Below are 288358 nucleotides of genomic sequence, written 5' to 3'. Positions count from 1 at the left end.
GGAAATGTCTGGTGATGCTATCAATAAGCTTTCATGGCTGGTGTACAGCAAGACTGAAATGATCACATCGATTCTACACATTTTGTATAACATGCTGAATTAGTTTTCATTTCCTGCCAGCATGAAGAAGGGAGGGAAGGTGGGGGGAAAGGAGAAGAGGGAGTGCTGACTCAGGGCTGTGTTCTCCAGCAGTAGAACATGACTCTCTGAAGACTTACTTTAATATGCTCTCGTGGCATAGAAGGTTCTTTGTTTATTGTTCCATTTGCATGAGGATTACCCTAGAAGCAAAGTATTAATAAATGACAACACAAAAAAGCAGTTATAATTTCAAAATACATAGCCACACGATGAGTTAGTTATTCACACAGATTGTCTGTTATTTTATTACATTGTTATGTGCTCTGAAGGGAGGAGATAAATAGCGGTGGAGAGAACAGTAAACTCAATTCTGCCTCTAAACAGGCTGTGGATCAAGTGTAATATTTAGACTTGTCTTGACCTTAATAAAATCTCTCTCTGAGAATTGCGTGAAATCATCTGGCCTCATCCCTCTTTGAAATCTGTATTCCAGAGACTGAAAGATTGGTGAAATTGGTAGCTTGTGATATCTTAACCACTTTTAAGAAAAATATCACTGGTTTTGTTTATTTCAACATGAAGGCTTATTGCTAAAATGAGAGAACTTTTATTTAAAACAAATGGCTGTCATCTATGATGGATTATACCTTCTTTTCACTGTTCCTGTAAGTCAAACAGTGCTGGCATGAAGTTCAAAGATGAAGTTCAAGTGGCAAGTTACAGTTACAAGACTGGAGTCTGTTTCTTAAAAAAAAAAACCCTCAAAACAGTAAATACAAGATGACTTAGAAGATCCAGAGCACTACCATGAAGTTAACTAAGAGTACCTGGCAACTATTTTTCTTAAAATTAAGATAAGGGCTTAGGGATAGGATAATAATTTGTCACAGTAATGGAGTCACACCCCACCCCTTCTTCTCTTATATGCAGTACTGACTTTCATGTAAAGTACTTATCGAAGAGGTCTATGTCAAATTCAATGGCAGGACAGAACCTGCCATCTCTGGGGCAGTAGGCAAGAACATTGGTCTCTATATCTAGACTCACACTCTGGTTCTGACTGGTAAATGAGATGCTACCAAAGCAAGTAAATTAAATATTATTACAAGTAAGCAGTGCTACACATTAAGAATGTATAACTCATTGAATTGAACGGTCTTTATTTTTCTGCTGCATCCACAGCACGAATGGCTTTGCCAGTGGACATTATCAAATGAATCTGACCTGAATGAATATTAGAGCTGAAATGAAATTAATGTTGTGAAATGAAGTATTATCAGTATGTGCTTAGACAAGGAGATCCATGGCTATCATTCAAATTGCATATATTTAATTAAATGGTTACTAAACTAGGGCCAAATTGTAATACTCCACCTTATACTGAACAGCAATGAAACCCAAAGTAGTCTTACTGAAATGAGTGGGGTGATTTGGAGTAAGAGAAATGTGATTAAGCACACAAATGTCATTAAGACTCTGCAAATAAGGACAGCAGAACACAGAACTCCCACTATCAGATGTCTTATGATTGATTTTTTTGTTTGTTTCCCACAAACATATGACAGCATTGCACCATTTGCCCTTGCACCATCTGCATTTCCTGTTTTGAACTCCATGTCTATACAGTATTATTTCTTCTACAGGAGCAGCTAAACAAAACAGTATATGCCTCACCGCTCTTTGGTTTCATTGCTGCCAAAGATATCTGAAACTTGATTAGTCTGTGTGCATGTGTGAGTGCCTATGATGGAGAAAGGACACCATAAAGAGATGGATAATTTCCACATTATTTTCAGTGAGATGTTAAAAAATGCTTAAGAATTTTAACTTTACAAATCATGACAGAATTTAATGACTGTGTGCACAAAGGCTCCTGATTCATTAATATTAGTATTACAAAGGCATCTCTTTGACTATTACAGTAATGGTTCAGACTGAAAAGCTATAGCGTATTATCTTGGTCCTACACAACTCAGGAGGATGTGCAGGGCCCTGAACACTGTGGAAACACAGAAATTTACTGATAATTCTAAGCATCCAGACCAGCACAGATAACCTTGGCCTTCAAGATGCGAGTAATGTCCTTAATAAAAGAAGTACAACGTAACATAACATATCACAAAGGGAAACAAGATAAAAATTTCTAACACAGATGAAACTGTTATGAATCAGCATACACAAGGCTGATTTACAGAAATATAAAGCAGAAGAACAAATTATTTTTAAATTATGGTGCAAAATGAGTGACATGCCCTGTCCTTCTTAGCTGTAAAGAGTTAATGCTTCTCAACACAGCTGTCACTGGCGAGTTTGCCATTATAGATAAATATCCTCTTTATTCTTTTTACTACCAAAATAATACTAACAACTTCTTGGTCTGAGACTTAAGTGTTATCTGAGGGAACAGAAGATGGTAAAGATCCTTTCTGCTCTTAGCACAATGTTGCAAACCACATTCTCCATGGCTCATCATCGGGGAAAAACAGTAGTCACCATGATCATAGTTACGTCCAACCCTACTGTACCTACACTAGTTGAAGAATCAAAGGGAGACGCTGCTGTCCAACAGAATAGTCTTATACAGATTGCAGTGTGCTCCAAGAAATTTCCATAGAAGAAAATAATATGTGAGATGATGTGGGACCAAATTAACCTCTGTGCAATGTCATATGTCAGTTCAAGGACGCACAACACAATGAGATGGGTTTGAAAAGTGACATATTAAAAACTCTCCAGATATTAATTTTTAACATTTGCCTTGGGATTTGGGGTATTTAGGGTTTTACTTGTCTGTATTTTTCTTTGTCATTCCTAAAGAATATACAACTTACAAAACCCGAAGCCATGAATATCACGAAATGGACAGATCTGGGATATGGAAATCCTAAAAAACACGAACATGCTAGGATCACAAATGTTGAATGTGACAGCTGATTAATTTCTTTGTTAATGAATATAATGGTTCTGGCTGGTATGGCATTAATTTTCTTTATAACAGCCCATATGGTGCTATGTTTTGGCTTTATGTCTAAACCAATGTCCCTAACACACCAGTGTTTTGGTTATTGCTGAGCAGTGCTTGCACAGCATCAAGGTTTTGTTTTTCCTGCTCTGCACCCCCAAGCAAGTAGGGCAGGAGATGGGCAAGAGGCTAAGAGGGGACACAGCCAGCACAGTTGACCCAAAATGACCAAAGGGATATTCCATTCTACATAATGTGAAGTGGGTGGATGCTTAGCTGCTGGCTGGGGTCAACCCACCACAATAAGCTAACGGGATTTCATACCGAAATTAATTTTGGAAAGAAACAAGCACCTTATAAAATACCTGATTGTAGGAGATAATGCTGGACTGAAGCAATTGAATCAAATTACTTTGGATTATGTGACATACAAAACCAGATGTTCAGTTTTACAGGAAGAAATTTTTGAGAAACTAGGTACAGATTGGTAAGACTGACTAGGAAGAGCAGCTTATGGATTTAGGTACAAGCAGAATTACATGAGGTCTAAGTGCCACTGCTACCCAGAGCCAGACTTCGAAGCAAGAAGAAAAAGATTACTAGGAACGGGCTACAGACCTACTCAAATGACTAAATCCATCAGGCAGGATGGTAAAAGGACAAATAGAATTGGAGCACAAAAGGAGTATGATGAGCCAGGAGGGCTCTGTCTTGAGGGTTAGAGGAAAAAAAGAAATAAATTTAGTTAAAAGGTTACTTAAGCCTTACCTTGACAAGAAAACAAAACCAAATGCTAATGATGTCTTCAGCAGCTGTGCAAGAGAGGAACAGGGAAAGAAAGACAGACTGAGAAAAGAAGGATGGTTAAATATGCATAAAAGAATGACTTATATACTAAATTAATACTTTAGTTTTCAGTAGAAATGAAGATTATGAGGGTAATGACAGGGTACCTAATCAGGAATAAGAGTAGGAACAGTAATTTCATTACCATATTCAAAGTAAAAGCAGAGTTTGGGCTGCTGACTGTGGTGAAATGAAGGAAGGAGAGGAGGGGAAAAAGGGATGAGCTAAAACATTGGAAGAAGCACACATGAAATTTCAAGTTCAGTAGCAGACATTTTTAATGACTGTATCAGTTTGGGAACATGTGGTGCAAAGACAAGAGAATCCACTTTCTGACTGGAGATACGCTTATCTCATTACACAAAGTTTTTGGGGAGGGGACTGGTGAAGGGATCTCGGTGGCTGCATTCCCATCAGCTGAGTCACCCCTACAGGAGCCCTTAGCACAGAGATTTAAGGTCAAGAACAATGAGCTGCAGAGGCAAATGGCAAGATAGCTAATCTGTAATGTGGTTTTCTTTATCAGAGATGCATACTAGGTTAGTCTGGCATAATGTACATCAACAAGACAACTTTCTTGTAAGATAAATGTCATGTTTCTAAGAGTGTAGATTATGGTAAATCATTTGGTACTTTACCACACAGGAAATTATTTTTTAAGGAGTTCCGGAAGGGTGTTATTATAGGAACTGGAAGATAGATCGAGGCAAAAACTAAGCAGAAGGCTAAAGAGGGCATATATTGAAAAGGAAATCCCCAAGACAATATTCTCACCAGTGGCAGTGCATACCCATCAGTCTTAGGACTGATCCTGCACGGTGTTGTCACTAGTGAGAGAACAAGAGGTGTGCTCATGAGATTCTAGCTGACTGCGAAATGAAGATACTGCTGAGGACAAACTTACTACACAGAAAGTATAACCTCTAAGACAGCAGCAGCAATGGGTTTGCATAGTACAAAAAACACAGGCATCCACTTAGTAATTGCTGACGAAAGCATTTTCTAAAAACTGGATGTTTATCAGCTGGAGGTGAAAGAGAAGCGTATGAAACAGGACAAAATAGGCAACCAAAGGATGATAGGGAACTTGCCGGTTTGATGTGGCTGTAGACAGAGGAAAAAGCAAGTCCAGACTCTATAATTTTCACTGAATACAAGGAAGGGCTGCTGCCTTCTACATTATAGAAGGCTTTGGTACGAGCTACGGTAGAATATTTTACATTGTTCTAGTAATTTGTATTCACAGAAGTGTATTTTAAACAAGAATGGAGACAGAAAAGGTCTATTAGAATGATAAAAATAATGAATAACCCATCTTATGAGAGGAATAGAAACTTGGCAAAGGGCTATTTCAAATGAATGAATTAATAAATAAATAAATAAATAGAAGAGTAAAAGCTAGAATACTTATCTAATTTTCTAATCACAAGTGCTGTGAAGTTCTTTTTCAAACAGGGATGAGAAAAGAACCATACCCAATCCAAGACAGACTATGGAAACTTATTGAAAGGCTCTGTGTGACAGTAAAGGATTAATTAAGACATAGAAATTGGGTCAGACAAGTTAGTATTTTCCTAGCAAGCTCTTGACAGTCAAAAGCAAAATTGTTTTATCTTTGATAAGGAGACATATACCATCTTTTTGCGGTTATTAAAAGCTCTAGGTATTCAAGATAATACAGTTAAACTGTATCTGGACCCATACTGGCTCACATTCTGTCAGTGTCAATACTTCCCCAGGGTACCTTCCCACTTCCAGATCTACGCCTAGGACAGGCAGAGGGAATTTGGGTGCATCCATACCACTCCTGGGAGGGACACACCACCTGTGGGACATGCAGGAAAGATCAAAGGGATCAACAGCAGCTGCACTGTTAACGCACATGACTGAATCTGTGTTCAACCAGAACACAATTACACAGTATAGACACACTACTCAGAAGGAAAGTGCCTTAATTTGGGGTAATTTAATTCACCACTAGATTTGAAAGCACTTTAAGTATATCAGCTTCATACTCTTTGCTATTTATCTTTGCTTTCCTGAATATCTTTGCATCCTGGGTATAACAATCCTTCCATGGGCCTCTAGGAACATTTCTATAAACATTTGAAAGATGTGCAGCTTTCTTCCCACTCTCTATCAGCTGTATTCCATCTGCCCACTTTTTAAGAGGGCAGAGCAAGAGGTCTTAGATTCTCCACATTCAGTGCAAATGCTTATCCAAATCGCATATTTTAAATGTTTAAAACTTGTGAGTCAAGCTCATCAGACACATTATGGGATTAAGGCAAGCTGAAAAGCAAAAGAAGAGCTTGGAGCTGTTTGCCTTTAGTTTCAAAGCCTCCAGAATTCCTTCAGGACACAACACCAAGCTATGAAATCTAGAGCTTTATTTCTGCCTTTCTCCTCTTTTTAATAAAAAGAAAGTCTTATTTAATCACTTGCCCAGAGGAATGGACCCTTTCAAATACAGCATCAAGTACTGAAATATTTCCCAATCAGACTGCAAAAGCTGGTGCTGCCAATTTAATCATTTTGGCATTTTCAGACTGAAAAGCAAATGTAGAAAGCAGAAGCAGCTCAGTTACCCTTGTGCCCCTTCCCTGCCCCCTGCCTTCCTACCTTGTCAGCCAACTGAAGGGTACACCAGGGAGCAAGGGGTGGGGGGAGCTGGTTTTGAGCTTGCACACCTGAAAGTTATTCTGCTCATCTGTGATTTCAACTACTGCTTCTGGGGGATAGCATTGATGTGCCCAAGATGTGCACATTTGCCTTTAATGGCAACCTCTTGTAAAGGCAAGGTAAAGAGGGGAGATTGAAATTTATCCTTCTCTGTGTAGGCAAAGCTTTCTACCTTTTCACTAATGGAAATTCATCCCTCTTTTAAAGTGTTTATGATGCTACAAGTATATTGGGAACATTATTCTAGCATAAATGAGACTTGTCTCAGGTTAACGTTTAACCTAGTCTCTGAACTAGTTTCCCCGTGAGACAAATGTAACATTATCCAAACCAAGTTTCTAAAATTCTTTTTGCCATCACTTGTACCTTTCCACAGAGAACTGAAGCATAAACAGTGATGCAGACCGAGCAATCTGGTATCAGCTGAATATGGAGATACAAATAACAGACCTTTCTTCCCTTAAAACACTTACTTTCAATATTTCTATTGCATACTGAATCTGTTTGGAGAAGATGTATGAGCTGCACCAATAACAAAGTAGTATAAAACTATATTAACATGAATGATCTTTACTCACACAACATCTCAACCCCATTTTGTACACGCTGTCACTGAGGATCAAGTGAGTACCCTGTCACCAGGTCCTTTCTTTCTTCTTCGTGAATTGGCCTACCAGTTGGTAATGGGTAATGGGTATTCTGACTTAGCTATACCTGCCAGTCACTGGATAAAGACCAGTCTCACACCAATCACCTCATTTTGGGTAATAACTTGTGATTTGAGGAGGTCTGAAATTATGCAGTAGTTAAAGGTTACCCAATCAAGACCATTGTGATGTACACATTCTTTTAAGCTAGAAACTTTTGGGATGAATTATGTTTATAGCATCTCATATTAAAAGCCCACTCGCTGTGAAAAACAAGGAGTCTCTCATCTTTGAAGTTAAATCAGAAATAATATATTAAATATTTTGTTCACAGTTTTTGTCATTATCTATTAAAAAAAGGATATGACTATTTCAGCTATATTCATCTGTCAAACAAATTCCCTCAAATAATTTTTACAACAAATGCAAAATTGTTGCAATGGACATTTTCATACCAAATTGAAAGTAGGGCAGCTCTAAAAAAAAACTAAATTGCAAGTTTCAGTGTCTGCAATGAGAAAAGGTGAAATTCAGCCATGACACAGTATTTGACAGTAGATGTTAATCAGTGTGTATGAACAATATGACCTGTCCAGCCAATCAACATAAGTAATTTAGGGCTAGCTAAAGAATAAGAGATGTCTCTTAAACCATATGAAAACACTGGCATTATTGCTACACTTGTAGGAAGAGTAGAGTTTTAGTGGACAAAAATACACACCTGTGAGGAAAAAGAATTTGGTTTAGCTGATCATAGAGCAAGTTCTTCAGTGATGTTAATACAAATGGTCTAAATAGTAAGGGTATTATGCAGGATATATTTTCAAAAAAAAAAAAAAATCTCTGCAGAATGATTTTCAGTGATCGTATTATCTGACTGGTTTCAGTTTTCTTGAGAACCAATATGGCCATAAGATTGATCTTTGCTAGATCACTAATATATTTTTAACCAGACAGCTGAGTTACCTTGATATTATAGCAGTTAACTTCCTGGACTTACTTCTGTTTCAGTTTTATTCAGCAAAGGTACAGAATCACAGTTTCACACTGTTTAGGTATCCTTATGCAAGTATCCATCCTTCTCTCAGTGTCATTCTCATATTTTAATTGTTAATTTTTCAGAACTAGGAGAAAGTGTTAATTAAAACAAATTTATAATGCCAAAACTGAAACATGCAGATGCAAAAGTATTATCAACTTGCAGAAATGTAGATCAGCTTTGGATAGCTTCAGCAAATAAATTATTAGGAATTTAAAAATGAGATTTCATAAAGTTATAATGCTAATTAATATTAAATGTCTAGTAAGCTGTTTTCTTTCCCTTGGAAAACAAAGATAGTGTCTTAAGCACCTATGACTAATAAGGCTCATTTACGTATGTTTCTAAGGTTTTGGCTCTTGAATTGCAAAGGCTTTGGGGATTTGTAAGAACAGTGAATAGACTGTATAATCTACTGCTTCACAGATTAAGATGGAAGGGACTTAAGGCTTCCTATCCAATGTCTTCACATAGAGAAAGAGCTACTGTTACTCACCAACCATTGACCGACAGGTTTAGCATCGTGTGGGTGGGGATCAGTTGGAATCTCACCAGCATGTGGGAGGCTGGGCAACAAAGGCAGAATGTCCAGGTCCACGTTTGCAGAAGGTTGCCTAAGAAAGCATGGCATGTCTGACAGAGAGCAAAGGAAAAAATTAACTAGAGAGAGCTGGACATTCCCATTTTTTACTCTTTATCCACCAAAAAGGCTGCATACATTCTACTGTCAATTTTCAAACAATCAACAATTTGTTTATTTGGGAGAAGGAAAGAAATTCCTGTTCTAGTCCCTGCAGTTTGACTCTAAATGTTCCCTAAGTTCACAGCCAAGGAACATATTTTTAAAAATCCTTCTTATGTTTATGTGTGGTTTACATTAACATTTGTAAAATACGTTACAACATGCTTTTTGCTTTATTTTGAAACTTCAAGACCTTTCTGTGGCTTTTCCATGCCTTAGAAATTTCACATATAAATCATGGGAGAAAAGGCCAATCTTCTCCTGTTTTCCTGTTCAGTGTTCCAAAGAAAACAGTTAGGAAGAAAGTTGCCAGTCGCTAATGTAAACTTCTACACCAGCTCATCCCAACTACCTCAGCTGTTAGACCTGTATCTAAAAGTGGCAAATACTTGCCAACTGAAAATAAATTTGGCTAAAATATTCTAACTTGTGTGGATTAAGGCTAGGTGCCAAGGGAAAGTGTATAAATCTAAAGATAAACATATTAACTTAAATTCCATTGACATCCCCATGCCCAGTTTTTCCTATTGGCTACATCTTTGTGGCTCTCAACTTTGACTCTCAATTGACCATTGAAAGCCTTCAAAAAGGATGAGCAAGTGTATTTTCTCTTTGTTTCTCTTTTTTGAAGGAGCAAAGGCAACGCACCCCTTCAGTGGGTCTTGATATGGCACACATAAGATCAGAGAGCTGTAGTTTGGAAAGGGAACAGGAAACCCCCTATCTCAGATGAAAATGTGGAGTGATATTGCACCTCATAAGAACACAGTTGCTACACTGGTATTCAGGACGTCATACTCCACCTGGGATGTGGGATCATCCTGCTCCAGAGGAACCTTGATCCATCTATTGTTTAAGTGCAAGACTTAAGTGCATGTCTGGTATGTGAATATGACCCACAATTAGATTTTTTACAAACATTTAGATTCCACCCACTGGAAAAATTCACAAGCCACCTATCTGCACCTTTACATGCCTAAATATTTTCAAAACTCTGAACCTGAATGCCAAATTCAGCTACCTACATTGCTTAAATACCCAACTTTCATATTTGTCAAGTAATAGGAAGTGGGCACTTTTACAAATGCAGCTTCTTTCTCGGGGACTTAAATTTAAGCTTGAGTATCCAAGTCTGCAAATACACACACATTCACACATGCTTATCAGGGAGCATGTTGTCATTTAGACTTAGTTATTATTGTGCAGTGTCATATTGTGTAGAAGTTGCCTTACTGTCTTTTCTACAGACAAAGCTCGTAATGATTATAAAGATTTTTTTCTACTTCAAACAATCATGGCACACTGAATGGATTATTAAAAGTACAGCACAATAAAAGTGAAAAATGAATGACAGTAACAAGTGTTCATGTCACACCTCAGCTTCATTGGTATAACTAAAATCCCTTTAGAACATGCCTGTTCCTTAAATATTTCTATCTCTGTTCTCCCCTTATTAGCGCAATTTCATGGAAAGATGTCACTCACATTGGCTCTTAGGGGAACCACTTGTCACCTCCACTGTGAAACTGAGCACGGTGAGTGGTGATTGCTGCCAAAGAGCCCAGGGACTGTGTCAGGGAGCAGACGGCCAGCTCACTGACACTCTTCTGAAAAGTCTCACTTAAGGCCGCGGGCAGTGGTGCAGGATGTTACTGCAGTATTGGCAGCTGAGGTTACTTCCAATAATTTCTCTCCAGCTGCTTTTAAGTGGTGTTTTCAGGTTAGTTTACTGATTTCCCAGCCCTTGGAGGACATATAAGTGTTCCTTAGTCCACCTGTGCCAAAATTGAGCTCAGTTAGCTCAAATAACAAGCACGTTATTGCTCTGGCTCACGTTGACTGAGATGAGTTACTCCTAGTAAGTTCAGTTCCCCTAGCAGATGTAAGAGTTAGTGTTTTCAGTCATAAGCAACTCCTGTAGGAAGAAGCTATGTCCAGAACAGGACACTTATTGACAGCCTAGATGTTTACTTACTATTACCATTTATTAGTTTAAAAATGCCATTAGTTCAGAATTTAGAGAGAAAGAGGCAAATGTGCACCACACATCACAAATTAAATGTTTCTGAAGGAATTTGGGATGGTGTTTAGTATCTCTTTTTTTCTCTAAGAAATACAGCTCTGAATCTACCCTTTCCAGTAGAGTTAGTGGAGTTATCACCACATAAAAACAGTGCAAAATCAGAGCACTGCTTATATAATCGCTCTAATCACTATAGGAATGTTTCAGGTAATGCTTGAATTCTTATTAGAAAACCAAGAGCTATCAATTTATTTAAAGACTGCTTATAGCAAGTATTATTTACCAGTTAGACTGGAAATGTCACTAATGGAGATGAGTAAAGAGAATTATTTTTTTTTTAAATTACAATCAATAAGTCTACATCTTTCTGTCAGCTACAGAGTGGATAAAAAATTAGACATTTCCTTCACACCCTATTAAACCCCTCAAAGAGATGGAAATATTCCTCCTTTTTCAATAAGTTTCGATTCAATTCAACTCAATTTCAATATCTTCACATATAGAAGGCAGAATGTAGGTTGGACATAGCAATATATGCACACATACACCTTTCAATCAGATTATCTTGGCATATTCTTTAATTGTTTGGTTGCCTCCTTGAACACCTCTCTGCTTTGCATACCTCCTGGGCTGTCAGAGCTAAGATGTATCAATTATACGTTACCTGTTTACACTTTCTCCTCTGAGTTATTGTTATGAAATGAGTAAAGTAGCTTCTGAGGCTTGGTATGTTTTTGTTTTGTTTTAGTTAATATTTTGAAAACCATAAATCTCAGATACAACTCAGAGATTAATTAAATGTCTTGCCTTCAAGATTAATAAAGGTGTTTTTTTATTTACTGTTGTCTGTAGTCACTAAATCGTAGTCTGGCCCATTAAAGTGCTATTCTTTGTTTGATTTGCTCTGACAGATGAGAATATTTGTTTGTAGCTGGCAGTCTTTAGTTTTAATTAAAGTGTCATGCAGGGGTTAAAGATATTCTGGAATCAACTCACTTGGATTAGATTTAACAAAAGAAACAGGTGTAGTGTGCATATATACCTCTAATGCATAGGCCAGGAGTGTTCTGTGCAGGATAAGAGAGAAACGGGGTGAATGTTTTGGTCCAGACAGCACTAGGATTAAGGAAGTGTTAAGGGAAGATAATGAAGAATGGTTGATCATTTGTCATAGAATAAAAGGTCAGAAGAGGGAAAAAAAGAATGCTGATGACCATTACTGACCATCGAAAATAAAACAGGTAGGAATTTGTTTTCAGAGAAAGACTATAAAGGCCAACAGCTCATACGGAAAACATCTCTGTTTTCAGAAGAAACCTGTCTCTAGTATTGACCAGGAAGTTCACAGAGGTCACACAGAATGGCTGAGGTTGGAAGGGACCTCTGGAGGTCAGCTGGTCCAACCCCCCTGCTCAAGCAGGATACCTAGAGCTGGTGGCCAAGTACCACGTTCATGTGGCTTTTGAATACCTCCAAGCAGGGATACTCCACCACCTCCCTGGGCAACCTGTGCCAGTGCTTGGTCACCCACACAGTGAAAAAGTGTTTCCTGATGTTCAGAGGGAACCTCTTGTGTTTCAGTGGGTGCCTATTGCCTCTGGTCCTGGCCCTGGGCACTTCTGAGCCTGGTTCCTGGGAGCCTGTCTCCAACCTCTTTGCACTTTCTCTTCAGGTATTTATACACTTTGACAAGATTCCCTCTGAGCCTTCTCTTCTCCAGGATAAACAGTCCCAGCTCTCTCAGCCTTACCTCATACAAGATGTTCCAGTCCCTTAATCATCTTAGTGGCCCTTCGCTGGACTGTCTCCAGTATGGAGCCCAGAACTGAACACAGGACTCCAGGTGTGGCCTCACCAGTGCTGAATAGAGGGGAAGGATTGCCTCCCTGGACCGGCTGGCACTAATTGGCCTAAGGCAGCCCAGGACACCATTAGCCTTCTTTGCCACATTGCTGACTTATGTACAACTTGGTGTCCAGCAGGACCCTAGGCCCTTTTCTGCAAAGCTGCTTTCCAGCTGGGTGGCCCCCAGCATATACTGGTGCATGGGGTGGTTCCTTGCCAGATGCAGGACTTTGCACTTCTCCTTGTTGAATTTCACAAAGTTCTTGTCAGACCATTTCTCCAGGTTGTCAAGGTCCCTCTGCATGACAGCACAACCCCCTGGTGTATCAGCCACTCCTCTCAGTTTTGTGTCATTAGCAAACTTGCTGAGGGTACACTGTGCCCCATCATCCAGGTCATTAATGAGGATGTTAAACAGGATTGGATCCAGTATAGACCTCTGGGGTACACTGCTAGTTACTGGCCTCCAAAGGGACTTCAAGCCACTGATCTCCACACTCTGGGCCCAGCCATCCAGGCAGTTTTCAATCCACCTCACTGTCTGTTCATCCAACCCATATTTCAACAGTTTCTCTCTGGGGATCTTCTGGGAGACAGTGCTTTCCCCTCATCTACCAGGCCAGTCATTTCATCGCAGAAGGCTATCAGATTGGTTAAGCATGACTTCTCCTTGGTGAAGCCATGCTGACTACTCTTGACAACTTTTTTGTCCTTCATGGGCCTGGAAATGGTTTCCAGGATTAGCTGCTCCATCACCTTCCCAGGGCTCAAGGTGAGGCTGACTGGCCTGTAGTGCCCTTCTTGAAGATAGAGGTGATATTTCCTTTTTCTTCCAGTGCTCAGGCACTTCTCCCAATTGCCACAATTAATCAAAGATTATTGAGAGTGGCTTTGCAATGACAAAGCCAGCTTCCTCGGTGCTTGTGGGTGCATCCCATCAGGGTCCATGAACTTATGTATGTCCAGTTTGCTTAAGTATTCTCTGATCTGATCATCTTCCACCAAGAGTATGTCTTCCTTGCTCCAGTCTTTCCCCCTGGTCTCTGAGGCCTGGGATTCCTGAAGGCCAGTCTTCCTAACAAAGATGGAGGCAAAGAAGGCATTGAGTACCTCAGTCTTTCCCATGTCCCGTGTATCAGGTCCCCTATCCCATTCATCAATGCATTGACATTTTCCCTAGTCTTCCTTTTGTCATTTAGGTACTTAGAAAATACCTTCTTGTTGCCTTTGACATCCCTGGCCAGATCCAGTCCTACTTCAGCTTTGACTGTCCTAACCACATCTCTATGTGCTTGGACAGCATTTCTGTATTCCTCCCAGGTTACCTGTCCCTGCTTCCAGCTTCTGCGTATTTCCTTTTTTTTTTTTTTTTTTTTTTTGAGTTTTGCCAGGATCTCCTTGTTCATCATGCAGGCCTCCTGCCATTTGTGCTTGGCTTCCTGCTCGTTAGGATGGACTACTGTTGAGCTTGGATGAGGTGACCCTTGAATATTAACTGGCTTACTTGAGTCCGTCTTCCCTCCAAACCCTTATCCCGTGGGATTATACCAAGCAGATCCCTGAAGAGGCCAAAGTCTGTCCTCCTAAAAGCGACTACTGAGATGTTGCTTTTTGCCCTGTTTCCTCCTCTCAGGGTCTGTACTCCAACATCTCTTGATCACTGCGCCCAAGGCTACCTTCAACATTCACTTCCTGGATGAGCCCCTCCTTTCCTATCTGTATGTCTGCACATGGCAGACACCCACTACAATGCCACCAATACCAGTCTGCTTTTTAGTTCTTACTCATAAGCTCTCAGCTGGTTCATCACCCATCCTCAGGCAGAGCTCTGTGCGCTCAAGCTGCTCTCACACATAACGGGAAACTCCCCCTCCTTGTCTTCCTGGCCTAAGCAGCTTGTATCCCTCCATCGCAACACTCCAGTCATGGGAGCCATCCCACCACATCTCCATGATCCCAACAATATTATAGTCCCACAACTGCACACAGATCTGTAATTCATTATGTTTATTCCCCACTTTGCGTGCATGAGCGTACACATGCTTCAGAGAGGCACCCCAGCATGCTGATTTCCCAGAAAGGGTTTGGGGCACTTCCCTATGGCGGTGCCTTGCTTATACACTGAAGGAGGTAGCCCTCCTTCAGCCCTGTTTTCTTAATTTTGTGATCTCTTTCTGTCACACCACTCCATGCCCTTTGCTCGTCAGACCTGTCCATCACTCCCTCACAGGGCTGCTGGTAACTTCCTCCCATCACATGATTGCTGGTATAAATCCCTCCTTACCAGGTCAGCCATCCTCCTGGCAAGGATACACAGAAAGGCTCAGACAATAGCCTGAGAGGTGGTCAGTTCTGTGTAGCTTTGGAATTGTTCTTTCACTGAGGAGAAAGAATCTTGTTCACAGAAGAAGGATGTACACAGACTTCAAACAAAATAATTTCCACAAATGCTGGAAGAGCTGTTATTTAAACCTGTGCACATATTTTCATGTTAAAATATGAGCTAGAGTGTGAAACTTTGTAAACAACTATCAATGAAAATAATCCAATAATAGATGTAACTTCTGATAGGTAAATATGAATAATTTTGTGTGTTTCCAGTCCCTAATATATTTTGGTTTTGTTTATTAATAGAATAATATTATAAAAGTTACTTATTATTTTTTTGGATCTTGTTCAATTTCCTTCTTCATACAGCAGCACACTTTTGTGTCTATGATTATATTTTATTGTTGCTACCTTGTCCTCAGCAGAAGCATCATGTAAACAGTTTGGGAAGATGAAGGCCTTCTGCATTCTGCTCGTGCCAGGAAGAAGTATAGTCAGTCAGGGAGGCAGCAACAGAAAGAATTGTATCTAGTTAGGGACATTTTGCTAATCAAATAATGAAGAAAGTGCACTGCCCATTTACAGAAAGCAGAAGGCAGGCTCCATCTCAGCATCTTAGCATCAGTTTAGGAACCACTGCTTCACATTCTAGTTGATGTAACTATTCCATTGTTATAATTCAAACTTTACCTTGCACACAATGCACTCCTAGCTCAGGGCAAATAGGGCTCTCTGTGACATTCCTCACCTGTGTGTGTTAATGTCTTTGTATGTAGCCCCCATATCATTAAGGAATTTCTAGCCCTTACCTTCAGAGGTTTTTTTCAAGGGTGTAAATTAAATAATGACAGTGTATCATCATTTTTCCAGGTGCTGCATTAATGTCACTCTCTGTAACCTGACTAGCAGCCCCAGACTTGTGTCCAAAACCCACTGTCCACAGTGTAATTGATCTTGTACAAGTACTTTGTTATTAGCTTTATTACTCCTATCCCCAAGGGGGAACGGCTTCATGGGATAAATTTCAGGCTAGAAATATATTGACTGTCTGGATGTAGAGGTTCCAGACTATGTGACAGACTCAGACCTTCAGCTTTCTGTGGTCAATCGAGTGATTATCACACTCATCATTCTGTGTCCAGGTAAGCACTAACAAATAAAGGAGCAAAAGGAGCATTTAGAGCAAAAGACTTCCAGCAGTGCAAAGGGAAGATTAATCAGGACCTTTGAGGCTCAAAAACATGTCCTGAAAAACTATGTGGCTTGGTATGAACGTCACACCACAGCTCAAAGTGAGGCAAGATGCAGCAGCATGAGATGCATTTTGACATAAGTAAATAAAACTGCTAAACATTAAATTTTTCAAGTGGATCCTCATTCTTCCACCTTCATGTTTCTCAGTGTTACCACAGCATTTAATTCCCTGTCTTTCCTTAATCTCAATTTAAAGTTATTTTACCAGGCATCTTGCAAATGAAAGCTTTTATTGCACACACATGAAACACCCTGATGAACTCTCTGCCTAATTAATGTGTAGGAAACTCATTTCGGCTCAAATTTTGGACAACTGGCTGCAGCTAAGTACAAAGTTCCCTGCTCTGGTCATCTCCCTGTGAAACACAGCTGGAGTTGCAGTGACAGCATGGCTCTCCTGACATGTCATGGTACCCTCAGTGAGGAGAAGGAGGCCTTAAAAAAAAAAAAAAAGAAAAAGCAAATGCATGCGCATGAAATCTACACATATGTATAAAGAGAAAGTCTTGGGCATTTGAGCTCAGTGCTGCAGTCACAGCTTCTGGGACTCCTGAGAGCATGAGAATATCTTTACCAGTATGGACCAAAGGTCCGTCTATCTGGTTTCTAAGGCCAGCCGTTGAGTTGATTCCCAGGAAGGAGTGAGAACAGGACAACCATATATGACACATCTCCTGACTGTTCTCCTAATCTCTGGCTGTTTTTAGCTCTGGGGATTTTCTGTAGCTGATGTGGTTTGGCTATTTAGCAGCTCAGGAGACCTATCTTCCAAGTACTTGTCCAATCTGCCCTTGAACCCATGTGACCCTTTTGCATGTAGAAGACTCTAAGTCTGTGTTTATACTATTAAACTAAACAGAGCCAGTTCACAGGCACAAGCCTTGTCCCGTGGTGCTCAATACTGTCAGATTGTTAGTAAGGGCTATGGCACAAGCTGATTGTCACTCCCCCCAGACAAAGCCTGGGCAGTCTGAAGTATCAGCACACAAAACACTCACTGGTCTCCCTCTTGTCTGGAGGAGTAAGGTGATTGTCCACTGGGACCGTTCGTGAAACTGTAATCCCAGCAAGGCTCTGTAGTTGTGTGGTGGCCTGAAGGAGACATTTTGGGCAGTCTGGATGTGGCTACTCTGTTTTAGGGGATAGGAGAGCTTAACACTGCAGATGTGAGTCTTGTCATACTAGTTAGTCTCAAGGCCAGAGAATGGTTCCTGGCCTGTCTTACTCACTAGTACTTGTATCGCTAAAAGACTGGCATCATCTTTTGTGCCACAAAGGTGCTAGGAAGCTCTGTTGCCCTACAGACAGCAGGAGGATATTTAGTTTTGAAAGAACACAGGTATTACAAGCAGCCCAGGAGTTTTCACTTCATGCCAGAGGCCAGTTCTCTTGATTCTTTAAGGTAAATAAGAATTGTTTCTTAACCTCAATAACAAGCCTTTCCAGTTGAGTAGTGAAGTGAGACTATCACTGCAGCACAAGGAAGTAGTGGAGTATCCTATTCAGCCCTGTTAGTGCTCCTCCTTTTCATTTTGCTTATTGCTTAGCACCTCAGCTCCCAAGGAGTCACGAGCCCCATAACCTCACTGTTGCAGTACTTGGTGCAGTTCCCCAAATAACGGTGTTACAGAAGCAATCACTCAGGTTTGCTATTGGGTTTTTTTTTTTGTTGTTTTATTAACTTCTGTTAATCAAATCCCTTGACCTACTTCATACCTTGAGACAGTTGAGACTGTTGGTGGAGACACTTGTATTTACAAAAGAAAGGGACCACCACAGCACCCATGCCTGGGTGACTCAGGAATGATCCTGTAGGAAGCTGGGAACCTTGTGGGACAGGGCAAGTACAACATATGGCAGCAGTTCTGCTCTACTGAACGGCCTTGTCTTTAACTTGAGATCACATCAAGAGTGAGAAAAAAACTCACTGTATGCATGCAGCGTTTGTTCAGTGTTATGATATGCCAACAAAGATGCCAGTCAGCTTTTCGCTACATAGATGTTTCTTTACTAAAATCCAAACCTTGTTGACCAGCAATTTACTCCCCGTATGGCTCCATGCTGCCATCAAATAATATAGCTTTATGCCTGTCAAAGCAAGACTCTGCAAACAGAAGTTAGCCTGTGACACTGTGCTGAATACTGAAGACAGTATTTTTGTTTAATAGAAAAATTTCACACATCGTGGCTGACACAGTTTTGTTAAGGAGAACCCCTGGTCTGGTCACAGCCATGCTGACAGAAGGCAGCTTTTGTCAATTCAGGTTAAGTCTTTGAGAGAGCTAGTGTAATTACACTAGCACAAAAATCCTGTTCTGTGGTTGTTTTGGTTTTTTAAAAAATATATATACACATACATACATATATATATTTGTATACATATATAAACTGAAGGTGCAGTTTAACATTGCAGCTCTGCTGGCAGCAAAGCCTCTTTATTAAGTTCCTACCCCAGCACCGCAATTTGCTTCCCCGCGCAGCTGTGCTGTCAGAAGCGATTGCAGACCCTTCAGTGAATACGAGAGCTGCTTCGTCTGAAGTGGAGTGACTAGGCGGTCTAACACCCCTGTCCAACTGAGCAAGATCATTTCACTGATCCATTTTGCCGTGTGAACAAACAGTTGCATCTGTGCTTCTGAGCAGTTGCCAAACTCCTCTGTAGGCATAGAAGCAAGGCTTTGCTAAGGGAGAAGTGAAAGCTTTGTATAGGGAAGGAAACCTTTGTACAACTGTACACAAAACCTACCCTCTGTTTTAGAGTTTTGAGGAAGCATTCAGAGCTGTGTAGATTTGATCTGAAATCTTTTCTAAATATCATTCTGAATTTAGAAACCCTGATGGGCAGGCATGTGCTCAAAATTATTCACTTTCATTGACTAAGCAGAAAAGGGAAAGGCATAGCTTAGCCCTAACCTAGCCAAGCCTGATCCCCATCTAATAAATGTTTAAGCTCTGGGGGCTGACTTAATAAAATTTTAACAGATTAATGCATAAATGTTCAAAAATTGTAATTAATTACCAGTAATTGATAAAAGGCTGCTGAATTCCTACAGAGATCCCTTAAAAATGCCCTGACTCTAGAGAAAGAAGCTTGCTGTCTTCAAGGCATTAAAATCAGTCACTCCCGAGTAGCTGATTATCTGGTAGAAGATCAGATGGATTGGTGGGTTAGGGGATTTTTGGCTGGCTGATGATTCTTACTTCCAAGGCCCGTGGAACTACGTAATTTACTATTTCAGATTTTTACATTCATTCCTGAAAAGAATTAGAAAAGACGATTTGGAAAGAGTTCCCTTGACCTCAGTGCCTTTACTTGCCATACCTAGCGGTTTTGCCCTAGCTGTCTCTGGTACTTCACTGGTGTTTCTGTGGCATTCAGGCTGCTTGTTTCTCATCCGAGTGCATGCACAGCCCTACTCCAGCAATGCCCAAACCCTGTGTTTGTGTTCAGCTCCCAGAGAAAGCCCTCCACCCACACAACTGAGCATCTCAGCAGCCATGCCTGTGGCCTGTGTTTTGGGCGGTGGCTCCCTATTGCTTCAACAGTTTCGTTGAATAAGGAAATTTAACTGCTCCTGATGCGTACCCCGATGAAGGGTAACTGCTACACTCAGCAGCTTCAGCTACATTTCATTCAGTGCTAACAGTATTTTCCATGGCGAGTAACGCAAGGATTATTTGCTTTCTTATGCTTCATCTTGTTCCTGGTCTTTTATAACAATGGAACTAAATGATATGCAAAGTATAAATCAGCTCCCATGTGCTTGGAGTGTTGTAAGCCTCTCTATTCTGTACTGAACTATGGCAGCCTATGAACAGTTTTTATGGGATCTGGTATTTGCTATTTAAAGGTGTATGTTATTTAGATGCTTGTAATACAATAAATTAAAGTAGGCACAGTTACCATAGCAATCAGTATATCATAATAATGTGAAAGGTATTGCACCATATGGAAATAATAATGCCTCCAGAAGACATAAAATATTGCCTTCATCTTACTACTACTAGCATATTTTTAATGCATGGCTGAAAATCTTGGTGCTGTTGCTTTTGAAAGTGCAAAATTCACAGTTTAACAAATTAATTCCAAATGTAGATTTCTTCTAAGAACTTTGTGTTTTTATATCATCTGTTATTGCCACATCTTGCAGATCCCACAACATAGGACAGCAGATGACTTAGTTCAAATGATTCTCCATTGTTTTTAATATTTTTAACATCTCAGAGCAGGGGGGAGTTATTTATATGTTTAATAATTTCCAGATTTTTGAGCTGTTAGTCTGTTCAGTTGCCTGGAAAAAAATCTGATGGCTATTATTCATCTTTTTCAGTCAAAGATGGTTTTGGACCTCTGGTTGGATTACTAAAGCAAAACTGCTCAGTTTTGTTTAGGTGTCTTTTCACTTCTTGTTTATATCTAATTGAGAACAATGAAGAAGATAGTTTTTATAAGCATTCCACTGAGTTCCTTCTTTCTGTCACACATACGGATGTGGGAATGACTGTATGACCCACATTTTCTGATGGCAAGTTTAATATAGGTATGTATGTCTATATCTGCATACATTTATTTATAAAGCTTTTTTATTATATATAATTATCATTTTATTATCTATAATAACATGTTATTCCTATAATAATAAATATTTTTGGGTCAGCAATAATAAAGCTATTATGTGAGTATTTAAAACTATATATATGTATATATCAGTAAAAATTGCTGTCATCATACTTCTGACCAATCTGACTGAACTCAACAAAGATTTTCACTGCAGAAATAGTCTAAAGAAGAGATTAATATATGGAAGCCAATAAAGACAGGGGTAGACAGATCTTTCTGCAAGTCTCAGAAATTTTTCCTGTTTGAGTGGGGAGGAATTGCTGGGCAATGTGAGAAGTTACATCAGATTCTGCCAATTTTCATCCACCGTTTACTAGTTTTCTAAGGGAGACATCTAGGACAGCTTTCTTCAGAGGTGAATTCTGGATTCAAAACCACCATCGCATACATAACAACTTCTTGAACAGGTTGTACTTTGAATATCAACATATAATAATAATGCCTAGTATCCTTTACATTTTCTAGCTAGTGAGGTGAGAGAAGTATTCATTCTCTTAATTCATTCTTTTAACCTCCTTGTGAAGTTATTCTCCCAGATTTTCTGCCAAGTGAGGTCTGATATGTGGGCCTTCATTCTTTTTCCCTTCCTGTCAACTTTTCACCATTCTAGCCCCATTAATTTCAGTGGACTTGTTCTTAATTCTTAGCAATGTTATGATAGGACAATTAAACCAGTGAGAGCACAAGGTAAAATGCATCCCACAAATTCTGTGACTGCCAACGTGCATCTTCCTAAAACTAACTCCGCATGAGAGATTATTTTGTTTAACTGACAGCTAGCAGTGTTTCATGTGTAGACACATGCTCCACAATGACTTCTTTTAAGAGATCATAGAATCATTTAGGTTGGAAAAGACCTTAAGATCATCAAGTCCAACCATTAACCCAGCACTGCCAAGTCCACCACTAAACCATGTGCCTAAGCACCACATCTACACGTCTTTTAAACACCTCCAGGGATGGTGACTCCACCACTTCCCTGAGGAGCCTATTCCAATGCTTGATAACGCTTTCAGTGAAGAAATTTTTCCTAATACCCAATCTGAACCTTTCCTGGGCAACTTCAGGCCATTTCCTCTCATCCTAAATGTCAGCAGATGAGCCTCAAGTGCCCACATTTTCAAGTTACTTTAAATATAATGTTCAATAATAAACAGACCACAGTCCTTTTCCTCTAATAAACAACAGAAAACTTCCAAGGGATTGTGCTGTAACTCCAGGTGCCTATAAAATTGGCTACATGAACGGGTAGTTTGTTGCAGTGCTATCAGATCTGTAAGTTGAAGCAGTGAGCACAGAAGCTCCTATTTCTGCACTAAGTGCACTTCAGAGCTGTATTTTGGACAAGTCCACTAGACCTAGTGTCTCTTTAGGCACATGGATCAAAGGGACACTCATTAATTCAGACCAAAATACCCCCAGGTCAGCAGGAACATTGCCAATGACTTCAGCAGCAGGAACAGGATTCGATTTAGCCCCCTTGTTTTCTGGTCACACCCACATATATAACAAGGAGACCTACATAACTTTCCAGAATCATTTGTGACATTTATCCTTCTGAGAAACTACTGTACACAGAAGGAGCAGAATGTTTGTTTGTATGCTGTGATTTGACTTTCCAGATTCTCCAAAGAACTGACAGAATTTGTGGCTCAGAGCCAAAACCAAGATATACAACACCCTTGTGAATTGCAGAGATAGGCTTTGTGCGAGGGTAACTATGCTGAAATTTGGAATCAGCCTATTTACAATCTTTTTTTAAAAAATCACAGTAATTTTCTGCCTAACCCTCAGGGAGATGGAATTTTGAAAAACAGAACAAGAAGCGTCAGACAGCATGGGATACTAAGCGTGTGTCATCAAATACATCATAGGTATTTCTGGTCTCTTTCTAGGTATGGCTTCCCAGGCTTGAGAATGTGACTATATTAAACAAACAAACAAAAAACCACCCCACCCAAAAAAACAAACAAAAAAAACCCCAAAAGAACATGTTTTTCTGTTGTGTTCCTGGAAAATTCTTTCTTTCAGTCTGTAGCAGATCTGAGGATCCCTTTCTGCTGTTTCCACATCCAGTGGCTATACTCCAGCTAAAGACCCTCACTAATGGCTCCTAAAAGGACAGAGATTCCTATTATATTTGATGGATTTAACATCAGACCACTCATCGCAACACTACTGCACTATGCCAGTCTTCTGTCATCAAGAGACACTTCACTGTTGTGGAGAAATTCAAATTTTCCAACAAATATTAAACTCAGCCATGCTCTGACTTTGTTATTCTTGTTCTGCTTTGGGAAAAGGCCGAGATGCCCTCTGATGACATATTTGCAACCAACAAAGCATCTATCAAACAAAACTTGCTTGTGAAACAAGCAATTAAGCACCTCTTATCCATAAGACTTTCTCTTACCTTTTAAAGTGTGTACACTAATCCTAAGAAATATAGCAAACTTATTTTTCCTACAGGAAAGTACGAGTTTTGTACCCTGATTTTTCTCCTTTATATTTCTGTGCATGGTCCTGCACTACTCTTCTTGCATACCATTGTAAAGAAAACAGGTTTCAGAACGAAAACTTACCAGGCCTGGTAGGCATACGTTGTGCAATAAGCACTATAAAGTGCATAAGTTTCAGAATCTGTAAACTAGTATCTTTAATTGAAAGTATGCCCTGCATGTCCAAGTGAACAATATTATTTCTCAAGTCTTCTTAAAAATATGGGCCTCCATTGAAACAAACAAACAAGCAAAAGACTGATGATTTGGAATTGATATTTGAGACATTTCAAAAGGGGTCTGCTGATCAGAAATCACTTATTATTTGGTCTTGGTCAGTTTTTTCATGGTGGACATCAAAATTATTTAATTAATTAGCGGATGTACTCAAAATTATGAGTTGTTTGTTAAATGGAAAGTAGGAACACTGCTGTCTTCCTAGAGATTAAAATCCTACTTAAAGAAATGCAATAGGTGAGTAAACTGAAGTAGAGTGGGAACTGATAATAATTAATATGAGTGTTTTTCCTGATATTATTTGCATACCTGAGTTACTGGTAAAAATTATGTGTATAATAGTTAGTTATTGTAAGATCGTAGCCTATCACTTCCTTAGGCATTAGCACCCAGAAGGTTCAGATACATAACAGCAGACATTCATATAGACCTGAGACCTGCCCAGTGTGATCAACAGAAGACAGGACCTTAACTCCTGTGAGGCCAAAGAGGCTTTGGGTATCTTGTGCTGACCAACGTTGGACTAAGATGCATAGATATCCAAGGTAAAGCAAGATGAAAAAGTAGAGTTGCAAAGAGAGAAGGTATGACAAATATTACCAATTCACAATCAATAGTTCAATGGCTAGGGCAATATATAGGGTGTTAGATTTGCCACTCTCAGCTGGAAATGGTTGAGACTTGTGTGATTTTAACTTGGCTGATTAAAACAACAGACTTAAAACTGTCTTCTTTTGCACACAGATTGCCCCAGAAAACTTCATGCTTTTGGTAAGGGGAAACTTCTCAACAGAACTCAGAGCACATGCTTTTAGCTCTAACACCAGTCTGTGACAGATGATTTTACAACTTGATATTTTTCTTGCTCAACTTATCCTGAAAAGTTTTTATAAGTGTCTTTTCTTTGTGACTGATCCTGAAGGCCACATGGTAACAAGGCATCTAGATTTGCAAGCATTAAAATTACTCCCTTTTTCCTATAATATATGTAATGTAGATGATACTTCATAAATATGGTGAGATATTATCGTACTGTAACATAGTGTCATGAAGGGATGGGATTGATGAATAGAGAAAAGAATAAAGTCATGCTAAATTAACTTCTTACATATTTTCTTATAGCTTTTGTCTTCTGACCCTGATTGTATGTAAATCCACCTTAACATGAGGTATGTTCGTGACACACTAATTTATAGATGACCTAAAACTTAAGGATAGGATCGTATAACAGTTGGGTAAGAAGGGACCTTTAAAGGTGATCTAGTCCAACACCCTTGCAGTGAGCAGGGACACCTTTAGCTACATCAGGTTGCTCAGAGCCCCGCCCAACCTGACCTTGAATGTTTCCAGGGATGGGGCTTCTACCACCTCTCTGGGCAGCCTGTGCCAGGGTTTCACCGCCTTCGTTGTAAAAAATTTCTTCCTCATATCTAGCCTAAATCTGCCCTCTTTTAGTTTAAAACCATTATTCCTTGTCTTATTGCAGCAAGCCCTGCTAAAAAGATTGCCCCTACCTTTTCTGTAGGCCCCCTTTAACTACCGGAAGGCTGCTAGAAGGTGTCCCCAGAGCCTTCCCTTCTCCAGGTTGAACAACCCCAACACTCTCAGCCTGTCCTCACAGGGGAGGTGCTCCAACCCTCTGATCATTTTTGTGGCCTCCTCTGGACCCGCTGCAACAGGTCCATGTCTTTCTTGGGCTCGGGGCCCCAGAGCTAGACACAGCACTGCAGGTGGGGTCTTGCAAGAGCAGAGTAGATGGGGAGAATCCCCTCCCTCGACCTGCTGGCCACGCTGCTCTTGATGCAGCCCAGGATGCAATTGGCCTGCTGGGCTGTGAGTGCGCATTGCTGGGTCATATTCAGTTTTTCATCCACCAGCACCCCCAAGTCCTTCTTGGCAGGGCTGCTCTCGATCCACTCATCCCCCAGACTGTATTGATACCAGGCATTGCCCCGACCCAGGTGCAGGACCTTGCTCTTGGCCTTATTGAACTTCATGATGTTCACATGAGCTCATTTCTTAAGCTTGTCCAGGTCCCTCTGGATGGCATCCCATCCATCGGGCATGTCGACCACACCATTCAGCTTGGTGTCGTCTGCAGACCTGCTGAGGGTGCATGTAGCCCTGCTGTCTACGTCATTGATGAAGATATTAAAGAGCGCTGGTCCCAGTATGGATATCTGAGAGACACCACTCGTCACCGACCTCCATCTGGACTTCGAGCTGTTGACCACTACCCTATGGATGTGACCATCCAACCAATTCCTTGTCCGCCAAATGGTCCACCCTTCAAATCCATATCTCTCCAATTTAGAGAGAAGGATGTTGTGGGGGACTGTGTTAAAGGCTTTACAGAAGTCCAGATAGACAACATCCATAGCTCTTGTATTCATTCAAAATCAAACACACCTAAAGCAGGTCAGTCCTCCTTGCACTCGGGTCCCAGCTGCAGTCTGCTTTCAGTAATCCAAAATCACTTACCTTTCCACTTCAACACCTCAACGAGATTTTAAGGTAGGATATGATTTTTTTTTCTTTTTTTTTTACTTGTAAAGAGAAGTTCAAGCGTGTCAGTAAATCTATCTCCAGCAGACTGTACACTTTTGAAGCAGCAGCAGCATTTCTCCTTTTACCTCTCATGACACCTGCATTTTGCAACTTGCACAATATCCAGATTGCTGGCTGCAGTGTAGGTGTGGAGAATATCTGGTCCAGCAGCAATCTCTCCTCTTGTTATGAAGAAGTCCTGACAGCTAGATTTTTTTCCTTCATTCCCTCCTCCCTCTAATCCCCCTGTTCTCTTTAAATCCTGTAAGATTTTCATTGCCATGACACACTATGTAATGTCTAACTAGTACATAAAAGAGATGAACACCTCTCTAGATAAGAGCTAAGAGCTTCATAATAGGAAACCTACCAGCTACCTTCCCTTCTATTATAGTTAACAAGACATCTCAATTAGTGAAGGGAAGTGCTTGGTAACTGTTTCTGTAATACCGCCAGTACATGTCCTTTCTTTATGTATGCCTCCCATAGCAAAGAAAGGGACAAATCCTGAAAAGTCTGTGCTAATGTGTTAAGTGTCTCAATTCTGTTGACTTCCCAACAAAGGATTTGTTATTTCTCCTTTGATTTCCTAATTTTATCTGCTTCCAAATTCAGTTCTCATTTGTTGTGTCTGAATCAGATTCCGAATTCAGATTGCCATCTTCAGACAAGCAGCACAGGGTGACATTTGCGAGGAATCCAGTACCGTTTTCTGCTTCATAAGCCTGCACGCTTGGCTTAAGAGAGGGAGCCAGTAAATGCCCGAGATGTTCATGTCTAGCCCTGAACCAGGAGCAGATCTACAGGTAATGTTCATTAAACTATGTTTTTACAGACAGCTGACAAATAATGCTGAGGTCTTAAACCCTGCCTTTGTGAAAATAGTGATCTAGAAATTATAATTTAAATTAAGTTTAAAGTACATATATCAGCTGACTTCATTGTAAATCTGAGTATTCTTCCTCTGAAAAACAAGAACATATTAAGAAAATCCTACTTTCTGCTGACTTCGTAAGTTTATAGTACATAAAACTCCAAAGTCTCCAAAAAGAGCAGACACACACAAATTAAAGGATCCTTTGCAAATGTGGATTTAGCCCTCAACACAAGATGAGCTATGTATCTCTAAATTTCGGTGAAGGTTTTTTTTTTTGGTCTGAAAAAGGAAAAGAGTTGCAAAATTACACAAGTTTTAAAATGGCATTATATAGGGAAGTTCACATTCCTGACAGTGAAGTTGTGGGTAGTATAACCATATTCAATACAACGGGACTACACTTCAAAGTCTGGATTGCTCCAAAATGTAATGTGACCATGCAATGGAAAGTAGAGCTACTTCCTTCAACCACAGCTCTGGTTCCCATGGCCTGTCCCTGTAGCAAACACAGCCAGCAATAAACAAGAAGGCCAACAGCATCCCAGCCCGTATCAGAAATAGTGTGGCCAACATGAGTAGGGAGGTGATCGTACCCCTGTACTCAGCACTGGTGAGGCTGCACCTCGAATGCTGTGTGCAGTTTTGGGCCCCTCACTGCAAGAAAGACATTGAGGTGCTGGAGCGTGTCCAGAGAAGGGCAACGAAGCTGGTGAAGGGTCTGGAGAACAGGTCTTATGAGGTGCGGCTGAGGGAACTGGGGTTGTTTAGTCTGGACAAGAGGAGGCTGAGGGGAGACCTTATCGCTCTCCACAGCTACCTGAAAGGAGGTTGTAGTGAGGTGGGGGTCGGTCTCTTCTCCCAAGTAACAAGCGATAGGATCAAAGGAAATGGCCTCAAGTTGTGCCAGGGGAGGTTTAGATTGGACATTAGGAAAAATTTCTTCACTGAAAGAGTGGTAAAACATTGGAACAGGCTGCCCGGGGAAGTGGTGGAGTCACCACCCCTGAAGGTGTTCAAAAGATGTGTAGATGTGGCACTTTGGGGCATGGTTTAGTGGGCATAGTGGTGTTGGGTTAACGGTTGGACTTGATGATCTCAGAAATCTATTCCAACCTAATGATTCTGTGATTCTATGATAAGTAGACCAGTTGTGAATTCAACTAATGCACCAGAGAAGCAGGAGACAGAGCTGAATATGAAGGAGGCAGGAGGATAAAGTGGAAGGAGAAATAGTGTATCCTTTTTGTGATTCCATAAATTACACTTTCACTCTCTAGAGCAATGGGAGGGGGAAATGAGATTCTCTGAAGCACAGCACCTTTGAGTTGTTCCTCTTCTGCTCTCCATCACCTAGAACTGACTGCAGAGGTTCCATATAACCCTACACGACTTTTGCCTCTCCCTCTTCTCCCAGTAAAACAGGAAAAAATTTGCAAAGCCGCTACAATAAAGAATGTGGTACAGTTTTATAAACCTTTACTACTTTGCATGTTTAGCCTTTGGCCTTGCCTGCATAGAAGAGTTCCATCAATATCTCTAAGGTTTGGTCTATAACTGCAATTCAGCTGTTAGCTATAGGAGTGCACTGGGGGTTTTTTTGTATTTTCTTTATAAATTTCTTATCTGGCTTTCCAGATACATTGATATCTGTCTTCTGATTGCCAAGTAGGGCTTTGAACCAAATTCTGTCATTCATATAAATGCATTGTAATGCAGTACCTGTTGGTTAAAACAGTGCAAACAGCTAACTGTTCAGGAAAAGCCTTTAGGACCGACCTGATCTTTGACACATCGTTGGCTTTCTACTCACTTCCTTCAAAGGTGATTTAGCCCCATCTTCATCAGCGTTAATTTTCCATTTGTAGTGCTTTTTGTTCCAAGTATCTTAATGTTGTATTAACCTTGGTTTATGCTATTTAAAAATATATACTAAGTTCACCAATTGTGTATTTAAAAAAAACCAAACAAACAAACAAACAAAAAAAGAGGACCACTTTTACCTGGTGACATTGCAAATATCTCCTTGTATTAACAAGACTTCAAAATGGTGTACCACAAGGTTTGTGGAATGTTATAGAAGAAAGAAAAGAAAGAAAAAAAGTCTTTCTGATGGTGGGAATCAAATTTCAGCTTGATAAAAATGCACATGGACAGTTTGAAATACACATTACGCTGGTATTAGTGTGTAAATAAAGGGGTGCACGGCTGTTGTTGAGGAAAAGGGTTGCTCTCTTTCATTCCTTCCATCTCCTACTTCTCTTTGCCCCATTTTACTTCCCTCCTCTCAGCATTTCCCCTGCATTATTATTTCAGTTTCGAAAGCGGTATGTGATAAGACATGCCCCCAGCTGAAAAAACGCCTGTGTGCACACTGTGTACAGTGTGGCCCTGCTCCAGTAGTGCTAGAGCAGAATGGAAGAAGGCCACTGCTTTCTGCTAGACCTAATCTGAGCTCCAATACACGCTGCCAGTCAATCCCAAAGATTTCCAGACTTCACCACCTATAAACAGCTATTAAACCCAAAGTAAAATAAAAAGGTAACAGCAAGCTTTCCTGTCATAGTCTCAAAAAAAACCCAAAACCCAACCCTGAAACCAAACATTCAGGATATTGTTCTTGATCAGTTCCCACTTTGTAGATGGTCTCGTACTGATTGAGTCTCTAATCCAATCCTGGACAACCTGCGACCTCTTTTGGTCAATTAACGAAATGAGCAAGAGGACAAAAGAAGGCTGAAAAGCCTTGGTGCAGACACCCTTCGGAGGCATTAAGCAATGCTGACCTGTCTTCCAACACATCTTTAATTTGATTTCCCAAGGAAAAGTCTCTATCTACTCTCACACCGTATTCTTCACATATAAAATCAGGTATTTTTTTTGTCCTGCTATGGACAGTGCCCCTTTCAAGGTGGTATCTGAAAGGTATCGTTACTGGGTAAAGAGCAGAGAAAACAAAACAAGTAGTTGATTTTAATTATCTGAGAAGATCTGATTTGTAAGAAGTACAGGTTTTGAGGATCGCAGCGTCATGGCCAGTACCTTGAGCAGTAAACGTACACACTCCGCTCTTTGGCTTGAATTTAGACACATGAACAGCTAATGGGCTACTGGGAGGTAAGCTTTGGTGGTAGTAATGAAGGGATTGAAAACAGAGCAGTAGTTTGGCTCTTATTACTCCCACGGCAGAATAAATCTGTATAAACCAGTCTTTGTGAGCATAACTGGTTTTATTTTGCACGAGGAGCAGGCTGCTACAGCGGAACCACCGTATAGATGCCTACGTATACACCCCACCATCCCCTTCCGCAGGACCTCGCAAGAGAGCTTTGGAAAGGACAGTCACAAATTTTGGCACTGCCAATTCAGATTTTCTTCATCCCGTTCAAGCCGAATGAACAGGGGGAGCAAAGTAAGGCAAGCAGAGCGCTGGTGGGATTCACAGCGGCTACGAACAGAATGCAAGCATGACGCGTTGTGCAAAATCGACGTAGTGTTTCACTGTTGGGGGGGGTTCTGGTGTTTAGGGCTTTTTTCCCCTAGATTTGAGAGCATGTTGCAATGGAAACCGTTTTCTTATGGGCGGAGGGAAAAGTTTCAAGAGTTAAAAAGACAGATAGGCAAAGCACATCCACGGGGCTGAGGCACGGGGCTGGGGCACGCCGTGGCCAGAGAGAAGCATCGGTGCACAAGCGTGCGTGCGTGTATGCACGCCTGTACATTTCCCGCCGTCTCCCTGGGAACGGCAGCTGCTCTGGGAGCTGCGAGCCGGTCCCAAGGGATGACCTGAACCTGCGTGCGTGTGTGAGCAGAGGCACGCCTCCGCCATGGCCGGCCGCGCCGGCAGCCCCGGGACCGGCGGGACTGTGCATAGGAGTCCAAAAAAGGGCAGTCCCCGGGGCTCCGCGCCCCGCTACCAGGGAGACGCGGGCACGGACATGGGGCGGGGGGGGGCACGGGGACACACAGAGAACTTTTCTCCAAACAAAAGACCCCCGACGTAACCCTCTCCCCACCGCCCTATCCCTCACAGCTGATTTCTAGGAAGTGCCGATAAACCCCCGTTACCGCCGCGCCCCCCGCCCCGCCCTCCCAGCCCTCCGTGGCCGGAACCTGGATGTGGCGAGGGCCGGCGCTGCCCGCTGCGCCGCGCCGCTCGTTATCCATGGCGCAGGGCGGGCCGGCGGCCGCGGCGCTATATAGGGCGGGCGGGCGGCCCGAAGGGACAGATGGGCGCGGGGTGGCGGGGAGCGGAGGAGACGGCAGAGAGAATAAAAAGAAGGGAACCTTGCTTTCTTAATTTATTTTTTTTTCCCTCCTTCTCTATTTTTCCCCCGTCACCTTCGCTCTTTCTCCTTTCTTAAGCTTTTTTGGACCAAGTTTTCTTCAGAACGTCTGGGCTTGGCTTTTAAAAATATTTTTAATATTTTTTTTCTTTTTTACTTTTACAAAGCGGGCTTTTGTGGGGGTTTTTTTTGGTGGTTTTTTTTTTTCTCCTAAGTGTTGTGTGTGGCCAAAAAACAAAGAAAAAAGTTAGCGCCGAGCCAAGTGATCCAGGCGCTCTGCAGGGAGGAGGGGGGGGAAAGGAGGAAAAACTCGCCTTTGTCGCCAGCCCTCGCTACCTTGATGCGATCAAGGGCGGGCGGCTGAAGAGAGCGAGAGGCCCGGCGCGGTGCCGGCGGCGCAGCCCCCCCCCCCCGCCTCCCCGGGCTGGCGGGGCTGCCGGCGGCGGGCGGCTCCGCTCCCCGCAGCCCCCCAGGAGGCACTGCGGGCCGTGCCCGCCGCTCCGCTCCCCTCGGCCCGCGGCCGCCCCTGCCAGCCGCCAGTGCCGGACTCTGGCCGTCCCGCTGCCCGGCCGGGGCTGCGCGGGGGCAGCCCCCCCCGCCCCACCTCCGCCGGTTGCCATGGCACCGCGGCCCGGCGTGCTGTGGGCAGTGGCGGCGGCGGCGCTGGCGTTGTTGGCCCGGCGGGCGGCGGCGGTGGCGGGGCCGGTGGTCCGCTGCGAGCCCTGCGACGCGCGGGCGCTGCAGCAGTGCAAGCCGCTGCAGCCGGACTGCGCGGAGCGGGTGCGGGAGCCGGGCTGCGGCTGCTGCCTCACCTGCGCCCTGCGGCCGGGGCAGCCCTGCGGCATCTACACGGAGCGCTGCGGTGCCGGGCTCAGCTGCCAGCCGCGGCGGGAGGAGGCGCGGCCGCTGCAGGCGCTGCTGGAGGGCCGCGGGCTCTGCGCGAACGCCTCGGCGGGCGGGACGCTGCGGGCCTTCCTCCTGGCGGCCCCGCACGCTGCAGGTAAGGGACCGCGCCGCGGGGGGCGAGGGAGCGGAGCGGGAGAGCTGCTGCGCAACACCGGCCCGCCGCGTCCTGCCTGGTTTGGGGTGGGGTTTTTTTGTTTGTTTGTGAAGTTGCAAAGTAAGTTGCCCGTAGCGGTGGGGGCGGGGGGCGAGGCGCGGGCAGGCGGGCCGCAGGGCTTTTCCTTGGGGCTCCGCGGGCAGCCGCGTAGCGAGGCTGGGGTCGTTTCGAGGGGAGAGGTGCTTGCGGCGGAGGAAAGCTTCGCCTCTTCTAATTTAATTATATATATATATATGCTTGCTAGTTTTCTTCAACACTAAGAAGTAACTGCTCGCAGAGTTGGGTGTGGCTTTTTTTTGTTTTTTGTTGTTTTTTTTTTTTTTTTACAAAAATCGGGGGTCGCAAGTTGCTTCTGCGGGTGCATGGGGCTGCAGAACGTGGATGGAGAAAGGGTGAATCCCAGTGTTCCTGGAAAGAGGGTGCAAAAAGACTGGAGAGCGCGGACTAGCTCTTGCGCTGCAGCTTGGCTGAGTCAGGGCAATGCTAAGCACAGAGCAGGGGCGGGATAGAAAAAGAAGTGAAATATTCCCCAGGCCCGAGAAGGTAGTTTTTCAGAACAAAGCATTTGCACAGAAGTCTTTAAGAGGACGTTGGATTTTTGCCTGCACTGCAAATAAATCTTTGGTCAAACGAAGCTTTCCCGTACCTCTTACATGTCTTGGAAACGAGACGTTCACAGAGCGGGTTTTGTTTTGTTTGAAGAGGAAGGGACGGTTGGAAAAAGTTCTGTTAGCGTGCACATTTGGAAACTTAAGACAGGGAAACTTGGGATTCAGATCAAGAAAGCACAGTCCCTCTGTGCAAACATTTCATTAAACTGTTTGCTAACCAACAGCAAGTATGTTAACATTTATTTAATAGGAAAGTGTGTCAAAAGGCTTTCCACTGTTTGCATTTTTAAAAAGCCAGTTTTTCGTCTCGGCTGCAGCGGTGCGTTGGCTGGCCTCTCCATAGCTGAGGAGGTGGCACCAGTGCTCCAGTTAACTGGCTGCTATGGGAGTAGGAGATGCCTTCTTGGAACTATTTATGTGCTGCTCCCAAGCTGTTACAGTTTGAATGAGAGTTCAGAGGTACTAGCTTACTGGAACATGGAACGGCTTCTCTCGTCCCATGACCTTGGGTCTGCGTATTCATCCGTCCCATGGCTTGGCAATGAGGGGTGTCTCCTCCGTCAGTGCTGTTTAATGTTGGGGTAGTGCTAACAGTGACTGTTGGAGAAAGGGGAAGGCAGGACAGCACTTGGCTGAAAATCTTCACATTTCCAGCCGAAATAGTCAAAATGCAGAGTTCCTGTTTCTGCATTCTTGGCTGAGGGAGAACTCAGATTTTGAAAACACTAGGAGCTTTGATTTCTTAAAAAGTGCAGAGTAGGACCCTTACAGTTCCTGTTCCAGGACTGAAGGTTGCACACCTGGGGGACGAGAAGGCAGAAGTACACCAAAGCTGTGTGACACACAGTGCCCACCTTCTCCTGGGGACCGCTCCGCTTCAGCTCAGAATCCAACTCTCCCTGGTACACACCCTTCCTGAGCAGGATCCCATCATGTCCCTCACCCACAGCTAGGTCCTCGTCACCTCTTCCACTTTTGGTCATTCCTAGTTTACAGAAATATCTGTGAATCATTATGCGGTGGTGTATATTACAGTAGCTTCTTAACAGTGACTGTGGTAGGCCACTGACTTACTTTCCAGTTTGTTTTTTTGGAGCACAAAAGTGTTAAGTAGTGGTGGCTGTATGTGCCACTCTTCCAGTCTTTTTTAGAAGAGAGCAGGTAACTCTCGTAGCAGTTTTGTTTCTGTTACAAGGGTGTAAAGCTAACATGGTGAAACTCAAGTTAATCAAATATGCTTTACAGTTTTAAATGTGGCATTAACGACTGTTCCAAGGTGGAGTGTAAGAAGTGCTGTTGAAATGTGGTGGTCTATCTAAACTGAAATATCCCTCTGCCTGGTAATTAGTTAATGCACATTAAGGATATTTTCTACTTATTTTTTGTAGAGGAGGCAAACTCGTGAACTGGACTGATGCAGCAGGCATCAAACTACTAGGCATAGTGTTTATATTTAGGAGATTCAGGTTTATGACATGTTGTGTCATTTCTTGCAAACTTCATTGAGAATGTGGAAAAAAAAAATACCACTGTTCAAAAACAGGACATTAAACCATCAAAAATATGTTCAAATACCGCTGAGAGTCTTAAGTTAAACCCACAAAGGCCAGGAAATTTAGACTTAAGACTTAAACTTCCTTAATCCATTTGCACTGGGAGTTGGATTTTCCTGGTCAATTATGTCCATTGCCAACAGTGGCTGCACTAAAACCACCAGTACCAAGATGTGAACTCGGATCCCTCCTCATGTTCCTCCCCTGTTCCTGCATATTGGCAGTGCCACTGTACCGCCCATGTTGAAATATTTAGAGTCAATGGGCTACGTGAATGTGGGCTTCCAGGTTTAGCACTGAGTTTCTTGGCTTTTGTGGGTTCTCTGTGAGCCATCGAGTATAATTTCAATACAGATTTCCAGGACATTCCTTGCACATCAGTTATTGTGCATTCCCAAATTGATTTCCTTATTAAAAAAAAAAGGCCTGTGGCCAGCAGCCAAGGCAGCAGCTAGTGGGATGTAGCTGTTGGAATATCCAGACTTGAAAATTCCCTGGAGGGAATGAAGCCAGTGACAGTTACACTGCGGGAGTCCCCTGAGAGGGAGAAATGCAGCATAGGCAAATACCTCGGAAGGTACAGGAATGTTAGGCTTATGCAGTATTTTGGAAAAATGTGCTTCTCCTGTGTTTTTGTGGACGGTAGTTTAAAGAGAAAATATTTTTGTGGCCCGTGATGAAAAAGCAGATGTTTGTCCTTTGACACCATTACAGAATGAATGGCATTTTTGCATCCATTACTTTTCAATTTGTATACCTAGAAACGTTTACAACTTGGGTAGCAGAAGAATGAAAACGTGCGATTTTTTTTTTTTTTTTTCCTTTCCTGTTCGGCATGTTGAATAAAATTAAGAAAGAAAAAATGTTAAAACCAGCTAACGAGAGCCACGAACCCCCTTGTGGTGGCATTAATTTATGGCCCCTTTTTAGCCCCCCCACCGCCCTGGGGAGGCAGAGGCCGGCCGCAGCCCGTGGCTTGCCCAAGCCGGCAGCCTTTCGCCCTGGGCCACCGGCCGCGGCGCGGGGGGCGGGTGTAGCGCCGCTGGGGCTGCTGCGCGCCCCCGCGGCGGCGTAGCGCCGCCCCCTGCTGGCGGCGGGCGGCACCGGCGGCCCGGGGGGAGCCCGCGCTCGGGTGCGGGGCGGGCGGGCGGGGGCTGTTCGGTGAGAGCAGCCATCGCTCGGCAGCAGTGGCGCTGAGGCGGGCGGGGTGCCGAGGGGCTCGGTTTTTCAGACATTGCTGTTTTGTGAAGGGACGTTGAACACGTAGCCTAATCCAGTGGCGCGTTGCCCTTCCAGGCGCGGTTGATTAATGTGGTTTCTTCACTGTGTTTTGTTCTTCCCGAAGGAAATTCCAGTGATTCAGAAGAAGACGACCGGAGTACCGGCAGTGTAGAAAATCAGGCCATCCCGAACTCTCACAGGGTGTCAGATTCCAAATTGCATCCACCGCACACCAAAATAGATATTATCCGGAAAGTGCAAGCCAAAAATACGCAGCGCTATAAGGTGGAATATGATTCGCAGAGTACGGATACACTGAACTTCTCGTCTGAGTCCAAACAAGAGACGGAATATGTAAGTACTTTTGTAAATGGAAAGCCATTTCCCATCACGTGAGTGTGTGTGCGTGTGTATATGCATGTTGGGCATACAACAAGATAAATAAATAAACTAAATGGTGGTAATTGTTGTAGCCATTTAGGGCATTCTGGCTGTTCAACCAGTAAAACTATTGGATCTGCGAACATGGATGATCGCCAGACTGAGCAGATCCCGTTCAGAAAACACGTAGGCCTATGTGACAGTGATGTTTGCATTGATTTTCATCAAGTCACTTCTTAGAAAGTTCTTGTTCCCCCTGTAATTATCACACATTTGTGTGAGTGGACTTGGGACAGGTTTAATAGTGTAATCATTAAATTTGGTTGCAAACAGCATTATTGGGTTGCAATAACAGAAAAAAAAGATGTTTCACATCAGTGTAGTCGCAACTCCACGACACAGATCAAGGGAGATGAACGAAGGCATGGCTGAGGATTAGGATCTTGACTGCTTAGTCATTGTGTGACGTGCTGAACGCCACCTCTGCCTGCAGTCGTCATTTGGTGCCACTGCCTAAACACAGAGGCTGATGGGCACACAAGCTGCTGTTGCTTTCTACTGACTATGCCCAGTGGATTTGCAGGGCAGCCAGAGTGTGGTCAGTCTGAGCAGAGAAAAGTTCCTCCTCCTGGACATCCTGGCTGATAACCCAGTGGTTATCCTTGTGCCTGTGCCAGATGGCCTAAAAAATATGTCTGGATATACTTTGTCGTTTCATTGAAACAGAGGTGGTGAAACCAGACATGGCTACCCATCTGCAGAAGAAGAGTTTTGAAACCTGTATGAGGTGGAAAGTTGGGTCTGAAGAGAGCACGGCCTCCAAGTTAACGCAGCAAGGGTGGTGAAGCCGCACGTTTGGTTTGTCACCGATGTCCAGCTGTACAGTAAAAACACTTCAGTATCTGCCTTCCAGCGTGTCATCCTCCCAGAAATGTGAAGTAAACTGCTTACAGTAAAAGAATGAGCTTTGGCAGCTGTGAGGAAATAGGGTCCTGGTCTTAACTAGGATGAACATTTCACTTACGTGGTTGTTGGGCCCCAGGAGCAAAGACTTAGCAAGGCTGCTGGTGTCTGTAAGAACTAGAAATAAGTCCATGGGGGACAGGTGCCTTTGTCAGCAGATGCTCTTCTAGCTGGGTCTGCATGTCAGCTTTTGATATTGATCTCTCTGACTTTGGAAGGAGAAAGAAAAGCTGTTGATCTTTTTGTAGGCCTAACTGGGAACCAGGTGTTTGAACATGTGTGATTTGCAGTCAGCATGTCTAAGCAGTTTCGTTTTTTTAAGGAACTGCCAATAAACGCAGCAATATAGACCGCATGTTTAGAGCTTGAGACTGATACTGAAAGAAAACATATGAAAGCAGAAAGAAAGGACTTTGCTAACAAAAAAAAAATCAATTTTAAACTCCAGTAGAACTGTGGAGTCTGTATGCTTTTAGACACTCACATGAAAGGCACTTTACTTGAGCAAAATATTAATATTACCACTTGAAAGTAAAAATGTCAGTATTTCACTAATTAAAAATTGCACCAAATGAGTCTCTGTGTCGATACAGCAACTTCAACGTTCTAAACCCATGCGAAGGAATTTTTTCGAGTCTCTGCTGAAGAAGCGGGCCTGCGGACCGAGTCAGTGATGTCACCAGGCAGGAGTGTAGCTAAAGTGCAGGGTTTGTAGGCTGCGACTCCCAAATCCCAGTCCCACTGACACTGATGCTGCCTTGACCTCTGGCAAAACGTGAACTTCTCCGCTTCTGGTTTTCTGACTGCAAAGTGGGGCTCATAACTCTTTACTCCCTACCCTGAAGGGCTGCAGTGAGAAATAATTAGTTGGCGTTTGAGACATGCTCTTAAAAATGCTGCTGGAAGTTCTTTTTGGCTCATTGTCCTACCTCACTACATTGTTGCCAGCCTTTTGCAGATGGAGAATTGAGGCAAAAAGTGACATATTTACCTAATGAGACTGTTGTGTGCAACCATTCTTTTGTGTAGCTGCATCCATTTGGTCCACTTGAAATTGGGAATTGTCCAAAGTTGCAGTATTGTTACATGTACATACGCATTATGCCAAACTACTTGTTTTCACAGAGTCACAGAATGTTAGGGGTTGGAAGAGACCTCAAAAGATCATCTAGTCCAACCCCCCTGCCAGAGCAGGACCACCTAGAGTAGATCACACCAGAACGCATCCAGGCGGGTTTTGAATGTCTCCAGAGAAAGAAACTCCACAACCTCTCTGGGCAGCCTGTTCCAGTGCTCTTCGATTAAATCTGTTTCATTTAAGCTTTCAGATCCAGCAGAATCATGAAAATAAAATGGCATTAGGGCAGATCTACTAAGTGGTGTATCTTCAGTTGTCTACCTTCTTTTTTCCATTTGGCATAAGTCCAGCTTTTCCAAACCTGGATTATGTTATGACTGATTTACATACTGGTTAAGCCTTCCCATTGGTATATTTGGCTGTGATTTCAACTAGAAATGTCGGTCTGTGTCTCAGCATAGCACAGGACCGTCAGAGTTTAGAAATCAGTTTATCCTGAATAATGCAGGAAGTCAGAATTTTATCTGTGAGTGGTCTGCCTTTTGACGTACCCAGCCATCCTTTTGTTTTAATGGATTTGTTTGGGTTTGTGCTTCTTTAAAGATTTATTAACTCTTGTGTGAATGAGAGCATTTGGAAATGAAGTTTCATCTGTGTTTTCTAAACAGGGTCCCTGTCGCAGAGAAATGGAGGACACTTTAAACCACCTAAAGATCCTGAATGTCTTGAGTCCCAGGGGCTTTCATATTCCAAATTGTGACAGGAAGGGTTTCTACAAGAAAAAGCAAGTAAGTACAGGTCTTGATCATTTCAATGAACGCACTTCACCTTTTCTGCATCTTTGCTGAAGGGTCTTGCCAGCAAGGTGCACTATGTGTCATTTTATAGAGAAACTAGTTCATTTCTAGTTTTAGGACCTGATCTAATAGTGCTGATCCTTGTCAAGTGGGGACAGTGTTTTTATTTTCTGTTGGTCATGACAACAGATTCATTTGAGAAACTTCATACCTAATCACTCATGGGTTGGCTGGTGTCCTAGATACTAATGCCCTTTGGTTTAAAAAAAGCAGTGCCTCTGTAATAACCCACAGAGCTAAATGTTGCAGTCACCATATGACTGCAATAGATCAATGCTTTGCATTGTAAATAGCTGCTTGAGAGTTCCTAGAAGAACTGCACTGGATCATATTACAAAAAGCAACTTTAGAAAGGTATATATCTGTCCTTTATGTGCTACACAGATTGCTTCCAAAATCCAGGTCATGCTATTGTGAAAGTAATACATCTAGCAGTTACTGTGCAGGAAGGGTGGCTTCTCAGCCCTCTTCGGTTCTGGGGTTGTGACCTTTCTTGACTAATGCAGGCCTAAACTGCAGGTATTTATGCTACAGTTGCATTGGGGTGAGCTAGGACAGCGTTCTCCATTCAGTGCTGCCCTTGAAGCTCATTCAGGAACCTGGGGAAGTGCAAGATGTGCCAGGTTCATTGCTTAGTGTGCACATCCCTGTCTAATTCCAGTGTTTATAGTTAGCAACATGCCTCCAAATGTGTTTCTTGGTATACTCCAAAATTTCCTGATTTCAAGTGTTTCCTTGAGATTTTCCTCAAGGCAAACTCTCTGTAAGGACAGATTTTCTTTGTGAACTGTTGTGTCTCTCCCATTTGGGTTTACGCAGGTCAGCCTCTCTAGCTCTGGTAACCAAAGGAGCAGCTGACTCTCTGGTACTAGCTAATGTGGTTTGTTGGTTGCAAGCAAGAGGCCAACCTTCAACCAGGCAACCTTATTTTTGGAATTGTATCTCTCCATTTTTTGGCTTCCAGCTTTCTTAGGAACAGCCTTTCCCTTTTGGATATTCCCTGGAGTTCTGCGTTAAGCTGGCAGTGTCAGGTGGGGCGTTTGCAAGAGGGGTGAGGTTTCCAGCCTTCCCTTCTGCCATCAGCCCAGCATTGACTGTGCTGTTTGACCTTCGGTGCACGCTGTTGAGCTTGTCTGCGCGCCTCAGCTTTTCCCGAGCAGATGGTGGCAACTTCCAAGCAGGGACAGAGCTTCTTTTTGTTGGCTGGAGTTTTGAGAAGCCCATGTCATTCGTGTTCCACTGTGTGTAAACTAGCAGAGAGCAATGCTCCTGTCTTTGTCTGCATTTGTTCAGAAAATACATCAGACTGGAGTGACGAGCAAGGCTATGACTGTGTTTTGTGCCTGTGCCACAAAAGCACTTGCACATCATTTCACTGCATTGGAGGCACACGAACAAGCTGTAGCCCTTTTCCTTCACTAGGTATTACAGAAGACTGCAGAGGAATACAGTAGATCTCCCTTTCATCTGTCTTCAGACTGAGGTTTTTGCTCCATCAGCAAAACGGCAGTGGTTTGCACACAGCGTCTGGCATGTGGATGTAGTAAATCAGATCCGCAGTAAGCACGTAGTGAAGTGCCTTACTTGAAAGGATGACTGTGCTTTAAAGTGCAGTACTCGTTCTGCCACTGAGGCAGAAAAAAATGAACTACAGAGGAAAAAAAAATAGGAAATACAGATAATACACTTAGGTAGTCTTTGCTCCTAGAAGCTGATTTATGAGAATAAGGTGTTGGTATGGAGCAAAGACACGCTTCTGCTCTCTTGAGCGGTGTCCATTCTGCCTGCAGACTTTCAAACTGCTTTAGCAAAGGTTCCTGCACTATGTGCAACAGCCTGTCTGGTCTGCAATCATAGAGGATGAAGGGGCACTTTCATAGCTGGCCAGCCTTGCTGAGCACCGTGCCAGTTTACAGAGGTCCAGTAGTTTCAATGGTAGTTGGAGACAACTTGGGATTTTGTAGGAGGTGCCCGCAAATGGAGCCCATGTGAGTAAATATTCTACATGAAACGCAGTTGGAATGCTTCTCCTGTAAATGAACGTCAGTCAACTCTGTGAACAGGTAGGGCTTGCAGAGGCAGGCTGCTTCTCACACAGACAAAATAGAAACCAAAAATCGTGTAGTTGAGTTGCCCTTGTAGAATTAACTCCTAGAAAAAAACATCAGTTTGAGAAGTGAGTGAGTCCTGGTCCAGACTGAATTCACTGTCTCTAAGGTAATGCAACAGTTGCGTGTGGTTTGGTTTTCTTTTTGGAGCATCAACATGTAGGTCTGTTATTTTAGGCACTGACCAGGTGTCTAATCTCATTAACAGAACGCTAGGCTATTTTATTAATTTCCTTCACTGCTATTATTAGCAGCATTCAATCTGTAATTCAGTCATATTCTGTTGTGACAACAAAATTCAGAATAGTAGGTTAGGAACTAGACAGTAAACCCATCAAAAAATGAGTGTGAGCTAGGCATTTTTAATTCTGGGAACAGCTACCAGAACCACTGCCCAGGATGATAAGGTAGATGGGTGTGTGATGGTAGGAATCTGACAAATTGTGATTGCCCTGGAAACCATTAAAACTCATTCAAGAGACACTTTACATATTGGTATATTCTGCCTTCCTGGTCACCTGCTTTTCCAGTCAAGTTGAAAGCAGTTATCTTTTCAAGACATTTGTGGAAATCTAGAAATTGACTTTTCAGGAACAACCATAGCGAGTAATTTGCACATGTGACACAATTTTAAGAACATAAATTTACCTGTCAGGGTATAACATGAAAAATATTTCACACCTTGTGTTTATACATAAACTTTTTTTAAATCAGACCTATTAAAATTTAGAATTCTTTGTCTTAATAAATCACACGTGTAAGATTGTACTGCTCAGCTGCGCTACATAGGTATATTTACATGGAATAGGTTGATACAGGCATGTTTCTGCCTCAAGCATGGAAAAAAAGGTTTTGATGAAATTAGAATTATTATATGGGGCAATTCTAGTAATTGTCCCGTATTTGTGTACCGGAGCCAGATACTCACCTAAATGTGAGCTGGCATCTTTCCACTGAAAACAGAGCTGGGCTTGGTGGGAGCCAAAACTGCCCGAGGTGTATGCCAGTGCCGTCTGCAGTCTGTTCCAGGAGACCACAGTTGTAGCTCCACAGAGACCTCTGGGCTGACCAGGAATTCACTGGGATACCATATGCTTCACTGTGCCCCACGAATGCCTCTGCGGCACTTCTTTGTGGAAGGGAGAGGGGCAGGTGGCATGGAAGCTGGCAGCTGGTGTTTCTATCAGAAGTAATTACTGGCTCCACTGCTTGGGCAGTTTTCCAGCTTTTTGGACTTCTGAAGTCATACGGAAGAGCTGGGCAGAGCCTTGACATGTATGTGGTGTACAAAATTCAGAAGAGCGGACATTTATGGTTTTTTTTTTTTCCATATGAATTGTCTACCACTTCTGTAGGGAATGCCAGTTAGCTACTTCAGGATCAAAGCTTCGCTTTTGAATCAGAAGGGCTTTAATATTGACAGCATGGCTGAGTGGGTAGTACAAAATCGCGTATCAGAAAAGGTAAATGGTTTCCTCACAGAGCATTTTTTCAACTGTAGAATGATCTAAGTGTTTCGTTTTCCAAATGAGTTGTCTAGAAGCAATAAAAAAAAAAGTAGTAGTAGCGAAGGTGTTCCTGCAGACTAACATCATGTTGTAGTTGATTCTGAAAATTGATAATGCAACTGTAAAAAGCAATCAAAATCTCCAACAACATGAGATAACTTTAATTGATCATTTGTTTTGAGAGTGATGCAAGCCTATGAATCAGCAAAAGCTGTGTAACGTACTTCATATAGTACTTCTAAAAGGGGAGGCAGTGTTACTATTATTAGCAGAAGTGTAGTTTCATTGCTGGAGCACCAGGCTGGCAGCCAGAAGCCCTGTGCTCTAATTCAGTCTCCATCTGTGCCCGCTTCCTTGGGAAAAACAACTCAAGAGCTGCTGCCTCAGTTTCCCTTTCTGTAAAATTTAAATTGTGCAAAGGCTGTTGTTCAGGAATTCCTCAGTCTTGAGCACAAAAAAATTAAGTCATTAAATGTTAATAACACTTAAGCTGAGTCTAGTCCAGTCCCACCAAAATTGAAGGAAAATTTCCCACTGACATCAGTGGACTTTGAGCAGCCATTCACGGAAATCCTGGAGGATATGCGCAAGCCCTAGTCGGGCTTTTGAGACAATAGATGTAAGTTGTAAAACTTACGTTGAAAGATTTAGTACAGAAAACCAGCCAAACGGGTAACTAGAATTTAAATGCAGCTAACCACGTAGTTTAGCAAATTGTTAATGTAGCTGTTCTCTCAGTAGGTTTGAACTTCTTCACCCTCTCCTAAAAAAAGCTGATATGTACTTTAAGCTTGATCTTGTCATCCTGCTGTTGTCCATTTGCTAATGCAGAAGGACTGCAAACTCAGAAAAGAGAAGGCATTGTATTATTTCTGCATTTGCCTTGTTACTGAAAAATATATCACAAGGGTAGATTAATTTGCAGCTACAGTGATTAATATTACTTCATTTACTCTAAAATAAAATAAACAAGACAGAAACTTGTTCAGAAATTTGTGTCTGATGCATGATCTGCTCCCATTTCCCAAGTTGCTAGTGAAGACTGTCTACCCCACTCCATGCTGCCACAAATTAGTTGTCTCAGAGGCCAATGTGCTGGTGCAGCCTGTTCCGGGAGTGACCCATCTTCAGAGTTCTGTCCAAAATACCACCCTTTTGCCTGAGGTCCTAAACTAGCCATGGAGAAGATCAGGCACATTGGGCAGCATGTGAATCCCCAACACTTCCTTGACGTTGCTTGTGTACCTGCACATGGCAAAGACACTTAGCTTTGTGAGCCACTGCCTTACCCACGTGGGAGATGGAGACACGCCTGCTAGACTGGAGAGCAAGCAGTTGAGTGGTAGTGGCAAAGTTTACCTCACTTGTGCCAGCCTGAACCTCTGAAATGCTTGAATTGCTGTGAGTGTGATCTCAGAGGCAGCGTTTGCTCTGCTTGTGTGTTGAGGGCCGTAAGTGGATTCAGTCTAGCCTGTCTTCCTTCATGTTGGCAATGCAACAGGTGAAACCTCAGTCTGTGAAAAGCTAGGTATGTTTGTGTCACCACCTCCCTTGTAAGTGTCCTGACTAAACAGCCACCTCTGTTGCAGTGAGTCCTTTATCACCAAATCTCACAACTCGAGCTGACATGGAGGCTACGTCTTGGCAATGTTGCCCATGGCAAACTTAGTGTGAGATTCTCTGTGTCCTGGAGACACATGTCTTTTGAGTGGTTGAAAACCTTGCGGGGTCCCAGAGGTTCATACTATGTAACTGTGTCCAGGGTTGCATACTGAATGTAACCTGCAGCACGTAATCTCCTTTAGTCCAGTTTTTGCCATTCCTGCTTCCTTGGGGAGAGCATCACTCACTTTGCACCTGCTAGACTTTATAATGCATTTTTATTGCATTACTATTTCTAAAGAAGGTCAGTGTCGTTGGCTGTGGCAGTTTCAGGTTGGACGGCATCGCTGGCAAATTCCGCCAGGCAACTTCTAAAGCTGACATAGGTTATAGACTAGTCAATAAGCAACCTTATTTATAGGAAAGTGTACATGTAAAGTTCCAGTACACCTGGCAGTTGTTGAAGTGATAACTCCCATTACAGCAGAATTATGTATCTGTTAATAAATGTCAACTACAGTATGGAAATTCCTCTAGCAAAGAGATGCAAGCCAAGGGTGTTTATTGGTGCAGTGGCTGCCTTTGCCCAACCTGTGCGTTAGCGTAGAATGAATCTATTAACTTTCTTTTCCAAAGATGGGTCCCAGTCGTCAGCCTGTACTGTTGTAAGTAGTCCTTGTATTCAAAGGGGGCAACGGTGCTGCCTGATAGAATAGGGAGTGGTTCATAAGCCTGTGGTCTGGTAGTTCTCAGAGCAGTTTTATTACGGAATAATGAGACCCAAAGGGGTTAATGGGCAGAGGAGGTAAGCTTTTATTGTAATACTTTATAGTGCTAATAAGTATTCTGTTTGATTCTGTCAGATACGGCCAGGATATGGAAGCCCAGCTATCAACTGAGCAGGAATCCCTGCTGTATAACACTAAGAGAGAGAAAACAAAAGTGATGCTAACGGGGTTGTTTATTGTGTTGCAGTGTCGCCCATCCAAAGGCCGAAAGAGAGGTTACTGCTGGTGTGTGGATAAATACGGACAGCCGCTTCCTGGGTACGACGGGAAGGGAAAAGGAGATGTCCACTGCTATAACTTGGAAAGCAAGTGAGGGCTGGGCGCCAGCTCTTCTGGCATCTGCGCATGGCCGCTGGACCTCGCAGAGACCTTGGAGGGGCTGGGCAAACCCTGTGGACTGCCTTGGGTGTGGAGCAGCGAGCTGGGCCTCCTGCCGCGAGTGGGGAGCCACAGCCCCTGCGCACCGCCGCAGCTGCACCCCGCCGCCGACCCGCGTCCAGCTTCCTACGGGACGCGTGGGGAGCTCTGCGTTCCCACTTAAACCTGCACTATTGATACCCATAGAGAGAGAAAAACAAAAGGCACTTCAGAATGGATTCAGGGAGTCTCCACTGACTTTTTAAAGAATGGCCTGTGACCAATTTTATCCCGAAAGATACTGTTTTTTTGTTTTAAAGAATTTATAGATTGTAAGTTTGTAAAAGTATTAAAGCAAAAAAAAAACCCAACCAACCAAACAAAAAACAACAAAAAAAAAACCCACACCACAAAAAACCCACAAGGATTAAAAGGTTAAGATTTTTTTTACAGGTCTGACGGGAAACTTATCTTCACGGGTAAAAAGTTTTATAAAAATCTCAAAGAACTTTTTAAAGAAACCTATTTCTAAAATAAAGACATGGCTATTTTTTCTGTAAAATATATTATGAATATTCTGCTAGTCTGTATTTAATATAATTGTTTTTTAATAAACTTTATTTAAATGTAACATGTGAATACCAAATACTACACATTAATTCTAATGTATACTTCTGTATGCAAAGAGAAAGTAACGGTATGGAATGATTTACAAATCTGTATAGATCCGTATGCATACACACTGACCTGTTCTCAATAACAGAAAGGAATCTGTAGAGCGAAGGAAGTGTTTCCAGAAGAGATTAAGTTTTGTTATTTGAGGTTAACTACAAATACCAAGATAATATTTTTTAATTTTTTCTTTTAACTATTTCGCTTTTATTGGTATTTCTAATGTACCCATCACTGAATTATGCCACTGGAAAGGATAACAGTTGCACTGAAGCTCTCAGTAAAGTATTCTTCTCTTTGTCTTTTGCTTCAGTTTGTGCAACAGGCCTTACATTTCATCCATTTCCTACTCGCACTAATACAGAATATTCATGGACAAAAAATTGCTGTTAACAGTACCACCCTTTCTGTTTGCTTATTTATTTTGAAAAACTATCTATTCTGTGTTGTCTTGGTACGCTCTACCAAAGCACATATTCTGTATGAGGAACTCCTGTTTAAACTGATGCTGATAAGATGGGGGGGTCATGGACCTGGGTGTCGAGACCCGTGCGCTTCATTTACGCTACACACAATTGTTGCTTGCTTTGACTTCGGTAGAAATATTTGCCTGCATCTAAGCATAGAATGAGAACCTTTGGGTTTAAGTATTTAAACCAGCTCCCGTGATGTTGTGTATCCTTTTAATTGGAAGAGAAGTGATTTAGTTTTGTTCTGGTATGTGACACTTTCACATAAGTAAGACTTTGGGAACTTTTTTTTTTTTTTTGAGGCTCATTATTTACTGACTTCATGACAAATTCTGTATGACAATGAAATCTGGATAAGGAAGAGTGGCCTGTGAAGTGTAACATCTCTCTGGAAAGTAATGCCATATTTTGTATATGTATTTATTTATATATTTTATATAAATATTTTATATATTTATATAAATATATAATATATTCTTATATGTGTCACTATAAATGTTTGATGTCACTGTAGAAAAAAGAAACCATCAACACTGTAATTTCCTGTTGGGTTGGGAACTGTGGAGACTGAGGGTTTCCAGCCGATGGGGCCAGGGGTTGTGCTGACGGAGAAGAGGCCACAGGGCCGAGGAGCTGGTTCCTCTCCCACCCTATGAATTACAACCACCACCCTCGTTCTGCCAGCAATGGCAAATGTCTTGGAACTCTGATATGGGAAGGGTTGGATACGCAGCTTACCAGATTCGGGACAACCCATCACCAGAAATCAGATGTTTAAAGCCTTGCCCTGAAAAGTATTAGCTGAGCAGCCCTGTGTGTGTTTTGCACGTCTTCCTGATTTCTGTCTCATTAAATGAGTTTACATCATCGTTAAAGCTGAAATTTGTTAACCTTAGAGTAAGAAAAAAAAGTATATGTGAAGCGATGCTTACTCCAGACTAATACAGATTTCCTGACAGATGGTTACAGAAAGCTTTCTGAGGTGAAGATATATTGCAATATTTTTACTGCTAATGTAAATGTAATGCCTGCAAAGATTTGTTGGCAAAAAAAAAAAAAATAAATGCTGGGCCTTTTTTTTAAAAAAAAAAAAAAAAAAGTTGTAAACCAGTTCCTTTCAAATAATTTCAAAGAGGCAAGAAAGTTAGATATACACCAACATTTGGGCATGTAACCATGGATAAGAAAATAAGGGTTGGATTCATGAAAGTGAGTTAGTATTCCACCTTTTCCCTTTTTTGATTGCTATCTCATGAGCCTTCTGACAAATAAAAGCAGCTTCTTGCCAAAAAAGGTAGATGGCTGCCTTGCAAGCCACATTTTGCCAGTATGCAAGAAATGTTTCAACAGCCTGTGCCAGTATTTGTGACTGGTGTGTTTTGTCAAGTTTAAGCTTTTTATATTTTGCCCTACCATTAAATAAATACAGAAGCAGCTGGCTAGTAAAGGTCTTTAGGTGATACTAAATTGTCTTAATTGTGCAGAGCACCAAGTTTAATTTTAAAAAAATACACCTCAAGGAACTCAAAATTATTCAGGCAAGCAATCTGTCACATGAATTATTTAAGAAGTTGCATTCAGCTCCTTTAGTGGTACTAATGGCCTTTGGTATGTAACTCTATGCAGCCATAAGGGGAAAAAAGAATTTCATGATTGTGCAAATCAGTTTGGTTATTTTGCCTCCAACAGATGTCTTTAAAACAAAGACTGTTTAAAAATAGGCAAAAAAAAAAAAAAAAGTTCTCACCTGTAATTGAAAACCTCCCCTTTTTCAGGAGTTGCCTTTTAGATATTTTTTATGAGCACTGTTGCTTGCACTTGTATTGGATACTTCACATCGCCTATCTGCTGTTCCTGGCAGCTGGCATTCTTGGTATGAAATGCAAAATGTTATTCCCCCCCCCCCCCCAAAAAAAAAAGATTCCCTCTTTAAAATGAAGCGAATCAGTGGTGGCTTTTTCCTTTTTGGTTTGGTTTTGGTTGTTTGGTTTTTTTACCGTTCCTATATCTATGAAGAGAAGGGTTCAATTCAACAGACAAGTTACTTGTCAGTCAAAAAGATTTTTCTCATGGCTCTGGATGCCAGGCTGCAAGTCAAACAAAAATATTTGTGGGCTGCATCCAAGCAGCAGAATGCGGGCAGCATGAAGCAAGTGTACCGGCTCAGTATAAGTCCGAGGGAAGATCTCCCTCCATGCACATTAGAAATATTTCCTGCTAAGAGCTGCAATGAGTGGAGGTTTGGTAGCAGAAGTGGAACCAATGCATTAGAAAAATACATCCTGTTTTGGTGCCTTCGCTGCCTTCAACTCAGCTGTTGTTTTTGTTGTTTTGTTGTTTTGTTTTTTTTTTTTTAAGTGACCATTTGTCAGCTTTTTTCTTATTTTTAACAAGCTCTTTCAAGAATCTCGGGTGATCTGTGTGAACACTATGAAGTCTCACAAAAATCATTGTAACTGCTAACATTATTTACACGTCAAATACTTGCATGGGAAGGCACTATGAAAGCTTAATATATGTACTGCAAAAGTTGGTTATTTCTTTTGGAGCGTATTTCATCTCTAGATGCTACATAAGTACTGTATGTAGCCCAGATTGATGTGGTAAGTATTTATTTTAACCAGCATAATAAATAGTTGCATAAATCCCTATAGTTGACCAGAATGGAGTTAAAGCTGCCTGTAGGCAGCTCTATTATCTTTCAAACTATTTGAGAAAGTTCCTTTTTTTAATAGACCTACTATGCTATAGTCTTTCGAGCTCAGAATATCCTTTTCCACCTCTTTGGCATGCACACCCTTCGGGGCATAATGTTAGCTGTTTGTGCGCAGGGGAAGGACGCTTCAATGAATACCAAAACCACAGAATTAATTAGTTTTTAGTACAGTCTGAACTTTTTATGACTAAATTCCATAGAAACCTTAACATAGCATAATTCTTTATTGAACTGAGCCCTAAATTTAAGTAATGGGTTTGCAAACCTTTTGGGAAATAATTTTTTGGTATCTCTAGTCACTCTCCAGAACTGTGTAAGCAAGGATGGCTCCACAGAGATTTGTTAGCAATAGGAATTATATTCAAAGTATGAAAAGTGCTGAGCAATTTTCCTGGTTGCCAAAGAATATTAGTATGCAAAAGGAAATGTTTATATAGGTAGCTGTTTTGTATGTGGTCCCGCTGTGCTTTTAGGAATAGCTTCTTGGCTATTAATTTCTATCAGAATTATATGCTTGCTTCCTACACTAGAAACGACCCATTTTTCTTCCCCCACTTTTTATTTTTTAATCTGAGATCCAAAAACAAGATCCAAAAAGGGTATCAGAGTATCCCAAGGGCAAGTTTTTTGTGGTCAGTACCAGTAATGTCTTCATCTGCAAGTGCGCAAAATTCATTTTGTTTAAGGCCATTAGAAGTGTTTTGGTATGTCCAGCAGACCTGGGTATCTTCTTCCAACTGGAAAGTATTTAAGATTCATTTTATAGTGGAGTCTCCATCCTTGGAGATATTCAAAAGCCATCTTGACATAGTCCTGGGCAACCTAGGTGTCCCTGCTTGAGCAGGGGAGTTGGACCAGGTGACCTCCAGAGGTCCCTTCCAACTTCAACCATCCTGTGATCCTATGAACCTGTCAAGATGTGGTAGCTGGGTGTCCAGAGTTCCAGCCTATGAGATACTCTACCTTATACAATGCATTGATTGAGATGTTACATCCTTTTCTGCTGAAATAGAAATTTCCTGGTAAAATGTCAAGTAGTGCAAATTTGTTGCTCACCAGAAGAAGTTTTAGTTTTAAAACTCTGCATTTTATATATTTTTTCTTACACTTCAGACTTCGTAGCTGTAGAAGCATATACACCAGCCTTAGAGAAAATCCCATTGTAAAAACCTTCGCTTGTGCTTTTGCCCTGTACGTATATCAAAAAATGCCAATGACTTCAGGGTTGAAAGTTGCAGCTGAAAAAAACTGGAGACCAGGTATTAGCAGAAGCAAAGGCTAATGCTGCAAATCTCAGTTTATCCTTGCAGAATGCACGTCCCGCTGCAGTATGTGTCCTGGCTTTCCACTTCTGCTGAGCTATTCAAATTCCTTAAGAGCCATTCTCTGGCATGGCTAATTTCACCCCACTGCTCTCTCCATGAGTGGGGATGGAAGGAAAGGCAGCTAAGTTATTGCTGCAGAGAGCAGCTGAGATATCCTCCAGAAAAATCTGTGAAGCTGAAGAAAATGTCATTGAGAAGGACTCCTTCCTACAGCCACGTGTGGTAAGACCTTCCAGAGTGAAGTAGTGAAGGGACTTGCTTACGAGAGCCAGGCTAAATGTGCATTTTCCTCACCCCCTGCAACTGGAGAGCAGAGGCTATTTTTGTCTGCTTATGCCACACAGAGAATATTCAAGGTGAAGTGTTGTTTCTTACATCTGCTACTTATCACATAACTTGCACCCAGTAAAAAAGACCTAATTGGCTGAGCTTGAGAAGTTGATCATTGCTTTATCATAGGGTTGCCATGTGCAAACTTCAGCCCTCAGATCCTGCCATACCTTTCCACAGCTGCTATAGCCTGCTATGCTCATAGAATCATAGAATGGTTTGGGTTGGAAGGGACTTTAAAGATCATCCATAGTTCCAACCCCCTGCCATGGGCAGGGACACCTTCCACTAGAGCAGGTTGCTCCAAGCCCCATCCAACCTGGCCTTGAACACTGCCAGGGAGGGGGCAGCCACAGCTTCTCTGGGCAACCTGATTCAGTGCTTCACCACCCTCATGGTGAAGAATTTCTTCCTAATATCTAATCTAAATCTCCCCTCTTTCAGTTTGAAACTGTGACCCCTTGTCCTATCACTACCCTCCCCACCTTTCCTGTAGGCCCTCTTTGCTGCTCTTCTTTTTCTGTTCCCTTGCTGGGGCTAAATGGTGAGGGCTCACCTGCTGAAGCAGCAATAAACAGAAGCCACAGACAAAGAGAAAATATGAAAGCGGATGGTGGTATAGCCAGCATTTGCTCTAGGCCCCCAGAGACATCCCACACCAAGATGCTTTTCCAAGGAACCTCAGCATCCACACATCAGCCTGTTGAACTACAAGGTTCCGTCAGGGAGAGAGAAAAAATCACGTCACCACTGGCATAATTATGCAATTAAAGACCTCAGTGTAGGCACAAATGGGCTGCTCTTTGTTAGCTTAACAGCAGCTGGAGGACACTGAGAGCAGGAGGAAGCCTGCCTGTGCCATGGTCTGCATGGCAGAATGGCAGCAGAGAGGCTCTGCTGGAATGGCCATGCCCACTGGCCAGACACTGGCCCTGCTGGGAAACATGGTGGTTGGAAAAGAAGCAGCAAGGAGCCAAGTGTGTGTGCAGCCCTGCGTGCCCTGGTCTCTGCTGGTCTGCCCATCCTGCTGCTCAAAGGTGATAATCCAGCAAGGAGACTGAAAAGGTGAGCGGAAACTTTTGTGAAATGAAACAGCCAAGAAGGGGCTAAGTTTAGATTCGTTCATTTGACCTTAATACCCTTGAGCACCCTGGCTGCCACGTCTGTCCTGCGGGGAGTTGCCCCTCTCCCTGGGCCCTTGCAGGAGAATACTTGCAGGGGAACTTTGCACTCTGGGGGAGGAGGTAGGCCAAGGGAGGAGGAAAGGAGGGAAAATAAAATAAAGCCCTTGTTTATTGACAGAGCTATCCTCAGAGCTGTTTTCATTACTCAGAGTGCAAGTGCTGGTATGCCTGGGCTCCTGCTCTGCTGTTGCTGTCCGATGATGCTGTCGGTACTTTCTGGTCATACAGAACTAATGGGCTGTGCTCTCAGCAGATCCTCTCATTCTTTGTTCCCTTCTGCCTTTACCTAAATATGACTAGGTAATACAGAGTGACTTGTCAGTAAAAAAAGCCCTCTACTTGCCCCCACTCTGCTGCTGCTACTCACTATATACCATCTACCCAAGCCTTAAAGGCAGTAAACATTTTAACCATAACTAGGTGTTCGTTAAGATGCTCACACCCCACTTTCCTGTGCGGTCTGAATCCCTGCCTGATTTTTGATGCAACGTACAACAAGTGCATAAAATAATTGGTCCATAAATATGAAATGTCTCAGCAAACAGACAGCCTGGGACCTGTCCTCAGGGCAGCCTGGGGAGGCTGCTGAGGCTAGTGGTTTATCAGGAAAGTCGTAGCCGAGGAAAAGTAGACCCACTTCAAAGGTGTTGTCTAAAGACAGAGATAGGACTTGTCCATTCAACATGCAGCATGGGCTGAGTCTAGCTTAGAATGAGTCATATGGATTTTTTTTTTTTACAGATACTTTTTTATTATTATTATTACGAGTTGGGCAGGGATTAGACATTGGTGGTGTTCTGCAATAGCAAGGCAGTGATGTGTGTAGAAAAATAACGTTTCTAATTCTGCAAAGTCAGTGCTGCTAGACTGCTGGTAAAGCACAAACATCTTTGGTTCTGACTTTGCAGACAGCAACTGCTCCGTTTTAGTATTTTGTTGGAGTTCCTATGTAGTGTTTGATGCTATGGGTGCTGAGAGCTTTTCAGGAGTGCAATAAACCCTGTGACAAGCCTCTGCCGTGTGCCATTCTTTCCCATCCCAGTTTTCGTCCCCTTGAGGAAAGCAAGCTATTTGTGACGCATTTTCTGTTTGCTATTGTATTTTGTGATGTGTTTAGGACGCTCATTAGCAAATGCAAGGTCAAAGGATTATGTTGTTTTTGGAGAGGAAAAGGCTCGATCTTGACGTGCTTAATATCGGATCATGTCTTGGGCTGGGTCTGCAGAAAGCGGTTCCCTACGTAAGTTTGCTCCCTTTGCAGAGCATGTGTTCTTACAGTAGAGGAGGGACGGAGATGCTGATGAGCTTTCAGTATTAGTGCCAGCTGTCCTCCCCCCCCATTTTCTTTCTCTCCCCTCGCCTCCTGCTAGCACTAGCCGACACGAATGTGTCTCTGCTGTACCCCAAAGTGATGAGCACAACTGACTCAGTATGAGCAGAGCCCAATACCAGGTTGACTGTAGGTTGTCTTTTGGACAGCTTTAGGGGAAAAGGAGGGTAGAAAATAAGGTGCAGAGGGCAGCGACCTCATTTCTGTGCTATGAGCATTTTGCAGCTGGCAGTAGGCCAGGGGCAGGAGGAGGCATGGCTGGACCAAACCCTGCTGCAGCAACCCTGGCAGGGTTTTGGCAGGAAGAAGCACAAACTAGTAGGTAGGTAGGGTTCTCAGATAACGTGAATCAAACATTACAGGTGCTCACCTAAGACCATCCCACCAATTATTTTTTTTTAGGTGGGGTAGGAGGAGTGCAAGAGGGTCCAAAGGGTAGGAGCTGAAATAATGAGGAACAGTACATCCCCTTTCCACATCCAGCTGCACGCCAGGTGACCTGAGCTGCTAAGAGCATCCTGTGGCACCTTCCCTATTTCCCCACTCATTGCCACCAGGCTTGGCTCGCCTGCACAGGTGGGACCACTGCAGCAGGCCAGGATTGCCAGCTGATACATGTCAAAAAAAAAAAAAAAAAGCAGGGGGGGGGGGGGGGAAGCCTCACAAATAGGAAAGGAAAAAAACAAAGGAAAAAATAAGCCAAACAATGGAAAAACTACAGACCTTTGATTTTTCACCTTTAATTTTACTGATGCTGATCATAAAAATCAGGACAAATCACAATGCGTGGCATCTATGGCCTAAATGTAGTCCAAGCTCCTGGCAGCACTGTGATAGGGAAGACAAATTTTGTCTTCTCTGCCTCCTTGAATTAGTCCTAATCCCAGCACACAGAAGAGTCTGGCCCAAGTTAGCCCATCCAAGAGCAGCTCAGCAGAAATCTGTCCTGGTGAGTGCTGGCAAGATGGCACACAAGGTGAGATTGCAGACAAGGAGGCACCCATACCCTTTTGCTTTCAGTGAGGTAAGGAGCTAAACTCCCTCTAAGAAATTGGCCTGTCATGTCTGAATGCTATATGAAGCAACTTCTGCTCCTGGTACTTAACATTTAAAGGAAAGATTTCCCCTAAAACCGTGTCCATGTTAAAAACTCTAATTTCTTGCAGCTGGGATGGGAACCAGCCACCCTGCAAAACACTGGAAGTAGCTGTCCCCTGGATTGCTACACTGCAAGTAGACTGTGCTGTTAATAATTCTTAATGTGCTGAACATTTCCCTTATATAATAAACAATCCCATCAAAAAGAACCAATTTCTGCTCTTTAGAGATCAGCCTTTACACAAGGACAATGGGATAAGAGTTGTCAGAGTGCTCTTAAGCATGCTGTAACTGCCATTATATGATTTGCCCTGCTTTCTCCACCATTTTCTCTTGGCAATCTGCATGCCAGTTGTTCAGTGTTGGGCAGACGACATGAAAGGACTCTAAGGTTCTGCCCAAATTTGCTGCTTCCTCGTTATTTTGGTACAATGACTGATGAGCATTTTGACACAGTGAACATGATGTTGTAAGACAGTTTTAGCCAGGTCTCACTGTAGCCCATTACAGGGAGGTTAGACATTAATTATTTATAATACTAGTGACACCAACTGCTTTTGCAGTGCTTTCCTTGGGAAGATCTCAAAACACACTATGAAGATGTTCAGCAGTATACCCATACTTTTAAATCTGGAGCAGCTTTATTAGACCCCAGCGGATCAGCTGACATGGACATGCAAAGACAGCCACCACACTCAGCGAGCATACTGTGCGCTGCCGCAGAACTGTGACAGGGAGAGCAGAGATCTCCAAGCATTGGCTTTGCAGTTTCTACAAGCCAATTCTAGCTCCCATTTCAAACCCAAAGCTCATGCCAACAAATGGCAGGAGGATTTTATGCTGAGTTTCCCTCCTGCCAGGCTCTTAGAAAATATTATTACTCTCCTCTCAGGCTGTTTTCTCAGGCAGGGATGGTGCAGCCTGTTTGTACCTCTGGGACTTGCTATCTCCCACACCAGTTTCTCCATGGACCAAACCAGCTTGAAGCTGGCAGGGCAGTCACTTGCTTTCTCTTCTTTTTCTCTGCAACCACTAAGTCAAAGGAACATGCTGGGGAAGGAGAGGGATGGCACCCCAAGCCTCTTGTCTGCTTTCAGCAAAAGGACTAAGGCTGGGCTTTTCCCCAGCCTCCCTTTCATAACCTCTGACTTTCTGTGCAGGAAATGGCTCTTTCTAGCCACTAATACTGCTGCCTCGGGCCTTTGAGGGGAGAAAGGCATCCAGCTTTCCTACCCAGAAAACCTTTCAATAACTTCCCTTGGAGGCAGCTGCTTCACCCAAACCAAAGGCTCGCAGAGCAGAGAGCAGAGCCAGGACTGGCGAGGATGGGAGAAGGGGAATGGGTCAGGGGGGAACAAAAGAAGAAAACCCATTTCAGGAAAATGGAGCTAGGAGTTCAGGAGGCAGATTTGCAAGAAGTGTGTTTCCCTTTATGCTCCCACCTGCTGCCGTGCTGTCCCTGCATGCCAAAATGCAAGAGACTGTGACATTATTTAATAGCTCATCTTAACCTGACAACGTCAACATGTGAACAACTTACACCTGTCAAAGGTGGCGCAGAACATCCTGTTGTGTTTTGCTATTTATCTGGTGCATATGTTTGGAAAATAGAAACAAATACTGTCCCATCAGGAGCTTCAGTATATAATCAAGGTTTAGATGTTCTTTTTTAGAAAACAGCTGGACATTGAAACAGAGGCGCAAAAGCAACATGATATATAAACAAAACAAGTTTTAAATAAGTTTCTAAGCATGTTCTCTACTGAAAGCTAATTTTTTAAAATTCAGCTTTACATCTATAAATACATAGTAAAAAAATGCAAGTTTACAAGCCATTTTTCCCAACAGAGTTATGCCATTTGAAGTTTTAAGTAGCAACATTCCTCCAACATAAGATGCATACATTTAAGAGCAATAATATTATTTACATATAAAGTTATGAGTATTTGAGGATATAAATTAGTAACAACAGAGACAAAAATACATGTACTATGAAATAAATAATTCAACAGCTTTACATATGAGGGTATCTATAATATTATACAAACAAAATATACAAGATCATAGGACTTGATCTTACAGTTGTTTGTATCTGTTGCTCCCACATCTGAGTAATCCCAGTGCAGTAAAAAGCTACTTTATGGGGTTACTCATAGGCTGAAAATCAGGTGCACAAAACTACCTTACTGAAACAGCTCCTGACTGAAATGGCTCCTAACTAGATCAGGCCCCACAGAAAACTTGACGTGAATAAATGCATTTAGTTTTATTCTTGTGAGCTGAGATACTGTTGACATTCAGGGTCTCCTTTCATTTCTGGAGATCCAGGAATTCTTCTTCCATTTTTTGGATAGACACACCAGCATCCAGCAGACTCTCCATCCAGTGAAGTTTCGCACTAGAAAATTATCAGCAAAGCAAAACACACAGTAAGTAACTGTAAGCAGAAGACTATCTGTGAGATACTGCAAGTGGAGGTGTTGGACAGAACTAGGATTAGAAGGTGCAGACCTGCCCTGCACAGACCTGTTTTGAGTGCAGTGGCCCCTGCTCTGACAGAGCCTCTGACCAATAAACCTGGTTCGGGAGACATGACCCAAGCTTAGCTACCGTAACAGCAACTTCAGATTTAAAACAGTTTGCCCACTCCTTAGTAAACAGCAGTGGAAACCAGCAATATCTTCCAGTGTGAGAAACCAAAGGAAAGCAGAATATATGAGCTGGCAGGGTGAGAGCAACGACTGGAAATGTCTCTCTTCACACAAGGAGGTAAATAGGGTGGTGTTTTTTTTTTTCTTGGGGAGGGTGTTAAACTGTTTGTGCCTGATTAGATCCCAGGTCCCAATGTTTGAGAGTCACACAGTGGTGCCATGCCCCCAAAAAAGGAGTCTCGGTGACACAGATTTATGCAGCCCTACTAAATTTGTGTGTATGACCTGTGGTTACAAGGGTGTGGCTTGAGGTTTGGAGCTTTAGTTAGATTTGCAGATTACTCTCAGAGTAACTTGCAATGGCTTTTTTTGAGGCTATAATGGAAACGAGCATATAACATAATCCATCGGCAGCAGAAATCTGTATTTTTGCTCTACTTTCAGAAGGCTAATTTTGCTCCAAAGAGTTTTTTTCAATGTCTGCGTGAGTCTTCTACTGCCTGGGAGGTGAGAGCCTCCTTTCTCCATGGTGATTATTATACATTCACTGGGCTTTGCAGGCAGTAGGGTAGATAATATGGATTAATGTCAACTGGGACTATGCTAGCAAACACGGAGCTTGATTTGGCCTGGGAACAGACAGGGTTAAAAGATTTTGGAGAAGGCCTTGCGTGCACCTGTTCTGTGAATGGAAAAGACTCCTGCCTCCATTGCTGTCAGCACACAGCACGCAGCTTACTTTTAAGAGAAGGACAAACCATCTGCTCCCACTCCTAAGTCTCCCTGTTCACAACCTGCTTTTCCAGCAGCTGCAAACTCGTGCATTTGGGAGCAGAGGGCTGTGAAAGGGTTGGCTGTGTCAGGCTGGTCACAGCGTGGCAGCAAGCAGACAGGGGAAAAGGCACGTACCTGTTTGCTGTGGTAAAACCCATTCTTGTTGCAATTGGGCAAGTAGAATTTGTAAATCTCCCCTCCACTTCGCTGCTGAGCCTTTGCCAATTTATACAGGGCTCTGTAGAGCTCCTTCTGACAAGGTCCCTGCAGGAATACCATGCAAAGGTTGTTGATACCAAAATCACAAAGAAGGCAGCTAAACAAAAAACAATCAGTATAAAGCTGGCAAAAAGCTGAAAATACTTATTAGTCATATAATCTGCACCAGGCTGCTTTGCATGTAGTTTGTACTTGTTTCAGCAGGAGCATAGCCAGAAAACTCTGGTGTCGCATTTAGGCCTTTGTTTTTATTCTTTGAGGTACTTTCCGTCCTCAGAAACATGAGGATTTAAGTCCGTAAATTGCCACACAAGGAAATTTAACCTGTACTAAGTAAACACATTACTGCTCAGAGGGTACAATCTCTCCTATTATGGGGAGGTGCACGTTAGGAGGCTGGTGTACGTGAGACTAGCCACGTTTTCTGGGTTGCCATGGCCCTGTGCTCTGTTGATGTATGGAGAAAAGGTGCAAGACATATATAGAGGGTGCAAGAACAAACATCTGAATGTTTGTTATCTTTTGTACGGGACAGAGCTGTCGCCAAAGCAGAATAGAGAACACCCCTGTGGCTCCAAGACCCAACCCCAAAGTGCCTGTAACTGGGGAAGAAGAACTGTTCGTAAAAGTCATTATTTTCACAATTTGCTCGCTCCCCTTTTCAAGGTTGCAATTGCTGCGCATTGATAGTACCTACCATGTTTTAAACGAGAGAAAGGGGAGCAGATGTGACTGAACAAGTATTTTTACTTTAGAGTAAAAATAATCATGCCCTCTGCTTTTGCAAGACCTCCCCGTGTCAGCCCCTCACATAAGTGGCCCTGTGCAAGCCAGTGGGCTTATCTGTGGCTCTGGCAAGAAAAGCAGAAGCCTAAACATCAGAACTGGAGCTAACACCACTTGGGTATAATAGTTCAAACAAAATCAGTGATTAAGTCCTGGTCGGGGTGTGGAATGAGGCTTCCTAGGGTGGGGTGCTGGTCAGTAGGATTTGGCTTTTTTTCTTTTTTCTTTTTTTTTTTTTTTTTTTTGCATTTTGTCTGTGACCATTACAAACCGGGCTTCTGTGGTGCCTAAGGCTAACGCAGCCCCGTGCTGCGGGTGTGCTGGCAGCCTGGGACTGGTCTAACTGCGGTTCTCTGGTGCCCTCAAGTGGAACACGGACCTGCTTGCAAAGGCTTCACACCCCGAGGCCCCACTTGGATTTAGCAGTGTCGAATGGAAAAGCTTACTTGAGCTGCTGAGTTGTCTTTTTACGTGCATCTACTTGACAGTGTGTCCTTGGGATCAGAAAGAAAGACGGTTTGGTTTGCATTGGTGTTTCATCAATAACTGTACATAAGGACTCCCTTTTATTTCACTGAGCGCTGGACCAGTGACAAATGCTTTTTATTTTTTAACTAAAACACAAAAGGAGTCCAAGACTTTAATATGTGCCCCTGAAAATTAAGGGCCTATGTTATAATCTGATTGTAAATGCATAGAAAGATTCAGCCTCTGCATGGAGTCTGTGTAGGACACATCTGATGCACACCTGCTTTTATTGCTTCTGCCCTTTTGCCAGTTCCTCAAGCATCTGATGAAGGTGTTCCAAAAGGTCTGTTTTGTGGCTACCCAAAATACCCAGTGTTGCTGCTAGAATTTCATGCACATTTTCATTTCGCCTTCTGAATCAATAGCATCTACTGAAACAGTCTCTGAAAGGTTTGCAAAGGGAACCCACCTGCTCTTTCCATTTCTTGAGTTCAGATATTCTCTTTGCTTTCATGTTTTCATACGCAGTGATGGCATTCCAGGGGATGGATTTGTCCTGGCCTACGGGAAACATCAACTGGTAGCTCAGCAGCTGATCCTGTGTCACTTCTGTGCTTTCCAAAGGCATATCTTCAGGTTCAATAGAGTCTGGAAAGGAACAATACTCAGGTGAATATCTTCAGTGGACTTTTCCATGTATTTCTCCAAGTTAAAAACGTAAAGACAAAGAAGAAGAATCAACAACAATGAAAAAAGTAGTATCTAAGACAGATCCACCACACTAGCTCTTGCAGGAGTAATAAGTGACATGTGCAGCACAGCAAATTAAACTTTTGGCATCAATTCATAGGAGGGCGCATCAGCTGTTCTCTAGCAAGTTGGTTATTTTATGATCCTTCGCAATCACACTAATCCCAAAGATGAAACTGCAGCCAGTGTGTTAGAAAAGAAAAGAATTTCTTGACTGCAGCAGGTTGTAAAGACTTTGCTAAATGAAGAACTGGAGTGAAACTTGTAATGGATTTAGATTTTTGTCAGCATGATGTGCTTCACTTTTTATTCAGGAGAGGAACTGGTCCAGACCTGATCATCCCCCGGCATCCTGTACTTTGTTCTGTGACTTGCCTTACATATAAGAAGGGGCAGCAATTCCCAGGAGCCAGCAGCAGCTCACAGGGGGCTGCAGCAGATCAAATAGATGGGTACTGGCAGAAGCTGCTTGGATGTGCCTGATCTTGGTCTGCACGCCAGCGCCTAACTCAGTGCGTGTGAACTCTCCCACCAGAAGCAAGAGAAGCTCTTTGCAATTGCAGGCACTCATCATGGGATAAAAGTTTGACGTGTGTCTAAATAACTTGTTGGATCGATGCTGTAAACAATCATCCAATGGACTAAGAAACACCCGGTTTTTCCCTTTGACAATGTTTAAGAAAAAATGGAGGTGGAAAATTGAGGAGGGAATGAAAGAAAGAATGAAACCAATGAAAGAATAAAATCAAAGCAAATACTAAACCTTTTTAACTGCAGGAGGCTTAAACACCCAGTTCAGTTGCTGTTCTCTCGCCTCCCTGCCTCCTCAAGTACAAAAGAGACTCCACTTACAGCCACCAATGGCCATTGTTATTCCGAGTTATTTTTATGTCATGCTACTGAGTTACCTTAATCACCACTGCAAGAACATAGCAGTAATGATGGTGAAAATAATGCTGATAAATTTTAAAATAATTAAATAACACTGAAGAAGTTCCTGATCATCATGTAGCGTAAGACGGTTGGTATGTCTTTTTGCTCAAAGAGAGCTTAGCTAGCACCGCACCCCTTCAGATATGCTTTATTCATGAAACGAAGCCAGGCACAAAGCCTGGTTAGGTCTCTTCATTCTCCATCACGACTTCTGGAGATAGACATAAAGTCTAGAAAACATTTGTCCTACTCCAGTTGCCATTTGCTTCTAAAGAAGAACTGCCAGCAGCTTCCCAGAAACCTTATTCTGACTGTTCTTGCACGTCCTACTGCTGCGCCGCGGGGTTTTCCTGCTTGCTGCCAGCACCTCCGCGCTCCGCAGCGGGATGCCTCGCACCTCCCGCGGCTCGGAGCACGTTTTCTTGGAAAAGGTATCCCGCCTTCCCTCCTTTCCCAGCGTTCCCGACCTCCCGCACCGGCCCCGGCGCCTCCCGGGCTCCCCCCGCCCGCCCCCCCGGTACCTGCCGGCTCCGCCGTGAGCGTCCCCCCGGCCTCGCTGGCGGGCAGGCACGTCCCCTGCCCCCGCATGAGGGCGGCGAGGGGCCGGGGCTCCCCGGCGGGCACGTGGCAACGGAGCCCCCGGCGGCAGCGGGCCGTGTAGACCCCGCAGGGCTGGCCGGGGCCGAGGGCGCAGGTCTGGCAGCAGCCGCAGCCGGGCTGGCGGGCCGCCTCCGGGCAGGCGGGCGGGACGGGCGGGCAGAGAGCGAGCTGCTGCGGGGCGCAGGGGCCGCAGCGGAGGGGCTGCAAGGGTGCCGGGGCGGCGAGGCAGGGGCCGAGGAGGGCCGGCGGCGGCAGCGGCGGCAGCAGGAGGAGGAGAAAGACGGCCGACAGCCAGCGGCGGGGCGGTGGCGGCGGGGCGCGGCGGCCGCTCATGCCGGCGGCGCGGAGGGAGCGCGGCGGGGGCAGCGCGGCGGGCCGGGGGCGGGCGGTGGCTCGGCTGCATCCCGCTCGCCCGGGCCATTTATACGGTGCTTGGCCCGGCTGTTAATCTTTAACCCCGAGTTAACTATTATCTGAACAGGAGGGCCGGGGGAGCACCATTTCACTGGCGGTTCAAGACCCAGCCCGCGCTTCCCCTCCCCTTTCACTTTCCCCCTTTATCTTTTTTTTTTTCTTCCCTCTAGACATGCAGGAATGCTTTTATTCCCTCACCCCCACCTCCCTGCCCTTGCACGGGTAACGAGGGAAAATGGGGGTGGGGGGGAAACGGGCAGCAGGGAATGGATGGGGAGGGGTGGTGGTGGTGGTGATCCCCTGCCCTTTTCCCTGTCACAATGTCTCCTGTTCTTGACATTTGATAAAACTATATATTTTTTTTTAAAGGCGGGGGTGGGGGTGGAATCCCCTTGAAATTGAAGCAACTGACTTCGTATTTCCACAGCAACAAATACAACAAATCCTTGTTTAATTTTCATCGTGTGGCTGCAGGTTAGGAGGACACGGACATACCAAAGAGGAGGCCCCAAGGGTAATAAAGCCATCAGGCTCCTGCACCCGCTGCACACATGCACATAGGAGGCCTTGCATCAGGCTCCTTGGGGCTGGGGGGACCCCGCGGCCTGGGCTAAGCTTTGCTGCTGGGATGGGAGGACCACCAGCCCTGGAACACGCGCTTGGGGGAAATCAGGCTTTGCCAAACAGTCCAGAAGTAAATGAGAAATCTGCTTTTCTGTCTGTCCTCTCCATCACCTGGGGGGGGGGGGTTAAAAAAAAATCTTTCCTTTTCTCCTTTACATGCAACGGTTGTCGCTACAATAAAAGCAAAAGTATTCCAACTTCACTGTACTGAACAGATTATTTTATCCTGGTATTTGCAGTATGTACTGAGCTTGAAATAGCAAATTCCACTGTCAAGACATCTACTGTAGCATGATTTTTGGTTGGTTTGATTTTTCGTGTTTAGTTCTCCTTTTTTGTAAATACGTCACTTGTGTGAAAAATAGTGAAGCAGAACTGCAGAGCGTTGTTTAACGTTCTATTACTCACTCTTTGTTTTCTGGTATTGATGCAAAAGGTTTTATTTATAACGTAGTGAATTCTTACCCCCCTATATTCATAACTCGTTTCTTAAAAGTATTCTCATTGGTTACAGAGTTTTAAAACTTGAGACATTTTTGCTTAACTACTTCATCTCGTCAATTTTTATTTTTTAAAGTCAGGTTGGTTCAGGGATCTCTAACTGAGTACACAAAAGTTGGCAGCCCTTAAAACTCACTAGCTTTTTAAAGCATTTCAAAGAAAACTTAATTTTACAGATTTTTAAAGAATTCTGAGGACTTCACATGTCTGACTAGGAGCAAATTTTGGCTGAAAACCTAGGACTGGGCAATTTCTACAGGACCTCGCAATCAGACTTTTCAAGCTCTAATGCTCTTTTACCCCTTTCATTTCTAATTTTTTCTTGTACATCTGTCTTAGAAAATCGCAATTCTCTTACCATTCAATGTGAAGTGAAAAAATATGCAGAAGCATGTTTTCTTTCCTCCCTCAAAGAGAAAAGAATGCAAAACCAAGTCACTTTCATGAAGAAACAAGAAAAAAAATTACAAATTAAAAGTAGACCCACTTGTAAAATGACAAAGACCCAAAGAGCTGATATCCATTTGTATACGTGTATGCATTTATTCATTCGCTTATCTATGTATATCTCTCTGCTGGGTTAACTTTGCATGAACAGAATTGAGGATCATTCTACTCCTGACTGCTTAGCATAAGCTACTTGCCCCTGAAATGTCTGTACTCCATAGCGACTGCCACTGTCCTGCCTGCAGTCTTTTGAAAAAAAAAAAAGAAAAAAAAAAAAGATGTGAACTGAGAAGTAGCTTTTAACGATACATGTGAAATGTCTTTAAAAAGGCTTTTTTAACTTGTCACCGTCATTTTTAAGTAACTAGATAAAGGCAGACACTTAGTGCCAGAACAGAGTCCTGGTCTGATGGACGGGCCTACGTCACAAAACTTCCATTAGTTTCAAAAGAAGCTCCTTCTTCCAAAGCACCATCATGTTTCCAGGTCTTTGGCATGTTTTGCCTTGCTGTTGGGCAGCTGGCAGTATCTGAACTGTCCAGGAAGTTCCTAACAACTGGCAGCCTTTTAGAAGCCAGTTTTTTTCGGTTTACCCAGTAGGATAAACAAAAGACATACAACACCCCCCGCCCCAATTATAGAACAGTTTGAAGGTGGTTTTGGTTTGTTTCCTTCATGATTGCAGGCCAACTCAAAACAATGGCCTGGCCTTTTCTCCCTTGCTGTATTTTGTACAATCAAACTGAGGAACGCTAAAACTCTGCTAAAGCAGACTTTGGGAGCAGATGTTCTTCTGCAAGAAAGGTAGACCCAGAAAAAAAGTCAGTCCGTTCATATTTCGTTTATATCAACATCATGAACATACATGAGAACAGGTTGTGATAACTTGGGGCAGTATCAATCATCAAGGCAAAGCTTTTTTGTAGGCTATGGAACATGGATGAAGTGAAAGTAGTGTACATGTTTATATAGGCTCTGTTTGATGTAATACTACAACTCATCTCCCAGTCTTCATCTCTGACCCTGACATTGCTTTAAAGAACACAAACAGATAAGAGTCAGAAGGTTAAAAACATCCATGATGTAAAGTTGTGTTTACTGAAGACCTTTGATGGTAATTTTCAGGTGTTCCAACTGTTGTCCTCTAATTGGAACCACTTGTCAAAAGACACCACTTGAATCCTAGGCAAGGGTTGCTTTTCTACAAGACTTTTCCCATAGGTTTCTCAAGAATTCTTAGCCAACGACCTCGTTTTTAATGATAAATAAAGTTTGGGATTTTTAAATTTTTTCTTTAAAGCCACATGGAGTGAATCATAGAACATAAAGTTTTATATAAGTTTGTGTTCAAGCGATCTTTATCCTCTAATCACCAAAAATTCAAGTGACTTGCCAAATAATTTTGTACTGGGGCTTCTTCTCTGGATATGTTGAAAAAACTAAAACAACCAGTGGAATATCCTCATTATTTTTCTTTAGATAAGAAACTAATCGCGAATTTAAGCTTAATATCCAAAACTACTATGTTATACACACACACACAAATATGGCATCAAGCACATGAAGAGAAACAGCTATGATAGAAATACTAAGAACATAGTTCCTTCCCTGTCATTTATCCCCTATCAAAAATGCTCTACGGATTATTAGGAATTGTTTTTCCCCAAGTAATTGACAGTGCTTAAGTTATTGATAAATAATTCGATCCAAACATTTATTGATTGTTTTTTGTCACTTTGTGGCAATTACATAGATGCTGTTTGGTATTATTTTTCTATTCTGGTTAGGTAAGCATGACTTTTAGAATTAGATTGTGGATGCAGATAATGAGGTGGTCCAAGTTTGTGTTGCACTAACTTTTGCAAAATGAGTTTTGCTATTTTTTTTTTCCCCAGTGATTAATTTTGCTAGAATGTGGAAAATATTTTAGAAATAACTAAAACTGCAGAGACTTGAGGGAAGAAAAGTGAGAGCCTGGCTCATGGCGAGTCTAGCTAGGGAAGGCTACGGACTTTCTGCATCAAATTGGGGGTCACCAGGTTCCAAAAAAGAGAGGAAAAAGTAATTTATTACCTTGGTGGCACCCAAAGTGTTTGAGCACTGAGTAAACCACCTTGTTCACAATGTTGTGCTTGCATAGACCAATCAGATAGTTATTTTCTAAGAGCTATTGAGCTCTGCTGGCAAGACAGGTTAAAGTCCTGTAGTCATCCTACCATGGGCCAGCTGCTCCCTGCAGTGACAGGACAACTGTGGGTTTGCCTAGCTGGAGAAATAATCCAGAAACACTTTGACTTACTGAGATATGACAAAGCTGAAAATGTGCTGCAGAGCGTGAGTGTGTGGAGTGTTAATATAAAAAAGCTTCTGCTTCACCCCTTCTGCTGTAGTCAGCATTACTAACCCCAGGGAGCGGTGTTCCTGGGACCAGCCATGGAAAGAAAAGCTTTTCAATGCCTACCAGAGTGAGCTATAGCTTAGCAAAGACTTTGAAAAATGTAAATGAACCCTTTAGCACTGGCTCCAGGCGCCTAAACTAGCATCAGCTGTTTAAATCTCTTTGTGTTCTTCAGCTACGTGTCTCTCCAGGCCCAGAAACAGAAAAGAGCACCACCAACCAAGGTACCCCTTTGCTAATACATGGCTTTCCAGGAAGAAGTCTTTCCACAGGCAGTAGGGAAAAAAGTAGGCAGTACTCTTGGATAAAAAGTGAAATTCAGCCCCAGACCAGGGGCATCATAGTCACAGCCAGTTTCACAACTTAGGTGAAAAGTGTCTGTGGAACAACAGCCAACAATAACTCATTTATATTGGTTTATACCTCATGAAATGCAACAGTGGATATTCTCTTTCACAGCAAAGAGGCTGGATTTTTAAAGGACCTTACTGCTAATCTGAAAATGGAGGAGTCCCTGATGTTTCAAATTCCTCCTTTTTTCTTCTGAGGCTTCATGGAGGCTTTTCTCCTCCATGAGTATATTTGTCTGTTAGTACTAGAATCTAAAATGCCATTCTTTTATCCTTTTAAAATTGCTAATAAAAATAGGAATAAGTCACAGGACCCAGACCACAGTAAGTCAAGAGGTCCGTTTTCTCTGGTTATGCATCCTATGAAGTAGGAAGCCAAAACTGGGAGACAAACATACCTGAACTGGGACTGCTACAAGATCAGGGGCTGAGCTGCAGGCAGAGCAGAAGACAGCAGCCTGAAATTCTCAGCAAGAGAGATGGAGGGCTGTTACTGACAGCAAAATGATATGCTGTTAAAACAGGAGGGCACATTTCTCTGGATCATTTACGATTGTTTTCCACATTTAGCTTATTCACTTATGTGGTGGTTCTTTCAAAAATAAAACAGTTTTCCCAGCTGCTTTTGTCAAGAAATCCATCCCTGCCTTTTGTCCTGGGGCATTCCTATTAATTATTATTATACTATTGTTGCTAATACAACCAAGAGTACTTTTTTTCAGGTTTTGGAGCCTCTACTGTTTCCCCAGAGGACAAGAGACAGGACTCTGGGCCTTCAGTCAGTTCTAGAGAGCCTGAGGCTTGCATGGAGAACTGAAACCAGGTAAGCTGCTGCTGGGATTCAGGGTTGCCTGAGCTATTCAGACATTACCACCGTTGAATTAGTGTCTGATAGTTACCAAATGTGAAAGCTTTTGATGCTCACTGCAGCCTTAATCTGCATGTATTTCCTATTTCAAACTCTTTGCAGGGGATCCACCATGAGGTATAGGCAAGTTCACACTGTCCAGAGGAACAAAGATGCTCAGGGGTGCTGGTCTCTGCTTGGGACCCCTGAACCTTTTGGTGCGAAGGGGGCAGGGCTTGCTTTCTGTGGGAAGAGGTAGGAGAACAGCATGAAGACAAAGCAACTGTGAGACAAAACACCCTTATTCAGGCAGGTCACCCTGGGTGGCACCTACTCTTGGAAAATACCCCTCAGCAAGCATTTTGGAGAAAACTGAAGCTTGTAACTCTACTTGTAAGCAGTTTTAAGGCTCCTTGAAAGAGAGAACATTTTGCAAATAGAGTTGTGAAGGGGTTAATGCAACCTGTTATTATATCAAAATCACACTGGAGATAAGATTGAATATTTGCCTGACCTACTGTATAAATAATCACTGCCATCAAACACAGAGATCACACAGAGTTACTGGATTAAAAAAAAGATCAATATAATTAATGTATAATGAAACAAAGCAAAAAGCCAAGATTAGATTGTCAAGCCACTTTGTTACAGATGAAAGCAGAGTGCCTCTCTTTACAAATAGGAATTTGACTGCATTCAATAGAACACTGGGATTTTGCCTTCTGAGGCAAAGCCACATGGAAAAGAATAAAACTTCTAGTGGCCCACAGCTTGGTGAGGATGAGTCAGTTATAAAAACTGACAGACAGAGAAGAATTATTAGATGTCTCAGAAGCTTTTCTCTCATGAAAGCTGATTAATGGAGCTGTTGTAGAAATGTTTATATGTGTAGCTATAAAAGTAAGAATCAATTTTATTTTTGTTGTTGCTGTTGTTATTACAATCAGTGACTGGTTGAACATGACATGGTCAACATGACAAAAATAAACAACCCCCCCAACACCACATTCTTTTTAATGTAATTTTCTACATTTTTATATATAGCACTTTTTTCCCCCCCTCTGATTTGACAATTTTCTCAGTTTCAAAGATATATATTTAATGAAAACATGCTCTGCAGACTTATTAAGTATATGCAAAGAAATACACCTTTTAAAATATTAGTTCAAGTCTTATCTTCCTTTAACTCCACTGGTTCTGCATTCTGAAAAACTGCAATGGCCAATTGACATTTTAAGTGTCATGAGTCTGCTATTGTGTTTTTGCTTGCATTGTTCATCTCTTCTCCAAATGTCATTGTCACAGTCTTTTAATTTTTGTCAGTCCCATGTAAGGGCTTTGGTCTGTGTTATGTTTTCTTCAATCCATTTTTATCATCACCTATTTGTGGCCAAAAAAGCTCACCTGCTACTGAATATACTAGTGCAGGTCAGGATACGCTATTGATTTGTATGCTTGCATCACCATCTTTCTAGTATAATTTCCAATCCTGTTGTCTCAGTGGACTTGTTCTCAGCTAGCCAGGGACATTCAGGATGCCAAACAGCACTTCTTTCTCCACCATCCCAGTTCTGCCCCTTCTTTCTTCCCTTTAGCACAGTTACAATTATAACATGTATCCACATTAGCATATGTGTTATAATTAAAAGTCTTCGATTGCCATTGTAAGACCTCTGTCTAATTGTAATGGCTTCCCTCCCATGGTGGCAAAGCCTGTTGCTGTCGTTGAGCTATGGTTTGTGCAGGTTTTGGGGTTTTGTGTGGGTTTTTCTTCTTAGAGAGGAGGAACAAGTATTAAAGCACCCATCTCCTTTGTATGAATATTCTCACATAGCACCAATTTGATTTAATTGCATGCTGTATGATGCAATAAATTGCGTGGTGCTCTCTTGGCTGGGAAGTATACTTTGAAATTCATTTTACCTAGGCATCTTGTAAGTGCTTTTTTAGATCCAGTTAATTTGTCTCCCAGTAAATTTGTCAGCAGTGCTGCCCATACTTTCTTCCTTATATCTGAATTCACATCACCTTTCCGTACTAGAAAATAAAATTATTCCGTTTCTAGGAAGAGAACCTTCATTTTTCTATCCTAGACGTATGAGATATTTTTTTTCCCCTTTCATTGCGAGCATCTCCTCTTTAGGAGAAGATGTAAGTTGTAAGCTTTAGGAGGCTTACGGTATCTGCCAGTAGAGGAGGGTCACTTCAGGGGACCTGCAATGACATGAAGAGCTAAAAGCAGAAGCCAGTTAGAAGAAAATATGTAGAGCTAAGAAAGGCCAAAAGGATGAAATGGAGGACAACAAAAGGGACCAAAATGGCAGCAACAGTAAGAAGCAGGAAAGATATGACTTTCTTCTTTCTTTTTTCATTCCCTGAGAGTAATGAAGGATATTTTCCCCCTTCTTCTATCCGTTTCTTCAATAAAAATGAATTAAAGCAGGAAAAAAACCCACCCCACCCCACCCCCCCCCAAGAAATAAAATACCACAGATGCAAGACAGTGAGTCACTGGCCTATGATGCAAGTTCAATCTTCTTTTTTAATGAATACTTAGACAAAGGAGAACAACTTTGACAGGTAACACCTAAAAGCCCTGACCACAGTAAGTCTAGAGGTGGTGAAGACTGCCTTGTGACCAAGGACGACGCTTGGTTTCAGGGTCCTGTCTCAGATGAGAAGGGGATTTGAAATGCACTCTCTCACCTCCTGTTGGACTTTATCCTGTTGGACTGCTGAAACTAAAGGCAGATAGATATAACTCCTGTCTGACTGGTGCCTGCTATGCATCATCTGCACACATATCCCATTTCAGGGTGGGAGTGGTGTAAAGTACTGTGAGACCACGTGCATGGACAGACCTAGGAGGCTGGCAACCAGGACGTGCTGTCAAGCTCTGCATGCCCATTGGGACTGACTGCACTATCAAACAAAATTTCATTGTGTAGGAGCATGAGGTACTTCCATTGCAGTACAAGAACTGAGCAGCAGATCTGAGGTTTTCTGATGGAGGGCAGTGGGGGACACATCCTGGGTAGGGTCCTAGGATCTGTGCCTAGGTCTAGGTTTTAATTTAATTCGAAACTGTCAGCCAATAGCTTCAACTGGTCCAATTTTTCTAAGTTCTGCTGGGCTCAGTCAAAACTTCAGTATGTTTGTTCATTTTTTTTCTAATATGTCAGAAGTGTTGAGGAGTGAGCTGGTTTAATATGCATTGTGGACTGCAATGACAGATGGAGTTAAGGGAGACTTTTGTGCTTATATATCTTAGAACAAAACACACAGGAGTACAGGCCGGTGACACTGCTGTACGATTTATTACTCAGGGTTTTGTCCGTAGCAAGAATGTAACTATGTTGTGATTTAGAGGAAAAAAAATAATTGTTTTCTTTAAGAGTTTTCTACTTTTCCTAGTTATCCTAAAATTGTTTAGCTACGATCAGCAATGAAGTAACTTAGTTGCCAGTTCTCTGTTATTTAAATCTGAAATATGTTAAATATGTGTGCTAACATTTTTCTCTTCAATCTGGCCTCCTACAGAAGCGCTGCAGCTGGGCAGAGCACTCCCAGCTCTGTCAACAGGAGTGTTACCATTGCTTCAGTGGGAACAAGGCCGAGCTCATAAATCCAGGGTGAAGACATTTCTGTCTCTTCCCTCTGTTCTTGGTGGTGTTTTTGTTCTTCTCCATCCAACTTCATGCTTAGTCACCATCAGCAGGTAGATTGTGTAATATCTGTTGAGAGACATGTACTGAAAACAGTTCCCTAGGTCAAGGTCATAGCTTCCCTCCTAAAGGAAAAATACTGCCCTAAAAGAGCAGCCACCATGGGAAGGCTGTTCTGAACTTAATAACATGGTCAGTGTTGCATCTGAGAGCCAGGACCAGAGCAAGGCTCAAGAACCTGATGCAACTCTGATTCACGTTCAGCCAAGCAGAAAAAGGGCTTTCTATTTTACACAACATGGTGCCCTGGGGGGTTATTTTCTTGTAAGAATCTGGTGTCTGTAGTCCCTCATCTTTTCCAGCCTCAGCACCTGCAAGTCATACTTAAGGTCACTAGTACAGGCCTATTTTTTTGGAGGTGTTGGACTCCATGGCTCCCTTTAGGTTTGTTTTTTTTTTTTTTACACTGTGGTGATATTGCAATATAAATATGCATAAAGGAACTTTGCACATGATGAGAGCTGCTAACCTAACAGTAATTCACCATTGTTGCCACTAGAGGATGAACATTAAACAACATTGAAACCGCATAGTATTAGTGCCTCTCACAAAGCCTGTTCTTTTCAAAGTATATGTGTATATCATAATGGAAAACTAGCTGTATCATTAAACTTGGGAGTCTACCGGAGAAACAAATGAAAATGCAAACCCTGTAAACAAAAGAAATACTAGGTTGTGAGATTTTTTCATTTTGCCCCAATGGATATGCTTATATGTGAAGTGCAATAAGAGCAGTGTAGTTTTGCATGTGTAGTTTGGTATTTGTAGGTTCATACTCCCTAACATCCTGGCTTTTAAAAATTAGAGACAAGCCTTTCTTTGGGAGCATCATTCACTAGGGGATAACATGTAGTTCAGTAGTCTATAGGTCTGGTTGAAGTCTCTCTGTATTCTAACCTATAATTAGCAATAATACTGTTGATGTGAAGTATCAGACATTTCAGAAAACCTCTGAAGCACTGATTAATTAAATTAATATTTTCTCATGAAAGGCTGTCAGAGCAATATTGTGACTTTTTCAAATTCATGAGGCCCTAAATTACTGAGAGATAAATGCTATACAGTCTTCCATATTTCTTTTTAAGCATTCCAGAGAGAGGAAATAGAAGTGGTTTCCAAACTCCTGAAAGCCCTTAGTTTTTTGCATCTGTCTGCCTGGTACATCTTCAGGACTTGCAAAGACCCAGTCAAAGTCAATACTGTGTTACCACTCTGGGCAATTTGTTCCCTTCACTGAGGAAAGTCTCTGGGATTTTATTGGCACCAACTAGTTCCATGCATTTGGCAGGGTGGGAGCCTTGTTCCCTGGGAAACTTCCCCAGCATTTACTGTGTTCTGAATCTTAGAAAGTTTTGCATTGCACTTGGCACAAACCCAAAGACTTCTTAGATGTTAAGCAGCCATATTCCCCGTATTCCTCTTGCATTTGATATAGCCTGAAGGAGGGCCTGAGAAGGACTTTCCCAGCAACTACATCCCTGGACTGCTAAGTGATGGAACTTGGTCCAGTTGACCTGGCATCATGGAGGGGGTCAACCTAAAGTAGACAAAGGCACTTAAGGTTATGACGTCTGAGTCTGAGTTTTGGCAGAAGGCTGGTTTCAGGTATCGGAGGGTATCAGATCAGGCATCAGGTGGGCAAGGAATCCAGCTGTGAAGAGCAGGCACAGAAGACAGAAGACTTCTGTATCTTATAAAGAAGGAAGCCACTAGAGGCCAGATTGGAGAAAACATTAGAGACATCTGAAGACCAGGGAAGTGGATGAGCTCAGGTAGGAGCCAAGAGTGACTTCAAGAGGTGATTAGGAGAGAGAAAAGCAGAAGCAGTATCCAGACTTTCTAAGACCAGGATGAGAAGCCTGAAGAAGGAACAAGTGGAAGTGGATTCCTGGGAAGGTACAAATAAACAAGAGGCAGAGCTGGGTCATTTGGATTAAGCATTGGGTCAAGTGGCCAGACTAATCTGTGCTTGTCCCAGGAGTAGAGGAGGGTTTTATGCTAACCTTGCACTTGCCTGATCTTAGTTCAGCCCCTGGCACAAATCATAGATGCTGATGAAATGCCTGAAGCTCAAGGGGAATAGCAGCACATCTGCAGCCATGTCTATTTTATCTCAAAAGCAGCTTGGGATCTACATCAGCCAGCAGCTCCCTGGTTGCCAGAGGAACCTGTGGAGGCCAGACGAGCAGCCTGGGCAACACACACAAACAAATACCAGAACATTAACTAAACATCAAATCAAGTGAGTGTGCCTTGGTTGGTGACATGAGAGGTAACAGCACCCCACTGCCTGGCTACAGCAGAAAGCCAGGTCTAAGGGCAAGGCTGTTCTCCTGAGAAACTCTTCAGTTTCATTTGAGGAATCATTAGTAAAAACATCCTAATTCCTTTTAAATCCTGAGAGAGCTTGTAAAACCACAACTCCACTCTTGCATTTTTGAGCATAATGCAGCTGCTGTCTGTTAGCCTGTCTCATAACATTATTTGGGCCATGCTTCTGCTTCTCTGCCATCTTGGACATGAGATAGCACAAGTTTCAGTGTGTGAGAAGGAAATGCAAAAGCTTCCCTTGCCTCCATCCTTAATTTGCAGCTTCTTTTGAACAGGACCTCTCCCCTTTGGGGTAATTCAGTAGTGCCTGGGACAGGCTGCAAAAGCAGCATAGCCAGGGAAGTGTATGTGCCACATGACTGCAGGGATATGTGTGTGCACATGGTAAGTCTGGCCTGGATCCCTGCTACTGACACCCATAGATCACTTGGAAGTGTTAAACTCCACCTAAACATTAAATAACAGACAGCAGTAGGAACTAACATGAGCATTCTGCTTTTTGCATTACTTCTTGACTGGTGCTTCAGAAAGAGCTGCTGTAAGCTAAATTGCCATTTTAGCAATACAGCTGTCAGGGAAGACACCCTTCTCCACGCTGCTTCCCCCCCTGCCCCCCCAAATGCAGCAGCTCCAGAGAAAACCAGAAAGCCCATACCACCTCAAAGCGCACAGCTAAGCATCAGGGATTAGGAGTGAGAGATGCCATGTAAGGTGTTCAGCTGCTCCAAAACCAAATCCAAGGTGTTCCTCTTTCATGCCTCCAATGCAACAGTGAGGTGCATTTACAGTGTGGGGCCAGGGCAAACTCATTTTGAACCAAAACTTCAAAACAAACTGTCATGAATTAGTAATCTCTAGAGGGTGGCCTCCCTTTGTGATGCCTTTATTTCCTCATCTCCCCAGCTAGCAGCAAAACCATTACCAATTGCATCGGTTTTGATTTCTCTTTAGATGAGGAGATTCTCCTTTTGGTAACCAGGATTACACTCTATGTAGCCCCTAGGACTTTGTCACTCAAGGAACATCAGCAACCCTAGAAGATTTGAATGCTACACAAAAGTACAGTCTGGAAGAGCTGTGGCAGGATGAAGAATGATTCTTACACAAAGTTCTCCCTCCCTTCTTTGTTCCGGGCCTTCAGCCATTAGAAATTAATATTGGCTCCCCTGTAGAGGCACTTCTTAATCTGTAACTGACTCCTCCTAGATTTAAGAGGCAAAAAGAATCACAAAACAAAGAAACAACAACAACAACAACGAAAGAGAGAACAATTTGGAAGGAAAGAGGAAGTCTAACAGGCACTATAGTCAGTTATGTGATTTATTGGGACCAGCTATTCCCACAAGAAGGATATGATATCACTAATTCCATCGGTAGTTCAATCAAGCTTCTTCAATTGTCAGTTCATGTTCAGTTGCTTCCTCAATATTTTTAAGTTGACGAAGCAACCATTCTTTTTGTCTCTTTCTCTGTTATAAAAAAGAAAATATTTAGTCAATCTAATCCATTCAGATGTCACCCGCTTTAAAAAAGAAACAAACATACACATTATGAACCCAACTGGACTTTGGCTGAAGTTTTCCACTTATTTTAAGCTAAGAAGCCTCTACTCTCAGGGCAGGCAAGATTTCCTGAGTTTCCAACACACCCGTGAACAACATAGTACAGGGGAAAAACCAAGCCAGAACAGAATTTGATGGCTTCATGCTGACATGACAGCCTTCAGAGTCTAACTCTGCTGCTTTCCTAGCCTTTTTATGGGCTTTCCACAGGGCCCTTGGCCAATAATCAGAGTTCTAGGAAATTGAGTTCTTGTGCTTCACAGAAGAGAAAAATAAAGACCTGCATAAGGTCTATTAACCTAAGCTTTCCCCAGGAAACCCCACCCTAATCAATGGACTGCACACAAGACCCCATTTGCAATGACTGACTTTTTTTTTTTTTTATATAAAGCACTACGGTTTGGGTTAAACAAGGAAGAAGTAGATTATTTGTTTCTCTAGTTTTAGTTAACTTGTCAACATTAAGAAACTTGAGAATTTAAATCACTGATTTCTTCCCATTCTTAAGTTTCTCATAAAGAAGAATATGTTTTTAAAAAGTACTTTTGCACTAGTACACACAACTAGTCACACAAGCTCACAGGCTGAAGCAAGTACTAGTTTGGAAGAGTGCATCCCATTCAGTCTGTGATTAGGAATGATACCACAGAGCCTAACAGGTTATGACCCAATTCATAAATATGTGTTCTCACTGGTAAAGTTGTGGAGATGTTCCATGACTAAAATATTCACACATTACTAGGAAGATCTGTATGTGTTCAGCACTGGTAGGAAATTGTATAGCTTAGGTATTTCATAACTAAGGGAAAGCCATTACCACAAGAGCTTTATCAATTTTCTTCTTTCTGGTTTTTACTATTGGGAGATCTTTTATCCCTGGTATTCCGGTAACAAGCCATGAAGGTCCACTCTTGGGAGTTACTGCAGCCTCCTCAGATGCTTCGGTGGGAGCTTGAGTTTCCATGTTTGGGACAACCTTGTCACTTGGCTCTTCATTTGATTCATCAGAGGCCAACACTGTGGAAAGCCTCCTTCTAGAAAATACAGCCCGAGAGCTTTGGCTTATCTCTTTGTTTAGTTCTTGTGAGTCAAAACCTGCTGACAGCCTTTTTGGGGACATACGAGGGAAGTATGCTTCAACACGTACTAGTGACACTTGAGCTAATGATCTTTGATTTGATTTTGGCACCGGAGATCCATAAACTCTCTTACTGGCATCTTGGTCTTTGATTGATTGATTTGTCAGATCTGAAAGAGATGGCATTGTTCTTGAAAGCATCGATTCCACTGGAGTGCTGTGCTTCACCATTCTCTTTTTCAGAGATCTTTTAACATTCAGAAAAGAATCTTCTTCCTCCAACATCTTGAAGTCAGGTTTATTGTCTTAAGAAAATAAGAAGAGAAAATTGTATCATTGCTCATACAGTGAGAGATGCCATGTAAGGTGTTCAGCTGCTCCAAAAACAAATCCAAGCTGTTCCTATTTCATACCCGCATTCCATTCTGTCTGTACATGGAATTTATCCTTTGTATAGATCAGTGTTCTTCAAGGGTTTGGAAGAGCCGTGTTGAAAATAGAACATTAGAAGACAGCTTGTCACACATAGACCGCTTACTCCTGTCCCGGCTCTCTGCATGTGGAGCTCCACATAAGTTTTTTAAGCTCCACATGATAGAAGTTTTTATAGATATCTCATTAACTGCAACATCATTAAGACAGTGTTTTCTCCTTCAGAGTATAAAAGTAATGTACTTCCAGGGTTGCAGCTGCTAACACTGGATAGGTAAATGAAAACTGTTAGATGCCAGAGGGTTTACCATAGTGTAGCAAAAATTCAAGTGCTCTAGAGAGAAGTGCAGGGAAGTTCTGGGTTAAAGCGAGCATCTCTTAGTCCAATTGCCATTTTGTTTCACTTATTTTCTTAAAAGGGAACTCACAAACCTCTCATTCCATCCTACTTACTTGACATTTGGCTTACTTCTGCTAATCCTAAACTGTGATCCCAAAACAACTGTTCTGTACAAGTCTGTTTTCAACTTAATTTACAACCATGGCAAGGTTGGTTTTGTTAGTAGTGTTTACCCTACCCATTTGCCAACCCCCAACAAAAAGGAATTTGACTTCTTGCACATGAAGAAACCCAAGATAAATATATCCAGTTTAAGATATATTTAAGATAAATATCTTAATTAGATGAGCAGTTAAGTACTCCTAGTAACTGTTGAACTCTTTGCTTTCATGAGGCAGTTCAGATATTTCATGCAGGTCATTGAGGGGGCAATATGTTTTAAGTGCCCATATTCTAAGCCCTATAGATCAAAGGCCTGGGCGGGGGGAGGGGGTGACGGGACGACACACGGGACAGGACACAATGATGGGACTATGATGAAGGAGGGTACAGGAGGACAGGGAGATATGCTTGCTGAAGTGAAAGGCACCAGTTCTCTGTTCCTTGTCAATGTTTTGCACCTGCATAGAGTCTGAGTTTAGCAGAGTTTCACATCCACTTTTTGTTTCTAAAGACCAGGAGGCAAGAGGCAGAGCACTGACTCTTTAATACAGCAAGAGTCTGGTGTTTTGTGCTGGGTTTTTTAATTCTTCTCCTTAGGAAGGGGGGCTGGCAGGGGGAAAAAAACCCATTATCACTTTTATGTGGATATCCATTTCTCCTTTCACTCCTTATCAGTTCTAGCTTGTGTGACACATTATAAGCAGCACTTAACTTACAGATTCTGCCTTTTTCCCTTCCTGTTCAGCACAACTGACTTCCCTTAGTCTTTATCATAGAAGCTTACTGCAGTGAGCTCACCTGATTAAACTTACAGAGGGAATAAGGAGTTTGCGACCACCACCCCCCTAAGCTCATCTTCAGCTATACATTTTGATGCCTTCCCCTTACTCATTAAAGTTTAGGTGATCAATTAAAAGCTATTTTTCATTTAAAGCTAATTTTTAAAGAATGTTTTCAGCCGAGGCTCCTGAGGAAAACAAAATGGGGTTTTTTTCATCACACTTTTCTGTGCTTTAGAGATACATATATACAAGCAACAAACTTTTTCTGTTTAGCTGTTTTAGTAGCATCATTATAAAGGAAAGGAGAAGCCTAAAAACAGCAAAGATAAACCAGTTAAGAACATCAGAGTCTACTGTGGAGAATGTATCTTGCAGCAGCTTTGACAAAATAAAACAGGCTTACCAGACCTATCAGGTTCTATCTGATATCTTCCTCTGCTGCTCAGGTGATCTGGCTTCAGCTGCTGCTTCATTTATAGCCCTGCTAGCCTCCCAACATACTTTGCTGTGGAGACTCCCTAAATCACACATTTAACATATTTTAGGATTTTCAGCAGTGCTGCTACCTGAATAAACTACTAAACAGAAATCTAGGGTGAATTATTCATATGAAAATGGGCTAGCCAACTTATCTATGTGCTATGTTCGTTGCTATTTAATCTCTGCTGCTTGCTGCCTGTTTCAACCACAAAAACACATCTAGTGGTTAATTAGCTTCACATGGCTGCTTAAGGCACAGTAAGGATCTGTCCTAAGATGGCTGTGTTGATGGGTGTATGTATGCTGATGGAGTTCACATCCTAATTTTCTCACTGCTTCTCTTGCCCAAAAAATAAATGAGAAAATGAATGTTAAATCTGCTATGAAAAAGCTCTTCTTTTAGGAAAATAGGTAGTGAGAATAAACTGAAGATTATTTTACTGCAGTCTGAATTTCATGGTGTTTGCAGCTAACAACTGTGGAAATTTAAGCGTTTTATCTTGAAGCAAGTGGTTTCAAAATACCATCTCTTAGATGAGAATTGCATTGGTCTGAAATGGTATGGTTCAGGTGGAGGACTGTGTTTTTTGTTCACAGAGAAAAGCAGCTGGACTGGGCGGGGGGAGCAGTAAACAGCTGCTATCCCAACACCGGAGAGCAGGCACAGACATGAGGGAGCATGTGCACAAATACTGGGGTAGCCCCTTTTGACAAAGCATGACCCGTGGACCTTGAGACTCTAAGCTAATCAGACAGACCTAATTTCAGGGCTTTATTTGGGTGAGCTGAGGTTGTAGAGCACATCTAGCACAGACAGAGGGGCGAAGGGCTGATCTCGCTGGGATTTGAACTTGTGGTTCCAGGGAGTCTGGGCATTTCAAACCTAATCATAAACCAGCCTCTCTTGCCGCATTAATAATTGCACTATGAATAGAGAATTGGAGCTACCAGTTCAACATTTAGGAGTAACAGTCTGTCAGTATATGGGGAAAGTTGCTAGGTTTAAATTATGTGCCCCCAAGGAACTGAAAGAGAGCTTGAGAAATGGAGGCACTTTACAATCACATGGATTGCACAAGTAAACATCCTGGAAATAAATAGTCTGTCCAGGATAAACTATTTATTTCCTAAACTCCCAGGGGAGTTTCCTACAGGAATATTTTGAGAACTAAACAAAAACTATTTTGAGAGATTTGTGGCTGGGCAAAAAGAAAAAAAAAAAATCTCAGTTCTTTATAAACATAGAAGAGGCTAGACCAACCGTTACCTCATTTTGAATATTAGTACTTAGTTTTCAAATGAGTGGCCTTGTGGCTTGGTGAGCAAACCCACCAGGTCAGCCATACCGTTAACCTTGCAGAGCTCTGCAAGCCAGTTCCTTATATAGCACAGAGTGGAGCAATATGACATAACGCTGCAATATTTGCATTGTCCTGCTGTGTTGGTGGGACATAATATTGCCTCTCCCAGCGAGGCAGTGATGCAGACAACACTGCGCAGCATGAACCTGCACGAGTAGCTTTTTGGTGGGTCTGAGCAAAATTGACATCATTTCACTGGACCCCTTCAAAAACTCCTTGCCTTGGCTTCCAGCTTATGCTTTGCTGTCCTTGCCATGCTTGCCTTCACCTTCTAGTGTATCCTTTTCATGGCATCTCACAGTCCACTAGTGCTGTCTGTAGCTGCATCATCTTTGTGCCTACCTTCCATGGCCTTTTCCTACAAACTTCTTAAAAATTCACCTTCCCCTTTCCTGCAAAGCCATTATGTGCCATTTCCACTAGTACCCTGCCGAATGTTTTCAAGATATATATGAGGAGATTTGCAAGTTGTTCTCCCTGTTAGCCATGGTTTCTCTTATGTTCTACAGATTTAGTTTTTATGAAAAATGGCGGAATGTTACAGAGGACAGGAGGGACGTAACTATGCAGAGATCAGACAGAAAAGAGTACAAAATTAATGTAAGCATGAGTGGCTCATCAGACCAGCTGCAGTGATGATATTACCTTGGTCTTGTGTCTGTAGCCTGGACATAAAACACCCAAGCTCTGGCATGAGTGGCACCTTGAAGGCTTCTTACAGCTTCTAAAGAATGACACATACTATGTCCTGCACTCACACCTATTCATTATGAACCATTCCTTGGTACAACCATGCTAAAATTGCATTCCTTGGTATGACCATCTTCCTCCTCAGCATTGTCTGACATTTTTGAGCAACTCTATAGGTCTGGATCCAGCTGTTTGGTCTATGTTTACACACCTTCCTCCCTTTTGCTGTGTGATGGTGCGCAATTCTAGCAATATTATTAGGTACCTCCATATATATTTTATCAAACCTCCCACTGCTTTACGTTTGTGACTTGAAAGATTCTTCTGTTGATCTCGTTTTAGGAGATAACTTCATCTCCCTTTCTAAATTTGTTTCAAAAATACAAAACTCACATAGAAAATTATTTAAATGTTTTTACTGCATTTCCTTGTGGGAACCATTAATTCTTAATATTTTTACTTCCAAAACCAACAAAAGTGGGGAAAACAAAAACAGCACAGTGCTTTGTTCAAATTTCAGCCCTTCGTTCCAGTTCAAATGCACAACTTCTTTTCAAAGATACAGGAGTTTGAGGAGGCCTCATCTGGAAGAGAGTGAAACCGGAATTGTTTTTCAGTTTACCAAGGAATAACACACATACTGGGGCATAAAGGGACACCTTTTCCCCATACTTTTCTGGTCTAATCTGAGAGACTGCACTTCTTCAATTGCTGCTCTATTCATTTCTTCATTTCCCAGTCTAATTGTGTCACCAAACTGTTCTCCTGAAGGGAACTTGGGTGTGGAACCAGCCCTTAGCTCATATGCTTCCCTAACATTATATTGCATTGGATATGTAATTCTAGTTTCTGAAGTCACAAATCTTGCAAAAGTGTCCAAGCGGTTAGGAGCAGTCTTTCATGGGCAGAACAGTGTCAGGCCTTCTCCCTGCTCTTGCAACTAGACTGATGTTTTTTGTGTAGAAGGTGATTCCACAATGAAGTACATAATAGGCAGTAGGAGCTGGTAGGTGGAGCTCAGCATTCTGCTCTGTCTGGTGACCCATAGCGGGATGACTGTTGCTTGGAGAATTAGAAGGAAGAAGGAAGAGCCAGAAGAAGAATACAAATGGTGGTGGGGAGTTAAAGGAGGGTAAAAGGAAGAAGAAATGAAGAGAGGGACACAAAGCTGAAAATGCTTTCCTAAATTTAGAGCCATGTGGAAAGAATAAATTAAAAGAAACATTAAAGGAATGGGCAAGGCAAAGGAAAAATTAAAAAAGAAAGGAAATTAAGCTGTATTTCCTAAATTATTTAGAAGACATAGATGAAACTCCATTAAAATGCACATCTGATTCAAATTCTCATAACGTATTCTTTCTGTATCTGAGTTTTGTGTATAGGCAAGCAAACAGGAGTGCTCTAAGACTGCTGAGCAGGCTGAACTCCTGAAAATAGGAGTGGAACATCTCATTTATTGAGATGAAAGCTGAAACCATCAGGGAGCCTTATCATGAACTAACCTCTGCAGAATAGTGCCTGCCTTGCTCTTTCCAGCATGATGGTACATGGGGGGCATGCAAAAAGAGCAGAACCTCTGTCCCACTGAACCTTAAGCTCCTTGGAGAGCCACAGACATTGAAATGAAAACAGTTAAAAACTCCCTGTGGACTTAGCCTCTTTAGGTACATAAAGCTGCACAGAGGAACCCAGTGGGACGTTTCAAAAGCACCTTAGCACTTTATTTCCACTTATTTCAGTAGGAAATACATGACTGGGCATTGCTGAAAATCCCGAGATTCGTGATAGGGTATACAATGGGGACAGCCAGTTTATATATGTGTTTTGAAGACATGTTAGAATGGAATGGAACAGAATAGAATTAGAATGGAATAGAATAGAATTAGAATGGAATGGAACAGAATAGGATAAGGAAAGAAAGGAAAGGAGAGGAGAGGAGAGGAGAGGAGAGGAGAGGAGAGGAGAGGAGAGGAGAGGAGAGGAGAGGAGAGGAGAGGAGAGGAGAGGAGAGGAGAGGAGAGGAGAGGAGAGGAGAGGAGAGGAGAGGAGAGGAGAGGAGAGGAGAGGAGAGGAGAGGAGAGGAGAGGAGAGGAGAGGAGAGGAGAGGAGAGGAGAGGAGAGGAGAGGGGAGGGGAGGGGAGGGGAGGGGAGGGGAGGGGAGGGGAGGGGAGGGAAGGGGAGGGAAGGGGAGGGAAGGGGAGGGGAGGGAAGGGAAGGAAAGGAAAAGAAAAAAGAAAAGAGAAAAGAAAAGAAAAGAGAAAAGAAAAGAAAATAAAATAAAAGAAAAGAAAAGAAAAGAAAAGAAAAGAAAAGAAAAGAAAAGACAAGACAAGACAAGAAAAGAAAAGAAAAGAAAAGAAAAGAAAAGAAAAGAAAAGAAAAGAAAAGAAAAGAAAAGAAAAGAAAAGAGAAAAGAAAAGAAAATAAAATAAAAGAAAAGAAAAGAAAAGAAAAGAAAAGAAAAGAAAAGAAAAGACAAGACAAGACAAGAAAAGAAAAGAAAAGAAAAGAAAAGAAAAGAAAAGAAAAGAAAAGAAAAGAAAAGAAAAAAGAAAAGAGAAAAGAAAAGAAAAGAAAAGAAAAGAAAAGAAAAGAAAAGAAAAGAAAAGAAAAGAAAAGAAAAGAAAAGAAAAGAAAAAAGAAAAGAAAAGAAAAGAGAAAAGAAAAGAAAAGAAAAAAGAAAAGAAAAGAAAAGAAAAGAAAAGAAAAGAAAAGAAAAGAAAAGAAAAGAAAAGAAAAGAAAAGAAAAGAAAAGAAAAGAAAAGAAAAGAAAAGAAAAGAAAAGAAAAGAAAAGAAAAGAAAAGAAAAGAAAAGATTTTTTTCAATTGGAAGGGATCTACAACAACCAAGTCCAACTGCCTGACAACTTCAGGGCTGACCAAAGTTAAAACATGGCATTAAGGAAATTGTCCAAATGATGTGGAGGACCTACAGAAGATGTAGGTGTCGCTAGCAGGAGAAAGACAAAGGCTGAGAGGGCTGCCATCTCTTTCAAGAAAGATAGCAAGCATGAAGACCGAAAGAGAAGAAGAGGTCTTGAAGTGCAAGGAAAAAGATGGTCAAGATCACGAAACCATTCAGGACTTCTTGCCAAGAAGACGACCTCAGCATAAGCAGGGTAGTATCAAATGTCCCTTGGTGCATTGGTAAGGAAGGGTGGGGAAATCCTGCGTGCTCCCTACATCTCTGCAAAGTTCATGCAGAGGGAGCCAAAAGCCTTTTCACCTCTGGCATCCTCACATCCCAATGCATGTCTGTGGTGTAAAGGCCCTTCTTCACATAGCCTGGACGTGCAGGTGAATCTACAGGGACGCCCAGCAGCTGTGCCCAGTGCATGGCCACCAAGGGCAGGGACAGCCCCTGGGCCTCCTGGGCACAGGGCCTGCCTCGGGGCCAGCACCCCAAAGGCCTTCCTCCCAAGGGTGCTGGGCGGAGGGGCGGTGGGCGGGGCTGCTCATGGGCGGACTGTCAGTCACCCCATGTCACAATGCTGTCACCCAGCAACGCAGCAGTCACAATGCCCTGGGGCAGGATAAAAGGGAGCACCCTGCCATGTTCCCTGCCAGAGCTGGCCTGCGGGCAGCCCGAAGGCATCCCCGAGGGAGACCTTGAGGGGCTGGTGGGATTACTGGGAGGGGCTGAGGGAGGAAGAGTGGAGGCAGCACAAGGCTGGTGGAGGTTCTCCGCTGCAAGGATGGCTCCTGATGGGGCCAGCTTCAAAGCTCATCTGAGGGTCAGAAATCCTTTTCAGCTGCACAGCCATGGTCAGACCAAGGGAATGCCTTCTTGAGGAGCCCTGCAGAGCTCGCCATCCTCATCCCCTGCGGAGCCAAGGGCAGCAGCTGTAAGAAATGGGATACAGAGATGTTGCCAGGGGTTCCTGGGCTTTGGAGCACCCACTGGTGCTCCTGCCAGGCACAGGAAGCATTCTTGCCTGCAAGGTCGATCAGGCCGGGGGCATTTGGCCACTCTGGAAAGCCCCCGAGGTGGCTCCAGGCTGAGGGAGAACAGGGCTTGGGCATCTCTGGGGAGGCGCGACCAGCCTGTGGGATGAGGGGGCAGGTCTTGCTCAGGTGCTCAGGGAGTAGCCGATCGCCAGTCAGCGCTGGGGTCAGGAAGGAATTTTCCCCCGGGCAGATTGGCACTGGGCCCCGGGGGTTTTTTGCCTTCCTCTGCAGCACTGAGCAGGACCACTTGTCAGAGCTCCTCTGGACCATTGTGGCTGGGTCACTGCCTGCTGCTCATGCACCACAAAGATGGCCTCTCGTGCCCTGCAGCTGGGGGGAGGAAGGCTTTTTTCCCCCCACAGGACTATTAAGTGTCCCCAGGGGTTTTTTGCTTTCCTCTGCAGCACTGAGCACGGCCCCTTGCCAGGGCTCCTCTGGCCCATTTTGGCCAGGCGCCTGCTGCTCATGCTCCACGAAGGTGGCCCGCGGGCCCCACATCCGGGGAGGGGGAGGAAGCTTTTTGAACCCCAGGGCAAGCCTTTGTGGTGGTCCCTGGGAGCTGCTTCTTTTCCTCTGTAGCATTGAGCACAACCCCTTGCCAGAGCTTCTCTGGGCCCTTTCGGCTCCGTTCTTGCCCACTGCTCTTGCCCCTCCCAGGCACCACTCGTGCCCTGGCTCTCTTGGGCTCTCTTGCCCTGTGCAAGCTGGTAGCAGGAGCAAGCTCTGCTCTTCCCTTGGCTCCACTTCCCCAGGGGTTCTGGCTTGTGCACAACAGCCTGTGCTTGGAAGGGCTCCAGGCTTGATGCCCCAGCCGCAGCTGCCACTTTCCAGCTCTCCCTGCGTGCAATACCAGCACAGGGCAGGCACGAGAGCGCTTTTCATGTGTCACTGGCCAAGAAGAGCAGCAGTGGAGCCAGTTTTGGAAGGCAAAAGCATGTCATCGATACGTGTCATACTTTGGAAAATACCCCACAGTACCACACACCTTCTTCTTTTGTGTGTGGTTGGTACTGATGCTCATTCTTCAAGTTCTCTCACTCTTCAGGCAACAGGGACTGCTTGGCCTGTGTTCCTGCTGCTACTTGCCGTGGCTCTGTGGCTTTCCCTTTCCAGTTTGCAAGGGAAGCTTTTTCCAGATGAACTGAAGAATGCATCAGCCTGCTCCTGGCTACATGTGCATGGTGTTAGTGCTTGTCAGCACTGGCTCTCAAACGGATTCAGAGAAAGTGTGTTTTGTGTCCTTGAAAGTGTTTCTGGAGCTGAAAACCCCCTGGCATTTCAGGCAAATAACAGCCTCCTCATTATTTGACTCATGGTGAGCGCAGGGAATAGAATAATTCAAGCAGAAGGGACCTACAATGACCATGGAGCCCAACTGCCTGACCACTTCAGGGCTGACCAAAAGCTAAAGCACGGCATTGAGGCCATTGCCCAAATGCCTCTTACACACTGACAGGCCTGGGGTATCTACCACCTCTCCAGGAAGCCTGTGCCAGGGACTGACCACCCAGAAATAGTTCCTCATGTCAGGTCCGAACCTCCCCTGATGCACACAGCTTTGAGCCATCCCCATGCGCCCTGGCACTGGGTCCCAGGGAGAAGAGCTCAGCACCTCCCTCTCCACATCCTCTCCGCAGGAAGCTGCAGAGAGCAGGGAGGTCGCCCCTCAGCCTCCTTCTCTCCAAACAGACAAACTCAGAGTCCTCACCCGCTCCTCACAGGACATGCCTGCCAGTCCTTTCACCAGAAAAACCTTCAGAAACCAGAGCTATATGAATCCTTTGTGGTCTGTTAAACAAGATTTTCAGTGCTTGAAAAACACATTTACGAACTTGCTCTCCAGCAACTTTAGTTTTTGCCTTTTGAAACACATTCCTCATAGTTGCTAGGATTGTGGTGAATTATGTTATGAGCACTGGAGCAAAATATGGCATTATTTATGGCAGTAGAGTGGAAGTGGTACCTTTACAACTGTTGGAAGTGTGGCAATGACCTTTTTTTCTGGCCAGAGGCAAGGTCAATGTCTTTGGCTACAGTGTAGAGGAACTGACCTAAGTGTGGTATAATTCCCACTCCCAACTCCTCTCATAGTAGCATCTCATAAGCAGCCTGAGAGGAAGGCTTTAGGGAATCCTGGACAGATGGTTTGGGCGTTTCATAACCTCTCAGAAAAAAAATGGCTCTATAATAGTAATACACTGATTCATGATGTGTGCTTCTGATTATATATTTCTAGAGATTTTTGGGTAGTATACCTCTGTTACGACTGGCTCTGTCTAGCTGGACAAAAAATCTGATTTTGTGCACTCAAATCCACGATCTTGATATACTAGTTGGGTTTCACGGCTGCTCAGAATGTAAAACCTCTATTTAAATGTCTAAATCACCTTCCATATGATTCATTTCAGTGATAATTTGAGGAACAATGAGACATGGCTCTTCATCTCTGAACCATTGCAAATATTCTCAAATGCGTTCAGTTTAGGTGTTGATGTTATAAAATTTTTGCCTAGGTCCACCAGTTGCAGGGAATTGAAAGCAGTATTCTAACAGCCAGGGTTTTTTTCTACTTTAATGTAATATTAGGGCTGAGTAAACAAAGCCTTAAGGAACATACCTCTATCCTTTATAAAGTTCAGGGCCACATCTTCCCTCGGCATGAACCAGCTCTGCCCTCAGATGCAGTGCTTGGTGTCTGAAAGGAGGATTAAGTTGTTCATATTTAAAGAAAGATGCTGCTATCTTCAGATCAATTATAAAACCTTAAGACATTAAAAATTGTTGTCTCTCTTGGTTAAACAAGGTTATGATATACAAGTAGCCACTCTACTTGTAGGGAATGCCAAATTGAGACAAGTGTCTTTTATTCCAAAAGTCTGGCGGATTAATATTTGACTTCAAAAAGTCTAATTACCTCAGTAGTAAGAAACTAGGTACACTTTAATAGCAGTAGAGGTCACTGACGTTGATAAAATCAATGTGCCACCACCTGCCTTTGTAATTACGTCAATGACTCCTCTTCATTATATGCTTATCCACTCCAGTGTTACCAGAGTGCCACGATGTGTTCTATCTGCATGTTGTTTATTCACCAGCCGGTGTCCTATACTCTTTCTACGTGTTTCTACACCCCAGAAGTCGATCTGAGTTAATATTCAACTGGGACCTTTCCTCAGTAACTTGCTGTGTGTTTTCTGATATGACTGCTCCTTTCTAATTACGTTGGCAGTGCTGCCGAGAAGCACATAATATTATTGCCAAAGTTCAATAAACATACAGAGTAACTATAGAGTTTGGGGGAAAACAGTCGGTGGTGCTTTCATGACCTTTGGCAACAGCATGAGCACAGTTTGGCCAATGCCAAACAAATGTCTAACTTCAAATCTCTCAGAGACCAGACAATGATGGATTTGCTTTACTTTATTACATCTAATAATAAACAAAAAATGCTGTATTTGTGCTGTGCAGTAGTGTGGCCAGACTGAGTGTAGTCCTGCGCAGGAGGCCAGGCCAGATGAATATCAATGGCTCTTTCTTGTCGTATTAGAATCAAGGAGACGAATCCCCAGGTGGTCTGAGATGAGGGAATGCTAATGAAGTCATCGCAGTCCCACTGACCTACTGAAGCAGAGCATTTGAGATAGGGAAGCTCACCTGCTTCGTCTGCAGTGGTGTAGTAATTGATGTGTTACACTGTCTCTATGAAAGTTCTCGTTGACATCTTCAGACTCTGCCTAGTAAATGGAAAGGTAAATATTCGTAAGAACCATGACTACTTCTTTGTCACTAGCTCCTACCTTTTCATTGCTAGCTCGCTATGGCTAAATCTAATAAGAGTGGACCAATGTCTGGTTATAAGTACCAGAACAGCATAAGCCTGGGAGGCTCATATTAACCTAATATTAAAAGCCATTTTCTGTTCTCTGAGCCTTGAGCCTGAAAACCCATGCAAACTACTGCTGCAATGGATAGCAGGAATAATCTGTATGGGACTGGATGTTTAGGATCAGATTAGGACTGCTAAGAAGCCTGGCTATACCTCAAGATCCCCATCCTCCAATGCTCTCTGCACAGTTCAGTGGGTTTAATGAGAACCAGAATTGTCACAGACAATTTCTACTACATGGCTCACTTTCCAGCTATGGGTTTTTTTTCCATCAGAATGGCCCAAATGAGAGTATGGACCATGACTGGTACCTGTATAATTGTTTCCTTCCATTGAACATCATGTTCTGCCAGCAGAAACAGTGTATTAGGTGACCCACTGCCCTAGGGAATGGCTGCAAAACTGGAAGGCTTTGACATAGATACAATGGCAACACGCCAATAATGCCTGGACGATGTACACAATGTTCTCATGTTCCATTCTCCATTTCCCCCTATTTCAAATCGACAATATCCTCTGGTAACATCTTTGGAGAAGAACACCAGTTCCAGTCCTGGGTGGTTTATGCTGTAGAAGTGCAGTCTCTCTGGAATTTCTCATTCAGGGACTGCATTTCTATATCATAAACCACTCATAACTGGAACTGGTGTTCTTGTCCAAAAATGTTACCAGTGGATATAAGCAACTGACTACTGGTACTACCTCATTCTTTAAGCAAAACGAATTCTCATACTGTGTGATTATGTCTCTGAAGTGATCCAGCTGTGTAAATCGGGCATGGCAGAAAAATGTTTCCAAGTACCTGACCTAGGTCATTAACCCAGAATGTACACTATTTCATTAACATATGCATGTGTATGTACATATTTTATATACAAGTATATATAGCTCTGTGTTTATTTGGGGGATGTACATGAAATCCCCCAAAACAACACAGGGAGGGTGGACATTTTAATATTAAGAGAAAGACTTAAAATACCAATGTGGCAGAATAGGTCCAAGGAAAGATGAAGGCCAGATTTTCAGTTTATTTACATCCTTTTGACTTTAGCAGAGCTATTCTGATTGACACTTAGGAAGATCTGGCACACTGTCTTTCAGAGGGTAAGGAGAAAACAAAAAATGTCTACATAAGGCCTCAAAACACTTCTCACTGGTGTAAGGGCAAACTAAGAACAGTTCCATCATACTCTATCATCATGGCACGACTCACACTGTGCTCTCTAACCTGCAACAGAAACAGCTGGGGAGCCTTAGTCTAGCGTTTGGAACAAAACCCCTTGTTTCTGAGCCCAGGCTGTTTTTCATCATAAGGGACTCTGCATTTCCAAGTTATCTCAGGGCATATCTGCCTGGACAGGCGTGACAGACCTGAGAGCCTCTGCTTTTGCTCTGAGCTGGCCAGATGGGAGTCTGCTGTGATTTGGAAGCGGTACAATCAAACTACTTTGGTACTGTGCCCGAGCTTACAGAGTCTTTTGAGAGACGTGTTACCTGATATAACTCCTCGCAGTTTTCAAATCAATTTTAGGTTAACCTATGCAATTTTGCACTTAGGTTGATTCTGTGTCTTGCACAATATAAACTGCCTGCACTATCTGTGCTCAGCCTAAGCTGACCAATTATTTCTGGCTTGTGGAAAGGGAGAGAGGAGCTTCCCCTCCCTGTCTTCTGGTCTATGTGGCCGGTATTTTGCCAGTATTTGCACATGTGTACTTTCTTCTGCTTGCACAATGGATGGAGCACTTGGCCCAAGCTGGCTTCCACTGTGGTCAATGCAGAAAGTCAACAAGACTCACAAGGGAGCTGAACTGTTCTCGTAAAGTTCTTTAGTTCAAAGCAACTGTGAAAGTAAAATTGCAGGATCTCTAGATGCATGTTCTTAGCCTGAAAACTGAGAAGCTGTAGCTGGATCCTCTAAAAGCTTGGTATAGAATAATGAATGCAACTTGATTTAAAAAACCAAAACAACAATCCCAAACAGCTGTTTATTCAAGCAATTTTTTTTCCTTTATTTTTAATTAGATTCCAGAAATTATAATAGTGCAAACACTCAGTATAAAAGTTGCAATAAGAAATTTACATTCACATTTAACATTTCAGTCCATTCACTTTTTAACATAAAAATAGGACAAATATTCAATTGCTCTTCTCAATGTAACAATCCTGAAAAAGACTGGAAGATACTCTACAATATTCTATTTACATAAAAATAGACCCGTATTATTAATGCAAATCTATCATTAGAAGTTACCCAGTATTAAGTTATTGTATTGTACTATGTATATACATACATATATATATATATATAGTATATAGCTATATGGATATTAAAAATATTTATAGGTTCAGTGGGCTACAATAGCTGGAAAAATGACATCTTGACTTACTAGTTCATTCCTTAAAGTTAGGACTATTCATTTTATTTCCCTATATTGATGTTTCTATTGCGATACAGTAGGCCTCCTCCTGGTCCCTTTGAAGTCACTGGCAACACCCCCATTTGACATCAGTGGGAGAGGAACAGACATTAGAATAAGGCCTGATCTAACAATTCAACAATCATTTAAGTTACTATTTCCATTAATTCTACTGGGCTGTAAATCAGACTAAAAGACCTTCTGAAACCTCGTATGCCAATTAAAGAGAGAGAATACATTTGGTTTTCCCTTTGAGGAATGGAGTATCTCTACCTGATACAAATATGTTTTTTTTTTTCCAAACTCTAAGTGGAACACTCAAGTTAGTTTGGAAGCAATGCAAATTTGCTGCAAAAATCTGCAGGTTAAGCAGCCGATAAGATTCACTTGCATGGTCTTCTTACTGAATACTTCAGTTCAACCAGCCTTATAAAACCCCGATTGTGTCTTTCCTTGCTCTTACTTTTTTTAATAGAGCAGCATCCAGACACAGACAACGTGACTGCCTTTGAAATGGGTTCGCACGTGTTTAGTAAACTGCTAGAGAACATGAATTAGGCTACCCCGATCTTGCTCTGCCTGCAGCTGGCAGGGTCAACCCTTGCTGCCCAGCTTGCTGCCAGTGCTGGTACCTGCACCCCCACCACAGGGTATGTTTATTCACCCCTTCAGGTTTGCTGTCACGTGTACTGCTTCCTAATCAGATTATGTCAAAGCTATTTTTTTCCCCTAAACACCTCTTATATGAAAAAAATCTGCTTTTTGAAAATATATTTTCTTTTTGAAAAAGAAGTTTGACAACCATGTATGTGATGGAGGACCTACAGGGGGAGACGGCAGGCTTGAGCGGACAGTAACCCCCTGCAACAAAAATGTGATGGCACCAAACAATTGAGGCCAGTTAAACGCAGCAGGGGCACCGATTTCTTAAGCAGCAGTGTTTTATGAGCTGCAGGTCACATTTCACATGCTAAGAAGAATTAATGTGGTGTTAAGAGGCAGGCAAGCATGCCTAGCTCCTTTGCCTCTTAGTGCTATGGTGCTTATTACATTTAAATATTTCTAGGATGCTTAAAATTCTGGGTAAGCCTACAAGGGACACTGTGCCATCATATGTAGGCAGACCAATTTTGATTATAGAACACATGCTCCATGTGGTTTTTTGTTTCGACCTTAGGCTGCTGAACATTTCATTATAAAAAGAAGGAATGGGGTACCCTTTTAAATCTCTTCAATTAACAAATCAGAAAAATGCTTAACATCTCTTTTCCCAGCAGAACCTATGGACATACACCAGAAGGGCAAAAATTAACCTCCTGAGAGCAGAGAGTACATGGATTAATCAGCAGGATAAAATCCACACAGATGTGAGTTGCAGCACAAGTTTTAGTGGCAGGGATTCGGTGGGTCAAATTTGGCCGAATCTGCTTGAAATTGTGCAGTGTGTGTATTACTACTGTTTTGCACCATTATCCACATTCTGTGTACAAGCAGGCAATTTGCACACAGACAAATCTACACACAAGTATATTATGGAGAAAGAACCTTCAAGAAGAGGTTTTTAACCTCTGTCAGAATTTCACTGAAAATAATATCACTGCTCTAGAATTCTCTGTATTTGGTTAAATTACGCTAGAAATGGTAACTGCATTACTTTCATTCTTATTGTGTTCTGTAACATTTTCCAAAGCTACCTCTGTGTAATAATCAGCTGCTTGAATGCAGAAAAGAAACTCACCATTTGCTTTGTCTAAGTCCAAATTTGTGCAGACAATTGTACTTGTAACTGGGAGCAAGTTACACAATCACTTCTTTCTTCTTAACTGAACCCTAGTACTGTTACTGTAAAAAAGCAGGAATTCTAAGTGAAGAAGGATTTCTACTGTAACAATTAAAAAATTTAATTATCATGAAGCAATTTTCTGATGGCACAGGTAATTAATTTTCATCTACATTTCACTGAAAATTCTTGATACATCGCTTGAATGGCATTTGACATGTAAGAACAGACAACATTTGCACCCATGCGCACTAAGAAGTAAAAGATGTGAGAAATCACCTAAATAACTTCAATGTGCCAGCTCAAAGTTTTCATAACTGATGCCACCATTGACAGGTCTAGGATCCAAGCAGCAGGTCAGGCACTTGAAAGTAAGACACAATAGTCTGCACAACTGCAGTGATTCAAGCAACCTTGCCCACAACAAGAACTGTTAGCTGTTTTACCACCAGCAGGCGAACCTATGCCTAGCAAACGTGGCAGCACAGTTACAAGCTGTAGGTAAGCGTTTTGGATGTTGTTAATCAGCATGTTGTGTAAGCCTGTTCTGAAGAGGAGGCCAGGCAGCTTTTTCAAAGGCGCTCCAAACTATCTGGACAGATTTTCTGCAGAACTCAGCTCACTCTGTGTGTGCTGAGATTTCTAGGAAATCTGTTCTTATTTAGCTTGGACCCACATATACCTGTGTATGGCCTCTCTCCATAAACACTTGGAGCACTCCTTGCACCCACATAGCTGTGCTGGTAGTAAACCAAAGTAGGAAAGGAAGGAGTAAAAAGCTTTATATTGACGCAGCACTGTTTGCTCCTTCAGTTTTATGTGGGTGTGACGTGTCTGATGCCACAGAAGGCATAAAACGGGGATCCTAATACAAAGCAGCAGATCCTCCAGCATGCAGTAAGGCACAAGCAAAACCAAGTCCTTTCAGCACATAGGCTATGTACAGCAACCAATGCTAATTCACATTTCAAGGTGCTTTCTCGTGATCAGAAAACTGGCATTGAATGTGACAACCTCCAACCCTTTCTAGTAACTCCTTCTGAAATTCTGAAAGCAGTTCACTAAGAGATCTTAGAATCACAGAATCATTTAGGTTGGAAAAGACCTTTAAGATCATCGAGTCCAACCGTAAACATAACACTACTAAGTCCACTAATAAACCATGTCCCTAAGCACCACATCTACACGCCTTTTAAATACCTCCAGGGATGGCGACTCAACCACTTCCCTGGGCACTTCTTGATCTCTCTTGTGAATGTGAACAGACACAAAAACTCAGAAATGGACCTGGCCATGCTGTTAAACACAGGCCTTATTTTTGTTGCGCTAGGAATCTGGTTGGGTACTCTGCCAGCTCAGATACTCAAGACCTGTCCCATGTCACTGAGAGATTTACCACTGATTTTAGAAGGAGAACTGGCTTTTCACCTTTTCCTTTCAGCGATTGCTCTCTCACGGATTTGTTTTCTTTTTGTTATTTTGTACTCCTGATAACTTTGTGCCTTTTTTTCCCTTTTTCTTCTTTTCCTGTTTTTGTCCTTGCACCGACCAGATTGTAAGTCACACCAGGCCACCCAAGCAGTGTGACATTTTGAAGACTAATTAAAGAGCAACAGACAGCCCCCCCTTATATGTACTTTTTTCCATTTATTTACATTTACATATTTATTCATGATATAGATTTGGCCTGAAAATTCAGTGAGAGATGGGATTAAAAGGAATGAAGAGCAAAAAAAACCCCGCCTATACTGAGTTCTGGAAAAAGCCAATCACAAACAGGATAGGGGTAGAGAAGCAGAGTCCAGATTGTCATTAGTCACAACAATTATGCCACACTGAGATGTAAAACCCACTGGATTTGAGATGAGTTAGTTTATGACTGTTAGAAACCCTTAACTGCTGTATGGAGCCAATCATCAGCACAAGGCAACGGTTTTTGTGTGCAGGCAACTGGGATATGTTGCGTGAATCTACATCTTAACTTATGATGGCAGAAGTACTTGCAGAAGCTGTACTGCTTAGTTAACCCCACAGTCACCTGATTAAACAAATTAATGGATTTCTAAGTCCTATTATAAAACTAGCTCAAATCTGTAAAATATAAGTCCTTATTAATCCATAGCAGAAAGTATTAGCAGTCCACGCGCTTGTTCCTCTGCCACCAACCTCAGTGTTATGGCTCTACAACACTCCTCACGCCATACAGCAGTTATATAAGTAATCTGAGAAGAAGTCTTGAGCTGTAGTGATACAGATATGACAACTTTAAAAATGACACATGCAAAATACCTCCAGAACTTAGAGTTTTGTTTGGCAGCAATATGGGAAACATCAGCTAGAGGACTGGATATTGATTTCTTATTCGTATGTCACTAACTGACATGGGCCCCAAGCTGTGGGTTAGGCCATGATGCCTAAGGGAGGCATCCCTGTAAGCGTGGCTCTAGTGGGAGCAGGACTAGCATCAGCACAGAACCCAGAGGGCTCAAATCCAGAGAACCCAGTGAACCTTCTCCTAGCAGCTCCGTTAAACACTTTCTGCTTAGCAATAGAAATTATTTGGAAAATGAGTCAAAAAAGCTAATGAAAATAAGGCAACAAAATTAATTTTTATATATATATACATACATATATACACATATGTATGTATCTAGGAAAACAATCTATTTGCATTGTGTACTTTTCACATACAATAACTTATTACCACATTGGAAGTATACTCTGGGTAACGTCAGTGGGCCAAATTCACCTCCTTTACCTTCCATAGTGTTGCACTTGCATACAGCAATGATGAATTTGACACTTGGTCCTTCTTGACAACAATACTACATCAAATGCAGTATCAGAGAATACCCATTGCATGCCAGATATTACACCATTATGAACTAGAATATCTGCTTGCTTTTTATATTACAGTAAGTAGAGTTTATTGCTTCTAATGATCAGAAGGTACCTTATGAAGACAGCATAGATGTTGATAACACTTTTCATATACTGTATGATGGACCTTGGAACACTGAGGTTGGCAGATCACAACCATTAAATTATTTTTCTTCATTTGCTGTTTGCGTTTCAATTTTGCTTTGCTGAACGCACATGCAACTAGTGGATTTAACTCTGTGCCAGAAGTGATATGTCAAAAACATTTAGGAAAACTTACTGTTTTGTTTTACTGAAGTCAGGCATGAGTGGCATGCAGTAGATTGCAAGGAAAAGCAAAAGGACGTCTATTTCCAATGGTTTTATAATCTCCATGCACATGTAAAATGTCTCTTACAAAAATCGTTAACATTTGTTAAAAGTGTGCCTTTTTGCCTCTTTTTATACAAGTGTACATGCAATTACCTGTCCAAGCTAAAACTATTTACAAAATTTCATAATACAATACATCTTTTAAAGTGAATAATACATGAAAGGCCAATGTTTTCTGTTGTTTTTTGTCACACTGTACAAGATTAAAAATAAATAAGGCATTATAATACAGGTTTATCACAAATTAAAAAATGTTGGTTTTCACTGTAATACAAAACTCTAACTTGAAAGAACATTATGGCTAAATAGTCCTCCTGCCTGGGCAGAACACATACAGAATCTGGACTTGCTGATGTAAAGAAAACGTTTTGTTTCTGCTACAAGCAGGAATTCAACACATGAAAATGATTCACGCTACTTACTAATGTGTTCAGACTCCTCAAAGCACTGAAATGGCACAGGTCATACACTGTTTCCCTTCCGACAGTGACTCCCGAGTGCTTTCTTTTGCCTTACAGAAAAATTACAGGCAAAAGCATGAAAGAGATTTAGGCGCATGACCTACTCTCGGCTACACTGGTGTAAAAGGTTCAGTTCAGTACCAACGCGAGACATCGCTGTAACTCAAAGCAGCACTTGGCCTACAGAAGCTCAACTCCTGACCTCCATAAGCACGCTAAACTCCTGGTGATTTCTGCAGACCTCGTGGGTACATAAGGGATGCAGATTCAGCCCTAACGAGCTGAAGCACTTGGCTCTCAGTCTCATCTAGAGAAAGCAAGGGAGAATTTGTGTGTGTTTTAGTGAAGACAAGGGACTGCGACTCACCACAGTGGGAAGCAGCTACAAAACCCAACGCATTTTACAGGCTGGATGAAATAGCTTTCTAGTCAATGCAAATGGAAAATATTTGGAAATATCTAGCCAGTATTTCAACTGAATACCAGTCCGTAATCTCAGCAGAGAATAATAATTAAAAAATCATTTAAAGATAAAGGTAGCGTAGGAACACTTTGAAATTAGCTCCCGAGACAGTGAAGTCTGAAGATCTCTGATACTTATCTCCTTATATAAAGAACAAAAGACTTTGATTATTACTATTATCTGAAAGAGAAAACGTGCAAACTGATGTGAAATATTGTGCTTGCTATTGACAAACATTGATGTGCCAAAACGGCATCGCTTTGCTGTAGGGCTTGTATCTATTAATTGTTTCAAGCCAAGAGCTGCACGAAACAGTGAACAGAAGTGCAGGACGCTATTCTGCCTGCAATGCAACAAGTTACTCTCCTTAGTTCAACGTGAGGGACTTTTGGATGCTGTGGGGCAGAACTGACTCCTTGCTGGGACTACAGCAAGGTCACCCAGGCAAAAGTTACAGAGCTTGACCAGAAAATTAATAAATGCAAGATAAGAAATACAACTGCGTGCATTAAGATGCTCATAACCCAAATCCCACAGAAATCCAAGGAAATCCTTTGGATGATTTTCAGGGATATTGGAGGGTGCCACACATTATCTTCAGCCAATTGCCAGTAAAAATTTGATTACAAGCTTCTCTAATTTGGCAGAAAATGTGCATTTGTGGAGTTATCAGAAGTATTACTACTACTTCTTTCCAGGTATAAAACTTCCTGAACATAGCGAAGAATGCAGAAGAGCAGAGAGATTAAACCACTTAAAGCTATCACATGAGAGCTGAAATAGAAAAAACATACAAAGAAAAGGAAAATGGGGAAAAACTATATGAATAGGGAGGGAAAGCAAAAAGGCAGGAGAGCACAGCTTCATTATATCATGATTTCAACGGGCATTTAGTTTTCCCTGTTGGAATGGCTGCTGTACACTGCCTATCATTTTCACCTGGCTTTTTACTAATTTGTGCCTTGGCTGAACTTTCTTCATGATTCTGTACTGCTCAGTCCAGGACTACATAATAAAATATGGTTTTCCCCATATTCAAATGAGCAACAACAACCACAACAGAAATACGAAGAATGTTAACAGTAGGACTCAACCAAAGCCTGGAACCTGTCTCCAAATAGGCCATCGCTGATGCTGTGTGCTAGCACATGCACACCGGACTGGCTGCAGTGCCAAGGAGCCATGCTGCTCTGCTCAACCTGCTCTGGAGGCACAGACCTCCTGTAAAAGGGCCGAGTGAGAAGCTGAGGATGGACTGCGCCTGTCCAGTCCTTTCCATTCAACACGGAAAACATTCTGACAAAAGTCATGTGCCTCATTTGACTGCTGGAGAGGAGGATGAGGCTTAGAAGACTTTTGGAGTAATTCTATTAGCATCTGCTAATATTTTAAAATATTAAAATGAATAATCCAAATTTACCTTGCTACATGATCTTCCACTGACATTACTCCAGCACTAGGCCAGGAATGAGTCTGGAAATGAGAAAAATCCTGAAAATATTAGCACAGGGGACAATTCATTTCTGCTTGCTGTCCATTTAGCTATAAAAGAAACAATGGCAATATGCCTATATCTTGGACCTATTAAAAAAGTAACAAAGAAATAATTTCATGGTCAGTTTTTGGGGTGGGTCAAGGGCTGTATTTGGTCTATGTGTTCATGTATTACCAGATCTACTGCTAGGATCTGAAGATGCTTTTAGTAACAGTACATCTAAAAATAATGTTTTATTATTATCGGTGAAATTATACCAAATTCACTGATTCAAAAATTGTGTAACCTGGGCTCTTTGTGAGTGGAAGTGAGAGATTAATGCTATTGCACATAATACTTTCCATTTTGGTTAACTATTTAACTTTCCTGTGTGATGATTTAGTTCTTACAAACCTATTAGAAAACATAAACATGCAGTGTACTTTACATGGATACCACTTATTCAGATTAATTATGTAAATATTTGTTCTTTTAAATCTGTATTCTCTACATGTATTTATTTAAATGTATTTGAATGCCTCAAAACCAGAATTAAATTATTCTAGAAGAATACCTGTGAACCGGATAGCTGTTAGGGACAGAAAGAAATGCAGTGACTGTGCACAGATCAGCCAGGGTGCATACAACTAGTACTTTTAGGAAGCAATTTTATAGTTTTTATAGTCACTTTAATCACAACACTAATTTTGCTAGCTTTGTAATGAAACACCTAGCTGACAGGGTACATAAAAATTAATTAAAAACCCTGCTGGAAAGCACTGGAGTCCCGCAGCAGCCTGATATGGCTACATGGAGATTGGAAACTCCTTCAGCATTTCCAGCTGATTGCAGCAGAATCGCTCAGAATCTTTTTTTCCACTTAAATCAGTAATAAAATAGGCCTACCAGGGGGAAATGTGACACCTAGTACATGCGAGTTTTCTACTGTACAATCTGGACAACTTCTGCAGTCTTGGATGGGTTTTTCATGTTTGTTTTTTGGGGGTTTGTTTGTGGTTTTTTTTGTTTGTTTGTTTGAGTTAGAAGGAATTTTTGCATGTTTTTAGACAATGTGAAGTTTTGCTTCTCTTTTGGAAAGCAGTGAGGCTGGATAGCTTGTCCCCAATCAAGGGCAGTCTGGCACTGGCCATGGAGCACCCGTCACTCAGCAGGATGGCCTCCAATTGCCCCCACCTCCTGTATGGAGCTGTGCTCCACATCTCACATCCAGATCAGCATTTCAAGACGAAACCATGAGCAATAGGATGTGGGCTGCATTAAAGAAAAACGCAGTCAAAATATGTTCCCTTTTATGCAGATTAAGAGCAGCCTCACTCTCCTGGCACGTTTACCAGTGTGCTCCTCATTTGGGCAAAGTTTGACTGTGCTTGTTTCTCAGAATTATAGCTTTCTATAATTGTACAGCTTTGAAGAGTGAGCCTGGGTAGAATCAAGATACAATAAAGCTGTGGCATAAATTTAAAAATCAATTAAGACGTAAGACTATGTTGGCAAACACACAAATGTCACAAAGCCAGCAACAGCGTTTTTGTCACAGGACTAGTAGTATAGTACAGGACTATTCTTTGAGCTGTTTAGAAAGGTAAAGCTAAATCCTGGAACTGAGCTACAGGACCCGTGCTGTTTGTAAAAGCCTGAAATAATACCATTCCTCTGCTATTCAATAAAATCAGCACTGTACATAAAGGAATGTTTCTATATTGCATAAGCATATTGCTGTGCTTGCAGGGTGGCTCCTCTATCTTGCACAGAGTCAAACGACCTGTGAAAAGGCAGCAACTTCTAAACTCCACCACCCTTTTTTTTCTTTAATGGGAAGAATATATATTGTTCTTCTGCCAAACCTTTAAGCTCTGTGGTTTATCTACTTCATATCCTAGTGTTATGATTTGAATCGGATTTTTTTTGGAAGTTTTTGGAGCATGCAAGGAGAATTTTAAAAAATACATAGGGTTTAGCAATTAGGTGAATCCAGCCTTCATTAATCTGCCATTGATAGCACAAGGAACACTGTTGTCCTTGCTTTAACTCATACACTGGGAGCACAGTTCCTCTAACTCTTGCTGTAGCCCTGGAGTCTCCAGCTGCCCAACACTCCACAGTTAAATGCAGCTTTGCTAATCCCAGACCCAGCAATGCTGGCTATGACAAAAAGAGAAATCTCTTTGCTATGTCATTGCAGGTGGACGTGTAAATAAATACATATTTTTATGTTTATCTCTAAATCTCTATTAAGTCTACATAGGCCTGTTTGTATATGTGCATATATAGATAAAAAAAAATATATACACACACAAATAAGTAATTGCTTGCATGTTTATCTCATTTTTTTTTCATCTACCCTTTAAAAATGCCAAGAAAATATTTCTTATTTCCAGAAAATCAGGTTTTGACTTTTCCTAACAGAATTGCTAGCCCTTATATGTTCCATCCCAAGAGTTCGTTACACAGTCCCCAAGTTCTCTTTGGTTGGGTTGTAGTGGTCCTTGGTTAATGCCATGGCCTATGATCTCTGATCTCTTGGTAAAAATTCAGGCAACCATTGCTCTCCGAGTTCACTGCAAATGGCACAACCAAGTCTCCTTTGCTCTACGCCTCCTTCACGGCTGGCACAGAAGGAAGATAATGCAGCGTTTGATTTGTGTGAGTGGCCGACGTTTGACCTGCTCCAAGCCCAGCTTTTACAGTAAAGCTAGCAACTGAGGACACTGATGGACAGCTGGTGCCCAGTTTTGTTTGAATGTTTGCTCTCCCATAAGGGTACATTTTCCGTTCTAAGTTTAAAGACCGTGTTTGTGAATTATTTCCATCGGCCTTTCCTTCCAGGAAATAGGTCAACATTTCACCTTTTCCCTTTACACTGACTTTACCCCTGCAAACAAATTCATAACTGCATCTTTTTAATATACGCTGAACTTCTTCTGTCACCTGAAGACAGAAAAAAAAGAACTATTAGTTTTTCCTGTTCAGATAAGGGTAATCCTAGAACTGCCCACCCCTCCCCATTTAATTCTCTGTCATGAAATAAGCATAAGCAGAATGAATTAGCATCTACCGCTGCTTTAGGGCTCACTTAGAATTTTCATAAGGAATTAAAAATCACTGACCAAAATGGAGTCTGAGAAGCAGAACTTCTGGTCTTGAGCTGAATAATTACACAGCCAGATTAAGCTCTGTCCAACAGAAACATGTAACCAAATTGTCCACTGTTGTTTGTAAGCTGGATCAGTTCCAGTGACCTTAATTTACTCCAGAAGAACTTTTGATCCCTGGAGACTATACAGGTATTTTGGATAAAGGACTGCAAGAGTTCATTGAGGTTTTGAGAGATGCAGCATAGCTTGTAGCCGAGCTCTAGTAGAACAACAATGTTCTCTGTCTGTGTAGCCTCTCCGATCCAGAGTATCCAAGGAATTTTTAAAGCTGCATAAAATGCAGCAGGATGCAAATGGACATAGATCCTTTCCTTGTAGTCCTTATTCGGGCAAAATTCCTACAGCGCAAGGACTGGCCCATGCAGCATCGGCATTCCCAGGCTTGCCTCCAACTGTGTGCAATGCAGCAGAGAACTCTGTTTCTTCTGATGGGAAATGATTTATTTGAGGATTTCACTGCCTCCAAGTAATGAAGCGTATCTAATGGAAAACAACTATACCTCTGATGCTTGAATCATCTGAAGAATGTTGCCCTTTTCATAAGAACCGCAAGATAAGTGAGGCTGCGTTTTCTAAATGGTTCGAAAATGTAACCACATATAAAACAGGAGGTATGTAAAGTTTGCAAAACTGTCTCAGAATGCACTCACCTGAATTTTCCCCTGCACTCCAGTACTATCCATCCGGCTGGCAACATTTACAGTGTTCCCCCAGATATCATACTGTGGTCTTCTGGCTCCAATGACTCCAGCCACTACCGGCCCGACATTAATACCTAAAATCAAAACAACAAGTTTAGTTTCAAACACTACAGCATATCATCCAAGGGAAACATGAATCCTGCAAAATAGATTTAACACAAATGCCTTAGAATTTTTCTGGTCATAGGACATAATATATGTTAAATTAATGCCAACTGGACTTTTGTATTTGTAAGAGGTTTAGAAAGAAAGACATACACAGAGATATCTTATTGGAAATACAATATGATGGACAACATAAAAATTTGGCTCATCTGTGGATTTTCTTCTTTTTGTTTGTTTTAAGAAAAGAAGAAAAGCAGTGGTAGTGCAGAGTTTAGCTGTAGAACAATTCAGGACAAACTGTTAAAGATCTTTAATTGTTTGCTATGACTTCTACTGTGGTTGCTCATATAAAGCCTTTTAATAGAGGTTTTCCAAGTGGAACAGAAATAGTAGCCTGGAATACACGAGGAATGGGGTAAGGGAAGCATTCACATTGGTTGCCAGTACTAGACAATTCAGATCAGGGAGACACTGGAAGAAGAGAAAAGCATGTGAAAATGGCTCAAGCATTTTTTCCCAGAAACCACAGGGCTCGATTTGACATTGCTGACTGATTTTGACACCTTGTTTGGAAGATAAAAGAGGATGTTCCTTCTTCTGAGTGCCCTGAAGAGCTACAGATGCTAAACCCTGCATGAAGTTCTGTGCAAGGGCTTTCCCAGGCAAGTTATGCAGAAGAATGGGCGTTAGAGATTTGTCTTCTGCCCCTTTGTGAACCTGGAAAGACTAGTTAAGAGTTCAAACAGAATTTGGGGGTTTTAATTATTAGGGGGTACAGGAAGGCAAAGATATGTAACTCTCCTATTGCTGCCCTTGATGTCTTTGGCCTTTCTCAATTTTCCGTTGCTAGAAATCTCACTTTTCCCCTTGTCCAGCCCATTCTCACAATTCAGCCATGCAAATACAGAGAAAGAAGCTGGAAAAAACTATCTGTGTTAGAATATGCAATGAGACGATGAGAACAGCAATGGAAGTACCATTGGAGAGGAGCGGGATGCAGGGAAGGAAGGGACGAGGGGAACTTGCTCTCTAAGAAGGCTGGGAGAAAGGACTCTGAGAGGTATGACAGGTAATAACACGTAAAGGATTGCATGGGAAGGTTTGTGTTGTGAAGACCAGAGGATTTGATTTGTTGGAGAAAACAGGACTGGCTGAGGTGATTTGGCAACTGTGGACAAAAAGCTCCCATTACACTTTTAATGCCAACAAAGCTTTTGCAGATGCAACTTAACAGTTAAGTACAGTCAGACACAGTTTTGAGCAGTTTAGCAAAGAAAAGCAGCAAGCCACAAGACTGGGAACACAAATAATATTGTATAGAATTATTGGTGCAGTTTACTTTTAGAGGCGCATAGATTAAGTAAACACAGTGGAACTGAACACAATCATAATTCCTTAATACTGATGCTCATCATTCAGCTTGCTGACCTCCTATATGGATGTGACTCTTCCCCTAAAGGAGGCTTTTCAGTTTTAATCATGAGTGCGGGACGGGTAATCCTTTGCAGACAGCACAGGGAAAGCCAGCAAACAACAACGTTCTACTTGTATGATAATTGTCGAAACGTGACTTACCAACTCGTAGGACAAAGTCATTGTAAGACTGATAGTTGATTTCATCAAGAACGTCAAACATCTCTATTGCAAAATCTGCCAGCATACTCAGATGGGAATAAATTGATTTTTTAGCCTAGAAACAAAATAGTGTTGCACATTAGATTTGCATGGTATTGAGAGGCAGGTGAAATACCGAAGTGAAAAACAATGACAAGTTAAGACTGGATGGCTTAGGAAAAGAATCTAACCCATTTTGCTGTTTGTGAAAAGAAACTTTTGATGGTGGCTACAGCACATGCATTCTTTTCTCAAGTACTGAATTGTTTTTTTTCCCCTTCCCTCTCTCTTTTTGATTTCTGGGAAGAATTGAAAGCAGAGTTCCCGTGGTAAAGTGGTTCTGTTGCTAGAGAGCTGCAGATGTTTGTTGTGAGCGTGGCAGGGAATAGAACCTGCTTTCTTACAAAATTGCTTTGCCTGATGATTATTAATAACTATAGTTTCTGCCCTCTTCTCCCTTTGGGGCTTTTGCTTGCTCCATGGGGTGCATTCTGTTCCCATTGATAAAATTCCTGTTAGGCTTAAACCTGTGAGATGCGAAACACCCATATTTTCTTTCCTTTCCAGGCAAGCTGAAGTGAGTTGTTATAAAACACACCTAAATGAACTAAAGCAAAAGAACCAGAAGGGATCAAATGAAATGCTGAAGCGTCAACTTGTTAAAAAAACCCCAAAACATATGAAAATTATTTAAAACTTCAGTCTAATTGAACCATGGAACTCCTTTTCAGAGGATATTGTGGAGTCCAAAAGTTAGCTAGATGCAAACATAATTACTCAAACTCATGGAAGAAATATTTGCTACAAAGTAGTAGAAAGATATTTTCTGTAGCTCTAGAATTTCTTAAGCAGCACATCATTAGAAAGTGGAAACACAGGCTTGCGTGTTTGTCCTGTAACTCTTGCCCTTCCCCCAGGTTCTACCATTTGCTAGTTAAAGACAGGTTACTAGAACAGAGCTTTGACCTGGCTCAGTATGGTTGCTCCTATGTTGTGCTCTTACTTGAATGATAAATCTGAATTCTTGAACAGATTTGCAAAGTGAAAGTGGGCTAAAGGTAGGATATGGTGAAAGAAATTCAGGGTCAGTGGCAGTCTAGCTTCTGGAGGATATTGCACAACATGGCTGTGGCAGCTGGCATGAGATGAGAGCTCACTGGGTTTTTGTGATAATAGTGAGATTTTATAAATGGAGTACTTGACAGTGGCTGAGAAACCTCAGAAACAGGTTGCTATTTGCTTTATTCAGTTCAGTTTGAAAGGGATCCTTCGTGTGGCTGGGAAATCTACAAAAATCAGAGCTAACAAAAAATAATGAAAGTCATCTTTGGGCCAGTCCAAATTTTTAGGAAGGATATTTTTATTTACCTGCCTGGGTCTCTGGCATTCTGCTTCTTGCAATGTCAACTAGCTCTACTACTTTCCAACCTCACCAAGACAAAGGAAGAACAAGAATTAAGTTTAAAGAGTTGATGGCTACACTTCCAACAGAGAAGGAAAAGAATATTGAATGTCTGGAGGAGGGAGGGAGGAGTGTATAGTTTATTTAATCTTCTAATCTTCTTTATATTCTTTATCCTTCCATTTCTTTGCTGCCCAGTGAATGCTTTCATTTCCTGCAATGCCCCTCAGGGTTGCAGGAGAGAGGACTAGTGACAAATACTGGATGTGCTGCAGGTGATAGATGCCTCTCAAAAGGATTACTGGCAAACTCTTTTGAACCTGCACTGAAGAACACCACAAAGTTAGGACTCTGGTAAAGTCAAGACCCTGGTGAAATCACAGACGTAATTTCAAAGGACTCTACACAAACAATGAACTTCTATTGTGCAAAAGATCTACAAAGAGCTTGGTTTGTGTGCTGCCCTGATGGTGTAACTGGCAAGCAGTTATTTATTTAAACATCAGAGGAATAGTTACTGGAAAGACTGCACAGAACATCACAACAAAACCACTCTGACAGAGGCAATGTGCATTTACTACCACCACCTGCTGAAGTCAAGCTGCAGAAACAACAGTCCTGTAAAATATGAGATTTAAATATGTAAATTCATCAGGGTACTGGGTTCTTATGTGTGTAAATATCCTCAGTAAAGAGCATGGTTAACCCTGTCCACTGCTTCCTGCTCATGTCAAAATCCTAGTATGAAATTGGTGGCTATGCCAGATTTTCTGATGAAGCTGAGACACCCCTGGCAGAGGGGAGACCAGAAGCACCTGAATCTGTTACGGTCCCCATGGACACATCTGACCCCACAGGGCAGCCCAGGGACTTTGTGATGGTTGGCAGTGATTGTCTGTGCACAACGGGCTACCCAGGATCATTTCACTTCATAGCTGCATGCTAAAGACCTAGTGGGAAACTGTCAAGAGGACGTGAACAATTTCTACTCATTTGCATCACATAAGTAGTGGGAAGATATCGAAGAAGAGCTAAAATCCCAAGTTAAAGTAAAAAATATTGACTGTTTCATACAAGATCTTTAGGTTTTCTAGAATACAGAATGTCAAATAAATTCTACCTGTAGAGAAAAGATCAAAATTTGCCCCAAGATTTCAGAGAAAGGCAGAGTCTTGTACAAGACTTCCTGCAGTGATTTAAAATGCATTACTATCATAAGCTCAGAGCAGTATCTTCAGTACTGGGCTAGCTCAGCTGACCCTTCAGTTAGCAACTACAAAATACAAGAGATAAACATGTTTAGGTTTTGGAACATATGCTGCCCAAGTTACCAAATAACACACTTGTTTTCAGGATTATAGTTCAAAGAGCAGTTATAGCAGACGCACAAGTATACTGTTGCCTGTTTGCCTCAGATCACACTGAACAAAATTCAAAGGATCGATTTTTTTGCCTGACTCAGGACCCAGGAGTCAAACATTTCAGCATAAACAGAGTTTTAAAAATACCTTTTTGTTTTGTGTAGGTTTCTAGGAATGATACAAAGAAATGCGTCAGTTGTAAATACTCTGCAGACCAGAAAATGAGTTGCATGTGTATACTCCAACGTGATTCTGACAGTTGATTTCAATGTGGACTTGTTTTTTATTTACTTAACAAGGATAATTGTTGCTAGAAAGTTCACAGGCCATCTTCTGGCCCTTTTTTTGCTTTTGCCCTCTAATTCAGTGTTACTTTGCAATGCTAAACCATATGCATGAGTGTACCTCCATGTCCTGGTTTTGGCTGGGATAGAGCTATTTTTTTTTCTTCTTAGTAGCTCGCTTCTTAGTGGCTAGAAAAGTGCTGTGTTTTGGATTCACTATGAGAAGAACATTGACAATATACTGATGTTTTCAGTTGTTGCTAAGGAATCAAGGACTTTTCAACTTCTCATGTCTTGCTAGCGTACAGGTGTTCTAGAAGCTGGAATGGAGCATAGACAGAGCAACAGACCCAAATTGGCCAATGGAATATTCCATACTCAGTATATAGATGAGGGTTAGCCAGGAGGCTGGGGGCTCGCTCTCTTCTGAGATTGTGGTTTTGGGATTTTCTCCTCCGGGATCGCTAGCCAGGAATGGGCTGGGCCTGGTTGGTGGGTGGTAAGCAACTGTTACATTACTCGTTTGTATGTTCTGTTATTATGATCATTATCATTATTATTTTATCTTATTTCAATTATTAAACCGTTCTTATCTTAACCCACGAGTTTAATTCTTTTTCCGATTCTCCTCCCCACCCCACTGGGAGCAGGGAGGAGTGAGCAAGTGGCTGCGTGGTGCTTAGTTGATGGCTGTGGGGTTAAACCACGATGATCTACAATACACGTACATGCAGATCAGAATAAGGGAGAGCTGTCTGGAAATTCTGGGTAGACTAGGTGTATGGATTACTTTCATTTTCATTACATCCCTCACATTATTAATTTTATAGAAATAATTTTATTAGTCTAATTATTAACGTGCATAGTACTCTATACAATATATTCAGTACACTGACCACAGGGTTTTCTGCTTTTCCAGATGCTGCATGCAAATCTAGGAAATCTCTGTCCCAAGACACAAACTTAAGGTGAGAAACACACTCAGGAGTAGTAATGAGAATACAGAAGAACTGTGCTCCAGAACTAGTGAGTCTGAAATGACTTTGGACTTTTTTTATTGCTGAGTAATTAAAGGGGTAAAAAGAATGCTAGTGGTAAAGACAAAGAAGAGCTAATTTAGAGGGACAAGGGTAAAGTGCAGCAATGCAGCTAGCACTAAGTTCCTGGCCATGATGGGGGTTGGGAGAGGCTGTTTGTTTTGATTGTAAGTTCCACTCAGATTTCAGTATAAAAAAAAAAAAATTAAAAATCACATTTTAGTATTCTTGTGGTAGTTTTGCAGCAATTCATTACACCTAGAGCCTCCTCTTCCCCGAGTCTTACAAGGTCATCTAAGATACTGGGTTTAAAACAATACCTCTCAGACTTAGGAGCTTTATACACCAATTTGCAGAGAATCCACAGCTGCAGACAATGAAATTCAAAATGACACCACTTGAGCAACTGCTAGGATAGCAATTTTTCTTTTCAGGCTACAGTTCTTTGAATTTCAGATTTAAATTGTTGTAAAGAAGTAATACAAGTTATCTATAACCACATAGAGTTAGTTGTGGTTCTGATGTTCCTCTGGACATTGAAGGAGAATGGATCCTCCACAAATGACTGTCATGTAAAATCTTACCTTAGTTCCTGAAGTAGGTACAAGTCCCACAGCTGCCATGTATGTACTTCCAATTGTCTTGATCTTTTCTATGTCCTTATAACATTCTTTGTCCATAAGCTTTGTTTAAAACATAAAACTGTTAAATATTACATAATATTTTAGACAAGCAACCATAGTTATAATATGTGCAAGTTGATTAAACCGTATTATTTTTGGTAAGTTAAGGCTTGCCCACTTTGAGGTCATTGAAAAAACTACCATTAACTAGCATTTTAATACTCTTCCTATATTAGAGGAATTTGAGATCAGACTCATGAGTCTAAAAGTACAAACTGGGCACTTTGGAGAAGCTCAGTGGACACCTACTACAATTAAATAGTAAGTTTACACTCCTGTTTTATTAGGCAGTTCAAGATACGCTGAGTTGCTACAGATAATCTCTGTTGACAGTAATTTGGTAGAACTGATACGGTCAAAAGACAAAGTGTTTAGACCTTACCTCATCAAAATCAGCAATAATTTCATTTAACAGGCGTAAACATTCCACTCCCATGTTATTGCCATCCAATTCGATGTAGAAATCATTGAAATTTGGGATGGAAGCAAACATCACTCCCACTTGTGAATATGACTGGTAATAAAGGTCCTGCAGTTCATAAGCAGACAAAATTTTTATTTTAAAACTTTAATCTAAACCAGGCATCATTATTATGATATCTATTCTGCTGCTAAGCAATAGCTAGGACAAAAGCCATCATTTTTGGTAGAGAGAAAGCCAGCCTTACTAAAAAAATGTTAAAACAGCTCTCCACTCAAAAGCACAAAAGAAAATTAACACCTAAGCTATGAAACCCATTTAAAGCAACTAGTCTTTTTCTCTGTTTAGACATGGAAGCAGCGAGCAAAAATTTTGTAGAAAGTCTTAACAGTTGTAGAACTTTTATTGTATGAGAAATATAACTGTGTTTTCTCAATGTTGCTTCATAACTAAAATAGGAGATGGAACAATTTTACCCTGCAGCACAAAACCAGCCTCGGTCCTTTATGTCTTTCCCTGAGTTGCAGAGTCCTGTATTCAACATTAGCAATATAATCCTGTTCTGTACGATAAGGTTTCTATTTAAGAATTGGGAGGGCTCATGGAAAATAAAACCACTATTCTGTGGTTCAAATACATTGATCCAAACTCTCAAGAGCAGTATCACAGCTGTTACAGCTACGCCAGTAGTGCAGGTATTGCAGCTGCACTGGAAGGACTCTGGTAGGGGCGTCCTGAACCAATTTATTTAATCACTGTGGCCCTTGATGTTAAAGCCACTGTCGTCTTCCTTGGGTGTGTACAAATATCTGTTTTTAACTTTAAATGGATGGGTTTGGTAACATCAGCATACTTCTAGAACTAGAGTGTTTCGTATGGAAGTGTCTGGCACTTCATACACTTCACCATTCAGAACAAAACTGAGCTCATGAAATACTGTGATAAATCCCAGTGTTCTAAATTGAGTGAAAAAAAAATAAATTAGTGATTTGCATACAGACACTTGGCTGCATTGACACTGAATGACACAAAATTCCATTACCCTGCTTTTTATTAGAATTCTTCAGTGAAGGAGGACACTACAGTGAAATAAATAATCCCCATCTAATTCTTGAACACAAGTTTTTACAAAACTATTCCTTTTAACATGAATGAAATTTTCTAAGTCCAAGCCTTTCTCGAAACCATATCTGAAAGATGTCCCAAGCTACAGAGTCACACCCATGAAACATCACCATGTATTGAAATTTTATCTTGGTTTACCATATTTCTTGGATTAGACATAAGAAAGTGCTGTGCAACATGTGCTGGCAACAGGTTGAAGAGAATTCTTTTATTATCCAGCTTGACTCTCTCCATATCGTCTCTCTCTTCTTCTGCCTGTGGGTATAAAGGAAGAGAAAAACCTTTCCAAAAAGCAAATAATTAGCTGAAGCCATCAAATAGCTTCTATTAATTCATCTTTTGAAATTAAACTGAGCAAAATAATGCCTGCAAAGTAGAGTGGGAACGGTTCTCCTACACTGTGCTTTTACATCAAGGCAAAATCCCTTTAAGTCCTTAGTAATTCAAGCTAAAGTCTCTGGGCTGATGACTACTTTCAAGGCTTGATCAGCTACGTGTATTGGTGTCTTCTGTAGTTCTCTGTTCTTTTAAACAGGCCCTTGATATTTTTACTGAGTAAAAAGCTAGAATAGCCCCCCTTAAGTCACACTGGCCTTGGAGGCCAATTACTTCCCAGGTAGGTGGAGACAGTGACAGCAGTACTTGATCCACCTTTCAAAAAAAGAGAAGCCTGCAGAATCACCAGTGTTTTAAAGCAAACCTACATCATTTTGCAGTAAAATGGAAACAAACTTGGTAAGATGGTAACTTCAACAAAGAAAAAGGTTTTAAAATTGAACCTCCTTAAGAATTAAAACCCAGTATTTTAATATAAAAATAGTTAGCATTTCTAGAGGTGGTTTTAATTAATATTTGTCATGAAAGCATAAAAAGTTCCTGCGCACAGAAATTTCTGTGCACAACAGCAACAGAAATTCTATCATTCATGTGAATGACAGCAGTCAGAAAGAATGCCTGGAGTTAACATAGCTAAAGTCCTTAATCCAAGATACTGGTATCTTATTGCAAGTGTCTTGACTCACAGGAGTTGTGAGAGTCACATATTAGGGAACAATTCTAAAATCAGGCCCCTTATTGGAAAAATAGTGAATATCTAGGGATCTCACTTGGGACTCTTAGGTTTACAAATTCCTGCCTAGTCCTTAGTAGGCTCTTCTGCAAAATTACTTCTCTGGAATTTGCTCCTTGTTGTTAGACTGACTTTTGGCTCCACATTCTGATTTCAATTAGCAAACATTTGATCCGTACCATATAATTCATCTCATAGAAACCACAGCTTACTCTTTGCTCTTCAATCACATTCATAGAACTGCAACACAAATCTTCTGCTGTGATCCCAATATGATTTTGTTTATCTTGTCACAGTCAGCAGAGGACTGGAAGGCCAAATTATCTGGCATTGTTGAGAAACTATAATCATGTAAACCACTGAAGAATCTGCTCTAATCTTTGTTGGTGTCTCTTTTGTATCTAGAATTTGCTGTCCTGATCTATCACAAAGTCCACATACTTTTCTCACTATCCATTCCTGTCTAAGCAGAAGAAAACCAGTCACCTCTTGCCTTTGTATAGTCTTGCAACAGCCTTTTAATGGGATTTTTTTTTTTTTTTTCAGGAAGCTGATTTTTGCTTTCCATGACAAAACTTAGGAAACAACCTTTTCATTCAACTGACATAGTCCACTTTGCCTTGGAGTTTACTTCTGTATTCTTAAATTTCTTTATAAGCAGAAAGAATGCTGAAAGAGAATTGGTTTTATAAACATAACTTCTTCGGGAATCATTCCTTTTTGAAATAAAGTCTCAGATCCTCCTCTAATTCATGTAATACGAAGCAGAATTTATTCCAAAGATGAAATACCAGTAAACATTAAATAGCAGTTCAGCTCTGCAAGAGATATGCCTGAAATTTTTATTCAAAATAAGTGCCTATTTCCTGTTTGTGAACTGGTTTTCTGACACTTTTTTTTGATGTTTAAATTTCATTTGCTGTTTTCTTAAAATATCCTTCCCCTACTTTAGTGGTGTAACTCTGTCTCTGACTTATTGTCATCTATAAACATGTGTAACAGCCTCTTGTGTTTAGGCAGACTTGGAATTTAAATGTTCTAATAGTAAAAATAAAAAGCTTTTTCCATCTGAAAATCCAAACCAAGCTTACAACTCCATTTTTACACCATACCAGAATATGGGAAATTTTACTCTGATGACAGCAAAGAGATTTTCAAACTGAATTCATGCTCTGAATAAAAAAATCCCTTCTTGAATAGGAACTTTTTTGTTGCTTTCTTCCGAGGAATATTTAAGCATCTCAGTTAAGCTTCCAATACAATATGGGGCAGAATAGCAGCCTAAGGAGCAGTACACCTTTGGGGCAGGTTATAGAGATTTTTGGACAAGTCAAAGTACTCAAGCAGGGGTAGGTGAGTGGAGTAATCAGTTTGACACATTGCATGGATGGTGATGTTGCTCAATCAATGGCAGCTGCTGTTTACTTCTGATACAGAAATGCATGACCAGATTCATCTGCCTTGCACAGTTGTGGACCAAACCATGTGGACCATTTTGGAAGACATCATTGAGAAGGTTCTTCAGCAATATGTAGTGTTTTCTACCATTGTGTACGATTCACAACAAAGGTTTCAGAGCATGCCATAGCACAAAGACAAAGCTGCCAGCCCTGAAGCAGACCCTTGTGACCTTGGTCATGTTGCTGGACTTCTGTCTAGCCTTTGATGCAGAGAAATAGAAGACAATTCTAATATACCAGCACAAAATAAATGAGGAAGGGCACCCTAGTCTGTTGGTTTTCTGGTTGTTTCCTTCTGATAGGATTTAAGGCATGTGATGGCTTTTCTCTTCCTTTCTATCTTGCTTCAAGTAATGAAACTTGCTTCAAGTCATGAAACTACTGGGAGAGAAATGCTAGTGACACTACTATGTGTGTGTAGGTATGTGTGTGACAATGTTCACAATGATGGACCACAGCTGTTACTAAAAGCCTGAGAACTGAGTTCTTGAGTGAAGAGCGAGTGGCTCAAACCAAGCCACCAAAGTTATGGCTGAAGGGGTGGCAAAACCCTCTGAGAGCAGGGAAAGGCATCAAGGATGTCACCATTGCTAAGCAACACAGTAGAATGCTACATTTCCAACACACCTAGCAAGCGTCTCTTCCCCTCTTCGGATGCAAAACTATTAACTACAGTATGGACTCCGACAAGGTTTGGTTGCCAGAAATGAGATGAAAGCCACTCAGGTCATAGATGGCCCTTGAATGATACCGTAGTGGGTAATGGCAGCAAACCCTAAATAGAGACAAACTATGCAAACAGCAGGACGATGGGAATGTAGGTCAAGTGCTCTTAACTCAGGCACTTCCTAGCCTGGACTGCACTCTCTCCCTGTGCTTCAGGGAGACATTTGCACTGGCAACGCCTATGTGGGGCCACGAAGAATCAGCCGTGTTAGCTCTGCCTGACCTAGCCCCAGACCTAGAAGCAGAACGTTCATGGAATTAGCACAGCACTCCCTCTGAGCTACTCAGTTCTGCTGAAAAGCAAGGTATACTAACTTAGGCCACACACTGCATTACTACTGCCATAGTGTTGCTGGTACCCTAGCCGAAGTCTCTGCACGGACCGCACTTATACCATCCAGACATACCAAATGTCTAACTCCTGCCTTTATTAAAGTGATCTGCTAGGAATATGAACTGAAGTGTACCTTCTCTGCTACTACTGCACAGTTTGAGTATCCATCCTCTCGCCCTGCACTGCCGAAGACAGCTCTCATTTACGCAACTCCTCAGGAGCTGCCTGGGGAAAGACGAAAGATCTCCTCGTGTCTTTTTCAAGGGAAGACAAAGCGGGGAGGTGAGGTTAAAAAAAAGACTTGATCATGTTCAGCAGTGACGACTCTAAAACTATCCCATCACATGGCTCTATGGAGAGCAAAGTAAACTGATTAATGAAATTTTCTGGGTCTTTTTCTAGCTTCTTGCTTTCTGCCCTTCAGGGGAATGCAATGAAAATGTCTTTTCTCCTTGTGACTCATGAACTCTCAGTGCCTACTCTCTGAGCAGCTGAGATAAAAAGGATATGTAGGCATCTCCCTTTCTCAGGCAAAATAGACACTGTGAAGGGAGAAGGAGTACTTGGGGCTGGAGAAAGGAGATTAAAATAGCACAGATCACAGGTATTTACATTCCTGGTGGAAATATTATTCAGACAGCTAAATAGCATCCAAACCTTCATCTATTTGCCCCTATTCCTATTGGTTAACTAAGGAAAGCTGCCAGCATGGTATCTGTCCAACAGCTGCTGGCTCAAAAAACAAGGCAGACTATTGTGAATATAAAGAAGAAAGAAAATACATCAGCATGAGCAACATCATTTTTCATATTCTGCTTTTTGCTTATACCTGTTTGGTATCCGTGGCAGCTAGGTCATTTTGCAAAAGTTAAGTGCATTTCCAGAGCTGCAGTATTTAAAAGCAGGCTTTGCTTTTGCTTCAGACTGCGTGACAAAATTTAAAATGTTCTTTGGTACTATGGCTTTTGACATCAAGGTAATTAACAGCTATTGCATTTTAAAGTTTCGCAGCATCCCACAGTTTTTACAATGTTGGTAACTGGTGACACATCCCGTTTGGGAAGTGGTCTGAGCTGTTGTATCACCTGAGCTATCAGGTGACTGTTTAATAAGCACAAAAAGCTGTAGCAATGTCACTGACTGAAGAGTTATCCCCGGAAAATCCACTGTTTCAAGCTACAGCTATAAAGAAGTCGCAGAACCATCATCTCTGTACCTGAAGGTGGCACTAAAGCCCCAGGGCAGAGACCCATCACACTGATGCCCAGGGGCCAGGTTTTCAAGAGTAAGTCCCAGCACGCATGGCAAGCCTTGGAAAATATGTCTTTCTTACAAGTGTTTAGAAAAGACAGCTGAATGATATTCTGGTATTCCCTAAAGAATGCAACAATCAGTCATATCATTGTATTATTCTTCTTTTCCTTCCCTGACAAATTCTGGGTGAGTGAGCAACTCCATATTTTCGGCAGTTTTAGTTTCTTCACAAATTTATTGCTTGTATTTATTTGTCCACTGTTTTTTTTTCCCAGTTTTGTTGAATAATTTGCATAATCAAAAGTGATTATCAGTTCTCAAATAAGTAAAATGCTCCTGTATTTGCTATTCACAGTTATTGTCATCTGAGGCACACAGAGTTACTCAACAACTTTATGTAGAAAATGAAATTCTCCTCTCACTGCCTATTAAAAAAAAAAAGCAACCAAAAGATATTTTCTGGAAAGACTGTGATATTTAGAGAGGTTAAATTTAGCACAGGAAAAAACCTAGCAAAATCAACAAGAACCTATAACACCATTGATGTGTGAATGGTAAGTATAAATATAAATGCTTTAACAACTTATCATCAATCAGGAAAAAGTATTTTTCCCACATGTTGTACATAAATCATGCTGTATTATCTCTGTTCTGGTTATGCAACCTAGATGCATGGAAATTAGATTAACTTTTCTTGAAACTGCCTAATTTTTCTAAATCAGTTTATCTTGCTTAAAAACCGCTTTTCTTCAAAATATATTTTTTTCTTGATGTGACAGAGAAAATCTATGGAAATGGGTTTTCCTCAGACCTTGGCACAGACCACTGAGCATCTATCTGTATATTCTTCTTAATAATGGTATTAATTGCAGAATAGTTTCAGTATTTAAAATATCATTTAGTTAGTACTAATTGTTTGTTGCTCACAATGAAGTAAATGAAAATATCTATATTAGATCCTTTTTATTGCAGCTTATGCCACAAATGGTTTTATTCATCTGACACCATTTTTACAGGATTAGCCCCAGAATTAGCCTTACTAAAAGTATGCAAACAAAGTGCTTACGGTTTCCAGAACAGCCCTTGAGCCTGAAATTCTCCCAGTTGTAAGCCAACAGCTGAGATGCTTCCTAAAAATACGTGTTGTACCATGTTGGCACACCTTTCACACAGCAGCGGCTGGCTACTGGGAGATGTGAGTCTCCAGCTCTAGCAGTGGTTCATGCAATTCAGCGTTTGCACAAAGAACCAGCACACTCACTGTAAAACAGAAGAAAGTCTCCACAGTGCCTGCGCAGTAAGTCAGTGGTCTTTCTAAAACTTCTGCTAACGAGAACATAACCAAGTTAAACCAACATGGTTCAATGGGAGAGAAACAAGACTGAGAATGCTGTTTAACCATATACAGAGCTCCTGCAGTCCAGCAGCTAGAAAAACTGTCACTCAGGAAGGTGGTTTTTACCCTTGTCTCCTCTCAAAAATTGTTAAACTATCAGTAGCTTGGAGTTTGCTGACTATTCAAAGGCAGTTTTAACATATAGATATTGCCAGCCAACAGCCTTCCCAGAGCTTTTAATACTCAGATTTTCACGATGCCAAAGAGCCTAATAAATACAAACATTGCTTATGCATTTGAATAGGTAAGCACCATAAGCACATCTGTAACATCCAAAGGGTACTTATGCATGTTAATTAGCCCTTGTATTCAGCATCATTTACAATTGATACAGAGAGTGGAAACCAGGGCAACATTCCTTATGACAAGTTATCCAATATTATTTATTGTACAGGGAATAGATCTTCTAAGTGGAATCGAGAAGAACAAGGGTAGATGCACAGATCAGCAAAGAGGCCAAGTATCTACCCAGCACACTGATTTCAAAGAATGGTTGTTACATTGATCCCAAATTTCTGAATTTTCTACCTACACTGATTTTTCTTCCTGTCTGATTATTATCATGCAAATCTCACAGAGAAAATGGTACCACATAAGTACTTGATTTGCAATTGAAAAGATCTGAAAATGGCATTTGATCTCAGATGAAAAGCTCTTTTTGAAACAGCACCTGAAGATGCTGCTGGACATTACTGAAATTTGATAGGCATCCATATGTCTTAACTCCCCTTATTGTCCTTTGGAGTAAATGCACAATGCTTTTAACAATAGTGGTAGACGACTAGGTATTTCTGTAAAACCTGGCCTCAAGAAAACAGAAAGAGTTTATTCTTCTTCCTTTACTATTGCCTAGTTCTGGTCTTTCAGCAGGCAAGAATGCCATTACTTTCCGGTACTTGAATTTTTAAAACTAGTTGATCGCTAAAGAAAAGCTGACTTAAAACTAAGAAACTTTAAGAAGTACATTCCTTAGGGATGCAGAATTCACTGTGCAAGTCACAGTAGCTGGAATGATGAAAAGCATTTAAGATGCTGGAACTCACTCTTGACCTTTTGGAAGGCCACAGGACAGCAAAACAGCATCTTCCTGATTACTACTCTGTTTCGTGACTAGGGACAAAATCCAGAAGGTCTCATATTCATGGATCATATGGCACTCACATACCTCCACCATGTGCCAAACTATATAAAGATAGCTGCTATACAGCTAGTCGTGGGCTGCTCTGAGTTTCAAAGTCAGGGATTTTTTCTTTCCACCTAAAAACTGTATTTGGCACCACAGCAAGCGGAAACCGTTATCAGTTTGTCCGAAACAAACTTCTGAGGCTGATAGGCACAGCACCTACCAATACTGCAGGTCACAGGACAAAAATTAAATGAAGTGATCACATGTTGTTGACTCAGATAAACAGCACAGAGTCCACAGAAATTACAGAACAAGATAAACTTAAATCATAAAGGAGGTGGGCATGGTCTTGGACATCAAGACAACAAAAAAATCCCATCAGAGCTTAACTGTTAGGCAGAAAAACTTTAAGAGTGGAAGATAATAGAGCTAAGTCATTCCTGATTTCTCCATTCTAGGTAACAGTAGAGCCAGGGATGTGTTTAACCCAAGTGTTCCATTCCTGATCTTACACATAAAAGCAAGCACTGTGACAATATACACAGTCCTCAACATAGTTATCGGCGTGCAGGTGAGAACAGGATGTGACCCCTGTGAACTACAAAAGCATAAGATTTATCATAAAGGCAGCTTCCAAATTCCACTAAAATAAACTCACATCTTCTTCAGCTTTCCCTCAGTGGCCAGTGTGGAACACTTTGCAGGGGGTAATAGGACTTCTGAAAGGCATGACGGGGGTAGACATTTCCCAATTCCCCTGCTTACGGCTAATATAATTTCTATAGGTTTTGCTGTGATTGTGGCAGTTAGCAAATAGATTTTTTAAAAAAATGTCCACGCACTAGGTATCTAAATAATTTCCGATCTTCCTTTGAGAAAGAGCTCCATAGTTTCATTACATGATATGGGTATAAGTATTTCCTTTTATCAATTTTATTTGCTTCTTTTCAGTTTACCTGAACATCAACTTATTTTCACCCCTTTTTGTATTGTAAGATGAAAAAAACCCCATGGATTTAATTTCTTTATCTCAAGTTTATATTCCTTACAGTCAATTTCCCATGTTTGAAATTCTCACTATTCATAATGCACCTTAGATAGAAATACATTACTTCATTAATGATGTACTGTTACGAAACAACTACAAACAAATGAAAAAAATCACTTCTCCAGTGATTTTTGAAAGCCAGTTCAAAAAGTTAGACATCATTTTGTGTGCATGGATACTAGAAAGCAAAGTCCTATGACTTACCTGCACAGCCCAGAGGTAGTCCAGACGCAGCTTCAAGTCCACCTGTCTGGAATGCAGTGCCAAAGCACAAGAAAATAGCAAAATGGCTAGTATTGGTTCATAGCCACGCATATAAAAGGAGCCACCCCTTAAAAATAAAAGGAAAATAAATGGGTTATTTCAGGTTCTAATACCTAACACGGCATATTTTTAAATCAGTTCTTTAGTTTAGAATATGTGGGTACCCCCTAATCAGTAGCGTTTTCTGAGGAGGCTCATGTGGGCAGAGAGATAGGTGATAGTAAATCTGATCACTGCATCACACCAACATTCAACTTCTTGAGGATTTTATAATGCTATACATTATTGTAACATGTGTACCTGCTTTTAACTAGGAAATATAAACCACTTAAAAACTCAAAAGCTTAAATGAAATTGGAATTGGTTGAGGACTGCTGAAATACAGAAGTGAAGTTTTTAACTGTTTTTCTCTTTCATGTTAGACTGCAGTGTGTTCAGCTGAGGTATGTTGGCATAAACCGACAGAACAACGGGGTAACAGTTGCTAGTTCCCAAAAGCTGGTCTCTTGTTGATGGATATTACTAGATCCTACAACTGGTGGGGAAAGCATGGCTTAAGTATTTCTTACAGTCTACTGAGTATATAGCCCTAAGCAGCACTGAATGCTACAGGACAATTCACAGATGAGCAGACGATGTCGTGACTATCTACACACAACTTCAACTTTGCAAGGTACCTACCCCACTGCTTTTCTGTAACCACTGAGTTCCAGAATAACTATGTACAAAATAGTAACAAAAAGCAGAAGAATCATTTTTGGCAAGGAAGATACACGTAGAAATATTGCCAAGGTGAGAGTCCCCACTATACAGGAAAGGAAAGCATAGTGGGCTGTGTCACATGGAAGTTCATTCATTGTTTTATTTGTTCCACCAGGAGAAATAATAACTATTGAACTGCTGGAGTTGGTATTCCAAACCCAAGGCATACAGCCAACCTAGAAAAGACAGGAGAGGCAAGAAGGGGACAAAGTTAAATATGAAATAACCAGAAATGCAGCTGCGATAGATGACTGTAGGTTGTTTCTAATTGGAAAATATGGCTGTGGAGTTCCCATCCACCTCACTGCTCTAATAAAATCTCCCTCCTTTTGCTGTAATGCTTTACTTGGTTTTAGGTGTTGGATGCTCTTTGTCCATTAGAGGCCAGTAAGGCCAACCAATTAAAGTCTGGGCTTAGTTGAATAGTTTGCCTCCCGGTACTCAAACCCAAGAAATTCTCAAGCCAACATATTCCAGCAAAATTAAGGAACTTCAGTAAACATTTTACGTGGCCATGTGGGTGAGAAAGGTTCTTGCACAGAGCACAGAAAGAAATGTGTTTGTTTTATTATGTAAATTGTATCAATTCCAATTAATAAAATATAAAATAAAAAATATTTTAAACTTTGATTGAAAAGCTAAACATGAATAATATCTTTTATCCACCTCAGAGCTACTTCTGCTATCACGTGATTCAAATACAAGGCCTCATCTTTAATTATCCCTGCCATTTCAGTTATCCTGAGTTCCATTTCCTCCCTAGACTGAGAAATATGGGAAATTTGAGGACATTTAACCTCCTTCTTCCAAAGGCTATGCCATGTACATATCTCAGAGCTGTTACCCAAGGAAGGGAGGAATTTCTGACAAATAGTGCAAGTCCCTAGAGCTCCGGTTTTAATTGCACTCCAGCCTTTACCCCTTACAAAGGGAGAGAGTAAGAGTTAGCATAAAGTGGGAGAGTGGGATGGTAGTGAGAAATTCATTTTAAGAGGCACTGCCACCTAAGCCCTGCCCTGTACTTAAGCTTCTCTTTTGAAGTGTGTTATTAGACCTTTTTATTTCATCCTAACCACTGATAATGAAATTTTATAGCATGCTGTAAAATAACTGACAACCTGAAAGGTGATTAAGCAATATATTTTACAGGGGGTTGTAGTCATTTAAAAAGATGAGACATAACAGATAAAATGTGAGTTAAAGCATATTGGCTAACATTATGAAATGAAATGAGAAAGAGTGAAGTGAGAAATCTGTTTAATGTGATTTTGTTCAATATCCTTAAAAATGCGGTCATACTAAACTCATCTGAAAACATAGGCATGCATGAGGGCTTCATAAATGATGGACAATCCATCCAGGAGAACACCATCTCCTCTACAACCAAGAGTGAAACTTCAATACCTAGCACCTCTGCTAGCTGAGAATTCTAGAGGTACTACATTGGAGGAACAAATATTTTCTACTGATTAAACATTTCTCCTAAGGATTTCAACGGTTACAGGCTATTTTTGTTTCAATAAAGGATAAAGTTATATTTGTGATCTAAGTTGTAACTGAATGATTACTGCCTTGTTGGAGGCCAGAACTTCTGAATTCTAGTCTGCCTTCTTCCACTGATGTTCAACATTGCCTTACGCCTTATGATGTGTTTCTCATTTTCACCCATCTTTAAGTGTCAACAACAGTCCTTTTTACGGTTGGCCAAAGTGATCTGTGGGGGCTGATCCACAAAGGTTCCAGCTGTCATAATATTAATCTCAATCCCAAAGCCAGAAACACAGGGCTGGCTGAGATCCTAGCTAGCTTGGAGGTACTGCACATCTCTATCCATTTTGTGCTTATACGCACATTAAGAGCCACATGTACGTCTGTGTGCTATTAGGGCTATGCATTACTCACACAGCTTGATGTACAGGAATTCCCAGAAATGTCTGAACATCAGTAATTCTTGGTGCCTCTCAGGACATTGGAATTTGCAGACAAGGGATCCTCTGCCCATTCATTTCATGGGAATCAGCTTGGTAGATGTTCTCAGGGCAGGTCCAGGGACGAGTGAATACACAAAATAAGAGGCTTGGCACCTCAGTTAGCACTGGGAATTGCTCATGAAATCAGTCTTCCTATTGGTCAGAACACATTGCCTAAAGCCCTCAGAGAGGCATGATTTGAGACATCTGCCTCCTCAGCATTTCCAATTGTGTTAGCGTGCTATTTTTTTGTGCGAATTCTTCCCTTTGGGTACTCTAACATGTTTAATTCCTTAGCATTAGCAGTCAAAATGCTGAAATTGACTGCTGGGAATTTGACAAGGCAGCTAAATGCCAGACTTTTAGGTAGAAGTTTAAATCCTATTTGACATTCAAGTGCACCATGTAGCTGTTAATCTATAGTAAAAGAAGCTCAATTTTCAGAAGTATTGAGCAAGTTCACTTCATACGAGAGAAGCTTCCTAGACATTAGATGTGAATGGATCATGTAAGTAGCACAGTGTAAGCACCTCTTGTTATGCAATACTGTCCATCTTTTAGGATCTTGTTATCTTTTCTGATCTGCCTGGACTGAAAATATCCCCCTGTTATTATAAAGAAATGCGTTCTATAAGTTGCCACATAGAAGTAAGCGAAGTTGTTTGATACCATGCCTTGTCTGTCACAAAATATCAGCCACTGAACTCGTAAGCAAGCTGAACATTTAAAAATAGTTTCCCCATAAAGTACACGACATGATCAGACTCTGTGATATTAAGGTATGATATAAAATTTTCTAGAGATGTTGACTAGGTATTATCTATGTAATTTGCTAATAGCTTTGCCATTCCTAATTCAACACCCTGACTCAGGGCAGTGAAAGTTCAAATTATAGCAAAGGGCTTTAATCATGAAGAAACATGCTCTGCAAGTATGAATAATAAAAAGAGTAGAAATTCACCAGCCGAGAATATGGTATGTGTTTAATGGATCCATAACAGGTTGTTCTTTGAACAGAATGCTAAATTAAGTGACACTTGATTTACATACTCACCACACATCCTTGAGCCACAGAGTATATTAAGATCACAATAAAAATACATAAAATGGTACGAATTTGTATTGTCAGGCACCCTGGAAAACACTAAGAAAGAAAAAAAAAAGATTTATAGATAAAGATTTATAGATAAAGATTTAAAAATAGTTTTTAAAGTAGGGTTGTTATTTTTTAGTAGTCTATAAAGAGAAGTGAACAAGGGATACAGAAATTTTGCCTGCACTGCAAATTAAGGAACAAGAATGCAGTTATTACTGTGTATATGTGTTTTAATTGTATTGCATTTTTGGGGGTAATAAATGTGCAATTATTATACATTATTTCTTACTAGAATTAAAACTCTGTGAAAGGTTAGTAGGATGTCTGCTTATAAACAAATAATAAATTAGGATGGCATTTGGTTTTGTTCTTATGAAGAAATACCCAAAGCATTTTTTGTCTTGCAAATTATCAGCTACACATAGTGATTCAAGAGAACGTACTGCAGTAGCATAGAATTTTGGAGTGGTGTTCGTGTCTTCTGCTATGAATAGTCAGGTTAAATGCCAGGATAGTTTTAATTATCAAGACTCATTAAAAATACTGAATTTGACAGAGCAAAAAGAGCAGTAGAGAATAAAAATGTCTGATGGAATGGAGTCTTGTGAATCTCTTGCTCATCTCCACTTTTACTCTGATTCCATCACTGTGAAGTGCTTGCTGCTGTGAGCACATATGAAGCCAGTGACAGCAGGTGAGAGAGGAAGGATAGGTCTGTCAGGCTATAGTACTTCTGCTTGTTCCAGTCATATTGATCCACTTTGGTTTCAGGGAAAGCTGCTTTCCTTCTTTTTCCCTTGCATTAAGAATGTCTGGGGCATCTATTATCAACTGGATCCATGATATGTCTTTCAGACCACAGGACTTCTTCCAGTGACTTCAAGGGGCAAGAATGAACTCCAAGAAACATGCAAATTTAAAGTGAGAACAATCCCACGTCCCTTAAAAGGAGGGGGCTCAAGACTGGATTTGACTTAAGATCCAATAAAGCAAAAAACCACCTAATTTTTGGATGAAAGTCACCAGTCCTGAAGAAAAGCTGTTCACTTCACGGGCATCATCAACATCAGAAGCATAGCTTCAAGCAGGCAGCAAAGTACTCATAAAGAGGGGCTTCTGTGGCCTTGACACAACAGAAATCACGTATTGAAACTCCTCCCCTTCCTTTCACACAGGCAGAGACATTTCCCCTGTATGTGTGACTATGAATTAAAAGTTTGAGATAGTTATAGGTGAATCAACTTCATTTGGGCTGTGAAACATGAGAATACAGCAATTACAGGAAAAATAAAACCCCATGATCTTCAAATACATTCTCGCTTCAGTACGGATTAGTCCATGTAAATGGAGATGGGGAATAACTAACGTACTATCAGTACTGGACTTATATAAGCATATTATGGATCAGAGTTATTTTGCTACTCCAGAAACCAGTTTAACTACCAGTCAGCATCAGTAAAATATATTAGCATACCCAAGGTATATCACTTTTAACAAAACAGTGAGCATATTATAGAACAAAAACCTTGAACTGCAAGAATCTCACATTGAAAAGCCGTGTGTCAAGGGAGGCGATATAGTAGTGTCCAATGACACTGTGAAAAAAGAGAGAAGACTATTTCTGCATTTTTTCACCACTATCATAGTTTAGGTTGGAAGGGACTTCAAGGGGCCCAAAAGTACTGTCTGCCTTGACCCCCAGGGCCATTTTTGCAGAGCTGGTCAGTTCCCACACTCTCATTGCAGGGAGTTCAGGGCCTGGATTTTGCATTTCCATGCTGTATTTCATAAGATTCCTGTTGGCCCATTCTGCCAACCTATCTAGGTCCCCCTCAATGGTCATCCTGCCAGTGTGCCGGCTGTTCCCCTGAAAGTGGAGTCACCTGAAAATCTGACATGAGTACACTCAATATACTTCTCCAGGTCATTGATAAAAACGTTTAACATGACAGGTCCCAGGATAAACTCCTGTGGTGCCCCACTTATTACTGGCTTCCAGGTAGAATACAACCATAAACTGCTATGCTCTGAATGTAATCATCCAGATGGTTTTTTACCCATCAAGTTGTCCACCCAACTACACCAAAATCCTACGCACACACGAGGTGGAACATGTGTGTTTTTATCCATATAAATAAAAGACAAAATTTTTTTTGAAGGAAATATATATATATTCCATTAATTCAGTTTGCAAACAAATAAGTTACTTACTGGTTGTTAAAGAGAGAATCCCCACAGTACGAAGATGATGCTGCATAATTAATAGTGACAAAGCAAAATGCAGATTCAAAGACAATATGTCTTGACACATTGCACAGACATTTTTGTGTGTGTGTGGTACATGTATGTTCTAAATGTTGACATGCTAGGCTATTGGGTTAAAAAGGAAAATAAACCTTTAAAAGGTAAGGTATAAGACATATCTTAATTGAAACTGACTGACACTTAAAAGATTTTTACTTCTGACTTTTGGTCATTCGAAGATTGCGTCTGCTTTTTTATGATAGCATAGCATTTCTGGCTTCATTTTATCTGTTTTCTTTTATTTGTGGAATTTTTATTAGCTAAATAAGTACTGTCAGATCCACAAAATGCTAGGTAACTGCTACAGTAAAACATCAGTATAGTGGTTTTATCAGTGAGGTATTTGATGCTGAAGCATGGAGAAGTTGAGTCACTTGTTCAGTGCAAAATAGCAAATAACTGCCAGAAGAGTGATTAAAATAGGGGAACGATCAGTTTATAATTCTATATTCATTACACATAGGATATTCATTATTTATTACATAAGACAAATTTTCACCACTAAATTCAATATTCTGAGATTTTGTATTTATTTATTTTTCTAATGCTGGATTTGATCCTGTAAGGTACTGCATCTCTAGAGGAACCTGAAATAAATTCAAATTCTCTTGACTGCCAAAACAGCTGGAACAAACCTTAGGTTTGCACTAGCCCCAGGGAAATAGCATAAAGAGGAGCAATTTCCTACAAACTTCATCTGTGTTTCTACCATCCATAGGCAGAAAAACAGATGATAAACTACTGTGCCTTTATGAAACAAAAGAGATCACCAAAATTACTCCCAAATAATTGTGTAAGTTTATAAATAAAGATCTGCTCTGTACCAGATATCTGCTAATAACTATGTTTCCATGAAAACAATTACTTTCCTCCTGCCAAACGGCATTTTTTCTTAACTAAAAATCAGTGTGTGCTAATCAGCAAAGCTGATTAACTGTGTAGGTGTTTTCTCCTGATATTTGGCTGAAAAGACTAAATTTAGATTAAGCCACTACAGATTTCTTTCATCAGAAAATTAATCTGTAGATGCTTTATTCTGATCTGGCAGACCTAGTCCTTTCCTACAACAACCAAATGTCCTTCTGCATCATTAATGTTGTGAAAATGTAATGCAGGAGAATTAATCATTACTAAAGGTTTTGAAAAGGCCAAGGGCTGCGTGTGCAAAACATTGTGCTTTACCATCAGAACAGCTGCTGCTTTGGCAGGAAAAGTTTTGAAAACAGAGAGCAAGATAGCAGGACTTTATACCCAGGCACCAGCTGGAATGAAAGGGAGAATTAGTGTGCTCCATAGTCAGAAAGGAGAAAAATTCAGGTTAAAGCAGCTTTTTATCTGAACACTGGAATGATTTAGTAGCTAGTGGTAGGTGTTCAGCGGAGACGTAGAAAAAAGACAAAAAGCATAACATTAACAGCACTGGATCCTACACCGCTGTAACACTTACTCATGTAAAAAGTCTACTTTCAGGTGAACCATCTTTGTTTTTGAAGGGCCTAACACATTACTTAGCAATGAACTTGAAAGCACATAGATTTCAGACTCTACGAATCCGCGAAGCATGCACTGATGGCTTCATATTCCAAAGGACAAACAACGCATAGCCACCAAAGGAAGAATAGTCATAAAATCTTAAAGCACTTACTTGTACTCGTGTGACATGTAGGTACATAATACAAGCCACTAGGAAGCATATGCAGAACACCAGGAGAACAAGAACTACGGTACTCCTAGAATCAAAGCACAACAGAAGTAAAGCAATGCAACTGAACAAACAGCACAAGGATCCTTCTGAGATTGTATTTTGGAAGAATGGTGGAGGAACGCCCCCTTGCCCTTGCTCTAATACTAACTGTTGCAGAGGAAATTTCACAGTGAAATGCACTCCTCTCAAGAATGAGAAATCAGTAAATGCTCTTGTGTATGGTGCCCACTCTGACCTCAGCAAGGAGATCAAAGCAGCTCAAAAATTCAACTGTATGGTGTGTCAGGGGAGACACTTTCTAATTGTAGGCTGAAAAATGAATATTCAGCATGATGATTCTTACAAGTGGAGTGTGTAACTCAATTACTTGGCCTTGGCAGCTGTGTAACAGTTACCAGATGCTTTCCCTTTCTCATCTCTCCTTCTCAAAGATTCAGGAATCAGAGGTCAGTCAATTCAGCCACTTATCAAGTCAAATAAAATCAGACTAGACTGCAATCCCTTCTTCTAATGAAATAGAGCAACTCCCTCTTTGGAGTCTTCCTCAATGGTTAGAAAAACCCTAGGTTTCACAAAGATGCTGTAATAATTCTTTTAATTCTTAATCTTTCCTATCCTGATATTTCAAAACAGTCCCGTTCTTCATGAGAAGAGGAGTGCAGACCAAGTGGTGCAGATCACACACTTCCCTCCTCCAGAAAACCTGTGTTATTGGAGCAGTACCTTATGGACGTAAGCAAGCTGGCAAAAATTAGTGCACCAGTTCTGGTGCTTTGATTTATGCCGAGGGACAGCCTGGCCCCAAGTAAGCCATGAACCCAGGGCCGTATGACAGCAGCATAACACGATCTTCACACCTTTCTTGTAAGCACAACCCAGCCAGTGCAGAAGATGTGACCCATGGCTGCAGGCGTATGTGTGTCAGTGTCCTTGACCATCACTGTGGAAAGACTGCTTATACAGATTTTCTAACAACAGAAGAGAAGAGTGCAACTCTTCTGCTGTAGAATTTCTCAGTATTGGGCTTTAATTTCAAATTCATGTAACAATTTCCACCAATACACAACAGGGAAAATTCTGTAGTGTAGTGCGTATTCAGAATGGGGATGTGATTTTAGGTGCCATCAGTGTGGATTCTGAATACAAGTATTAATAGACAGCAGGCCTTCCCATGCTTTTAGACAACTGGCTTGTATTCAGGATGGCAGTACGCTAGAAAAAAACAATGCAGGGGACGTGATTGCAACAGTGTCTTTTAAGGCAGAAACAGCCAATCACTGACACTAGTGCTGAGTGGGACCCTGACAGAGATCTGGGTTGGCACCAGTAAAGAAAGGCTACATTGTTTTTTAAAAGTAAACCCAGTATAAGACATCAGAAAGGTCCAGCATCAAGGCTTTCAGTGGGTACGCTGCCTGTATGCCTCCATAATTGGACAGCTGAGGTTGACATGAACATAGCCTTACTTTCACCAACTCCATTTGGGGATATAAAATACGTCTTTAGCTGGGAAGCTGTTTTGCTCAGATGATCATAGGAATTGCGAGAATGCCAAGCCCATTGCTTTCTGTGTATTTATGCATAAACTGGCTTTCTTATAACATCTTCTTGTCTCTGGGTTTTGAACCTCCTCCTTGGAATACTGTGATACATGTCAAATACTATTATCATCACTGCTCCCATTAAAGTAACACATTACACTTCTTGTCCTCGCTTTGCATTCCCTTGTCATACTTATAACCACTTTGGCAATCTAAAGGGCAACTTCAAGCTCCATGTTCTGTGGAGAGGGGAAATTTTCCAATGCTCCCAAACTTTAAGTCTAGCTCATGGTTACATCTGTGTCACAGTGAGGGAAGAGCCTGAAAATTCTAGTAATTTCGTTGTGTAAAGCCACCACCCACAGATGCTGGAAGAGAAAACTTAAGGGGTGGCTTTTCTAACTAATCCAGTGATGAACCAGTCCATCTTCATGGCCTTCAGTGCTCATGTTCTGCTGGAGCTTGTGTGTCTGTAAGATCTGACCTTAAACTGAATCTCTGTCCAACTTGACAGTACTTTTTGGAAAGGTTACCAACTACTGTGCCGTATGATTCTGGAAATTCATTCTAGTTTCAACTACATTAATACTCTTTGTTTCTCCTTATTCTACATTGCCATGTACTGCATCTGGGCTTTACTCCAGAAATAGGTGAAAGAGTTCTTAACTATGCTCCAACTAGTCAGCAGAGGTCATTAGTCTGGAAATTAGATGATCCTTGTGACTTTGAATTCTTCAGATGAAAGGTATTATATGACAAATTTAAATGATGATGATGATTACTATTAAAGTAAAAAATGTGTTTCTCAAACTTTCAATTAGAAATAATAGAATATAGAAGTATTAATCTGATTGGGGATTTGTGAAGAGAAAAGACCAGAATTTAAAATGGGATTTTCAAAAGCATTATCTTGTGGCCAATTTTGTTCCCATTGAAATCCTAATAATTAGTAAAATCGAGTGAAGCTTATTTTGAATGTTTTGACCTTCTCATCCGAAAAAGCTTATCACTAATCATTTTTATACCTTGAACACAATAATAACTACCCACTATAACCCCTAGATTTGAAAGTGAAGTCTAATTGTTTTTTTATTTAGTAAGCATTCACGTAAAATTGACAAAATCTGAAGTAATCAATGAACTATATCACTCAACAATAGGCATCAGACACCCCGCAAATACATTATGAGCATTTGGTTATGTCTGCTTTAGTGCAGACAATGTCTGATTGCAACTCATATGGGAATAGCCAAACTAGGCAGTTTGTGTAGTGACAGCATTGATACCAAAAACCTCAATGCAGGCTATAAATTTGTGTTAAAAAGCTGGATGGATACCTCAGTACTTAGTTCTTGTTAAGCTCTGTATAGTTTTGTCTATGTTGCTATCAATACCTGAAGTACCTTGTCCAAAGCCAGCAGAAATGCATGTCGCAAAGCTGCAGTAAAGCCTTTGTTTGTAGTGCAGAAATGCTTTAAGTTAGTTCAGCAGATTTCAGTGTTTTTGTCTTCTAAGTGCACACTTCTATAACATGCTAACGGTTAGACCGAGGACATACCAACAGAAAGTCTCCTGTTTGAGAAGATACCAACCTGTGTGCTAATTCCCCCTCTAAAGACATTAATGTTTTGACCTGTGCAGGATGCTTGAGGATGTTTAATTATAATGGCAAAAGACAGAAACTTACTGTGGTATTATTAGAAGGTAGACAAGGCCAAATAAGGCAGCTAGAATTAATGAGAGAACTACAGCACTGGTGAAGTACTCATCCTGAAGCTGGTGGTACTGTTAAAGAAAGGAAGAAATGAAGTGAGCGTTTTATGTGCACCCAGCCACCCACGCTTGTCCATTCTCAGTAAGAAGGAACTATAGCCTAAAATAAAACAAGCCCCTACCCATTTTACAAACATACAAACAATCATTGCTAAATTCACACAAAAACCCCCATAAGGCAAGTCTACACAACGTTTTCCCTGACAGCCTTCTGTTTCAGCTGCTCCTATTGGCCTAGATGTTTAGTTTTCACCCTGTAACTAGTCAAATCTGCGCTAGGCTCAGACATAAACTTATCTTTTGGAGCAAAAAGGATTCAGCCAATCTGAACCAGAAGGAGGTGGCACTCCCTCCCCTCTACTTATCCATTGCAAAAAAAGGCCAAAACCTCCTTGATGCTGCCTTCAAGTTCTGTCACCACAGCTGCCTAGGACAGGACACTAACAGATGGGCTAGAGGCAGCTGCTAATGACAGATACGGGCTCAGTTTTGAGCAGTTACTGTCCCTGATTCCACTAAGCCACAGTCCTTACAACAGAACACTTTTCAGGGAGCGTTTTATCTGAAAGATCCACATTTCAATCTCATTTACACCAAAAGACTTTCTTATTTTGAAAGAAAACAATTACAATTAAATAATAAATCACTGTGGAAACTTGAAATCAAAGTTAATGCTCAAGACCTTAAAAAAATTGAGTACTATGTGACACACAGCCTGCTGACTCGGAACAGTAGTGACATGAAATCTTAGACTACGAAGTGACTTACAGTGGAAAAATAAATCCTACTGCCAAATTAATCCAAAATCATATCACTTTTGCTTTTTCAAACACACAAACGAAAGGCTTTTATTTTTTTCCAATTAAAACAAGTTGTATCTACTAACAAAACCCATACAGGGTAGGAATAAACAGCTATACTTTGTTAGCTTATATACATGCTTCTAAACCTGGAGTAAGTCCACTGCTTTCAGCAGTCACACTGGCACAAGATCACAACCTGGCCGAGATATTTAAGATCCTTTTGTATTTTCTAGGATTGATGGGATCAATACTTACTAGGCTACATATGCAGGAGGGAAGCATCCCCTTGTCATTATTTATGCTTCTCCAGAGTGGATGAATGAGCAGGCAGACACATTGCCACAAGACACCATTAAACAGGTGACACAGATCAGGTCAGGCAGTTTGGAGAAGCAAAAGGAAGGCCAAAACACCTCCAAGTGCTTCCACAGAAGGTGGAGATAATGTCTCTCTCTTAACTGAGGCACAATCCAGTGGATTATTTAAAGATAGTGAGCAGAATGTAACTATTGTATAAAAACCAACAAAAACCCACAATGCCAGTCGGCTCACGGTCAGGGAAATCAGTAAAAATAATAATAAAAAATCCCTTACTTTATTTTCACGCTCAATTTGCTTGTACTTCAGGGTAATGAAGTTCAAGTCAGCCATCTCAGACTCAGTTTGCCGGGCCTCTATCAAACGGCTGATGTATCTGTTTACTCGAGTTCCTGGAGTGTTGTATACAACATTGGTAGAAAAAGAGGAACGATTCCTGAGTTTTTCAGAGGCTGTTCTTAATGCTCTCCTCTGTAGCACAGGTGAAGAAAGAAGCAGAGATTTTATTAACATTGAAATTTTTCATTGCCGTTCATATTATCTCAGGCTCACAGCTAGGATGAGGAATTCATTAAGCAGAGCAACTACAAAAGACAGATCTTATCTCTGTGTGATTGCCATCTTTTAAAAACTCCTTAGCTGAAATCCCAGTCTCATTAAAATCAATGAGAAAACCCCCACTGCATTCCAGGATTTCGATCCTCATCCACAGAAATTCTCTTTACATACTGCCCTGACACTTCTCTGCCACTGAGGCAATCAACAATCAGTTTGATCCCAACCACTGTCATTTAACCTAGAAAAATAATTAGAATTTTTTCCTAGATGGAAGACATGGCGCTCTGGACATCTTGAAGACAAGATAACCAGGCTCTTCATGATACAAGGGAAGTCCTACTGTCCAAGACTATGTAGGTAACAACATGTATTTTGAAAAGACAGTTTTCCTCAACCTCTTGCACAATGACCATACGTGACTTCAGAAGGTCTGAAATCTCAAGTGTTCCTATCTTTAATTCACCCAAGCGGCTCTCTCATTAAGACCACTTGGGTATGCCTCAAGTGCACGTGCAGATCCAGATGGAGAAGTCCCATAAATTATCAAAGGTAACCTGTGCCTAACTGGGGCTAATTCCTCCATGGCTGAGACAGCACAACTGACAAAATGATCACTCATAGTCCCTTTTGGTGGAAAAGATTTAGCACAGAGTATATCTGAAAGGGATTTTAGACAACCTGTCTCACTTCTCACAAAGAGCACTTGGAAGACAGTGAACAGCATCTGAGCTGCACTGGTGGTAACCTTCAGTTGAGGGCACTGCAATCTAAACCATTATGGCTCGATCTGCATCAGTATGACTGCCCATGCCCTGGCACACCAAAAGGACCAGGGCCTTCAGAAAATACTCTTGTAGATGCAGCATTTTTTAAAAACAGAGTGAGAAAGATGTAGGCCAAATCCTGTGAAAGAAAAAACAGTCACCTAAAGATCAGCACATTGAGCAGGAAGAGGGAGGCATGAATTGAATACCCTTTTCACCTCAAGATGGGTCAAGTCTTACTTACCAGAAGAGTTTTGACAAGCAAGCTCAGGCAAGTTGTACTATTTTTATACAGTTAAAGGAATACTTTTTTAGCTAACATCTGCAGAGGTCCGGAAGACAATGCAAAACATTACAAAATGACAAGTCTGTTCAGGGATAAGGACAATGTTGGCTCAGGGTATAATCAGAAGATTCTGTCAGCAAGCTGTGACAAAAGCACGCAAAATTTCTCTCTTCAGAGCAGTCAGTACTTAATTGCTCACTCTTTAAAGGCTATACTACAAAATACCCTTTTAAACCAGATGGTAAAAAGAGGTGGTGATTGCTATTTAAGTAATTCTGCAGGAGCAGCAGTTTTCTGTCTTACTCTACAAGCAGTAGCTCTCATGAGATCCTCATCAGTGAAAAAAACAGTGGACTACAGTGGTTCATTAGCTCACACATCTTATGTTATATATGTATTATATCTGAATACTTATGAACAGCGGGAAGGATTAACTGCTGGCTGATACCTTAGTTTTCTGGTGGTTAAAAAAAAAAAAAAAAAAAGACCTTAGCAAAGAGAAACTAATTTTCCAAGTCCTGTTTTTCTGGATTTATATGTAGAAAGCAGATTATATCAGCATTAAACAATTATGAGGCTACTTGAAACATTTTTCTTCAAGTTATCGGATCCCATCACTTGTTAAGATGTCTGTGGTGTAAGAACTGATTGTTTCAACATGAAAAACAATCTTGCGGACGTACATGGATTAGAGCTTTCAAATCCAATCTTCTAGGTTCTGTTAGTCATAATAGAAACCTTAAAATGGCAGCCAAGCAATTGTTTGAAATGTTTCTAAAGTTGTTCTCTTGCAGAAGACATTTGTCCCACAAGTTTGTAGGGAAACTGAGGAGTTTCAGGAATATTTTCAGGAACATATAGTTTTGCTCTTCATAAAGATAAACAACAAGTAGTTAGCATATGTATTGCTAAAGGTGCAGCAGAAAGTACATCTTTGGGGATTTCTTATAATCCAAATTTAAGCCTATAGCATAACAGAAGTGAGAAAAACAGCATTTAAAGAAAGAAAACGTTTCTTTGCTTTAAAATCTGCAATGCGAGTAGATGATAGGAGTTATTCCGATATATGCAATAAATTATATTATCTATTCTGCCATTTTGAAATCAGGTTAAAGTTACTGTGCTTAATCAAAATACCTGTTGCTCACTTACAATTATTTTCACTCGGTCTCTTATTTTTATCTCTATTATTGTTTCGCACAGTAGACTTACATTATCTCTTATTTGTGACCAAGATCCAGTATTTCTATTTCTCAGAAATTAAATAAATAAATACATGCTACAGTAACATGCTGGTTTCAGAGCCTTTATAGCCACAATGTGTTTTACATGATTTGAGGACTGGTATCTCCAAAGAAACACTGCATTGCAACACAGTGTATTTATATTAAAATCATATATCATGTTCCGCAATAAATGTTACATATTAGGTACAAAAGCTCAGAACAACTGGTTCAGTTAAAGACTGTATCATAGAATTTCACTGCAAATGTCCTGACATTTCATCAGATCCCTAGCAAACCCTTATCGAGACTTTCTGTGTATACTACCATATTTATATATACACATATACATGACACACTGTAAGTATTGCATAAGCTTCGAAGAATGTGTGGTTTACTTTTTTTAAATACTCAAAGAACAGTACTAATTCACAATTGGAAGGACTTGTACATAGCCAATTTCAAAATCAAATCTGGAGTTTCTGAAAGGCTTCATTGAAACAATGTTTTAAAGAAACTAACAGACATTTCTCCCCTTTTCCCGCAGAAGAACATAAGCACATGTAAAATCCAAAACACAACAGTTAGAAAGCTTCCTGAAAGTAAGATTTAGACTGAATCATCAATAAATGCATCTTATTTAAAAAAAAAAAAAAAAAAAGCGGAGCAAACAGTCAAGATTAATTACTGATTCCAAGGTACACATCCCCTGCTTTTGAGCACTGGTGGAGTGACCTATGTAATATTGCCACCTGCTGGCACAGAAAATGGAGTGAACAATTCTTTGAAAGTTTTTTCTCCATAAATTTCTGGGGAGATCCACACACAGAAAAGGAAGTAAACAGGCTACTAGTGTGTAAAGCCATTTTGAGTTATGGCACTACAAGCCATTCAAGAAAGTGGTACTCATACCTGTATTAGGGACTAAAGGTTTTTTTGGCTAATCAGATGCCATTATTTTTTTGGAGAACCATCTAGAGATACAGAATTATTCTGTTGTTTTGCATTTGCTGCCATCAGCTTCAGACTGTGACTCACTCATGATGCAAAAGAAAACATCTCTTAGTAATTGCAGAAAAAGCCTCAGAAACTCTAACTCCTGTGAAGGAATCTCTTAATAGAAGCCCCATAGGCCAGCTGTGCTGGCTTGTTCCAGAGGAGCACCAAATTTGAGGCCTGCTATAATTAAGTTTTGCCTATACTATGAGAAGGCTGTGGGCATCAGATAGCTCTAGCTTCAGCAGGGACACCAGAAAATCCTCTATCAGTTGGTCAGGTCACCCCGTACGTTCTCAGAGCAGGTCTACTTGATGGAGCCCCAGAACCAGTGCCCAAGGAGCCCACATGGATTACCTTATCGTCATCCTCACATGTCATGACATTGGAGAAAGGGATCTCTGCTTTGAACATCTTACGACAGTGCATGAGCTGAACGAGCAGGTAGCAGACTGTCTTGAACTTCATTCTTTTGGCAGGCTTAATGTCCGAGAGAATCAGTCCAGGAAATATCTGTTGTTCGGAAAAATAGTATTTGACTGTGTCACTATATTCCCATGCAGACATATGTACCTGCAGACATTTACACCATCCAGTGGTCAGAACAAACCAATATTCTAATCAAGAAGCAATGCATTTTGATAACCATCGTATATTTGCAGATGAAGATTACTTCACTTTTTTTTTAAACCTGAGATATAGAGAATCTATAGAACAGACAGTATTTAGAAACATACCTAACATTTTGGGAACTGTTTTCTACCTAGAAATGTAAACTATAAAAAAAGCATATTAATGACAAACTCATAAAAGAGGCAATATTTGTATTTCTTGAACCTTAAAATAAATTCTGGAAAAACGCAGGAAAAAATAAGGAGGAAATGAGCATTTTAATTAACTGATGTTAAAAAGATCATTTCAGTCTTTTTCTTATTTCCTCATTTTGTTACTTTGGTAAGCCCATCAAAATCAGAAAAGGATATGCTTTCACTTTAAAGATACACTTATAGACATGCCCTAAAAGGAGGCTGTGAGGCACTGAGGCTATATCTTACATCTTATTTCTTCAAAGCAAGAAGTGTTATACCACAGAGAAATATCCTCAAAGGGTTGGGTATAATCTTTTCCTTCTACCATGGAGCTCCCAGTTCAGCATGGACAAGTATTTTCTTGGTTAACTCTTAAGCACGTATTTAACTCTTGCTGACTTTAGTAAACCCCTAGCACATGTTCAGATGCTTTCACAGATCAGAATATGAGTGATCCTTTATTCTACCCTCAGTATTTATACCGATCTCATTCATGCTTCTGGCATGTGGAAGGATCCCATGCCACCACAGTATGGGAATTTAAGCTTGTAAAATTTATCTTTTCTGGAACAGCAAAATAAAGAAGCACAGAGGATTTGGTCCCTAGTGTTCCTAGGTAGAAAAGACAGAGAAATCATCCTCCAAAAACTTTATTCAGATGCTCTAAAACCCACAAATGGCACTGAGGATTCGCTGTCCTATCTTCACAATCCTATGATTTACTAGAGCAGTTTACATCATTACTTCAATGATCAAGGAATGAAGAAGGAAGTAAACTGGAAGGATTTTTTTGATGCATGTTCTCATGGATTCCTAAATTTAGAGGGACAGGGCAAATGACACTGCATATATTCTGAATGGCATCTCAGGTACTGGTTTGCTATGCAGTTTAAGGCTTCCAGCTATGCACTTGCATTTTCTGGAGAAGCAAGGCTATATCTTATTGAGCTCCCAATACCCTGTTTAGTCAGTTACACTGTGGCTACAAAACACAAAAAAGAACTTGTGTATAAAGAATTGCACATTTTTTACTGGCAGATGGCTATGTTATAAATACGTGACGTTTCAAATGTGGAAAGGTGCCTAGTTATGCACACACGCTTTATTGTGCACTGAAAGGCTGACTGAAGCCAGCTAGCATCACCAGTGCTGTACTGCACAGTCAGCAGCTGGAATCTAAAAGGACATCAGTGTTATCTTCTGTGTACTCACTTGTATAAGGGATAGTTTAACAGAAGTCTCCATGAAGAGATTCCCAATACAGACCCTTTATTTTGAGGGCTTTCTTGCAGAAGACTTACTGCTGTGTTGCAATAACTTCATAGAAGATACTGAACAAGGATATTCACATACTAATCATCCTTTTGGTATTCCTAAGGACACCAAGTAGATAGTTGTTAGGCTTGAGTATAGCAGATATGATCAGCTTTTGAGCTGCCATTCTCAACAGCTAAAACATACCTTTTGGACAGGTGGTCCACTTACGAATTTTCCTAATGTAGCCATACTTCCTCTAGAAGTAGTATGTATTTTACTCAGTCTTCCTATCAAGCTTTTAATACATCAAAAATGAGCAACTATCTTGAAACTCCCTCCAGTTTTCCATTTAAGACACAGAGATAAAAAGGGAATACACAGAAGTTTACAGGTGGACCATATCTCAAGAGATCATTAGCTCTTTCTTTGCTCAAACCTTTTACCGCGGACATTGCATTAACTAGGTGAATAACTTTGGTTTTAGGTCTCCGTTAGATTGGCTGGAAAAGATGCTCTTAAATAAATACAGAGAGCTACAGGAGCTGCCTGGCAGCCTTCATTATGGAAATGCCACAGTAAAGGTGCAAGAGAAGCAAAGAATAGGTAGAACATCTTACTAGCAAAAGATTCAAGACATGACTGAAAAAGGTGAGCACATGGGCATGACTATATGCTCCTGCAAGGATTTGAAGCCCTGTGAAAAGAGAAGAATTTAGACTTTCCTCAATGTAGACTTCTTCTAATGTGTCTCTGAGAACAACCTGCAACTTCAAAACTTGGACTGGACACAGTTTGGCTCAGGCAGCGTGGCCCTGCTACAAACATGACTTTTCCTCAAACACGTATCTTCATGTGGTTTCCTGACTATATCTTCAAAGAAGTAGGAAGAACATTTTTAGCTCATACCATCGACTCCTCTTTTTGTTTATAAATCTTATTGGCAGATAACTTATCAATAGTATACACCCTTTGTGTGCTGGAAATACAGGGGAGTTTTCCAGCTGTCTTGCAGTCAAATAGAAGTTTTTCAACTCAAGTCACTAAAAAAAACCAAACAGAGTAGTGTGTCCACTTCTGGGGTCCCCTGTACAAGAAAAACAGTGACAAACTGGAGTGAGTTCAGCAAAGGCTCACCGAAACTATTAGGGTTCTGAAGTATACAATATATGAGAAGAACCTGAGCTAATTCAGTTCATTTAGCTGGAAGAAGAGAAGGCTAAAGAGGGATCTAATCATTGTCTTCAGCCACCTAAGTAGTAGTTAGAGAGAAGACAGAGTCACTCATCCCAAAAATGCTCAGAAAAAGAGCAAAAGGCAATGAACATCGGCTGGACCAGGGGAAATTCCTATTTGGTACAAAGAACAGCAGTTTTAACCGTGAGGATGACCATGTGCTGAAGCAGGATGCCTGGAGAGGCTGCCAAACTTCCAGCTGGGAAAACACTCAGCACTCACTTAGCTGAGTTCTCCTGAGCAACCTGCAATTTGAAAAGTGGATCTAACATGAAGCTGACCCTCCTTTGAGCACAGAGGTCAACTGCATGATCTCCAAAGGCCCCTTCCAAATTCAGATACTGCGTAATGCTACGAAATCACGTGGAACACATATAGCTATGTTCTTCATGGCTGGCGAAGAATCTCACCATGCAAAGGACATTGTAATACACACAAGTTGGGCACACTGTCAGGTCTCAGATCATGTATAATTTTATATATAGCTTTCTTCTTTTTTTTTTTTTTTAAATCTAGTGGTTGCAGGACATATAGAGTCTTCAGTAGGACTGCGGATTTTCCATTCTACTATTATATGCACGCAATACCAAAAATACAAACCAGGGAATTGTCTCCCATTTTCATCTGACAAATCATGTCCCATTTTCATTATTACTTTACAACAGAACAACACTTGACACAGTGAACTTCTGAGTGGAACATTTAAGCAATCTCACCTTCTGCTGTAAGCCCCTGACAATGGCAAGAAATGTAGTACAGTCTGTTAAAACAGATTTAACAAAAAAAGCCCTACCAAACAAAAAACCCAACCCCAGTGTCTTTCACTCTGCCTTTTCTCTGAACTTGCTCCAGGCTAGCATGACAGGAAAGCTGGACTGCAGCATTCTCATTCCAGCTCATTTTGTCAATACATTTTTACTTTCACACTTCTTTTTGATCCTCAGGATCATCTCTGATTCTGTTCATTGTTCATTTTTTTCATAATTTTGGGAAAGGTTGTTTCTTTGCTGCAATATAGCTGGCAAATAAGCTTAAGAGCTGGGATTTTCTAACAGAGCACTCTGAAAGCAGCCAGACTATCCACAGCTTTGTGAGTGTCTTTAAGTACACAGAAAACAAACAAGCACTGATTAAAATTCTGGGAAAACACCCCAGTGCTTGAACCTCACGTAATACTCTGGTAAGGGATTCACTGGTGCTTATCTGGGATTCTCAGAAAGCAGTGGACTGTTGTTCCCCTGACTATATTCAAGCGCAGTGCTTACAATGGCATGGGAAAGAAGATACTAATGACATCCAAAGCGCATTTACAGAAACAGTAAATGCTGTAGTACTACATCTGTTTGTGCTTTCTATCTTCAGGCAGGCAGGACCATGCCTCTTAGAAGTAGTGTTTGTTACTATCTGCAAGCCATTTTGTCCTGAGCTAGGTGGGCAAATCTTGTTTGTTTTGTTTTGTTTTTTTTTTACAGTTAAAATCATCAGACATTTGCTTTTCCATCCTTTTCTACTGCCTTTATGACACATTTTGCTTATCACTCCTCAGCTGTCCATCAGGAAAGTATATTAGTGATTTTACCAGTAAATAATACATCTTCTATAGATGTACTCTTAAATTTCAGAATGGTGTGGCCACTTCCATGACATAGAAGTAGTAAAAGTTTTTAGCAGCTGTGAAGACTAAAACAATCTGTAGGAGATCAATAACAGAGAAAAATCTTATACCAGTGCCTTACGATTCTCCCTTCTACAGACTCCACATTTTTGAAGGAAGAAAAAGAAGAGAGGATAAAGATGTTAGAGCAGATACCTAATTCCACCACCACTGACAGACCAAGATGAGGGCTGTCACGTTGACGATGATGCACTAGCAGCTTCATAGCAACTGCAGAAACAATCCTGAAGATGTAAAGTAGCACAGTCTGCAACACCAGCATCATTCCTCTGCCTGTATTTGCTGGGTGGTAACACAAGCAGTTTGCTTCCAGTGTCGGGGTGTGTATATTCCAACTTGTGCTACACAGTCTCAAGCACAGATCAGCCCCTGTCCAGACACAAGCTAGAGCTTCCATCAAAAGGCTGCGTGTCTATCTGTTAAATTGGATCTGCTAAGGTATTTCTGAGTTGTTAAAACCTGAAATGCCCAAGTTATGCATTCAGATCTCTAGTTCAGTTCCTCAGTAGGAGCTGCCAGCCATTGAAAGCAAAGACCACCCTGGACTCTCCTAGCCCTGACAGCAGTGGTAGCTGCAGGTAGCTGTCAATTTGAAAGCAGAAATCATCAGTGTGTGCCCAACAATGCACTCAGATGCTTAACTTGGGGCATTTCAAATCAGAACAATTTTGTCAAATACATTTTTGCTTGGGGTTGCTAGCAAAGGAGAGAGTTTATCTGAGTAGTTGGAAAAGTTTTCATATGCCTTGCATTAACTGTAAAGCTCTCTTCTTCTGTTACTACTTAGAGTGTAGGAGTCAGAGCTCTAGCATTCCATAAGGGCTGGTGGTCACTTAAGTAAAAATATCCTCAGAACGAATTAGTCCAGAAAGCTCAGAGCTTACAATGACCATGAAAACCTTCTTGAGGCAACGTGGACCAGATATTTTTAGAAAAGTCAGATGCAAAAAAATCCTGGAGAACTGCTAGCCATACGCATGGATTTATTGGTCCATAAGTGCTCTGTGGAAAACACAAATTTTACATCTTTGAAAAAAAAAAAAAGGAGAATCTGAGAACAGCGTGTCATGTTCACGTAGGCCTAACCAGAGCGATTAAATCAAATTAACTTTGCAGAGAAGGAAATTTTCTACAAATATAGACGGAACTTCAATTTGAATGGAAACAATACATGAAAAAGAACTAACTGCAGTAATTTTTGATGTTTCACTCAGTTTACTTTTCTCCTTTTGTAGCCACCTTTTTCTTCCGTTATTGTTCACAGGATGATACCAGGACATCTTTTAATCAGGTCAGAAAAAATCCAACAAACTGCTATCAAAAATCCTAGTAATACATGGATTATATGCCTCAAATTGCTTTAAGTTAGATGAAAGTATTACTAAGACATGATAGAAAGCCTCTCAAGAGCGCATATGAGCTTGTGAAACATGATAGTTGCTAACAATGATTCACGGGTAAAAGTGACTCACCAATAAGGCCAAAAGGCAAGCACATGTAGTTATTATGTGTTTCATCTATACAAAGCAAAAAAGCCACCATGAATCTGTGTTGTTTTCTTTGTGCTACATTGCATGAAGTTTATTTTGTGCTGGGGAAAAAGAAATCAAATCAGCCATGGGAAAGACATAAGCAGACAAAACATGTTAGTTTCTGGCAGAAAGGTATGAAGCCTAGTAATTTATTGTAACATAGAAGGCAGATCAGCCGCTTCATGCAACAAAGCTATGCTGATTAAAAGTAAAGGAGGATGTTGTATTCCAAGTCAAAAAATACTGCCTTTTCAAGCAGCAGAGCGACAGAAAATTTGTTTAATTTCTTGTTACTGCTTGGTGACAGGACTGCAAAGCAGGAAGTTTAAAATCACATCTGTTTATGCTAGATGAAACAACAACATACGAAAGTGATGTGACAGCCTTTGCCGCTTTTCTTGCGGCTGGTGTCATGCAAGTTAGAATGAATCTCAGGTTGCTGAATTTCTGCCTATTTGATCATGAGTCAAAGAAATTAACTGATCAACCTTTTGAGCTGTTAAATCCATCTGCAATCCACAATAAATTATGCCACAGGTAGTGTAGATAATTGCTCTAGGTATTTCTGACATTTGCAAGAGTTTTTAGATTTTAAATAGTATTTTCCAAAGGATGCTCCTGAGCTGTGTTTGCTTATTGAGAGGATTATTGAACCTTCAGGCTTTCAACTGAGTTTTCCTGAAATCATTAAGACTGACAAAAGCAGTTTCTTCTTCCTCAGTTATTGCTTTAACTTCTCTGTTCAAATATACTGCTGGGATTTTGGGTTGTCTATAATTATTTTTTGGACAAAAATAAAATTGAAATTTTAGTCACCTGCATTGGAACATTTAGGGCATGATTCAACACAGCAAACCAGGAGACAGAGTGCCATACCTCTAACCAGCATCTGCTGCCTTCCACCTGGATAACTAAACAAGGATTGAGGAAAAAAAAATTAGACCCTTTCACCTGGGATTTTCAGGAAGGCCGTAGCATCACTCAGAGACTTCAGATAATAGAGTTGGGCTGTCCAAGCTACAGAAAGGATTTTGTGAGAACGCCTGGCATGGCTTTATGTGTTCATGGTAAGGCAGGAAACAGAAATGTCAGCCTTTTCAGAGAAACAGTGAGTTTCCAAAAGGTGAACAGATGCATTACTCACTTGATAGACTTTTCATGAATGTCAGTCACTGTGTGCTATACAAATAGTAGATGCAGATATCATGTGATTTACATGGCCACAAATAAAAGATAACTAACTATCATCTGTGAATACACAGTTAATTGGTGAATAACTCACTAACACATTAGTAGAAATTTTGCAGATGGTGATTAGCAACCTATTGGAAGCTAATTATTGATTACGTTTGAGGTGTGCTGTAACATCCATGAGACACTTATGAATATATAGGAACCATTTATAAGTTGTACGTATAGTGTTTCCCTATGATTTTTATGGCCCCCTTTCCTAGACACAGATCTATTGCTTCCTGTTAGTGGTCTATAGCATTATTTGTCTTTGCCTTAGCTCTGGAGCCAGCAAAGTTACTCAGTGAAGCAGGTTCCCTTAAGGTGGCAATGAGTAACAATGATGGCAGGCTCGCTTCTGTAAATGCAAAAACTAACACATTCTGAGAAATCTTTCCCCTCACAAAAACTTGATCACTTCTGACCACTGCTTGGCTATCTGTCAAAGTACCTTAGGAATTTCGCTAAAGCAACTGTTTTCTCAGCTGGTGAAATTAAGGAGCCTTTCCAAAACTAGAGAGGTGCCATCAGAGAGTGAATTGCAGCAACAAGTACAAAGAAGTAAGCCCACCTACCAAACTGCTCAGTTATCACCGAGGTTGTGGCCAAACCTTAGGAGGTGTTATACTGCAGGAGAATCATACTTTCTAGAGCAACAGAGAAGTGAAGTGGACAACTCAGCTAAGCTCACTACCTCTGCTCTGCTTCTAGCAGCTGTAAAACCGAGGCAAAGATACTTCGATTAACGTCAGTGCTGACAACAAAAGAACAAAGAATTCTGATGAAAGCCAGATCCACTCTATTAAAAAAAATTAAATTAAGTTTTAAGCATACAGTTTGAAAGTTGGAACAAGATTAGTTGGGTAATTTACCATGGAATCATTAATGGAAAAAGTTATTTAGCTGTGTGTAAGCCGAGTTATAAAGCTCTTGTAAGGGGCTCTGAGATTAACAGATCTGGCCTAGATTTTTTTTTTTTTCATGAAGTATCATCCATATACAGTAAGATTTACAATATTTCAGAAAACTAGGACATTTGGAGACTAAGAGAATGTCCATGTGTCTAAAGCATAGAGTATGGAACTTGTGAATATTTAATATATTAGGAACAGATCTGTTTTTCTAACTGGGATCAGTCCTGTTTCAAAAGTCCAAGACATTCATGTATATGGTCAGACTTGTGGCTAGTTACATTAATCAAACTTTCCAAATCTTGTCTCCATGCAATATTTTGGTCACATCACTGTAAGTTTTAGTATCAACATAAAATAGCATGAAGACATAACTAAACTTTACTTAAATGTACTGTGTTTTCAGAACCAGAAACTTTGTCAGGGCATTATAGCATTTTGAATTATATTTAGAAAGCATATTTGCATAAGTTTTTAACTATGATGGCCAGTAAAAAAAATTACTTAAAAAAATTTCTGTATGCCTTTGGAAATCAGATGAATATAAGTCTGTTTAGAAGATGAATGTTATCCAGTGAACCTGCATAATTATTGCTTAATAATAATAATAGACTAATACAATCTCTACCAAAATAAAAACTGTAACAAAACAAAAAGTATTCCCTCAGTGGCCACTTAGAAGTGCGCTCACACCTATTAGCTTATACACCAAACTAGCAACCAGATCAGATCACAAAATTGTGGTTGCTAGTTGATTCAATAAAAGATTAAAAAAATTGTGATTATTTTATAATTTGTTCACATTCAAAATGTAACTGGTACATGAGTCATCTTATACAGTTATTCTCATTCTTGGCTTGGGTGATATTTATGATTAAAGATCTTCCTGTCAAACTAAATATGGAAGAATGTGGGGTATGTGCCTTCTAAATAAATAAATAAGAATTTAAAAAAAAACTAAGGGGGCCTATTTACCTTTCAAATTCAACAGATTCTTGGCCATCTGTTGCTCGTAACATTGATTTTCATTCCTCTTGGCATCATACCTGCTAAAGTCAGTTCACATTAATGTCAGAGATGATGCATAAAGAATAAAAAAATGTGTCTGTACTTTAGCTACTGAGGCTCCAGAGGAAGGAATACAATATTAAACCAGCAGATACCTGTATTCACCTAAAGAAGCTCCATCTTGTCTGTGCTTCATGGGCAGACTTCTGTTTCTGTGTCTCTGATGAGTTAATGACTGAATCAGGGTACAAGGGGACAGCATGTGTTTATTTTGAAGGTAAATATACTATTACATAGCTCATGGTCCAATGATCAGTGTGCAAGTATATGAAGACTGGGGACCACTGTGATGCACTGTGACAAACAGCAAAGTGAATGCTGATTGATTTGCGAGCCCAGTGGAGAAGCCAGTCAATACCAGTAAAATTCATGAAATGTATCTTTCTGCCAGTCTGGCTGACATGCCATCAAGGCATGTCAGAGAGCTCATGTCGTTAGCCAAGCTGCACCGCAGCATCTGCCACTTCCACAAACCCGTCAGTGACACCCATGGGTAAGATGGCATTTGATTTATGTAGCTGATGGCAAACCCGTCAGTCGTTTCTCAGACATCACCAGGAGTTTCTCAGCAATCTTGCAAAGACAAAGAAATATGTGCTTACACAATAGTAGGCTCTTACCCTTGCACATTAAACATGCATTGACCTGGTTTACTTTAACATGTGAACATGAAGCTTCTGTTCCTCAATCAGTGGTTTATGCAACAGAGCTGACACAACAGTTTCTCTATGTAATAGCCATATTTATCCCCTTTTCTCTCTACTTGTCTCTGCGCAACAAATCTATCAAAAATTTCCTGAAATTCAGCTATTTCTTTTCTCAATATGAAATGAAATCTGATACATAATAACACAGGTAATGAAACTATACATAACGCTGCAGGAGTGAAAAACCAAGACACAAAAAAAATCTAGCAGCGATAAGCAACACACCTACCTTAATTAAACCCTCCCTTACATTTTCTTCTTTATTATGATTGATGAATTTAAGAACTAATTCTGGTTTCAAGAAAGCCACCAGAAAACTCTCACACTGACTGCCAAAACAGAATCTAGCCCACTGTTTTTCCACTTGTTTTCTTTCATACTACCTAAACCCGAATCTAATCATATATATACCAGTAGAAGAACAAAATGTGAGCTTGCATGATTTTCACAGTGGATGAGAACACTCCATCTCTCCAATAACAAGGAGTGCATAAAAACTCACCCTTGCAGCAGCCTTTCTGGGATAAAACAATATCAGTTTTCACTTCCAGAATCAAACTCCCCTTGTGACTAGACTCCTAACATTTCCATAAAAACTCCCTGAGTCATCAAATTCAGAACAAGAAACTGACTGCAGGCATGGAATTCAAGATGACCTGTTTTTCCCTGGTTACATTTTTGTCAAACACTCATTGGCTAACACCTTCAAGCATGGAGCTCTGATACTGCTTTAAAATGTCCTCTGTATTGTTTTCATACTTACTTACAGAACTAGATATTATAGTTCTCCCTCTAAAAGGTCAAATCCCTGAATGAAACTTGTTTGGGCAGAGTCTCAGAAGACAAAGGTGCAAAAGTCTGTATCCTGAGTTGACTGGCTGAGATAAAGAGCAATAATATTCCTCTTGGCCTGTAAACATGTTATGGCAGATAACTTCTAAGATAAGCCTCAATCGATGTGGAAAAGGTTGGAACACACTGAATGTGTTTAGATAATGATTATGGACTTTCAAGACTCTTACTGAGGTCACAAAACATTTTGTAGTGGAACAACAGGCTGCCCTGAAGTCAGTAACTGATTGAGGAAGAAAGGTGTCACTATAAATGAACATGGTGAAAAACCACTGTCACCACCTTCACTGCATGCTGGGACTCAAAGTATTACCACCGCACTGCTGGGCCTCTGTTCTTCCCATCCTGAAAATCTAATTAAAACGAGGAGTCACATCCACCTCCATCAGGAGTGGCTAAATCCCGAGCAACATCTAAGGACAAGTTCCTGCTCAAATGAGCTAAAATCTTCTCTTACCTTATTCTTTCCATACTTTCAATTTTCTGTTCTCCACCAAAAAGAAGAAAAGAGCAGAAAACGTTATTGTCCCTCAACAGCACTGCTGACTTACTCCTCTTTCCCCAGGACATCTCCAAGGGTCTGACAAAAGGAAGAAGCTGAGGGGAGCTTAAGAAAATTTGGAGGGAAGGGCAGCTAAGATAAGAAAAGGACAACCAAAAATCATTGTGGGAGTCTGAGGTGGCAGAGCAAGCAAGGAGAACATTGAATTTGTGAGCAGCTCAACATAGCAGGAGAAAAAAACATGCATGTTTTGGACACAGAATATATTATTTGTTGCAATAATCTTAAAAAATTTACTCAGCTTCAGCATAAATACCTGATCTGTAGTACAGAGGTATATATATTCGAAAGCAGGATGGTTCACAGCAGCTTCTTCCTTCCTCTGACCTAGATAAAAGGGCTTTTGTTGTACAGCTTGGCAACATGGCAGCTTTTCCAGACTTCCAGTGGGTATTAGTTCAATCACTGCTGAATTTATTTCACTAACTTTTCTGCTGTGGGCGTGACACGGCTGTAAATATTGATTTTTATGTGTCTATTCATTGGGGAAACCTCTAGGCCCAGCAAAGGAGCCACCAGCATCACAAATGGTTGTAGAAAGGGTTAGGAGAGCATGAGTAAGACGGCTTGGGAATATGGGAACGAAAGAGTAAAGAAAACTGTAAGAAAAAAAGCCAAGCTGTGAGCGTTAATATTCTGAAACAACCTTTTGAAGGGAGGAGGAAGGGTAGAATGAACTAAATTTTTTGGAGTAACATATCATATAATTTCTGATAGAATGATTACCAAATCCAAATAAAACAACAGTTTTCTTTTTTGGGAGGGTAAAGGGAAAAATGGTTTTATTTCTAACCTTCAAAAGTAAATTGATCATCTCCTCTATGTAATAGTCAAGGTTAGATTTCTTAGCATTCCTGCCTCAGTCAAAACAAAAAGATATAAATTCAAGAGTGTTTGAAAAGCTTTTAAAAATAAGAAATACCAGTATTGCCTCTGCTTTCAGAATAGCACAGAGCAGTTGTTAAATTATGAAAATATATCACAGAATAAGCTAGAATTTGTGGAGCTTACCTTCCTACGATGGGATGGCACAATAAAATATGTTTCAATATTATGCTTCTTCAAGAAACTATTCCTTTCATGACCATACCCTGGTTCTACCTCGTAGTCCCCATTTAGGCACTCTAAGGTGGTCTTTGTAATGTGAACTTTCCTGGGGAGAAAAATTGGATATTGTCATTTAAAGCAATTATACATTATGAGCTAGTTGCTGCTGAAACACGCTCCTGTGCAGAGGTTAAAGAGGTTAAATTCCGTGCAAACCCTCATTTTTGATGTACAAAAATTGTTTTGCTTTGTCTTTTCAGCCAAATAGAACACAGAAATATTTCTATTACATGTATTTTCTAAATATTCTAATATAATCTAAATATTTCTAAATTTTCTAATTGAGCAGAGTGAACAGAAAGATAACTGTTAACTGCCCAAACATCTGCAGATCTGTCGATGTGTAGAAAGTGGAAGTCTGCACATCATTTTCCACACTGTGTGGCTTGCTTAAGTGTTTACCTCATTGCCTGCTTGGAAGAACACCCTGCTGTGGCTTCATACTCTGAATCTCTCCTGTGCATAAAGGAGAAACTTTATTTTTTTGTTCCCCTTCACGTCTCTGACTTGTTTCGTTTACTCTGTTGTGTAGGCAGCTTTCTAATTCACTTTGTGTTGGCAGCACAGCCATCTTTGATGCTATTCCTGAGTTTTCTTATCCCAAAAACTATCTTCCCATTTTCTCCCTAAAGATCCCTTATATTTGAAATGTCTTCACAGAAGATATCTGAAAAGCTATTACTGCTTTCCTCAATCAAACATGTTCAGTCTTTTTTCACTGGAAAGCCTTAAGGTAAGGAACATACAAAATACACAAAACTGTCTAAGGCAGACACATGTAACAAACAGAAATTCACTCATCTTAACCACAAAAAAATTAGTGGTTCCATTGTCCCCATGTTCAGCAAATCACGATCTTGTAAAAATCCAACAGAGGATGGTAGGTCCCAGCCCAAATGTGAGTTGCATACAGAAGTGCACCCATGGACCTCAGTCAAAATACACCATGTGCATTTGGAGAATTCCACAGGATAAATCCTTTAATACATTAATTGCTCTTACCAAACACAACCCTTCTTATCGATAGCAATTATATTGCAAATGCCTCAAAGAAGGAAAGAGATACTTCACCTATACAAGTTTCTGTTTCTTTTTCTATGGTTCTTTCTCAGACTCACCCAGGCAGTCCTCCAGCTTCCATTACATTAGCTAAAGTCACATCATTTGACCAGACATCATATTGCCATTTTCGGAGACCCAGGACCCCGCAAAGCACCCTGCCTGTATGCAATCCAACTCTCATGTTGAGATCAACCTCTGTGGCTTCTGCAACAGATCTGGAATAGACAGCATCAGAGTATTAGTCTTTAGACAATGACATTGCTGTTGATTTTCTTTTTCTCTCTTTCCTCCGAAGGTAACATATATAGACATGACTGAATAGACAGGATCTTTCAAAAAATCTCAAATGCTATATTCAGGTACTGTTCTTTTCCTTCTCTAGTTACAGTTGTAATTCCCAAGAAACAATATTCTTGGTCATATTTTAATTACTGTTGAACTAAAATCTCAGTATTTCTAAATTTCTTGACCTAATACATTCACATTTAATTTTCCAGGTTTCAGGGAAAGCTAGAAAAAGGTTATGTTTCATTACATTTAATATCATTTAAAAAAAAGGGAAAAAAGGGACAATAAAGCAAGCGTAGTAACTGGCTTTGTCATGAAACTTCCCTAAGACTATAACTTTTAGGTTTTATTTGCCACATTTGCAGTGTTTGCTATCAAGTTCTTACAGAAACTTAGGTATTTTCCTGGGAGATAAACACAGAACTTTCTGGCTGTAACTCAAATAACTCAGAGACAGCCTGCTTAACTCCTGCACTTGCCTAAGTATCTTGCATCTCACACATATTTACTTTTTTTGTCATAAATGTTCCTTCTTCCCAATGTATATTTATTTCAGCGGGATGACAAGTAACCACAACATGACTGCTGGAATCAAAAGAAAATTTTTGAAACTATCTCAGGCTTAATTTTAACCTGACGTGTAAGTAAGCAAACACGTTTCAATTCTACCATTACTCCAGACTGCTTTCAACTCGGTGTTAAAATGGGCTACCTGGCTCCTTCTTTTTACCTAAAATCTCTCACCAATAATCTTTCTCCTTATCCTAGCCTTCAGTTTACTGGTTGGTGGATTTTTCTCTCTCTTAATTTTTTTACTCACACACCCTCCCCTTCACTCATATAAAGAATATGTTTGATCCTATATGGGCTAACTGAATTTCATCATGAAGGAGTTCTAAACTCTAAGGTTGTTCTTGTGAGTAAAATATAAACTTGAGTTGCTCAAGACTTGCATTTATTTTCTCTCCTCTTTTACCACAGTTCATTGTGACTCAAAGTCATTTTATCCTCTTTCAGTTCTCTGTCTATCATATAAAAATAATACTTTCTTTTCCTTACACCTTTTGTTTGCAGTGGCTTGATCTGAGGCTAATATGTAAAACGTTTAATTTGTAATAAAATTAATATAAAATAATCTGGAAAAAGAGCATAGTATGGACCCGAACACTTCCTCTCTGTGCAGCACAGAGGGTTAAAAATAATTTAATAAAAGTTATTGTCTCATATATGTTGTCAGAGTTTCAATTTGTGATGTTCTCTAAGTTCACTATTTAATTAAAATTCTACCTGAATGAAAACCTACTCAATTAAAAATTAACATTTTTTTTTTCTAAGTGTCTCAGACTGTCAGTCTTCTTAGATGCTACTTATTTAATATTCCATAATTTTTTTTTCAACTGATATTTTCACCCTATGCTACTGCTAGGAAACTGTTGCAACTACTGATAATCACACAGAGTTGGGCTGCGCCTTTACCTTTACAGTATGCTCAGCTCAGCATCACTTCCTATGGTGAGACTGAAAGGACACAAACATATTTAAACACTCTCACGGCTTGCACGAGAAAAGAGGTATGAAGAGGTACTAGTTGAGAAGGCAAATGGATAAGCAACAATCCCACTCTACTATATTCTAACTGGTTTGATTACCCAATTACAGGAGTACAGAACAAGGAAAAGGATGAAACCAATAAATCGATGCCAGAACAGCAGATGAAGAGCGATTATAAACACTAGTATGTTTCCAAAGCTCCTGAGAGAGTGGCACAGAAACCACCTCTAACTATGGGCTTGCACCTGTAAATTAAATCTAACCTTCAGAGATTTTCACTGAGTAGCTGGGAAAACAGGAATTAATTGGCAAAGTCATTATTAAAAAGATTTTTACTTTTGGTGCCTTTTACTTAAGGAAGGACACTTAATTCCTGTGAATGCAGGACATGCTCTAACTCGCACTCTGAACTGGCTTGTGAACACTGAAAAGGAGCCTTGAAGCTAATAGTCTTACACATTACACACAGCGATAACACTGCATAAATCTTTGCAGCTCTTTCTGTTACAGAGACACCTGGCATTCCACAGTTAAGTTGCAGTCGAAAAAGAGATAATATCGGTGAATAATGAATCTGACCAATCAGTGTAAGACTTGATTTTCATCAGGGTATTAAATTTAAATTTTCCAAAGCATTTAATAGGAGAAGACCTTAAACTGAGGCTCTGGTTATCATTTTCCCTTCATCTTCATTGACCAATATATTTGTTAAAGTACTATCCAGCTACACTAGATTTGGCAGAGAGGTCTTTAGGAGGACTTTTCAACTACTTCAGGAGTAGCAGCGTAAGTCAAGATGTGGGGTGAGCAGCACAAGATACCTGGTCTCAATTTAAGTAAGGAACTCTGCAGCCATGAAGTGCCAAAGCATATATCATGTCAGCCATCACTACTATGAGTAACATGGAGATCTCTTTTGTCCCCATAGGGAGTTTGGGCACACCGCATTTTTCAGTCATATTTTATGCAACAGCACAGAAAGGCTGATGCACAGCTTTCTGAAAGACTAAAGATTTCCTTGCCCTCTTTCTACTCACTGCAAGTCAGCTTTCCTTTATTCCATATCTGTTCCCAGTCAAACCTCAAAAATAACTCCAAGGAGTCCTAAAAGTACTCGAGTGTTACAGGGCTTCTTGTGCACACTGTTTGCTTGACAAAGCCTTGAGGAAATGAAAGAAGCTAATAAAATAAGCCACCTAATGGTGACTTAACCTTTATATCTTCACCTGTGCATGTGTATTGTGCCACTAAGAGACTGACCTCACACGAAGACCGTACCCTGGCAAGCCAAAGTCCTTCAGGATTACACCTTGCTTGCCTGTCTATGTTCTCTTGCATAACTAAGTACCTATGTAATTATCTTCATTGGCAAACTTGCAAACGTGTGAGTTTCTCTGTTTGAAAATGAATGGTTTTGTTTTGTTGGGTTTTTGCTTTTCTTTTTTTTTCTTTTTCCCCCCATTTAAAACAGTATATTAAACCTCAGCTAATTGTAAGGGGAAAGACAGTGAAATTCAGACATTGATAAAGACCACTCTAGACCTTTGACCTTGCTTTGTCCCAGAGCTTGAGAGACGGGGAAATTTCATCTGCTTTTAGAAATTTGAACAGCGTAACAAAAAGAAATGAAAAGAAATGAGCAAAGAAATACGACATGGCTGATCATACTCCTTGTTAAATAAGCTAGACTATATAATGTAGCAACGAACCATAAAGCAGAATCTGAAAACACACTGTTTTATACAAAAGATTTCCAAAAGTAGTCACTTAGTAAAAAACCTAAACTAAGAACGCATTTCTAAGTTTTCCCCAGAAACTACAGTGTGTTTCAAGGGTGCTTTCCCCATTATTAAATTTGAGTAGAAAAAAAAGCTTATAAACAGTTCATTAAACTTTCTGAATTTACTTTGAAGACTTGTGTGCCCTTTATGCAGTTAATTTCCATGAATACACCCCACTGAACTATCAAAAATGAGGAATGTGAAGTAATATATAAAGAATAGGCTTCAAATACGAAATCAGAGCAGTACCCCAACCATATTCCCAAACAACATCAACATTTCTGCACTAAAATATCACAAGTGTCCAACAATTAAATTATAAATACCCTTCTGAAAAAATACTAGCACTTCACAAATAAGCCATCAACAGGAAAAATAAAAGAATTTCTCAAATAAATTATTCATTATAAGTTATTCTCTCTTAGGTTCAGATACAATATACTCCAAAGTTTTCCAAATATTAACACAAATGTAGGTCCAGAAACAAATGGAAACCAAAAAATATTTTCTTTTTAAGCTAGAAGCATGCAGAGTTTATATAAGTGACTAGTAAGATTTAACAATCCACCCTGACACCTCAAGTATCCTACCAAGCCTTTAAATTTCAGTTCTCTCCTTAGCTCCAAATACTTCATGTGCTGCTACAAACCATCAAAGTCATTTAGATCACCTGCAGAACAGCTCCAGACCTCTGCTGCATTTGAAGGGGAAGAAAAAACAAAAACAAAACCCAAAAAAACCTCTGCATCTCATTTCTTATAAGTTATTTAGGGCTTTTCTTTAGGTCCAAAAATTTCTGCATGGAAATAGATGTTTCCCAGTTAAAGCATAGACAAGATTTTCATTCAGTTACATACTTTTTCTTTTTATATATGCACGGTTCTAAGATAAGAGTGCCCTTTAATTTTGCACGTCTCTCTAAATACCTTTGTGTCAGTTCCATTTTGACTGCACCAGGAATTGTTGGTTCTTGGCTGTTAATGACAAAGACCATCTTTTTGTGAACTGCTCTGCCAGCCCAGCAGGCTGCAGGAGGAGAGGCTGCTGGCCATGGCCCAGAGTACCAAGCAACGCCTGTGTCCTCTGTCCGATTCCCACATTAGGCCTCTCAGGCAATTAAGTTTTGTTGTTCAAAAGACTTTGCTTCCTGTTTCAGCAGCTGTTTCTCCAGGTCAGGTTTGTTTTTTTGTGACGTTGCTCCCCTGGGGCATGGCAACTGAGAGCCAGGGCAGACAGCCTGGGCTGTGAAGGTCTGATGTCCTCAGCAGCCAAGATGCTCACTCTGACAGAGGTGAAAGCTGACTAAGCTTTCATCAATGGCAGACAGCTTTCTCCACTGCTGAAAATGCAGTTGCTGGTTCTCCCAGAGTTAAAGGTCAACATGCTCCTGCCAGTCCAAACTTTCCCAGGCCCCAGACCTCTGGAGGACCAGGGGGAAAGCATCGACAGTGTTGACATCAGGAAAGTTGGTGCTTCTGTCTTCTCTCTCAGACAAAAGATCACACAGGAAAACTGGATATTTCAGTTGGGCTTCCTCAAACTCACTCCTGTAGCTCCTCCGCCTTCCCCAGTACCTTTGGTTAGCTGATGACCAAACTCATAGGAAGGAGACAGTTCAAGCACCAACCTCCTCAAGTCACACGCAAGCAAGCAGCAACACAGCACATGGGTGCAAAATAAGCCCAACTTCTATCTGTGAGGTCTTACACGGACTGCTGGTGGAGCCATCCATATGGGATATGGGATAACCTTATTAGGTGGAGCCATCCGGATAGGATAAACTCACCTATGCGACAGAGCTGGGCCCCACTGGGGTGCCTGGATTTCAAGAACCAAATGTTCATGGACAATTTCCTTCAGACCTCTTCAAACCCCATATTTAGTAGGAATGTTCAAACCAGGGGCCAAAACAAGACCTATTCTAAAGTCACTCTCCCTCTCCTTCCCCTCTATAATATGTATAGGTTAAACTGAAGTAGTCAGCAGCAGCTGCTGTGATCTATAGATGTGCTCCTGCTGTGCCATGCTACCTGCCACCATAGACATAGTGATGCAGCTAGTGGTGCAATTCCAGCAGAGGCAGTACTAAAATAGCCTCGTAGTAAGACGTCAAGGGAAGGGGTACTGTGAAAATGTACCATTTATGTGACGACATGAATGATTACAGGATCCCATTCCACTTTTGACAAGTTTATGAATGTTAACCCCAGTATTTCAGCCCAGTCCCAAATCTAGAATTTATATCCTGCTCACTCAGATTTGCTCCTCAATTCCCATCGGAAAAATTACAGTTCGCTTCTTGCCCTGTGGTGTTATCAAGTGCATTTAAATAACTCCCTCATTTCATCACATTCCATCTCCTAAGAGGTTATGTTTCTGGACTGAGCCAAACAAGTGTTTAATATAATTTATATCAGATGAAGTGCTCTGTAAGGAAAGACAAATAATTATTAATAAACTATAAAAATTGCATCCCATAGTGCTAGCTTAAACCAGAACTCTAGCCAGTTTATGGGGGAGAGAGGGAAGAGCTTGGGTAGCTGGGCAGAACTTTCCTGTATGGCAGTTAGCTAACACATATATCTATCTAGAAGGTAGAATACTGTAGTAAATAGAGTGGAACCTTCAAACGTGGCAAGCAATTTAAGTAGGGTGAAGAGTGTACTTGGCCTAACACACTGTTCAAAACCAAGGTGAGGACATCTGCCACATTAGAGCAACATCTGGCCCATTAGAGACACTAATGAACATGACTGTTTAAATTACATTACTAAGAAAAACCTGACAGTTAAAACACGCCTGATGAAAGAAACTTTGGTGATATCCAACACTTAACTCCCACTTAAATACTGCCATGATGGTTTAAGTGACTCTGAAGCAGAACAAACACCTGGCCTGTACTGAGGCCCTGACACAGAACTCATTGGCAGCAGAAATTCTTTTGGAATAGAAACAGAATATAACACTATCTGTTTTGTTGGGGTTTTTGAAGAAAATAAAAGATCCTCCCATAATGATTCTGGTCTGACTTTAACTGTGCCCTTGAAAAAAAATACTTTGTAGAAGGCAGATGCAATTGTGAGAACTCTTAAATGTTTTATAATATTCTTTGAAAATTACCTTGAAAATCTCAATCTAAATGTAATGAGGCAACATTCTCAGGTGATACTCACATGCAGCACCATATTCTAGAAAACTTAAATAAGAGTTACACAGAACATGAAGAGAATAGAAGGTATTAATTTATATGAACTCATTATAACATTCAACTTAGTCAAATCACAGATCCATTAACTAGCCACTAGAAGTTTCTATTACTTGAATTTCTAGAAAAAGCACATCTTCGTGGTACATATCTCTGGGACAGGCACTTTTGACAGATCCATCAGCTGAATCACAATTCAAATTTATTTATTTATCTACTTATCCCAGGTAACATGACTGTGTCGGGTTTATGTAGCAGGCTTTTGGTAGCAGGGGAGTGGCTCCAGGGGTGGCTCCTGTGAGAAGCTGCTAGAAGCTTCCCTGGCTCCAAGGTGGACCTGCCGCTGGCCAAGGCTGAGCCAAACAGTGATGGTGGTAGCACCTCTGCAATAACATGTTTAAGAAGGGAAAAAAAGGAAATTGTGGAAGACCTGCAGTAGAGAGAGGAGTGCGATGCGAGAGAAACAACTATGCAGACACCAAGGTCAGTGAAAAAGGAGTCGGGGAGGTGTGCCAGAGCAGAGACCCCCCTGTAGCCTATGGAGATCCATGGCAGAGCAGATGCCCACCTGCAGTCCATGGAGGACCCCACACCACAGCAGGTGGCTGCAGCTGAAGAAGGCCGTGATTCAAAGTGAAGCCTGCACTGGAGCAGTTAGTTGCTGGGCGGATGGCAGCCCGCAGGAGGGACCCATGCTGGAGCAGTTCGTGAAGAACTGCAGCCCACGGGAAGGATGCACATCAAAGGAGTTTGTGAAGGACTGCCTCCCATTGGAGGGACCCCATGCTGGAGCAGGGGAAGAGTGTTAGTAGTCCTCCCCCTGAGGAGGAAGGAATGGCAGAGACAACATGTGATGGACTGACTGCAATATCCATTCCCCATCCCCCTGCGCCACTGGGAGGAGGAGGTAGAGAAATCAGGAGCAGAGCTGAAGAAGGGAGGGGTGGGGGGAAGGTGTTTTTAAGATCTGATTTTATTTCTCACTATTCTACTCTGATTTGATTGGCAAAAAATTAAATTGGTTGTTTTTGCCCATGACCATAATTGGTGAGTGATCCCTCCGTGTCCTTGTTTCGACCTTTGTCATATTTTCTCCTCTCCATCCCATGGGGTGGGAGGAGTGAGCAAGCAGCCGTGCAGTGCTCAGTTGCCAGCTGGGCTTAAACCACAGAAATGACAAACCTGTCACTGGGGATGATAACTTCCAAGCACAAATTTACAGTCCCAAGACCTGATTTCTGCAGCAAAGTGAATAGACTTTTGTAAGACTACCAGCTGGCATCCAACTCTGGATGAAAGGAGGAAGTTTAAAAACAAAAGTGACTCTTCATCTCATGGGACTGATAAACAACACATAATAATCACATAAATAGAAAATAAAATGTTGCATTCCAACTTTACTGTCACAAGCTCTCCACTTCTTTTCATTTGCTCAAAATCTTTTCAAACAAATTAATCTGGGGAATCCACCTTCTAACTTTGATCTCTGTGAAGGAATGAAGAGTTTTTTCCTAGTCTTCAGCAGAATCTGTTTGCCTGGTTTGAAGCTCCTTGTGCTGTTGGCTTAGCCACATGATTCTGTCAACAGAAGAACCTCACCCAGAATCCAAGAATATCGGAAAAGATGATGCTCCAATGCAGTAAAAGAAATGGTACTGCCATCAAGGGCAATTGTACTTGGAATGTACCATCTTCCTGCTTCCTAACATAAGCAGAAGAGGCACACTCATTTAACTAAGAGAAGAAACATGTCTGGATCTTGCCTAGAACTGCGTCCAGCTGGGTTTTAAATCTCTCCAAGGATGCAAGCTCCACAACCTTCCAGTGCAACCTCTTCAGTATCCAAAGACCTCCACAGCAAAGAAGTTTTTTCTTATATTTAAATGGAATTTCTTGTATTTCAGTTTGTATCCATTTCCTCTTGCCCTGACACTGGATACCACTGAGAAAAGTTTGGCTTTGCGCTCTTTACACCCTCCCATCAGGTATTTGTATGCATTGGTAAGATCCTCCCTGAGGCTTCCCTTCTTCAGGCTGAACAGCCCCAGTCCATTCCTTCTTTTTCAACTGAACTTGTTTTTCAAGTTTACATTATCATGACAGCCACCAGTAAATGACAACAAAAAAAGGGAACATGTTTCATTTCTAATATTAGTAAAACTGAAACATTCAAAAAAGGAAAGTTCAGACAGTTATATCACTACCTTATTTGTATATATGAAACACAGCCCAACTAATGAATTAAAGATTAATGCCAGGTTTAAAAGAATGACAGCATCAACTACTGCTTTTTCTTTTTTACAGGTAGGTAAAAGAAAAACCAAACAACTTTGGAAACTGTGTACAAGGCCTGTCTATCTAACTATGCTTCTAAAGGCAAAGGCTTCCTTATAAATGCAGTATCTATATATTGCTGAAAGAATGCACATACACACAATTTGCAGACGTAGGATATTCTTTTAGATTTTATAGTATCATAGACTATGATATATTATCATAGACTACCATATATTATCATAGATTACAGTCTTTTATCAATTTTACAATGTTTACAAAGATAACAAACTTGCATTGAATGAGAGGAAGAATATGAATATATGTACCCAACTCTTCACGCTCAGAGATCTCATAAATGAACACTATAATAAAAACACGTGGATAGAGCTAGAAATGAGAATCAGTTTTCAAGTGCTTTAAGTACTTTTTCTGCAAAGAAAGCTCCATGAATTCAGGTTCATAGAGAAGTTTAAGGTTGATATGAAACCACAAAAATGTGTGGTAATGTCCACATTCCCCTAAGGCATTAGCAAGGTTTGAACAACTAGCCATTACTTTCATAGAGATAAACCCAAATCTCTTACACAAAAATTACAGTGAACTCTGCAAGAAGGTCATAATACATTCTTCTACAACACCAAGACTCTCCAGAAATTAGAACAATTTGGTTTTGGAAAAACAACATCTTTGTGCACACATACGTGCATGAACACCCTCACATACAAATGGAAGACATGAAATATATGATGTGGCAAACGCTTTGTTAGAATAAGAAAGAAGGTGAAATGTTCCAAATCAAAAATGCGTATTTTGAATTCATAAGCCTTATGTTTACTCAGTCTGCTTTGTTTTTTTTTTTCTTTATTTCATAGTTCATTATTCATTTTAAATTGAGACTACACTGGGATCTTTTCGCCTTCACAGAAAAGGCAGGTCTTCTTGGTGTACAGTACAAAAACTTGGGGATTGAGTGAGGGGAAGCAGAACCTTGAGTCAACTCTGTATTCCCAACAGTCCTGCTGACAACAGAGAAAAGAATAACTGGCTACTGGAAACAGTGGCCAAACACTTTTCATCAGAGAACAGGCTAAGGCCCCTGATGACACACTTCTGCAAGCTCATTCCAAATACAATCACACTGTGCTGACCAGTATTTCTTTACACACAGAATTAGTACAGGCATGCACTCCCTCCTACAGCTTTGCTATAAAACACATGCACACACACGCACACAGAGCAATACAGTAGTGAAGAAATTTCCCACATTTACCCCTTCCCTCCTACGTAATGAAATAGACCTCCAGCTCTCGCTAAAAGCTCATTCACAGTTCTCTCACATTTACATTTTTCACCTTGGTAAAATAATGATAAAAGCAGAGCTCGCAAGCATAAAAAAAAAATCTTCCAATTAGCAAAGTGAATTTCACATTACATTTCTGAAAAGCGGAATAAATTAAAGGTTTAAAATGACACACAGAAAGGAGAAGTCAGCAAGCTATCCTTCTGAGAATACAAAACCATGTAACACATGCATACATCAGGACTGGCTTTGAGTTTACATACTGGTGAGCAAAATGAGCAGTGTTTATCGCTGTAAAACAAGACGTTGGACTCCTTTCTTTGTGGCAAATGGCACTACGAATATTTTGTTATTTCCCAGTATCTTCATCCCCTAATCAGTACTTGTATGTGCCTCTACATACTCATACTTGTCCCCTTTTTCCTCACAGTAAGTAAACAAAATGGAAAATCAATGTCTAGAATGACTCTTCCTAAAATCAGCATCCTGGGACCCAACTGTAACAGTGTGAATTGCTAGGTGGGCAGTGCCAGCAGACACTGCTGTTTCTCTGAGAACACCCTTCCTGAACGCCACATGGAAGCTGTAGCACTCCAGTCTGGGTCCCCATGCACAGTACTTACGTGATGGTGTCAATCATATCCAGTCCCATTTCAACACAGCAATGGGCATGATCTGTTTTGGGCTGAGTCAGTCCTGATACACAGTAGTAACAGTCCCCTAGGATTTTTATTCTTCTGCAGTGGTTTTCCTTTAACAAAAAAAGGATGGGAAAACTTTTACTATTCATATAATTATTCCAATATTTACAGGATAACATCTTCTCCAATACTACGCAATCATTCAGGGAATCCTTTTGTGGCCAATGAAGTAATCTACATCTGCACAAAATCTGGGTTCCCTATACAGAACAGCTCACACACACACACACACACTTATTTATTTATAAATACACACATATATACTGGAGATCAGCTCTGCACTGCTCAACACACATGGGTTAACGCCACTTAAAACTATACTTCTGAATAAGTATCATTCCCTTGACCTCACATTAGGTCAGTACGCATTCAAGATTTGCAATTAGACTTCATTTCTGTATGAATCCAAACCAAAGGACTGAATCCAAACCACTACTGAATATCAAATGTTTGTATTTGGAGAAGTTTTTGTTTCAAATCCACTTCCAGCTTACCAGTAAAGATGATATATTTATCTGCAAAGGTATACACATTTGTGCATGTCCAATTCATAAATCATAATTTACAATACAGCTTGATCAGTGTAAATATGACATAATTGGAGATCAGAAGATACAGTCAGTTTGCATTACCATTGAATTTCTCTCCTATTTGCATACAGTTTAATTTCCGCAAAGAGATCTGGCTAAATCCCTCCCATTTCAAAAAAACAATGCTGACATGTGATGACCGCTACATTGGTCTGAGTAGAAAGTTAGTTTCCAAACAGAGCACACATAACAAAATGCCTTTAACAAAGCAGTGCCTTTAATAAAAAATGAGGAGACATGAAAAGATGATGGTATCCCTTGCTGCTAGACTACGGCAACTTTACCCATGTAGAGTATGGCACAGAAAAGTAAATAACTGATTAAATGAATCTAACTTCCACAGCTGGGACTATGCTGGTAAGTGCCACGCAAAGTTAGCCACTGTGAATACGATGACAGAGGATTAAGAAAAATCTGATTCCTCCCCCGGCAGTGTGCTATATAGACCTGATTTCAGGGGCACAGAAAGGGAAAAAGAAAAGTGAAGGCGATGGTGGTGGAATTTAAAATTTCTGGAAAAAAAATGACCTAATCATACTGGTTCAGCTTCTCATACAGGCACATATTCTCATCCAGTCTCCTGCCTACAAGAATCAAAGCCTTCCTGAGTTGATCACGCTCTCCACATCATTACCCATAGTCCAGTTCAGACGCGATGGTTATGTCTCCAGCAAGCCCTTTCTCTCTGATACGTCATGCTCCAGCATTCAGGGCTTGTTATTACACACTAATCTAGCTGCAGGCATTCCCACGCCTGTCATCTTTGTAAATGTTTCCGAGTATTGAACAAATATTACAAAATAAGAATTACCTCTGTTTAGGCATGGAAGAAGGCATGCCAACACTTTTTGGGAAAATTGGTTGTCTACTACTTTTTATAGGTTAAGCAAACAGTCAGTTCAGATCTTGAATCAAAGACGACAGCTATCTTTTTGAGTATGTTTAACTAGCAGAAAAGGCTTTTCTAAGAGTGACTACTTAACATTTCTTCTGCTGCACAGCAGGATTTTAAATATACCACTAATTATGATTGCTAATATATGTTTTAATGAATGCCAGCATAATTATACTAGAAGCATTGTCACCAGGGTCTTAGAGTATTCCCACAGCCTATAGCCACAAAATGCCACACCAATTTTACTTAGACTTTTAATTGGGTATTTTGAGATCCTTGGCTAAATGGTATTACATAAGAAAAATAATTATTGATGCACATAAAGTAATATGCAGGCCTCAAAATCTCTCCTGACACAAAACAAGGCTTCCAACTCAAGGGTTCTTTAACAGAAACCACTAAATTATACTGCCAAAATAAGCCATTTTTTAAAAATTGTGGGCAAATCTTGAAGCACTAGAGGGTACTCAGCAGTTAAAGCTGGAACCTACTTACCAAAATAAATCCAGTTTTGGCCCACACCTTATAACCCTCTATAAAGCCCTTTCCATCTTCAAATTTGGTATGCAGGATTTGTGGCCTAGTGATGACTATCTGACCTAGACAAAAGTTATTCAGAAAAGCCAGTAATCTGGGATGGACAATATGTAAGTGTTCATTGATCGGTGTTCTCTCCTATTCAGTGTCTACCTCCAAAATACTCACTTCTAATGACTTGGTTTTTTTGAGAGCTTACTGTGCTCCAGAGCACATTTTATACCAGAATACACAACACTGCTGTTGGACTGGCACAGCACAGTTTAGCAGCCTGGTAGATAGTTTAAGAAAGGAAAAAAAAAAACAACCCAACAAACAAAACAAACAGAACAGAGCTTGATCCATTACCACTTTTCCAAGGCAGTTTATTTCTTGTGCAGGTGAAAAATAAAAGAAAATTTTCCACCTGAACATGAGGAAGAACTTCTTTACATTGAGGGTGGCAGAGCACTGGAACAGGCTGCCCAGAGAGGCTGTGGAGTCTCCTGCTCTGGAGATATTCAAAACCCGCCTGGATGCCGTCCTGTATGACCTGCTGTAGATGACACTGCTTTCGCAGGGGGGTTGGACTACACATCTCCAGAGGTCCCTCCCAACCCCTACCATTCTGTGATTCTGTAAAATAAGGACTGCATCATTTTCTGGAGAGAAACTAATTTTGACAAAGTCATATGGCTAAATCCCTTGCTGTTTTTGAAACCACCACTCTGTCCCTCATCATATGTTACTGTCACTGTCCTTAGTTCTAATGATCAATGAATATACAGTAATCTCTAGGAAAAAAAATGTTTGTTTTCTATTTCACAACATGTGAGGCAGCCTTCCAGGAAGGAGACACAGTGCAGCTTTGCAAAGAGCAATCTTTTTAAGGATTGATATGCAAACTAAGAAAACAAAACCCTTCCCTCTCCTTGTGTTGTTTCCTCACCAGCTTCCACAGAAGAAGCCCTCGACTCAGCAATATTTTTCATTTGTGACAGTGATGAATTCAAGTGAGGCGTTCAAGTGAGTTACAAATTCTAGTCACAGTTGATAAAAGCAATGCCTGTTTAGAAACAGCTGATAATTTGGTTTGATGTACATGAGAAAAGCCCCAGAGATGGCTAGCACTGCCAAGCTAGAAAGCAGCTTGCCACCTGAGATGTTTCCTGGGGGATCTGCAGGATTCCCTCTGGCACAACTGTCAGTGCCAGTGTTTGGCAGTGTGAAGTAGAAGCCCAGCTTGGAAAGCAGAGGATCCTTCTAAGTTGCTAAGAGCTCTCTTTACACTTTCAGACAAGCACTTTATAAAGCAGTTCAGTCCACCTATCCATGAGGTAGAACGGGGAGAGGGAGGGTTCCTATTTCAAACAACTGTTTTTTTGTTGTTGTTGTAGTTCTTTATCTGAATGCATTTTGCAGAAAGAGTGAGTTCTGCCAACTTAGACTGCAAAACTAGAAATTTGAACCATTAACTCCATGTTCCTGTACTATACTAGTCAAATGCAGTTTTGTATACTCAGGATAAGGGTGGTTTTTAATAAGAAGTAAAGGGAAAAGAATTTACAGTTCATAAAAAAATATCAAAAAAGTTTGTCTCTAGGAAATAACAAAGTTTAAGGAGCTTTCAAGACCTCTCCCAGCAGAACACATAAGCTAGGTGTTCTCTTGAACAGAGAGACTGTATTGGATAAGTGCAAAGTCTTTTAAAGGAGGATCTTTCTCAGATGTCAGATTGCAACAATCTTTATCGTTGCTGCTGGGTTCTTGGAGATTTTTGGGTTTGTTATTGTTTTCTTCGGTTTGGTTTTAAACATGCTATCCAAGTAAGTGTTATATGAACAGATCCAAAATCAGGGATGCTCAGTACATTATTTTTGTTTCTTTTAACACTGTCTGGTAGGAGAAGAGCCTCTTTAAAGCCTTTGTTTTAGAGATGGCAGATGCAGAAAAGAGTCCCTGCTCTGCCTTCTGTCACTGGAACGATCTATGTATTTCTGCAGACTCATTGCATCATCATGCTATGTGAGTACCTATCAAAGTGAGAAAAAAAAGAAGGTCAGAGAGACTACAATTTTTAAAAACAAGATTTAAAAAGCTAAACATTGAACTTCTCCCTCTCATAAGTCCACTAACTGCAGTGGAATTACACCAAGGATGAGTCTGACCCTGTGTGACTTAATTACAATATACTTTATGCTTATTACATGCATCCATTTGTTTTTCTGGAAGCCTGCTAGTAATCTGATTTGTAGGTGTGCTCTTCAGACGTTTACTGTCCTACCCTCCTAGAATCACATTCTATGAGGAGGAGGGATTTTCTTTATCCATAAATTAGAAAGACACATTTTTGCCATTCCTACTAATAAAAAACTGCATCAGCTAAGGTACATGAAAAAGATTCTTTGCCATATTCAGCTAGTTTGTATTTAGTTATGCTGTGCAGAGTAAGAGAAGGGATTAATAAGGCCTACAAAAAGATGCATAAGCATGATTCCCATTTCTCTTAACTCCAACCCTACCAGCTTTACACTCTCCTAGAATGCTCTTGGACATGAGCAGTCATAACATTTAGTTTTGTTTAGCCTAAAAAAATGTGAACAGGAGTTTGTTCATGACCTATGATGCTTAGTGATTGCAAAGTCAGAGTCTTAAAAAAAAAAAAAAAAAAAAAAAAAAGAGAAAACCAAGCCAAACACGTCCAGGTTCAGCAACTTAAGTGCTGGGGTAAAAAGGAGGAGGTCTTGAGCTCAAAACCCCTTCATGCCATCCCCGTCCATTCGCTGCCTGAAACTGTTTGAATCTGTGGGGGAAAAAAAATCCCATTGCCCTGCTCCATGAAAAAAAAAAAAAAAAAAAATCGAACAGTTAACTCCATCCTTTCTTCCCATATTAAAGAGAAGTCTTGAGTAGAGGGAAACCACTAAAATGCAAATCTCTGATGGCTCAGTTTTCACTGAGAGTAGAATTAATTCTGGTGGGATAGTGGTGAACTACAAGGGCTGCAGAAGGAATACACAGCACTCTCCTGGCCCTGCCACTGCTGTCAGGAGCCTTGTCACTAAGGCCACGCAGTGCCACAGAGGGACACGTTCACCCTGCCTTACAGATGTTCCATGAGCCAAAAGGAATAACAATGACCCTGAGGACCCATCACAGAAGCACTTGTGTTTTATTTCCCTTTGTATTTTTCCTCATTTTCCTTCCTTCTTGGCTTATCAGTCATTTTCTTATAGAAAGCCCCACTTCAACAGCTTGCTTTGAGCAGCCTGCTGTGCTCAGAGCAGAACTGTTTGTAACAGGTAGGCAACGAGGACTAAATTTTCAGTTTGAATTAATCAGCATGGCATCATGGGTTTCAGGGGAACTACACTAATATATACCAGCTGTCCTTCTAAACCTCAGGCATCCAAGCCATAATTCAATAATACAGGCTAACCACAACACAGTTACAGCCCTTTCTTAGTTATTACAGTATAAAATTACTATTGGGGGAAAAAAAAGAATACAAAGCACCCCTAAAAGTCCCCCAAAATGTAAAATAGCAATGAAATGCATTCCTTATTTATCTCTTCTCAGAACCCTTGAACTTCATTCTGCTTCCAAAGAGGTCTTGAGAGGAGAAGATAGGATTCAACACTGTTACCACTACAGCTTATTTTCAATGTATCCAGCATGCGCAGCACATTTAACATTTAGAGCACTTTATGACAAAGTGCTAATAATCTTAATAGAAAAGTGGATTAGAAACCTTTAATCACTCTAGAAGTTAACATAAATTTATCTATATTACAGATGTGTATAGAGACACAAAAGAGACTTGCAGAAAGAACAGCATTTTCCACTACATCCTCTATAAACTGGAATGATGTCTCTACTCAATTTCATTTAATTTATCCATTATATTGGAACAGAAGGGGAAAAAACATCTATTTCAGCTACTGTGCTGTATAAATTTATGTATCCATCCATATATATGTGCATGTACAACACGTACAGGCACACAGTTCTGCAAATTTACCTATACCCTCTTGCATATATACACACACAACATATGCAAGAAATGCAAATTTTAATATTCAAATTCTAATATACATCCTCTGGACTACCGATATAGTAACTAATGTAACTCAGCTTGACAGTTATGGACCAGACACCAGTTTTAAGCCCTCTCTTTCAACAGATATGAACAGACTGGTAGAAGATATCTCGGTGCTTATACCTGTTCCTGGCATTACTAGTCCACTCCTTCCTCTACACAGAGGTATAGCAAACACCTTACTGCTCCAAGGGCCTTTGGAAGAGTCATAGTATGATGTTCTGTTGTTAAGGAAAAGGGGAAGGAAAGCTACCCTCCATCAGGGTCATAGAAGAAAAGGCAGTGAAGAGGACTGAGTTCAAAGGCTGTACAGTGCAACTAAGCAATACCATATCAAGTTACTAATTTTTCAGTGCATGGTGAGAGGGAGAGATTCTTTGTAAGACAGCAGTTTACATTTTTGATATTTACACTTTCCTACTATGTTTAATTTCTTTATAAAATTAAACAAAATATAAAAGAACTTTCTATTTTATCCCCTCAGCTGTATAACTGTTGGTCCACCAAAAAGCTTTAGACAAAAACAAAAGGAAAAACATTCCACAGGAAGGACAACCCAGTGACAGTCTCTTGGACTTCAGTAGTATTCACAGAAGATGCATCTAGATGCAGAAAAAGATGAGGACACAGTTTTAGATTCACATGCAAAATTCTCCTTAGAACCTCACTTTGAATCCTCTTTGAAAGGGCCCTCTTTCTGTGCTAGTGAAAATGGAATCTACTTAGGCTAACTTCTAACTGCTAAATCTGTGAAAATCACAGAATCACAACATGGTTTGTGTTGGAAGGGACCTTAAAGACCATCTAGTTCCAAATCCCCCTGCCATGGTGGCTCCCCCATCCAACCTGGCCTTGAACACTGCCAGGGAGGGGGCAGCCACAGCTTCTCTGGGCAACCTGTGCCAGTGCCTCGCCACCATCATGGTGAAGAACATCTTCTTTATATCTAACCTAAATCTCTCCTCTCTGTTTGAAATCATTACCCCTCATCCTATCCCTACCCTCCCTAATCAAGAGTCCCTCCTCACCTTTCCTGCAGCCCTCCTTAAGCACTGGAAGGCTGCTCTAAGGTCTCACTGAAGCCTTCTCTTCTCCAGGACAAGCCCTCTCAGCCTGCCCTCACAGGGAGGTGCTCCAGCTCCCTGAGCATCTTCATGGCCTCCTCTGGACCCACTTGAGCAAGTCCATAATTGCCTTGTGCTGGGGACCCAAGAGCTGGGTGCAGAGTTTACTCATGCTATCTGCAACTTTCATTAATGACAAACATTAATGACAAACAGTAACATGACTTATCATTTTACTTTTTCTTCAGTAAAGTAAAAACATTTACCAACGTGGTTTCCCTGTGTAGTATCTAAACCTATTTTAATGACTATGCTGAATGTGGGCCACAACATGCGAGAGATTACTGAACCCAGCTTATCAGATAAATTTTACAGTCAAATCCTGAGTGTAATGAAGCAACATGGAAATTACCACCAGCTCCATTACATTGCAGTGTGCCAATAGTGATAATACACATCTGAAAGCTGCCCAGCCCATTAGGAAATTTCATTGAATCCTGTCAAATACTGCATATACATTTTAACATTTCTTTCCGCTCAGGTTTTGAGCTGTGGTTTTAAAAATTGAAACAACTGTTTTGATAACCTTTTAATGGAATAATTCCTGCAAATAGTAACTTTACCAACTTACACTAGTTCTTGCACACCTGCTTGTCCCAGCATAAAAACACCTTGAGAATGAGCTAACTGCAATACTCCATAGAGGTCCATTTAGCAGGGTAGAGACATACTCATGTCAGTTAGTACAGACTAATGAGGAGAGCTTCTGCAGAGTGGCAGTAGCAGGAATGGAAAACAAATCTGGTTGCAGTATAGGAAGCACCACAGAAAATGGCTTGGTAGGTTCTGATTGATGAAAGCTGGCCATCTCCAGACAAGCATATGTAAGCTTGTAATTTAGGAATATACTTTGTGAAGTCACGACAAATTATCTGCCATCATGGGAGCCATGTCATGCATGAACAAATGTATAATTATTCAGGATAGCTATAAAAAGGAAGACATTTTGCTTCAAACACTTTCCTTTAATTTTATTGCCAATTATATATTCTGACCTGCAATAAATACCAGTTCTTGGTCTACCTCTTCTCTGCATTCCCATTCACGTAATAAATTCCTTCCTCACACCACATGGAGAGTAAGTTTTACAAAACTAGAAGGTTAAATGTTTTTAGGCCTGGAAAGTGAGAACCTATTTAACAGTCATCTATGCTAATTTTACTTGGAAATGAAAAAGGATTTTAACCAGATATATTTGGTCTGTCTGTGATGGAGTTAATTTTCCCCATAGCAGTCCTCATCATGCTGTGCTGTGTATTTGTGTTGGTAACACACCAGTGTTTCTGCATCAAGGCTGTCTCTCCAACATTCCCCCCTCACCCATTAGGCTGGGGGTGGGCAAGGTCTTGGGAGAGGACATAGCCAGGACAACTGACCTAAACTGACCAAAGGGATATTCCAGACTATATGATGTCTGCTCAGCAATAAAAGCTAAGAGAAAGTAGGAGGAGGCGAAGCATTTGCTATTAGGATGTTTATCTTCCAGAGCAATCGCTTTGCATACTGAAGCCCTACTTCCTGGAAAGTGTCTGGACATCACCTGCTGATGGGAAGTAGAGAATAAATCTTGTCTCTCTTTGCGTCCATGTGTGGCCTTTGCTTTTGCTTTATTAAATTGCCTTTATCTTGAGCCATGAGGATTTTTCCACCTTATTTTGTCCCCACCCCATCCTGCTGAGGAAGTGAGTGACAGAGCAGCTTGGTGGGTACCTGGAGTCCAACCATGGTCATCCCACCAGACAAGAATGTTTTACACAATCATTGCGACTGATATGGATGCTTACCTCCTTCCCAGCTTTCATGAAGCATCCTTTAAGATGCTGTCTTTTTATGAAGAGGAATATCACAAGAGAAACAAACCTAAAACAAATATGCTATAAAATGTTGAAAAACTAAGCTCTAAATTTCAGGAAATGAATATTTTTCAAGATTCTTCTGCAAACAGCACAATAGAGAGGATTTTTAAAAACTGTGATATCTGTGCACCTACAAGAGTACGAAATTCAGTCATGTTCAGAACAAAAGAGCATGGGAAATCTTAAAGACCTCCATTCCCCTCCTCTTGGCAGAATTATTGAAAAATGATGGCATGAGAAGAACTAGCAAGATATTGCACACAGGTGGCTATAAAGTTTCCAGAAAGATTTCCATTGACTTCAAGAAGACAAAAAGTCTGGCTTGAGAAAAGCAAAGCTGACTGCTCTGAGGATAGCGCTTCTGGACTCCAGAGCAGGAAGCATAGAATCATTAGGTTGGAACAGACCTCTGAGATCATCAAGTCCAACCGTTGACCTAATACCACCATGCCCACTAAACCATGTCCAGAAGTAACATATCTACATGTTTTTTGAACACCTCCAGCTATGGTGAGTCCACCACTTCCCTGGGCAGCCTGTTCCAGTGTTTGACCACTCTTTCGGTAAAGAAATTTTTCCTAATATCCAACCTAAACCTCCCCTGAAACAACTTGAGGCCATTTCCTCTTGTCCTATCACTTGTTACTTGGGAGAAGAGACCGACCCCCATCTCACTACAACCTCCTTTCAGACAGTTGTAGAGATCAGTAAGGTCTCCCCTCAGCCTCCTCTTCTCCAGACTAAGCAACACCAGAGTCCTCAGCTGTTCCTCGTAAGACCTGTTCTCCAGACCCTTCACCAAAGGCGTGGTCCACCCCCGGCTGAGAAGTCCTGGCAGCTGCTGCCCTGATGCACTGCTATGCCCCACATAAGATCTGTGCACAGGCAAAGGACTCCATGTAGGACTGTATATGCAGAGGACAATAGACAGCTAAAACAAGCACCCAAGTTATCAGTCAAATGGCCTCTACAGCAATGAAGTGGAACAGGCACTTCTGGAGTGCAATTAGACACCCCCCCTTGGATGACACACTGAGCTCCAGAAATACTGTTTTCTATGCTAACTGCACAAGGAGTCAAACAATTAATTTCAGTACAAATGCCCAGGCTGCAAGCATCTGTATAACCCAACACAGTCCTATACAAAGGCACAAACCTCAGATGTGCTGAATACAAACTCAGGAAGAATTTGGTAATTTACCGTAAGCATACAAATCATGACATGAATCATGACAGAACTGGCGTATCCTCTTACCTAAAAAGTACCACAAAGGAGGTTAGGCAAGACCTAACCTCTGTGGTATCTGCCCATTTATATGTTCCTACAACACTTAAAATGCGTGACATTATCTTCCTCCCCAGAAAATTGTCCCACAGACACTTACTTCAGATTCATACCACACACATCTCATTAGCCCCTGATCTTATAGAGTTGCAGGCATATTCATTAAGACCACTTTAACTTAAGGCTTACTTCCTTAGGTCTCTCTAGGAGACCTCTCCACATGGCTGTTTGGACCTGGCCTCAAGCTCACATGCATGATCTGCCTCAGTGGGATCCTGTGTCTGCACTGACTATCCAGGGAACCTGGAGAGACAAGTGTCTTTAAAATGAGACTTTGTAAATATGCCCCCATAGTGCACACTTAGCAATTTCCATGAAGAAGGATTACGCGCTGTACGTTTATATCTATGTTTTCCAGCACTAACTTTCCCACCTTAACCAACCCACAGAACTTTCTCCATTTTATATTTTAAAATACATAATTATCTTCATATAAAATAAAAGCATTCTGTAGATTCAATAGATTCAGTTTCTTAAACTGATTGACACTAGGAGTAGCTAGTCCAAAGCACAAGCAAATAACTGACTGTTCTTGTCACAGTTAAAAAAAATGACACAGAAGCCAATCAATATTACTTACTGACTTTTTGCCTAAGGCTCAGAAGCAATGTTGTCAAGTTCAGTATCTTTGAGGCTGAACAGGTAAAAAAGCCACTTCAGTAACATCGAAATTTGTAAAGTAAAAATTATTAAAAGCTAAGAAGGTAATCAGGAAAGGACACTAAATTAAGAAATAAAAATAGACTCAACCTACAAATACTGACAAAGCCTGAGGGTATACATAACCGCAAATGGAAAGAACAAGGGAGCGCCGTGTATCAGTCTGGCTAATAGATGAGATGCCAAAAGTGGCACGAACAAGTAAGCGCTTTTGTTCAGAATATCAGAATCCTGTTCTAGCGACGTCCTTTTAAAGGACCCTAAACATCTATCCTAATCCACATGTAAACGGAAAGTCTTAAAAGTCCAAAAGGCAGTTGAAAGGGAAATAATTGAACCTGTAAACACAAGTAATTAATTCTTCACATATATTAGATGCAGGAAGTATGTGAGAAAAATCTATCGAATTAAAGATGATCAAAAGTTCTCTAAAAAGCAAACCTGTTTCATTACAGTGTAGGATGCTGGAGAAATACCTCCTCTTTTCTATTACAAAGACTCACTACAGTTAAAATATTTTGCCTATAGCTGAACCATATCACAAGACAGTGGAGCTGTGACCATGGCAGTACCCGAGTAGGGACATGTGCAACTCCATGTGACACTACTTGAGTAACTGCAGCCTTGAGAATGTCCCTCATTCACAGTAAATCCATACCACAGATAAAGCATGAAGAGAAAATGCCCCAAAATACAGAGTGTATTAAAGTAACGAGGCACTCAGCCCAAGTGTCATGTGTCCAAGAATTCCTTGGAAACATAAAACCAACACGATGCAAATGACTATCTCATTAAAATTTGTCCCTCTCGCAAGTAGGCTGAAGAATGACAAACTGGAAGCTAGCTGTAGTGATGAAGGTTAATTGCAAGACCTCATGCAGAGATCAGTGGTTTAAAGCATTCACTGACAATATGTAATGCAGGATGACTATCACTAGGGCAAAATCTGAGACTGCACAAAGCTACTCTTGCTTAACCAAAACTGAAGGAAACTGAGAAACTTCAGAAGTGATCGTCTGAACTAAGTAAACTGAGCCTGAACAGCAGATAAAATCCAACAGAAGTTAATGCAAAATCATTCTTTATTTGAACTATTCATAGGTCTTATAAGAAACTGAACTAACCGCACACGTTCAGGAAGGTGTTGTATACAGTCCCAACAGAACCTCTGCAAGAGCAAACTTACCCAAAATGCTTATAGACAATCAAGGTGTCTAAAGACTGTGGCATTACAAGTACTTCAGCAACCAGACATACCAACGAATACTGAGGCATCCATAACAGTGCCTCTCCATGTGGATCCTCTGATGTCTCTCTAGGATGAAGTCACACTCCCGCAAGGATAACGATACCATCACTCATTTCTGTTTAGCTTTATTTTTGAGACGTACTTTCCTTTCTTCAAAGTGGCTGAAGCTGGCCCATAGACTCAAAAGTTAAGGGGACCACAAAATCCTCCACAAAATATGACTACCTAAGACTGTTTCTTTGAGAAACCAAACAGCGCTACTGTGAAAACAGAAAACATGCCATCATTTTAAGTACTGTATTCTGAACACCTCTTCTCCTAACAGAGTTCAAAGACTCAGTGATTTACAAGGTAAAAAAACCTGTACGACATAAGTGTTTGAAAAACGTATTTTCTCTAGAGGTGAATAAAAAAAGAAGGATGTGATAAAAGTACAAATCATTTCTAGTCGGGAGTAAGATCAGGAATTTTCTTCCCTCTTTATGAACAGAATGCACAAACAAACTTTCAAAGGAACGGAATGAAAATAAATTGAAACCTGAGGTTTGCCTTCAGAACTCCCTGTCACAAGCTGTAACTACATTTGAAGCTGCTGTGATTTAAAAAAAAAGGCGTAGCATTTCAAAAAGAGCAAAACTATTTCCCTTAAAAAAAAAAATATTCAAACAAACAGCAAATAGAAAGAAAGAAAAATCTAATGCTAAAAAGCATAAACCAGCTTCTAAATGTCAGAAAGACAAAGTTTAGCATTAAAATGTCCCAGATTTCTCAACAATAATTTTTTATCTTTGTCTGAAGCACCTGGTTCTGGTCAGCTTCAGAGTTGTACTGCCAAAATGCAGACTCAGTGTTCCTACAATGTGTCAATGTGCCAAAATGTTGAGACTCTTCAGGAGACTCACAGTAAATATATGCTGCCTTATACTTACTACACTTCCCACAGTGGTGACAGGGATTTTTTTTTTTAGTGTTACAGTTTTAAGACAGGACAATTGTTATGACAAGGGTTGTCATAAACTGCACCTTCCAGCTAATACTGATTCATAAGCAGCAGCAGCACACAGTATGCACACTCACAGACCACACTTTAGTAGTCACAGTGAACATACCTATCACCACTACATTTTTCTTTGAAGTCCCTGTAGTTTCCTCCATCATTCCACACACTAAAGCACAGCACTGTTTTAATATCAGCCCGGTCCTCTGTTCTGACACAATAATGAATATCTAGAAGTTGTTTTAACTTCAGAAACCTTCTGAAGAATTACACTTCCCAGAACATTTCATCTGACTGCAGGAGTAAAATAACAAGTCTCCCTTTACCACATCAGGAGGCACCAAGGCAAGCTCATATGTTGTCCTTAATCACACGCTGATGAAGTAGTCTGAACTAGAAGGACAAGTAAATAACAAATCTTCCTCACATAGCTGGAAGAAACCATGAGATTTATTTTCAAATTTGAAAAATGAATGCATGCAGGCTGAACAGAAAACTAAGGATTTTTAGCTCCTCTGCTATCTCTGATCTACTTCTTCCCTGACAAACAACAGACCTCACATTAAAAGTTGGCATCTGCCTTAAAAGTGGGCTTTTGCCTGGTACCCTGGCTTCAGGTATCCCTGCCTGCTCCAGGTGGCTGTGCCTTGCTACCGCTATGGGAACAAGCACGGGACAGCAGCCACCTCCCTGGCTTCAGTGCCATGTCACACGTCATAGGCACGTGCAAGTGGGTGCACATGTGCGGTCTCATCTTATGTTACAGTATTCCCATGTTATTACATTGCCTTGTGTTTCATGGCTATGAAGACTCCACAAATCATAGCATAAGAGATATATTTATATATTATTTAAAAGAGCTTACTAGATGGCTGGTTGACATGTGGAAGATTAAATTCAGTCATGAAATTAAAGCAAGGACACTATTTGAACTTTTAAAGACATTTAAGCTCTGGCCAATGATCACCTACATGGCAGTTCCTTTTATTTCTAAGGTATACATCTATAAAGTACTCTGGGCTGGGGACCTGTGCTTTCTATGAGGCACTGCCAGTAGTTCTAGTAATGAACTGGTTACACAAAGGCTTGTGAGTGTGTTACAAATTCATACCAAAACACACACACCTCCATTGCATGTCTACTCAGCATCTAAGTTAATCTTCTGTTTTTCTTGAAAAAAAGGGAAGAGTTCCTCTCTGTTTTGACTTGAGAATCAGGAAATAGCACAAATCTGGATATACCATGTGATCAAACAATAACCCATTTAACTAAGAATAGGCATCTTGTGCAGCAGAAGATTTCTTTCTCCTTGGACTCTTTGAGAGCTGTTTATCAACAGGGAGCCACAGATGCAAAGCATCCACAGGCTTCAGATCTCTCATGTGGATGACTACTTCAAGGAGAAGTGAGTCTGGACTGAAAAAATTGTTTATATTGGGGACTTGAAGAAATTTGTTCTCTAGGGTGATGCACAGAGTCTGAAGACAAGATAACTAGATACTGGAGGAGCATAACTTATGTGGAGGTGATACTTCTCAGCAATGAAGGCTCTAAGGACATGGCCGGCAAACAAGATGGATTTGATTAATTTTTGCTTTGTTCAAGGAAAAAGCACATTTTCAGCATACTGTTAAAATGTAATTTGAAACAAGACGTACGACTTCTTTAGGCACATCCATTCCTCTCATTTCTTGCAAATGCTTGTGGTACCATTAGACTGCTAAGAGTTACAGGCAAGGAACATTTCTCTCATTTTCTTTTTCTTGTGGAATCTGGCACAATGTAAATGCACTGACCAAAACATAAGGATCAGTTATGATACGGATCCCATTTTGCCTACAATAGCCTCTCTGAAAAGCTACCATCATTTCTGGGACAAGGAGTGCTCTGTGAAGAACTGATTTTGCTCTCTAGCTTATTATCACAGAAAGTAGCTTTATGCCATACTGCCAACCTTCATATTTTCCATTATCCTGTTTTTTTTCCATGCAGGATAGAAATGTAAATATTGAAATATTTTCTCTGTCTTGTGCAAACAAAACCAATGAACACTGACTGCCTCAAAGGAGTGGGAAGTATATTTAAAAATAGCAACTTAAGCTTCTTTCCTAAACAATTAAAATAGACTGCTTTCTCTCCAGAATATTAATAAAAAGTGGAAGCTTTGGAAATTCATACACACAGGGCTAAATCAGTCTATTCGAGATTTCTAACATGTGTAACTCATACATAATTTTTCAGAAGAGAATTTAAATTAAAATGAAATAAGAGTGTTGTACTTACTGTAGCTAATTCATCAAATTTGCCAAAAAGCTCATTCAGCAGCTTCACCAGCTCTTGGGCAGTACACTGGGATGCCAAACTAGTGAACCCCACAATGTCAGCAAACAAAATGCTGTAAAGAGGGAAAAAGACACAGAGAAATCAGTATAGAAGACATCTTCACATTCTTGTTATCCTCTTTTACAGCATGAATGTGATCCAAAGCACAAAATCAAACAAGCCCTGAAACGCTAGCAATAAAGTGCTAGTTGGAACAAAAATGGTAAAGAATCAGACAAATAGGCATCAGTCTGGTGCTGTCAACTGTTGTAGAGAACTCTGGGACACTTCCAATGCCTATATACCTATCTAGTGTATATACAGCAAACCACCTCATTCAGTAGGTTCCCCCATGAGCACTCCAGGAGGACAGAGAACAACTGATTCTCCTCTTTACAGCTGTGATCTTCTCAACTCAAATGGTTTCAAAGACAGTTTTTTTCTCTCAGAGTTCCACAGCCAGATTGCTAAACCATGCATGAGGTTTAGTAACTACTGAAAGACAGGAGTTAATAACTTGTGTACAGGAGCTCTGTGATGTGATGTGATCTTACTGCTCCCTAGGAGGAGCTAGCATCCACAGGGTCAGGCCAGGCTTCCCTGTACCATGCTGTGTGGCTCAGGAAAGTGTCAGGCTTCCATCAATGTTAGCAAGATTTTAATGTTCAACAGTTTAATCTGCCTTAACAATGCCTACCCATCTGTGATGACAAACAGAGATAGTCGAAAGAAGCACAGATACTACTGTGATAGCATAAAAATTCTTGTGTGGAGCCTGAAACTCAAGAGAATATGGAGCTATGATCCTTTTCATTACTTAGATTTCTTCAACTGTTGGCAGAGGCCCAGAGCCTACTGCAGGAACTTAATGCATTTATCTTCCACACCCAGATTATAAATGTCAAACAAGTCTTTATTTATGAAAATGCTAACAAATAGTCCCATGCTACATGGCCTAGTTATACTTGACATAGTGTAAAACAGTTTGCAAACTGTAAGTTAAGTTAAGCATTACATACTCCCCTCCCCCTCAACAAACCTTCACTCTATAGATAAAATAGCAGATGCTAGAAAAGCAGGACTAACAAGTCTACTGTTTCCCATTCACCATTACCAAGTCCGAACTCTCCCAAGAAGCTACAAAAAAAAGAACAAGTACAACTGCTGACTCAGACGCTGTCTCCGTAATTTCATTTAATCCAGTTGCTAAAATCCCTTGTCCACAAGGTTAGGTAATGTATCCCAGCACAAAACCAATTCATCTGAAGTTCAACAGCTTTAATCTACAAACAAACCCCCTATGTTGTCATGTTAATCCATGGGGCAGTCTCCCCACTCTCTTCTCTGAGCATGCTTTATAAGAACATGGTTCAAGATGGCCCCAGTTCAGAGAAAAAAAACAAATAACAAAACAGTTACTCCATTCCTATGCTGTTCAAACACAACAAAAGGGCTTCTTAAAACATTCAGCATTTAGGTACTTTTACTGATTCATGTCTCTTATCTTGAATATGAACCAACTTGAATGTGATGGGTAAGGTGGTAAGGTAAAAGGCATTAACAGAGTGCAATAACACAAGCAAAGCGCTCTGCATATTTGCCCATTGAGATCTACTTATTCTCTTAATTCTGGATTGACATCCTTGTTCTTTGATAGCCCTAGATTGGTCTTTCTGGAAATTCATCAGTTAATATCAAATCATCCTCCTAAATTTCTTAAAGATTTTCAAATGTACTTAAATATGCATCAAAGTCTTTCATACAGTTTGCATTATGACCCAAATTCACATCAGATTCATACAGTCGAAAAAGATACAGATAAAAAACAACTACAGTTGTTGCAATCCAATATGTCATGTAGTTTCCAGGTTTTAATTAGATACTGTTAGTATGGAGGGGGAGTGTAGATGCTATTTTTTAACAGCAGCTTCTGCTAGCCTCTCTGCCATTTTACATCTCATCCTTTGCACATTCCACATTTTGATTGTGGGTTTTTTTTGTTTGTGGGTTTTTTGTTTGTGGGTTTTTTTTTTTATTTTTTTTTTTTACAGTAACAGTAGAATCTCCCACAGCACCAACATCCACTTGATAAAAATTAGCATTTGGGATGGGTTTTAGGCCTTTAAGGCAATATTATCTGCTTACCAAAGTTTTTAACAAGGAAGAACATACATCTACACACAAACCAGAAACCAATGCCTGTGGAGACCATGAACAACTAACAGAGCAACAACTACCCTGCTGACATGTACACTTACACCAAAACTTCTCAAATAGTTAAGCACAGAGCACAGGAAATACATACACACATAATTATTCAGTCAGGAAAGCTATTTTATATACAACTACATTAATAAGTCAATATGGGATCCTTGCTAATCCTTCAAACACTGAAAAAATGCTTAGCCCTCAGCATTTGATTCAAAACACCGGTGATCAGACAAAAAAATGCATTCCATAAAAGTATCCACAATACATAACTGAACCTCTAATTGCAAATTTTGGTGAAATATGTAAATATTGTGTGCTGAGACACAGTTATAGTTCAGTTATGACTGTGAACTGTTTCATACCGCAGTTAACTGCACGTAGATAATCTTTAAAGCTAACGGAATAGGCTAGGTAATATGATTACTGTTACACTTTCTTGGCATAAGAGTTTTTTAAAAAAATCTCTAACTGCCTTTTTTTTTCCCTCACAAGATTTGTAACTCCTTTAATACAATATTCTTACAATGTTCAAAGCATAACTCCCAAGTCTGGCCATAGCACAGATGGGGCAACATTGTGAGTACACACCCTGTCTTTTTTTTTTTTTTTCTTTAAGAGTAATCCTGCTTATTTCTACCACCGTGAAATGTCAGAACCACAGCAGCTGCTGCATTTCTTTTGAAAGCAGGGTGAAACACAAATGCTCAAATCTGATTTTTCAGCAGTTACAGCAGGGAGCAGGGAACAGACAGTGGATGAGCAGGGGCTTTGCACATGTGAAGTGCAACTGGGACTGTGAGCCTACTGCTTCCATGACCTGTCACCACTCTGAGCTGGCAGCCCTGGGGACAGTGACCCCCCTCACACACATGGAGCGCTGATATTCTAAAAATAGCACTGAAACTCATTAGCCAGTTTATTTTCGCTTAGCTAGTATACTTACCAATGTTATCTCTCTCACTACTTCATCCCTCTATGTCCATCTGTTATGTCTTGCCTTGCTACTTGGACTACAAGGATTGTGGGGCAGCACCAACACTCTTTATTGTACAATGTCTAAAACAAACTAGGACAGCATCTTGGTCTATAACACAGGGTTTTGACTATGGACTCAAACCACCCACATGATGCAATAAACTTCCCCCCCCCATGTTATGTCCTGCTTCGCGTTTTGGAACATAAAGGACACAGAAGGCCTTTATCAGGACGTGGCAAAATCTGCCACAGCGAGTGAGAACAGAAAAGATATTACAATTCTTGCTATGGCCATTAATATCATAAGAGAGAAATTATAAGATATACAGTGCCAGAATTCCAGTGATATGCCTAAAGTATCCTGAAGACCAAATCGTATTTTCAAATATTTTCAAAGTCCAAGTCCCACCTATTTCTCACCAGAACACAAATTAACACCAAAATTCCCTTTCCTCCAATTTGGATATATTATTCACACAAAAATAATGGGGGTCTTAAGTACAGGCCACGTCTACAATCGATATACTTGAAAAAGTTAAGACAAAGCAACTACAGGAGTGACGTCAATGTCAAGGCACATTAATCACTCCTGTAGATGCACACACTCAAGAGCAATGTAGCCTTGGTTCACTGTAACATAATTGCTAACTGCCATGGAGGTTCACATCCTCAGAGAGGATTAAACTAGAGTAAACTAGGGCTACCTTATTTATGCATGGAAAATTCCTCATAATGGTATGGTATACATAGGGACACTTCACAGTGGTTGCCAAGTAATTTTATTTAAAAAAATATATATATTAGCATATAGAGAGAGAAAAAGTGAGAAGTTACCCATTAACAATTGTTTCTCTTAACTAGCATTCAGGGATATGACTCTCCCTGCTTTAATTCCAGCGAAATCTTAACAATACCATTGGGACACTGGTGAAAAAATCAAGAAAAACCCAATCTCAATTAAACTGCAGCTATTAAAGAAAGATGAGAAAGGAAAGGGGAAAGCAAGTGAAAACAAAGGACAAAGGCTACTTCTGTTTGTTCAACAGCATGGCTTGCACAGGATTCAAGCACTGCTCTCCATGACAAGCAATGTAAATGGGATGGTTAGGAAGGTCGAAGCAGTTATCACAGTGCTAACCATGGTGCTGCCTCACTGCCTAGGGGCTCAGCAATGCTCTTATTCCTCTGTCCCACAACTGAGCAAAGGGACTGCAAGAAGCTATCATTCTCTTTGCTTGTATGCTTAACCAAAACCTCTGCAATCCTAGACTCTTTGAGACAGTTAGCATTCGGCCTGTAGTTTTCAGTCATACCAGGATTTTTTACCAGCAAGTTCACAGGATCAGGAAGTTTGGCTAATGTGCTAAAATCTTAAATCACTTTGGCTTTTAGACAGACAAATTATTAGCGTCATAAGTTACAACAGCATGTCAATATTCTAATTAAATCCTAGGGGGAAAAATAATCAATTATTGAGCAGAGCTTTGTCAAACTTCTGCTCTTGATTTTAGAGCCTGGGTGATGCCATTGTTTTGCAGCAGCAGTGGTATCCAGGGTTAGAGGTTTGCCTGCTCACTTACAAAAAAGGAGAGGAACATACACAGAGCATTCCCAAAGCACAAGACAGCAGCAGAAGGAGACTAGTTCCAAATCTTTCCTTCCAACAGCTTTATTTGATAGGCAAGACACATGTTTGTCACTGGTTTTCTCTCTCAAGGTAACAGCTATGGTTACCTCTTCCATGATTTATAAACCCCCATCACTCCTAGAATGCCTTCTGCTCATACCTAACAACTGCTTGTGGGTATGGCTGTGCCTGAGTTACTATTGCCTTTCGTCTTGCAGCACCCCCCTAAAACCCAGTTTTGACTCTAGCTTTTCTGTAGCTATTTTCTGAAACTTTTGACCAGTCTTACTCTCATCTAATAAAATAAGCTTAAAACTACTTGGGTTTTTTTTAAATGTATTGATTGTTAGTGTAGCTTAAATACTCCTCACCGAAAACACAACCTGTCTTTCTAACATTTACATAGTCAGTTTTCTATATTTGATAGAAAAATTAGTTTATTTTTGATAGAAAGCTACACAATTTTTTTCATTAATAGTATTTTATAAATAAATGGATTCAGTTACCAGTAATACTAAATGATTTCACAATTATATCCAAAACATTTTGAAAAATACATAATCTCAAGAAGTTATTTGCAACTGCAAAAATCACCAATATCTAATGTTTAGCCTGTACCCGGGGCTAAACTGTTAACAGTCACTCTATCACCCAATAACCCCTCACCAGCCAGGGAGGGGAATCAGGAAAAATGAGAGCAGACCCGTGGGTAGAAGTGAAACAGATTTAATGAAATACCACCACCACTAACAGAAATACACAGAGTTAAACTCAGCCAAATGAATATCCAGTCATCACACTCAACCAGAGAACAGTCCTCAGGAGAAACACGAGCAGGAGGAACCTCATAAAGAACCCCACAGGCACCCTCTTCCCCCTTTATAGTGACCATGACATTATGGTATGGGCTACACCTGTAGCTAACTCAGGTCAGCTGCCCTGGCTGACTTACAACTGCTAATGTCCTGCCTAACATGGCTGGGCTGTGATTCTGCCCCAGCCAAACCAGGACAACTGAATTTGCAAATAAATTTCTTCACAGGAGTTTAGTTTGCTACAGAACTTTTCCTGTTACAAATCCTATGCACTGCATCTTTCCCTCTGATCTCAGAATACTTCCTCCTTTTTTAATGAAATGTACCTAGCTTTCTGAAAATATAACTTTTTCAAAAAAGTTTGAAAAAACAGTTACAGTATATAGTGATTGCAGGTGCAATCACTGATGAACAGTTCCTGCTAAACACTCCACACACAGACAACATGCTTAAACTCTGATATTCACATAAATATAGTATAAGACTGTAAACCTCACAGATTACTGCAACAAAGCAGATGTAATAGATATCTCTATCTTACTGTGTAAATACAGATTTGAAAGCATTGAAGGGCACTGTTTTTCTTTTGACCATTTATTTCCCTCCTAATTTAATCACACAGACAGTAGGATTGAGTGCACCCTCAGCAAGTTTGCCAATGACACCAAGCTGTGTGGTGTGGTCAACACACTGGAGGGAAGGGAGGGCATCCAGAGGGACATGGACAGGCTGGAGAGGTGGGCCCAGGCCAATCTTATGAAGTTTAACAGGGCCAAGTGCAAGGTCCTGCGCCTGGGTCGGGGCAATCCCAAGCACAGATACAGGCTGGGCAATGAGTGGATGGAGAGCAGCCCTGCAGAGAAGGACTTGGGGGTGCTGGTGGATGAAAAACTGAACATGAGCCAGCAAAGGGCGCTCGCAGCCCAGAAAGCAAATCACATCCTGGTCTACGTCAAGAGCAGCATGGCCAGCAGGTCAAGGGAGGTGGTTCTCCCCCTCTGCTCTGCTTTGGTGAAACCCTATCTGCAGTGCTATGGCCAGCTCTGGGGCCCCTAGCATAAAAAAAGACATTGATCTGCTCGAGCAGGCCAGAGGAGGCCACGAAGATGATCAGAGGGCTGGAGCACCTCCCCTGTGAGGACAGGCTAAAACAGTTGAGGTTATTCAGCCTGGAGAAGAGAAGGCTCCAGGGAGACCTTAGGGCAGCCTTCCAGTGCTTAAAGAGGGCTACAGGAAAGGTGGGGAGGGACTCTTTACCAGGGAGGACAGTGATAGGATGAGGGGTAAGGGTTTCAAACTGAAAGAGGGGAGATTTAGATTAGATATAAGTTCTTCACTGTGAGGGTGGTGAGGCACTGGACCAGGTTGCCCAGAGAAGCTGTGGCTGCCCCCTCCCTGGCAGTGTTCAAGGCAAGGTTGGATGGGGCTTCGAGCAACCTGGTCTGGTGGAAGGTCTCCCTGCCCATGGCAGGGGGTTTGGAACTAGATGATCTTCAAGGTCCCTTCCAACCCAGACCATTCTACAATTCTGCAATTCTAATTTTTAATGAAGATTTCCTAAGGACTTTTTTTAATGTTACCTGAAGTATTTGATTTAATTCGCAAACAGCTATTTCTAACTGCTTCTGGTATAGAAATTCTTAATAAAAACAAAGCAACGCTGCAGTGAGCAACTTCAGGAAAGAAAGCATAAACAGCCATTTCTCTCATCTGTCACAAACAAGCAGTTGAGCTGGTTCAGCACAGGCATGCAAGTAACATACATCATTATCTCATACTCCTTGACTATCTGGAGCACTTCTGTGTTGATGAGGCCTGAGTCATCCCTCCAGGACCTTCTCTATTCCTGTTTTCTCCCCCGTGATCCCTGCAGGCAGGCATAGCCAGCACCTGCCCGGTGACTGCAGCCCTCCCGCAGCACTGCATGAACCTGCTAAAACCAAGCATGGAAAGCCTGTAGCTTGGTTTAAGAGATTTAAGCTGCTTCCCAGCTGCGAGTATTGATGGAGCAACCTTTTTTTATGTCACTCTATGGGGGTTCAGAAGGAGAAATCCTGCCAAGTTACACAAGAGATTTAAGAGCTTGTAGGTGGTAAATGTTGACTTTTAACAGCACTCATTCATGTGCTTTGTAGCCTTGAATAGTCCTGCTGGTTTCAATGAAGCCACATGTATAAACAAATACTCAGCAAAATAAGGAGGATTTGTATGTCCTGTTTTTTATTTCCACTTAGGTCATTTGTTTAATCAGAGTACAGCTTATAATAAGAATTATATTTTAATGGCACTTGCTGCCTCAGAAAGGAACCTGTAGGGCTGTTTTCTTTTAATCAAAGATCAAGCATAATGGAAAATTATTAATAATTTTACCTATAAGTCACTGCAACGGTTAAGAAAAAAGTGCTCTCAAAAAAGCAGAGAGGGCTGTTAAAAGTAAAACCCAAGGGGGATTGTATTTACAAAATAATCACTCATGAAAACTAATTCACTGTGAAGTCATACAAGCTACATATAAAAGCCTGTTTGTAGGTGTCATGATCACAGCTTTTTAAAACATTGGAATGGGTAAGTCAAATGAAAAATTTTTTTGAGTCCTGATGCTTACTAAACGACAGGACAGACCAGAAATATTTGCATATAAATAGCTGCAGACTATGCTTTGGCCTCAGATTGGGTTACAACAACCTCTAAATGGCCACAAGGAATCTTTTCATTGGTAGCTTTGAATCACACAGTGTGTGGCCTGAAATTAATGTCTATTCTTACAAAGCAGCCAGTTCTATTTCACACTTGTAAAAATTGGGCTAAATGAAATTGCTGTACCAGAGGCTCAAGAAATTGGTAGCAGTTCAACGTTCACTTTCTGTTGACCTCTTGAATGTTATTTGATTTATGGAGCAGAGTGAGAAGTTGTCTGTTAGCATACCAAGTCAGCCATATCCTTATATCCATGCATGTGCTGAAACAGTTTCATTAATATCTAATGAAGTGGGAAAAGTCCATTCCAAAAGAGACAAACAACATAATGTCTTGAGGGCTCAATACAGGCCATATATTTGAGCTGAAACACAACTTATTGAACGGAATTACAGCTGCGTGGAGAGATTCAGTCAGAACTAGTGTGTTTTACAGCAGCCACTGTTCATATATATGTAATCTGTAAATTCCTCAGCCCTGTAGGGTCAGACAAGGCATAAGAGAAGGAAATATTAATTCTACATTACTTAACCTCATCCTAGGAAAAAGCTGTCTCTTATATGTTACAAACCATACTCCTGAGCATCACAGAAGAGTGGCTCTGTGGGAGAGCATTCACATGTAAGCTGACATCTGGTCCTCACATCCTTCATGGTCACCTTGACTGGTGTCACCCCAGTCAGATAATATCTGTACTGTGCTGTAATGGCGCCTGAACTGTATATGGACTATTTCCTTCTCATGAGGCACAGATATTAAATCGGTTGTGATTACATTACCTTCCTGATGCTTGAATTTATTAGTGTCCTCACTGGGTTCAAGCTATATATATTGCATGTGTATTTGCTTGTCTTGTTTTACATATTGCATTTGCATTAAGTTCTTTCCATTTAAAACACATGCATTCACTTCCTACTGTACAGCAATTCTGTTCAAAAACTTTACAAAGTAGCAGATGTACAAAAAGCTTCGTTTCTTCCTCTCTGACAGAAAAAGTCATATCTTCTTCAAGATCATTGGCTAATATTCAGGTGTCCCACACAAAACATAGGAAAAGAAGCAGCATATCTGTAGACTGAAGAATTTGTTGGCAAAGTACTGATTTTCATCAACTTGAGACAACTTTTTTTTGACCTTTGAATGTGAGACTGCTTCCAGCTGTCTGTAGGTGGTGTCATTGACTTCCTCTTCCTGATTCAGTAGCCTGTATTAAACACCCACAACAGTGTCACCCATGTTAGCCTCCCCCTTGATTCTTACCCATAAGCTCTCGATTTGTTCTTCATCCCCCCCGCCCCGGCAGAGCTCGATATGCTCCAGGAGCTCTCTCACATAAAGAGCAACTCCCCCACCTCGTCTTGCCAGCCTGTCTTTCCTAAAGAGTATGTAGCCATCCGTGACAGCATTCCAGTCATGTGAGCTGTCCCACCACGTCTCTGTGATCGCAATGAGATCATGGCCCTGCGACTGCACACAGATCTCTAGCTCTTCCTGTTAATGCCCCATGCTACATAAGTTGGTATACAGGCATTTCAGAGAGGTAATCAAGCATGCAGGTTTCCTTGGAGGGGTGCAAGAGGATCCACCATAGCCATATGCACCCTGTGTATGGAAGGCTCCATAGATAAATATATTCCATTTAAAAAAATATCCTTTACACAGTGTACACAGGAGGAAATAAAACTTGCCTGGGAAAGATTTCTTGTTCCTTTTTGCACAGGCACATGCACATACAGATGGTTGGAACAGATAACAACCTTTTCTTGTACCATTATCTTACTTCCAAAAGTAAGGGCCTAGTGATCTTTCTCTTTTACGAGCTTGCACATGTCCTTCTTAGCAGGCATTTTTGATTTGCTAAATGTAAGCAGTTTGGAGGAGACAAGGGGTTTTCCCCACAAACGACTACGGTTCCCAGGGCCCTGGCAAGTTCCTTTGATGGCACTCTCATTCTGCATAGGAAGCCGTCTATTCAGTGCTCTTTTATGGGCCGTATTCGTTGATGCCCTCAGAGCAGTCTCAAAAGCCCCCTCTCCACATAGAAATCTTCAACTGATGTTGAAGGAATTTACTGCTTTGTACTGCCTGGCAGAAAAGGACCTGGGGGTACTGGTCGTCAGCCGGCTGAACATGATCCAGCAGTGTGCCCAGGTGGGAACATCCTGGCCTGTATCAGAAATAGTGTGGCCAGAAAGAGTAGGGAAGTTATTGTCCCCATGTACTTGGCACTGGAGAGGCCACATCTTGAATACCATGTGCAGTTTTGGGCCCCTCACTGCAAGAAGGACGTTGAGGTGCTGGAGCATGTCCAGAGAAGGGCAACGAAGCTGGTGAAGGGTCTGGAGAACAGGTCTCATCAGGAGCAGCTGAGGGAACTGGGGTTGTTTAATCTGGAGAAGAGGAGGCTGAGGGGAGACCTTACTGCTCTCTACAACTGTCTGAAAGGAGGTTGTAGCGAGGTGGGGGTCAGTCTCTTCTCCCAAGTAACAAGTGATAGGAGAGGAGGTTAACAGCCTCAAGTTCCACCAGGGGAGGTTTAGATTGGATATTAGGTAAAAATTTCTTTACCGAAAGAATGGTCAAACACTGGAATATGCTGCCCAGGGAAGTGGTGGACTCACCATCTCTGGAGGTGTTTGAAAAACATGTTGATGTAGTGCTTCTAGACATGGTTTAGTGGGCATGGTGGTATTAGGTCAATGGTTGGACTCAATGATCTCAGAGGTTCTATGATTCTACTGCAGAAAGAAAAATAAAATCCTGGGTACCAAGGTGGAGGTCTGAAGCGATTTCTAACTGAAGAGAGTTAGCTGTGAGCCAAATAAATTCCTCTCTTTACTACAGATCTGGGAAGATCTCATCAAAGCTTGACACAACACTGAGGGCTCTGCCCTCAATATGGAGAGGTGTGCTTCCATTCCCTTCCGGAGGCGCAGTCAGTTGCAGGCAGTCATTCAACAACTATTTGATAGTTGATAAAATATTTACCAACTAATTTATAAACCAGGGCTCTTGCCATGGTCTACTGTATCTTTTCCCAGTTCATCATTCAGTTGTTACAGGGGTATAGATATACCCACTGCAATGTATCCCCCTGTGTTTTTCTGGAAGAAGGTACAGAAGGTAGCTTATGAATGTCTTATTTTTCACATGCAAGATTTAGTGCTTAAATACTCTTTTTTCAGGCAGCTATTTAGAAGACTGAAACAGATGGGGTTTTTTGGTGATGAGGTTTTTGTTGTTCGGGGGTTTTTTTTGTTGTTTTTTTTAAAAGATGAGTGAAAAAAAAATCACACAGTTTACTAATTGCATGCCTACCTCCTCCAGCCTATGCTTTCTGGCCTTCTGTTCTGACATTTCCAGATACTTGCTGGGAGAAAAAGAAAGCATTGCAACAGGAAAGGTAAAAGGGCAGCTCATTTTCTATTTTCCAATGTGTAGCTTTTGGGTTAAAAACTCCAGGAATTTAGAACTATGGAGGGGCTTTTTGTTTGTTTTTCTAACAGTTGCGCTTTACAGAATGCTTAGTGTGGAGAGGACAAGTCATGGGAATATGGTATTGGTCTCTTAGGTCTGCCTAGTATAGCACTGCCACTACTCAAAAGAAAAAAAATGTTTTCATCTCCTTAAAAAGGTAAAGCACACATCTTACTCTTGGCACCGACCAGCAGCAGCACTTCCTGGAGGGATGCTGCGGTGCTGTCCTCCACACTGGTGTCAGGGTGGCACCCGCAGTGAGTTCCCCTGCATTGTTCAGATCTCCAGAGTAACAAAGCTCCTGGGGTGAAACTCCCATCCTGGGACCTGCTAGCAACAGCTAGCTGGGTATTTACTGGGACACTGTTTCCCCCCTTATCTTTTTCTTTTTAATACAGTATTTGCATTATTGAAATAAAAGGTAATACAGTTTCTTATAGTACAGATGGTGAGTGGAGGTCTCCTGTTTTCAGTTCTCCTCCCTGAGGATCATTCCTTTGACATTAAAATGATATCATCTTACTTTGCCTCCATTTGCCTTGAAAGTACCCCCTTAATGTCAGAGAACGAATTCACCTCTGTAGACAGGGTATTCAGGTTCAAAATATCTTATGCACTCCACATCAAAGCAGTGAGTAAGCCACAGCAACCTTAGTGGTCACATGGAACACCATTTCATGTAGGTTACATTTCAAAAAGATCTCAGTGCAAGAGAGGACTCAGAAGCATTATGATCAACCAATCCAGCTGCAAAGCAATCCTGTTTAAGATGAATACCCACACTGTAACCAATGCAGAGACCTGTGACACATACAAGGTATAAATGTACTAATCAGGATACAATTATCATTGGCTTGCCTTGAACCTGAATATAAGTGCAACCAACAATAGTATACATGTGTTTCATGGCACTGTGGCAGCATAACTAGACACAATTTTCGTAAGTATATAAGCCATGTGATCACCAAAGGGAAAAACAAAGGCAGTAAAAGGCACCCAAGCAACAAAAATCTGGCAGGCAGCAGACAAGATAAGCACAAGTGACTGCAAATAGATCGGACATCATCCAAAGATGGAAGATTGACAAAAAAAAAAGACAAATGGTGTTGGTGGGAGGCAACAGCATAAAAGCACAAGGCATAAACAAGGAAAATTGGAGAAGAGGGAAGTCAGCCCACTTCGATCTTGAATTTTTTCCTTAGCACTTGAGAACAAAGACTGTAACCAACAATGCAGCATCAGCTTTGCAGCATCAGCTCTGGTGGACTGTACACTTAGAGTTAATTTAAATTGATTGCTAAAGACCAAGAGTTTCGTATACATAGTGAGGATGATCAACATTATCTAAGATTTAACCATTAGAACGAAGTGAGCTGCTCAGGAATAAATTCAGTAATGGTTAATTTTACAGTGTAAAACTGACCTAATTTTAGAGTCTTCTAAACACTCCCGTCACTGCCATCTCTGATTCTCTCACTGACATAAATGTTTTTAGCTGTGACAGCTTAGTCACTAGGAAAAGAGGTCCTTGCAAATACTTTAGCCAGCTCAATGGCAGATAGACTGAAGCCCAACCTACCAGTGCATGAGGGAGAGGAGGAGGTGCTAAAGGAGTTTACTCCTTTGCCACATGAGTACATGACACGAATCAAGGCAGCTCTGCACCTTGCTTAGTGCAAGAGTGGCACCAAGTATACCTCTTGGATGCTATTTTTGGTGTGGAAGCAAGGCACTTGGAGAAAAAGCAGCTAGAGGCAGTATGATAAAACAATACAATTCCGACAAGGTCTTTAAGTAATTTGTTGGGGGGGGGGGGGGGGGGGGCAGAGAAGAAAGCAAATAAGAATGCACTTTAACAACAACCAGTTGTTGTGGCACTTGCACAACAGTCATTTGCTGAACAAAAGCAAGAAGTAGAATTAAGCCTTAGTCAATAATCTCTGAGGAGGACTGCTCATACGATGGGGACAAATACACCCTTTTTTGCCTTTTTTTGCTTCTGTATTTCCATGCTATTACCCAGGAAATCTATTGCATTAGAAGTAATCCATCTTACTGTCAGGAAAATAAGAATGTGTAAAACTTACCATGCAAAATAAATACTCCACCCAAAGCGTAATACAGTACAAAAAGAATGACTACTCATTTGAAAAAAGTTGTCTGCCTCCCAGCACTACTATTCTAAGACATTTATTGATTCACCGTTATCTTCTGAGAAGACTATTAAGTCTTCCCAGTGCACCCATTCTCCCCCTCTGCATAAATGATAAATCTTCACTGTACTGCTTGTTTTTTTTCTCTAAGACCTGACTGCAATTGCACATCACATATTTGTACTAAATATTCTCTGCTTTAAATTATTTCCTGGGCCACATCAATCCTACCTAACGTTGTCATGCCTTTGAATGTAAATCTTGTGGAAAATCCTTTCAGGAGGCTTCAGGAAATCTTCCTTCATTTCCATTGCAACATTCCTGGGCAAAAGACTCATCAAGAGACGTTCCTAAAAGAAAACGTAACAACATCAGTTTTGTGGTATAGTGTGTGACCATTATTCAAAAGTTTTAAAGTAGCAAACTAGACAATGATTTCCTCATCTAGCCTGCTTCCTGAGAATTTCCGCTGCATAAATAACACACACCATTTCTCTCCAACTTCTGCAAACCGTGTGGGTGTCTTTTTTAAGCCTTCTGCAGTAAAAAAAATATAATCAAAAAACTACACAGAAAGGGAAAAGGCAGCTTCAAGAGCACTTAATTGCCCATAATTTTCATTAACATCACAATGCTAATAATAACAACTCACTTTATTGTGAGTAGCATTTATCTGTCTGGGAAAGACTTCCGAGGACCATTTGCTATCCTTTTCTGTGTCTTATTTCTGAATCTAATGAAAAAGTGTTACATTACAAGGACAATGACAGGTGGTTATTAAGCAGCAAGAGTGGATGATAGATTTATCCACTGTTTGAATCAGCGGAACAGTAATAAAGGTACAGTTCTAATGGCATCTTATCCACTATGGCAATGTCTGTTCCAGCCAGCTCAGTAATGGAATGCATCAGCACAAGCCCCTGGTTAAACACATCTCTTCTTGCTACATCCACAGAGAGATTTTTAGCATGGGTCATCGACCTGCATAAAAAGGACCTCTAACATTTTGGATTTTGTCAGTGTTGACTATAAAAGCCCATGCAGATTTTCCACATATTCTATCCCATTCACAGGTATCACCTGGAACATCTGCAGCAGTTGTTCTTAGGTTTTGTAAGGTGTCCTTAAATACCTACTTAAGTTTTGTTTTCACAGAGAAAACACGTGCCTTTTAAAATGCAGTTCCAACCTTATCCATCAGACCTGCCAGCTTCAGCCATGGCAAAAGCCTGAATGAATTGACAGACTTACATCTGACCTGATTCAGGAATCCGAGGTTCTAGAGAACATGAGGAAAGGCTGCAGCAAGGAAGATGTACCCTTGGTGGAAGAGGATCCAGTCAGGAAATACTTAGGTAAACTGGACGTACATAAGACCATGGGCCCTGATGGGATGCGTACATGAGTGCTGAGGGAGCTGGCTGATGTCATTGCAAAGTCACTTTGATAATCTTTGATCAAACACAATGACCGGGAGAAGTACCTGACGACTGAAGGAAAGAAAATGTCACTCCCATCTTCTAGAAGGGCAAGAAGGAGGACCCAGGGAACTACAAGCCAGCCAGGTTCACCTTGAATCCTGGAAAACTGATGGAGCAGCTCATCCTGGAAACCAAAGTGGCTGGACCAGATGACCTACAGAGTTCCCCTCCTATCTCAATTATTCCGTGATACTATCATCTGATGATCAAGTGCCACCATAATGGCTGCTACAAGACACCATAGAAGTGCAGATCTTGGCCAAACCACATAATCCTTTTATGTAAATGACATTACATAAATAAGGAGCAATGATTAACACTGAGAAGAGGGTACCTGCACTGCATTCATCAGTGAACACCACCAAATAATAATCAAAGGTTTTCTAATTTTACAGTTTCTTCTGGAAGAAGACACATTGGATATTTATGTCACCAAGGAATAAGTTAAACTTTGCAGAACTGCCCTGGTACTTACTTTAGATTAAAGTTCCTTCATATGTTTGTGGCAGTTCGTGTGGACTTGAAGGTAAAGATCATTAACTAAGTCTATTTCCTGATGTTCTTATATGTATACCAATGATATTGTAAAGGATATGACGGAATTAAATGTTTGTTAACAGTTTACACATATATCAATTTCAAATTAATCAAACAGCCTCACATCTTGGTAGAAAATGGTTAATTACTATAATTTTAATGTTAATGTAAGTAAGTATGCTTATATCTCTGCAGCAGAATTATATTTGGGTAATCCAAAATCTGGGTTAAAATTTGAAACAAACACTTTTGTCAACAGTGGATCTTACAAAGCTCTGTTACCGACTACTTGTGCCTTGTTTTAACTAAATATACTGAGGTTGTAAAATGAGCTGACCACCTATCAGACATTAGAGAATCCACACACGAGAGAAGTTCGGATTGATGGGTTAAATTCTCTGGTGCTTAAGATGGTATAAACTCCAAAGGATTCTGGGATTTCATAAGTATTATCCTGGATGCCAATTTTAAGATGTTTGATAAGGACTAAATGTGCATTGTAGCTTCTCTTTAAGTGAGCATATTAAACAAGATCTTTGCCATTTTGCTAAAATGGATAAGTAAATTCCAAAGCTGCTACGGGGAAAGAGTGGGGTTTCAGCTTCTGTTCCCTAGAAAGTCAGACCAAAACAGACAACTGACCAAATAAAAATTATACTGACAGACTCTTATGGAGACCACTGCTGACTGAACAGTTCTTCACAATGGCAATACAAGATGTGAAAACAAAACTCACAGATAACTTCTGCAGCAAATGACAAATAGCACAGAAGCCAGGGAAGTAACAACAATCACTGCTGTGAAAGTAGCATTGGAGAGCTGCAGGATACAGCACCTGACAGCGCTGAAACCTGCAAATGTCAGGTGTACTAAGGAAGGCTCTAAAAATTCTGAGTCCTACACATGTTAGTTTGAATATTACAAGACCTGAAGGGAGCTTATGAAAATCCTATACCAAATTGTGGCGGCTTGCTTTTTTCATTAGAGATGGAAAAAAAAAAAAAAAGACGGACTACAGAGGAAAAATTCTAGAGTCTTTACGAAGAGGGTTAGCAGCCTCAGACTCACCGAATGAGGAAAGACTCAATTACAGCTTTCTCAAAGGGCAACCACTGCTGACCTTTCAAGCCAAGAATAGAAGCAGCATTGTGGCTGTAAAGAATTGTCATGGGAGGAGAGACTGGAAAATGTAAGAAACAACCCCCATAATGGAAAGTTCAAAGCACTGAAAAGAAATGAAAGACCGCATCTAACGCTCTAGAAAAAATATAAAAGTCTCTTATTTTGGGCAAAATCTCATCTGTCAAGCAAAGTGGTATTGCCCTTCAGGTCAGCCTAAGGAATGCTCAAGGACCCAGGTTTGAAGCTGCAAGAGTGAATTCATGTATGCCAAATACAGCTGCTGGAAGGTTTGGGAAAGGGCTCCGCCTGGATCTCTGTTCCACAACTCCTACCACCGTTGTCTGATTTTTCTTCATTTGCTTCTGTATGGTAGATCTGATTATAAAAATAATCTGAAAAACAGACTAAGAGGAAAACTACATGTACACGGCTGCATAGTGCATTGAATGGAACAAGTACAGCACCGAAGCAAGCCCGGTCACATTCATGCTTGAGTGGTTGTTGCCCCTGATGGGGACAGATGGTGACAGAAAAAAATTGAAAGAGTGAGACAGGGAGCACTGATCAATTAGCAACAACTTTAACTAGAATAAAACAACACTCATGCTGCAGACTTTCTTATTGGTGACAAATGATGTTGTATTGAGGTAGCCTCAACATGTGGCATATTCCAAAACACAGGGCCTAGTAGAGAGAAAAATGTTTCCAGATCTTCACCTTTCTCACAGATCCAGAACACTGTTTAGGCTTATTATAGCTGGTTTCTACCCAGAAAATTAAATCTTGGCCCTATGACCATTTCACCAATTTTAGGAATTTGTACACTTCCTCTCCTGCTGTAAATTTTCACTCAGCACTAACATGGTCTAAAGTGAAATCATATGCTGAAAAAAGAGATTGTAATTGTCTGTCAATGATTTTGCATTCCCTGCACAAATCTCACTAAGAAAAGAAAATGACAGATAAGGACCTGTATCTCCTTCATTCACAGCCTTTTTCATTAAATTTGTATCTTAATCTGCCAGTCCTAGCCTGGGATTTGGAATGCCAAACTGAGCTGCCTCTGCCAACTGTCTTATCCTCATTAATGAGGATTTCTGCACCATTAATGAAGACTTAGTTAATTTCAAAAAGGACACTCGATTTAGAAAAACATCCAGATTTCTTTCTCTCACAGCAATGAAGCATCGCTAGAAATAAGAGAAGGAACAAACATGCATTTGACTCCAAGGCAAGTCAAAATGTGCATACCGAGCCAATTAGGAATTGTTCAGCATTACCTTGGCACTATTCAAAAACTAGCACCACTATGACAAAGAAGGAAAATGCGCAAAGATAGAGAATTAGGGGAAAAAAAATGTTTCCTGTTATTAATGGCCAAAAAGACTCTATATTACTACTTCTTGTTTGGAACATTCTCAACCCTAATTGCAAGTATAAGCTCCTGGACTGCAACTCTCACTCTGAGTCAGACCTGGGGAAAAACTTTCATAGTCTCACAGTCATCCAAGACTTGGCTAGACAGAGGCAAGGTTACCAGACCTGGTGTTGCTAGCAGTCCTGCTTTGAGAGGGTGGTTGGACTGGATGATCTCCAGAGGTCCCTTCTGACCGCTGTGTACCAAGCAGGACAACAGCACAAGGGCCAGGAGTGGTGGGTGCCTGTGGCTTCCTGGGAAGGCCTGAAGCCATCCTGCCACCTTACCACACACATATAGCTTTTAAAATAGCAGGGGAGCTCATGGCTCAGCACCCTCTAGCAGTACTGTGATTACTCTTTCCTGACAGGGGAAGCCGAAAGAAGCAAGCAGACAGAGACTGTTGAAGCAACAGTTTCCATCATCTGCACACTATTCTGTCCCAATGCTCTCTTCAGCTTTCTCCAATTTGGAGGCTTCCCAGCACAACTCCCTCTCCCATCCCCACCCCTGGCCTAGAGAGCTTCTACTACCCACACCCTGGCTCTGCTTTTATGGGAGTCCCCAGTACATATTCCTAATACATTTCTTGCTCCTGTCTTCAAATGAAGATGCCCATCCCCCTCTCATTTTGAAAATCATTATCTGTCTTATTTTACTGCTTCTTCCAAATGCTCATGACTTTCTCCCTTTGAAATTTTCACCTTGTTATATAATCATTTCATGCAGCTCCCCAAACAATACTACCCAGTTCAATACCATGTTCCATTCCTATTGTACAAAATTATTTATTTTGACATCCGTATAGGAAATGACTGTGATACATTTTCAAATTCCTTCAGTAAGCTGTAAATCATTTATGAATCCACTCTCCCTTCATCAGAAAAGAAAGCTGAAATGCAGAAAAAAGTCTTAATATTCCCAGTCAGCACCCTCTTTTTTCTTTCCCATTGCCTGCTGGACAGTTGGATGACCCCTCACAACTTTCTACCCATAAACTGGATGCACTCACTGTGCTTCTCCATGTTAAATTGTATTCCTGTAGATTATCATATGAGATAAATAGAAAACAAAATGCAAATCTTACTTATAGTCAGTGCAGACTATTTTATCAAAGGAAACAGTTGTTGCCATTTTTTCTAAGCTACAGAAGAGAAGCAACCAGAAGAACTGCAGCATTACCTCAAAGCTGCGGGCTCTCATGTTTCTTTGGTTCTTTGAATCTCATTGCTCCTTGTCCTCTTTTGCTACTGTATATGCACATCTAGTGGAATCCATTTTGGGAATGGAGTTACAGCCTGGACCTGCTGAAGGGCCATGCAGAAAAATTTACTGCTTTGCGTGTCTTTCAATCCCATGAGAACAGGATTGTGGTGGATGCAACTCAGTCTCTTTTAGTCAGCTCTGCTGAGTTCCTCCTGAAGTGTTGCTTACAACAGCCAGGCTGCTGGCACTGCTGCTTTCACCCACCAGCAGCCTGCGCCCTACACCTGGCTTGGCAGGGAGCTCAGTCTTGTGGAGCTTGCTCAAAATGGGACTGGGAGCTTCCCAAGCTCACGATGGGGAATGCAGAAACTCCGTATGGCACTTCAGATCCTGGTCCTTTCTCATACTGCCTGGTATTGAATCAGATTATTCAGGATAGACTGCATGGCCCATGGTCCACCGCTTTTTGCATTTTCATAGGGACTTTAAAATAAAGAAGGAAAAAAGAAACATGTAACAAAACCAGGTTTGGCACCTTTGTTTCCTGGCTGATAAAATATGAATATTTTTGTTTGTTACAGTAACACTCCAACAATGATGACAAATAGGAAAAGGAGTTCACAAAGAAAGGAGTATTTTGATTATCTACTCTACAAGGTTTTTCACAATAAAAACCATGAAATCTAACCCACCAGTTTTTGCAGTCTACCACAGATCCTCTTTTGTTATTGCTGTACTTAAATAGAAAGTGCCACCATATTTTAAAAGCATTTTTTTCCTGGAGAAGACAAGCATCAGACATGGATATAAAATATTAACAAGACTGTTTCAAAGCCAACTCATCTATATAATTTTGAGATTCAGCTTCTACCTAGTCAGCGAGGACTCCAAAGTACATCCTAAATATTACCACCTGCTACCTAATTATACCTTGGTAAGTTCACTATTGCATAATTTTAAAAGCTTCTGCTTAGTGGGTTTATGGTCTCTGTCATCACTATATTACACTGTGCAGCCATTTTAATTCCTTATAAGGAAAACAAAAAAAAAAGAGAGACAAGAAACCTAGTGCGACACATGGAAGAACAACTCTGTGTGAACTACCAGGATTCATTTATACTTCTTGTAAGCTGGAAAAAAAGACGGCAGATGCCATTAGTGAATTATTTTGAAATGAACTATGATATGCCCTTTCTTCCAACTGAGTGCAAGAAAGAGCACTGTTAAAGATGGTGATTTTTTTAAAAGCCACAAGGTGGCAATGTTTCAGAATGTTCCTGAGATTTCTTGAAAAATTATATTTATCAGTAAGTCATTATTACAATCATAAACACAAGATCATCACTAAAGCTGCCATCTAATGCACAGATTCTGAGCAGTAAGAGGATGGCTAACAACATACAGTTATGGTGGACGATCAATATGAACCGCAAGATGGATGAATAGACCTTCACCAGACCAATCTGACATCTTTCAATGGTTAACTGATTATTTTTGTTTAAATAAAGGAAAGGCACAGTATACCATCAACCTAGTGTTTAATGAGACATTGACAGGTTCCACATGGAACATGATTAGTTACAATGGAGAAGGTAAGAACTTTGTGAAAGAATTATGGCAGGGTGAAGTCTAGACTAAAACAGAGAGAGCAACGGGCTAAAACAGTGCAGAAGCATCGGGCTTGAGAGTGGGTATAAAGAGACCTTAAAACTGCTCAAAGGTACAAAGTACACAGGACAGCATACAAGAAGTGCAACGATAAGAATGAGAAAAACTCAGCAGTACATTGTGCCTTTTAGGTACCATCCGCAAAGTCTGAGAGAAAGAGAGTTGGAAACCTTTGCACCTAAAAAAGCCCCAGATACCCACTGACCACTGAGTGGCTATGGAGTATTCATGTGATGCTACCCTAAAAAGACAAGTGTGATTCCAGAATGGACTGGAAGATTGCTAGTAGGATAACTTGAGATCAGCCCCACAAATCTTGTTCAAACAGGAACAAGAACAGAGAAAGGCTATGAGGATAAACAAGGAAACTAGAAATATAAAAAGCATAGCCTGTTTTCCTGGTTGCTCTCATATCTATTAAATCACAATGCTCTAGAAATATTTCAGTAAGGATTAATCTTCAGAAAAGCAAGCTAACAGAATTGACACCAGATATAAACTAGCAATAAATAAATGACTGCAGCATCAGCCTACCATTTATCTTTTTTACTTTCACCCCATATCCTTAGTATTCACTTTCTCCGAAACCTAACTGGCAAAATTCAATGTATCCACAAAACCATCACAGAAAACTTGACAGGAAAAAGATGATACTCATTTCAGTGAACTTGAGAGAGAGGAAGCTAAATCCACACAACCAAACAGTGCCTTTAGACTTAAGGCATCTTTATTTGCCTTGCTATAGTGCAGGCAAGTAGCCACACAGATATAATCAGACCATTCTCTAGAACCAGATAACTTGAAACCCTCCTTATGCTTGGCAGGGAAGAAGGAATAGCATTTCTGCAGTACATTGCTAGGGACAGGTATTTTTCGACTCCAGCAGTCTCTTCAAAGTGACCCCTTCAAACTAGGTGTGGAACACCATATTGTTTGTGTCTGCTGCTTGGCGACTACAGAAACAGATGAAGGAAAACAAGACAAAGCAGGGAAAAAAACAACAGCAGTGGCAAAACTCTTTGCCTTTCTGCAATTAACACAGGGAAGGAAAAGAGAGGTCTGGAAACTTCCCTGGGTGTAACCACCAGTGACAGAATGATCAGCAATTATAGAATCATATCCTTAAAACACACAAATATACTCCGACTCGATGCTCTTCTTTTGAGGAACTGGAGTCAGGAGGTAAAGCACGTAGTCTCAACACAAACTGCTTATTTTAGTCCCGATCACTGTTCTGTTCAAAAGGGGTATGGGTCAGACATGCTACCAACCACGGAAACATACAGAAAAGGTTAGTGGGTATGGGAAGACAGTAATACAATATACTTGACAATATCTGCTAGGAAAACCAAAAAGTCAAACGGGAGTTTTCGAAGGTTTTCTTATTTATTAAATGTTAGTTTAATAAATGTCATTTTTTTCTGTCTATCAAGCTCCAGTAGCTTTTTAATAAGCAGGTTCTTGAGGGTATATCAATGTAGGTGAAACTTCCTGGCACAGAACAGCCCCTGAACATACTGTTCTAAATGTTCCTATGTGGAAAGGAAACATTTTGCCCATTCTCTTTCAGAGTCAGGAAGGTCAGGTTTCATCTTTCAGTGAAACGATCCCCTCATAACCACACTAACAGTATGCATATGTGTTGAGTTAAAAACAAAAAGACACACTTAAAGCACAACTTCCAAAAGCTTAATTTCCTTATAAAAAGGTTTTTCTGATTCAAATAAAGAGGGGCCCTAAAAATTATCAGGACTACCCATCATCTGCCAGTGCCGTGATCAGAGGGAACACAGAAGCGCCAATGAAATTCCTAGGCAGGCCTGCGACTGAGATACATGTGAGCTCAGGTTTGCTGGAGGCGGAAGTGCTGCACAGAGCGATGTGTTCCACCATGAACAGGACTGGGACAACAACCCTGCCATTGTATATCTCTTCTTTTTCTTCTGAAGGTGCTGGAAGATGGCACTGCAAGCAGCACCCATTTCACCAACGTTACCCCCTTCCAGGGTAAATGGAAGAGCAGATCGAGCTTCACTGGCTGCTGTAGTAGGTTCCCTCTACAGTTACAGGTTCACCCCTTTCCAGGCCACAGACATGTCTGGTGTGTTCTGCCAACATAACACTGATTGCTTGGGCTAGGCACGTATGTATTCCTCAGGAAGTGAAAGTCACAAAGTTCAACCTTCAGCAAGGTAGATGCATCCCCCTCTTCTGCCCTCACTAATCCTCCACTCCTCAGCTATTGGAATTTTTTTTCCTCGAAGAACATGGTACTTGTTACAGCTCAAGATGGTACCAGGACTGTGGCACTCTTTGCTTTTGCCATGAGATATGACACCATCCCTCACCACACTTCTCCAAAACCCAGGTATCTCCACCAGCTCCACACAGATACGTAGCAAACCCACCAGGCACCACAGTCTGCTCTGGCACCTTGCTGAGAAAAGGCACCAGCATAGGGGAGCGGAGGGAGAGAGGCCACAGGCATCTCCAGTCTTTCCTTGCTGCTGGAGCATTAAGGAGGAACATTAAGGACAGCACTAGTACTGGTGCTTCACAACATCGCTGTTGTCTGATATAGCACACATGTAGAGCTTCCGTAGCCACTCAGTATCAGTGTGCGCCCTTTCTTATTACAGATTTTTGCCAGTGGTGGAACAAGCAAGAACTCTTCAGTAAAGATAAACTTTTTGATTGCTAGTGATAGAAACTGAGCTTAGCAGTGTATGTAAGCAGACTAAGGATTTTAAAAAAACAGGAACCTGAAGCCAGAAGCAGTAATTGCAGAACCTAAGTAAAACATATTAAGTGGTAAGCAGTTAGCATTTCCTTTTTCAAAAACCACAGATGCCTTTAGTACAGCAATACAAAAGCAAATCAGAGTGCAAAACAGTAAAATGGAATAGATGCCAAAATCTCCAGAAACTGAGATATAATACTCTGCTTTAAAAAAATCAAGATTTTCTATGTCTAGATAAAAAAATCTAATCTAGATTAGAAAAACCTAAAAGCCTCTGTCCTTTGCTGCTTGTCCTCACTTTTAATTCACAAAGCAGGGAAGTAAGTCTAACCCATCCACAGAAAATTTCATTGCCTTCCAAAAAGGAAAAACAAGGACCAACCACAAACACGCCAAGGAAGCAATGAATGTATTCCCTCGTTCACTCACTTAAAATAGTAAGTGTGACTCAGATACCTTGTCAAACTGGGAAATTCCTAATCAAATAGGCCTGAAGGGAAGCTAAGCTCCAAATGAAATCAGTTTATACTGAAGAGATAGTGGGGAAGAGAAACCTTGGAAAGAATTTAAACTATGTGACAGAGAGAAGTTCACGCTAGAATGGCAAAGCTGAAAAAAAACCCCTACCTTAGAATGCATTTTTTGCCAGTTAACGGGGTGTGGTCTAGCTCTTCTTCACAGAAGGTTGACCAAAAGGAAGAGGTAAAATGTCTGTGAGAGTACCTGTGTGCAAATAGCGTATACTGTCGCACGCTGGAATGAAAGCAAAGTGCACAGCTCCCTGTCCTGTTCATGGAGATAATCTGCGCTTAAGCAGTAACATAGCAACCCAGGAACCATTTGGCAAACCGCAGGTAGGGCTAGGCCAGCTGCACTGTCATGTGAAGCATCTGTGTGGTAGAGCTGCTGGTCTGTAGTGGAATTGCCTTGCATTTGAAGAATGGCACAGGAAAAGTTGTGCCAATCTTGTGTTAAAGCATTAGGTAGCTTTTTGTCATAGTTAAGACATTTCTGGAAATGAAAACAATTCTGTGGTCAGTAATAAATACACGTAAGAGAACGCTCCTAATGACATTTTAAAGCTCCCTATGAATTCCTACTGCTGATGGAAGAACATCAGGAATCACTCCTGAGGTCACATCACTTTATACTGTGACATCCTACTAAAATACATAAAAACATTGCATGAGTGTCCACACAGCACAGCTGTCAGATATTGCTCGAAATTTAGAAATCAGCCATAACAAAGTACTTTTGAAGTATTTGTCTTACTATCTAACTTAAGGAGCTGATGTACTATAGCCAGTGTTCTTATGACAACGTCCCTTAGCAACTGTTATCCATGATGTTATCTATTGACAACTCTATGGTAGTGTATTTTTAATTATCTAATGACAGGTTTGTGTGCTTTTATTTGTCCCTCCTCCTCCATTCCCTCTAATGGAAAATACATGGAAGAATGCAAGTAGAAAAAATAAACTGAAAAATTCACAAGGAGCCAAAGAACACTAACATATTTAATTGACAGTTGTTTGAAGCAGAACATATTTGAAGTTTCCCAATATTTATTTTAGAACTCCTAACAGCCGAAGTATCAGCAGGTTTTAGACTGATACAACTACTTTTTTTTTTTTAACTTATCTATTTATGTTTGTCTACTCTACCTAATGTAAGCCAGAATTCATTACAACATATAAGAGTCTAATATAGGTGGCATGACTATATGTCATACATACATCTATGAGGAAAAACTGCAAGAAACAGCAGTCCAAGACATCCCCCTGTTAGACTGAGTATGAGTCACTACATAGACTTTCCTTACACTAAAAAGGAAAGTTCATATGCCCTATTTTCTTCTTCAGAAATCTGTTTAGTTGCCACAGTTCACACCTTTGTCAAAAAATGAAATGGCTGATAGTTGATTTAATTGACATACTTACTAACATTAGGAAGCTTCCAGGGGGTGAAATAGTTATGGTACTGATCTAGCCTGCTGTTCTAAGTGTGGCTTTTCCAAGGATTTTTCTATAGTAGCACATTTTACATTTTGTGGATAGATAATGCAATCAAAATATATGTACTTTGTATGATTTACAAGTGTATGTTTTTTCTTGTGTGTTACTGAGTTTCTACACTTCGACATTCTAAGTCCAGCTGCAAGACACCTCTTTCTCTTACCATACAGCTGTGTAGCCCTAAGCTTAGGTGTCCTCCTGTAACCACTCCCAGGGAGAAACCTCATCTCATTTTCAGCAAGGTGTCCAGGATAGAAAGGATGAACTACCCATGTATGTCTTACAAGCCTCACTTTCACTTGGCCAAAGTTAAGTTGGAAGAATCCCAAAGGTATGCCAACCAACATAGCATCTGGCATTCAGATGAGATGTTTACTGTGCATAAAGAGGTGCAACACATCTGCAAAATTAGAACGCTAAAATTTGTTTGCTATACCCTGCCTTGCAGGGGGAACAAGCAGTTCCTAATGGCTTCAGGTGGAAGCTGAAGCTTTCCACCTGAAGGTCTGCATTAAACTGAGTAGCACTCAGATTTATTATTTGCTGTGTGAAGAACAGACATGTGCATGACTACCGCACGGCTGGGGACTAACAGATGCTAGTCAGTGGAAAGCTTCTGGGCAATTATTGCTGTGTGGGCGAGAGAAATGTGCCTCCATAAGTCCTTTCACCTGAGAAAGGTGGAAGATGGACCGTGGGGGCAGGTAGCAGGATAAAGGCAGCAAACAGTTCATCTCAGCCCTGTGTAAGGATTTAAGCAGCCAAAGGTGGCAAACAAAGCAGAGAGCTGGGGATGTTCCCATCTCTGCTGCTGTTTGGCTAAGGGACATAGGCATTGCTGGCCAGCCTGCACAAGCGGGTGTGAAGCCCAGCAGTTCAAACTGAGAGCCTGCAATTGTAACACTCCTGATTTTCCCTTTTCCTTGATCCTAGAAAAGAACAAATGGATCTTTGAAGGTGGACTTTCCCATGTAAGGTTGTGGTTCGATGACACAAGAAACTCAGTGTTAAGCCTCCTTGTAACATAGAACACGGTGCTAATGCAGTACAGGCTCACCTGGTCAGCTGAAATTAGTTAGCCCACCTACGTTCTTCAAAGATTGTACTGGCTAGCTTTTGCAGAGGATCAGGTGTCATCTCTCGCCCTGCAATTTCTGTAAAATCAGGATGGCCTCCCTGTTGCACACTAGATAACTTGACAAGAACGTGTTTTTGTGCCCACACATGATCCAGATTAAATTTTTGCTGCAGGGCAACTTGCTGATGCACAGAGCCAGTATGAAAAATTATGGAAACAGGGCCTGTGTTTTAATGATAAATTTCATATTTTCTTCTGCACAGCAGCGAAAAAAGATGCATCATTCTGAGACTAAAAAGTACAGAAAACATGAGAACCTGATTATGCATTGATAAGCATGCTGTCAGGCACCCTAGAAATTACTTCTGCCTGAGGCCATGCAAATAACTAATTCTTCAGTTTGGTTGCTGAGTTGTAAGAAAACAACCTCAGAAACCTGTTTTCCATTACCAGACTGAAAGTCCAACATGGTTTGCTTTATTCAAACACAATGTTGGATTTTTTTTTTCCTTTTTTCATAAATGCTTGGACTTAAAATATAACGGACAAAACCACCGAGGATTGCTGTGAGGGTCATCCTTTTACCCAAAGATACGGGAGGTAGTACACATACCCAAAATGCATAATATCTACATTTTTGAAGGGGGATCTGAATCCAGCAGGGAATTTGAACCTAAACCACCCTAAGCACCAGTTCAAAGTATCCTGCACTGAGAGTCATGGTACCTTTGCTGATACAGTTTCATTTTCCAGGGATGGTTACAAATTAAATCTCTGACTCAGTGATGTCCCAGTTACTACAAGCAACGTAAAGGATATTGCCTTAAAATGCAGGAGAAACTCGGGACGCGTACGCACATACACGCAGGCATTCGTATGCACAATTCAGCACTGCATAACGAGAAATTAGCCAGCTTCAGATGATCTGGTGAACATGTATGGAAGCACTACTCATCAACACCAAGGTGCTAGTCTGTCTCCCAGAACCAGCATTAATGCAATTAATGCAGTGTGGTGTTGTACTAGCAAAGGGAACGACCCAGCCTCTCAGCAAAACTAGACTACCTGGAGTGCCATGCTCCTGGTCCTGAAGCTAGCCACAGAGCTGGCTGTCTTAGCCCAGTGCTTCCTAACTCCTGTAGTTTTTAGTGCTTCCTTCAGCTTCTTACGCTAAAGCCTGTAATAAACTTAAAAATCACACATTGTGTTGGAGTACACAACTATTCCATGAAAGATGGGTGCCACCACTAAATACATTTCTCCAGTCCCAATGCTTTGACAGACTAAATGTGAATTCACAAATCGTTTTTAAGATAGCTAATTCCCCATTCTGGAGACTTCACTATTCTCCAGTTGTTTTCCCATCATCATGTTCTAAGTGTGAGTAAATACAAAAGTAACATTTAGGAGGGAAGGAAAGATCTAAATAAGTTGCTTGAAAGATGGTCTTTATTTTGCAAACATACTGGCATGTGCTTATGCAATTAAAAACCAGTGAAGATATCTAAGCTGTTTTTGTGGGCTTTGGAGTTTTGAATGAAGTCAAACATTTTTCCAGCTTTCCTTATATGAAAACAACAGTCACTTCTCACATCAGCCTGTGTGACAGCAAGTGCATTTCACTGATAGAAATATATGCTTTTTCTGCAAATCCAAGCATAAATATGCATAAAAATATTCTTATTGTCAGGGGAGGGGGGGGACACACTATGTGAGTAAGACTCATCACAAAGTTGGAAAGATTGGAGTAAGAAATAGCTTCCATGTATCAGGAGACTAAACAGGCTACAATTCTTCAGCTTGGAAAGAGAGATGAGCAGGGTTATGACAGAAGTCTACAGTGTAGTGAGTGGCATGGAAAAAGGTTACTGTAGAATGATTACTCAGTTTTTCACAAAACAAGAGCTGGAGAGCACCCAATCCAGTCATCAAACAAGTCTATGACAAATAAAAGGAAGTTCTGTTTCACAGACTGCATAATTAGAGTGAAATTCACCATCACAAAACTGCATGGAGGACAAAACAACACACATGCTGAAAAAGAGACTAGAAAAATAGAAAATGGGAGTCTACAGGCATAGCACCACTTCAGTAGCCACCATGCTGGGAATTAATACATGGTGAGCTACACCTTCCTTACTGGTTTCCCCCTCTGAATCAGACAGCAAGCAGCCTCAATCAGCAGCCGATTACTTCTTTCCTCACAGTGAACACCTCCCCCATTCCCCATCCCTGCTTGCTCCTTTCTTGCTCCCTTGGGAAGGGGTGAAGCACTGCCTGGAGGTTGCTCTCAGGATTAGTAGGGACCTCTAACGCTGGGAGTCCTCCAGGGAGCAGCATAACAATGTCTTCCTTGCTGTATGGGCTAAAGGATGGTCTGGAATACATGAAGTGGACATAGAGAGATGGTGCACTGGGCTTAAAGGGGAAGCACTCAAGTGCTCTGACAGCAGGAACAGAACAAGCACAGTTCCAGGCAACAGGACACACCTCACTATTTATTCTTAACTGCTTGCTCTGCAGAGGATGTACTTGCTGCTGGGATTTATAGACAACAAGAGAAGCATCTTATCCCAGGTGAATTACTATAATTCTTGGCTCACGATCTGAAACTTATTTGGTTCTTAGCCTTCACTTCTGGTGTTACTCTGGAATTGCAATCTAATATTCAGCAACGTAACAAATGGATGGTGCCACCATCGAGGCCAATTACTTGTTGTGACCACAGAGGTAACAGCAAACATTAAACTGAATTTTAAAATCAACAGGGTCCATCTGCTCCCATTCCCCTCAGCAACACTTTCAAAGCCTACTGGCAAAGTCCTGCATGATGACTCCGAAAATGCTACAACACGAGATCTTTGCTCTTGGTCAGAAAACTATATTTATCAAAATTATCATGTTGGATTTCTAGTACAAATGCATCCCACGTGAGGAGAATCACTGTAAGTAAGACAGAGGAAGAAATCTCACTTACAGTTTCAGCTGTGGTATCTGTCTCACACAGTCAACACTAACTCCAGAAGGCTGTCTATGTTCAAAAGCCAAGAGCATGTTCTTCCCTTTCCCATTAGAGACTTGCATAGAAATACCAGGGAAAGGTTTTAGCATTTTGGATTTCAATTCTCAATGCAAAAGGGCTATGGTATTTAGGTCAGAGATTTGACTGAGACAAGAAAGTCTGATGAAAAAATTCAATTCTTTTTAACATGTAAAGTTTGTACTTCAGAAAACAAAAATACAGGAATGATCACAAAAATTGAACTAGGTCAGCAACGTCTCTTTTCCTCTCAAATACTCTCGAGTGTTGCCAGCTGGAAGCTTGGGTTACATTATGCCACAGCAACTGCAGAATAATTTTGCAGCCTGTAATCATGTCTTAATTCTCACCCTAGTTTTAGAGGTATTCTAATGTAGCGTGAGAGCAGCCACAGAAAGTATTTTGGTGGTACTTTTGACAGCTAATTAGCTTATTTCTCCACTGTACTGAGTTTTACACTGTGTTGCATAAAGTTAATTTCACAAGTGTAGGACAAAAGCATATTCTCTTCACTGACCTGTATACTGCATTGGAAAAGTGTTTGCAGGATTCTCTTGGTATACGCTCAACAATAATGGTACTTATGTGTAATGCTTTTGCTGTCTTGTGTTTCTACACACGTGGATAAAATATAAGGCAGATTGATAATGTGTTAACTAGCGAAACACAAAAATCAATATTATTTTCATGTTGGATCCCAGAAGCAGGTTTTCAAAGGCACAAATGGCAGGGTTGGCTAAATCCCATGGAAATTCACTTATGGCACATTTATACCTTTGAAAATCTGCAGCTTGCTATTACAAAAGACCAGAATCAAACCTTAAAGACTTTGATCCTAATACCATTTTTACACAGCCAGCAAAGATATGCAGTTGTTCAAAGAAGACATCTACTTATTACAGAGTATGTGCTGGCCATAAAAATGCATTTACTCAATTCATAACAGAACGTACTTAAGGACCCGTGCTACTTCACGCATAGGAATAGACTTGCTAGAGAAATTGCAAGTGAAGGGAAATAACATTGAGATAGCTGTGAGGACCCCAAGATCCTGTCTAGCATGGTCTGAATACCATTTAACTCCTTTATTAGCATAAGTTACCACCATTCCACAGAGGTTAATGGAATTATTTCTATGTATTCCAGCATAGCCCTCTATTCCCACCTAGACAGAAAGAAAAACTCAGTCCAAACCTTACAGATTAACAGATCTCGGTAGGTTTAAGATTCAGACCTGTAACAACAGCAAGCGCCACAATATAGTGTTTTTTCCTGTTGTTTCCAAATCTGATTGGAAGATTGATTGATAAAATGGTGCAAAGTAAACCATCAAAATACTAAGCTGGCTTCCAAGAAAAGGAATAGATTGTTATCACAGTTATTCACATATAGCGGTGCAGCCCCTTGTCCCCAAAATGTTGACTTTTGTTTACAGTCACCATGAATGCAAAGAGGTTATAGCACCCACAGCCAGAAGAAAGTGATTTACAGCTTATTTAACACCCACCCAAAAACATCCATGCAGAAAAAAACCCAGGCTCTTTGATTTCAGTAGTATGGTAACTTTGCCTCAGCCCTAAAACACACCCCCCCAGTGCTGGAGCTGTGGGATCAGCTTGCACCTTCAGTGTGCGCTGCAGATGCAGAGGGAAGAGCGTGCATGCACCAGGGAGGAAAAGCTGAAGCAGGTGTGGACAGGCAGCACCCTTCCTGCCATGCACTCCGCAGCAATGTCCTGACCTGGGGTTCACGGAACTACAGTCATCTCAGAAGAAAGCGAGAAAAAAATAAATAAGGTTTAGAAACTGACCTGCTTTTCATTTTCATCCTCCAGCCTCAGCCTGTCCTCAATGCAGTTCCTGGCCTGAAGGAATGCTTTCCTCTGAGCCCTTTCTGTCAAAATCCTCACAAAGACCCCATACAAATTTACACTGAGAAAAAGGATTGCATTGGCCACAAGCTGTAAGAAAGAGAGAAAAAATAAATTAGTATTTTCAAATACAGATTTTTATTTTACATTTCTACTCAGCGAAATTTAAAAAGGAGGGAGAAAAAAAAAAGAATGAAGAAAAAGAAAGCATGGTCCTTCAAAATTCTGCCTTGCTAGCCATCTCACTGATACCCCTTCCCACAACCCAACTGCAGTGGAACAATTATAGCAGCTACCACAAGTCTGGGCAAGCAATATTGCATAATACAGAACACCGCATCTGCGGAAGCTAGTTTCTCTTACGATGACCTGTAGCTTATCACTTTCATTCAGCACTGGTTCTTTCATCAGCCCACTGGCAGATCTGCCCATCTAATAAGGAGAGCTGTATCTTCAACATTTGTTCAACTGCAAGATGCCCAGAAGGACAAAATTATTTTCCTATGTCTTTGTGAAGCAGGGATATTACTGTCCCTTTTTTTACAGTTGAGAAGCAAGACACTGACAAAATCTGTGACTAAATCAAAACACGTGCCTAGGTACCCCAAGCTTTCATATTGCGCAGTTTGCACCTGGCAAATCTGCTTCTCCTCCCATATCTATATTGTCAGCGACCACACTGTATTTTTTGAGAAATCATCCAAAATACTGTTGATGCTATCCTGCAGCAGACCTCACAGAAGGTGCTGAGTGCTTTCAAATGATGGCCCTTGGCACAAACCAAGCCTACCACAATGCTGTAAGCAAGGAGAATTAATTACTTTGGAATTACTTCTATGAACAGTGCTTTGATGAAGGACACATTAATGGCCCAATTGCCCTTCTGGGCTTTTTAATGTTTTTACAATATGTGATTAAAGCTAGTTAACTAACATAAATAACTCAACAGTGGCTTGCACACAACCTCCTGATCTAAGACAATCCTGTCCAAGTCTCTCACTGCATCTCTGAATTCTGAAACACATCTTCAGATGGTAAATTCTGCAATGCAATGCAGTGTTTGTTTAGAAAGGAGGCAATAAGGTCTGTTTACCCAATACCTTTTTCAGTCTCATTCTCCATATTTACTCTAGTTACTACCACAGCATCACGACAAGGATTCACGGGACTTAAATTCAAAAATTTCAGATATCAGCTGGCGCATAAGTTGGCCAAGATTGGGTATAACAAGAGCAAAGAAAGACATTACAGTAAGTATCACAATTCATGTTAAATTTCTATGCATCTAAAACAGTTCATAAAGACCATATAACTGCCATTTATTTCTTAATTCACACTAAACATTCCAAGCTAGTACATCTCTACTGTTGCATAATCTGCTACTGTAAATTGAAGGGGAGACCACTGCCCTTGTTTGCAAGGCATAGTGAGTCCAGCTGTGCCAATAACACAACCAAATTTTAAGAAAAATAAAGCCATTGACATGACTGTACAGAATGGTTACTGACTAACGGGACTAGGGTTCAAGGCTTGAATTTGGCCAATATGTTAAGCAAAGATCCAAAATGACATTCAGAAACTCCCTGCTGATTTTGGAGAGCCTTTGGGAAATATTTCAACCTACAAGAATAAGAAGGAAGTTTCCAATGTGTGTAACTAATGACAGCATACATCTCCACCTCCTGTCATGTCAGTATAGTGGGGAGAACAGAAAGATTCATTCTGTGTGGGGTCTCCAGACCTTCACAGATTCATCAGTCCTCTAACTTTCACCTTCATACCTGGTTGTTATTATTTACAGGACATCAACAACAGCTCCCCTGCAGACATTCTCACCAGCGCAAAAATCAAAAGATATCCTGTGACAGTAAAGGGAGCTGTGCCTAGCATTAGTGTTTTCTTTCTCCTCAGATATCAAAAAAGAAAGTTACCTCACAAGAGCTAACATCAGTGAAGAATAACAGTGTTACAGCTTCCTCCCGAGAATGGCAGAAAGTGGGTTTAGGTGTCATCAGTCAGACGAATTTCAACCTAAGACTCTCATATAACAGTTACTTACATGACACTTCTCAGAGATGGTAATACAGATGGTAAAACTTTGAGGATGAAAAGCAGTACATGAGCATATTATTTCATTATACTGGCTGAGCATAAACAGCCTGCAATTCCTATCCGCTTTAATTTGCTTCATCACAGAGAACTGTTTGAGGTGTATATATATTTCCAGCACAAGTTAAAGTCTACTAAGATGAAATTACCATAGAAATTCCAGTAGAACCCTATTTTTAGAGACGTGAGTACGGCCATTCTCACCTGATCGCTGCATTTTGTCATGCTGAAGTGTAGTGACAACAGTGCATTTTAAAGCTAATTCTTAGAAGTGGAATGGAACAAAAATAGAAAGGATTTGTAAAGGCCGTATTCAAAGGCAGTAGAGAGAGCCCACAGATTAAACAGTCCAGACAGTTACAGACGGTGCAACTGTTTGACCTTGTCCATATACAAAACAACAGTTAATAACACAGGGTGAGAAACTAATACTGTCTTTATGTGCTGATATCAGAGTGGCCCGAGACATAAATAATTACTCCCAGAGAGAATAAAAAAAATTAAAAAAAAAAGAGTCAACTCCGTTACTGGTCTTCAACTGGAAGCAGTAAAAGACCATATATTGTAACAATCTTCCAGCTGTTCTGGGACTATCATTACAATTTCACTCAAGCAACGGTGATCACCTGGACTGAGGGTAAGCAGTAGGTGGGTTCCTGCAATCATGAAGCCACTTTCAGACTCAGCAGGGTAAGTCATTTTCCAACATGCTTTGAACAGTTTAAGATAAAACAGAGGCTTAGCTGCCAGCTCTGGCCTGCAGGGAATCAGGAAAAGTGATAAAGCAAGTAAAAGATTCATAGATTTCAAAATGTGAGAAAAGAAAGTAGGGCAGATTGTCTCCTGAGATAAGAGTTCCTTCCCTCCACAACCCATTTTCTGCTTAATTACTACTTTTTCCCCAATTGCAAACTATATACATCTCTCTCTAGGTTTTGCAAATGCATACCATTTCCTGGTCCTTTCAATTTTAATCTGTAATATGTACCTTTATATATACACACATACATACATATATGACTTACATTAGGTGCCACAACTCCAGGAAAGATTAAGAGACTTGCTGTTAAAAGCAAGGATCTTTGAAGAGGTACTGAGGCATCCAGAACTGCTGAAATATCAAGGAATTTAATTTTAAATCATTCCTACATTATTCACTATGCTCCTGCTTAGTAACAAAAAGTGCTTTTCAGGTTTCACCATCACCTTCTATTTACAGAACTACCAAAGAAATTATTTACTTAATGCAACACAAAGTGACTCAAAGACATTTTTATGCAGTAACCTCTTTCAAACAATGTTATTCTCTCATTCTATAATGAGGTAACAGAATCACAGGATGGCGGGGCTGAGAGGGACCTCTAGAGACCACCTAGTCCAATTCCCCTACTAAAGCAGGGTCACCTACAGCAGGTCACAAAGGATCACATTCAGGTGGGTTTTGAATATCTCCAGAGAAGGAGACTCCAAAACACTCCCAGGCAGCTTGTTCCAGCGCTCTGTCACCTGCAAAGCCAAGAAGTTTTCCCATATTCAGGTGGAGCTTCCTGTGCTCCAGTTTGTGCCCGTTGCCCCTTGTCCTGTCGCTGGGCACTACTGAAAAGAGCCTGGCTCCGTCCTCTTGACGCCCGCCTTTCAGTCTTCTCCAGGGAGAAGAGCCCCAGCTCTCTCAGCCATCTCAGAGATGCTCCTGTCCCCTCATCATCTTAGCAGCCCTCCACTAGAGTCTCTCCAGTAGTTCCCTGTCCCTCTTGAAATGGAGAGCCCAGAACTGGACATGGTACTCCAGGTATGGCCTTACCAGGGCAGAGTAGAGGGGGAGGAGAACCTCCCTCAACCTGCTGGCCACACTCTTAATGCCATGTCAGCCAGAATAAGAAACAGGCATCACAATCATGAAAGCCCTTGTTAAAAACTACTTTTCAAATTTATTGTTATCACTGAATCTTGTATTGTGTGTTCTGCATATCTGCTGCACTTCAGTACCAACATCCTGAGCTTTAAGCTTCTCTAGTCCCTCAAATACCTGATGAGACAAGAGGTATGGAGGGCCTGAACTCTACTTCCAGTATTCTCTGTTAATTGAATTTTACTGCAAGTAATTTCTGTGTCACTATTTTTGTTGCTGTTATGTAGACAATGTAACTCATTCTGTCAAGACACTGTGAGATACAGCAATTAAATGCATTATTGTAAAACACGACTGTCTAGTATAAGCCATGTTAAGGAAAGAGTCCCTAAGAACTTATCAAAGCTACAACTTACCAGCAAGACTGTGCTGTTTATGAAAACTGTTGATATCATGAACAAGATGATTTACAAGCTTAAACAAAAACAGTTTCTTTTTCCTGTTATGGAAAATGTTACCATTAAAGCAGTGCTTTATTTACAGCACAAGACTCCATAAAAGAGAATGCACAATTGCCTCTTGAGCCTGATATGGTTTTGTTAAGTTTAGTAATTCACTTAACTCTCTTTGCAAACTTTTGAGAACATTTAATTACTACATCTACTCCCTCTGTTTGCTGAAGTGGCATCGCACAGGAGTAGAGAACTTCTCCTTCGTTATTGACTGTGTCTCAAAAAGCACACCCTCCTACCTGAGAAGGCAGCCAAACAATTTTCTCCAGATTAAAGAAACATATTCCCATTGTGAACAAACATTCCTCTAATTTTTGTTAGTTCTTGTTTTAACTGGTTTATGCCACATACTAAGGGTATACTGTTCTGCTATGATGTTTTCTGGTTTGTGTCTTCATTCACACCCCTCCTGAACCTGCTGCATACTCTAACACGGGATTAGTAACTACATTATTTCAGTGATAACATGTTGAATGAGAGCAGATGTCACTGTTCAGGAAAAGACAGTAGCATTGGGGTGTCTATAACCATAGAAGTGAAGAGACTCTTAGGATATCTAGGATGCTATGTCCATTAACCACGATCAGGATTTGAAGTGTACATGCACAATGTGTAATTGCAGAAATCTACTCTGCGTGTCTCCCTTTGTTTGCATAACTGTTTGACCAAAGTACATGACAATCTATAAACACTGTTTAAAATACATGCCATAAACGCTTCTAAAAAATGTAGAGTCATCAAGAGCCATCAAGCTTCCAAGTATTAAAAAGTTCATTTGTTCCATCTTTCTCCTTGGACATGTTCTTTTAACTCTGAAACATGCACCAAGAGAACAGTTCATGCACCTCCCTCATGTTATACACCATCGGCTGTTTATCTGATGTCAGAAGCACTTACCTCAGAGATTAAGTATCAGAGAAATGTGATGGAACATCAGAACTAGGGCTGACTGAATTATAAATTTGGAACCCTAAACCTTATGTAGTACTGCAGCTTAAAAACATTCTGATAAAGCTATCGGTGATTACATGAGATACCAAATATTTGTTTTGTTGAAGTCGCAGAGTGTCAACTGCCTGCCCATCAATACTCTCACTCAGGTGTGTGACATGAACCTATGACATTAATTTCAGGTTCCTATTTTTGAGATTCTGAGCTGTTGTGTTCTTTTTAGTGATTTTCTAAAAGTAACTCACAATTCCACCATTTTTACCTTTCACATAGCCACAAATTAAATCTTTGTTTTGATGTACCAAGACTTCTGGATTTTATTTTTCACTTGTTAGAGAGACAGAAAGAAGCACTTTATGTTCAAGAATTTTTGCTCTTACCTGCATTTTTTTTTAATTAAAAATAAAAAGGCAGCTGATTTTTAGGAAATAGGAAAAATATCGGGCAGAGGACTTGCAGGCAATATAGAATAGAGCACTGATAGATGAAATTTTAGAAGTAAGAAATAAAGGACTGGATCGAAAATACTGCAAGCAGCGTACAGGCTGAAATACCTCCAAGCATAACTTAGCAGCATTCTATTAGAAATGGTGGGTGCAACTGCAACAGTTACATTTGAAATTTGCCAAGTATAGCACTGGACTGCTGTCCTTCGGAAATTCAAAAAAGGAATAAGAAAATGCCTGATTTGTCTCCATCCAAAGCCTGGATTTATACATAATGTGTGTGTACTGATACACATTTGTGAGCTGGTTCTTGACAGCATGTGAACATTAAGTGTTTCTCTTAGTTTCATATTTGTATCTGTTAAGCCCAGCTGATGTTAGTATCAGCAGTATTTCCATATATCAAACCAGACATTACAAATAGATAATGGGAGGTTACATTCACCTAAGCAACAAACTCTCCAAAGCCCACAGAAGTGTCAGGGTTATTGCAGACAGAAGAGAATATCTGAAGAATAATACACATGAAGCAAAAATAATTTCCCAGTCATCCATACTAATCAGTCAAGTCTAGGTACACAAGAAAACTGGCTGATCCCCATGGTTTTTCACTATATGAAAGGTTATTAATGCCTGGCAGACAAGATGAGAGATACGATAGCTCAGCTGTAGCTTTCTCTTGCTGTTATACCATGGTACTGCACTGCAGAGTGTGCAACAGGTTCACAGCGGAATATATTTTAAACATAAGAATTTGGTCTCAGTCATTTCCATCTGCAGAAAGCCAACACAACAAGCTACCCAGAAAAAAAGTAAAAATATTCTTGCTAACTGGATTGCACATTACATCCCACAATTTTTTTTGTGCTGAGGGGGCACAAACTTTACTTACATTTCTTCCATGACTTTGCTGTTGCATTCTTCTATGGTGTATTGTAAGTCATCATAAACAAACAAGCCCCAGTTCTTATGTGCTTTTGGGGCGGGTTGTTATGGTTTGGGGTTTTTGGGGCATTGCAATTGTTCCCAAGCATTATGAATAGCTGCCATCTATCACAAAAGTCTTGGGATATGTTGACAAAGCCATTCAAAACCATCTCTCTAGATATTACGGCCAAAATTTTTATTTCTTTGTGCACATTATTTACTTGCTTGACAGAGTCCAGGTGATCAGGCCCTGAAGCTTTTCTACATCAATCCCAAATCCGCAGCTTTCTCCCTTTTTCCTATTAGTTTGCATAATGCTGTGTTGCACAATTATAACAGTTACCAGTATTATATTTGGGCAAAATTTGCTGTATGCAACACGTGGTTCCTTTCCACTACTTGTTCCCCCACAAGAATCCCTCTGAACATCTCAATACTGTTTTTTTCAAAGCTGCAGTAATTAAATACATAAAGACTTTGGGGATACACAATCCAAGCTAGTTAAAAGCCTTTGGTGGGACCATAGTTGCTAGGTGACTGGGCCTTCAAATCTTAAATGCAATTTTTCTTCATTTGAATCTTGTGCATGGCTGAGAAACAGCATGTGGCAGCCTCAGCTTGGCGCCTGGCTGCCGTAGGCAGGAAGCATTTCTTATCCAGTGTACAGCTCAGACTACAGAGACACAAAACATAGGCCGTTTCCAAAAAGGGCTTGAATTTTGCTCCTGAAAGGCTGGGTGCATAACACCTATGAAATGCAACACCCATCCTTAGCAACACTAAGTTCCTTTTTTTGAATTTAGCTTCAGGGGACTTTCTCAAGACCTGGGAGACAGCCACAGATACCAGCCAGGTTCCCAAATCAGTGTATGTCTGCTAGGTATAATCACAGGCATGTGGCAGATGAGAAAATAAATACAGCTTAGTTCAAGCAGCTGTCCAAATACTACACTGAAATGAACTCATCATTAGGAAATCATGCTGAAATGTATTACTTAGGGTCCTGTACAGCAAATTCAAGTAATTTCTGGTGACCCAAGCAGTGTCAGGTACACATTTTTCCCATCAAGCAGAGGACCTCATTTACTTTATGACACTAAAAAAAACTTTGCCCCAGAAACGTCAAGAAGTATACAGAAGTCTTCTAACAAGTCACCAGCAAATTAAATTGAGTGACTAAACTGTGAGGCCTTGGTTCTTACTCACTGCTGAAACACCTGGTCCTTTTCCTGATGAATGAAGGTAGCCACAGACAAAGAGAGGAAAAAGCACAGATGCTGTTGCTCTGGCTGCCCTTGTGCTTCTGAGTGAAAAAGTGACTGCAGTTGGGACAACACTGATCAGAGTCCATCAGTCCATTTCCCTTTCCACCAGGAGGATTGCCTGCCAGACCTGGCAAATGCCTTCTTGCATCTCTTGCTTGCCTGCCTGCCTTCCTCCCCCGCCCCTGCCGCCCCCGCCCCCGCAGATATTTGAAGTAGTTGGTGAACGATGTCACTTCTGGTCAATTGTCCTGAAAAGATGAACGTGTTTGCCTTGAGGAAACTACGTTCTATTACACAAAGCCTGTTTACTTTTCTCCTATTGTGCTTTACAACTTGCAAGAGCCATCTCTGCAGATAAGATTTTTGCTCAGCAGGGTCATTTAAGCTATGGTATCTTCTCTCAGTGTTGGCACTTGAGAGATTTAATACTGTCAAAGTTGCAAAGGAGCAATTTAAGAAGAGAGAGAATGCTAGCCATTTTCTTGTTCAATTTTGAAAATTACTTTGGCAAATAGAAACCAGCTATACAGTATATCTAAGCAACTGATCAAACAAGAAATTGATGGAAGATTTAAAAAGATATTTCCATTCACATTTGCACTCAAGAGACTTACTAGGAAAACAAGACAATATATCTCTGTTTAACGATTTTATTTAACAATCAAATTAATTAGTCAACGACTTCAAGAGAAGCCAAAGAAATTCTGAAGATTTAGGACTGAAGGACCACATTCATCTTCAGTTAGTGATCCTAAAAAATCAAGTTAGTTGTTAGGCTCTGTATGCTGTATGATTAAAAATAGTCTGAGCATGCTGAAAAGTAGAGGCATGATTCTAGGGTTGGGAATTTGGGTAGTGTTCCAAACTAATTCATACTAACCTCATTGCTGCATCAGGACCTTAGAAAGAACCATATGCCAATCTTGTGAGCAACAGGATGCTTTTAAAGACATATCATGAGACCACATGACTAAACTTCTTGCATTATATGATCTTCTTATTGTGTATAGGTTTTCTGGTTCTGTTTTAATGTAATGTCATTTGAATGCAAAAAGAGTATTTTGGAAAAAAGTTACAATATTGTGAATGTCCAGCATTTCAAAACACCAAGCTGGACTGCAGAAATAAATCAAAGCATTAAGTCACACACCTGGAGGAGTATAAGAGATAACAGTATATATATCTGGTATGGTTTTGGAAGAGGAAGAATAAATAGGGGTAAAGGGAAAATAAAAGAAGGAAAATAATGTTATTATTTTGATATGAAACATGCCTACTCTGAGCAGAAGACTGAAAGAATAATAAGGGCGCTAGAATTACAGATATGACAAAAAGTTTAGAGAAAATTTAGCACAATCTTGAATTTTTTTTGGCCAATGTCATATTTTGTTCTGCCTCATTAGAGGGGTTTGACAGGTTTTATTTATTTGTATAAGAGAGATGACAGGTAAGGATCATGGACTGCTATTCTTAAATCTGTGAATGAGGTGCCTTCCTGGGATTTTGTTTTGCTCCTACAGCTACCAAAATACTCAAACTCATCCCAACCTTCATTTAAACAGTGAAAGTCCTCCTTCCTACAAACTGGCTGATCTGTTTTCTGCTTTGAATGTTTTGTCATTTCTGGTTAGCTTAAGGCTGTCCATCAAATTAAGAATGTGCAGTCTTAAGAGAAACTCTGCTATTTCCATGTACATATTATAAGAGATGCCAAACAGCAGAATTTTATGCCCTGGAAAAGACAAGAGTGGGATTTAACTGAGTTACTGCGAATTCTGAAAATTACAGAGGAAAACAAAGTTTATCAGTAATTTCCTATTCTGCTTCAAACCAAGCAAGACAGGGGAGACAACATGTTAAGCCCCAAAGCAAGCCATTCACTGGTAAAAAAATAGTAGGAGTCAATTACAGCTACTGTAATATGTCATATTATATCTTAACTGTATACAAATTCCCTCTTAAGGCTTTGCCAACTGCACAGTTTTTTTGCACAAAGAAACAACAAAATAACAAGTGTGGAACAGGACACGTGCTCTTCCATGCTGCTGTGTTTCTGCTTTCTTCTGGCACAAGGTCTGCATGTTGTCCGACATCAAAGACACCAGATAAATCAAGGACAGCATTTGACTACGTTTACAACACAAGAAAAATGCCCAATAGGAGTGGACTTACAGCTGGAAAGAGATAGAGGTCAGGATGCCCATGGTGCATGCATTTTGGGAGAGACTACTTCAGAGCAGCTCTAGCTTGGTCCTGTGGACCAAACACCAGTTAGTCCACTTTCCACTGAAGTCTCTGGTCTTAACAAGACTATCTATGCTTAGCCTGTACCTAGGGCTAAACTATGACAGTCACTCTATCACCCAATAACCCCTCACCAGCCAGGGAGAGGAATCAAGAAAAAGGAGAGCACACCCATGAGTTGAAATGAAACAGATTTAACAAAACACCACCAATACCAACAGAGATACACAGAGTTATACTCAGCCAAATGAATATCCAGTCATCACAATCAACCAGAGAGCAGTCCTCAGGAGAAGCCAGAGGAAGAGCAGAAGGAACCTCAACAGAAACCCCACAGGAACTTCCTTCTTTAGCAAACCTTCCCCCTTTATAATGACTATGACATTATGGTACGGGCTACACCTGTAGCTAACTCAGGTCAGCTGCCCTGGCTGACTAGAAACTGCTAATGGCCTGCCTAACATGGCTGGGCTGTGATTCTGTCCCAGCCAAACCAGGACAAAGATGCATTACTAGAATACAGACAAGAGTCAGGCTTTTTCTTTTTTTTTTCCCCCAATACAGCAAAAAATAGAGATTACTTTTTTGAAATTATTTGCTACCCTGTAAGTCTCAAAGGCCTTGTATCATAAAGACTGTGCAGGTACTGGAAAAGATGGCACAGAGATATGTGCTGAATCATGCTAAGCGTAAATGTGTATAAAAGGGGCTCATAATAAACACAAATATACCACTGTTGATAATACTACATGTATATGAGCAAGCTACAATACACACAAAAGTCTGGCAGATGCTTATTACTTCATGGCAAAGCTTTGCTATCTACAGAAAGATTAAAATATTTATCACTTATTCATTCAACCATTTTTTATATTTTCTAATGTCTCCTGAGAATAGCAGTCTCATGAAATAAGTAGTTCCTAAATCATTATAGGATGATGTCAGAAACTGACCGTAACCCCCATTCCCTGCACCCTGAGCTGCTGGGGGGAAGAGGTAGCAGGGCTAAGCCTGTGAAGAAGCGAGGGGTGGTGGGAAGGTGTATTTAAGACTGGGTGTATTTCTCATCATCCCTGGTGGTGGTGGTGTTTAAATTAAATTGATGTTGCTATCCCCGAGTTGAGTCTGTCTCTTGCCCGTGACCGTAGTTAGTAAGTGAGCCCTTACTGTCCTTGTCTCGACCCTCAAGCCTTTGGGTTATATTTTCTCCTCCCCATCCCACCAGGGTGAGCAAGCGGCTGCGTGGTGTTTAGCGGCAGGCTGGGTGGGCCTAAACCACAACAGTACGAAAATATAATTTCACCGTACACTACAACATCTCAATTTTTCTCCTTTTTTTTTCCCTTTCTGTATTTAAGAATAAAAATAGATGTGAAACATACAGTCTTGCCAACAGCTTAATATTAATTATATTCATTTTTATGACTCTAAAGAACTGTACATCTTAGATTATGCTAATGGTTTGATTTACTGTTATTATTATTATACTCTTTTTATCTGTTTCTGATATGAAGATAACAATGATAAAAGCCAAAAATCTTTTATGTCAAATCCTTCAAAAATTCTCTTGGCCAGGTTCTGATGCACTGAGTATCTCTTGGGTGACTGCCTCAAATGCTCTGACAAAGTATCCATGTTAGCTATCCACAAATCCTTTTGTAAGAAATCCTAACTCACACAAACAGATTCACTAGGGATAGTTCTCCTGCCTTCAGAACTAAATACCAGTGATCTGATCCTAATTCCCTCAATGAAGTCATCTGAAACACTTCTTAAAAGAAGATGGCGTTAAACACTGTGTCATGGGGTACCTAAAGGTGAGGTGATAGCAGACGTTCAGTGAAGACTCTTAAAAAATTGGAGATGTTGAATTAGTAATTTTGGAACAGGATGAGTTTTTGCAAGCAGAAATAAAAAATGGGTCAAAACATAACTAAGAACTGGGGAGTTTTGACAAGGTGGAACATCACAGTTCAAGAGTATACAACTTTTGCATGTGAAGTAACAAAACATGACTTAAATTAAGGACAGGGAAGCAGAAAGAAACAAGGAAGAACAGCTTGGAGCAGTCAAATCCCATCTAAACAGAGCATAGAATGTAGGTAGCCAGACCAAATGTGTATGTGCTTCTATGCCAATACAGAAGGGGGAACTGCGATGAATTAAAACAGAATACTGAATGAGAAATACCGTATTAGAAGGAAACTGGAAAGAAAATAATCAGTGGGAAACTCTATTTCCAAGGTGCAAAATACACGGGGAAAAAAACAAGCAGCAAGGTCACAGGAGTGGTGCTGTGCATTAAAGGAAGCATGCAGCCCAACCAGGTGATTGTTAACTGTATTGAGATATAACAGAATCTCCATGGATTAAAATGTGATACTTTCATAGGAAAAGAGTATTAATAGGGCTATAACTATCACAGCCTGAGGAAGATGGAAAGAGGGAGTATGGTTCACTTGGGAGCTCTCAGAGAGGCTGTCGCTGCAGAATACAGACTAAAGGAAGGCTCTTGTCATTCCCATACAGACTCAGTAACTATTACAGTGGGCCATGAAACTAAGGCAAACTTCTAGACCCCATAAATGACTGCTTCCTGAAGCAGCTATATGGGGAACTAACAGAAGGAGAAGCACTCCTGAAGGTTTTTCTGGTCTCTCTCCTAATCCCTGGTTCAAAATGTAACCCTCGAAGTACAAGTAAGCACAAAGTACTTAGAGATATCCCTGCAGGGCAAAAAGAAAAAAGGAAAAAAAAAACCGCAAAACAAACCAAACAAAATCATAGTACTGTTTGACTTCAGGAGGAGGAACTTTTCTCATTTATAAGGAATGCATCAGGGAATCTCTTTTAGATTGAATTATTTGTAAAACAGGTTCTAAAACAAATCCCCAAATGAGGATTGCCAGGACCAGGCCATATTCTGCTAGCCGTTCCTACCAAAACCCCAGTGTGACACTACTGAACTATTGATTTTACATTGGGCAAAGTGGTAACAACTATGAAAACCAAAAAAGTATAGTCAGGGAAAAATGAGTACAGTGCTTTTAGAGGAAAGGTATATTTGCGAACATGAAGCCTGTCTCAGTAGGTATTTTTATTTAAAAATTAATCTGAACTAGCACAAGCACCGATCACAGGAACACTACTTCTGTCCTCTTTTAGGGATCTCCAGCAACTTCTAGCAATATTTTTCGGTAAGTCCAAATGCCAGCTAATACACTACTAAGAGACAAAATCTGCGATGTTCATTCAATGTTTTGACAACTTTAGAGATACAACCCTACTCTTTACATTGAGAAATAACGATTGCCCCAATGCAATTATTTTGACTCCCTCTAAAATCCCAAATGTATAGTCTATAATTAGTGGACTAAATTCTGCCAGTAGTCACTTCACACAATGAGGTTCACTTGCATATCTACATGAAAGTCAGAATGACAGCATGCTTTCTGCCTTAAGAGCTTAGACTGCCACACTGTAATCTTTAGACTTAGTTTTTGCAGATGTGTCGCTATTGTCAGCCTGTCCACATGCCACTAATACTCTGAAATTTATTTTCAATTCTGTGTTGTGTACTGTATACATTTACAGCATAGTATAGCATTTCCTATATTGCCTTGCCTTGGCATGTTGAAAAAAATCCATTTCTTTAAAACAGGCAGATTTTTCATATTGAGTAACTAAAGGGTCTGTTTTTATAGTCAGAATTAACTAAGCACAAGAACTGAGGTAAGGACTGAGATTAAAGTTTTAAAAATAACTCTAACTTTATACATGTTAATACATGTTTGTAATTCTGTTCAGATTACATAAATTATATACAATTCTACCCTAGGAGACCTGTGCTGATAGGGACATTGAGTGAGACATTTTTCCAGTGTAAGGTACTGAGTAATTAGTTCAGAGTAGGAAATATAGCACGTAATTACATTTTTGCCTGCCTAAATTACCCCTGTAGGTTTGGTTGATTATAGGAATCTGCCAGCTGTTAAGCACTTACTGTGTTTCACCTCGAGTAGTGGCTTTTCAGCAATGCACTAGGCAAAACAATTCCTCTAAGTCTATAAAATCTCATCATGCTTTTGAATGGACCAATATATGTAAAAACCCAACTTAGCATCTGTACAATTGCACTATTAATGAAACGTATCTGTTGCCATCTCCAGTCATACAACATTATGCAGCAACAACTCGGTGTGTTAGAGCTCACCACTGCAGTCCTTTGAGTTACTGGTAGGGAATACCATCGGTTCTCTGGGTTTGTTTTAGTACGGAGGGCATGCACAGTACGGCATAGCATTTTGCGTAATCAAGACTACTGATAGGAGTAGGACACAAGCACAAGTGGATCAATAATTTGATCTAGCAATGCAATCTTTTGGCAAAAGACATTGCGTAATTTAATGAGTCAGTTTATTTGGGAAGTTAGAAGTCTTTTTACACCCTAAATAGAAAGCTAGTCACCTAACCCCCTTCAAAGGCACATGCCCTAAGGTTGAGCAGTGCTTGTATGTCTCTTCAGCACAATGTGCTGCTGCAAAGACAACACCAGCTGAGCTCTGAAAACTGTTTATCCACAACAGTGCAGTCTCTTTGCCTGACAGACTTGAAACTCTGTCTTAGAATCACAGAATCACTAAAGCTGAAAAAGACCTCTGAGATCATCAAGTCCACCCGTCAAACCAACACCACTATGCCCACTAAACCATGTCCCGAAGTGCTACATCTACACAATTTTTGAACACCTCCAGGGATGCTGACTCCACCACTTCCCTGGGCAGCCTCTTCCAATGTTCGACAACCCTTTTGGTAAAGACATTTTTCCTAATATCCAATCTAAATCTCCCCTGAAAGGAGTTTATCCTTCCAGATGCACTGCTGGGCTATTGTGGCCATATTGCTTCTGGTTTCAGTGCTTCAATGGATTCTGTGAGCTCTGCACTATGTCCTCATTAGTGCTGCTATGTACACATTAAGTGGGGGGTGAGAGGCAGGGGGCACCAAGGCAGCTTGAGCCAGCTGAAGCAGAGACTGCCCTGATGCTACCTTCCCTTCTGCTGACTCTTGTTTCTATCATGTGCCAGCAGTCACATGTTTAACTGGGAATTCACTTGGCCAACAATAATCCACTCTTTACAAATAATCTTATTTTTCAAATTTGTACCCCTTGAGAGATCACATGTTTTTCAACAGTAAGCAACACGAGATGCACCACTGCATCGAAAAGTGTTCCAGCTAAACCAAATTAATAAAGCAAGATGCCACAGATATTTGTATTAGGTCATAAAATGTTGGCCCTGGTTATTTCCACAGGGAGGCTGGTGACAATTATCAAGGTGCTGACTTTGAAGATGCATAGTGCATTTAAGTTAGTTCCAGTGGCAAAAGAACCTACAAAAGGACTTCTAATATCAAGGTTAGTTAACAGTATATGTACAAAACAGTAAGATGGAACCAATATTCTTTGCTAAGCCTCAGCTCTGTCAAGAACATCCACTTCAGAAAAATAGTCCAGGCTGTCTTGGATCAATAGTAAATATACCTTCTGAACCTGACAGTGATTTCTTAAAGATCTGGTCCCCTGACCACACAGCTCTCATCCATGCTGCCCACATAGAAAGAGATACGGTGGGTAAGCCTTCAAAAGGAGACCAACTATGGACTAAGTGCAGTAATTGCCTAATACCACTATGTTGTCTATGGACTGGGAAATTTTGGGATCCACTGCACTGGAATCATACTCCGAATGGTGCTAAAGGCTCTCCTGAAAGGTCACAAATAAGCAGCAAAATAGTTCACTACATGGGGAAAGAACAGTTTATATCAGAAGTGCAGTCTGAAGGTGCCAACGGCTACAGCAGAAAGACTTGGGAAATTGCACAGAATTAAAGTAAAAGGAAGAAAAACTGAGTAGTATTGCCTTCAAAAAAAGCAGATGCTTCAGGGAAGAATGTTCAGAGAAAAGATGTTTTCAATGTGTTGGGGTTTTGGTTTTTGTGTGTGTGTGTGTTTTTTTTTTATCCCCAGCTGAAAGCAGAGGAAACTTCATTACTAGATTACAAGGAAGAATATGGTTGGGCCCAAAGTAGAAATAAAGCTACCAGGTAATTTTTTTTTTTAATAAAGACTAAATATTTCATACCATTATTGTAAAGTATCTAGACAAGAAGTGCCGTTCTGATAAAGGTGGGCCATACTATAATAATCATGATGATGTTTACAGGTTCAGTGATAAAATATTAAAGGTGCACAAATTACAAGTATTTGAAAGCTACAGAGACTACCATCAAGTCTGCAGTTATGAAGCCACAAGTATCAAGTAAAAGAGACAGCTACAAACAAAGAAATGTGCATGTCCATGCTCTAAGCACAGACAGGCAGACAAGCAGTAGACAACCTGCCTACTTTTAAGGCCTAAAGACAGAGGGACAAGAGCTATACTGCCAGTTAGTCAGTGTTCATCTGAAACACCCAATCAGGTAACCAAAATCCAAGCACCACAAACCAACCATCCAACATAGATGATGGAAATCATATCTAGGAAACAAGGCAAGGCAGCCTTCACTTTCTGGGACTAGCAGAACCGAACCAAGGGATGAACCAGCTAACTGCAGTACCTAGTGAACAAATGCCCACCAACCACAGAGATCACATGAAGAGTTAAGAAGAGAAACAGCCAAACCCACAGTTCCCAGATGGAATAATTCTTCACAAAAGATCAAACCCCAAAATCAATGTTTTCAGCAGTTGCTGAAGGTTATGAGTATCATGCAGTATTTTGATAACATTTTTTATTTAAATAAGCACCTCAGGAGAGGACTAGAAATACCAAATGTCTCTTGCAAAGATATCTCATACAGTTTTGATTCAGCAATATTTAAGACAACTGCTGCACAACTTCTTTTATTAAAAAAATATCTGACCACCTTTTTCCATACCTCTGGCTTTCTTTGTCAAACAGCAGTTTGCTCTGAAAATTTTTACCCCTCAATGGCACTCTAGCAAACGTGGTGAGGAATTCAGATGTGCTGTGAGACAGAGCCTGGCTTGGAACTGTTGAAGAAAGCTAATGTCAAGCTCACCAGCTGTGGCATTAAAACTCCTGCACAAACTATTATTTTGTCATGTGCAGTCAAAAGCAGTTGATAGGGACTATGATGAAATATGACCAGGAATACATACAAGAACTTTGTATTTTTGCCTTTATCCAAAACATGATTATGCATTTGACTCCTGAGATGGGATGAGACAGTTTCTGCACCCTGGCCTCCAAGAAGGATGCAGGCATCACAGCACTGATGACAAAACCAACTGAACGGATCTAGCAGCTCAACTGATAGGTTGTCCTGTTTGGTCTTCTCTGTTGCACAGCCCCTGCTCAACAGTTTTGCTAAGTGAGAAAAAACAAACGGAACCAAACCACTGGTGGGACAGACTGAACCAAGCAGAGCCAGGCAGAGCACTCTCCACGCTCCCACAGGCAATCGCTGGGAATAGCGGCATGCCATGCTCTGCACAGTGATTAAACTGGAAGAATAATCTGTGGAAAATTGTGAGGTCTCTTCTGTTTTCATCATCTAAAAAGAAGCCATTCACAGAGCAATGGGACATGGGAAAGGGACCTTAGCTGATCTGGTGATGTGAGAAGTGGCTGATGCACACCAGGCAGCTACGCACACCCTTGTCCACGTGTCACTGCACAAAGCTCTGCAACGGAGAGGTGGGAGACACTACCTCTGAAAAAAACAGGTTTGGTTTCACAGTGTTTTGTATAGCCAACCTGATGTTTTCACTGGGGAGATATTTTGTGTATATATACAAATAAATGAAAGAATCCCAAAACTCCACTGTGAGACACTACACGGCAAAGGGCCAAGATGAAAACCAAAAATAGATCAGGGAGAAAGAAATGAGGCTAGCTCTGTAGCCCTGTCAAGAGATCCAAAATAGCACAGTAGGAAATCCATAGGAGAGCAAATCCTTTTCATCCCGTACAGTTATCCCTTGTTACACAGTTGGTTTATGTTATCTCCTTTCAAGCTGTAAAGGCCTAGATACTTCTCTGCAAAAATTGTAAGTTTGCCTGGGTATATCATGATAATTAATACTTCTGAGTTATCTAAAATGCAAACTAGGCTGCCAGATATGTTCCATTAATGATCCTTTTAAAGTTAGAACAGCATTTTCAGAAAAATAATTGCCTTACAAATGTAGGTCAGCGACTTTATTCCACTGATCAGATAACTGGAATATCCTAACCTACTTAACAGAGTTTAAATTTAAACTTACTTCCAAAATCATCCATCGCAACATGATACATGTATATATATCTCTGTGTGTGACATCTGTATATAAATTTTATATATATATATATATATATATGTTTTCTATATGGATATATATCTACAAATATACGTTCCTAATTCCAATTTAGAATGACTGAAAAAGTCATCCCAATAGTATCATAAAATCAAAACATACAAAATATAAAACATGGATGCAATAGCCCTTGATTACTTCTAACTACAATTTAACCCAAACTTTCATGCTGCCCTGCCATATTGCCCACTGTCACTCCATGTAACCAGCGTTTCACAGCTTTGCAAGTGAGCCAGAGATGCTAACGCTATGAGGTAATTCCACACAAAATACCCCTTGACATGCTTTATTTGTTTTTCTAATCGAGTGCTTAGCCAATCCACACAGCAATATGGACACATGTAACTCTGTGAGTGTACATCATGCTTCTCCACTCCTGCAAATGCCTCCCATCTTCCTGGAAACACACATGTAAACCTCCCACCTCCCAAATGCCAGTGGTATTAATTATCAGAAAGCACCTAAATGTTTACAACAGGGATTTAACATTTTCATCAACATGCTTCTTTATTAAGTATTAATTAAAAAATAGGTGGAATAAGGGCAGTGTTTGCCAAATTAGAACCAGAAGTAATGTGAATTTACAACTTTCTTGCAATTCTGCTTTAAGCAGTTACTCAAAAGATATACCCATTGCCAAGTGCTTTATGATGCACTTACCATTAAATAAGGTCCAATTTTTATACAGCAACTATCCACTCACTCAAATGAACCATGACTCTAAGTTCCACCCTTGCTTCTAACACTCGAAACCAGAGGACTGCTAGTCAGGGTGAAGAGAGCAGCATTGCACCATTGTCTGTAGTGGACTTTCCAGTTTGAGTTTGTTGCACTTAGGTGTCGGCCCTTCCAGGGACTTGTGAATTTGACCAGAATACAATTCACAGTGCAAAAAAAAGTGTAGTTCACAGCATGTTGAAAGTATGAGCTGGTTCGGTAGTCCTTGAAGCTGAGCCACTACAGGGCACAGACAGTATCTACCCCACCAGTGACCTCTAGCTGAGGGGCAGCAACAATCATGGCAAGTAACGTGGCACCATGGGTCTGATGGTCACGCTCTGCCCCGCTCACCCTGCTGGTACCAGCACTAGTGTGGCCAGTCTGCAAAGGGAATGCCAGTTCATTTTAATTATAGAATCAGAGAATCAGGGAATGGTTTGGGTTGGAAGGGACCTTTAAAGGCCACTTAGTCCAAACCCCCTGCAGGGAGCAAGGGACATCTTTAGCTACATCAGGTTGCTCAGAGACCCGTCCAAACTGGCCTTGAATGTTTCCAGGGATGGGACTTCTACCACCTCTCTGGGCAGCCTGTGCCAGTGTTTCACCACCCTCATTGTAAAAAATTTCTTCCTTCTATTTAGTCTGAATCTCCCCCCCTTTCAGTTTGAAACCATCACCCCTCGTCCTATCACTACCCTCCCTGGTCCCCACCTCTCCTGCCCCCTTTAAGTACTGGAAGGGCACTATAAGGTCTCTCCGGAGCCTTCTCTTCTCCAGGTGAACAACCCCAACTCTCTCAGCCTGTTCTCACAAGGGAGGTGCTCCAGCCCCCTGAGCATCTTCGTGGCCTCCTCTGGACCTCCTTGAGCAGGTCTGTGTCTGTCTTCTGCTGGAGGCCCCAGAGCTGAATGCAGTACTCCAGGTGAGGCCTCACCTGAGCAGAGCAGAGGGGAAGAATCACCTCCCTTGACCTGCTGACCATGCTGCTTGTGATGCAGCCCAGGATATGGCTCTGGGCTGCGAGCATGCATTGCCAGCTCACGTCCACCTTTTCATCCACCAGTACCCTCAAGTCCTTCTCGGCAGGGCTGCTCTCAATCCCTTCATCCACCAGCCTGTATTGATACAGTGGGTTGCCCTGACCCAGGTGCAGGACCTTGCACTTGGCCTTGTTGAACCTCATGAAGTTCACACGTGCCCACTTCTTAAGCTTGTCCGGGTCCCTCTGGATGGCATCCCGTCCCTCTGGTATGTCAATTGCACCACACAGCTTGATGTCATCTGCATACTTGCTGAGGGTGCACTCAATCCCACCACCTATGGCATTGATGAAGACATCTTAACAGCACTGGTCCTAGTACAGACCCCTGAGGGACACCACTTGTCACCAATCTCCATCCGGACAACGAGCCGTTGACCACTATCCTCTGGATGCAGCCACCCAACCAATCCCTCACCCACTGAAAAGTCCACCCATCAGATCCATCTCTCTCCAATTTAGATATGAGGATGTTGTGGGGGACCATGTCAAAGGCTTTACAGAAGTCCAGATAGATGACATCTGTAGCTGGACTGAATGTATAGTGCATGGTAACTTTGTGATGATTATGGACAAGATTATCACCAATACAGTCATTTCTTACTATTAGATATGCAGAACTATAACTGCATCTAATTTTTGTTACCCTTGCAGATTACAGTGCATGGTTTCCCACAGCCTGACATAATTCAAGGACCTGAATTAACTTTACTGAAAGATCATCCCACTCTGATGTAGAGAAAAGCGGAACAGATAGAAAAATTAAGGGAGTGGAAAGCAATTTCCAAAATGTGCTACCAACAGCATGGGCATCAGCAAAACCTCTAGGGAAAAAGCTCTACTGAGAACATCACTGAACTTGCCCCAGGCACTAGGCACAGTGAAACAAGCATAAAATCCTAAGTGGGTAACAGGCCATAAAATAAGAGTTACTTTGATAATTAAATACACCATATTCTTGACCATAAACTCCACAAAGGCAACTGTGATAGGAAGTCTAGATATCCAGAGAATAGCTGCACTGACACACACGGAAAGCACAGAGAGATCCCTCTTCTGTAAGAGATGAGCAAAGATCTCCCTTGGCTGTTGTACATTGAGCAAATACCTGAGGTGAGGCTTACTTCATCCCAAGCAGAAAAACAGCAGAGCGCTACAGTCCTCTTCTAATTCACCTGGTTTCTTGGATGTTTCCCTTACACCACTCTCACTTGGAGCTCAGCTTTCCTTCTCTGCTACAATCCTACTACACTCCATTTGGCCTCTATTTTTGCTGTATAATACAAATCTCTGTATTATTGACAGGCAGCTGTGAACATTTCTCAAACCACAAGGAGAAACTTTTCCTGGAACAGCTCAGTACTGGAAACATACACAGGCAGGAAACCCTTCAACAAGACTAGAAGTGCTCTGCTGATGTGCTCACTACCCAAAGTATACCTTCAGAGGAAGGTTAGGGCACAATGTCACAGTGACTGGTCATAAAGGCAGAAAGAATTCTTTCCAGAAGGCACAGGAAGCTTTTGAACAGACAGGAGAGTTCCTTACCTTCCCTGAAATCAGCTTCATTCTTAATGTGTACCTTAAGGCAACATGGATGTATTAATGACACGATTAATATGCTAATTCATTATCCTACTTCACTTAATATTAACTTAATATTTACTGTTTACTATCAAGCACAATAATAAGAAATTTATTTGGGAGGAGGCAGGGACTATCTTTCTATTTGGCACTAAGACACCTCCCAGTTCAACAAAATTCTGATGCATGTCTTTGCTAGGGGATTTTTGTAAATTTATTTTATTAAATTTAGTTTTCTAGGCAAAAGTGTTAAAGAGGTACAGGAGAAAGGGGAGTGGAAGGTTTCTGGGGGTTGATTTGCCTGTCTGATCAAGCTCTGCCTTCCTCTTTTAGTTCTCTCCATGGCATTCATTTTCATAGGGGTGGTAGTAATACGAGGGATGGTGCCATGTACTCAGACAGTTAAGTGGAAGGTGACTAAGGAACAGCCTCTCTTTTAAGACAGCCTAGATGCCACGTTGTCTTTCCTGTATTGTAGCTTAAGAAACCTTCTCCTTTCAGGAATAGACAGGCCATAATGCTGCTTTTAGATGGAGCCAAAGAAAATTCTAAGAATATCTTTTACTCTTTTCTAAAGGGAAAACTTCTTCACACAAACTTAACACATCCAGACCTCCAGTTCCCATAGATTTATTTAGCATGTGCTTCTCATATGCTCTGTCCTCAGTGATTGCTAATGCTCTGGAAATCCCTGGCCTTGATGCTGTATTGCTTGTGCTTATCAGTGTGATTAAGAGCAAAAACCTAAGCTGTGCAGTTGCAACCACATGATAGCCCAGCCACGATCCCTCCTGGTAACAGAGACAGCACTTATCTGTGTGATTCTACCTGATCATATCTTCCTTTCTCCTCCGTGTATGATCTCATCATAGTAAACTATATTATTCCTGTTACTGAGCACATGGCCACAAGAAAATTCTTAAAATACCTCTTTCGAAATATTTTCAGAGTACTAATTCAATGATGGTAAATGTATTCTGGGGTTCTTTGATAAATATTTATAAGAAAACACAGAATTAACAAAGAAAAAAACCATCAGGGAATAGATTTTCAGTTTATAAAAGCTAAAGTCACTGCAGATACAGTGGCAAGTATATTCTGGATCAGAGAATAAAGTTCAATTCTTAATTGTGGAATGTATAAATAAACCTTTCTCTCCTGTTTAGACAGGGTCTCATCACTAATGAAGCACCAATCACTACATTTTTACTACCCAGTGCCTGAGCAAACAGTTGCACTATTACACTTGTACCATTTCAGTATGCACTTTTGATTGTCTGTTTGGTACCAGTGGTTCCCATCTTGACCTTTGAACAGAAGGTCTTACTACAGTCTAATAATTAACAAAGGCAAATCACAAACTGACTAGTTGCACAGTGTGTGGCCAGTGTTCCTGTGCAAACTTAGAGAATCACCAGCCTGTGGTGCTCATGGAGACGCCCATGGGGACCACAGTGCGACTCAAATGGCCATGCAGCAGGAACTCAGTCCTGTGAAGTTGCCACAACCTTCCTAGGCAAAACAAGAGCTCAGGCTTACAAAGTCCTTTCTGCACCGCTCTCTCTGTTGCAGAAATCACCAGATTTAGAATTTTAGGATACTGCTTGGAAATCCTCTTACTTTTCCCATCTTGATTTGAATATCAAGAATTCTAATTAGTGAATATTAGTAGGAGAGACTAATGATTAGATTGGGAAAATAAGTCTCAAATGGAATCAATGATCAAATACAAAATAAAATCTGTATTGCCAATGCTGCTAGCCTACTTCTGTAAAATTCCAGACCTAAGGTATTCATTAACTAATAATCTGTTAGTGGTTAGAAACAGGGACAGTATGTTGCAGTCCAAGATGTCTGCAAGACAGGATTTATTATGGTACCCATTGTGTATAATCTTTGAATCACGACCGAAGTAGGTATGAGCCAAGAACCTACAAGCCAAGGACATGTTCCTTGACCATACACGGTCAATTCGAGGAGTGGTCAAGACCTCCAACTCATGGATCGCCTACCCAAATTACACCACCTACCCAATAGAGAACAATAGAAAACTACGACAGAGGCTACGCGCTAATTTGCATCAGAAGCAAGAGAAGAAAAACCAATCATCGAGAGGATGAAATTAAATAGGCATTGTATAGACTGAATATGTATGAATTTAATATATAAGTATTTGTTGATTGCAATGTGCAGGCAGACATCTTTGGGAAGGATCCCATGTCCCCGGCGCACACGGTGCACATTGTTAATAAAGGACATCCCTACTTATCTAACTCTGTGTAGATAAGTTTTTCTTACCCACTGCAGATTTGCAATATGTCCAGTTTCAAGAACTAATGCCTAGAGTTAGAGGCTTAATTCTACTGAGATCATGGAGAGCTGCACGACTAGGTACCTTTCAGATGTTTCCAGCCCAAACTGAATTCAATAGCTAAGACATTTTCAGTACGCAATCCTGAAAGGAGTTCAAGCAAGTACTCCTGGCACAGCTGCAGCATTGCTATAACACAGCTTCTGCAGCACAAGCCTTCCAGGGGTATCCACCTCAGGCCCAAGCTGGAAGCCCAAGGTCTTCTGTCACGGAACAGGGAGAGCTGGACCTGCTTCTGCAGAGGAAAGGCATTTGAAGCCATTTCTCAGAGCTTAACCACCTTTGCTTTGCTGTACCTAGTAAACGCCCAAGTTAACAGAGACACACTGACCATTTCTGTCTGCATTCACTTGTACTTCACAGCTTGTATGTGCCCCTTGTGATGCAGAGTCTGATAAACAGCAAGTGATTCCTGAGTAGACATTCACCAAACTAAGCCCTACTGGCAAAAAAAAAGTGATTTCCTGCCTATTCTTAACACTTGCTTCATTCTGAACCAGAGTTTCCGTCAGCACCCAAGGTTTTCAAGGTGTCTGCTAGTAAAGGCCCGGTTGTGGAGAAACTTTGAGGCAGCTGAAAGCAGTCAACCATGGGTTGACCTGGGTGCAAACCCACATGTGTATTTAGGTGCCTAATTGTCTCTAAAATCAGGGCTTTGAGAAGTAAATACTTGTGAGGACCTGAGCCTCACAGTTCAAGTCTCATTGAATATATAGATAATGTAGTATTCAATATATAATACAGTCACCACCATGTCTTAAAATTATTTCTAAAGCGATATTTAGCCTTCATAACCGTGAGTAGAGGATACCTTTACAAATTTATGCTTAAATGTCTTACATTTACTGACCAGTTTAGTGATGAGACATGAGTAGGTCACTGCTGCTCTGTGCAAAAAAAATAGGAATTTGTTTCAAGCCTCAGAAGTTAAAATGATTTAATCCGTGAAAGACTACAAGCAGCCAAAAGAGTGAATCTTGAAATCTGTATTTTATTTTTCCTTAGGCTTTTCTAGTCAAAATCCCCAGTGAAGTCAGACAGAGAACACATTCCTACAGAAGGATCGCAGGCTTTAGCCCTGCAGAGTTCTCTACAGATTTTCCAGTGTGCCAGTCTTGTGTTAATCATCATCTGAGCAGTCTGCATGAACAGAGTGAAGTCAACATTGTACCTGAAGGAAGGAAAAAAATGAAGAAAATAAACACTGTTTACACTTTCTCCTATCAAAAGAGAAAGAGAGAAAGAGTGAGTAAAAGATATAAATATAGAAAGAGATAAAGGGGGGATCCAAGTAACAGGGAATGAAACAAAGGGAAAGAAGGAACAAGAGAAAGAGAGAATGCAAGCAAGTGAGAGAGAAAAAAGAAAAAGAATGGAAGAAAAAGAACAAAAAAGCATGAAGAGAAAAGAGAACAAAAAAGAAAGAAAAAATTAAAAAGAACAAAAGAAAACAGAAATGGATGTACAGACATACAGATTAAAAAAATAGAAAATAATGGTGTCTCTGAATCTGTGTGAGGTAACGTCACTGGAGACAGATGCCTTGAATAAGCATAGGTTCTCATCTCACTTAACATTAGTAAAAAAAATGAAGTTACTCTTAAAAATGTACTAAATTGAGCATACATAATTAAAACAAGCTTCTAATCTAGGCCATTGTTTTCTATAGTACTTGGATATGCATGAACACATTTGGTGCAGAAATCAGGAAGAGTTATACAAATACAGCTGAGGACAAGTTCTGCTTCATTTTCCAAATTACTGTGCCTAAAACACCTCTTTAGTTGCACCAGAAAATGAAATACTGTTACCACAGTGTTTACCACGTTCTCTAAATCTCACCAAGACTAATCCTGCTGCAGATACTGAAAATACATTTCCCAAAGCACAATTAGAAAGGTACTCAAGTAATTTTTTGCATCTTCGTTTTGGACTTGACTTTTAATCTATCGACAAGTCATTTAAGCCTAGCCAAGTCAATTAATTTTCTGTTCATATATGATATTGATTACACCATATAAGAAGGGTAGGGTTTACATACTGTCTGTTGGTCCTGCATTAATACTTAAACAGGAGATGAAAAAGCCAAGCTTGTACTGCTGTGATCATATGGAGTAGGATACCACAAAACAAGCAGAACAACAACAAAGAATTTGATTCACAGCCTAAAGGATGAAAAAGGTGCTGGTCATTGCAGATGATTAAACTGTTCAAGGAGGATGTTAGTCAAGCAGTAGATGAGTGCACACGGAGTTTCTGCAACAAGCTTGTTAACACCGTTACTTTTTGCACACAGGCAGTACACGTGCCGAAGCCAATAGCAAAGTACACCTTTTTTCATAGCTACAACCCAAATATATCCTGCCAAGCAAAATAAATAAATAAATAAATAAATAAATCACCCTTTCCAAAACTCAATGGCAATAAAAGCCTCACCTGAGATTTACCAATGATGTCCCAACAGCCTGGAGTGGCAAAGCACAGCGCACTGAGAGAGGGCTGCATGTCAGCCCCTGCCCAGGAGGCAGAGGAAGGATACGGCTGCAGCACATAAGGCAATCTGCCACCTTTCTCCTATCACACCAGTCACATTGACAGCCCAAACCTCACTTACCAGTGCAGTTATACAATATATTTCCATGCCTTACTTTCAAATAGTCCAGACCTGAATGAGGACAATAGAGGTGTTTTTTCACAGGGGGAAGATCGTTTCAAAATTAACACACTTAAGTGTAAAATAATCTTCCAGCAGACAGGCAAATGCTTCTGCTTGAGAGCACAGTGTTTATGAAACAGCGGGCCCTTTAGTTGCCCTGGAAACTATATTTGTAAAGGGCCACAATTTATATTGTCCCAGAGGCTTTTAACATTTGCATCAAAGCTTCAGAAGATGAGAACTGTCAGTGAGTATTTATTCACAAAAGAAGCAATCTTCACTTTAAGGTTGAGTAGTGTATTTTTTTTCCCCTGGCTGATGAGAAACGATCTTTCAAGAAGCAAACCAAAAAACACCATGAAGTTGTACTTTTGTGATGTGTTTACAGAAAGTCAAGTGTAACAGACTTAGGATGTCACACTTGCTGATCAGGGTTACACAGAGAACTTCTAACCAAATAGAAGGCAAAAAATAATAAAAGCAACACCAACAGTTTAAGCACTGTCTGCATTTTCTGTTTACCACTGTTCAGTAATGACCCTGAGGTTGCATTCAGAAACTTCCATCACTTTAGGACCTATTTTAATCACAGAGTAAAGGAGATCTCCTTAGAAAAAGCATAAAATACAGAAAGCTAAAATTAAGCTGGCAGGAAAACCTCAGTTTAGTTCAAATACTTAACTGACAAAATGCTCTTAATTTTAGAAGCAGGGAGAGCTTTATTTTTTCCAAGAACTCTGAAGAAAACCCAACCCTTCAGCTACTATCAGATGTTCACAAGTTGTACAAAACCGTGCAGAAGGAGCCCACTGTTTTCTGAACTGAGATATGGAAAAATAGTCTATGGAGGAGTCTTGATGCTCATACTCAAGCAAACCCACCACTGAAGTCACTGGGTGAATTGCTCATTCCAGCACAAATCAGAACCGTCAGAGAGATACACTTCGATTTTTCTCATTTCTGCATCAATTTCTACTCTTGAAAAGTGTAAGGAATGGAAGCTGCACCAAGATGAGTTCCTTTTTTGAGGGTCTTGCACAAGCAAAAGTTGAGCACAAGACACAGAAATTTGTATTATGGCCTGTGTAATCAAAGAAATCAGAAAAGATACCAAAAAAGAAGAGCTTCCCCTAGTCATAGAAATGCTTAGAGATAAGCTGAGGGAAAATCTTTGAGAGGTCTGTGCAAGAAGACTATGAAAACAGACAGTCAGAATGAGAAATTAAGAGTCCTCTGACTCATTTCCTTTGGGAAGGAAAAAATGAATGAGGAAAGAGAAAAAAATAGAAAGGAGGCAGGATACTTCTTTCAATAACTTTCAGAATGAATCTGCTCTATCTGTGTAGGCGATCAAATACTTCAGACTATCATTTGCAATATTCAAATGTATTATTCAAATAGCAAAATACAAGCACAGTGAAAGTGTCACAATGAAAGCAGACAAGAGAAGGGAAATGGTAATTTTTTCACAGTATTTTATAAAAGAAAGACACTTATTTTCCTCACATCATAAACTTTTTATCTATTCTTTGATCATTTTGATTTCTTCTGCTAAAGTATGCTTCAACCATGTGCTGTCAAACATACAGCTACAGGTAAAAGTCCATAATGGCAAGATTGTTCTAACTCACAATACTCGTGAAGCTGCTCTTGGGAATTACTATCGGTCAGCAATGGGTTACAGGCCAGCTTGCCTCTTCTTTTTCATTTGACTAACCACTGACTCCTTCAAGATCCCTCCCAACCTGTCCAGGTACACACATCTCACATCTACCTCTTTTGTGTTGTGGAGCACAAAGAAACCAAAATCCTCTGCAGGCAAACCAGTGTACTGCCTCCAAAAAGCTTCTTAATATTTCTTTAGAAATGACGAACAAAAGTTAAAATCATCACACTTAAGGACCATGTTTATTTTTCAGATTTCACATTGCTTGATCTTAGTTTCTTACCATCATCAGAAATAAAATACAATACGCTCTGGCATAACTCCACTCATCTTTATCGCAACATTTTATCTGGGATACAGAATTATAATGAATAGCCATTAAAATGTACAAATCATGGCTTCTTCTGAAACGTGATGGAAGCCTATTCAAAAATATATTTGTAGCTTCACTTTGCCCAAGAGATAAAAAACGAAGTGAAACAATTATGACAGTTATTGGAAAATATATAGATGAATAGCTACTCTTGGTTGTGTACATTCATGTCATTTCTTTGGGTAAACAAAATCAACCTTTCCTCTACATCTTAGGCGGTTAATAACAAAGTTACTGAGGCAAACACATTGAAAAAAAGTTTAGGTGGCTCATAAACATGCTCCATTTAACTGTAACATGAAACTCCTCACTCTTTTATGATCATCCTGCGCCAAATCATGCAGATCAGAGGAAAAGGTTCATCTCAAAGTAATTGAAAAGAAGAAAACATGACAGTATGGCTTATCCCAGAGTAAATGGAAATATTTTAAACTATTCCTTGGGGCTTTATGATGCTTAAGTCTTTACGGAATTCTTGTCCCAGACAACTGCAGCAGAATCAGGAGACTCACAATCTCTTGTGATCGATCACTGAGTTTTGGAAAACCATCTTGCTTCTCTGTTTCTAGGGTTTTTTTCTGTTCTTTGCCGTATCTAGCAGAGAACAACGGATTGCCTGTTATCTGTGCACAAGTACAGCAAGCAGCAAGTTGAGAAGCTAATCAAAGCTGACAGGTGTCAACCATATGGCATCACCATAACATCAATGGTAAATAAGACAAGCTGAATTTCAGCCTCGAATTTGGTACATAAGGTTCATGAGCAACCCTTGTTTGCTTTGTGTAACTGTTTTCTCAGCTGTAATGAGAAAACAGTTGTTGAAAAAGAAGCACCTTAAGCCAGCAGTGCTTCCCGGAGACACTACTGCAAAGTGAAACTGGTTTCAGGATATACAACTAGTGTATTTTATAGCACTGCAGCATTAATTTGTAGCAAATGCTCTTTTGTGTTTTCCATTAATTTGATGCAAGACATCTTTATTTGAATACATGCAACAACAGTACTATGCAGGGCCTCTTCCTGAAATACACTGCAAGATAAATTTAAATACATTGTGAATCTCCTTCTGCTCTTGACTGTGACTGGAAGCAGTGGTGCTGAAAAGCACAGATTATTACAGGGTATCATCTCTTCTATCAAAATTAAGGGGTTTTTTTGACTGCCCGCTTTGTAACTCTGGTATTCTGAACCAAATATAGCCAAAGTAATAGTACAAGATAGAAACTGCCCATCTTGTATGGAGATAAGCCAGTTTCTGTCCATTTTGAAAGAAATAACATATTCACATAATATTTCCACGCTAACATGAAAAGCCTAATGATTTCCCACATCAAAATCCCCTACAGTATCTTCTATATTTGGCACCAGACACCTCATTACCTGCTCCAGAACTAAGGGGTTCCATGATTCACTCCTTGAGTCCACCATACTGGTTATAAATACAAATATAAAACTTCTTTATGGTCACCGAGGCAATTTTAAAAGTTTTGGGGCATTTGAAGAGGGCACTTTGTAGGAATTCAAAATCTTTAAACAAATTTTATTTGCTTTTAGCCATTTTTAAAAGTAATTTCCTTCTTTTGGCACCATTTAACAAACCATGCCCTCTATATAAATGGCCTAAGTGGGGATCCTTGAACTATTTTTAAAGGGGTTTTGAAACATAAGGAAATAGGATTGTTGGTCCTTAACAATAAATTATGTTTGCAAATTGCTTATAATTTTTTGGCACCTATGCTGAAAGCTGTTCCAGGATCCATCAATGAAAAACATTGGTTTAGTGACTACTAAATCAAGCCAACCTTTAGCTGTATCACCTGATTTACCTGTTTTCCAAATATCCGTATCTAAATTAATGCACATAGTATTAGCTATAAAGTGAAAAGTTAGGCTGCATTTACAAAAGACGTCATCGGGCTAATGCTATTCCCACAGAAGTTCACGTAGCAGTGAGGACAACACGGCTGCAGCTACAACATAAGGACTGACAGAAAAGTAAACCAAAGCATTTCTGCCCTCTTTTTGACACTGATTGCTCCTTCCTATTCCCAGCCTCTTCACACCAGCACAGAAACCCATGCAGGTGTGAACAGGACTAGCCAACTCATCCATCTAGGAGACCATCCCACCAGGCTGGTTCTAACCTGCATTAGCTCCCTGGGCCATTCAGTGCAGGGCTTCAGCTGCGTTTGGGTGGTGAAGATGAGTAAACAGGTATGCATATCCACATCCACGGGATTACTTTTTTCAGTGGCAATAATGGCTTAAAATATGGCCTGAGAGTAAAACTAGGCCATTAATAGCTGCTTGAGAAAACCCAGAAACATCTGGCCTTTTAATTACTTGTCTAACCCTAATCACTCACCTATGAGACTTTCCTCCTACTAGGCTCTGGATATCTGATGTTCCTGAAGCCTCAACAAAGTCTAGGCACTGCCTTTCAACACTATAGAGATTTCTGATTCCTATTCAAAGGGCATTACTTGAGCATCACATGTCATCACACCCGCTAATGGTTTCCAGGTTTACTATTCAGGACATAGACAGATGATGTGATGATATCACCAGTTATCACTGGGCTTTGTTACCTCTCCTGTTATCTGACCTGTGTGTTAGCACTTTTATGCCACTTTATGATCCAGACAGAGACGAGATTTCAACAGAGAAGGCTGTATTGCCAAAATGAACCTGGCTGTGTGACAGAGTTTGTAAGCTCACACAACTAAGCTTGACTGATAGATTCCCCAAAGCGTGCCTCAGGTGGGACAGTATGGAGTGCTACCCACCCTTACCAAAGGCACAGGCACAACTGACTTAGAATGGAAGGAGTAAGCTCATAGTGCAGAAAATGAATGCAGCAGAACATGGTGCACCAAGGTGTGTCACCAAGGCTCTCCTCTCCTGAATACAAAGACTTGTGTTCCAGTTCCCTTGAGTCAGAGGAGAAAATGTATTAGCTGGAGTTCCTGTTATGTTTGCAGACATTATAGAGCTGGCACAAACATCAGTTCTGGTTTGTACATGGAGCACCCCATGCTGGAAGCATATGCTTCAGACCCCCAAGGCATCATTAACAGGCTGGTGCAAGCAGCAGCTTGCTTCCTGTCTTTGGCATTATGTTTGATTGATGCTGACAGTCTTCTGTGTCCATCAGTTTAATAAGGACTAAATTAATACATAAAATAGAAGGTGGGACCAAGCCTCTGGTGTTAATTGTTAAAAGGAAGTCTAATACCTGTTTACATCTCAGTAATTTTGTCTTGAAAAAAATTTCCTCCATTCTTCACAACACTCAGGGAATCATGTGCCAGACTAGAAACACACCCCTTGAAGAGAGGCCAGGAGAGGTGTAAGACACGAAGCATTATACCTACTGGACAAAGACTGAGAAAGCTAACTGGATCCTGTTTATCCTATGGCAATCCTTTGCCACGTGAAACTCCTCAGAGGAACTTAACCCAGAAACTGCTCAGTCTATAGACTGATAATACCAATCAACATCTACAGTTGTTGATTATATTACATCTAGGTATAAAATGCAGTGATGTTGTATTACAACTAGGCCACCAGTAGACCTTTGACATCTACACTGATCCCAAGAAGCTTTCCAACAGGAGATAGTTTAACCAACTCTGAAAACAACTGTGAGATTTCTAGATGCTAGAGAGAGAAATATTTCTCCTGAGGATGAGTAACCTGACCCCTAATGGTTTTCCCTTCTTTAGCTACTCCAAGACAGTGTGCTGCATGCCAGCTTTTGAACTACTGTACCCGGTAGTTCCCAGATGACTTAAGAATTCCTTACAGCAAAAAACCCACACCCTCAAAACACTTTGCATTCACTGCAGTATGCCACAGAATGCGCTCACGCTTAGCCAGTGTCTACTTACATCTTGCACTGCTGTCATCTGCTGACAAGTCAAAGCCCTCGGCTCTCTCTTGGGACTGATTTAGGGTCAATACGACTTTTGCCACAGTAAGAATCATGGTATTTACCCAATATGTAAAAAGTCAAACACAGCAGTAGACTCTGTAATACCCTGGAAGGATGTTTTCCTCACACTTTGTTGTTACACATGTTCATACCACTGATGCAGAGGTCCTGTGAATTTTCAGTACAATTCCATGTAAGACATACATATTCCCTCATAAACAATCTTAGCAGAACAACATTCGTGTTTGCCCACAGGCTAAGAAAACAACTTCAAGTTTTCTGGGCTTGCTGAGTTACCAACGGTGATGCTATATAAAAAACTCGTATTTGCAAACATCTCAGAAAATGGACTATTGGCATCAGTCTTTCTTAGATGTTTTGGTAGGTCTTCAAAATCTCTTGACATAGTAAAGAAACTTGAACTTTAGCAAGCTATATTTGAACTGTGACTCTAAAGAAGAAAAGACCTTTCCCTCATACAGCTCCACTCTTGAATCCCTTAGTTGCTATACAGAAAAATACATATAGAACTCTTTTCCAAGGTTTGTACCATTGAATAAAACCATCTACATTTAGGACTGTGCACCATAAGATTGATGTAACTCAGCGGTGCATTATATATCAGGTTTAAGATTACTTTTTTTTTTTTTAATTACAACTTCATAAAAAGGTTTTCCACTGTCTTGTACAAAGCAGTTTTAAGTCTTTTGATTTTTCAGTCTTTTTTTATGAGTGGAATGGCAGCAACTATCATACGCAAGAGGAATGAAGCCAAGATAGCACCAGATATCTCCCTGTGAAGGGAATTTCTTTGAGAATGTTAGATAATGGACTATATGCATGTAAAATCCTTACCTTTACAGAGGATCAGCAACTCCAAGTAAACTTCAAAAGACAACTTTAGGGGCATGTAAGACATTTTGTAAGAAAGACAGTTTCTCCCTAGTTTAGGTATTGTATTTTTTTGCCCAAGAGAAGGAAAAATCATTACAATCAGCAGCCAAGCTCAGTTCTTCAGTACACAATTGTGCTGGAGAAAGGGGGCTTTTGCAGATGATACCATAGAGATTTAAGACTAAGGTTCATGAGTGCAGCATTGCTAACTGAGAAGATAGATGAAGTCCTGGGACTGAATGTTGTGCACCCTTAGGGAAATTAGAAAAGATCAACCTCCTTTCTACAGTCATTCCCATCCCAGGAGAATGCTCCCTCTTTTGTATCTGGTTGATGTTCACTTTTGGGGGAAGTTTCACAGAGGTCACCGCACCAAGAACTGCAGTAGTCAGCACTAAGCTGACAGGGACTGGTTCCACAAAAGCAGCAACAGGAAAAGAAAAAAAAAAGCAAGTAAGCACAATGTAGGGTTTGGGTTTTTTTTTTTTAATTATTAGGTCCTCTGATGATAAATTAGCAATGCTGCAGAAATACCAGTTAAGGATAGGGAACAATTTGTAGCTTTGAAAGTGGTCATTGCCCATTTCACTACTTCTGTTCGTCCTAACTGTAAAATGCCAACTGTAAAATTTTTTAGCATATTCTCCTAAGACTCAAGAGTAAGAAAGGTGCATTTTTCATGTCCCTTGCCCATAGGCAGGCTAAGAAAATCCTATAGCTTACCCTATACATTGCCCCCCGAATAAATATATTAACTACATATAAGATTTGCAATGAATAGTCAGCGAGTATTCAGGAACTCATTCACGACTTCCTTAATGTTTCTGTCAGATATCAAATAACGCTTAGAAATAACGCTGTTGAGATCAAAAAGCCATGTCAAACAATTTTATCAATCACCCCCTTCTAGATTTCAAATTTAGCAATAGCAATGGAACTGATTAACAGCCCAGCAAATGAAGCTTGCTCTCTCCTCTTAAACATCACCATCCTTTTCAGTGAAGGACATTCCAGAAGCTGTTATAAGAAGAGCATGCACTTGCAGTTAGAAAAGCACATTACCCTCCTACCAAAGCTGTTTCAGCCGCTGTGTTAATATTAACCGATATTGTTAAGTGCTGTTTAGAACAGGAATCGCCTCTTGTCTTGGTTTGAAAGACAGGTGTCTGCTGAGGAAGGCAGGAGCCTCCCTTGAAACGGAAAATACAACCCCCTTCCCTCCAAATTATTATAATTTTGAAATTAAGGGGCCTTCAGGCAAAGATATGGGGAATAGGAGTATAGGAGTAACAGTTCTTTACATATATATATATATATATATATATATACATATATATATATATAACACAAGGCAGACTAAAAAAAAAAACCCACAAACCTACTGGTTTACACTGACAGAGTCAGGAATACAACCTGACACCCTGTTAGGGTGGCAGTAGCAGTCCAATAAGATGGTGGCTGCAGTCCTCCTGAAGCGATGGATGTAGTTCTGTTGAAGCAGCGATCTTGTAAAAGGGTCTGGTCTTCCTCCGAAGGTCCAGTGGTAGGTAGGTAGCTCTTGTCCTCTGGAACTCCAGTGGGGGGGAAAAACTCCTCTGGGAATCCAGTGGAAGAAGGCTGCTAGGGTGTTCGAGATCTCAGTTTTTATTTGGCATGGACTGCTTGGCTCCTTCCCCTCGGGCGGAGCATCTCACAATGGGATGGCGAGTTGTGAGGCAGTTCCTTGCTGGGCCATTAACAGAAGATAGTCCAGAGGGGGGAGGCAGGGAGCACCGCCCCACCTGGTCTTAACCGCTCATGAAGATGGTAATAGAATACTTTTTTTGGGCACATCTTACACTGTAACCTAGGACACCTCTTCAGGCTGTGGTCTCTTCAAAGCAAAAAATCACACTAATCGTTTTAACAGTGCAAGCGAGAAGAAATGGACTATTGATAAAGCAGTTTATTTTGACTAATAGATGAGGCAAATTAACTCGGCTGCAATCTCCTCAATCTACTGCTGCCTAAAATAGGTAGAAGACTGCACGGAGAAAGCCAAATAAGATAATGCACACTTTCCATCTGGGGGAACTCAAGCAGCTATCATTCTCCAGAGTCATCTACATAACTGGGAGTGAGAAGAGGAAACTCACATAGTGAACACAGAGAAAACACTCAGGTTGTTTCTCTGTCTTGCAAAGCATCATTATTCCTCATATTTCAAAGTGTAGATGAATGACAGATAGCGCATTCATCACAGATAACCCAACCATGGACTTAAAAACTAGGCTGCTTCAACTCTCACAGCCCTGCTACAGCCAATTTGCATTAAACCAGCCTGGATCAGCAGAGACATCAGCACAATGGTTGCATAGCCCCATACCAGGAATCACACAGGACATCCGTGAGGGGTCATCCCCGATTTCCAGAGCATAGCATCTAAGCTCTGCGACCCATAATCCCAGCAGTGACCAGAGACAACCTGCAACAGCGGGAATTTGATCCTGATACAGTTTCTCTCTCTCAGGGGCCTGTTTGCCCATAAGGAGAGGTTCCTTTCCACTGCCACTATTACTTTTGTGTCATGAGGTAAACAAACAGATCTTGACTTTCTACATAGTTCACATTTAAACCGCATGCCCTTTCAGTTAAATCATTCTGGGATGACATTATTAGAGGCAAGAAGAATTTTTGGCACATTGTGTAAAGCCCTGTGAGATGTTTTTTGGTGTTTAAAAGTGAAATGAGGCTCAGGCCTATATCCTTCACCTTCAGATGAACATTGATCAATTTACCTTAAAGCTTCATTTTGCCACACTGTATTTTATACAGATTAACTCAAACTCTGTACAGAAAGAAAGGTATTCGTTACTTAGAAGGCACAGACCTATTCTCAACTCCGTATGAATAAATTTCACAAGTTCTGCTCAAGCACAATATTCTTTTTCAGGCTGCTGATCCTTCAAATTAAGGATATATTTTATGTAAATCTCTTTTACAACTGTGTTTATTAGTGTTATTTCATTTCCTAATTTTGTGTGGGTGGATAATTAATTTCACCTTCTAAGAAAGAATCATAAGCAGATTTATGAAAATCAACAAATGTTTCTCTGCTATTGTAGTGTATTAATGAGCAACCTAAAGAAAAAAATCTGTCAGGTTGGCTACAAGCACCCCTTAATTTTATGTGCTAACCACTATAGAGAACAGTTAATTATGTTTACTTCTACAGAATTGTATAGCAGGATGCACAACCACTTGTTACTGAATCCAGTAATGAACACCTTGCTGCAGAACGAACAGCTGAAAGGAGGTGTTATAGTAGAATATTGTTCTATAAAATTGTTCATATTAGCCACACTTAAATGATTTCTTCCAACACACATCTCTGGGTAGCAAAGGATTTCTGTAGTTCCTGCACCTCAACTAAAGAAATTAACTATATTTCTTACAGCTTTGTCGCACTATTGCCTGCCTTAGAGCCACGCTAGTTCCACGTTTCTGGGATTTCTCACTGTTTCAAATTCTGCTGGAGAAAACAGCTTTCCTGTATATACAATGTGTTTGGTGAATTTATTTCTTTCAGGAACCAGCTGATGTGGAAAGTTCACACAGAATAAATATACCTGTATTATATTAATGTACACTTATATGAATTAAAATTTGCATTATATTAACCTGCATTGAATGAAGTGCTTTGCCCAGATTACACTCGAGTATATGCAGTGTAATGCTACTGTCTTTGGTTATTCCAAATACAGAACAAACAGATGGACAGAGTAGTAACTATGTTGTTTCCTCAAATTCCTCCAGGTATGTACCTTAAAAATTTGAAGCAAAGCCAATTTCTTCCATGAAAAGTTTCCCAGCGGAAGAAAGTAAGAAAGGAAATCACATACTGCAGAAATTTTAGAACAGAACATAAGGGTTACATTACACTCTTTGATGGTCTCTCAGACTCCTCCATCACAGCAAGCCAAAGACAGAGCTCAGCCCCAAAGCTCGAACCAGCCTCTTCTGCTTGCACTGCTGCCTCCCCTTCACAGCAGCAAGGGTCTTGCAGGAGCTAATACTGCCTGACTGAATTCTTCCTGTCAGCAGTGTTCAAGAGTTCAACCATGAACTTCTTAAGTCCTCATGAAATTGTGTTATAACACGTTATGAATTAATCAGAACATGAAACCTGTATGAAACCTTTGCCGCACTCATTAAAGACTTCCTAACAATTATTCCATATTGGCATAACCAAGAGCTTATAAGCAATAAGGAACGATGCTGTTCTGGCTCATCTCCCTCTTTCCATACACGCCATCCGCATTTAGTTAATGTTTTGTACTACTTTATTCCTGTAGGGAAGACAAGAGTATATGGCCTCTTGAATCTAAGAAAGTACAAGACAATAACTAACCTTGATAGACAGAAAACATTATTTTATGTTAGATGATGTTTTCTGAAATGGCAACAACAGAATTCAGCATGTAAGAATGCAAGGTATCTAAACTGACAGAATGAGATAAGAAAAAACTAGAAAGAAAACTTCTGCTCTAGTTAGTAAGGGCCGTACAGTATAGAACATAGACATACAGACATTCAGGGCTGTGTTTAAAGCAGAGGAAAAGAAATTGAAACCTGCACTAGCTAGATGTTCTGTCTATCAAGGCACTGCACTATAATAATAACTGGGGAAAACAAGAGGGAAAAAAAAAAAGTTTGAATCCACAGGAAATGGTAGGTGACATCACGGACAGTTACTCCCTATTCTTGAAATTTTTTCATATGATTTTAGCACTGAATATATCCCAAATTACATATTCAGAACTGAAAGAAAAAGAAAAAGAGAAAGGAAATGGGAAAGAAAAAGAAAAAAGAAAAAAGAAAAAGAAAGAGAAAAAAGAAAAAGAAAGAGAGAGAAAAAGAAAAAGAGAAAAGAAAAAGAAAAAGAAAAAGAAAAAGAAAAAGAAAAAGAAAAAGAAAAAGAAAAAGAAAAAGAAAAAGAAAAAGAAAAAGAAAAAGAAAAAGAAAAAGGAAAAGAAAAAGGAAAGAAAAAGGAAAAGGAAAAGGGAAAAAGAAGAAAGAAAAAAAGAAAAAGAAGAAAGAAAGAAAGAAAAGAAAGGAAGAAAGAAAGAAAGAAAGAAAGAAGAAAGAAAGAAAGAAAGAAAGAAAGAAAGAAAGAAAGAAAGAAAGAAAGAAAGAAAGAAAGAAAGAAAGAAAGAAAGAAAGAAAGAAAGAAAGAAAGAAAGAAAGAAAGAAAGAAAGAAAGAAAGAAAGAAAGAAAGAAAGAAAGAAAGAAAGAAAAAGAAAGGAAAGAAAGAAAGTGAGAAAAGAAAAGGCAGGCAGGAAGGCAGGAAGGCAGGAAGGAAGGAAGGAAGGAAGGAAGGAAAGGAAGGAAGGAAGGAAGGAATAGAAACCACCAATAACTTAGCCCATAGAAGCCTCAAAGATCTTTAAAGACAAATTGGGAGCCCCTGAGCTTGGAGCTGCACAAACACATATCAAAACTGCTTTTTCACACAGTAAGCATGTAAATTCGATACAGCTCCTAATTACTAACATTATTACGTGCAATGTTTTGCTATTAACCAGGGTCTAGACAATAAAATTTTACCATTTTGCAATGAAGCCACCATTTGGCCCACTTTGCTAGTATTAAAATGAAAGCAACAATAAGACACATGGAGACAGTCTAAACCACAGACATATTAACAACCATACAGCCTGCTGCAACCATACAGCCCTGTAATACTGTATTGCATTGCTATTACTGTATTTCCATGGCTGTACAGAAAGCCATAAGCTTTGCACTGATTTTGCAAGACCACTGGACTGAGCCATGTCAGGCTTGCTCTGGGCTACAAGTCTAGCTTCTCAGGCCACACCTTTTTTTTTGACCTCTCTGCACTTTGTCTTACCTGGTTTAAACATAACAGCATTTTTTTTTTTCTCATTGACCAGATGTCTGTAGCTTATTTGTGTTACTTTTGCTTATCTTTGTATGCTAGCACAACAGTTTTATGACCACAACACAACGATGTAGCACGCAGAAATATAGACCTATGGAAACATAACAGATCCTTGAGAAGTGGAGATACAGGAGATGGTGTAGAGGAGTACAGGTGTGGGACTGCAAAAGATAGGGCATAGGCTTGGTATTGAAGACAACACCCATAGCTCTAAAAAAGACTCACTAACGGTCAGTTAAAGAAATGCAGACCTGAAGCTGGACAAAACTGGGATTAGGCGTAAGAAAGAGAACAAAGGACAAGTATCTAACATACTTAAAAGGAACCATATATAGTAAATTTGGATGCAACATGGAGCTATAGACCAATAAAGAAAGAGAAACGCATGTTAGCAAACTTATAAAAATGTCCCCAGGTGTGCCCTACAGCAAAGAAGAAGAAACCATTAACATGAACATCCCCTTCCTTCCAGTGAAGGACTCCAGATGCTGCCAGCACAGGTAATGTCACCAGCAGAATGAAGCCACCAACCTCAACACTTGGAGAAGCAGGGGAAGGGTGAACACGACATCGAGGAAAGAGGGTAGAAAACTAAGTGAGTGTATAATGATGTTAGCTGCTTTATTATTATTAAAACATTTTCTGCATAGAAGCCCTATTTTTCTTTGGTAATAATGGGATCTAGTCTATTAATGATTCTTTGATTAGCTGGTTAAGAATTCAATCACACTAAAAAAAAACATGAAGTCCTAGCTTTATATAAGATGCATCTCCTCTTTGTCCATAAACAAGACTTTCAGCATGTCAAGACTAAGACATGTTAAGAGGTCTTTGACAAGTCAGTCAGAGTTCATCCCTCAGCAAATTCAATGTACATTTCCCTGGGAAGTTTTTTCCAAACGAAAAGTACAGAATGGGAGAGGAAGAGGTGGAGCCAAGGAGAAAGTCTGTCCTTTTGGCACATATTTGTTCACCGAACTACTTAATAGGCATCTGGTCCATCATGGGACCCACAGGTGCATATACAAACAGTAACACGCCAGCCACAGGTGTCCATACAAAGGTCGTATGACAAATCATTGTAAAGAACCGCTACCAAAAAAATCAAATACTTACAAAATTTTGACTATGGTGACATTCATTGGAGGGAAGTTGCATTTCCCCAGGCTGGAGAAAAACAACTAAACCTATCCGCTAAAGTATTTGTAATTTACCATTTCTCCAAGTCTGTATGATTCTTGCCAGTTTCCCAAAGGCTTCTTTTTTCTCAAGCATGCAGAACCATTAACTTGCTGTTATTGTTTGGAAACCCATGAAGAGCAGCAGTGTCAGCAGTCTGCAAACTCAGGAAGCTGAAAGCATATTAATCTCTATGTGGAAAAAAGACACTGAGCTTTACATTAGACAGAAAATCCTATACTTCAGCCCCTAGATCTAAGGACTGTGGTAAATATCTGGCAATCCCCATGCCACAAATAAACATTAAAATCCCATTTTAACTAGGAAAAAAAAAAAAGTTTTACCAATCTTTTAATATGGACTAAATGTGAACTTAGAGTTACACACAGATACTGAGAATCTCCAAGAGCAGTGTTCCCTATCTATGGAAAGACAGGAAAACAAGTGAATTCAAACAGCTTATTAGAGTATAAATACGTTTGCAATACTAGAGATATTCTTGATACTAATATTTGAAAAGCACCACAGACAATGAACTAGTACTGTCCCTCAGCAGTACTTTATATGCATGAAGGAGAAAATCTGAGCTTCACACCAAATAATAATAACAATGGAGCTAAGCTGTCTTTGATTTGCAGCCCTTTTTATTAGGCTGCTAGACTCTACCTTCTGTGTGAGAGACAAAGGTGTGGAGATTAACAGTTCTGTCAGTGATGTGTTCATTAATTACATTTTAAACACTGGCAGAAATAAGATTAACTTTGGCTTCATAACGGTAATTCCTTGTGATATTCCAGACTACTATCACACTAATCTGGAAAGAGTTAAGATAAAGTAACATTGTAAGTATTGAATAAATTATTTTAAATAACTGTTACCAGTTTCCTACACATTATCCTTTTCATAGTCTACTCATTCCCCACTACAATTTTGGTATTTGCTGAATCAATAAAAATGCTAATCATACAAATAAATAAATGCATACTTAAAACTAGTTTTAAATACAGCCAGAAAAATACTACAACATTTATTTCACCGCACTGCTGAAAAATAATATTTTTTTTTTCACTAGTTTATGATAGCACCTTTCTTTCTTCTGCTCTTTGTTGCTCATGTTGGAGCTTTGGTTTTCACAAAAGATTTTCCCTTTCATGAAGAGCTCTGTGATGTGTGAGGGTACTTTGTTGATGCATTATTTGCTTGTGAATTTTCTGGAAATAAGCATGCATTTTTTAAAAAAAACAAGGGGACAAAAATATTTAGAGGGACAAAAAAAGTTATTCAGCAGTAAGTGGTGAAACGGTGCATGTGCCACCACTCAGTAATTTCTGTCAGCAGCCTTTGCCTTCCTCATCCCATCTGGCCTTCATGTCTCTAACACCCACTCTCTGCATCAGGACAAAAATGAGACTGAGCTCCTTGAGGCAGGGCTCTGTATTTCTGTAACTGCTCTGAAACACCTAACATACATCTGGAAGCTGTAGGGGGGAAAGAAAACACAACAACAACAACAACAAAAAACCACTAGAGTCCAAGCTGTTAAAACTTCCATTTGTAGGATCAGTCACCTGTGGATACCTTGTCACATTATATGGCACGAGCACTTTGTTCTGTGGCTCCAAAGGAAGTGAAAAAGTCCAACTAACATGACCACTCTGCTATTGGTTATAGACACTATTGACATCCTTATCACAGTGTCAAATAGGACAGGCAAAACCAGCTGTGAAGTCGGCATGCCTTTTGCCAACAACTTACTCCAAATGGAGTCAAGGTTGCCCACAAGTACTTTGTATTTTTAATACTCCACTTATTTATATATATATGTATTATCTATTACTGCATATCTCTTACGAAATAAGCAGGACAGATTAGCAGATGGAAATCTTTCATTTGATGAAAAACCAGCTACTGAGTGGAAAGATGAAGCTCAAGCTCTGCCACATTACTCCCCCACCTCTCTCTGCACTTAGAATCCTTCTCTCTTGCTTTTGAACATACTTGTGTCTCAACTCTGACACGACACAACATGACATGACACAACACAACACAACACGACATCTAATGGTGGAGAGAGACAGAAGAAACAAGTCCTGTGATCTCCACAGATGACCTGCAGACGACACCGTGCTGTCAGAAAACTACCCCTTGCAAGCTAAATGTGCTTTCCTGTGCACACCTCATCACCAACTTCTCCCATGATGAGCTGATCTCTTGATTTTAATATGCTGAAGTGTTTGTACTTTTGTACGAATGCAAATTTTAAGCACACTATGGGACCACTCAGGGTCTGATTCAGCACTATGGAAGTCAGTAAGGCTTCTGGCATTCAAAGATTTTCCTCAGATACCACGGAATAGAAGATGTGCATCCAAAAGCCCACTTCAGAACCCCTTCACGGGGCTATGCCCAAATAGAACGACATGAATTGCTTGGTCTTGCTGACGCCTTGTCAGTTTAACTTCAATGGAAGTCACCAGATCTGTGTGCTCTTAAAACTCAGGCTAAATGAAAACAAAACTGGTCCTCTGTCTGAATCACCCAAAAATCAAAGGCTTCTTTGCCAGAACACTGGCCTCAGTGGTTGCTACAGGTGCTTCTGCATTTCCGGATACAGCAGGTTTCTATTTAAAGATTTAAATTCACCTGATCGCTTGGTGCTAGGGGGCAAGGGGTTGGGAGGAGGAAGAGAGCCATTCACGCTATTGCAGCTCTGCATAGAGCAGTCGTGCTTCCCTGAGAGGCCGACTGCACGCTGTGTCTGCAAGCACTGGGATGGCCATGATTATATCCAGGGGCTGTGAAGCAGATCCAGACTGCGAGCCAGCATCCATTCCAGCCTTTACGACAAAGGCTGAGCTACTCCCGGGCTAGTCTGAGGCCAGGCAAACAAAATTAAGTTGATGCGGGCTTTACATGGCTTTAAATTTCCAACTATTGGGAAATTGTTCTTTGGAAAAGAAAAAGCAACTTTTCTCTAAGGGAAGAGTCCCTTCCATAGACAGAGACAGTCTTCAAATCGGAAGACTTTTTGCTTGCAAGGTATGCGACAAACGAACGTGCATTTCCATGCGACACAAGTTCACAGACCAGTTATTTTGCTTGACTCAGAGCTGATTTCTGCCTCCTGTTATCAACAAAGCATACTGCTCTGGGGACTGCATACAAATTACCAAAATTACTTTGGTGGGGGGAAGAGGGCGACGAAGAAGAAACATACCTGTGTTACATCAGCCACTCATCAACTATTTCTATGTATTTTTAAGCCAGTTTCTTGCTGGTTCAATTAACTGAGTTATACCAGTGTGAAGAGAGAGAGTTAGTTTTCCTTTCTTCAAAACGTTTCCCATTCAAGTCCCTGGTTAGATAATTTAGTGAGCAGACGTTATTGTCAGCTTTTTTATGTTGTTTGTCTAGAACAGCAGGTGCCACACTGAGCTGCAATTTGGCATCAAGGAAAATCTGCCTCTGTGTTGGGGCAGCCAGGATAGCCTGGATTCCCATCAGGACTAATTGGTGCTCCAGTAAAAAGAGCTATCTACAGCCCTACTCAAAGGGAAATATTCTAGTGGTTTTAGCACTCTTTTGGATGCTTTTAAGGAAGGCTCCTCTCAGTGCTCCTGCATTTCATCAGCTCTCCATCTCATGGAAACTCTAAATCATGCATTTAAAAATAGACCATCAGATTATCTGGGTAAATCATAAAGCTCAGCTTATCTCTCTCTTCCCCTTCAAAATATACAATTTATTTTGTCCATCAGCTCAGCAGCATGAAGCCATGAATAATCCTGTTTGTCTCAATAACCCCACTCTTTTGATTGTCCCTGTGTATCTCCATTATGTGCATGTATGTCACACTGGGGCGCGTGTGTCTGCATGAGCATGTGAGGATGAAGAAGGAATTCGCAGTTCTGGGCACAAAGGTGTACAAATCTGTTTATGGCATCATTTATGCCCATGCCAATCGTGTGCATTCCAGCATCCCAACACAGCCTTACACAGCTATGGAGAATAATACCAGGATTCAACAGAAGTAATGCACTAAGTACTTCAATTATACATTAAATTGTTGTTTAACACCAATCTAGACCCCAGAACCCGTGTGCTTCCCCTGTGGGCAGACAGAATCAATGCAACGTGAGGACACCAACATTTCTCAATTTCTCTTTCCCAGTGGTTCAGAGGCACCACATAACGCAGCCTTAAGCAGCAAATCCCGACTCCCTGCCCCAGTGTTTCCCCAACGAGCATCTCCTCATCCTCCTTCCCCCACCAGTGCGGCCCATCAGGCCACGGGAGCCGGAGAAAGCCCTGCAGGGCTATAAATAGATACTCGGGGCGGGGGGAAGAGTGCAGCAGCACGTTTCCAAAGATGCTCTTGCTGCAGATGGGGGTTTTGCTGGATTAATTCAGAGGGGAAAGGGAACCTCTAGGAAGTTGATTACCGTAGCAGGTGATGTCGGTAGAGAGGGGGCAGCAGCCGCCCTGGGGGAACTGAAGGGGGGAACACCTCGCTTGCTGGGAGAACAGCGAGCTGGGGGGTCCCCCTTTGGGTGTCCCATCTATTTCAGATCGTTTCTGCAGAGCCCCCCCGCCCCTCCCGGGCTTAAAATGGGCTGTGGGCACGAAGGGTCCAGGGCTGAGAGGGACAGCGAGGACATGGCTCGGGGGAAGTGTTCCCGGCTTATCGCCCACACCAAGCTCGCAGGGAGCCCAGCGGCGCTACGTCCGCGACCCGGACCGCACCGACCGCGCCTGCCCCGGCGCCCACCCGGCAGCGCTGCCGCCCCTGCCCCCTCCCCGGTTCTCCTTCGAGAGACAAAGCCGAGCGGTCCCGTCTCCGACGAGCCGCCCCGTCCTGCCGTGTGTGTTTGTGTCCCCCGCCGCCACCGGGAAACTTTCGGCAACTACAGGCACCGCCCGAAGCCCAGCTGCGCGCTCGCCCCTTCCCGCCGGGGACACCCCGGGCGCTCCCGGCTCGCCCCCCGGCTGGCTGCGGGGGGAAGGCCGGCAGCCGCCGCCGCTCCCCCGGGGCGCGCTCCGCGCCGCTTCCCAGCCCGCCCGCCCGCCAGGCAGGCACGGCGCGGCTGTGCGGTGCTGCAGCGCCCGGCCCGGCCCGGCCCGGCCCGGCCCTCGCTCACCGTCCTCCAGAGCCGCTGCCGCTTGGCACTGACGGAGGTGGCGGTGACGATGAGGTGGGAGACGGACACCACCAGCCCGAAAAGGATGGCCAGCAGGGTCCGGACGGGCAGCAGCGAGTAGGAGACGAAGGTGACCAGCATGAGCTGCCACATGCCCTGCTCGGGGGCGCTGGGGGGCTCCATGCCGTAGGCGCCGAGCGAGAAGGGGCAGCAGAGGAAGGAGAAAGTGAAGCTGAAGAGCAGGGTGAGCTTGACGATCTGCTGCAGCTGGGTGACCTGTAGGTACTTGACATTGGTGACGATGAAGAGGGAGAGGAAGATGATGCAGTGCACCGGGTGAGAGCCTTTGGAGATGGTCAGGCTGGGGCCGGAGAGGAGCTCCAGCAGGGCCAGGCTGGCTGTGAGCACGATGAGGACGGCCAGCGCCTTGAGGGTGGACGTCTGCTCTAGCTTCAGGTTGTAGCTCTGGAAGAGAGCCTCCAGCTCCTTGCAGTCAAACTCGTCCTCGCAGGCGATGGCATCCAGCAGCAGCAAGGGAGGGGGGTCCCCCAGCCCGGCTCCCGCTCCCGCCGCCGCGGCAGCCGGCGGGGAGCAGCAGCAGTGGCAGCACTTCTTCCTCTTGGTCTTGACTTTCTGAAACGGTATTTCCTCCATGTCAGTGCCATTCATAAACCCCGGGGAAGAAATGCTCCTCCTGGTGTCCCCCGCTGCCGCTCCTCCGCCTCGCCGCTCATAAAAGAGAGGGGGGCTGCGCGCAGGAGCCGCGGCCGCCCGCCCGCCGGCAGCCCCCGCCGCCGCAGCTCCGCGGACGCGGGCACCGGGCGCAGCCCGCCCAGCCGCCGGCCGCAACCCGCGGCGCCGGCGAACGCCCCCCCCCTCCCCCCCCCCCCCGCCGCTGCCACCAAGGAATCGGGGATGGCTGGGACGGCGGGCGGAGAGCCTCACTCGTGCGAATGTGCCAACCTTCCTGCCTGCTGTCTCTCTGTCTCCCCTCCACCCTCCTCCTCCTCCACCGCCTCCTCCTCCTCCCCTGGTGCTCCAGGGATGTTAATCTCCTAATGGCACCAAAACACCGTCCAAAGGTTTGAAATCGAGCGGAGAGAGGGGTGGGTGGGAGCGGGGAGGAGGGGAGTGGGGGGAAAGGCAACAGGCGGGTCTCCCTTCAGGCACCGCTATCTGGGGGAGCGGGAGGCAAATGGGCGCCCGGGCAGTGGGAAACGTTAAAAATAAAAAAATACCAAAAAAAAAAAAAAAAAGGAAAAAAAAAAATGAAGCCCAGCCCCCTGGGGAAAGTGGGACAGAGGGGCCGGAGAGGAGGCGGGAGGCAGGGCAATCCCCTGCCCGCGTCCGACAGCAGCTCACGGGGGCTGGGGAGCGGGAGGCGCCTACGCGCAGTGCCCTGAGCCCCGCGCAACGCCCCGCGCAACGCCCCGCGCAGCGCCCCGGGCCCTCCGTCCTGCGGCTCCGCCGGGCTGCGGCCGGTGTCCTCCCGCCCTGCGCTGCCCGCCCGCCTTGGCCTCTCTTTCAGTCGGTATGATCGTACACGGTCTCGATACAAACGCAGAGGAACGCACGTGAATACGCGCACATAGGTGAATACATATACATTAATATGGGTGAATCCCACTTCCTTTGAGAAATAAAGTCTTCTCTGCCAGAATAAACATGCTGATGTTGCTCGGTTTTGCCTCCTAGACTCAGGAGCAGCTGGAAAAAAGTGCATGAGAACAATGCCAAGAAAACACGTTTCGGTATGCACTTCTGCCTGCCTGGGAGAACAAATCAGGCAGTGGCTGTGGAGGGCTGCTCCTGCGACAGAAGTCAATCATCATCCCCCACAAAATTCCACTCAGTGCCTCATCGACAGCTCGAGTTGGGAGCCTGTGTAGTGTTTTTGAAAAAAAAAAACCTTCCAGTTCTGCCTATAATGCTGCTGCCACGTACCGCTATTACCGAGTTGCCACCAAAGCAGACAACACAATATTCTTTTCTATAACCATTACATCTAGTTTGGGGATTTTGAGACCGACGTCAAACTCACCAAAGGCTAAGGAAAAGACTCTGATGTTTCTTTTGGCTTTGGATCAAGCATTTGTAACAATCGGGGCTAGGAAAACGTCAAAATGGAAGACTCTAATAGATTATAAACTTGGCTTTTCAAAGGTAGTGTAGGAATACTTTCCAGAATCAAAGCAGAATCCTACTATCATGGGTGTGCTGAAGATCTAATCACTTAATCTAATCACTTATTTTTGTGTCAGTATGGTCAGATTCTGGTTCTGGATTTTGGCTGAACAGCCTTAAGATTGACAGCAAGGAGGGATTCTTTGAGAGTCATTACAGCCGTGAATGGTGCTGATACTTCACTTCCGGATAGTAAAATAGCTTTAAAAAAAATCTCTGATAGATGATCTAAAGTGACATAGGTTTTTTTTGTATTAATATGTTAGTGTTTTATGTTAGTCTTAGACCTCCAGTCTCAGTATGCAGTCGTTCTTTTGAACCTGCACGGATCTCATTAGGAAAAGGGAATGAAATAACTTGCTGGAGTTTGTGTGTCATGGTTTCAAAATATTTCACACTTGCAACAAGGACTGTTACTCTGTGTTCATCTGACGCCACTGATAGTGGTTTCCTAGACTGTGACTTAGTCCCTCGAACACTGCCAAACTGTAAAAATAGCTGGTATTTAGATTTCTATAACTTCCTTCAGGAAGAAAATAAAGGGGTTGGATTTGCTGGCCTGAGTGCTGGAAACAGGAAGAGATGTTTAGCTGAAATTAAATTAAATCTAACAAAAAAAGGCTTCCTTTGTTTTGAGTACCTCTAGTGTGTTTAGAAAGGTGATAATATTCATCTCCTTGTCCACTTTGGTGCATAAATTCACTTCAGTCACACATACATTAGACAAATACACACTGTTTCATTTTCACCTGTCCTCAGCTTTCTTCTGAGCTCATATATCCTGAGGGATAAATTAATATTTCACATCTCACACTGCATAAGAAGTGGCACCTAGCTGCCTAGCCTGAGGAACAACCCACTGAAAAAGCTGTCATGCTAGCCGTTGTCATTGCTTTCTTCTGGCTCTCAGTTTGCTGCTCGGAAAACGGAAGGTGAGTAATTCCCTACAAGGCACCCTGTGGTTCAAGTGATTTTCCTGCTTCTTACAACCTCAGGTTGGGTTATTTGGTGCATACGTACAGCAGAGAAAGCCCGTGTGTATGAGACATACACATCTCCATCCTTATTAGGTCAAGGGGAAGCAGTGAACTGTTGAAGCTTCATCTTCCTTAGACACTGTAGGAATATGGAAATGTCGCACAGTGATTGGTGAAACTCTTCCATCCTTTGTACACTGCTTCACATCAGAGGGCAATACCTCACCTTACCCTGCATAGTGAAGTGTTTTTACCACCTGATGTCACAACTAGAAAAAAGTAACCTCGGGACCTTTGTCTGAAACGGGCATTTTACAAAAGCAAATAACCAGCTCTGAAACTGCTAGAATGTGCTTGACACTGTGCTGTATTTTCTGACCCAACTTGTCAGCTGCAGATGGCAGCAGCCTGCCCGGGGTTTTGTGAAGTATGAACAACCCTTTGGGGTCTGTAGTGCATTTCTGGCTCATTTCTAAGGAAGATACGTGATTGGTTTTGTTATATAATGCTCTCAAAGGTCTGGATGTTGATCCAAGCCGGCTCTTCCTGTTGAATGCCCTTGCATTTGTAACCAGAGACTACCTTGGGAATAAATACAGTATTGACAGGAAAGGCCAATTAGAGACCAACTTTATCACCTTTTGCATTGCAAAACCTATCTGTTTTTTCAACCTTTTCCTAAGAGGCAAGTTGACTTGGTTGTTCAGGTCACTGGAAGTGGAAAATATTTCTTCATGGAGAGTTGGGCAGCGTATGGATCCAGGCCATGCTAAGCAGAAGTCTCTCTGCCATTTACTGGACCTTAGGAGTAGTCTTGAATTAAAGGGCTACTCAGAGTTTCAGAACATCTATTTTTATTTACTTTGTGCATACAGATCATCCATTTAATAATTATTTATTTTTCACTGTCCATCTTGGTTTACTTTATTGAACTGGGTACATGATTTTTGTACCTCCTCACCTCCAACAGTTTCAAGCTTTCACTGCCTGATGCATGGGCTGGAGGTCACTGTTGGAAGCAATACTTTTCATAGAGCTAGAGCTTTTCAGATTCACGACAATTTTAGAATTAAGTATAATCAAAGTTTGGCATCAATAGAATTTTTGTCTTGGGTTGATTTTTATCTGAGTAAGGATTGCAAAGATCTTCATCTTTTATCCATATTTAGTATTGCCTGCTTGTAACAGAATGCCATTCTCTATCATCTGAGACAGGGATAGAAATATTTTTTCTTCTCACCGCCTCTGACAGTAAGAGTAAGGACTCTGCATAAAGCTATTGAGAAATTTCTGAAGACTCATTCTAGCAGGCACAGCTTGTTAATGCCACCACAGAAATGTGGCTAGCAAGAGAAAAGCAGTGATGTGGGCAGGACAGAAGAGATCCTGCAGAAAATGGTAGGAATGGCCAGGCTTAAACACAAAAACTCCACAGGGTGTTCTGCTCCTGTCATGGATATCTGAAATATATTCACCTCTTTTTTCTAGATTTTGAGGTTTGAAAAAAGTAAAAGTATGTTTTTCCAAATCATGCACAGATTTCATTTGGAATCAGTATGGGGACTCCATTCACACCCTTATTTCAAGAAATACTGTCTAGATTTCTTTAAGACTGCTGAAATACTGTTTGAATAGATCTCACGAGCATCATCATAACCATTCCTTAAAATCCATTGTGATTTGAAAGTTTGATTTATGATGCATGTATTCTGATCGAGAACAAATGAAACTGATAGTTCTCATATATACCACTTCCACAGTTAAGCTTCAGCTGCGAGTTTGAGTGCACCTAACTGAGAGTTTCTACTACAGAGCAGAAATAAACTGCCCAGTGACAGTAAGTGAAAGCCTTACAACACCGACCAGTTCAGCTGTTAGGAAACATTAGCATTTAACCTCAACACTGTTCTTTGAAATAACTTCTTGGTTTAAACATTTCCTTTGTGCTTCTGCACACAAGAACCAGTTTTAAGATATGAGCAATTACCTAAGGCACCCAGAACAGAGATCGGTTCTTCAAGGGTAAATTTAGGTTATAACACTAATCACTCAATGACGAACCTGTGCCTTACTTTCTGCTCAGGTCCAACAACAGCACTTCTGCTCACTCAGTTTCCTTTGAACCACACAGTGGGTTTGCACTCAGACTATTTTAATCACAATTCTATCTGTATAGAGGTCTACTTAATAGTGTCATCTTATTGGAGAAAAAAAAAATCAGATGAGAAGAAAATTACATTAAGGCCTTGACCTCAAATCACTTGTCACACAGGACTGCTGCTGAAGCAATTAGGAGATCTGACCAAAAAATAATATGGTTAAGGTGGCCAGTGTGCCAGCAGAGAATGGGGATGGGTTTTCTCCAGTCCTCTGCTGAGACATTAAGAGCATTTGAATCCTTTACCTCTCACTTCTATTCTAAGCCTTCCAGGAGAGCATGAGACTTTGGTGACCTACTGAACTTCTATATTAATACTAATGAATCTCTCCAGTGAGCAAGCAATGTGCTTTTCAGCCAGCATGGATTTATAGCAGGTCAGCTGAATCCTTCCATCTTTTGACAAGCCATTCATTTCCTCCATCAGTACTGCATCAACTCTGATTTATCTGTTCTTCATCTAAAATTAGAGCCATCTAAAGACTATTATATAGGCAAAATTTCAGGAAAGAGGGTTGGTGCATTTTTGTGAGGAATTAACTATTTCTTTTATGATCTCTAGCAAGCCACAGTTCTTATGAGCTTCCCCAAATACCACCCCTCATGTGGCCATGCTTCTGTCTCACCACTGCATCCTCCCTGTTACCTCAGGGAAACATCAGGATTTTTCCTTCATGAGCCTGTGGACAGTAACAGCATGGAAATGGCACAGGAAAGGTTTCAAAACTTCTTCAAAACAGTTTGCTGCATAATTTGCCAAGGGGTACACAACAGTGATATATATTGAATAAAAAACCCAACAGCAGAACAAGAAATCACAGACCACCTGCAAAACCTACACAGCACTCGCAACATTCTTTATTTTGTTTAAATGCGTAAGTTAGAGCTTACTCTTTTTCAGCGGAGAGTAGTGCGCAAAATGGTACAGTGTACCTACTCTCAGTTGGCCACAAGGGCTCTGACAGACCCTTATGGTGTAATGCAGCTCCACGCTGAGGTACCAGGTCAGTTACTGAAACCCATGTAACCGCATGTTGCAGGGCCTTGCACTTGCAGCAGAGCTTACCAGCTCAGGCTTCATACCACGTTTACAAGGTTGTGCAGTAACCCGAGTCTGGAGACAGCTTGTTGAGGGCTGCATTGGGATCTTTGCACTGCAGTCTGGAGACTAGAAATACCACGTTAGCCTGCAGCAGCTGACAACCTTTTCCCTTCTGGCCTGCCAGTAAGTCATATCTTTCAATACATAGTTATCTCTAGAAGCACATTCCCATCCACGGCCAGGATATAGCCCGAGCAGTTGTGTTTGATTGTTTGCTTCAATAAAGCTATTATTTTATGTTTCCTGGTCAGCTCGCTTAACAGACTTTCTTTGAGCCAGCTCCACAGTTGATACCTCACAAAAAAGCACAATTATATAAAGCTTGATCAGTTCTCAGGCAAAAATACAAATATTTTTGAGTTCCCACAAGTTTCCTTTCACAAATCTTTTCAGAAAAATGAAGGGAAGGGAAGGCAAAAGGGAAAACAGAAAATGGGAAAAGAGGGGAAAAGAGAAAAGAGGGGAAAAGAGAAAAGAGGGGAAAAGAGGGGAAAAGAGGAAAGAGGGGAAAAGAGAGAAGAAAAGAGAGAGGAGAGAGAGGAGACAAGACGAAACCCTTCCCCTCAACATCTCAGTACTTGTCCATACAGCAGAATAATGAAGATTTCCCAAACCAGTTAGCATACTTGGTAGCAATTTCTCCTATGCAGGTGATCTGATTGATCAAGGCATTCTTAAAAATCCCTTAGCTGTAAAAACTCACTCAGTAAAATTGAGAGCACTTGGAAGAAAATATTTTCAATTCTTCTTTGTTCCACGTCAAGTATTCAATTCTCATTTTAGGAGTTCTGCAAATGCCGAGCATCAGGGCGCTGGCAGTGTTTGACAAAATTACACAGCTCTGATCCTGTTCCCTGAAATCAAGGGAAGTGTTGATATTCACTGAAGTTATATTAGCCTTGATATTATAACTGTGCTTATTTCCCAAGGAAGGTTTTTGTTCCTCTTTATATTCATATTGCCATTTTCTAAGGTAAAAGCATGGCTCTGTTCAGAGCATTCTCATTTGCCTAATGAAATGTAGTTTAGATGTATTTCAGAGTGTGTGTAAGGACAAGCATCTTGCTTAGTGTAATCCCTTGAATCCCTTGAAAAGGAAAAACCAAGATGTAAGCAAAAAAAAAAAAAAGACAGAAATTATAGCTGAATTACATAGTTCACTTCTAGCCATATTTCTGATACATCCATTTTAAATATATATACATTAAATAGTAATTCATAGTTACCAGACGTGGTCTCCTCCTATTTTGCTTATTGGTCATCTCTAAGTTATACTGCACACATATCCTTGAATCAGTTATGCTAAAGCATGGTATTATTATTATTTATGAACTGAAAGTTTAGTGAACAGCTTATTTTTCTTTTTTATTTTTTTTTCTAATGAAGATTATCACTTGCTTAAGATTTTTTTTTTTTATCCTATGTAAGTTTTTGTTATGTCAAGTTTTCACTCTTGGTAATATTCAGGAAGTGTTCTGCTATGACTTTCCATCACAGCGCGCTCATTAGCAGTTCTGTAAATAGCTTCAGGTGCCAGACCTAAGGCTCCCTTCTGGACTTCTGATTTGGGCAGCACTCCACACTGATTTCATTTGGGAGTTTTTCTTCAGTAAGTGTTCTAAAAGCCTGCATATTTTCATTTGCAGAGCCTCCTATCAAAGAAGGAGAAGTACACTGACAATATGAGTTAAACAACAACAACAAAAAGGAATAAATTTGTAGTAAGTTCCTACTGGAGGAAAAAAATGCTCTTTTATACTAATTTTAGTGTTTTCTGATAACTATGAAGCAAACAATAGCTTGAAGACATAGCATGCTACAGACAAGCACTGTGTTCCCTGCCAATGAGTACTTGCACCTCATTGCTGAAGTGACTACAGATACAGTACTTTGCTTTTTTTTATAAACCCAAGGAAACAATCCCCCAAACCAGTAGGATTTTAAATAAAAATATTTTCAAATAGAAAGATAAGCTTGTTACAGAAGGCTAAGTCACAGAAGACACTTACTAGAGATTCCCTTCCTCTAACACCCCCTTGCAAAGACCAGAGCACCCAGAAGGAGCATGTCTCGGGTATTAAAATGCTCTTCCCTCTGCCAAGGGCCTAGATTCCCTCTATTTTATATCTAATCTATGTAATGAGATTCTTCATCTAAGTCCTGCAACTAGCAACAGCTAATTAGGTCAAATTACCAGTACATATGTTACGGAATCTATTTTGAGTTTAAACCCTCAAGATGGAGCTACCCTCCTCTTTGAAAAGGTACCAACTGATGGGTGTTGAAAGTGAAAAGACACCTTTGTGTTGTGCTGTGTTTACTATTCCTTTAGTCAGACCACTGCTCAACATTAAGACAGATTTCCAGTGGCCTTCAATGCTATATTTATTTTCTCATCACCTGTGCTCCCCTTTCATCCTGCACAATTTGCACAAACCTGCATAATGCTATTTAGCTTATGCCCCACTGTTACTATAAATAGATGAACTGGAAATTCAGCTTAGTAAAGCGACTTAATTCTTTTCTTGCTTCATTCTTTCTTCCTGCTTACATGCTGTGCATGTGTTTGTGTGCGTGAAGGTGGGAAAGAGATCGTGCACTCAAAAGGAATTTTAAAGGTGTTTTAATTTTAATATTAATGATATGGGGAAACACAAAATTTTCTGAGTTCGCGCAAAAGTAAGAGCCTTAAGAACAACCCCATATATTACAGGGGTTCCTGTACATGTGTGCGTACCTGCGTGTGTCTGTATGCATGCGAAAGTCGATGTTTGTAAATGTAGAGAAGTAGGACCTTTTTTTTTTTTTTTAAAGATAAAAAGGGGAAACATTTTACATTTTTCCTCATGTGAGACAAGTTGAGAGTTAGGTAGTCAAGTGGTGATGTTACTAGCACTACATCTCATACCCTTCATACAAAGCCTTCCTTTGGTTTTTGTGTTTTCATTTACTTGCTCAACAACCTGTTTGCTTATCAATCAAGATTACAGTTGAAAATTAGGTTGTTTCTTTAAAAACCTACAGGTGCCATTAAAAATCTCATAGAATATAGACTATCTCTAGTTGGAAGAGACTCATAAGGATCATCTCATTTTTTTGAAACAAGATAAAAACGATACTCAGAATTTATTTAAAAGTAGGCATTTTTTTCTCCCAAGCTTTGTTTGTGAACATCATAAAATAATACAGTAGTTTAAATATAGGTCTGCATGCCTAAAAAAATTAATTGTATATTTGGTACAGCTATTTTTATAGCACCTTAGCAGTTAATCCCCGAGAATGCTTTGCCTCCTCAGTGCTGATAGCACTTTAAAGCAGAGACGCATTACTCTAAGGAGGGCTTACAGTTGTTTTTAACTCTAGACTGAGTACGTACAAGCCTGACTACATCTATTGTAGATTGGGTCTTATCCTCTAGTCTGAAATATATCTCACTTCTCTAAACAAGGTTAAGTGCTATTTTTCTTCCCCTAATCCTGCTTAGCAAGTCAACGCCTCAGTCTGGGCAGTTTAAATATTCCAGTGAAGTGGGAGAAAGGTCACTGCGAGATTACTGAAAAGGTACCAGGTAATGCCAAAGGGCAAATGCATTTTCCTAAAGGATTTCCTAAAGGATATTTAAAGGATTTTAGGGAAGGCAAGGTGATACTAACATTAAAATGAAAAATCTGTAGGAATATCCAGCTACCATTGCAGCCATGAAACCCGTGCTTATTTTTGCAAGTAGGTTTTACAGTTTTGTCCAACACCGACACACTCTTTTGGCCCCACAGTGAACTCACCAAAAGCTGGGGGGGTACTTTCTACTCCCTTTAGCCCCAGGTGCCACTCTGCAGTGCCCAGTAATGAATTCTGCCTCAGAGTTTCCAGCTCTGCTCATCACACTGCCTAAGAAAAAAAATTCCTCTGATTTCAGTGGAAATGTGTCCTACAGGGCTGAATCCAGAGGTTAAGGAAGTCAACTGGATATTTTCCATCAGTTCTACAGGGTTTTATGCCTGGCTGTTAACTTTTGGGCCTTTACATTCAAGATACATATGTGACTGACAGACTTCTTCAGTGAGATTTGCAACAGCCCCTGCAGTCAGCAAGGTGCTTCTGGAGGTCAGTGTGTCCACAAGACAGACTTACTCATCAAGCAAATACTGAAGAGAAATGCCCTATTGGCTAAGCAGTAAAAATTCTCACCTGTACATAATTTTTTTTTTTTTCCCCAAGAGCCCCAGGGGACTTTCTCTAAGGACCTGGTGGGAAGAGGTAGCAGCAATAGTCCAAAAAGTGATGAGAGAGCTTTGTGAGGATGTAGGAAACTCAAATGCTATCCCTGATGGTGCAGGCATCACGTGCACCATTTTATGCATCAGGATATGCTGGTGGCCACCCAGCTGGAAAGCAGATTGGCAGAAATGGACCTGGGGTTCCTGGTGGACACGAAGTTGAGAATAAGCCAGTGATGTACCCTTGCGGCAAAGAAGGTTAATGGTATCCTGGCATGTATTGGGAGAAGTTCTGCCAGCACGTTGAGAGAGGTGATCCTTTCCTTCCGCTCAGCACTGGTGAGGCCACACCTGGAGTACTGTGTCCAGTTCTGGGCCCCACAGTACAAGAGAGACAAGTCCAGCAAAGGGCCACAAAGATGATGAAGGGGCTGCAGCATCTTTCCTGTGAGGAAAGGCTGAGAGAGCTGGGGCTGTTCATCCTGGAGATGAAAAGGCTCAGGGGGGATGTTATCAGTGTCTATAAGCACCTGAAGGGAGGGTGCAAAGAGGACAGAGCCGGGGTCTTTTCTGTGGTGCCCAGTAAATGGACAAGAGGCCATGGACACAAACTGAAACACAGGAGGTTACCTCTGAACATCAGGAAACACTTTTTTACTGTGAGGGTGACTGAGCACTGGCACAGGTTGTCCAGGGAGGATGTGGAATTGCCATCCTTGGACATATTCAAAAGCCACATGGACATGGTCCTGGGTAACCAGCTCTACATGTCCCCACTTGAGCAGGGGGGTTGGACTGGATGACCTCGAGAGTTCCCTTCCAATCTCAATCCTTTGTGATGCTGCAATTCTGTGATATATTTGGGGAGGGGGCTGCAAACCACTGTGGTGCAACGGCACTCCAATTGTCAGACTATTTTATGTGCAGGAACCTTCTCCTCCCATATTCTACATTGTATTAAAAAAGAAAAATAAAAATTATTCACTCTGTCAAAGAAAAAGCAGATTGGACAATGCAAGATCTGCCCTAAGAAACATATCTAATGATTGCAAAATAGAAAGGTATGACTGCATTTTCTAATAAACCTGATCCTGCAAGGGCTAGATGTATTACAAACTTCTCATGGGATTATAGAATAATTAAAGGAACAATTACTTTAGAGATGCTAGCTAGACATACCCATGACTTGGGGGATAGAGAAAAGCCCTCAACTCTGTCAAAATTTGGGTAGTTCTGAGAAAACAGGTAAAAACCCTAGGTTCCTAGAAAATATGCCAAAAGAAAAGAGGTATGGAAACATTATTTTAGCACTCCAGTTTTACGCAGCAGCTGAATGAGAGATTTGAGAACTGTAATTTCTGTTTAGGTTCTTAATTTGGTTGCCTAGATCACTCATGGGATCTGACCTAAAGTGTGAAAATTTGTGTGCATGAGCACAGAAATAAGAAAACTCTGCACTATCAAGCTCACCTTCTTGACAAACTTTGAAGTACTCTGCCTGGAAATGATTCCATAGCATAGCTTTCGAAAGTTATCATGCGTAATGATCTGATTTTGTAGCCTTTGCCTTTTGCACAGAAGTGAGTATTATTCCCTCTCTTAAATATATTGTGATTTATTGAAATTGCAGATTCTAAATATTGTTTTTCCTCATCTTCAATCATTCACATGATTAAACTAACAAAACAAAAGAAAGGAAATGTGAACAGCATGAGATACTATTCACCCACAATATCATGGTTCAGTAGCATTCTTGTGTGTGCCTTATATTATTGTATCCTTATGATTTCAGTGAAACTGCTCACAGACCCCTTTACATTTAATGTTCCTCTTCACCTTATCTAGTATTTCAATTACACACAGTAGATGAAATGCCCTTCTAAAATTACCCTGTTTGAAATGGAACAACCTGGCTTTTGAATAGATTTTCAAAACCTATTTATCATCAAGGGGAACTTTTTTTAACCTAAGGAGTTTTATGCATACATTTATGGTAATGAGTACAAGCTATTATGCCTGTCATAATACAAAGCAATTCAGCTGGTATTGTTTTCATAAATATTTAAAAGCTGGCACACCTACAGCGTAGGCTAGGACTATTCTAGTAGAGTCATGAAAAAAAAAAGGAAAAACTGTGTGGTCTTCATCTAGATAAACTTGGTTAAAATAGGAGTGAAGATGAGACACTCGGACTTTATTTTGAGTTAGTAGGTTAAACTCAGGTTTAGAGATAATTAGAATAAAAACCTAAGATGTCTTTTCTTCACTGCATTTTTATCATAATTTGACTAGATCAGCTTAGTCACTTCTAGTTTGGAACAGGTTTTTCTCCCACGATGTAAACACAGTTTATGTGAGAACACAGACATACCACACCTCCCAGGAGATATGGCTTTGATCAATCTACCCTAGTGAAAGATGTTCCTGCCCATGACAGGGGGGTAGATGATCTTTGAAGGTCCCTTCCAACCCAAATTATTCCATGATTTTGTGATTCTGTGTTCCAGCTGATGATTGTAATCAAAGCCAGTATCAAATTCAGTATCCTGTATCCAAGGGTGAGAACAACAACAGGCATACCTCGGATACTAAAACATGGCAGAATCACATGGAGGGAAATATAAATTATATATAGAAACACTAAGTCAAGTAGCTTGCTCCAAAAGGACTTCGTTTCCTATTTATCCAAAAGTAGTGTTCAGTAGCAGACCTTGCTCTTCCTTTTTTTCTTGTATTTGTAAACTTCATCTGGCTAGATTCATTGTAAAATATAATTTTTCCTGAGACAAGAGCAGAGAACAAGAATTGAGGAGCCTTTCAATCACCTTTTTAGGTGTTGCTGTTTATTGGACACTCAACTCCATATAGCCTTAGACAGGAACTGAAAAACTCTTTTTCATCACAAAGAACAACATGTCAATAAGTGGAGCAAAGCCCTTTTTCTATCCTTCCCACTTTGGTATCATTGCTGTCTCCTGTAGGGAACTAGAACAGTCTGTTGGGAGATTTTGCCAGAAGAACAACCTTATGTATATTTGATGTGGTTGCTAAATGGTATTGTGCTTATCATTTGTGAATCACTGAAGCTTGCATCTGTTTCTTGTAGCTGGGTTTTGGGCCTAAAGGTTTATTTTAATGGCCCATTAAACTCCCACCTGGCTATTTTGTTGCTTACGCTAATCTATTTGTGTGTTCATTTGTAGATTTTCTAAGGCAGGTAAAAGCATGTAGTCCTTTCCATGATCCACTTTAAGACACTGCAACTGTTACCCATTTAAAATATATAAGAGACTCATGGCAATAAGCTATGGTTCAAGGTCGTGAGAGGGTGGAATTCTTCTACTCCTTTTGCTTCTACGTCTAGAACTAATGAACTATAATGATAATAAAATGTTGTTCTTAGGAATGATATGAAGCACGAAATGCAGCAACAACAAACTTTATTTTTTCAGTCTTGGAAAAAAAGGACTTAGAATGTTTACTCATACAAAAATGTTAGTATTAAACTATGGTATTATTGCAGGTATTATTCTTTAGGCTTAATTACTTGTACTTTAATAATACCAAAAATAATACCATAGAATCACAGAACTGTAGAACGGTTTAGGTTGGAAGGGACTTTAAAGGCCACCTAGTCCAAACCCTCTGCAGCGAGCAGGGACATCTTTAGCTGGATCAGGTTGCTCAGAGACCGGTCCAACTTGACCTTGAATGTTTCCAGGGATGGGACTTCTACCACCTCTCTGGGCAGCCTGTTCACGTGTCTCACCACCCTCATCATAAAAAATTTCTACCATAAGCAGGTTTAAAATTTAGTTGTGCAAAGTTCTGTAAAAGCGTATTGCATAGTAATACAATTCCTGAAGAGTTTATAGACTAAATAAACAAGACTGAAGGAGACTATAGAAGAAAAAGGGGATGCTAAATACGAAAAAAAAAAGTTTAAGGAAAAATACTCAGTTAACTGCAAGGAATTTTTTAGGATATGTTTCATCTGCAAGTAAAGTCAGTTTTCTGATTCTTTTTTCTGAAAAAAAAAAAAAAAAAAAAAAAAAAAGTAATTTCTTCAGCTCAGAGCAATTGCTTACAGGGTACTTACCAAGTGGACCAAAGCTGATTTTCGTCTGTGGCTTTACACTGACTTTCCTTCATGTACATGTTCTCATTCTCTTGCATTGCTTGCCAGAAATATGCTTACCCTCTTGCAGTGAGCATGATATGCAAACCACCCATCACATGTCAAACTGCTCACATATATAATTTTTTTAAACCCAAATTTTAATCTTATTTCCAATCTATTTAACCACATACTTTCACCTTTTGTACTTCCACTTGGTCACTTGAGTAGTGTTCTGGAAGACTGCACAGATGACTGTTCAGCTTCCATTGGTGAGTTATCCAGTCTTGACTTATCAGAAGTACAAATAGGTGAAATAACCACATCACAGTGGAAAAAATAATGACTGATTTAAGAGTTGCATCTAACTTTCCTGCTCATTGCATTGGGTTAGGTTACATCTCATCTAAAAATAGAGGAGTTTTCAACTAACTGTGAATGGCCAGTAAATATAAAGGAAGAAGTGTGGTAACGTACGTAGCCCCAGCAGTGCACCTGGTAGTTAAGCAGTATGGTGGATCCCCAAAGTGAAGATTTTTAAGTCTACATAAGAAAAATTCAAGCACAGGATTTTCAGAAGTGGTCTAATTTAACCTCTGTCTGTTCCTGCTCAGCCCTCACCAAAGCCAACCTTTCCAATCAGTAGAACAGTTAGGGTGAATGTATACTAATACTGCTTATCTCCTCCACCTTTAACCCTAATCTATTTACCTTTTTCTATACCAGTTAATCAGTACTACATTGCAAATGAAAGATCCTTTTCTGTTGGCATAACTGATACACAGATAAAAGCCTTTTTTTGCGTTAGATGTTGGCTGTTCCCCTTGAGATCAACATTTCAGCAGCTTTTGAACTGAGAGACTGTCATTACTGGTTCAAATACCGTGTGGACAACAATAGTTGTGCTGATACCCTTGTCAGAAAAGAATGCACTGAATTTGTAATTTTCAAGTGCACATAAACGCCCACCTCCGAGGTTTGTATCTGTTGGTCTGCCATTTTAGTACAGAAGAATATACCTGCAAAAATCTAATTAAGTTTAGAGAGACAAGCAATGTTCTCATCCTTTGAGCAATAAGCAACATGCTCAAGAAACTATAAAGAAACTTCTTAATGTCGAATTCTGTAGTACTAAACAAACCAGAAATCAACACAGCCTAAACTATAGATAGGAAACATTCATGAATATTCAGGCACAAGACATGCAGAATTTATGCAAAATTTTAATTTTCATGAAGCTGAAAAGAAATTGGGAAGAACACAATCTTTAGAAATCTTTTCAGTGGTTTAGAAAGGTTTTGGATCAGATCTAAAGAAACTGGCAGACTGATACCTTCAGAAGTACATCTGGAACACCAGAAGGATGCTTGTTAGGAAGTTGACCAAAAGGTTTCACCATTAAGGGAGAATATATATACAGTCTGGGTAGTTTTGAGAGATACAAAAAGCACAGTTAACAACTGGAAATCATTGGAAAAAATACCTCAGCTGGGAGAATAATTGGTTTGAAAGTGAAAGCAGGAAAAAAGTACTGCTGAAAATAAAAGGGATTTTAAAGAAAAAAATTGTGTTGGCTTTGTAAAAAATATGCAACACCATTGAACAAGAATCAAAGATAGGGCACTGGTGACTTTCAAACTATAAATGTAATTAACTGAATCTCTCATCAGATTTTAATTTGGAAACAGAAAGATTTCACCCCCACATAGGAGCTGCTTAGCATGTATCAAAAGACCTACTCACAATAAACCAACTCATGGGATATAAACGTGAGAAGCACCATTCTGGAGACAAAAAGAGGGCCCTATTATAGTCCTCAAAATATTATGTACATTGACTGGAGGACACTATCTGTACAGTGTGCTAATGCTCTGTACACAGCAGAGTGGTTGCACTTCTTGATCGCAGACACAACAACTCATTATGCTCTTTTTTCCCATCCTGGTAGATGCAATTCCAAGGGCAAATACGCTGGCTTTTGAAAGCATTTTTATACATACTTGGAACCAAACTTATTCTAACAGCCCTGTCACTGAAAGTATTTAATGACATTTTGTGTTTTTAACTAACGTAGAATTCAGCTAGATGAAGAGTAGCACTCAGGAGTGACTGCTGGACCCCAGATGGTGGAATTTGGAGAAACAGGGACAAAAATGTCTATTTTGTGTCAAATTTCCAAACACATTGCTTGCATTTCTTGCGAGGACTTAAGTAAGGAATTCTGTAGCAAAACCCAAAAATCTCCACACAATCATCGCCCACCAGAAACAAAGATCTGTTTGTTGTCACCGCAAATATATCTTGGGCTTTCTTTTCACAACCCAGGAAAAAGAAATGTAGCTTTTGGTTGCTCTATTACCTTCACATTCAGAACTGACTTCATTGTGATCCAGGGGGGTAACTTGGCCAAAGGCAAAGGGTTGAGTTGTCTATACTGACTGAATTACCTTTCCTGTTGAAGCAGCACTTGTACCTCATAACAGGGTTTTCTTGTCTAACTTTTAAATAGCTTGAATCTTCCACCACACCTTCTCACTGACTCAAGAAAAAGACAGACAGTGTGCTCAAGGCTTAAAGTTCATCTGCAGATCGAAGTAGAGCCTTTTATCTTTCAAAATCTCCTTGATGTGCCCAATCATCATTTGGTAACAGTGGCTAAATGTCTGCTGCATACTGTGCTTTTTTTCTTCCTCCCCCCTCCTAGGTACTATCCATATTGTGGGTATGATGGCAGCACATCATAGAAACAGGCATTACCAATTGATACTTCATAGGTGTGAATATGTGTGTTATTCCTTTAAAAAAATTACTGGGTTTGGACTTTGAAGGACCAGGAAATACTCTTGCTGTGGGGGTGGCAAATACAGAAAACAAGCAGAAAAGGTGTCATGAATATCCAAAAAGGTTTGGCCATATTTGCTAAAAGAAATAAACAAGCTAAATGTGATAAAGTAATTTAAGTCTCCCAATTAGTAAAGCAAAACAAACTACTTTACTGCATATTATAAAAGGCAACCATGTTTTAAAAAGGCATCTCTTTTCAGGAAAAAAATATAATAGATGAAAGTTAGCAGATCTAAATCACAATTAAGTGCATTGAGTTTTCACTGAATTTGAGGTGGTGGAGGCTGGGTGGGGCCCCAGTGATATCAGTTTACTTTTATTTGCAGGATGCTGTCCTAGAAAATAATGGACTGTAAAGGAAAAAAAAAGAAAAGATAAAAATCAGCAACATGCTGTTTGTGTTATAGCTGGTAAAACAATGCTCCAGAGCCTAATGGCAGCAGACAGGGTCTATAAATCTTGTCACTTATAATGAAAAGGAAGAATATGAAGAGAGATGTGAGCAATTGGTTAGAATAGGCTTAGGTCATATATACTTTAATGTACTTTAAATAATGCTATCTAAATGTTCCAATAATATTTCCAGCTTAAGTTGCCCGTTTACTGTTTGCAACAGCTAATACGTGTCTAAAGGGATACTCAGTTAAAACACCAGTTATGTAAGAAAAGAAAAAAAAAAAATGAAGAAGAAAAAGGGATTTCAGATAACCTACCTTCCTTTTTTTCCATGTCTGTACTGTTTAGAGTCAAGTACTGGTAGTAATACGAATGAAAAACATGGGCTAGATTGACTGAGTAAGCACAAGTGAGGTTTGCCATACAAACTCACATCGAATAATTTCTTCCAGTAAAGTCTAGTTTCATTGCAGTCAATTGCTACGTGACTGAGGAAAGAAAGATTTAGAGAATGTGGTCTTTTTCATGCACTGAAGAAACAGAACTACAGGAAACTAAAAAAAGTGCAGCAGTTTTTAGAAACACTGTCAATACAACTATTTCGCTCTTTATTCTTATAATTGAAGAATTTCTAATATTATATTTTTCCATTTGCCATGATTTTGCACTTGGACTTTCTTCCTTAGAAACTTCCCTTAAGAAGACTGGACCAAATGGGAAAATATCTTATAATTCTGATAAGAATATAGTGTTTTGAAAAGTAAACTGATGTCCTCCTAACATGGATAAACTGAGACACGGGGAGGGGCAATGACTTTCCCAATAACATCTGCTAAATGTCGGAAAACCCGTGAATAAAAGAAATCTTGCAATCCTGTCCCCCAAGTCACTTGATGCAGGGAAAACCTTAATTTAGTTTATATCAAGGAAGTAACTTACTTCAGTTTACGTTTTGGATACAGACACAGGGGTTTTAAAATTAATCCATGATTTCACAGGTAGTGGCTGGCCTCTGTCTGATCTTTCTTTGCATGCTTGCAATATAAAAAACCATTATGATTTCAAGCTGCTGCAGCAACCCCTCACCCCCACATCTCAGCTTGCATACCTAGTTCAACATCACTTCCCTGGTGCTTCTCCCAAAAATGCTTCTTATTTCTATTAATTCCTATGCACGCATACCTTTGCCAGAAGTGGCGATCTAGAAACTATAGGTAGGGCAGCACGGGGAAATAGGTGTAGATCTATGCTGGGATCTATCACAGACAAGTAGAATAATGTGCAACGTGATTTATGCTACTTTTATTGTGTGCTTTCACAAATGTACTATGAACTACTGAGTGAAAGGCAGGAAAAATCAGAGTCCATTAATCTTTGGACACTTGTTTGATATAATGACAATTCTTAAAATGCACTCATTGGTATTTATTACCAGCAATAAAGAGATGAGTTAGCTTCTTCTTTTGTACGTGCGTACAATTACATGAAAACTATCACAGGGATACGTCCATGCCTATTACTTTAGTTCATCTCCAAAACTTCAGACAACAAAGCAGCCTCTCTTCAAAACAGCAGCTTTTTTTCCTTTGGCACAAATCTCATTATGCTATTATTTTATCTATAATTGGATGCATCATATAATTAAAGGCTGACATATTAGTTGGATTATTCTTCATGAATTTCCTAGAATATAAAAGACTGACAGCTTTCATATTCATGCCTGCTGGCAAAGACCACAAAGAGATCGGCGTATACTCCCCCCTAAAATTTTTTTCCTCTTCTATTTATGATGCTTTTTAAGAACAACATTGTTCAGCAATCCCCAAACACTTTTTTTCTTCCATCTTCCTTTCATTCGCCCTGTTACACACTTTAGTTCATGAACTGGAGACTGAAGTATTCTTTTCTCTGCTCACAACTATTTACCTTTGGTGGTGCTTTGAAGGTTTGTCCGCTCAGGGTATGACAGGTGGCACATTGTGCTCATCCTGCTGAAGACCAGGAGAGTTCTGTCACTTGCCAAGATGCCACGATTTTGCACCCAGACTCTCACCCTTAGAAACTTCCCTTGCAAGCAAGAAAAAAGGTCTTAATTGGCTGATATGTTAACACATAGTAAAGTGGCCAAATCAGACTTCATTAAACCTGAATCTTAAATGTGTTACACCTGAATCTGTTTGACGAAGAAGTAACGTTACAATCAGAAGCAAGCTTTGCTGTGTAACTCAATAGACTAACTTGCCCACACTACTGAAAATAACTTGCCAAGCTGCAGCTCCTGGGGTTATAGCATAGGCAGCAAAAACTATATGGCAGTGGCCATCTTGACTCACTAACATGACTACATCATTCATGCATTTGCACTGGCTGGCACACATCCATGTTAAAAATGTGGCACAGCCTCCTCTTTATAGTTTCTGAAGGGAGTCAATAAAAGTGAAATACATTCAGAATGTTATGATCTCTATAATTTTAATAGTTTATCTTGTAGGAAAGCAAGCAAATGGACCTTTAAAATGAGTCAGTGACATCAGGGAAGAACCAAATTATTGCAGTGTAAATTTGAATGTAAAAACTGCTGTCCTTGTTTCTCTCTTCATTTTCATTAATAAAAACTGCAACTTCTGAATCCTAAAAAGGGTCCCGTTTTGCCCACCCACTCTCATCGGAGCAGAGCTACACATCTTGTCCTGCATCTGGGATATTTAAACGCAGTCTGAACCAACAACAGAAGACTGTACAAGATTTCAGTTAACTACCTACTGATATAACTACAGTTTTTGATGATGTTGCTAATGAGATTAAGCTACATCAATTCAGCTGATGATGCAGAGCTAACCACTAGGTTGGAAGAGACCAATACAATATCCTACAACTCATCTTTAAAAAGTGTGGCCAGAAAATCACAAGGCAACCAGACCAAAAAGCTATGAGTTCTCTTCTGATGGCAACCGACAGCCTCCTTGCACAACAGATTCACACTGTCCTTTTCTTTCAGTCTCTTATGAGTCAATTTACCATACCTTAAAGTGGTGAGACATATGAAGTTCCTTTGGGAAATTCCATGACTTTGGCAGACAGTGCAGTTGATAATAAAAAATAAAATAAATAAAGACTGGGAGTTGCAGTTGCACCACTGATTTTCTCTACATCCTTATGCTTTGGGGCTTTTTTTAGTTAAAATTCTTTCTATGTTCAGAGCATGGATAATTTTTCAGGTGGGCTGTATCTATAGCCTTACATACATAGGCTGTACCTATGCTGTTCTCTGCCGGCATGCTGTACACACAGCTGTAAACTTAGGAAGTGTGGACAGGCTATCTGCGAGTGCCTGCAGACACCTAAGGACATTTGCTCAGGCTGCAGTGTTGCTGCTGTAGATCTTAGAAAAGAATTACTGCAAAGCAATTTGAGCTCAGGCATCCACAAGTCCAGTACAAGTTGGAAGCAGGCTGAGTAACCAAAGGTGGGTAACTTCTCTGGTCAAGAAGGTGAAAGCTTCCCGTCAGTCTCTTATCTTACTTAGTTACCTCTAGCTTTCCAGAGCTTTTCTGCTTGCTCTGTTATCCTGTCTAAAAGTGTTCCTTTACCTTTTCTCAAGCAACTCCTTCAATTTTTTTAAAGTGTTTTTTTTTTTTTTTCCCACTCCATTACCTTCAGCTATGTTGCTGTTTGTTCTCTATTATGATCGAGGGACAGAATTTTGTTAAAATACTTATCATCACTATTATTAGTGGGTATTTTGTAAATGTCCCCATTTGTTTGAAGTTTTATTTTGTCCCGGACATAAGGCTACATGCTTGCTTTATTTCTAAGAACATAAACAACTTGCCTCTTGTTGGCTAATAGAACAGATGTCATTTACCCACACACTGATTAGCAGCAGTCATCACATTCTGCAGCCTCAAAGGCACTATAAGATCTCTTTGCCTTTGGGCTTTATTCTTCACAGCACAGGTACAGGTTGTGTGTTGGGGGTTGCTGCCTTGGTGGGGGGCGGCAGAGGGCACATATGTGTGTTTGATCTTGATTTGTCCTGCAGCATTACAACATTGCATTTTCTGCTGAGTGCCACATGATGACTTGCAACATAAAGGCTATGGATCTCGTCTTCACTGGCATAGCGGAGAGATGAACCTAGACTAAAATGGTATTTGTAACAAATGGCATGCTGCTATCAACAGTGTAGTTTGCACCTTGATTGTAGACAACAGAAATCAATGTGACTACACCAGGAAGAATTTTGTCTGCTGTGGTCAGAGGTACCAGAGTGGAAGCTACACCGACTCAATTTAACTCAAATACAAATATACTCAGAAGGAGTCAAGAGTATGTGTTTGAGAATATTGGAAGCACCAAGGAGCCAGGTTTGTCAGCAGTCAGAGATTTTTTTTTCTCCTCAAGAACTCGGTTTGGTCATACTCTGTTTAAACTTCAGAAACACTCTGTTCACCTTCGATATGCTTGGAGTGAGATTAGTGGGCCAATCTTCATGGCAAGGGTGGTATTTTCACTTGAAAAAAAAAAACACACAAAGAAAATCTTGGCTTTGACAATAAAGAAAAGTACTAGGAAAGGTTTTGATCTAATTTCCTAGTTAAGATACCGAATCATCCCTATTTCTTTAGATACATGCTACTTAAGGCAACAGTCTATCCCATAGAAAATGTGGAGCAGTGCGCCCAAGCTCTAAGTTTCACATTATGAAGAATGTTTTGTCTTCTGACAAGTGCTAGGGGGACAGTAATGTTCCTGGATCAAACCCAGTGAAGTGACATATGAGACAGGACAAGGAATCCCAATTTTTCTATACTATCTTTGGAGAGTTAGAAAAAAATGAAAAAAGAAAAAGTAAGGGTAGCAGTTTACTTACAGATTAACAATGATGGAAGAAATAGTTACTCAAACCCAACAGAATATAATCGAAGGATGATTCAAAATGAAAGTGTGGTTAGGTTGGAGTGTCAAAACACTGAGAGAAAGCCTGGCTCCCAGTTTGGGAGCGGGAGGAAAAGAAGTTGAAAGGAAGGTCTGAGGAAGTTTAACCCTGAGGTTTAGGGATGGCTTTTAAAAAGTATGAGAAGTTTTGCTAGTAAACACACAGTATCATGCGTAAACCACACAGAAGCTGTAGATGTTGGCCAGAACAGAAACTCAGACAACTGTGTTGCTGGAAGTTTCCCCAGAAGTGTTACTTACTGGCAAAGTTTCCCTCTGCACAATTCCCCCGCCCTTAAAAACAGACTCTCCACTGCACCTCAGCTGACTCCCCACTATTCAGGTTCCTTCTCACACTCAAAATTTGGAGAAACTATGTGGTATTTTTTACTCAGTTTGGAGTTACCCCTGGTGCAGGCCAACACACAGAATCGTCAAGCAAGATTCAGTTCCTCCACATCCCACCCATTCCCCGGGGATACGGGTCTTGCATCCTTGTGTTCAGCATATACTTCAGTAGAAAGGAAAACCCAACCAGTCTAGTTCATTGACTTTACTAACCTACTATGACAGCACAAGCCAAGCAGACATTGGCAATACCTATTCACTCAGAAAACACTCCGAAAATAGGTTATGAAAAGGAGAGAGAAAGAGAATTTAAGAAGGGAAATTCTATATAGCATAGTAGCAAGTACTTCTCTTCCATTTTTGCACAGTGTAGTCAATAGAGTTGACATATCACTAAAATAAGTTTTCTTTCAAATACTAAATACCTTTCTCTCAGCCTCTGGCCTGGAAAACAGCATTCATTATATGCAAAGCATCTTTCCAGTGACTGGCACATGCATAATGCATTCCAGTATGTCTGCTTGGTGCAGGGACAACTGACATTAGTGACTCACATGAAGGAGTCTGCTGGGACCCTGCCAGCACTGCTACATTAACCTCTGGTTAGCAGCTGCATTTTACAGGCTGGCTACATGTGGTTCTACAGAGCAGTACTGTCTGCTAATAAAATATATCTAGGAGTCATCTGCTTAAAAACCAGAGATTATGGAGAATTCCAGGAAACAGCAGACCAAATGCTGTCTGCTTCTTCCCAATTCATGTGCTTTAAAACTGAAATAAACAAAAATAGGCAGAAAATGTAGGCATGATTTAGTGGACAGGGTGGTATTAGATCAACAGTTGGACTTGATGATCTTAGAGGTCTATTCCAACCTAATGATTCTATGATGATTCCAAGTTGGTTTTTCTGACTCCATTGGATTAACAGAAGAAAGTTTCCTAAGCACGAGGAACAAACCCTGTACTGTGCTGTACCCTGTTCCATGCAGCATGGACAGTTTAGCAGGGGAAGAGAGCATAAACTTTGAATCCCAGCTATTTCTGGCAGATAGAACAAATTTGAGCTGATAATCCTATGTAAATTACAGCCCTGTATTTCTTTCAATTTATAGAGAAGACTAAGATAATTCAAACCAGAAAAATACGAGCCTCCAGAGAGTCAGAGATGTGATCCCCTCTCTACTGTACACACAAACCCAGACTGAGCTTTTGCCACATGTGCAAAGCATGCCACAGATGCTCTTGTTTGACAGCATGATGTGAAATAATGGCATAGACCTGAACAAAAGATTGATAAAGATATGCACAAATTGCATATGTATATGTACCAAAACTTTTGTTTTTTTCACAGGGGCTTGAAGTACAGTTTCAGTGACATGATTATTTTTGGAAAGCTTTTTTTTTTTTTTTTTTTTTGCATTATTTCACTTTTTTTCAGGGCCAGACCATGTAAACAAGCCAGTACCTTTTCTTTTTTTCTGGGCAAATCCTATGGTGTAAACCTCTGGAAGAGCTATAATGTGATACAGTAAACAATAAAACAGGTTTAAAGCCAAAGGTGAAGGAACCAAAAATCTCTCCTTTTCTTGAAGTCAATGTGTGTGTGAAATCACATCATCAACACTTTCACATATCAAACAATGAGAAACCTCAGGTCAATTTGTTACCTTCACCTTGTTCAGTAACTAAAGCCTCATCAATCAAGTATTTACCCCTGGGCACAACTTTAACGGCAGTATTGCACGTATGAATGCTTGCATGTGCATGTGGGAACTTCAGTGGCACCTAATTATTCCTAGTAGTAACACCAGAGATAGTCCACCATGTGAGGCATAGAAATAGATTTGAAAATGGTAGCTGAAGTGAACAAAAATAATCACTGATTTATAAAGATTATAGCTGGCTATCACCATAACTATTCCATTTGCCATCCTGCATCCCACTCAGGTATAGGTACCCATTTGGTGCTTCATTTGGCCTGTTTTTACATTCATCAAAATGTGCTTATTTAATATTGATTTTTTTAGCATGGCTTTGGAAACTCAGCTTCTGTATTCACTGTGTCGTTCATCTGCCTCTGTGCCCACAACCTGTAGTAATTTTGGATCATTTAATCATTTTTAACTTTGGGCTAAAAGGCTCAAAGACTATGAACTTTCTATAGCTTTGTGGAAACATGCTCCCTGGTGGCAAGAGAGATAGCTTGTTTAAAAGGTTTGGCTGAGGAAAAAAAGGCTCAATGAGAATTCACAGTTTAGTAGACATCAAAGAATATACAAAAGAGAGAAGAAACTCAGATAGCATGCATGCCTTCTTAGGTACATAAGCTTCATTAGTGCTTACAGAAGTCCTCAGAGTTAGCAGTTCATTCAGAATTTATCATCCAAATGCTTTATTAAAGTCTGCCTGAGGTACCCTTATTAACCAAACAGTTGTAAGAAAAGTCAGGTTTCTTTGAGGAGACCTGTTTTCCATAAAACGATGTAGCTGGTTGCAGCTACAGTCTACTCCCTTAATTCTTTATCAAATGACTCCCATATCTGCTTTTCCACTCCTTCGCCCGAACTGGTGACATGCTTTAGTTCATTGTATCATTTGCCTGCCCTTTTTTAGCATAATCACAGCAGAAGCTCTTCTTCAGTCTTTCAGAATTCACTAATTATCTTAAGATTAAAGTATTTCCTCAAGAGGCCACAAAGCTGCTCAGACAACTTACATGGAAGTCTGAGGCACAAGCTACCCATCATTCCCAAACACCCATCCTGGACAGGCATTTTGTCTCTTCTTGAATTACAGATGCATCAAAACAGTGTATGTCATCCGTACAGGCCAAAAATACCTTATCCTGCTCATTTCAAAGAGATGTCTCTTTTCTTCATCAGTGGACCAAGGCTGCTAAAGAAATTTCCATTGTTCATAATACATCGAATAAATATTCCCCCCAAATAATTATGAGCTGTTTATGGCAGTACAATCAGTGCGGCCAATCATTAATTTCCCTCCTCTGCCTCCAATCTTCACACTCCTTTATCAAATATTCTTCCAAGATACTCCCATTCTGAGAAAATCCTACTTTGATCCTTTCAAGATACTTTGAGGAAACTGCTTCTCACTTGCTTTGTGTTCATGGCAGGTTTTTCATAATCAGCCTGTGATCCAAACCAAAATGCTGCATTTCCTGGCAGGATATTTCGAAAAGGCCTGGTGTTTCAGACAAGCTCTGCCAAACTTACTGCAAACTCTCCAGGCCTCTCAGTCCACCTTTCACAGGAATGGACTGAGCTCAAGAGCAACACGTTGTTAACACTGACTAAAGTTCAATGAGTCGCAGCTCAACACGAAATTTTGCATAGTGCTAACTTGACTATACCAATCTGAAAACATGCTCCTTGTGTTTTCTTGCACTTTAAGAGCATGGTGTTACCATATGTGTAAGAGCACAGTCTGTTCCTGAAGGCAGCTGTTCCTTATTTTTAATTTTTTGTCCAAATTTACTCAACTACTGCTAGTACAGAATTAAAAGAAAACATCCCTACATAGTAAAGTGCACAGTAACTGTTTTCCCATTGCCTTCTCCAAAGCCCAGCTCTTGCTTTTTTGGTACAGAAAGAAAAGTCTGTAATATTTTCTGGAATGGAAGAGAAAACATCAGGAGCTTGGTCACAACTACCTGTTGCTTGCAGCAACCTTTCTGGTTAAGGATTCTCTTATAACGTAAGTTTCTGTGGCACTGGGTACCTACTGAAGTTGAACAAAAGAACAAAATATGGAGATCAGCTATTTTGTTACATAGCCCAGCATATTTACTGCACAGTCTTGAATAAAACCCCAGAAAAAAAGCAACAGGAATATTTTTTTCCCCCCTGTAGGTTCCTGTAGTTCTTCCTTTAATTCCTAGGTGTGATAAAATTGAGATCTGGACCAAACATTGTAAATTCAACTCTGATTTTATTTGATACATAGAAAATACAGCAATCTTCGTACTTTCTAGCTCAACCTACAACCAGTCACAGAAATTAAAGACTTAAGAAAAAGATTTTCTTAAAGAACACATCATTGCTATGACATTGCTTCCACTAGGCTAAGTAGATATTGAATACCGAAGTTTGCAAACCTGCTCTAAAAGCTTTGCAAATTAAGGTAAGGGAAATGGCAAGTAAATAAAAAAAAAAAAAAAAGAATCACTGATTTGATGTGCAATTTGTATTATTCAAATTGTCCAGGTTAGCAATACTTGTGAATTTCTCTTTACAGCTTTCTTTTATGCAAACACCTGACAAGTAGTCTTTTCTTCCTTCCCTCAATTCTATGACTGTGCAAGCCACAGTCTAATTCTGCTTCATGCCCTGGTGGTGAGATGCAGCCATAAGCTGCAGTGCGGGCTGTGCTGCTCCTCGTCCTCCTCACTTAACATGGAATGGATGCCACGAGGACTGGTGCTAGTGAGAGGGTGTAGTGTGCTGGCTGACATGCTACCCCAGGTACCCTAGCCTATCCTTCCGCTTTGGTTTTGTTCCTCTTGTTCAATATTGGGATCAACTACTGCATTCTTCATACACACATATGTATGCAAAATGGGTGTCCCACATTAGACACTAATTCAGCACCCAGGTTTATCAGCAGCTGATCTGCTGCTGCCTGAAAGCCTGCAGAACAACCAGTTCAAACCAAATGACAGAGAGATGGTGAATGCATTTAGTACTGGCAGAGCCCACACCATGCTAAGAAAAGGGTAGGGAAAAATAACCATTTCTGAGCAGTCTTCTACAGAGGGAAAGGAGGAGTTAGCTAACTTGCTTTGGATGATGATAGACTATTCTTAAAAGTACATTTATATGCTGTCATGACAGAAGTTCAGTGTAGGTGTCTTGTTCTTTCCTGTGGGCCTCCAAGAGTCATTGCTGGTTTGCACATAATGAAGCAGTGTTTTACTAGTACTGTTCTATACTGGATTTTATCCTTTTCTAGGGTGGGAAGGGGAGAAGTTAAGGAGATGAGAGAAGCCAGGAAAGGAATGGAAAAGAAATGTCCAGATTCTGATCTTTAAGTTTATATTGTCTCTGAATATTTATATTAAGTCTCTGAATAATTATGCATTGTGTTTGAATATAATTACATGTATTAATATAATTATACAATTAGATGCACAGGAACAAGAGTCCTTTATTGCATTCACATTAAGGATCAAAAATTGTTCTTTTAAGTTAGCATTACAGTTTGGAGATTGGTCTTCTGAGTCATTGGTCTTATTGGAAACAAATAGTAGTAAGGTTTCGGGGACACAGGACTGTGTTAAGAATTAGTCTATTTTGGTCTATGTCTGCTGCGTACTTTCATCCTTTACTCTCTAAAGGAGTTTTGTGGAACATAAAGGTTCTGATATCAGTGACATAATATCCATATGCATGGTTGATAGCAAAAAAGCACGTTAGTTATGTTTATAAGCAGTCTCACAAGCCATTTCTGAAATATGGGCACTAGAAATATAGTTGTAAAAACCTGATCTGAACATTTTTATGCCCTCACTCAAGAACAGCTGCAATGGAAAGCTTTCAGGTTTAGACAGTGATCTGGGCCTCCTCTTTTTTTCATGCACTTTCTGTCCATGTGGCTTCTTGGCGAGCTGGAGGGCTCAGCAGCAATTTGTTAGACTAGATGGGCTGCGCATGGTTTCTGAAGAGGGGCATTAGGCATGACAAATGGCCAGTGCTGTCATCACTGTCACCAAGGATCAAAGCAATCCATCTACAGGACTCCTTTGCCGCTCCATCTGCATCTCTTCTGTGGAAGCCTTTTATCAGCTTTGGTCCCAGACACAATTTACCAGCAAGCCACAAAAATACACAGGCAGGATGCAGTCAACATCTTGAAGGAAATATCACCCTAGGTTTCTTACAGCAGAGCTAGCTCCATTATACCATAATAAGACATCAGTAACTACCTCACAAAATAACAGTTATATCCCAGCTGGCTCTTTCACTAGAATAAGAGAAATAAAGAGAGAAAGAAAAACAGTCAAAACAAACAGAACATATAAACCAAATGAGCTGCACTGTAATGGATCTCAAAACCAAGAGGAAGTATGTCCCCTTATTTCCCCTTCATTGCAGTAGATCACACACTTGCTGCTGAAATGCCACAGAACTGAGAAATTAAACCTCAAAACACCCCTTGGGTTTTTCTGTTCCCTACAGATGCAACACATCACAGACCACAGACAGGTCACACTGAGTTTCCCTCTCTCAACTCCATTGGTAACACTGTTTGGGGAAGGAGATTTTTTTGGGGGGGGTTATTTTGCACTAAGTTGCAGCTGTGGCAACGCCTGTGCCTGTGCTGCAGCAGCTGCCACACACACATACACACACAGAGCCACTACAGCTCTGGTCCAGTGTGTTTCCAGAACCATGCATCTTGTTCCCCTCCTCTACAGATGCTGCCAAACAGCAAACACCATACCATGTAGGCACAGAGCTAACGATCCAAGTTGAACATTATTATGCCAAGCACACTCTTTCAATGTTGGCAGACAAACGGTGACATTTGGGAGCCCAGCAGAAAGTACTGTTTTGTCTTGAGATATCTCGTGAGTGTGCAGTCCAAGACACTTTCTGGAGGTATTCAAGTCCTTTTGCTTTTGTGCCAGATGCTTTCATATCTATTACTTATATAACGGATGAGTTTCAGTTTCTGGGTCCTGTTAACCAATGCTTGACCTACATGCCACTAATTATGTGCAGCTGGGCAGGGTTGTTAACCACTCTGCATTTATCTGTACACAGGTACCTTTGCTCAGCACAGCCAACATGCTGTTTTCTGTTTTCTCCTGTTGTGCATGACCTGATATAACCAGAAAACATTGGTAAAAAAAAAAAAGTTTATACTTGGCTTAAGAGCGCAATGAGTATCTTGATCTTCCCTCTTCCCCTTTTCTTCCTGACCAGTATTATTTTAAAGGCTTATTTCCTTTTTTTCTCTATTTTCATAAAAACATAGAACCATAGAATAGCCCAGGCTGGTTTCAAGCCCAGGACCTTCAAAGATCGTCTGGTTCAACCTTTACTTTTAATTCAAGGTATCTCACCAGCATTATAGCTTCATCGTTACTTGGTACATCACAATGGAGACATCAGTTCTAGGTTACACTGGAAGCTTAGCAAAAGACACCTCAAATTTTTGCTTATAATGCGCTGAAAGAGAGTATGCTGAAATGTCTGCTGAACCCGCTCTTCCTCCCTTGCCTTCCCTGCATGTACACTGTACCACTTGCTGCTCACAGAGGATTTCTGAAATTTTATTTCCTACTAAAGTCTGCTCAGCCACTGAGAGATGACACATTTACAGTGCAAGATAGATCTACACAGCCGATATCCTTGTTTAGATCCAAATTTGTAACAGTTCACTGTTCTCTTTAATTGAAATTATATAATGTTTGAGCTTTTCACTCTCTCTGTATTATTGTAAATTGTGGTTACTGTGAAACTTCAGCTATATAAATACAAGATGAGGCTAGGGAGTAGTTTTGAAAAAAAGCAGCCAGGGTTTACAGTAGAACGGAAGCCCAATGTGAATTAACACTATTGTATTTTCACCAAGTTCCTTCCCAGAGACTGGGATTATAAACAAAAGTTTTACACCTGAGACATTTCTGGCTCATTTCAGCTAGGATAGTATCTGCTTTGGGAAAATGCGTTTTTAAGGAAGATGTGGAAGAAGTGAAGAAATCCAGAGGAGGAAACTCAAAGGTCTAAGGAAGTAGCATAAAACATAAAGACCCCCAAAACGTCTGAAGATTAATGGAGAAAAAAATCAGTCTCTCTGCAAATGCTTCAGAGGGGGAAGGGAATAAGGCTCACTCCAAATCCATGACAATGGGCCAAGGAATAGCAGACTTAAACCGAATTTTTAAATAGTACCCAGGGACTAGTATTATTAAACAAAGAATAGATACCTAACCATAGTTAGGAACTGTACAATATGACAATCCTTCTAAATATCTTACTCTTATTTACAACCCAACAAGAGAGGTATGGGTTAGGGGGGAAAGTTATATGTATGTACTGTAATTAAATGCTCAGCCTTTTTTTCAACAAAGCCAATCAATATATTTTCACTCTGCAAAAGTCTACACAACACCAACTCTGGCACTAAAGAAGCTACACAAGGTGTTTTCCTTATCTTCAGAGTGCACTTGTGAGAGATACAGATTCCTTAATTGCAAAAGGCTGCTGGTGGTGGAGAAAGTGAAATGCCAAAGTTGAACATGCTCTTTCAGTCAGAGGGACAATAAAGGGGAGTGGGAAATCAATAAATTATCTTTAATTTGAAAATCTGAAAATCTCATTTCAGGCTTATGGTAAAATATGTGTCTTATACACAGGCACTGGGGAGGCTGAAATTAGAACCATAGCCTGCAGGCAGCTAGTCTTCAAGAAGGTTACTTTGCCTCAGTGGTACCTACAGTCTGCATTTGTCCCACCTCTCACACATTGTGCTGCTGAGAAAGTATCATCTGCAATACAATTACTCCCTTCCTTATTATATTTCCTTTTCTCTTGAACAACCAGTGAACGACACTGGAAACCTCTGTCCCTTCCTTTGCTTTTCCACAAACTCAGCACCCCAAAATAAGCCCTGTGTAGGAGGTTCGGACATTGCGCTGGAAGGCTCTCCATGGATATTCAAGCACTTCAGCAGAATGTTGCTTTCAGATTTGAGCTGACCAAAATGGTGATCACAACACAGATAGTCAGGCACCAAAATGTAGATAGTAGTAGTGGAGGTTTACTTGCAAGGAAGCAGACAAATGAAAAAGGGCCTTTCTTCTGTAACAGTTATAAGATGGCTTTCTGCAAGCTGTTTTTCCTAGGAAGATTTATGCACATGCATCAACTTCACACACAAGTTTTTAAAGAGGCAATGAAAATTGATCGATTTTTTAACTTGTAGTGATGTTTTCTGGTTTTGTGTTATCCTAATAGAGATCAGGAATCTATTTTATCAGTATTTGTGCCTAGATTTAAGGAGCAGAAGGCCAAATATCTTCTGTGAATGAGGAATTAACTCCCATAGATTTCTAAAGGAAGCACAGCTTTCTGAAGAAAATAAACTCTTAGACTTGGAATTAGCCCAGTTGCTCATCTCATCCTTAATAAAATCTTTCTGATGATCCACCAGCCTCTTATGAATTACCAAATCAACCTCAAACCTGAATGGTTGCAGTGAGGTGAGCAGATTCCTACCTACCCCTGTGCCAAAGTGTACCATTTGATCAGTTTCTGGAAGCGTGTCTGGTTTGTTTCTAGTACCCCTTTGTACTTGGCAGCCTGAACAAATCGAACAAATCATTGCACCTTTGTATTCTATGTTCATCTTCCAGTAGGTACTTATTACTCACCTGAAAAGTTCACCAATTTAAGTGAAAATCCAACCAATAAAAACAAAGCAAGATATTCAAGAGATAAGGCTGGATTTGAATAATTTTCAAGTGTATTTTGCCCATAAAATACCTTTAAGCAAGTCAAAATATAATTATTTTATTAGTACTAATCTGTCCTTGTACATTTTAAAGCAAAGAAAGCTGAGCAAGATGGACTAACATGGAGCAAGGCCCAGGAAATACTGACCCTCAGAAGCTTCCATCTGAATCACTGCTGTTTCTGGAAGGGAAATTTAATCCACCTCCATCTTTTACAGCCATACATACCAATTAAAATGGAAGGGGTTCAGAGCTGTGGATGTCGCCCAATGTACATCTCTCTGACCACAGTATCAAAGCATCTGCTCTTCTGCATCTTCCTGGAATGAGGGTTGTCACTTCCAGCACAACAGCAAGGATTGTGACATTCAATAAGAAAACTATCAGGCCTCTGCAAAGTGCATGCCTTTTTTTTGTTTGTTTGTTTGTTTGTTTTTTACCCTTATCAGGCTATATCACTATTCATGGCAAGGTTTTGCTATTTACTTTTACTACCAGTGCCTCAGTGCCTTGCTTTAGGAGTTTTCAAGTATACATACTTGCTGGTATGTATACTTGAAAAAAAGAATTCCTGAGTGTAAGCAAAGACCCTCCTCACTTGTATCAATGTTAAATGGAAACATAACGCAAGACAGATGCAATGATTATGGAATTAGATTGAGGGATGCTTGCAGGTCTTCAGGTGTTCGAAGAAAATAGATGCAGGATTCTGAGGATGCGTTAGTGCAAACTGAATGTGAACACAGTGACAACACTATTGAAATAAAATCCTAGGGTTTTTTAGCTATAAGATACAATATTTACTGAGATGACTCAAGACTAAAGATTAACTCAAGTTTACCATGATAAAGAGTCAGTATCATCATCTTAAGCTCGTGATAATGCCCTTTTCTTCCTTCCTCCTCTATATCATTTTCTGTAAAATACCAGCAAGTGTCTGGAAGCCTTCCCCTGGATATCATACAAGCCTTGTTGACAGAAATCTTTGGCAGAAGGTACACAAGTGGAATGGAAGATGTTATAAAGTTTTCTGGGATAACACTAGTTAAAAGCAAATATATAGCAAGGCTTCAAGTGACCATCTGCATTCCCCTGCTCTACAATATCACTTAATGTTTAGAGGAGCATGGGGAAAGGAGGGCAATAAAACAGCCTTGCAGAGCAAAACAGATGAAGGAGAGTAAGAAGCATGGTAAGAGGTGCAGAGGCAGAAGGCGACTGACAATGAGAAGGAAAACAGTAATGAAGTACTTTCATGCTTTATATATTAGTCAAGCAGACCCAACCTGCCAGGCATCACTGCCCATAACCTACTCAATAAAAGTGATGTGAAAATCTATTTGACTTTTTATCTTCTCCTTCCATCCTCAAAGACAACTTCTTATGCTCCTCAAAGATGCCTGTTGGTTCACCAATAGTTTAAGGGAAACCCAAGTGCTGACCTGATATTTCCCAGGCATTCTCCTCGGGGAGGAATGTCGAACTCCCAAGCTGCTTGCAGCTGACTTCATTGACGTTGATAAATATGTAAAGGGTGAGTGTCAGGAGGATGGAGCCAGGTTCTTCTCTGTGATAGCCAATGATAGGACTAGCCGCAAGGGGCGCAAGCTGGAGCATAGGAGGTTCCACATTAACATAAGGAAAAACTTTTTCACTGTGAGAGTGACAGAGCACTGGAACAGGCTGCCCAGAGAGGTTGTGGAGTCTCCTTCTCTGGAGACATTCAAAAC

The 288358-nt window shown here is 40.8% G+C and overlaps 3 protein-coding genes across 3 annotated transcripts; 1 reads left to right on the top strand and 2 right to left on the bottom strand.

Annotated features, from left to right (window-relative positions):
* Positions 1 to 32130: 32130 nt before the first annotated feature.
* On the top strand, positions 32131 to 45555 carry IGFBP3 (insulin like growth factor binding protein 3). Its single transcript, XM_086468334.1, has 4 exons — positions 32131 to 32512; positions 36082 to 36311; positions 39048 to 39167; positions 45430 to 45555. The coding sequence occupies exons 1-4, from the start codon at positions 32131 to 32133 to the stop codon at positions 45553 to 45555; spliced, it is 858 nt and encodes a 285-aa protein (XP_086324460.1).
* Positions 45556 to 56990: 11435 nt separating this feature from the next.
* IGFBP1 (insulin like growth factor binding protein 1) lies at positions 56991 to 62238 on the bottom strand. Its single transcript, XM_086468545.1, has 4 exons — positions 61827 to 62238; positions 60092 to 60270; positions 58285 to 58413; positions 56991 to 57122 (listed from the first exon to the last, which is right to left on the bottom strand). The coding sequence occupies exons 1-4, from the start codon at positions 62236 to 62238 to the stop codon at positions 56991 to 56993; spliced, it is 852 nt and encodes a 283-aa protein (XP_086324671.1).
* A 12686-nt stretch (positions 62239 to 74924) lies between these two features.
* Positions 74925 to 254538, bottom strand: ADCY1 (adenylate cyclase 1). The gene is made up of 22 exons (XM_086468155.1): positions 253870 to 254538; positions 207629 to 207778; positions 189746 to 189864; positions 175521 to 175632; positions 159829 to 159956; positions 148860 to 149018; positions 147646 to 147787; positions 135156 to 135311; positions 131248 to 131442; positions 129765 to 129862; positions 126477 to 126561; positions 122486 to 122575; positions 119381 to 119637; positions 118640 to 118766; positions 110161 to 110277; positions 108859 to 109005; positions 108378 to 108476; positions 103671 to 103785; positions 101940 to 102064; positions 101005 to 101062; positions 75922 to 76487; positions 74925 to 75011 (listed from the first exon to the last, which is right to left on the bottom strand). Exons 1-22 carry the CDS (start codon positions 254536 to 254538, stop codon positions 74925 to 74927), a joined length of 3801 nt encoding a protein of 1266 aa, XP_086324281.1.
* Positions 254539 to 288358: the final 33820 nt, after the last annotated feature.

Source organism: Leptosomus discolor, chromosome 7 (genome assembly GCF_034619465.1).
Source record: "Leptosomus discolor isolate bLepDis1 chromosome 7, bLepDis1.hap2, whole genome shotgun sequence".
NCBI classification, from domain to species: Eukaryota; Metazoa; Chordata; class Aves; order Leptosomiformes; family Leptosomidae; genus Leptosomus; species Leptosomus discolor.
The sequence above is the reverse complement of the archived record's forward strand: the minus strand, read 5'-3'. Positions and strand labels throughout refer to the sequence as shown.

Excerpts from the sequence above, each read along its gene's own strand:
- IGFBP3 (XM_086468334.1), top strand. The coding sequence starts at position 32,131 with ATGGCACCGCGGCCCGGCGTGCTGTGGGCAGTGGCGGCGGCGGCGCTG. Across the intron at positions 32,513-36,081 it reads GGCGGCCCCGCACGCTGCAG|GAAATTCCAGTGATTCAGAA; the intron begins GTAAGGGACCGC and ends TTCTTCCCGAAG. Across the intron at positions 39,168-45,429 it reads GTTTCTACAAGAAAAAGCAA|TGTCGCCCATCCAAAGGCCG; the intron begins GTAAGTACAGGT and ends ATTGTGTTGCAG.
- IGFBP1 (XM_086468545.1), bottom strand. The coding sequence starts at position 62,238 with ATGAGCGGCCGCCGCGCCCCGCCGCCACCGCCCCGCCGCTGGCTGTCG. Across the intron at positions 58,414-60,091 it reads TCAAGAAATGGAAAGAGCAG|GGACCTTGTCAGAAGGAGCT; the intron begins GTGGGTTCCCTT and ends GTATTCCTGCAG. Across the intron at positions 57,123-58,284 it reads GGTTTTACCACAGCAAACAG|TGCGAAACTTCACTGGATGG; the intron begins GTACGTGCCTTT and ends ATAATTTTCTAG.
- ADCY1 (XM_086468155.1), bottom strand. The coding sequence starts at position 254,538 with ATGAATGGCACTGACATGGAGGAAATACCGTTTCAGAAAGTCAAGACC. Across the intron at positions 135,312-147,645 it reads TGCCATCCCATCGTAGGAAG|ATATTTCCTGGACTGATTCT; the intron begins GTAAGCTCCACA and ends TCCGAACAACAG. Across the intron at positions 109,006-110,160 it reads TGTCTAATCCAAGAAATATG|GACCTTTATTACCAGTCATA; the intron begins GTAAACCAAGAT and ends TATGAACTGCAG.